A 279,673-nucleotide genomic window follows, 5' to 3' on the forward strand; every position below is an offset into this window, starting at 1 on the left:
CTCTTTTTATTCCTATTGCTTAACTATAATTTAGTTCTTTTTTCTTATTCCCATGCTACTAAAGGTTACTGCAGAAAGTTTGGAAAAAATAGAAATGCATAAGAACATAAAAATCACCCATAATTTCACCACATGGAGAGCAGTGCTGGTAAGGGGGTGTTGTATTTATGTCCCAAATTTCATCTCCACTCCCATACCCATCCACTAATTACACTGGTTCTCATCAGCCTAGAGGTGCTGCTGGAGCCACTGTAGGGAGAAACCCTCCTCTTCCTCTCTCCACATTGTTGTCCCTCATTAGAGACAACACACGTGCTAAGGCTTGAGGAAGATAGAAGGGACCAGCTGGTCCTCATTTGCCAGGGACTTCTTGTTTCTAGCATTAAAAAAATCCCACATCATGGCAATGCTTCGGTACCAGGCAAACCGGGATGGTAGATTTATCTCTCCCACTCCAGTGGGAGAAAGGAAGCGTGCTGACTCATCCATGGGAGGTTGGTGAGAGGCTGACACTCAGCAGCCCATTGCCCTTGTTGGGCAAGGTTAATGTGTTCAAGTCACTGCTCATTCATAGCAGGGCTCTTGTTTCTTGTTGGATCTGTGCCCAGGCACAGTGAGCCTCATGATCTCATCATTTTTTCTCTTACTTAGCAGAACCTAAAGCAAAGTGGTGGATTAGTTATTAAGTTTATCCTGCTCTGCTGGCCCATAGACCTTCCAGGCAGGCAGGGAAGGAGCAAGGGATGGTGACCATGACCGAAAGCAAGTTTAGGGGACATTGCTGCCTTTGATAAAACTGATTTAGTTCCTGTTTAGCTCTTTGTGTCTACTGTCGACTGATTATAGCCCAGAAGGAAGGCAGATGAGTAATTTAGAATCCTAATCTCCAACATACCAGTGCTTTGACAAACAGACCTCTTTAAAGTAAGGAAAAGTCCAGGTTTTTTTTTTTTTTTTTTTTTTTTATGTAGATGCTAGGATGGGTTTTAGCATAATTTGGCTCATGGTATTACTACATGTGGTATTCCTGAGTGTGAACAGGGTGCTTTGCTCATCGCAAAAATGGGAAATATGAGAAATATTTTTCTTCATAGAGGAAGCCAGTTGGAAAGGCAGTGAATTAGATTAATTATTTGTGATTCTTACAACCAGTTGGTGACTTTCCTACGGGCTGGTGTGACTTGAGTTGGCAGCTCTACTCAGTGAAGGCTGAACCAAGGTCAAGCAACGATAAGGTCACCAACTAGACCCAGCCTTGGCAACTGTGAAGCAGGTGTGTCAATCTTTACTGTCTTCACCTTCTACCTGCCCTTCTTTTGCATCTCCATTTCCACCAGCCTTCCTTTACCCTACTCTTTCTCACCATCTTTTGAGGAGCTCTTTCATGTCTGAGCAACTCTTACCATCAAAGTTGACTCATTTCTGGCAGTTTTTCACAAAACTAAACATACCCTCACCATATGATTCAGCAGTCGTGTTCCTTGATATTTTCTTCTGTCCATACAAAACCCTACACACAGATGTTTATAGAGCTTTATTTGTAATTGCCAAAGCTTGGAACATCCAGATAATGAAATATTATTTGGTGCTAAAAGGAAATGATCTATTAAGCCATGAAAAGACATGAAGGAACCTTAAAAACGCATTACTAAATGAAAGAAAAGGCTGGAAAGTTAACCTACTATATTATCCCAGCCATATGATATTCTGGAAAAGGCAAAATCATTGAGACAGTAAAAAAAAAAAAAAAAGAAAAAAGAAAAGAAAAACAGAACAGTGGTTTTATGGGATGACTAGTGAAGCACAGAGGGTTTTCAGGGCAGGGAAGCTGTTGCATATGATACTATAGTGATGGAGACAGGTCACTATATATTTGTCTAAACCTGTAGAATAATACAGCACCAAGAACAAATCCTACTGTGCCCTATGGACTCTGAGTGATAATATGTCAGTGAAGGTTTGTTGGTTGTAATAAATGTGATGGGGAGTGTTGAGAGTAGGGGAGGCTATTCATGTCTGGAGTCAAGGGTACATGAGAACTCTATTCCCCACTCCATTGTACTACGAACATAAAATTTCTCTAAAAAATAAAGTCTATGAACAACGAGCAAAACTGACCTATCCTGAAGGTCCTTCCCTCAGGGTTGTGAGACAAAAGGCAAGAATGGGTTGAACCTGCTCATCTGGGCAGGGTCAATATCTTGACAGCCCCTTCTGCCTATACCCAGGGTTCCCACCCTCCTCTCAGAGCCTTGACACTGACATTTTCTGAGTAGTAGAGATTTCCCTGGATTCTGACTCCTACCCTACACTTCAACCCTTCTTCCTCTTTGTGGTCTCCCCACATTCCATCCTCTCATCTCCTTTTCTGTCTGGGATCCATTCAGATTTAGGGTTCTGGTGGATGGTCTTCCTGACTTCAGTTTTGGTCCCCATCCAAATTTCTACAAGTCTACCCCCTTTGCCCCACCCTCACACCTCCTGGTTTCTGCCCAAGCATCAGGCATCTTTGACCACCCAAGCCAATAGCCCCAGCACCAGATAATCCAGCAGAAGCCCATCCCTGGCGATTTTCTCAGTGTGCCTGTCTTTAGGGCAGACAGCAAGGAAATTGCTTGGTTCCCAAGGCAACCATCCCCAGGTCCCAAGGAGGAAGCTGTTTGGGGACAGAGCAGTAGGTCTACTGGCAATTTCCTCCCACTGGAGATGTGGTGGGTTGAAAGGTCCCAAAGGGAGGGCAGATATGGAGCCAGCCAGTGAGATGGAATAATGACTGACATTTCCTCTGCCTTTCTGCAACACAGAGAGCAGTCTCACCTCCCCTGTCTCTGTGTTCACACCACAGCCACGTGGGAGGGACAGCATGGTCAGGCTCCTGGGGAAGAGGGAGGCACAGGCAAAAGAGCAGCAGTTTTTGAAGCCTGGAAGTTCAGGAGTCGAATCCTGGCTGAGCTCTGCACTAGCTGAGTAACCTCAGCCCTAAGTGTCTCCTCTCTACAGCAGGGAAGATGCCTTCCTTGCTGGGTTAAGAGGATCAATGACAGTGTATCACTGCCCACCCCCCCGCCCCAGGAAAGCATATGGCCCATAATAGCTTTTACTTTTATTTTTCAGAAAAAGAAATTGTAACTTTAAAAGGTGAAGTCACTTTTCCAAGGTCGCATAGCTGATTGGCAGCTAAGCTGGAATTCAAACCCTTGTCTATGTATGTCTTATATTCTTAGAAAAGAAGGAAGGGAAGGAAGGAAAGAAGGAAGAAAGGAAGGAAAGAAAGAAGGAAGGTAAGTAGGATGGAAGAAAGGAAGGAAGAGAGAGAGGGAGGGAGGGAAGAAGACATGTGCGTATAAACTCCTGAAATTTGCTATTGATATCCAGAAGATCATTATGTAAGACCCAAGCCACAGGTCTAGGTTTTAATATTCTTTTATTGAATGTTCACTGTGCCAAGAATTTGACTTTCTTATCACATTTGTCTTCACAACTGGCCTACAAGATTGGGCCTATTGTCCCCAACTTAAAATTCACAAGGAGGGCAAGTGCTTGAATCTGGATCAGATTTCTCTGATGTAAAGTCTCAGGCTTGTTCCTTATCACCAGGCTGCCTGGCCTCTCCTCTTGGGCACAGGCACGCGGGCCAGTCCCTGCAGGGCTTATGAGGCAAAATAGCCAAGTGAGACAAAACATGGGAGGAGACAGAAGCCTGGTCCAACAGTAGAGCCAGAGGCCTGGGGAAGTGGGAAGAATTGCTTCGGAAGGATTTGACCCTATGGAGGCCATACTCCTGACATCTGCTTGCTCTTAACTCTTTCTTTTCTGGAATCCCTGGCTGACAAGATCCAGGCCTGGGGAAAGTGCCAAAATAAGGCTACCAAGGCCGGGGCCCCCATGGCTCAGGCTCCAGATGTGAGGAGGACGACTGGAGTTGAAGCCCCCACCAGATCCTTCCATGATGCCACCCGCTCCTTGATTCTGTCAGGAGTCAAGATGCTCACTGCTCACTGTGGCCATCCTCACTCTCTTGTTTTCCAAGCAGCCAGTGTTTTGGTTTCCAAGCAGTCCTTCCCAATGTGAGAAGACTAGAAAGAGGAAGAAGGGTTGAAGTGTAGGGTAGGAGTCAGAATCCAGGGAAATCAGTACTACTCAGAAAATGTCAGGAATGCCACCAGTGACCCCGGGGAACTGGGTGGTCATTTGCCACCTGTTTTTTGCAGAAGCAAAAACTGCAGAACCACGACAACATAGGAGTTTTGCGGCCAGAGAAGACCAGATGCAGATGTGCATTCCACCACCACTGACTAGCTGGGTGACTTTGTGTCATTTACCTAACCTCTCTGACCATCTGTAAAATAGGAAGAATCTGGGAAAATTGGGGTGGGGCCAGGGAAGACCACACGAGTGGCACCACCATCATCCACTGCATCCCAGGACCTGAGTGTTGGCTTGGAAAGCTGGGACTGGAGTCGTCTGTGCCGGGTTTGTAAAGAGGCCTTGGAGACTGTCCGATGGCGATGAAAGTGCACAGTGGACCGAGGCAAACCACCAGAATTCGCAAATAGTCATTTATGATGAAAAATAGTTCTGTCACATAGACTAGAACTTTCACATTAACAAGATCAACAAGTCACTCAGGGAGCCAAACAGATTACTGGAGGGAGAGTAAAGCAGAGAAGGCAGACTTAGCACTAATGTGATAAATATGTCTGAGGGCTGACATTGTGCCTGCTATGGATTGAATCATTTTCCCCCAAAATCCCTATGTTGAAGTCCTAAGCCTCAGGACCTGAGAGTGGGATTGTATTTGGAGATAAAGAGGTAAATAGATTAAAGAGGTAAATAGATTAACATGGGGCCATTAGGGTAGCCCTTGTCCAATGTGACCTGTGTGCTTGTGAGGAGATTCGGACACTGAGGGATGCGGAGGGAAGACCATAAGAGGACACAGGGACAAGACGGCCATCTGCAAGCCAAGGAGAGAGGCCTTAGAAGAAACCTGTCCTGCCAGCCGCCGCCATCGTGCTCTCAGGAGTCCAACCTCTAGAACTGTGAGAAAATTAGTTCCTGTTGTTTAGTCTGCCTGGTCTGGGGTATTTGTCGTGCAGCTAGAGAGGACTCCCACAGTGTCAGACACTGGCGTAGAGACTGTGGGGGTCGGGTCACATTTACTCTCCTGGAGCTGCTGTTCCCTTGAGGGAGAACTGAGTCCAAAGCAAGGAAGCCAGAGAAGCTGACTTCTCTGACATAGGAGCTGAGACCAGAGAAATGAGAATGAGCCAGGCATGGGGGAGCCAGGAGAGAAATATTCCAGGAGGACAGACTTGCAGGGGCAAAGGCATTGGGGCTGCAGGACCATGGGCAAGGTCCGGGAACAGGAAGGAAACGGAGAAGCCCGAGCAGATGAGCAGGGGCACGAGGAACCAGGGGAAGCTCACCGAGGCTGCAGGGCCAGACTCTACAGAGCTCGTGAGCCAGACTCTACAGAGCTCATGAGCCAGACTCTACAGAGCTCGTGAGCCAGACTCTACAGAGCTCGTGAGCCAGACTCTACAGAGCTCATGAGCCAGACTCTACAGAGCTCGTGAGCCAGACTCTACAGAGCTCGTGAGCCAGCCTGCAGAGCAGAACCTTCCTTCTGAGGCCAGCGAGCAGTAACTGAACCGCGGGAAGCAGGGCAGCAGTACGACCTGGTCTACACATTTAGAAGATCACCTTGGCTGCCATGGGGACAGCAGGTGAGAGGTTTATGTAGCAGTTGGGCAGGTGTGATGGTGCAGAAGAACTGGAGAAGAGTAGAAGGATATGGATATTTTGGGGTCTACCCCACATTGACAGGCACTGATCAGTGGAACTTGGAGGGTATGGGAAAGAGTAGAATCAATGACAGCTCTCAGGATTTTGGCAAATGAGTCCATCGCAGTGGCATTTATCTAGCTGAGGAACCTGGGAGAAGTTCTATATGATACATGTTAAGCATAGAAGTGACTTTGCCAGTGGGACCAGAGTATGTGAAGTCAGTGAACAAGTCTTCTCTCTGAGTACCTCTCGGTACTCAGACCAAGTGTTAGATCCACCCAACTCCATCTAGCTTAACGCAAAATATATTGGCTAAAGTAACCAGGAAGCTCAGGGGTAGGTATGTTCTTCAGGCATGGCTGGATCCAGTTTGATTTTCTCTCCCTCTTTCTCTCTCTCCTCTGAGGTGCTTTCTTCTGGGTTTATTTATCCTCAGGCAGGCACATACCATAAATTTCCTTCCCCCTCCCACACACACAAAGTGAGGGGCAGTGCTGGTCCCAGGCATGACTCTTATTCATTTGGCTTGGGTCACACGAACAACCCCAAGTGACTCACTGAATCGATGTGAGGGAACACTCACGGGCTGAGTTGGGATACATGTCTGAGGGAAAGGAGGTAAAATTATCTTCTCCACTTAAAACCATCTGGACTGCAGGTGGGAAAGAGATGGTCCCCCCAAAGCAAGAGATCCTGAGCTGATGAAAACAAGAGCAGGTGATCATGACCACGTTCCACCATGCCCTGGGTAAAGATGGACTTTATTTTGTTTCAGCCCAGAGATCCCACCTGTTTCTAAGCTTTAGCTGAGGCTCACCTGCTTCTCACACTGACCAGTTTCCCCAGGGGATTGTCTCCTTATGTAGTTCTTGAAGGTCAATTTTATTTCCTTTATTCCTGTTTTTTCTAGAAGGAGGCCTCAGGGAACTGGGGTATATGTAAATGAAGAATCTGGCTCAGTGCAAGGCACACGGTAGACCCTCCATAGATGGCAGTAATTACTATAGTCATTTATTGGCCAAGTGTCTACTGACGTCCTGTCACATGCAAGACATGCCCGGGGAACTTGGGATTTGTATGCTCACCTCGAGACTCAACTAGGGGTCCAGGGGTTGAGTCTGAGGCCTGTTTGGAAAGTCATGGCTCACACCTGCACAGGGTTCTTCCTAAGAGAACTTAGGATCCTCCTGAGAGAACAAACACTGGAGGAGGTGGGGCAGACAACGAGAGCCTGACCAGCATCAAAACTCCAGTATTCCGAGGTGAGGTTGTTTGCTTCTGTGCCCCACCAGGGGCTGATGCCTGAAAACTCCAGAGAGTGGGGAGGGAAAAGAGCTGCCAGACTGAGATCCCTGGAGGGCTGTGGGACAGACCCGCTCTCGGCCAGGCCCTTCTGGAACACACAGCATGGGGTGGGGGTGGGCTTACATCGTGCCTCTCAGTCCAGCCACAGCCCCGGGAATGGCAGTGGTTCCAGCTGAAAACACAAGCATTAAGTCACTTTGCTGAAAATCAATTCTCTGAAAGCTAATTCACTAAGAGCCAATTTACCGAAAGACCAAGTCACTGAATTCCTGAATTTTTATGAAGTGTTCTTTTCTCTCTTGCTCCTGCCGCTGCCCTGGCCTCTACTAATATGTGAATGGTACTGGCGGCAGGGTTGGGCAGAGACACTGTTCTTGGGCAGAGACACTGTTCTTTGACAGGGACCACTACGATCTCTATTTTTGTGGACTTCTGTGCTGACTCTGCTCCTGAATCTGGCCAGTGCCTGCCTCTTGCCCTGCCCTTCTTCCACCATTTTGACTTAAATGGGTGCATTTTCCCTTAAAAGCAATTTAATATCCTCTGTAGTTTTATAGACAACATGTCTCACCATGCTACATCAGTTAAGATTGCTATGACTGCAAGCTACAGAAAACTGAACAGGTTAGGGATTGTTTTTTCCCGTGTAGCAGGAAGTCTGATGGGGAGCAGGGTGGCACTAAGCCTTCTTGATGCATTTTCATAGCATTGACCTTGGCTCAGTCCTCATGTGAAGAAATGGCTGCTGTACCTCCAACTATCACATTTACATTCCAAGAAGGAACCAGGAGACGGGATAAAGGGAAAAAAAGCTGTACCACACATGCCAGTCAAGAGACCGCTTAATGTCTGTCATTGGCCAACATTTGTCACATGGCCACCCCCTAGTCTCTGCCCACTTATCCATTCCTGCCCCTGTAGCTGGAGGTGAAATGATGGTGGGTGAACCGTCCTAGGTCTGGTTGAAGGTTTTGCTTAAGACGTTCTGGAGCCAAGTGAGGGAATAAGACTTTTTAGGAGGTCATGGTCCTATAGATTACATTGGATCAAGAGACTCAGTGTTGGAGTCTCATGGGGTAAATACTATGACTGTAATCCCCTTTCTATCCATCAGTTGATAGGACCTGAGGAAATTCAGCATGCAGGGATAAAAATGGCATGGTGACAAGGACATATTGATTATAGAGCCAGAGAATATGCTTTTGGGTCATGGGAGAGGTAAGGACAAAGTACAATGGGGCTTGGCAGAAAGAAAGGACCGCCCCCCCACCATGGGAAGGAGCTGAGCTTCATATAACTCTTGATGGTTTTTTGTTTTGTTTTGTTTTTGTTTTTTGGAAAGAGTTGACATGCAACTTCTATTAGCTTCATGTGTACAACATAGTGATCTAACACTTCTATATATGACTCAGTGTTTACCACACTGAGTATAGTTACTATCTGTTGCCATACAATGTTATTACAATATTATTAACTATACCCTCTATGCTGTACTTTTCACTTCTCTGACTTATTTATTTTCTAACTGAAAATGTATACCTCTTAATCCCCTTCAGCTATTTCACAACCATGGGGATGGACCTAGAGGGTATTATGCTAAATGAAATGAGTTCAGACAAATACCATACAATCTCACATATATGTGGAATCTGAAAAACAAAAGAGAAGAGAAAAGAACAAAGACAGAAGCAGCCTCAGAAATACAGAGAACAACTTGGTGGTGGCAGGAGAGGAGGGGTGGAGGGGATGAGGGTCATGTACTCCTAAGGCTTACTTTTTTAAAACTGACATCAGTGCGTTGAACATTGGCATCTCTGCAAATTTACTTCTACTTCTTGGCCCCTAGCGCTGCCTGTATGTGCGTGGATCCAAACTGATCCAGCCAAGCTTCCTGAATACCAGAGGAAGAAAAGAGCTCCTGGGTGTCTCCTAAGAACCCTGGGGGAACTCTTAGGAATCATAATAGTTCTGGTGAAGGAGCTCAGGAAAGCCATAGAAATGATTCTCCACAATCTGAAGCTTGTTGTTTTATTGAAAATCAGTTGGCTTACAGTTAGCAAGCAGCTTCCTTAAATCATCATAAACATCCCAAAGACCGGTGCAGACAGAAAAATTGGATAATTCCCTAAGGAGAAGATAGTCTATAATGTAACAGCTACTGTGTTGGGAACAGGAAGAGAAGATGGTTTTAAAGCCAAAGAGAACTGCTTGGTAATTACCTATGACATCCCAATTTCTGATCCGTGAAATGGGAATAATCATACCTGTCAGTAGAAAGCATTACTATTACTCACAAATATCTGGTTCTACTTTACTTCTGAGCACACAGGGAATTGTAGTTCTCTGCTCTCTTGAAGTTGGGTTTGTTCACGTGGCCTGTTTTTGCCAGTGAGCCATGAATGCAAGTATCCTGTGCTATTTCCAAGTGGGAAAAGCATTTACTAGTCAGTGTTAGAGTTTCATTACTCTATTTTTCCCTAATCCAGAAACTGTGGAATTAATGTTGATATGGAAGGTCCATATGGAATCCTGGGCCAGCATGTGGAGAGTTGCTCAGACCCAAAGCCATGTCTACGAGGGAGAGAAACTATTCAGATAAAACTGAGATTTTGGGGGGCGTGTGTTACTATGATATATTCTAGCCTATGCTGACTGTAGACTCTTCTTGGAGTCATCACAGGGACTCAAGAAGATTATGAAAATATCTAGCTCACTGGCTATAATAAGAGCCATGACTAGGGATGATATGTATGAATGAAGCATGGGAAAATATCCACCAGGAAGCTTTCAACACACGGTGCTGGGGAAACTGGACATCCACACACAAAAGAATGATGCTGGTTCCTTAATTAACACCATATACAAAAACTAACTCCACATGTACCAGAGCCCGACATAAAAGAGCTGCAACTATAAAACTGCTAGAAGAAAATGCAGAGGAAAAGCTTCAGGATACTGGATACAATTGTGATTTCTTGGATATGACACCAAAGCTGTAGGCCACAAAAGAAAAACAAGGCAAGTTGAGGGGGGGGCACCTGGGTGGCAAGTTGGAGGGGCATCTGCCTTCGGTTCGGGTCAATGATGACAAGGTCCTGGGATTGAGCCCTGTCTCAGTTTCCTTCCTAAGTGGGGAGTCTGCTTCTCCCTCTCTCCCTGCTCCTGCTCTTTTTCTCAAATAAATACATAAAACATTTTTAAAAAATTAAGACAAGTTGGACTCCATCAAAATGTTAAAAACAAAGGACACCATCAACAGAGTGAAAAGGTAAGCTGCAGAATGAGAGAAAATATTTGCCAATCGCGTATCTGATGAAGGTTTAGTACCTAGAATGTATGCAGAACTTCTAAAACCCAACAACAACAAAAAACAAATAATCCAGCTTAAAAACGAGCATAGGACATGAGCAGACGTTTCTCCAAAGAAGATACACAAGTGATCAATAAGCACATGAAAGTGAAGCCAGTGAAGCCTGAGGGACCCCAGCTTAGAAAGGCTCTGTCTGTGCTGTTTCTCAGCTAGTCCCCGTTTACTCACATCCTATATTTTACATTGGAGTAAAAACCAAAGGAGCTATGTTCCCACTCCAAGGGGGAGGCAAGAGGGTTAATCATTCTCTTTCTCCTAGTCTCCCAGACACCTGATCACATCTACACAGAGCCGGATCCCAAACCTGTTCCAGGTCATCAGTTTCAAACAAACCTTGGCCAACATTGGCATCAACACCCCCTACTTCAGTGATTTCTAAAAATCACACCTGTTACTCATTTATCCCTTGCCTTTGATTGCACCTTATCCTGGATTCCTAAAGGAACACATTCCCTGATCCCTTTCCAATATATACCCCTAACCCCAAGTGATGACAAGACTCATTCTCCTTTCCTTTCCGAGTCTCCCAGACATCCTTCTGCCTACTTTCTGTACTTTATGCTACTCAATAAACTCTACTTTCACTTTCTTTGGCTTGTGTTTGATTTCTGTCCCGCGTGAAGCCCAGGACCCTCTCTCTGGGTCCCCAAATCTGGGTCCTCGGACCTGGCCTGCATGCATCAGCAAGACACTCAACATCACTAATCATTGAGGAAATGCAAATCCAAACCATGAGATACCACTTCACACCCACTAGGATGGCTATTATGAAGGAAAAAACCCAGCAAAGTAACAAGTACCGTTGAGGATATGGAGATCGCAGAGCCTTCGGTTCGGGTCAATGATGACAAGGTCCTGGGATTGACCAAAAAATGGTCGCATCGTCATGGAAAACAGTATGGTAATTCCTCAAAAAATTAGCCATAGCATTACTGTATGATCCAGCACTTCCGCTACTGGGTCTATCCCCGCCCCCTCCCAGAACTGGAAGTAGGGTCTCAAAGAGGTCTCAAAGGGATATTTGTACACTCACTTACAGCAGCAATTACAGTAGCTCAAAGGTGAAAGCAATCTGGGAGTCCATGAATGAATAAACAAAAGGTGGTGCACACGTACGGCGGACTAGGATTCAGCCTTACGGAGGAAGGAAACCCTGACACAAACCCCAACACCGATGAACCTTGTAGACATTGTACTAAGTGAAAGAAGCCAGCCACAAGAGGCAAACGCGGTCTGATTTCAGCCACATGCGGTGTTTAGAGTCATCAGACTCATAGAGACAGAAAGCAGAACTGGGGCTGCCCGTGGCTGGGGAAGGGGCATGGGAAGCCGTCGGGAATGGGGCAGAGTTTTAGTTTTGCAAGATGAAAAATGTCCTGAAGATAGAGGACGCTGATGTTTGTAGAACAATGTGGACACACCTACTGACATACAACTGTACACTTAGCAAGGGTTAAACAGCAAATTTTATGTTATGTATGTTTTGGTAAAATAAAAAATAATTTTTTTTTTTTAAAGTGAGATTTAACAGAAGTACAGGAAGGAGAAGAGAGTACTTTCACTTGGGGATTCTAACTGCTTGGTTTGGTGCTCAAATGCAGTGGTGCCTCGAGGCATGAAATTCTCCCTCAGTTTCATCTCCAACTTGAAGAAGGATAATATGTCTTTTCAAAGGGACTAGTGATGCCTGGCCCTTCACCGCCAGAGATGAAGAAATTCAGATAAGGTACTGGAATAAACTGTTGCCAGTTTTGTAAGGTCCAGAAAGAGCATCTCTGTATCAGTTAGGATTTGGTTCAGCTGCATATAGCAATGAAAGCAACACATAGCACTCCCAAATAACTGTGGCTTTGGAAAGACAGAGGTTTGTTTTGCTTTCATGTGGAAAAGTCTGGAGATAGTCTCTGTAGGACTGGTTTGGTGACTCTACTATTAGGGATTTGTGCCACTTTTATCTTTCTGTCCTACTATTTATGGCAGCTTCCATAGTCAAGGTTGCCTCAAGACCCAAGGTAACTGATGGAGCTCCAGCCATCACATCCACAGTTCAGGAGTGATGAAGGAAGAAGAAAAGGTGCAAAAGCTCTGGTCTGTCAGCTGTGTCAACTCCCTTTAGTAAGATTTCCTATAAACCCTACCCACTGAGCCCTGCCCACACAACCGCGACTATCCCCAAGAACAAGAAACAGACAGATGTGATGCTTGAGCTCAGCACACGGATACTCTCATACAGCTGGCCTTCTGTTACCAAGAAAAAAGGAGGAAATGGATATTTGGTATGCAACTAGCAGTTTCTACCCTGCCTGTTTCTTAACATCCTTAACTTCCAAATTTAAGATCTATGCCTGACTTAGCGAGAGCTCAGTTAAATGCATTGTTTTCTCCACTGGACGTGTGGGGATTCCCACCACAAGACAGGGCAAGATAAGGGGCACCTGGGTGGCTCACGGGTTGGGCCTCTGCCTTCAGCTCGGGTCATGATCTCAGAGTCCTGGGATTGAGCCCCACATCGGGCTCTCTGCTTGGTGGGGAACATGCTTCCCCCGCTCTCTCTGCCTGCCTTTCTGCCTGCTTGTGATCTCTCTCTCTGTCAAATAAATGAATAAAATCTTTAAAAAAAAAGAAAAGAAAATATGATATATTTATTTAAAAAAAAAAAGAAGTGGCAAGATAAGAAAACATCAAAAAGATCTGGGGTAGCTTGAACGAGAAGTGCCTTTACGTTCTCTTACCATCATCAAACACAGTGCTTCAAGTAAACAGAAGAAACTCCAACCTGCTTCCATGATGTTGTGTAAATATTTGGGGGGTTGTGGTTGAACCCCTGGGGCATGGATGAACCCTAAAAAAATCATCGAGGGGGTCAGGCTCACCCACCTTAAGTCAATCATTAGGCAGCCCCTCTAGGAGAACTTAGAGCAGAAGGGGCAGGAGGGAGAGGGAAGGGCTTGGAGTTTAGATCTGCTACAAAGGAGCTCAGTCATCTTAGAAGCCCCTAGAGCTGTTTTCTGGTCTCTGCAATGGGATCTTTGGGAGATCAAGGGAGGAAGTAGATGTATTACTTTGTAATCTATAATAGCACTCAGTGAACATGAGTGGTTTGTTACTCAGATAGTAAGTGACCATTCATTTGGATACCATGATATGGAAGAAAATACTGGACACTTAGAAAATGTTCCTCTCCCTCCATCCACAGTAGAGAGCCATCAGCCATCACCCCCCCCCCATGCCCATACTCCCACAACCCTACAAGATGGACATCATCTTCATCTTATACATCAGAGAGATTCAGAGTTGTTGAGTAACTCGGCCAAGGTCACACAGCTACTGTCTGTGCCCTCGCTTTGTGCCACTATCTCAGCCTCCAAAGCCCATTTTCTTTCTCCTGCTAAGAGTCAGAGAAAAACAGAGTGCTCTTTTCTCAAATGGCCCTTTCTAATTGAGGGAGAGCAGAGACACGTGTTATGTCTTGATTAGGAGGAGCTAGTGCTGCCTTAAAGGAAAACTGAATTTCAGTGGCTGGTCTGGAAACTCCTGGGGACAGAGGTGGAGGAGGAACTGGGAGTCCTTCCCCTCCCAGCTCAGAATGTGCCTTATCCACTATGCTTGAGAGGATTTTAATGAGTCGGGGAAGGATGGAGCACTGTCCTTCCTTTCTCCTGAGACACTTGTTACTTGAGGGGCTGAACAACAAATGAGAACATCTTGTTCCAGAGAGAAAAGTGTTTGTGGAACCTCCTTCTTTCATGCACAGTAATGACCGTGGCTTTCAAAGCTCTGCTAAATGGGCTTCCAAACTGAGCTGGATCACAGTGCCTGTGTGATACTCATGTGGCCGGCAAAATAAGGCCTCCGGTGCCCAAAACAAAGTTCATGTCCTCATCCCTATGAGGGATGTAAAGTGACTATGTCACTTTACAAGGTGAACGGGTCTGTGCGGATGTGATTAAGGACCTTGAGATGGGGAGATTTTCCTGGATTATCTGGGTGAGTCCAGTGTAATCTCATGCATCCTTAAAAGCAAGAACTTGTCCAGTTATAGTCAGAGGGGGGCGTGACTATGGAAGAAAGGCTCAGAGAGAGGGAACTTTGCTGCTTTCAAGGTGGAGGGAAGAGCCACGAGCCAAGAGATGCAGGCAGCTTCTAGAAGCTGGAGGAGGCAAGGAGACAGATGCTCCCCTAGAGCCTCCAGGAGGGAAGCCAGCCAGTATTACTGGCTGAAAAGTGTCTTAGTCCATGTGCCAGAACATTTCTACAGCACAAGTCTGATCCTCCTCCCTCACTTATCATATCCAATTAGACTCCGCGTCCTGCTGAAATGATGCTTGTGCCACTGGCTGCCAGTCTTTGGGAATCAGCTTCATGCCAGGCACGTGTGAAACATTTTACCTACTTTTCCTACAATCTTCACAGTTCTTGTCGAATAGTAGTAATTCCTTTGTATCAGGTGAGAATCTTGGAACTCAGAGGTTAAGCGAATTGCCCAGATAGAAGATGTGGGACATACACACAAGAGAATATTACTCAGCCATCAGAAAGGATGAATACCCACCCTTTGCATCCACTTGGATGGGACTGGAGGGGACTATGTTAATGAAGTAAGCCAAGGAGAGAAAGACAATTGTCATTTGGTTTCACTCATATGTGGAACGTAAGTAATAGCACAAAGGACAATAGGGAAAGGGAGAGAAATCCAAAGGGGGAGAAATCAGACAGAGAGGTGAACCAGGAGAGACTATGGACCCTGAGAAATAATCTGGGGTTGCAGAGGGGAGGAGGGTAGGGAGAGGGGTAACAGCATGATGGGTATTGAGAAGGGCACATGCTATGAAGAGCACTGGGGGTTATACTTAACTAGTAAATCATTGAACATTACATCAAAAACTAATTATGCACTATACAGTGGCTAACTGAACATAATTAAAAAAAAAAAATGAAATGGTGTGGCTAGGATTTGGACTTCCCTGTCCTTACTCACAGGTGCCTGGGCTAGGGGGGAGGCAACCTCACCAACATACTGGAATGGGCTCTTCCTCTCCAGCCCCACAGCCTTGGCTCTGGCGCAGGTACTTATCTCCCTCCAGGGTTTTGGCAACTGCTTCCTAAGACATTCCCCTGCCCCTGGATCTCATCCTCATCAATCCATCACGCGTTATAGACAGAATAACTTCTCTAATACACAGACCTGTTCTTTCCCATTCTCTGCTCAAACCCTCCCAGGGGACCCCATTTTGTGCTGCATAAAGTTCAACTTATTAGCATGGCATTCAAAACCCCTCACCATCTGGCTCAGAGGTGAATCCATCTCTTTAAGTTCTCTACAGAACAGAAGCACCAACAGGTTAATTTTGTGCCAGAATATGCTGTGGAGTTCTCATCACCATATCTACTAATGCCATCATATGACAAACAAGGAAAATATAGATCAGAGATGGAAAGTTATCTGCCTTAGGTCACATAACTCGTATGAAGCAGAGTAAATACTAGACTCCAAATTCCCCGGTAGACCACCCTAGAACTTTAAAATTGTTTTTTAAGATTTTATTTATTTATTTGACAGAGAGAGGTCACAAGTAGGCAGAGAGGCAGGCAGAGAGAGAGAGAGGGAAGCAGGCTCCCCACTGAGCAGAGAACCCGATGTGGGGCTCGATCCCAGGACCCTGAGATCATGACCTGAGCCGAAGGCAGAGGCTTTAACCCACTGAGCCACCCAGGCACCCACCCTGGAACTTAAGAGAAAATCTCTGATCCCTCTACTTCCTTTCTCTGCCTTCATTACTGTGTGAAAACAACCATCCTATCTTGTGGGGAGGACTACAGTACTTCCAAGCTGCTCTCCCTATGGAATAGAAATCTAATCATGCCTCTCCACTGCTTAAAAATCCTTTGCCATCCATTACTTCTAAAACAAAGACCCAAACTCTAAAGGATGTGACCCTTACATGACTTTCCAGCTCCATCTCAGCACCTTCTGTCTCTCACTATAATACCGACACTCTTTCAGACTCCTTCATGTGCCTCACTCCCTGCCCCCTCAGGGACTTTGCACACGCTATCTTCTCTGTATAGAGTGCTCTACTTCTTCTCTTATTCTCCTTCTCCCTCCATCCATTCCTTCCCCAGGAGGTCCTCCTCCTGACTGCCACATGAGTGGGGACCCTCCATGAGATGCTCTTTCCATTCTCAATACTTTGCCCCTGTTCAGTCCCTCAGTCGGTAGCTATCCCCGTGTGTCATTATTTCATCACTCTCCTCTCTCCACCAAAATCTATGCTTCACTAGAGCAGGGACTTACTTTATAGGGTTGTGTGCTTTTGTGTATCTAATGTTGATCACAGCACCAGGAACGAGGATGGAGCTCAATAATTATCTTTTAAATGAATAAATACCAACTAGCCCCAGCTGTGAAGTCAGTAATGTAATTTCCACTTATGTGTGTTTTAAGGGAAAGAGCAAGGAAGTTACCAAATGTTTCAACTACTGGAAACACAGAACTGGATAGCCTCCTGTGGGTTGTTTGGTGGTGGTATTGCTGGTACTGATTTTGTTTTGCTTAGTTTGGAGGAAAGGATTCAAATATTGTGAATAAATAAATAAATAAGTAAACAAAACTGCTGTGAAACAGATTTAAGCTGAAAGAAAAACTCTAATCTGTCAAATGAATAAATTTAGTCTTTTTTAAGACCATAAATTAGTAGGGACTAATTTATGTAGGGACTCATGGCAACTTGTTGGGAAATGGGTGTTTTTGCTTTTTAATTTCTAAAATTTTTAAAATGTCATATCTTTAGGGCCAGGGCTGCAAAATTAGACCTAGAACATTATTTTATTTATTTTTTTACATGCAGGACAGGCCACAAGTGATAACTTATGTATAGAACAGCAGACATAGCTAATTCCAAAATTATCCTAGCTTGCCACTTCTTCTCACACATTTCTTATGATGCCATCTGATCTGAAAGTGTTTCAAATAATTCTGCTAAAGGCTTTTCAGCATTTGAACATCTTTTGGCCTCATAGCCAACTTGATGAATTCTATTCAACTTTGAAGGATTTTCAATTTTTAGCTTTTTTTTTTTTTGGTGAATTTGAATAATGTGCATTATTTCATCAAAAGTTAACATCATTTTACTGTTCAAAATCTAGCAGAAAGTGTAATACCTTAATTCTAACCTAAAGTAGTGGCGTTCTTTTCCTTCTGAATGACATCACTGATGTATGTTGTCCTTTCTCTTAAAACTCATCCATGAAACACATCCCTTGCTCAGAGCTTTTCTTGGATGCCCCATAATTTGAAGATAAAACCAGACCTTGAGGTGCTACCAGAATGTAGTACCCATGGAGAAGGAGCCAGGTTTGTCTTTTCTCTGCTGCATCCCACCCGCCCAGCACATAAGAGACACTCAGTAAATATTTTTAAATGAACACATTTAAATCTATATTTATTCATTGAATTTTTACTTTAAAAATAATATATATTTATTTTAGAAGTTCTAAAATAAACATATTTGTTTTAGAAGTTTTAGGGAAAATAGAAAAACAAGAAGAAAAAAAAAGATACTGTTACGTAAAGATAATCACTATTCACAATTTGGCCTATTCCCCTAGGTTTTATCTATGCATGTATACGTGTTTTCTTTTTATATCATGTTGTACATACAGTTTTCTAAGTTATATGCTGGTTTTTTTTTTTTTTTTAACTTACAATGCACTCAGTGTATGCATTCTATTCCATCAAGTATTTTTGACTCCACCACTCCCGGCAGCTGTGTTATTCTACAGCAAGAATAAGTACAGTTTATGTAACGAATACCACCAGGAAACCTTGCCAATGCCATAAATGTTCTATTTTCAACACTTCAGGAAAATAGGGCATTATAGTTACTAGGCAGTGAGCACCTAGGAACTCAATGAACAATACTAAGTCTAAGATCACACAGCACATGCTTTAATCTTATTTCAATCAACCAGGAACATTCTAGAATGACTTTCCATGTGGAGGTAAATATCCTTCATTTTAGAAGAATTACATATGTGGAAAATGATCTATAGAAAAAAGTAGCCCAGGTGCTTCTGGTGTTGAGAGGGGAGCCCCAATCCAGCCTCCTCAATACTATCAAATGGCCTCTCATGCTTGAAAGAAGAGAGGGTTGCTCTATTTATTTGTGTACGAGGCCAAGCACTTCAATTCCTTTGTTTCCTTATTTTAACTCATAACACCAGCTGCTCACTTCCACTCTCTGCTTTAGATGGGGTGGCAGATCTAGACAGTGTAGAAAAATCAAAGATTTTCTTTCAAAAGAAACTTGACCCCAGCTGACAAGTACATAGGATATTATTTCTGGGACAGTTTTAGAAGTTGATGTGTGCTTGCGAGTCATGATAGTACTTATTACATATCGTGGTAAGACTAAGTGCTGAATAGTGCCAAGGATGGTCATTCACAGCATGGTGTATGGAAACACCATATTTGTTGGGGCTTATATATCTGGCCAAAGAGAATTCCTACTGGTATCATAGAGATACCCCCCCCCCCACATGCATACACAAAATAATATTTCATGTTTATAAAATTCCCACTTGGAAATTGCCATAGAGTGAAAATCTAAGTGGATTTCTCCAGAACTCATTTCTACCATTGAATGTATTCTATTTAAGTGTTGACTTCTATGGAAAACCAGCAACATCTCATCTCTAGATAGGAATTTCAACAACAAAGTATTTTAGGTGATAAAAAGTCTTCTCCAAGCCAGTTTCAGAGCCTGAGTAAGTGAATGTGTTCTATAAACTGTAAAGATTAAACAAGGTTAAGATATATGGGACAGGTTGAATGTCTAGTAATTTGCTAAAAATGCTTTCAGTTTGTTTGCTGTAAAAATTTTATTTAAAAGAAAGTGCTTCCAATAAGTCTCAGACCCAGAATAAGACCTCTCAGAATAAAACCAATTACATAAAGAAAACATTCGCCTAAGTCAATTTGAGGTCACTATTGATTACTCTGAGGCAAAGGAGTCATCATTTCATGCCATTCTTGGGCAAAAACATGGCTTCAGGCTTGTGAATTTGGAAGGTCGTGGACAGGGTTGGAGCAGATAGGGGAGGCTCCTTTCCCATTTCTTCCAAAAAGAGCTGAACTGTCTTTAGATAGAAAGAGTGGTTCTTGGACACTTTGAGTTCATTCTCCTAGCACCCAGCTCAGTGCCTGCACAGAGCACATGCTCTCACATATTAGATATGAGGAAGAAGAGAGGATTAGTGGAATGAGAGGTGCCTAATCCTCCATGATTCTCTAGGGGCCTCCGACGATCTTATTGCTGATGGCTCCAGGCAAGGTGTAGATGAAGAGGACCAGGAAGATGATGAGGATGATCAGAATGAAACCGACGATAATGTACTTTTTGTAGTTCTTCCAGATGAGGTGGTACAAGCACTTGAAGGGGCTCACAAACCAGGAGAAGGAGGTGTCTGGGCGGCTGCGAGGGAAGCAAGAGAAAAATCAGGAGAGGGCCATGATGCCAACACATGGGATTCTCCAGACCTCAGAAAGTATTTCTGACTCCCACTTTCTAGAGGTCCGTAAGCAGATGCCTGGGAATGGGAGAAGCTCATGTTGCCCTGACGCAGGAGTGATCCAACATTCTGGGTGATGATTCCTGCATCATTTTAAAGCTTGGTCTGGAGGAGGTCTGACAGACCTCCATCCATCCAACCCTGATCAGCTCAGCCCCACCTCTTCCAAGAGGCCCTACTTGACCACCTTGGTCCACAAAGATCCCCCTCCTTCCAAATTCCTATCTCATCTATCACTGACTTTAGCTCTTTTTGGAACTAACCTACTGGTCTTCTATACTCTGTTAACTATTTTATGAGTCTGTGTTCTCATAATTGGAAGCTCTTAGAATAGAACTTATGTCTTAGATTTCTTTGGTGTTCTTCAAGGTATTTTTTTTAAGTAAGTACACATTGTAGGAACTCAACAAATATTTATGAATTAATGAGTAAGTAAGTATCCATTATGTTTCTAACATTGTGATAGATGAAAAGTAATTACAGAGAAGGAACCACTCATCTTGAGACACAAGGGATTTCAGGAAGGATAGGATAAATACAATTTGAAAGAGTAATTTGTATACATATTTCATAACCACATATATTTACTTTTTAATTGATATGTAACCATGGATTAAATTCATTAGGGTAACCCTTCTAGCAATTCTACTTCTGGGAATTTATTTTATTTTATTATTTTTTTAAAAGATCTTATTTATTTATTTGAGAGAGAGAAAAGATAGAGTAAGAGAGAGCATGAGAGAGGAGAGGGTCAGAGGGAGAAGCAGACTCCCTGTTCAGCAGGGACCCGGATGCAGGACTCAATCCTGGGACTCAGGGATCATGATCTGAGCCGAAGGCATTCGCTTAACCAACGGAGCCACCCAGGCACCCTGGGAATTTATTCTAAAGTAATAATTTATAGGGGCACCTGAGTGGCTCAGTTGGTTGGGCAGCTGCCTTCAGCTCAGGTCATGATCCTGGGGTCCTGGGACTGAGCTACAGGTCGGGATCTCTGCTCAGCAGAGGAGTCTGCTTCTCCTTCTCCCTCTGACCTCTTCCCCGCTTGCTCTTTCTCTCTCTCTCACTCACTCTCTCTCTTTCAAAGAAATAAACAAAATCTTAAAAAAATAAAGTAATAACTTATAAAAGGGAAATATTTTCATCACACTACAATGATGGAAAAAGGTAGAAGTAAATTAAATATCCAATTATGGGGTGATGATCAAGTCAATTATGGGCACCAAGTCTATGGAATTTTCCACAGGCATTAAAAAATCCTAATTCTGACCACTATGGCAACAAAGCAAAACTCTGCAGCACAGGATAAATGAAACATTAAGAAAATTGTGAATGCTTGATCCAACAACAAGTAGAAAAAAATTCATGTGGAATTCATATTCACATAAGACTAGAAAAAATATATGAAATTATTCTAGAAATGCTCATAAAGCAGTATTACAGAAAAGGACCCTCTCCATTTTCCAAACAATCTATATTGTTTTTAGAATATTTCTCAATTATAGCAACAAAAAGCTACCTGGGTTGGCGGTACCTATTGGCTGCCTCCTTGTGGCTCAGTCCTCCCAGAGGGGCCCTCTAGAGAAATGCCCTGTCCCTTGCTTTCGGGACTACAAAGGGCCTTTCCTATGCTCTTATCCCCAACCCCACTCACTTGGGCTTGGCCAGGGGCTCTGGCTCCTTCCGGGCTTTTCCGACAGGATTTTTCTCCGCTTCCTCTGCTGTCACTAAGTGGAACTCGGCTTCAACCTTGCCCTGCACAAAGACAAAAGTTTCAGTTTCTAGTCACAAAGACCTCCTGGGAGCAATGGCAACCTTCTAGCAGTGTCCAGTGTGGGAAAACGCCGGGAAGTATTTTGACTCTCCTGCTGCTTTGTTTTGAGAAAAATTGTTACCTTTTCCGTTCTGGGAGAAACCATTTTTATGATGAACAGTAAAAGCTCTGAAATCAGGGAAAAATCTGATGTTGCTGTTGAGTTCTGTGAAAGGAGAGGTCCCACCTGTACACACAGACACACATATCCTTGGTTGCCTGGGCTCTTTCACTTGTAAAGGTTCAGTTGATAACTGATTACAGAAACTCAATAGCAATTAGAAAGGGATCAAATTACTTGAGTGGCAGAGCCCTTTCTAATCTGACCGTCTTTCTTCTCTGCCAATGATTCTCCAGAGGCAAATGGTAGGTTGGGGCCCTACATTTGCTGAAGGGCTTTTCTGTTACCCTTCATTGTTTCTATTATCTGCACACATTGTTTCAGTATTACCCTTTTCTACTTGAATTTCCTCTTTCCCTCTCCTTGGAAAAGAAGCAGCCCCTTTGGTTTGAAAATTGTGTCTGGTGCTTCTTCAGAACGCGGTGCATTGTTAGCACTGATGTAAGTCTTGGGTCATCAAAGCGTGAGACAAGACAGCTGCAAAAGGTAAGGGTCACTCTTTCTTGTTTGTTCAGTCGTTCACTACTTTTAGGGACCCTCTGTATGCCAGGTACTGTTCTAGACACTGGGGACTTACTGATTAAGAAAAATAGGATCCTTGATCTCTTGGAACTCCAGTTCTTGGTGAAGACCCTCTCTCTTTGGTTTTGTGGATTGAGAGTCAAGGTAATAGGAAGGACACGGAACTGTGGGGGGACTAAAGCATCATGGAAATATTTTAGATCCATGACTGTCATTTTGGAATTACATGTGGATGGGGGCATAACCTTATTTTCTATCTCAGTAAAAAGATTACAGTTTCTGATGAACCAATGGGCCTGTGTTAACTTACCAATTCACCCCCCCACCAAGAGCCATGACTGCTTAGCAGCCAGGATGGTTGCTGGCAACCATGAAAATGTAATCATGGGAGAAATTAGAGAAGAGTAGTATATCTAGGGTGGGGTTGAATTGGAGAAGAGAGGCAGTGGCATGGTTGTCTGAATTAGTAAAGAAATGCAGTGCGCATATTACAAATGAAGTCATGAGTTCAAATCTAGGAGGCCTCGTTCATTCTTTAGGCTACAACCCTGGCCCAACTCAGAACACATTACATGTCCAATGATGCAGAAATGTTCCTTAAAAACACAGATATATATGGTCTGTCATTCCTATTGACAAATTTTGGCCTTATAGATAATGGCTTGCATATACAGGTGTTTGGGGGAACATCTGAAAACCAGGAAAGAAGGAATACAAAGCTTCTGTCCAGTCTAATCACTCCACTCCACTCCACCTCTATCAACAGTGGAGTCATAGTACTACTACTGTATCTGTAGCTGTGATTCTTTATTGAATGCCACTTTGCCTATATTCCTTCAATTTATCTATCAATAAATCACAGCAACAAGCAAAGTAGGTCTTCTTTTTACTGATGGAAAAATGAAACAGTGGAGGTCAAATAAATTTCCTAAGGTCACACAGGCAATAAGCCAACCAACTGGAAAGTGAACTGAGGTCCATATGATGCCAAATCTCAAGCTCTTTCCATGATAGGGGGCTGCCTCCCAACTTATTCATGCATTTGCTAGATAGTTGGACTAGAAGATTTGCGAGAACCTTCCTAATCCTAACATGAGATGATTGGTTTACTCTCATCATAATTATCACTTGAAGGCATTTGTCTTCTTGTGCCTCAGATTCCATTCCTGTCAAATGGCCAGATGTGCTTTAGGGAAACTTCTGGCTCTACTTCTAGGTTTCATGAAAGACAGGAGACCCTGAAAAGCTTGAGGGGTAGAAGAAACCCAAAAGGCCAGCCTACCACTCATGGCAGAGGGCTTTGCAATATGCAAAAATTCCCACCAGAAGTCTTCCAGAGGTGACTTACGTGCTACAGTGTATTTATCTGCTAGAAGCCTCATCCAAATCATCTGCATTTGAAAGAGAGTCAGCTGAAGAGCTGATAACTAGCTCCTAACTAGTTGCTAACTAACCAGTTGCTGGGCTCCAGGATGTTTGGAAGAGAGGACAAAAATCAACAGTGGATAAGTTAGGACCAGGGCAAGAGGATCACAGTTGGCTCTTTGTTTTTCACTGCTTGGTAATGAGCTCAGTCACAGGGCTGTAGAATTTGCAAGGTGCTCCACACATACGTCATTCCATGTAAACCTTCTGACAACAGGTAAAGTAGACATCCTTACTCCCATTTTATAGCTGAGGAAACTAAGGCTTGATGATGTTTGCTAACTTGCATTACAAAACCAGGTTTTGTGCTGAAATACTATGACACCAAACCCATCCTCTGTTATTCACTGTGCCCAAGAGGCCCTTCTTTATGGAAGAAAAGAAGCAAACTATATATTTAACAGCAAGGAAATGTGCCTATTTTGAAATGCTCAAGAGAAGCTTCATAATCCTTGCCATGGCCATGGCATTATATGTTTTTCGCTTCCATCTAATGGATGACCTTGGGTAGTTTAAGGATTAGGATCACATAGCATAGCATGGTGTAAGAGTTGAGTGAATGAAGATTTGGCGCAGACAGATCTGCATTTGAAACTGGACTCTACCACTTACTAGCTGCGTGACTTTGGGTGAGCTACCTGCTTCAGTCTTGCTGTTCTGGAGAGGTTAATAGCATGTACCCCACAGATTTGTTTTGACAGATATTTGAAATAACATATATACAGTGCTCAACCTAGCACCAGGTAAATAGCAAACTCTTAAGAGATTATAGTTGCTACCTTCAACACTATTTCATGGATGGAAACACATAATTTGATAGGAAACATCTGCCCAAATAGAAAACACCCAAAGAAGACCCATATTCCCAAAGGGGGAAAAAATGCAAAGAAAAGGGAAGCAGAGCATATGAAATCAATTCTGTTCTAGGCATAGAAGTCATGGGTTATTACCATGAAGGGTTTTGCCCCCACTTCACTGTCCTGCTTAAGTGCTTACAGAGTCTTTTTCTGATATTACACAGGCCCCAGGAAGAAAGTGTTTACCGACATATTCTGATAAATGCCACTCCTCATTCTGTATCTCTCCACACAGAGGGTTCCCAGTTTTATTTTAATTATCGATACTTAACCAAGCACCAAGTAGAGGTCTTAAGCTAATAATATCCTCCAAATACAATTTTAGATCAGAGCTAGGAAAAAAAAAATATGGACAACTTGAGAGACTATCTATTAACCTAATGACATCTATGGATGGAAAAAAATGACCAGGAAAGGTCCAGAAAAGACTGGATTTCTTACACTGAGTGTGTTATTTATGGGTTTTGAACTTCACTGAGCCCAGAGAGTGGATGCCTTGGGGAGGGGTGCAGGTCCTTTAGGTCAGATATGCCTTCTTCAGTGATAATTGTTGCTGATTAAAACAACTCTCAGTGGTATGAGATAAGGCATTCTCATACATTAATGTCGTGGATGTGTGCAGGCAAAGTCTTTTAGGAAGAGCGACACACACATGTATACATACATGCATATACACACATATATGCACGGATACATATAATGCCCATGTATGTATGTGTATTACCTTATATGGTCATACTCTCAACAAATGGAAATAAATTATAGTCACTGCCTCCTCAAAAAAAAAAAAAAGACAGGAAAAATGTTTAATTCTATCAATTCCCACTTTGTGGGAAATGGCATGCCGGACTTAGATGGGCAGATAAATTAAGGAAATAATTCAAAACTCAGAAAAAGTATAATATGCAAAGCATAATCATTATTCTGTCAGCTCTTCAAATTGTCCTATTTGTCACAATGATATGGCCCAGGCTTATCTTGTGTCCTTGACCTGGAATCAGCCAAATACGCCAGCCTGGTTCTTTCAGTAGAGATTGGTATTTAGAAACCAGGATCCAGATGCTTCTTGCTACTTAGTGATTTTACTTCTAGGTCCTTTCAGTGAAGAGAGTTAGAAAAAGTATTTTTAAATCCATAAGTCCATAGTGGTACTGGGGAAAATGCAAGACAAAAAAAACAATCCCATTTACCACCCCTGGAGATACCTCTTGTACCAATTCTTGATTCTACAGTGTGGGAATTGATAGAATTAAACATTTTTCCTGTCTTTTTTTCTTTTACAGGAGGCAGTGACTATAATTTATTTCCATTTGTTGAGAGAAAGCTCTTCTTAACAGCTGAATTCTTACTAATAAATGAAAAAATAATGATAGAGTTAGATACACAGATAGATGATAGGGATATATAGATGGGTGGGTGGATGGATAGATAGCTAGGTAATGGAAGGATAGATGGATAGAGATGGATGGATGGAAGGAAAGAAGGAATGGGTAAAGAAGGAAGAAAGGATTAGAAAAATCATTTTGCAACACCAGTGAAATACTTAATTACAATCACATTAGGTGGAAGGTGGTGGCAGGGCAGGGATTTCCCACAGTGCCAAAGTGTCACCCACTGGTTCCTTGCTAATTGTAAAGAGGAAAATGTACTTTTACAATGAAAAGCTCTCATGGTCACCAGCATGATCACATGAGTAAACATAGCACATCACCACTAGTGAGGCCATCTGAGGCCATGTGCCTCCTGGCATAATCAGTGGGAAAAAAACAGTATCAGGTCTTAAGTATTCTTACCAAAAATGTTTAACCTGATCCTGATAATGCTCTTACACCTAAATTTCTTCTAGTTCACAAGAAATACAGGGTCTAGAGAGTAAGATAAGCTATGTCATGAGAAAACAACCGGACAAGTGAGGCCAGTTTCATCAAATAGGTATTGTCATGGGGCAAGAAATGATGGAAGACCATTCTAAAACAAAATGAACCAAAAAGACAAAATAGCAACACATGAACTATGACTAAATCTTGTTTTGAAAAAAGAAGCAGCTGGAAAATACATCTTGAGAGTAATAGGGTATCCTTCTTGTAGATGGAGAAATGAATATGATGTGGATATCAGATTGGGTCATCATAATTAACTTCTTATATGTGATGGTGGCATTATGGTTATGTACAAGAATGTTCATATTTTTAGGAGAGGCACGCTGAAGTATTCAGGAATGGTTAAAAAGAAAACCACAGGCCCCTGATGGAGTTACTTAGGTTAAGACCCCTTGTCAACAATCTAAGACTTAAAAACTACCCTAAATGCAATCTCCTTCCTACCCACCCCTCCACCCCTGCCCCAGGAATTTAACCTTTGGTCAGCCAATATGTAATTTCAACCTGGATATTTACTGATAGACACCCTTTCATTCCTCTAAGGAGGGCACCTTGCCCAAATAATGCATTTCTTGCTAATAAATTCCTTTATGCCCTCTCTTTGCTTTTAAAAACCTTCCTTTTGTTTAACTTGGGGGAGTTCCCCTTTACTTGGTAGATGGGATACTGCCCTATTCACAAATTATTTAATAAAGCCAATTAGATCTTCAAATTTACTCATTTTGGGTGGGGGGTTAGTTTTGGGTTTTGGTTTTTTTTTAAACAGGGAATAGTGTTGGAATGTCTACAGATTACTCTTAAATGGTTCAGCCGATAAGTATTTTTGTGGGGTTGGGGGCAGCGAGAGACTATGTACTCACATATACAGACAAAATCAGTGCAGCAAAATAGTAACAAGTATTGAATCTAGGTGGTGGATAAATGGTTGATCATTGTCCTATTCTTTCAACTTTTCCACATTTTAATGTTTTAAAATGAATAAATGTTTAGGAAATAACACAAACATTAAACGGGCGTTTCTATTTTGAGACTACTAAGAGTTGGTACAACATTGATACCATAACTAGGGGAGTGCTCATTAGAACACCAAACCAAACATAAAAGGCCCTACTTTTAATATAGAATGATCCCTACTATGTAAAATCAACCAAAATCTACCCAAATTGGGCACAAACCAAACATTAACAAAAGCTTTCTTTGGGTGATGTGCATGTGGGTGATTTCTCTTTCCTTCTACACTCTTGTGTCTTTTAAATTTCCTATAAATGTGTATTACCTACTCTGTCTTAACATAACCTTTACGTGAAAATACATACCCACTCTGCTCCTAGAGAATCTGAGTTTGTCACATACTATTTAGATGATGTGTGTGTCTACCACCTCCTCAGTTAAGCTGTGAACTTCTGGATGCCAGGAATCTGCCTCTTGCATTGTTGAACATTTACCACCTAGTGTATGAGTGTATAGCCACAGTAGCTATTGACGAGGGTTTTTCACACGAAACCAGAAGTACAGAAACCTCCCCTTTAATTTTAGTTGTTGATGTTCTTGTGATTTAGGTGGGCTATTTAACTGTCAATTGATGGGATTCACCTGTACAAGAAACTTCTTGATCTTCATCTTCTAAGCAGTGATTTCTTTAAAGGCTGCTTTTAGTAAGATAACATGTATAACATGCATAGTGCAATATATCTCATATAGGACCTACCTGTCCAATATACATTTCTTTTGTCCCAAGGATACCTGTTATTTGCAAATCCTACCTCGAGCTGTTTTTCACTGACTATGAGCACAGCCACATTCCATAGTGGGAGCTCTGTGTTCCCAAAGTCTAAATTGCACTGCCTGCGTGTACAGAGAAATAGCTTTAAAAATAAGCCTGGGTATGTGGCAGTGGCCATAAGCAAATCCCTGCTGGCCAGCTGGTGCCTGGAACAGGACTGTGACCTCCTGAGTGCTGGCTTCAGGAGGTGGGCAGTGGGAAGCTTAGAAACAGAGGGTGTCTGTACTGGAAAGGCACCTTGGGGGCACCCAGTCCAACCCACTTTTTTTTTTTACAGACGTGGAAACTGAGACTTGGAGATGGCATGACCTCAGAAGGTGGCAGACTGAGGTTTTCCATGACACCTCTTGACACCCAGCTTATCCAGGTCGCTGCCACCCTGGGAGAAGGCTACCGGTCTGGCTTCCTCTGTGTGGTTATGGGTTCCTTTGAGGGAAAAGAGAGGCTGCTGGGTTATACCCCTGCTGCTGCAGGCCAAACCAGCAGTTGGGGGGCTGCTGGGTGGGTAGGGACAAAGTCAATTCTCACTTTCCCTTTAGGATGTGTAAGGACAAAACAAAATTAAAAACAGAGAGCTTAACATTTCCTGTGGAAAATATAGGAAGAGATTTCCCTTTCCTTTTTCTAAGAGCTGTCACTTTAGAAAATGTAATGGAAGACCTTTGGGTGCTCTTTGAAGTGCATATAAATTCTTTTGAATAGAAGATACGCCCTTTGTCTTTAATACCCAGAACCCACCTTTCCCAAAGACGCTGGAGCCATCTCTTTGCAACGTACACATCCAGGGAGAGCGCACCCGTCCCTCCCAGTTTCCGGGGGTGATGGTTCCAAGTTGCCTATTTGAGGAGGATGCCCTAATTTTTGTGCCCACCCCCAGTATTCTCCCTTAGCTAGTCACATAGGATGCCCCCCTTCTAGTTATTTTGCCTCCCAACAACCTTGAATCAGAACAAACCTGGTATCTTCCTTTTTTTTTTCCATTATAAAGCTTCCCCACTCCCCTGCCTTTGTTTTGTGTGTGTGTGTGTGTGTGTGTTTTAATTTCTTTTCAGTGTTCCAGAGTTCATTGTTTAAGCACCACACCCAGTGCTCCATGCAATACGGCCCTCCTTAATACCCTCCACCAGGCTCACCCAACCTCCCACCCTCCTCCCCTCCAAAACCCTCAGTTTGTTTCTCAGAGCCCACAGTCTCTCATGGTTCCTCTCCTCCTCCAGTTTCCCCTGCCTTTCAATCTCTACCAAACCAGAAAGATGGTGGCTGACTCTCTTGTCACAGCCAGCTCTGAGTAAACAGCCTGTTTACTACAGTCTTCCGTTCTTTCCATGGTTCTAAATACTTCATGTATATTAACTCATTTATTTGCTAAAACCCCATGGGTTTTATATATGTGTGTGTGTGTGTGTGTGTGTGTGTGTGTGTATGTGTGTGTGTGTATATATATATATATGTGTGTGTGTGTGTGTATAATCAATCCCCATTTTATAGATAATGAAAATTGAGGCATAAAGAGATTAAGTAGCTTGCCTCATGTCACACACACCTAGTCAGGTGAGGACAGGATTCAAACCCATCCTGTCTGCTTCTACATTCTTTGGTCTTAATCACTATATAATACTTACTGCAGTCTAGGAAAACATACTGTCTCAGCCTAAACACCCTTCCTCCCTTCTCCACATGTCCCCAAACAACCTGTCTGGATCCTCAGAACCTCCCACCATTAAAATTTACTTGTCTTCTCTCTTATTTCTTTGGGACATTGTTCTCTAGTTTTTACTGTGACACTTAGTCTTATAAAGAAATGTGTGCTGATGTGTTTGTTCTCAAAGACTATTTGTTGAACACTTCCTACATGTTCGGTACACTGAACAAAAAGGGAAGGAAATCATATAATCTCTTTGATGGTAGCATCAATGTCTTATTTGTTGACTTGTTCAGTATCAATGTACTGGGCACATACTCTGTGTGAGACACCACGTGAGACACCTCAAACTCCAAAAATGAACAAAAAAGAGACCCACTCTCTGGACTCAGGCCTCTCACAGCAGAAGAACCATGAACCATGAATACAGACAATTACAAATCAGTGTCACAAGAGGGATGGAAGCATGAAGGCAAGCAAGCCCATCCCAGCTAGAACATCAGGGAGGCTTCCCAGAGGAGGTGACTGCCGAAAAGAGTCTCAAAAGACTTAAGGAGGAGATTTCCCAGAGAAGAAGGGAATCAAGGCATTCCAGGCAGAAATACCAGTCCCTAGAAAAGCAGGGGTGTGGGAGGGAGCAGGGAGTGGCTGGGGAAGAGAGTAGCTGAGGAAAGCTGGTATGGTTTGGGGGGAAGAGGGAAAGATGGAATTGTGAAGGCTTTCAGCATCTGCACATGTCTCTGCTAACTTATTCCCCACTTGCTCCACAGTACATACTAGTCTACATCTGTTGTCACCATTCCAAAAGTGCTTTTTAAATATTGAGATATAATTCCCATACTGTAAAGTTCATCCTTTGAAAGTGCACAATGAATAGATTTTAGTATATTCACAAAGTTGTACAGTCACCAGCACTAATTCCAGAACATTTTTATCACTCTAAAAAGAAATCCTATACTGGTTTGTAGTCACTCCCCATTTCCCTTCCCTCTAGCCCTGGCAACCACCAATTTAAATTCTATGGAGTTGCCTATTCTGGACGTTTCCTATCAATGTGGTCTTTTGTGACCGGCTTCTTTCCTTCTTTTTAAAGATTTTATTTATTTGTTTGTCAGAGAGAGAGAGAGAGAGAGAGAGAGAGAGAGAGGGAGAGAGAAAGCACAAGCAGGGGGAGAGCAGCAGGCAGAGGGAGAAGCAGGCTCTCTGCTGAGCAAGGAGCCTGATGTGGGACTCCATCCTAGGACCCTGAGATCATGACCTGAGCTGAAGGCAGATGCTTAACTGCCTGAGCGACCCAGGTGTCCCATGACTGGCTTATTTCACTTGAATATTGTCAAGGTCCATCCATGTTGGAGCCTGTATCAACACTTTATTCCTTATTATGGACAAATTACATCCCCCATTGTATGGATATAACATCTTTTTTTTATTCCTTCATTAGTTGATGGACATGCAGATGTTTCCACTTCTGGGCTCTTATGAACAGTGCTGTTATGAGCCTTTACAACTCTACTTTGCAAAAGGTCATTGGTGATCTCCATGTTGCTAAATCCAATGGACACTTCTCTGCTTCTTATATGACCACTCAGGGGCATCTGACACAGTGACCCAACTGTCCTTCTCAAAAGAGAGTCTTCTCTGGGTTTATGTTTCAGGCACATTTTTATCATTTTCTTCCTATAGGTCTGCCTAGTTCTTCTCTTTCTCCCATGTGACTCTCTCCCACTCATTGTCCACCTAAGCAACGAGGGTTTGTGTTTCCTGTGTGAGTCAGCTACCTTACCTCCGTGTGGGAGATCATTCATGGCTCCCCATTGCTCTGAGGATAAAATCCCAACTCTTCCACATGTGTGTGTGTCTGTCTTTGATGTTGGACTGTAAAGAAGCTCCATGCTGGCAGAGACCTATGACTGTTACTACTCATATTTTATTCCCAGGACCTATCATTTAATAGATGCTCAATAAAAAAATGTTGCAAGAAATGAAGAAAGAAATAAGTGACAGAAAATAAAGACTCAACTAGGATTGAATGAAATAACAGAAGTCTGAACATATTTTGCAAACTCTAAAGGGCTATAAACCTGCAACAAATTATGACAACAGCCATTATGTAATCATGCATACATCATTACTGTTGTTGATTTTATAGAAACCGGAATTATATCAAAAGACATGAATTTGGATTTTGGGATTTGGCAGTCCCTGTGTTCTAACCTCATGCTGCGCTCTGGCAACTCTGACCAGCGGGCAGTCAGCCTTCCACACAGGGATACTTCATGCCTCCACATTGTGCTCCTCATGGTTCCTCTACTCAAGGTAGATATGCACCCTCTTCTTCTTCTAGAAAATGCCTTTTCATCAGCTTTTGTTCTTGAAAAGCTGATGTTCTGTTCTCCTTGACTCCTCAACATCCTCAGAGAGAATTACGTCCCTCCCTCCTCTCATTTCTTTCCCTATGTCTCTTATACATTGACTACTGCCTGCAGAACTGGGTTGTAGACACATCTGTCCCCATCAGACTCTGAGCTGGTTGAGGGTAGAGACCAGGCGGACTTCATTGGTGAATTTACCCATTCATCAATCAGTTCACTGACTGAGCATCAGTTATGGGCTAAGCCCGTGAGGACTGCAGCCTCATTCTCTTGACCCAACCTCATGCACCAGAGATTCAACTGAGAATGGAGGGAAGAGAAAATCTTCCAGAAAATATATTAAAACTAGATGCCATGGAGTCAGGCCAGTCAGGTGCAAAAAGAATCCTTGCCTCACACACACTGGGCCTCTACAACAGCAAGAGAGAACCAGGTGTGACCAGACTATTCCAACCCAGGTGTACTTTTGCCACTGGGCACAGGAGCAGAGGGCAGAACATGCTCTCCACCAAGGGGAGGAGGCAGCATGGAAAGGGGTCACCAATGCACTCCCGTTTCCCAGCCTTGCCCATCATGTGAGTTATCTGCCATCCCTCATGGAGGGACACTAAGAAGCCTGCAGAACCTCCTTCCCACTATTTGTGAAAGGACTAAGCATCCACAGCATGTGCCACATAGTATGGACCAGGCTGGCAATTCAGGGAAAGAGGGAAATGGCTCTCCCTGCTGCCACCCTCTCAATGAAGTTTTAAAAGTCTGGATCCCTTTTAAAATTGAGTCCTGCATTTGAGGGTGAAGGGATGAGGTTGTTTCCATTAAAATTGTACATTTGTCAAGACTTAATGCATAATTTCAAGAAATATTGAAAAAAAAAATAATGCCCGGGGCATAAATTCAAGCTAAGAGGTTAGAAAACCACCCTGATATAGCTATTAAATCAAGTATGCTGAAATACAGAAGGTTAATGCATTTATAAAATTGTGAAAATTCTTGCCTCTCAGCAGAACCTTTGCCCTAAAGCGCTCTGTGTCACTTCAAGGCCCTTGACGTTTACAAAGTGACTCATTTAAAGAGCATGATGGCCCCTGTCTGCCCCCCAACCCTGTCTTCTACAGCTGCCACTTACTGTGAGCTCCTTGCTTTTAGCAAAAGGCCACCAGCCCCGCACACGCTTTTGCTGGAATATGGAGATCTTGCTGTCCTCGCTCGCATTTTCAAACTTGGTGAGATCGCAGGCCTTGGCCGACTTGGCTGCTCGGGGGAAACTATTGAGGTTCATTTCCAGGGAGCCTGTGAAGAGATGCCTTTGATAGTCATGGAAGCGCTTTAGTATCCATCACCACCAATCATTCACCCACCCACCCATTCATTCATTCACTCACTCACTCACTCACTCACTCGTCATTCAGCCAGCACCACCCTGCATCACTAGCATGTACTAGGTTTGCGGGATACAAGTATTACTGAGACATGTTTGGTGCCCTCGAGGCACCCAGTGTAGCAGCAGGTAGAAGACAGGGCAGAGCTGCAATGTAGAACTTCGGGTGTTGTCACTGCTGGACATCTTGCCTACTCCCTGAGTGTGTGGAGATTATGTCCCTGTCCTCTGAGCTTTCCTCTGCCTCAGCATGAATCCACCGAAGAGAACCTCCTCCCCCAACTCACCTCCCTCTGAGTCCACTCAGCTCCTCCCGGTGGAGGACTAAGTCTTACTGTCTTTGTAGCTACTGTCCAAGACCTTAGTGGGCTCTCAAGAAAGTATTTTCCATGAGTGAATATTATGGGAAATAAGATAATATTACGAGAGTATTTTATTTCTCTCTCTTCAATAACCTTTCCCTATTACAGATTATTTGTTAATTGAAAGCACTTAGAGCATGTACATAAACCAGAAATTAATAGAAAAATCTTCCATAATTCCATCCCCCAAAAGGTGATCACTGCTCTACACATTCGTTCTTATCCTATGTCAGTCCTTTTTCTTTGCCTGCCTCTGACTATCCCTGTCTCTGAGTCCATATGAACATGTGTTTTGCACATTTTTTCCTACATTCTTTTTTTCACTTAATATATCCTGTACAACTCTTCAACTCATTAAATATTCAAATATTTTAATGGCTGCTGGACTATCACTTACTGAGTGCTTACTATTTTACTATTACTATTTTAAATTTTATTTTAAAATTACTAAATTAAATTGTATTTTATATTAAATTATATTAATTTTACATTAAATTATATTAATTATAATAATTTTTAAAATTACATTAGATTTGAAGCCATACTTCAACTTTAGAGCTCCAAATGCTCTCTGAGGTATGTAATATTACTATCCCCATTTTATAACTGAAGGAAACTGAGGTACGGAGGGGACTAGTAACTAGCTCAAAATTTAACATCTTCTTAGTGGTAGAACAAAGATGAATTTAAGTCTGTTTGAAAACGTATCTTCTACCATTAAGATGCGCCATAACTTACTCAGCCAAACCCCTATGAATGGCTATTTGGAGTGTTTCTAATTTTTTGCTATCATAAATAGCACTGAAATTATAATCCTTGTAGCTATATCAAACCAAACTCTCCAAGAACTGGGACAAAACCCTTAACGTTAATGTGAACTTTACAAAGCCACTGGCTTACCCAGAAAGTCATCTGAGGACAGCCTTTCAAAATCCCAAACCTGGAGCACCAACACGACTGGTGTCTTACACTCCATCTTCTCTAAGGAAAAGATGTTCTCCCTCTTGGTAATGACCATTTGCTTCTCAGCTGGGAGATACTGAAATGGAAACAGGAAGCGCCAGTTGAAGTTCCCCTCCCCGGTCAGGGAGTTGTAATGCACATCGGTCTCCTGCTTGTCATCCTCCAGACCCTTTAGCCACCTGAATAAAGATAGAAAAAGAATTACACACCTGAGTCTCTGAGTACATTTTCCAGGCATCATTCTAATCGAGAGTGATTTAACTAGTTTCAGTGTGGTCACGGAAAATAGTTTTTAAATCATGATAGTTAGATTCAGATGGAAGTTTCCACTGAATCTGAAAGAGAAAAATAGGAATCAAAGGGTCTGAAAGAGAAGCGAGATAGAGACATCATTCTAAGCCAGGTTCAGGAGATGTCTTCAGCTATACTGGCGAGACCCTGAAGCCCCATGCAGTAAAGAGGGAAGACTTGAAAAATGTGAAGGGAAAGTATAATTGGAGTTTCCTCTCCCCCTGAGGCCTCCTGTGAGGGTCCCACCTCTGCACTCACTACCCTTGTGGGCCTCTACAGTTGTCCTGGTTTAGACTCATGGTATCAGGTCTGTGATTGGCTCCCTCCTCACTGGTTCTGGGCCTCAAAAACCCAGCAGGCCTGCATCAACATGGCATGGAGGGTAGAAGCCTTCTGCACCCACCTGGATTCTAATCCTGGCTCTGCCACTACTAACTGGAAAGCCCTGGATAAGGTATCCAACACCCCTGTGCCTCAGTTTCATCTGCAAAATGGAAGCAATGACAATACTTTGTTCATAGTTCAAAACGTGGTTGCTCTGAAGAATTGTAGAGGTAATAGCTGGAAGGTGCTTTGTGTACTTCAAGTTATACACAATGTTATTTCCTCTTTTCTGGTCTTCCTCTTGCATCCCCAGTATAGAGTAAGCTACCGTTAATACACTTTTCCCTAATACCTTATCCCTGGTGAATTATTGAGAAAATAGGTGCTTTTAATTCAAACTAATTGATAATTCCAAACCACTTGCTTTTTGAAAGCAGACATCCTGTCCCCACAGGTCAGAGAAGGATCAAGACCTCCCTTGTCCCAGAGGAGTGGTACCACTTAGAGTATGGATGCAATTATTTAGGTAAAGATGGTGCTCACTCAGCCAATATATATGTGGTATCTGTTATGAGACAAGGAGTGAGCTAGTTGCTAGAGGAGTAATGGGAACACACAGAGGTGGTCCTTGCCTTCATAGAGCTACAGCTACAGAGGGAAGGGGATGGAGAAATTGGGGGAGAAGAGGCAGAGGTCAGCAGCAAGAGATGTACAAGGGCCCTGTGGTGTGATGGCACATTCTAATGTGGGAAGGAAGTTCAGCATGACTAGAGAGCACAAAGCAAGGAAGATTGAGATGGGCCTGGAGAGATAGGAGGGGCTAGTCAGATAGGACATTTTAGGACATATTAGGGATCTGGATCTTCAGCCAAAGAAAATAGGATGTCACTAAAAGGTTTAAAGTATAGGACTGATTTGATCAGATTGTGTTTTGAAAAGATAACCCATGTTTCAACATAGAGAACAAGTTACAGGAGGCAAGAGTGAGTACAGACAGAGCAATCCAAATGGCACTTCAGTGGCCTCAGCAAGAAATGATGGAGGGGAAGACTATGGCGGTGGTGTGTAAAGATGGAAATGGACAGTGCTGATGGCTATTTGGGAAGCCAAATGGACAGGATTCAATGGCAAGCTAGAAATAGAGTTAATGAAGAAGAGGCTCCCCTGTTTGGGGAAGGCAAAGATATACCAAAAGGAGGCTGAGATGAGTTCGCTACTTCTGAAATGGGTTTTATCCAAGGGGTCATGTTTGAATCAGTTTTGCTTCTGATTCTCTACCACCTCATCTGCCTCCATGACTAGGGGCTCAAAGGGTGGCATTTATGATGAGAGAGAGAGAGAGAGAGAGAATGCATCGTTTCCCGAGTCCTAGGTTGGCATCTTTCCTATCAGTAGAACTAGCAAAGAGTAAGGTGTAGCTTTGAGCTTCTCTCTTAGTCTTACAACCTTCCTAACACTGAATCTCTCATCAGTTGCATTACACCTCTCTACTTGCTTCAGGTGTAAAGGTATTTTGAATGCCACTCAAAAAGCTTAGGTACCCAACATTTAATGGAAAGAGATGTTGATATAATAAAATTTTCTCACAAAAATATTTTCATAAGATAATAATCCTAGCAAAATAACCAAATAATATTTGAAAGGAAAGTGACCTTATCTACCAAGGTGAATAAGATGGGCTCCCTCTGTAGGAGGTGGGTAGAGTACCTTCCATGAGGCATAGCTTCAGTTAGGAGTTAAAGAGAGGAGGAGGGGAAGAAGAGGGGGCATGGAGTTTGTTGATGATCTTACCCTTTAACATAAATATCACTTGATTTTTGTCCTGTGAAGATATTCTCATCCTCTAAAATGACATCTTCAGTGTTCCAGATAGTCACTCTCAATTCATACCTGGGATGAAGGAAGGCAGCTTTAGGCTGAAGACCTTGAAAGCGGAGTTAGCCGGTGTGTATGGGATTCTGATACTGCTGTGAGTCAGTAGGCTTCCTCAACTTTACCAAGTTCAAAAATATCAACACTTAAGTTCTTGGTTCCATCAAAACCAAGTGTCCTGTTGGAATCACCAAAGACATGAAGTTCTCTGAGCAGAAATTGCTTCCATTATCTGACATTTTTCAGGTTGTTGCAGAAAGCTGAAGCGCAGTGGCCCCTACATAAAACAGGGGCCAGCATTTTCAACCATCACCACTGTTACAATTACTACCACTCATCCCTGTGGTAAATGGCCAGATGGGAAGTGAGAGATGATTATCAGGTGTCAACTGATTCATGTAATTGACACTACAATGCAACAATTATTGTAATTGATTAACTGTCAAGATCTTTTAGTTGGCTACTGTAGTCATAGGCTACCATAGGCTGCAGCTGACTTACCCTTTTGGCTGCCTTGGTGATATGTCAACAGGAGGTCCAGGTGGAGGCATGTCTTTGGGAAACATGTCCAACCACATCTGCAGGCGGCCCTGGTTAAGAAAAGAAGATCTCCTTTAACTTTGGTGGGGTATCACGTGGGCAACTGATCATTCATGGTTTTAACAGATCCTTTTACTAGAAATGGATATTAGCTATATATCACATCATATCTTATCATATGGATGTTATTCATATTATACATGCTTAGGATATTGGTTGACAAAGACAGAACTTGCATTTTTATTAAGAATTAGTCAGGACATATGTTAAGAGCAGGTGAAAGGCAAGCAAACCCTCATTGAGCACCTACTATGTGATAGACACAATGCGATGCACTTGAAAAAACATCATGTCAATTCTCCCAATATCCCCAATGGGTGGATGTTATTATTCCTACTACAGATGAGAAAACATCTTGTCCATGCTTATACAGACAATATGTAGCAGAGTCTGGATTCAACCCTTGTCTGCTGACTCTGCATTTTCTATAAATCCCTAAGGATTAAAAAAATAATATTATCTGTCAGAAGTATCATGCTTCATTGTTTTTAATGCACTTTAATATCATTATCTCGGTAACTGCTTAGCCCAGCTATATTTCTGTGGTACACATCAAAAGAAACGGAGGCTTAGAGCAGCCAAATAAATGATATGAGTCTTATGGCTAATTAATGGCAGAATAAGGCCTTCCATTCATTGCTTTGGATTCCATACATCAGAATTTAACCTGCTGCAAGGGATCCGAGTGCCCATGTGGGGAGAAGGCCCAGTGGATTCAATGTTCAGCTCTGTTGTGTTCATTCTAAGTACTCCATCAGCTCAGACAAGAAGGTAAATGATCAACAAAGCCTGTGATGGGCAGGGGAGATTTTATATGAAGGAAGTGGGGTTCCCAACCAGAGCAGGGAGGATCTGTAGGATTTGGGGGAGGGGGAGGCTTTGGCTAGAAAATAAAAGGGCTTTCATAGGGAAGGGACAATTTAATCAAAAAGTATATCATTTGGGAAGAGAAGAACCAATTAGTGGAGGATTGCAATCCTAGAGTCTCTAAAGAGATATTAACATTCGCTTGTAACCAAAAAGCCACATGGTAAAATGAAGGATACCAATAACCAAAAGGTTTTAAACATTTGGTAGTGAAATTCAGGAACCAGTCATAGGCTTCTACATCTGATAAAAGCTATCCTTTCAAGGCACTCTCCCATACCTGCTATCACTACTTTTATACCCCAACGCTGCTGAGATAGCAGTGTGGGTATTCCTGGCCCATTGGAGTCAAGCTCATGTGTTTTGCCCAAATGACACCATGAGTGAGTCCAGGACTAGGACAGGACTAAAACTCAAACTCCTGGGTGAAATCCCATTCTACTACTAACAGCTGAGTAACTTTGAGCAAGTTACTTAAACTCTCTGAACCTCAATTTCTTCATCTTAAAAACAAGGATCATAATAAGTACACCAAGAGGCTATGTTAGGGAGTAACAGGTGACCACACATCTCTATTTGTGTAGGAAAACCCTGGTGGTGCCCCTCGTACCATCCTAAATATTAATAGCAGTGCCTCTTATTCTCGAAATGGCCATCATTTGGATAAACAAATCTACGATCATCCTAACTAGATAATTTACATAAAGGGCTTAGTATTTAAGTACATATTAATTTATGTACATATAATTAATAAGTACATATCAAGAAGGCTCTTAATAAAGTTGATCTCTTCACTTCTAACTCATAACCCGGATCTCTGGTTATTTTTTTCCACACAGCTTCCTCTAGTCAGTCCTTCAAAATAAGTCACCATTACTGCTTCCCTGGGAAAACTAATGGACTGGGAAAATGAGTTTCCCTGGGAAAATTAATGGGGTTATTGATAGATTTTGGACAATGTCTTGGGCATATCAGATGGATTTTGAAGTTTCTCAAATAACAGCATTTTTTCGAAAGAGTGTGATAACTTAGGGCGCCTGGGTGGCTCAGTCAGTTAAGCATCTGCCTTCAGCTCAGGTCATGATCCCAGGGTCCTGGGATGGAGCCCCACACTGGGCTCCTTGCTCTGCAGAGAGCCTGCTTCTCCCTCTCCCTCAGCTACTCCCCCTGCTTGTGCTTTCTCTCTCTGTCAAAAAATAAATAAAATCTTTAAAAAAGAGGAGTGTGATAACTCAAATCCATTAAAAGGCAAAAAGCACTAAATTCAACTCTGTTTTGAGGGTAGAATTTCTCAACCTCAACATTGTTGATATTTGGAGCTGACTAATCCTCTGTTGTGGGAGGCTGGCTACGCAGTGTGGGCTGTTTGGTTGCATCTCTGACCACTTTCTGCTAGATGCCAGCAGCATCCCCACACACTTAAGACAACCAAAAATATGTCCAGGCATTGCTAAAGTCTGGGATAGGGAGGCAAAACTGTCCCTGGTTGAGAGCAATTACCCTAAGGCACACAAGAGTGACTTTTAGAGATAAAGTCCTATTCCTTGGGGATGAAAACTCCTATTGGGTCCAGAACAGTCTCAACCACTACCTGCTCCATTCCTGGCTTATTCTTGTGGTACAGTGGCCGAGTTTCTATGTGCTCAGGAACCAGCTTACACCCAACCTCTGGCATATCCCCCCACGAGTGTAAAACCCTGAGGGCCAGGTGCTCATAAGACTCCACCGTCTCATCTGCAAGGAAGAAAGAAAAATAAAGACATTCATCAGCTATAGGTTCCCCTGAATGGAACAGTGACGGGCTGTCAGGTGCACTTTTAAACACTCCCTTAATGTTAAATTTAAATGCACTGAGGCACAGGGAGAGAGCAAAACCACAAAAGAGAAAAAGGACAGGAAGAGAGTAAAAAGAGGTGGGGGTGGAGTTGGGGGATGGGAAAGAGACAGGAGGTTTAGAGAGCAGGAAGGGAGATGGGTTGACATAGTGACCAGAGAGCAGTCAAGGTCTCAGAGCCTAGGGCTCCATTTGCCCCTTGAATCATATTCCTCTAGAGCCTGTGAATAGCAAGTGTGCTTTGAGGTACTGGAAAGGGTATATTTCTAGGAGATATAAGACTGTTGGCGAATGCCGTAGTGTGACAGGGCCTACTGGATCTGGATTGTCCCAAACAAGGCAGCGAAATCTGCACAGTATGTGTTCAAGGAGGTTTTATCTTTCCTTATTGTTGTTCCTTCCCACCAACACACTTGCTCATAGGAAAGGTTCTCAAATCTGCCATCTTACCAAAGAAGGCCATGCATAATAAAAACCACTAGTAGAAAAAGTGCTTATAAACATAACACAAAAATTGTTGGAAAAAATCAGATCTTTTTGATAAAGTTTAGAATGGCCAAATTTGACATAGGGATGTTGAGTTTAGTTTTAAACCTCCCCCCCGACACACACAATCTCCCAAGAACAATAATAACAATCAGTAAAAGTTGATGGGGATGAACACACAATCAGTGAACTAAATCTTCTGTATTGCATGGACCACTGGGTGTTGTACATAAACGATGAATCTTGGAACACTGCATCAAAAACGAATGATGTATTTTATGGTGACTAACATAACACAATAAAAATTAATTAATTAATTAATACTTTAAAAACCTAAAAAAAATAAAATAAATCTTCCATTATAAAGTTTAATCAGTTCTTGACTGATGGAAATGAACATCATTTCAGATTCTTGGTGGTCAAAAAAGAAAAAAAAAAAAACGGTTTCATCATAAAATGTAGAGTATTGACAAAGGAATTAAATTGGCCTAATAGAGTATATTGTGAAAAATATTTTGTTCAAGAGAAATTCATTAGCATGTCATTAATACACAATTTGAATACTAATTACTCAACGTGCAAAAAAACCTTCGAGAGGTTCTTGGGGTCAAAATAACAAGGTGGAAAGACATTTTGGTGTCGAAGTGGTGGGATCAACATAACAGTGTGAAAACATCCAGTGCTATGTCCTTGACTGGGTGGTTTGTACTGGAACCTATGAACCTATGTTTTGCACACGTGTACCCCTCCGCCTACTGATTTGCATCAAGTGGATGAGAGTGGCATTGCAAGAATTATTCTGTATCGTGAAAGTAAAGTAAAGGTGGCTTTTTTCTCATCCTCGATTTAGGAAAGCCCCTCTGGGATCTTGTTGGTATGTCCCACAAGGCTTATACGGAAAATCTGCTTCTTGGTGCTAAAATAAGAATTGTTGCTATCACATCTATGGGGGGTAATATGGGCTGTGTCTAATGATTTATTTTATATCATATTCATTTTAAGGTTACTGCTTATGTTGCAACACAACAATCCTATTTCTGTGATATACACTACAGAAATATCAGAAATGTGCAAATATATGTATAAGGGAGTTCACCATATCATAGTGTCACTACAAAAAACAATGAACACAATGTACATAAGTGACATGGTCATAAAAAGGAGTATTACAATGACAGTCTCAAAGAACAAAGAAAATCATCATAATCTTTTGGAAATAGAAAAAGCAGGATACAAAACTGTATTTGGCACACTTCCAATTGTGTCACACACACACACACAGACACATACACACAGTATGGAGATATACTAGCAAGCAGCATGCTTTTCTCTGAATTTGGGGATTCTGAGTGATTTTCATTATTGTCCTTTCTTGTCCAAATTTTCTACCAGGGGCATGATTACTGTACAATAGTTGGCCACTCTCCCCCGCCACAAATACCACCAGAAACACGCTTTTCAAAACGAGAGCAACGTCAGCAGGATGTGTTGTGGGAGTTACCAGTGTCCTCCTCTGTAAAGACTGTTTTTCCAGAAAAGACCTGACTTCCTATCTGTATTTTCCCAGGATGAAAGTAGGGTCCATCCAGCTTGTTGTCTTTGCAGAGCTTTGTGAGGATTTCAGTGGGTTTGGATGTGTCTCTCCAGGCGTTGTATCCTTCTCTGAAAAGAGAGGGAAGGATGGGTAGGGTGAGGCCTGCCTTCCCCTGGGAGGACACACTTAAAAGTAGCTATTAAAAGGACCACCTAAGTATGATCAGTGGTTTCCTTCAGATTTCTTGCCATTCTATGCACTTGGGGCTAATGTTTTTTTTCTTTTGTTTTCTATCTTTTCTGGTTAATACCTCTGCATCTGCATGCCTGAATGAAAGGCAAGACTTCTGAGTAGCATGACAGAAAAATGCTTTGCTGATAGTTGTTCTGTGTGTGTGTGTGTTTAAAGATTTTATTTATTCAGAGAGAGAGGGAGAGAGAGCGAGCACAGGCAGACAGAGGCAGAGGGAGAAGCAGGCTCCCCGCCGAGCAAGAAGCCTGATGTGGAACTCGATCCCTGCACGCTGGGATCATGACCTGAGCCGAAGTCAGCTGCTTAACCAACTGAGCCACCCAGGCGTCCCATGTGTGTGTGTGTTTTAAAGAAATGTACCTTAAAACAAAAATTGAAACGACACCCACATAACATAAAATGAACCAATTCAGTGGCATATAGTAAATTCATAATGTTGTAAAAGCACTACATCTACCTAGTTCCAAAAATTGTTCATCACCCCGAAAGAAAACCCTGGACCCATTAAGTGGTTGCTCCTTATTCCTCGCCCCGCCCTCAGCCTTGGGCAGTCAACCGTCTGCTTTCTGTTGGTCCGGATTTCTTTGCATGCAGTTCCTCTTTAATTTCATTCTGTCCCTTGCAAAAGAGCCATCTAACTGTTATTTCTAAGAGGAAAGCCTAGGTCAGGCTTTCAATTACTCTGCTTCTTTGCTCCCTCTCCTCCCCCACCAAAATCACATTGGAGACTCATGTCACAGGTGGAGAGTCTAGATGTGCTGTTTCTCTAATCAGTGATTTTCCTAGTGGTTCGTTTCTAAATCTTTCCAACCCCTTCTTCCCTTAAGCACTAGCTGTTCGGTTAAAAAATATTAAGTTACAATGAAATGCTCCCCATGAGCCATGACCAAGATAAGCTTGGATTTCTCTGCTCACTGGGACACAGGATTCACCAGAATTTAATTTATTTAAGTACTTAAATAAATCAAAACATAACTATTAAGCAGTGTTCAATGTTCCTACCTTGTGCCAGAGACATGAGGACCCTGAAAAGTTCATCCGAGCCATGCCCAGAGCCACACATACACAGGCTTCCCCATAAACAGGTGCTTTGGTTTCCATTTTGGTTTTGTTTGCTCTCATCTATTTAAAAAAATTTACTGAACAAAGTTTACAACTCCCTTGACTAAACTGTTCTGCTCCCTGGCAGTTCCACTGTCAGAAATTCTTCTAGGGGCCCCTGGGTGGCTCAGTGGGTAAAGCCTCTGCCTTTGGCTCAGGTCATGGTCTCAGAGTCCTGGAATTAAGCCCCATATCGGGCTCTCTGCTCAGCAGGGAGCCTGCTTCCCTCTCTCTCTCTCTGCCTGCCTCTCTGCCTACTTGTGATCTCTCTCTCTCTGTCAAATAAATAAATAAAATCTTGAAAGAAAAGAAGAAAGAAAGAAAGAAATTCTTCTGAACAGAAGAAGCACCATCTTTGCCCGTGACTTCCTCCCCTGACTTCAGAGTGAGAACAACTCATCATTCTCTGAATGGCACTTTCTCTGTTACTTAGGAATGTAAACACCTAAGGGGGCTTATACATTCACATGAGTCCCCAAAACCAAACTGGATTTCTAGGCTACCAAAATAATGATTTCAAAAAATACTTAAAGACACTACAGAATGCTTAAGATATAGGGATAGTTGCACGAAGCAACTTACAAAAATGACATGGGTAGTGTGAGCCAGCTTCAAGGGAAAACAGCATAGAAAAAAAAATCCAAAGGAAATAATTAAGAATTTTTTATGTAAGTTATGTCTGGGTGGAATAATTTGAGCCTAATTTTGTACTTCCTGTATTTCCTCAATTTTCTGCAATGAATATATATTATTTTATATTCAAGAAAAGCATTTCTAAAATTATACCATGGAAATCTAATGAATTTTTTTTCCCCTGGCTGAAATTCTTAAGATTTTTATTTTTTTCTTAAGCTACCAGATAAAATACACTTAAAAAAAAATAAAGCTAGTAGTCTATATTTTAAAATGAAGCAGAGCGGTGCCTGGGTAGCTCAGTCGGTTAAGCCACTGCCTTTGACTCAGGTCATGATCTCGGGGTCCTGGAATTGAGCCCCGCATAAGGCTTCCTGCTCAGTGTCCTCACTGCTTCTCCCTCTCTCCTCTCCCTGATCAGGTGTGTGCTCTCTCTCAACTAAATAAAATAAATAAAATCTTTCAAAAAAATTTTTGATGAAGCAGGATTCAAAATCATTGTAAAGAGTGAGAGCTGGTCCATTCCTTCCTGTTTGTAAGATGAGGATAACACCTCAATGGGTTTTGAGAGAACTGAATGAAGTACAGTGTTCAGTATATCATAAGTACACGTGAGTGTTCATTATAATTCACTGGGATATTGGCATTTGTATACTAGTAATCATTCTTCTTCTAATACCACTCTTCACCAGGAAATTCCGCCCACCCAGCCCACCCCTTTAAGTGAATGTGTAAGAGCTCTTGACTCCTGACAAACTGACCTGGGTTCTAAATCAGTGCCTCTCCAGCCCCAACCACCCTGCAGGGAATAGTTTTCCCAAACAGCCCTGCTGACCTGGAAAGTCTGTGAGACATTCAAGCAGAGTCTGGGCTGGCCCAGCAGTGCTCCCCTGTCCCAGGAAGTACTTACATCTCGTACTGGCTCTGCAAGCCACAGATGGCTCGGTGTCTGCTGTAAAAACGGTTCTCCAGGTCGATCCTGGTCTCCCCAATGAGGTCATCTGTCCCGATCAGGTCATGGTCGTAGATCAGGATGGAGAGCACGGAGTCCCTTGGGAATGTGGCCTGGATCTCAAAGGACCTGTGGTCCAAGTAGAGGCATTAGGAATCTACAACATCTGGCTATATGGGGAACATCTCCCCGGTCTGCTTCTAGCTAGCCTGTAGTTCATAGGAACTCACTAAACACTCAGCAGCACAGTGAATACTTAGTAGATATTTATTTGGTTTAATGTTTCATTGAGACTCTATTTCCAATTCTGCTGTCAATTTCCAGTAGCCAATAATCCCCTCTTCTGTGGACCACGTCCCACAGTCTTCATCTAGGGTGACAGCAAGGTGGGTATGAACAACCTGGGGGTTTGGTCTCCAGCAGAACTATTTCCAATTTTGGATTTGAATCTGCACCTTCCCGGGTATAAAACTTTGGGAAAGTTATTTCATCCCGCTCAGCCTCCTTATGTGTAAATGGGGATCAATATGTCTTCTTTATAATATATCATGATCGTTAAGTGTGAGATCGTTTATACAAAGTGCACATCTAGCTTGCAAGTATTCAACTGGTGCCCAATAGATTACCATTCCCTTCCCCTCCCTTGTTGCTTCATGGGGGGATGTCAGCTGAGTTTGTTTTAAATGGAAAGCCTTTTGAAGACGGAAAATCCTGAAAACAGAATTGCAGGACTGCAATGCCATCTCTACAAAATTCTGAGCTCCTCGACCACGAGACCTGCCTCCTTCATCTCTGCATTGCTGGAGCCCTGGCTTCCCCTGCACAGAGTAAGCAATGAATGTCTCCCTGAACTGGAAAGGATCTCAGGGATCACCATATCCAACCCTTTCATTTTGCAGTAGGGAAACTGAAATCCAGAGAGCAGAAGTGACTTGTCCTGGACCATAAATCAGGCCGAACTAGGGTAAGTACCAGGTCCCTGACCCTGCTAGTTCTGAGCTCTTTCCATGATACCACATCAGGGCAAGGTGTTGAAAGGAAAAGCAGTGCCGTGGGATTTCCTGGCACAATGCATTATCCGTGCTGCTGAGCATTACAGAAGACAGTTAAGGAGGGCACCTGTACCGCTGAGCACTGGGTGCTGTATGTAAGGGAGGAATCACTGAATTCTACACCTGCAACTAATATTGTACTGTATGTTAACTTGCTGGAATGTAAATAAAATAATAATAACAACAACAACAAAGTAGGAGAAAAAAAAAAGAAGTAAATTCTGAGTGAATTTAGGGAAATGTCTTCTTGAAAAGAAAATAAAAAGCACACCAGTGTTCTCCAGCTCTTCCCAACTCTAGCTTCCCTGGGACAGGTGTGGTGGGCCGGCCTGTGAGCGAGGGACTATGAGGAGGTGGGGAGAAAGGGAGAATGGAAGGCCCATGATTTCCCTCCATGTCCTCAGGCCTGTCTGGGCTGCTACCCTTGTGGTCAGACCCACTTAGCCCCTGCTCTCACTCTCCAGTGGCAGAGACTACAATTCCAGCACAGCCCCCCGGCCAATGAAGCCTCCCCGAGAGAAAGAAGCAGAGACACCCCAACTCCATGGACTGTAACTGACTGAGGCAGCTCTACAAGGCCAGAGATATGGCTGTGCCTCCATCAGGATGTGCCCTCCATCAGGAGGCAGAGCATTGCCCGGGGTACCCAGATGTAAATTCCAGATGGTGCTTGGTACTCTGGAGGTCTCTCACAAGGAAGCCTCCAGCCACTGTCTCTGAGCCATCAGAGCCATTACATGGCTGCTGCCACCCAGGAAGGACTTGTTATGTGCTTAACCACCATGGCCACGGTGACAGAAGACCCAGTTGCTTTCATCCATCTTCCCAAGCAGGGTGTTCACAGATTAAGCTCTCCTGAATTTTCCCTGGAGCTGTCATTAAAGAACTACCAGAAACAGGTCACCATGGTTGGACTTCCTGTCCATCTACTCATTCATTCACTCTCCAATTACTTGCCGAGCATCTGTCTGCTCTGTGCCAGGCCCTGTTCTGGGGATGCAGCATTGGATGGACTAGACCAAGTCCCGGCTCAAAGGGAGCTTACCTTCTCGTGGGGAGCTGAGAGACAGCCAACAAACACAGACACGTACCACGTTATGTCAGAAGCTCTGAAGGAAAGGAAAGCAGGCCAAGTGCCAGGCATCGGGGGATGGAGCCTGTGACATCCTCATACTGTGAGGTCGCAAATAGGGATTCCCCAGACCCCAGGTCAGGGACAGAAGCCCTCTACTTTGCTGGAACCTGCAGGATTGAGCCAGCAAATTCTGTCCCTGAGTAACCATTAAAAACACATCGAAGAAAGCATCTGCACAGGGAGGGCTTCTGGCAGAGCCTCTGCAATGCCAGGGGCTGGTGGGAATATTCCATCATCCCCTTCTTCTGTTTACCATAGCCATAAACAGCATAATAAAGCCAGTCTAACTCACAGCGCTGTGCTGGGAGTACCTAATGAAAAAGAGACTACAAAGCACTTGGCAAAATGAAGTGCTGGTTACAAAAATAGCAAGTAATAATAAAAGTCATCTCTGGATCAGAGAAGCAAGGGCAGGCCTCCCCGGCACCGTTGTTTTAATCATTCTCATTAATCGGAACAGGCAAGATCATTTATGGCCTCATTTCCTCTGGAGCAATAAAGTGTTAAGAGGTTCATTCTGGTCAAATGTCAGAGGGTCCACAGTGATCACAAAAGTGTAAATGAATTTAAATGAGGCTAATGCAGAGTTGCTCTCACCCTCCTTGCTACTCCAGAAAAAAAGAAGTTAAGTAGAGTTAGGATGGAGCCATTGCTAAAATGATTATCACAGGAGAGACAGAGGAAGCAAATGTGTTCTGAGCGTCAACACATGCTCATGTAGATGATGTGCTATGTGCTGTATATTTAATCTTGTAGAGGCCACTGAGAGACAGGTGTCACGATTGTTTGGTAGGAAAACAGGCATCAGAGAGGTTAACCTACCTGCATAAAGTTACACAGCTTATATGTGACAGAATGTTACCCATGTTTATCTGACTCCAAAGTTAACAGCAGTTAGGTACACAGACCCAAGCAGGGATATTAAATGTGTGCCGCACACTGTTAGAAGACAAATGAGGCTCCATCCGCATCATTGCAAACGGCAAGAGTTCGCTCATTTTGATGGCTGACACTCCTTTGTATGTATAGACCACACCTTCTTCTCCATCTGTCTGTCGATGGACGATTGGGTTGATTCCATAGTTTGGCTATTGTAAATAATGCTGCTATAAGCAAAGAGCGTGTATCCCTTTGAATTAGTGTTTTTGTATTTTGGGGAGCAAATACGCAGCAGTGTGATTACTGATTGTAAGGTAGCTCTCTCTTTTTTTTTTTATTTTCAGCATAACAGTATTCATTGTTTTTGCACCACACCCAGTGCTCCATGCAATCCGTGCCCGCGCTAATACCCACCACCTGGTTCCCACAACCTCCCACCCCTGACCCCTTCATTGTGATGAGCACCGGGTGACGTATGGACTTGCTGAATCACTATATTGCGCGCCTGAAACTAGTATCACTGTTAACTGTACTGGGATTAAAGTAAAAAACTTAATAAACAAAAAAATGCCACACACACACACACACAAAAGGACAAATGAGGGCAGTAGGATTGCTGTGAACTGGAGAACATCTCATGCACCCAAACATGCACAAATGCAATGTGTGTTGAAACAGTTTGCAGGAAAACAACACGAGCAGAGGCTGTAATTCAGTCTGTTTCTTTCAGGGGTCACCTGCAACATAATCTGATGGAAAAATCCCTTTGAGAGGAGACAAAAGACCTAAGGTATGCCCCTTTCTCCCCCACTCATGAGATGTGTGAGCCTGAGTAAGTTTCTAAACCTCTGTGGGCTGCCCTTAGCTTGTTTATAAAAGGAAACTTCTCCGTCCAAAGGCAGGAGGCTGAATCTGATGACCATTCAGGTGCCTCTTAAATTTAAGACCTAAGAAAACCACTCTTGGAAAACTATAGGCATGAAAATCACCAGGTACCACCACCTTCCTGAAGAGACCAAGGAAAGAATTTAGTGCTTCTCCATGAAGGTTAGGTTGACTGGCTATTACCACAGGCAGAGGTCAGCTCTCCACTTCTGCCACATTCACTCAGACACACACGCATACGTGCCAGCCCCCCGCAGAAACACAGCAGGAGCAAACACACACAGGACAGCACGTCAGGACCCAGAAGGCCACTGACCTTCCAAATACTGGGTTCAGTTGTTTGGGGATGTATTTGTCCCGGTCTTTGATTTCCGTTTGTCCAAGCCTGACCACAATGTAGGGGTCCGCTTTGCCATCTGGATCAGTGGGGCTGAGATTAAATGCCTGGAGAGAAAGAAAATCCTTTTGGTCCAGTGGTTCCCAGCATGGGCTGCACACTCAGATCACCTGGGATTTTAAAAAATATGGATGCCCGAGTTCCATCCCCAGATTTTAATTTAATTGGCCCTGAGCTTTGGGACTTTCAGCAGCTCTCTAGATGATTCCAGTGTGCAGCCAAGGTTAAGAACCACTGCTTTAGCCCCTCATTTTGCTGCTGAAAGAAATGTTATCAGCTTTGCTCAAGTCGAACTTTCTCTGGAGTCATCTCCCCAGTGGAAAACAGCTCTAGGCACAGAGTAATGAGCACCAGGCTGGACACGAGCCAGAAGGCATGACTCTGAGTTCTAGTCCTATGTCTTGTATGATCTTGGGCAGGCCATGTCTCCTCCCTGAGATCTATCTGTAAAATCATGGGGAGGGGGCCCTGAAGGCCCATCCCATAACTGATGGGCTCGGAATCCATGACTCCATCAGACCCACATTTAGCACAGGCTAGCTGGGTGGTGGTCTGTTTCTCAGAGTGAGGTCTGCTTCCAGACAAGCTGGGCCTAACCTGTCGCAAGGAAGCATGTTCCAAGTGAAGGCCTAGGTAGGAGGCTGGTGAGGAATTGTAAGACAGAGAAACTCTGCAGAAATGACAGCTGAGTGAGGAATGATCCCATTTTTAGGACTCCATCCTACAGATGGACTACATAAGCACACAAAGCTGTGTTTTCAAGGATGCTCATGAGAGCATTGTTTACTAGTCACATTTGTAAATAACCCGTATGTCAATTACTTAGGGAGGAACTCAACCCAAAATACCCCTTCCCTGTTTGTTCTCGTCACATCACCCAATTTTATGTGTTCCTCTGCTTATTTCTGTCCTTTCTTAATCTCCACATCCCCCTCAGCTAGTGTGCGATCTCCCTCAGAGCAAGGATGACGTTTGTCTTATTTACTACATTATCTCTAGGACCTAGAGCAGGGTCTTAATATTTGCTGATCAAATGAATAAATGGGTACTACATTAATTCAAGGAAACACTAGGTGTCTACTACAAAGAAAAGGAACACCCAGTGATTCCTTGAATTAATGTAGTATCCATCTGGAAAATGACCAAGTTATACTAAGAGAAAAACAGATCAATATGTAATGCATGAAGCAAAAGTCTGTTAAGTAAGTACTTACCTGTGGTTGTAAACAAGTATAAAGATAGTTGACTCTTGAAAATGTGGGTTTGAACTGTGCAGGCCCACCTACATGGGGGTGTTTTTCAATAAATACAATACAGTATTGTAATGTACTTTCTCTTATGATTTTCTTAATATTTTCTGGTCTCTAGGTTACTTTACTGTAAAAATACAGTGTATAATACATAGAATACAAAAAACAAGTGTTAATCAACCAACAACGTTATCTGTAAGGCTTCAAGTCAACAGTAGGTTTATTAGTAGTTAAGTGTGGAGGGAGTCAAAAGTTAAATGTGGATTTTCATCTGAAAGCGGGGTCAGTGCCCTCACCCCCAGATTGTTCAATGGTCAACTATAGATATGGAGGTATTTACATATTCATAAGAAAAGTAAGTTATTTCTGGGGATAGAATTGCAGAGGTAGGGAGAGTTGATCTCTTTCTTGGAACAACTTTTAAGTACTAGTATTTTTTTACATTTTTGGATGTTTTATTAAATTAAAACTTTTAAAAAAGATTTTATTTATTTATTTGACACAGAGAGAGAGTGCACAAGCAGGGGGAACAGCAGGCTGAAGGAAAGGGGGAAGAAGACTCCCTGCTTAGGACTCCATCCCACAATCCCAGGATCGTGACCCAAGCTGAAGGCAGATGCTTAACCAACTGAGCCCCCCAAGTACCTCTAAAAGATTTTTAAGTTAACTTATTAGTATTAAAGAATAATTCTCTTTGGTTTATGCATCATTTATGTTTCTAAAAAAGGATATAGGTAATTAGAACAAGGAACTTAGTTTAAAATAAGACTATGACAATCAAATAGGATTATGAAAATCAACTCCAAGGGCAGGATATGAACAAACACTATGAACTATAAAGGTTCAGCAGAGATTTGCTTTGAATGAAAATCAGATGTGGTCCCAGGCTTCCAGGCAATCAGGCCAAAAATTTCACCATTCAAGTAGAGTACTGTCAACCAAGAAATAGACTCTTAACTACAGAGAACAAACAGATGATCCCCAGAGAGGAGGGGGGTGGTGGTGGGGGAAATGGGTAATGGGGATTAAGGAGTGCACCTGTCATGCTGAGCACCCAGTGATGTGTGGAAGTGTTGAATCCCTATGTTGTACACCTGAAGCAATATTACCCTATATGGTCACCAACTGGAATTTAAATAAAAACTTAAAAAATGAAAAAAAAAACTGTATTGTGGAGCATAACAAATAGCATGGAGGACAAGGGGAGTTAGGAGAAGGCAGTTGGGGGAAATTGGAAGGGGAGGTGAACCATGAGAGACTGTGGACTCTGAAAAACAATCTGAAGGGTTTGAAGAGGTTGGGGGGGTGGGAGGTTGGGGGAACCAGGTGGTGGGTATTAGAGAGGGCACGGGCTGCATGGAGCACTGGGTGTGGTACAAAAACAATGAATACTGTTATGCTGAAAATAAATTAAAAAAATGATTTTAAAAAAACTGTAGTGGTCTCATTATCAGAAAATAGGAAACCTAGAGCAGAAATGATATTTTTCTTGGAAATACATTTGATTTGAAATTTCTGGCTGCGACACGGCAGAGGCAGAGCCACGGGAGAGGACTTCCTAGTGATAGCTGCCCTGCTCGGCCCTGGTTCTGCTCTCTTGCCTCTGAGCTTTCTGCTCCAGGCCTGTTTGGTGTCCAGCTATCAGGCAACCACAGAGCAAATGAAGCTGTCCAGAGCCATCTTATATGCCTGCAAAGTATTTTCCCTAAGTGAAAAGCCAGCAAATGTGCATGTTACCAACCAAACTTCCTACTCCCTGTTATGGACTGCAGTGCGTATCCGCAACATTCTGTGTCCAAGCCCTAACCCTTCATGTGTCTGTCTTTGGAGACAGGGTCTTTAGCAAGGTAATTAAGGTTAAATGAGGTCATAAGGGTGGTGCCCTAATCCAAAAGGACGCGTGGCCTTATAAGAAGAGGAAGAGATACCAGGTCTCCTCTCCCTGTCTTTCTCTCTTTCTCATTCTCCTGCTCCTTTACTCACTCTTGTTATATGTGTGTTTTGTCTGTGCGTGTGTGTCTGTGCATGTGTGCATGTGCCTATATGCTCACAGAGGTAGGGCCATGTGACGACACAGTAGGAAGTTGGCCACTGACAAGCCATGAAGAGAGATCTTACCAGAAACCAACTCTGCTGGCAACTTGATCACGGACTTCCAGTCTCCAGAACAGTGAGACATAAATGTCTGTCATTTACCTCACCCAGTCTGTGGTACTTCCTTCTGGCAGCCTGGGCAGATTAAGACAATCCCCAGGGTAAACAAGGGTGGCTTACCGCAACAATGTACACCCTGATCAGGACTTTGACGGGGTGGTTGGGTGGAACCCCATGCTGGATTCTCAGCTGCCCACTGTCCTCAATGCTGGAATCCGTGGGGCTCTTGTAGATGCAGAAGGAGCCCTAGAATGGCAAAGCTTGACCCAGTGAAACGAGATGGTCATATGCCCCACCAAAAGCCCTAAAAGGCAGAGCCGGGGAAATGAGCAGAGCCTGGGACCCAGTAGGACCTGGGCTGGCGCCACCCTTGTGTCTGGGTGCCCTCAGGCGGTTTACATAACCTGCTTGCATCTGAGTTTCTTCACGGTATGTCACTGAATCGGTGTTGGTACAGTAACAGCCTCCTCACAGGGCTCTTAGGTGACGAATGTGGATAGGAGCATCTGATGGGATACTGAGGACCTTCAATACACGGGGTACTGAGTGGGTGCTTTCCCCCATGATGTCCTTCAAACCTTACAGCAGTATTCCTATTTTCAGATGCTGCCAGGGAGTGTCACAGAGTCAAGTCCAAAATCATGATGCTAGTTAGTATTACAATATCAGAGAGGGGCCAACTGCAATCCCTGTGCTATTTCCAACACACTGCCCTGCACCAAATGACCCAGCGCACAGCAGATCAGAGTAAGTGATAACCACTGTTGGTGATGCTGACACCAAGAGTCTGCCAGTATGAATGGTGTTGTTTGATTCGTGTGATCAACCAGTTGGTAGGTCTGCATAGATCATCTATTTGGTAGGTCAGAGGTAGGGAAGCAAAATAAAATTCAGTGATCTTGTTAGGTAACAGCTCTGTCTCCTTATATCCCATCAGACTGAGTTCCAACTCGCTTCACTGACCACAAGCCAAATATCTCAAAAGACCAGGGAAGACCTTGTGGGGTTCAAGAGAGGCTCTTGCATAGAGACTAAGGAATTTTCTTACACACAACCCACACCACAATCTCACTAACAGAACTGAGTCATATTGAGCATTTACAGATAGGAGAGCCAAATAAAAGGGTTAACTTTGGAACTTGCCTTAAACTTCCCTATGATGCGGTCCCCATCGAGGCCATGGCCATCCTCTGTAGACTTGCCTCTGAGGAGCTCAAAGGTTTTCACCCAGTCTTCAAAATTGTTGAATTCACTTTCAAGATCACCATCATATATCTTTAGGGAGAAGGGAGAAGAGAATGCTCAGAGGAAGGAAGGTCCAGGATTGATTTAATGAGAAATGCCAAGAGTCTCCCAAACCAGCCTTGATATGCACCCACTGGAAAAATCTATGAGGACACTGTTCACTTATTTTTGGCAAAATAAGGCATATGATTGACTCAGCATTCCTAGAACTAAGTACCACTCTGAAATTCATAACATTTTTTGGATAAACTTTGAAATTCCAAAAAGTATAGCTAAACCAAAATTTAAACTAAATTAAACTAAGCTAAAATATTTTGAGGACATTCAAATCAATAAATGTCCACTAAGCATCTCATGCTTAACACATATGAGATGATGGAATATTTGTTTTTATTAACATGCATATAGACATGAATTTCCCACATGCGAAGTTATAGATGGGTGTACTTTAGAAATGCAAAATTGAATTGAGTTTTATGTTTGGTAATAGAATTAAATCACTTATGCAAATTTCCTATCAAAATTACTTATCTAAATTTCTTATATGTAATTTTCATATTCCCAATTTTCATATCCATAAATATGCCTCTAGCTAATAGCCTCTAACTAATGTGAAGATGGGTCTGATGGAGCTGACTTTAGTGACAGTTAGAACTTCTGCTATTTGGGGACATCTGGGTGGCTCAGTTAGTTAACCAGCCAACTCTTGATTTTGACTCAGGTCATGATCTCAGGGTCCTGGGATGGAGCCCCACTTTGGGCTCCATGGTCAGTAGGGAGTCTTCTTGGGGATTCTCTACCCTTCTGCCCCTCCCCCCATTCATGCGCTTCTCATTCTCTCTCTCAAATAAATAAATAAATCTTTAAAAAAAGACCTCCTGCTATTTTTTTTAAAGATTTTATTTATTTATTTGTCAGAGAGAGAGAGAGAGAGAGCGAGCACAGGCAGACAGAATGGCAGGCAGAGGCAGAGGGAGAAGCAGGCTCCCTGAAGAGCAAGGAGCCCGATGTGGGACTCGATCCCAGGACGCTGGGATCATGACCTGAGCTAAAGGCAGCTGCTTAACCAACTGAGCCACCCAGGCATCCCAGACCTCCTGCTATTTTGATAATATTTTGAGCATGATGATGTGAAGCTCTGAGAGGTGAGCCAGGGGGAACTCATCCACTGCAAATTACCTTGCTGGATCCAGGCTGACTGATGCAAGTTATGCCCTTTCTTAATATGAGGACATAGACAATAGTAAAGTAGCAAGCTCCATTTTCTTGGCTTGCATGCTTGTTAAGGTTCATTTCTCCGCATCAGCGATTATAATGAAGACAAAGTAAGTTAGTTCAGACAAAGGCATTACTAGGGTTGACTGAAGCACAAACAGAACCTCCTTCCGTAGCTTCCCACCCCATCCGTGGCCAACATGGCAGTGTCCACACACCTGCAAGGTAGCCAGGTTGGGGATTTCGTCTTCTTTGGATTTCTTCTTGAGCATCTTATCCTTCTTCTTTGGCCCATATATATTTACCACCACCTCATCTGGTTTCACTTCTGTGGATATTTAGTGGAAATTGTTAGACTTTCCAGTGCTATTGAGATGAGAAGAAACAAAGTCAAGCTCCCTCTTTCCCTTTGTTCCTGCATGTGTCAGGACTTCCGTCTTCAAAAAGAAATAGTAACATGCTGCTTGATGGGAGGAGATGCCACTCATGGAGCAATGAAGTAACAACAGATACCCAGGGCCAAACATTGTGCTGACCTGTCCTGGTGTAGGTAAGAATTCATTAAACTAGACACAGAGATGGAAAGAAGGAAGGAAGTTGCCCATTCATCCAACTGGCTAAGAACAGGCCCAAGATGGACAGACTCCAAAACTTGGAGTTACATTTCCTCTCAGATCTGCTTAGGAACTTGAGATTCATCTAGTTCAGCAACCTGAGGCTCAGCTATGTTAAGGGTCTTGCACCAAGTCACAAATGTTATTAGAGAGATTACTTGGGAATTTTCCAGGAGTTGTCTCTAGGAAAACACTGTCCGAGACAGACCTTGGGCTCTGCTCTTTTCCAGCACATAAACTTGAACTAGCTAATCAACCTCTTTATACCTCTGTTTCATGATCTGCAAAGTGAAGATACTGTTGCTAATGTCATGAGCCTAGTCTTGGGATTAAATGTGCCAATAAGGAGGGGTCTGAGGAACTGAGTGAGCCTGGTTCTGGTTCTCCTACTTCTTTTGGTATCACCTGAAACAGCACCCAACACTTGCTGTCACTGTTGATTTTAGGTGAAAACCTACAGTTGGCCTGAATCCAGTTTGTGGTCATTTCAAATCCCTGGCCTCTTTCATTTGAACTTCTGCCAAGCCAGATCTACCTGAGCCTCATAAACCGAGTTAGGAACCTAAAACCCGGGTCACCTCTATTAAATTTCACCATGCTGGATCTGGCCCATCATGCCAGCTTTCTCCTGCTTTTCTTCTGCTCTTTCTACACCAAGATGGGAGCCAGAGTTCCAGCACTAACTGGGTTCAGAAGACCTGAGATCTGGTCCCAGTCCAGCTCAAATCAGCTACATGACCTTTTTAGAGTGTTGTCATGTTTGTGAACTTGTTCCTCATGTGGGAAATGAGGGAGTGGAACACTAGTATGCCTCCTACTGCTTCCTTTTAGTATTTTCTTGCCCCATTCTTAAATAACTTACCTGCATTGCCTCTTTTCTCCTTGGGATTGCTCTCCTTTTCCTTTGAGAAAAGAAGGAAATAAGATTATTGACCCTACCATGCCTCATTTATGAGTCCTGACAGCCAACAGTTCCAATTCCATCATCTCAGCCTTCTGCCTTCTCAGAGATGTCATTTTAAAAGACTATGCAAACTGTGTCCAAGAAGCCTCCAAGCAAAGCCTTACTGATAGACCAGGGACCCGCCTGTAGCAAGATACCTTGCTATAGAATAGGCGTCCCAAGAAAAGTACCAGCAAGCAGCAGATTTCCCTGCCTTCCATGCACAACCCCCTCTCAGCCACTACCTCTCTTCCCTACTTTTCCATCTCCCTAGAACATCACCCAATCAGCACTATGAGTTCTATCTGCTGGAACTCTGGATCATTGTACCCTGGATTGTTGGGTCTTTGGGTTGATACTAAGGTCTGGGGAGATTAAGTAGAGCAAGGGGAAAGGACTGAGCCTTCACTGGGAGTGGTAATGTCTGCTTTAGGAGGGAGTTTGGAGGCAGAGACTGCCGTTTGGTTTGTTTATGTAATTATAATACCAATATTCATGGGTAGTCCTAGGTGAAGAAACTATGGTCTTAACAAATGAAAGAATCAGAAGAGTTTCTATGCAATTAAGTGTAATACCACATGACTAATTTTCCTTTCCTTGTTTATTCAAGGATGAGAAATTTTACCAAATTCAGTCACTGAGATTTTACCTGAATTTCTTTACCACTTTCTAGTGGTTCTCCAGTTTTGTAACTCAATCCCTTTCTTGCTCTGTGTGCATGAAGCTCTGCTCTGGCAACCTGTTCATTATTTCCATTTGCAAAGGCCAACTCCTCTGCCTTCCCATATGAACTTAGAATCCTGCTGGAGACCTGGGGCCTTTGATCTGGATATCTCCAGGTGCACCTGAAGCCCCCATTGCTACACCCATCTATCCAGAGACCCCCTTTCTCATGGTTGGACCTTTCAGAGTCTGACAGAGGCCAGATCTATAGAGGCCACGTTGGACCGAACATCCTTCCAGCATTTATAACAGAGTCTGTGTCCTAGGGTCCTCTCCAGCTAGAGGATGAGGATTTTTCAATTCTGGAAACTTCCAGACTTTGAATCTTTCTGCAGTTAACCGAACCCCATCTGAGTAGGGCCTAACTATAGTAGAACCTAGAAGAGGATAATATGGGATTGCAGGGGTGGGGGACAGTGTTGTGGAGGCTGCTGTGTTTTCTCATCCAATCCCGGGACTGTCACAGCCAGGGGACACTCTACCTTCTGTGCTTTCTTCAAGGAGGCATAATATTTGGACCACCAGTCAATGACGTTTTCAGCAGATTCATCCGCTATGGTCCTCTTTCTCCTTTTGGTCGACCTTCGAGTAGGTTTCCTGGCATCCTGGCAAGGGATGAGGGATGGATTATCAGGGAGGCCTCGGGGATCTGTCTGCCAGTGACTGGCTGATCTCCAGAGAAGCGAGCACCCAGGTCCCTTTGGAAGCAGATGAGGGTGTGAGCAGCTTTTGAAGCTGCAGCTCTCTGTACCACTTCCATAAACAACACTTTAGCCATCAACCCATCCATTCGCTTATTTATTCAGCAAACATTTACTATTATTTAAACACATAGATGTGAGGTGTTGTGCCTGACACTGGGGGTGTAAGGGGAATGAGAATCAATCCCCATGCTGGGGAAGTTTCATTCAGTAGAGGAGACAGGTGGGAGGCATGATACAGTGTGCTATGGCAGAAAAGGCATTAGTTGACAAGCAATTAATATAAATTTTGTGATTCTCATTTTCCTCCACGGGGGACAATCCTATCTGGCTATGTCACCGTTGTGAGTATTAAGTGATGTAATGTAGATAATTTCTTTTTAGCATTATTTCTGATCTGAATGGGTGCAAGTCAATGACACCAACAACATAAGCAGGAGAGGGAGGGATTGGAGAGGCTGTGATACATGAACAGCAGAGAGGAGGCATTTGGGGAGATGACAGTGGTCCCATGACAGACTCATCATGTAATCATCATCTGTGTGCTCTCAGACAACTCTGGAGTAGCTATAACATTCCAGGTGCTCTGTCAAGAGCAAGGGCTACAGAGATCTGTAAAAAATCATCTGTGACCTGGTGGGGCCCACAGCTTTATGGTGGCAACCACACTGAAGCTAGGAATTCTAACAGGAAGTGGCAGGTGCATGGCTGGTGGGATGCAGAGAAGTCCTTGAGGGGCCATAGAGGGTCATACTAATCATAGATAAGATAAGAACACCTTACAAATATCCACTAATCTGCCTTACTCTGTGTTTTATTTCAGCCTTCACCATGTTCTGGGCAGGCAGTCCCTCAAGACTTTTTAAAAACTGACCTCTTTTTTATCAGTTGATACACCAGGATTTTGCACTGAAATTTAGGACTTAGAAAGATTCATCACATGCATGCTTTATGGTTCTTTGTGTACTTGTCCATCTTGCCTTCCAGAATCTCAGCTAAAGATAAGAAGTCCCATTTCTCTTTAGACGCCAGAGAATATGTCTTTTTTATTTTTTTTGTCTTATTTGTCCTCATACAAAATAGGTTCTAAATATTTGTGGAACAGGTCTAGATAAAGAAACAGTTGTCTTTTCAAGCTAATGAATTGCAAAGTGTTTCTGTTCAATTGAATATGGCTGTCACAGTTGGCTAGCACTTGAATTTCATATACGTTGGCTTATCTGATTCTATAGCGATGTTGTGAAATGGGTATCAGTATATTCATTCTACAGATGAGGAAACGGATGCTCAGAAATGAGAAGTTGCTTGGTCACAGTCACAGAGCTGGTAGGTGGGAGGATTAATATCTAGAGCCTCCAGTGCAAAGCTTTGTAGATATGAAGAGGGGTTACATTCTGACCTTAGCTTTACCATCTTTGGGTGGCTCCTGGGCTACAGGTTTGGCTTCAGACTCAAACATAGGAGATGAGTCAGGGATATCAACTACGCTGCTTAGTTGAGTCTGGGAAGAGTCAGGTACCACTGTGGGAGGTGGCTCAGCATCCACATAGATGTGATCTGTTGGTGGTGCCTGGGAGGAGCCAAGGGATCCAGAGGGCTCGGTGGCTATTGGCAAATCTGAAAGAGTTGAAATTGGAAGTACATCAGGTTGGGAAACTGGGCTGCAAAACACTTCAGAGACCCAGTACCGGGAATCAGACAGATCTGGATTCAGATACGGCAAGTTCTTAATATCTCCGACAAAATGATGGTGGAAAAACCCCATCTCGCTAAGGGATAAGTGAGAGCATGATGTAAGCCTTCTAGAGCATAATCAGGAATCAATCAGGAATCAATCAATCAGGAATCAATAAAAGCTTGTACTTATTATTGATCCTTCAGAGCCATTTTAAATTACTGTGGTCATAAGGAAAATGCGTATCAAGGTTTAGGGCACAGGTCCTCTGTGTGGATTATCTTTTCCCAGTCCCAGTTAACTCAGGGAAACGTCAGAGGCTCCTGAGGTCTCTGAGCTCCCAGCTGCAGGCTAGACTCTGGACACGTGACCTCATGTGCTCACTGGGGAGCAGGGGTAGGTTCCTGGACTTTGTGAAATTTCTAACTGGATTTTTGATCCAATGGAAAGGTAAAATCACTGTCCCTTCTTGCCAAGAGTCCTCTCCTCTCCATTTTGTGCTGCAGAATCCAGCCCTTAGAAACATCTCTCAGCTGGGAGACCCCATGGGGTTTTCTGTCCCCAGTTGCTGACTTTTCAACAGCAAAGTTAACTCCATAAACACTTAATAGGCATCTACTCTGTGCTGGGCACAGAGATGGAGAGATCAGCAGGTCAGAATAGAAAGCTCAGAAATAGACTAGAGCTGTATGGCTACTTGATTTATGAAAAAGCTGGCAGCATAAAAAAAATGGGGGATAATAAACTCTTTGGGGGGGAAATGATGCATTCTATGGAAAAAAAAAGTAGCCTTATCCCTATCTTAAACCATCTACAAACACAGATGACTGTAGATCTAAATGTGAAAGTTAAAAACATAATACTAATAGAACAAAATGTGAAACAACATTTTTTGTGACCAAGAATTGAGAAACAGTTTTCTAACAAAACTCTGAAAGAACAAACCATAAAGTCTGAAATTCAGATTGATATGATTACATTAAAATTAAGAATTTCTCTTCAAAGATGGGGATCACAGGCAGGTTAGCGGTTATCAGACTAGGAGAAGATATAATCTATAGGATATAGACATCTAGAATATACAAAAAAAGAAAATTAAAAAAAACAAACATAGAACTTGAGCAAGGGATGTGAGTAGGCAAATCACAGAAGGGAAATCAAGGTGGCATAAGTATATGAAGAGATGTGTAAATTCAGTAGTCATCAGAGACAACCAAGCCAAAATAAAAATGAGATACTACTTTATATATGGAAAAGTGGCAAAAACCAAACCAAAACAAAACAAAAACTCAGAAAGTTGGGTAATAGTAGGAGGTATTGAGGAAAAAGAAAATGGTACTCCACATACAGTTAATGGTAGGAATGTAAACTGGTGTAGACTGGGGTAGACTGGGGTAAACCAGTGCAGCTCTCTAGAGCGCCCTCTGGTAGTACTCTGCGGAATTACATGTGCGTGTTCTCTGGGAGCCAATAATCTCACTCCTGGGTGTATATTACAAAGAAAATCCCATGCAGAATCCTCCCTTGGGCAGCGCTCACAAGGATATTCATAACAGCATCATTTGTGGAAGTGGGGAGAACAGCCTAGGAATACAGTATGAGGGGAAAGGAAAAGCAAAGTGGGGCAGATCTAAAGGTGGTGTTGACAAGCTAACGTGCACACAGCAATTTGGATAGATCTTAAGCGTAGCTTTGAGCACAAGAGTTGGAAACCAAATGAAGATTACAGCATCATATATATGTCATTTAAACGGATTGAATTTTACAAAGAGGGGCAGTGTGGGACCTGCAGTGGGTAAGGGGTAGGAGTAGGGACGGGGAGTAAGGTACAGGAGGGCAGTGGGTATGAGACAGAAGCCTTGACCAGAGCAGAGATGACTACACAACATGAACAGAGAAGTGCAGTTAACTCCACTCTGCTCCTGAGATCCAAAAGGGAACAAATCGAAGTAACATCAAGTAAAGAAAAACATCAGGAAATGGAGGTGGAAGGAAGCTGGAGTCATATTCATGGAAGCCTTCTTAGAGGAGCTGACCCTAATGTCAGTCTTAGAGTCAGAATCCAGCAGCTAAGGAAGCTGAAGGGATTGCAGGAGAAATTCTTCAGGAAAATCCACTTGACCATGGGGCACCCTCTTCCTGTGGGGTCCCCTAGCAGGCCCTGCAGGCACGACGGCTTTGTAGTCTGAAACTCCAGAATCTACAAGGGGCTTCCTACCCTGCTCGACTTGGGTTCCAACCACCTGGCAGGTGAGGACCAGGGGCTCCTTGGATTTGCACAAAAACTGCTTCAAGCAGTTGATGGTGTAGGTGCCCACCAGGGTGCTCCTCCCGAAAGCTCTCCAGTCCACCACACAGATGCTCAGGGGCGGGTGCAGAAGCTCATTCTCAGGCAGCTCCTGGGAAGAGAGGCCAGGGTGAAAAGGGAGCGCTGCCTGGGCTGAACCCAGCTGCTGGTACCCTGCTGACCTCTTTAGGGACAGGAGCAAAGCAAGCCAGGCACCCATCCTCCCTCTGTCCCTGCCTTGTCATTCTGTCCCTCCAGGTCACCCCTGCAGCTGGCCAGAAGTCTGGGGCATTGCCTTCCAAGCCAGGGAATAATTAGCTATAATATGAGGCATGACACTAATATATCATCCCACGTGTAAATTGCAAAAATCACAGACTGCCTATTCAACAGGACACTGATCCAAGTCCAAGACAGAAAACAGATGAAAGTGGATACATTAAAAATGAGCTGAGGGTAAGGGGCCAGTACCCTCCCTCTCATGTCTCCCAGTGGCCCCAGAGACTCAACAATGCCCAGTGTAACAGGTTTGCAAACACCGTACACATTCTTTAATTCCACTTTCTGCTAATTTAGGAGATGTAGCCATCGGAGCTGACAGCGTTGCATAAAGCAAACTTTCTTCACAGTTAGTTCCAGATCAGAACACAAAAATGTGTGTTGAAATATTGAAATAAACAGAAGCTCAGGTGTCAAAAAAATCACTTTAGAAACATAAGGTTGCATGTAAGCCACTGACATGCTACATATAAGTAATTTTTTAAAAAATCTAATCACTAAAGTAAGTTTCATTTTAGGTCACTGGTTCACAAACTTTAGCATGCATCAGAATCACCTGGAGGTCTTGTTAAGCCAGAGGAGTCTGGGCCCCAACACCCAGCAGTTTCTGATTTGGCAGAACTGGGGCAGAGCCTGAGAATCTGCATTCCTAACAAGTTCCCAGAGGAAGCTAATGCTGATGAATTGGGGGCCACACTTTGGGAACCTTTGTCCACTTGCTTTGATTTACAGAACCTTTAAAAACAAGACAACCCAACAGCAATAACAAAAGTCTATTTTATCCCATTCTGAGATTCTCACTTTTCACCCAATTACACTGTTCTTTGTTGTAGATAGGGGACTCAAAAGCATCTCCCCAAGCCAAGTGAATTAGAGAGGGCATCTCATCTGTGGAAATTAAGGGGATGAGCGGACAGGAGAAGCAGAGTCTGTACCACTTCAAAAGCATCTGCCTGGACACTGAAGTTCGGGTTGTTCTTGTAGCTCTGGATCACACAGGACTTGACTCCTCGTCCTCCACACTCGATGAGGACCTGAGGGCGATCCACAGAGAGTAGCTGCACCTTCTTCATTTCTCGAACTCCCCAGAAGAGGACCTGAAGAAAGGACCAACAGAGCGCGATCACTTAGAGACCCAGGGAGGAGCAGACATGCGGGGTCCTGGTGTGGGTGTGGCAAGTCAAATGTACTGCCAGGGAGCTAAAGAATGTTCTTCTGGGATGGGACCATGCAGCTCCCTGAGGGCCCCATCCTATCAGCTCTGCTCAGTTCCACCTTGCAATCCCCTCAGACAATGCAGACAGGTGTGGCAGTGCACCACTGCCCTTTGCCCCAAAGAATAACTCAGTCCTCGCCTGCACCATACCTCCACTCGGTATTTACTCAGCACTGGCCGAATGTTGGCAGGAACTGGGTAGATCTGGGCGACATCTGGTGGGTCAATGGGAGGGAGACCTTGCAGCCCAGATGAAGGGACCTACCAAACAGAACAAGTGCTTGTTAGAAGGTGGGGGAGAGACAAGAAAGACCAGTGCCACCAAGCAACCACCTCATCCATAGGACATTCACTTAACAAAACTAATGTTTCCAGCTTAAATTATAGCTAAGACAGTGCATTTTACCACACTTAATGATTTACTCATTGACAAATATTGATTTACTGATACCTTCGCAAGAGTAACCAACACTTAGCACTTACAATGTGCCACAAAGTTAATAGCTTAATAAGCTTTCAGTAAGCTCACAATACAGAGGGGAGAAGAAAAGACAAGCAGGTCCTCACTAGCTGAGGACTTGTGAGGTCCCCACACTGGAATGACAGCAGAGGCATGGAGAAGGGCTCTGATCTAGTTCTGAGCTCTGAGGCTTAGCTACACCCCCATTACTCACTACAACAAAAGAGATTTGTATTTTTTTTTAAGATTTTTTAAAATTTATTTGAGACAGAGAAAACATGAGTAGGATGGGGGGGTAGGAGCTGAGGGCAATGGACAAGCAGATTCCAGGCTGAGCACAGAGTCCAATGCAGGGCTCGATCCCAGGACCCTGGGATCATGACCTGAACTGAAGACAGACACTTAACCGATTGAGCCACCCAGGTGCCCCAAGAGATTTGTGTTTATTCAAATAGAGATTACATTTTCATTAGTGAAACAGAAATGAAGTCTTTTGAAGACAGACCTCCAGGATGAAAAGGTATCATTTCCTGTGCATTTGAAGATACAGAAACAGCAGGAGAATAATTCCTGTGCCTCACTGAAATCTCATACAAAGGGCTTGCCAAGTCTACAAAGGCCATCCCACCCTGCCTTCAAGGCCTGGCTCACTGTGTACATCTTCCAAAAAGCTGTCCCTGATTTGACCCCAATCACTGTGGTGGTTCTCCTACACTTTGGTCCCTGGAATGTAGTGTGTCCTCTGTTGGAAGCTTGATGCAGAAATTAGGGGTCTGAGTCCAGAAACCAGGCCCCAATGTTTGACTCTGTATGAGTCCCTTCCCCACTTTGGGCCCCAAATATTGGGCCAGATGACCTCTCAAGCCCCTTGAGAGCCAGATGCACTGGGGACGTCTGTCTGACTTAACCGGGAGGAAGCTCTGTTTACTTCATTCATTCTCTAAGCCCCTCAAGCAGTGTTCCAGTCCAGTAGATTCTTTATAAGTGTTTATTGGCTGACTGACACATTAGCTCCATATGCTAAAAAAAAGCTTAATTGCTCCTCAAAACAGGCAAAGCACAAACATATCACCATTTCATCTTCACAGACGTCTTCTAGCAGGCAATGGCAGATGCGGTTAAGCTAATTACAGAAAAGCTCAGACAAAGAAGACAGCAGATGCTTTGGACACCAAAGAGCCTGGAGACAATGAAGCTGCAGAACCAGATCAGATAAAGGCTCTAGAAGCCAAGAGGACACACGCTCAGTACTGCCCTGCCTGAGCAATTCAGTCTGCCAAACCTCGCCTCTCTGAGAAAGCTAACTGCTCCTCTAGCTCTGGAGGGAAATCCACAAAACAGCTGTGGTCATGGCACAGGTTGGTGCCCTTGTCTGGACTTTTATTAAAGTACCACATATTTCTTCATTCTGGGGCCACCAGGAAATGTCCTGAAGAAACTTTGTCCCATGGTGCCTGACAGATGCCACTGAACTCAACTCAGACCCTGAAGGGCTCTGCTCTGTGTCATGGTGGAGGCTGAAAGATTTCTCCCAGCCAAGAGTAGACATTTGCACAGGGAAATGGGTCAGCTGCTGGCTTACAGATCTGCCTGGTGTGTAGTTACTTAGCACACGGACCAGAAGAAGATAAAGAACAGTTACAAAGGCAGGAGGGTAAGCATCAGAGGTGAGTCAAATAGGTTGGTCCAAAAGCCAATTGCTCTAAAATCCCAGTGGAGACAATACATCAGGCCCTCAAAGGAGGTCCACATGTAGGGCCAGGATGAGGACCTAGGTTGCAAAATTTAGAGAGGTGCCACTCTCAGGGTCATGCATGACTCTACTCCCACACCTGCTTATCTGAAAAGTCACTAATGTTCAGAAGTCTTTTGCATCCTCTGTGTCCCTCAGCACATCATTTACATTTGTGTTACCCCTCTTCTTTGGTGCCATGGGTAGCACAACCCAGGGCTCCATTGCTTGCTAGTTGAAAATTTGAAAATTTGCTCAGTGTCTCTGAGTCTCAGTTCTGTCATTTGTAAAGTGAAGATCAAGATATCTAATTCATAGGCAGCTGTGAAGAATGGCCGAGACAGCATGCAAGGCACCTGGCACACTTTCCAGCACATGTAAGTTCCCTAGAAGTAAGTGTCTACTGGAGGCAGAAAGGTAGAAACTCCACTTCATGCCATCTTGGATTCAGGTGAGCTAGGATTGCTAGTACCCCAAACTACCTCAGAAGCAAATTTAAATCCTCTCACAAGGAAAACATTACCACCCTACATTCAAATTTTGTCTACATATTTTTGTGAATGAGCGAGACATGTTTGAAAATACTGTATTGAGAGTCTACTATGTGTGTCTATTATTGTTGGCTTCCATGTGTGACATGGAGATGAATCTCACACCCCACTTCCAATCCATCAGCCAATCCTGTGGACTCTACCAGAATCCTTTTCCTTGGCTACACTCTTGATCCAAGTTCCAGTTCTCCAATCTGGATTACCTGAAAAGCCTCCCAGTTGACTTCCTTTTATTCCCCTTGTTTCCCCCCTTGGGCCCCTTTAGTGTATACCCAATCTATCATCCATGATTTTCAACATAAATCAGACGTTAGGCTCAAAATCTTCTCTTGGCTTCTCATCTTTTATAGAATAAAAGCCAAACTCCTTATAGTGCCCCACATGATCTTTTCCCTCTGACTCAATCTACACTATGCTCTAGACACACTGGTATCCTTGCTAGTCCTTGAATACGCCAGGCATACCTACGTTTCAGGGCCTAGAATTTGCTGCTCCTGCTGCATCAAAAGCTCTGTGCCCAGATACCAGCATGGTCAACTCACTTCTTCCCTTCAGGTCTTGACTTCAATACCACCTTCTCAGTGAGGCCTCCCTCAAATGTCGACCTGCCCCCTCCTCCAACACACACATGTCCACTCCACATTTCACAGGGCATTACCTTTTCTTCTTAGGGTGTATCACACCACTGTTACATTATAATTTACATAGTAGACTCTATGATCTTCTCCTCATTAGAATATAAGTTTCAGGAGGATGGGGGAGTTTTGCCTGTTTTATTTACTGATGAATTCTTTTTATTTTTTTAAAATATATATATATTTTTTTTTATTTGAGAGAGAGAGAGCACGAGTGGGTGGGAGGGGTAGAAGGAGAAGCAGGCTTCCCACTGAGTAGGGAGCCCGCCTTGGGACTTGATCACAGGACTCCAGGATTGTGAGCAAGCCGGAGGCAGATGCTTAACTGATTGAGCCACCCAGGTACCCCTCATTGATGAATTCTTAAGAATATGCCTGACACATAATGTACACTCAATAATATTTGTTTGACTGCATGAATGAATGAGTAAAATAGTCCTGCCTTCAAAAAACTGCCTTCAAAAATCTTCCCTGCTGCCATATTTCTCTTCAGGATCCTTGCATTGGCCTCTTTCCTGGTCTTCTAGCTTCTTACCCTTTTCTTGTTCATGTCATCCCTCCACATTCCTTCCAGAAGACAAGCCAGCCCACTCCACTCTCCTCCTCTTCTTACCCTGCTTCTTACCTCCAGGACCATTTCTCTGCACCAGTACTAGGCAGAGAGAGGGCCCGCTGGCTTGGGTAGGAAAGGGAAGAGGAGACAATGCATTCTGTCTGGACACAGAAGAGCGGAGTTACTAAATCCTTCTCAGACAGAGAAGCATTTCAGTAATGGAGGTGGAGAGGCTGAAGCAAATCAGACACAGATGAAAACTGAGAGCAGCTGGTGACAAATGAAGGCATTTTCCAGGTCTTGTCTTCTCAGCACATACAAGATCCACATACTAAGATTGTCACGCTGATGATCAAATTACTTTTTGAACAAGCAATCAAATGAGAAGTCCTAATGAAACCTTAATGAATTATATCTCCTGGGTTGATCACCTCTGACAATTAACGCTGCTGTCAGGAAGATCTCTGGGTACCCTAAGCAGTGAGGGAGGGAAGGGGGGAGGGGGGATACTCAGCATGGAGGGTGGGGGAGAGGGTGCTCTCAGCAGTGGAGGGAGGAAGTCAGGGGAGACCCTCAGTGTAGAAGGAAAGAGGGAGAGAGAGGAGGGGGGCCCCTCAGTATAAAGGGAGTGGAGTGGGGTACTCTCAGCTTGAAGGGAGGAAGAGGGACCCTTAGGTTGAAGGGAGGGGAGGGGTACCCTCAGCAGTGGATTGGGGGTGAGGGAGCACCCTCAGCGTGGAGGGAGAGAAGACCATGGAATCCAGAGAGCCATCCCTTAGGAAGCCTGTAGGCACCAGTCACCCAGCCCCTCACTGAGGGACTAGGGGACTCAGGCTCAGAGGGGGGCAGGCAGCTTCCTGTGGCTAAAGAGCAGCTGATTGAATCCCAGTCAGCCCTGAGCCTCAGCTTCCTGACGCGTGAAACAGGAGCCTTGCCCTAGACGTAGTTTTCCCAACCAGCCGTTCTTCTACAACATTGATCATCTGTACTATTACCCAGCAAACATTTTCATCTGGTATCATTTTGTTTTTAAAAAGGGAAGTTTATGTTGCCAAGTAAAGGAGGACCACTTGCCAGAAATGAAATCAACTTTAGAAAGAAGACCACTGAAAAGCAAATTGGATTATGGAAGGTGAAGCATTTCTTAAGATTTCTTTGCACTATCTTCGGACTGGTGTTCCAAGAAGCACACTTTGGGAAATGTTCCTATTCTCGATATTGACCTTCTTTAAAGGCACTTTCAGATTCCCTGCCCCATTACACTTTCCAGCCTCTCAGCTATCACGGGAATGGATCAGTATAGCTGGATTCTGGGCCCTGGCCTGCCATGTTAAGCAAGTCTTTACTTCTCTGTTACCCGTTCAGTTTCTTCACCTTTAATAATAGGTTGGACCAGACATTTTGCTCTAATACTCTATGGCATACTGCCACTGCTAATAAAATAGGTAGTATTTGTTGACTGTCTATTCCATGGCAGGCACTTTCGGTAGACTGATCTCATCCCTGTTTTGCAGGTGAAACAGAGATTAGGTAGCTCATGCAAGGTCACACACTGTAAGTGGTGGAAATGAGATCCACACCCATGAGTTCTGACTCTGTCACCTTCCTCTCCCTCCTTTCTATGTGTCAGGAGTGCTTGCCTTCTAGTTTCTCTACTGAGTGAATTTTTTTAAATGGGGTATCTGAGAAATAGGCTTACCTGGAGAGAGGAATTGATTGGACCCAAACGTAAAGTGCCTCCTGCCTCAGTGAATGCAATGGTCTCTGATGCAGGCCCTACCTTGGTCACTTCTTTTCCAGATCTTCTCCATGTCCCATTTGGTTTTCCACTGGACAGTCAGACCCAAGAGTCTCAGCTTCCCTCCCCAGTATCCTGTCTCTGCTTTCTAGAAAAGTCTTCCGAGGCACACGTTCAGAAATTTCCCTGTGTCTTAATGGGACTGATTAAGAGCTCCCCGTCTTCAGGAAACTGCGTGATGCAGTGTAAGAAGCAAATGGCTTTAAAGGTCTCAGTTCAGCTCTTAGCTGCAGGGTGAGGTAGGTCAGTCTACTGCACCAAACCTTGGTTTACAATCTGGAAAATGGGAATCATAATACCTCAACAGGGTTGAGGGAGGTCCATGTGATGGAAGTTATGTGAGCCAGCAAGCGTCATGCGTGGCATATGTCCACAAGTTTGCTCCCTTCTTCCCCCCATAGCCTCTCACGGCCTGTGTGAGCTCCAGGACATGCACACAGGGCTGCTCAGGCACTCCTGACCAAACCCACAAAATCTTTCATCCTGGGGCTCTGACCTACAGCACAGGGGCTCTAGAAATAGCTTGTGTCACCTGAACTCTGAAGTGGCAGTTCCCAGATCCCGAGAAGGAGACATCTCCAGACCCAGGGCAGCAGGGAGCAACTGAGTACAGCTCATAGAGTGTACTTCCAGTGAGGCTGCGTCTCTGGCCAGGAAGATGAGGTGGATTTTAGTGCAGATGACACTTCCGGTCTGCTTACCTGCAGCAGTTCAAACACAGCGAGGAGGTCCCCTCCGGAGAGGCTCCCACAAAAGATGGGGTGATAGGACAGCCTGGGTGGCTCATAGTCCTGGTCAGCCAGATGTACAACAGGAGCAACCACGGTGGCACCCAAATATTCTGGCTTCCCCTAGGGCAGAGAAGAAAGGAATTTGTCCCTGATGATTACCTACCTTGTACTGACCTGTGTCAGTGCACTTTTAAAAGTAATCGCGACAAAACTGTCAGCCTCAGTGTCTCCCTCTTGTTGCTAACTCCCTCTCTTCTTCTGCCAAGCACCTTTATCACTGACCAAGGTGGGGGGTGGAGGGGGCGTGCAGAGGAATGCATGTGGCCTCCCAGGGAAAACTTCCAGGTCCAAGTCTTTTAGGGGTTATCTCTTTTTTCAACATACAGAGCTCAATGGAATTAAGTTAAAATAATCATCTAGGGTACACTTGAAGGGAAAAAGAAGAAAAAACAAAGAAAAAGTGTGGCACTAAACATTCCAAAAGCTCTCCGGGGCAGGAGACCATTGGATCAGGGAACGCAAAAGCCGTGGAGTCCAGGCAAACCGGTGTCCATGCTCCCACATCTGCTACCTTCTAGCTCTATGGCCTTGGGCCATTGACTCAACTTTTTTGAGCCTCATGTCTTAAAAGGGATTCAGAATAATGCCTGTTACTGGGGCCATGGGGATTGACTTAATGATGTATGTTGCTTTTGCACAGTGACTGGTATACAGTGATCGCTCAATACATGGTAATATGATGATGATGGTGATGATGAAGGTCAGTATAGTCAAGTGATAGAGCAGTTCTGCCCCATTTTTCTTGGTAATAAAAGAGGCCATTAAAATATTTTTGTATGTACATATGCATAGGGGCCTCAAATTTCCTTAAGAACTATGAGAGACCACCTTCTCCCGCCTCTCCCCACACCTGCCCCCCGGAGCATGGAGCTGTCTTCCTCCAGGAGCAGCATGGGGCTGGAGCATGGGGCAGCCTCCCACTTTATCTTAGGAATGGCAGCATTGCCGGTTTTACTCACTGCTATGTCCCCCAGCCCAGGGCAGGTACTCATTACATTTTATGGAGTGAAAGCTGTGGGATTAATGACTTCCAAAGTACAAGGACAGCACCTGCAGTCAGCGGCTGGCGGGTTTTTGCCGCTGTCCTGCTTCATTGCCTTGGGACTCAAACCAGCACTCGCGTTCCTGGCTGTAGACGGAACCTTGGTTGAGGTGGAATGGGGTTTCGTTTCAAAGAATGATTATTTGGTGATTAATGATTGTTTTAGATGATTAGTTTGACTTTAAAACAAAGCCTGCCTGCTGGGATCCGCTGGTGGGGTCAGAACTACCAGGATAGACATGATGCTAGACGTGGTGAAAGTGGTCTGCTGTCTAACTATTTCGTCCATGATCCTAGCCAGGAATAATTAAGTAAAATTGCCCTGGACACAAAAAAGTATAAACTTAAACCCAAGCTAATTTGCCGAATATAAACTCATTGCTTAGACAGGCAGCAGGCCCTAATGAGGGTTACAAGCCACTGGATAGTGAGAGAAAGTTCTAGACTGGAGCCATATTCCGGCAAAGTCAGAGTGTAATCGTCTGATTACCACCCCAGGGCTGTGGGCCTGACCTAGCTGCAGCCCTCAGGGGTAAACAGAACTTCCAGCGTGTCTATATGTATCTCTCCAGGAAGAAAATACAAAGCTTCCATGTATTTTTTTCTCTCCTACATTTCCTTTTGGTTTTGACGTGAGAATGTAGGCTTGTTTTCCTGGGAAGGGTCGGGCTCGGGTAGGGCCCCGGAGGGCAGTCAGTAGAATGGGGATTTGGAGGAGGTCTGAAAACAAAGGGAAACCCATGTAGTACAGCAGGTGGTTTAAGAGTTCGCCAAGATGCTTGATTATTGTTACTGGTTTTCAAATACAAAAATACTTAGAATGGGAATCATGTTGTTAGCAACACAATTTAAAGTTATTTATTTTGTGGCTGTCTCTACAGAAAATCTATATGTACAACCATAGAACTCATAATTATGTACAATTTATAGCTCTGATTTATAGCTGGAGGAACAGGGTGCAGAGAGTGTGACATGGAAAAGCAGAATGAGTATGTTTAAATGGATATAGCCACACCAGCTACTCCCCCGTGTGCAAGAAAGGAGGGACACAGGAGGTGAGGTTCAAGTTCTGGCTCTGCCTACAGCTACCTATGACCTTGAACAAGGCATTTGACTTTCCTGGGTCTCTGGTTCCTTCTCCAGGAAACAAGAGGGCATGCTCTCCAAGATCCCTGCTCCTCTTCTACAATTCTCCCATCCTAATTTCCTTCTGACCTTGAATTAAGGTCAGAGCTGCCAGCATGCTTGAGGAGATGAGGAGAATTTAGGAAGCCTTCTTGGAACAACTATTGTGCTTAATATATTTGTGCTTCTGCAACCTCCCATGGGGGACACACATCAAAAAAAATAAATAAGGCTCACACCAGTCAGAATGGCTAAAATTAACAAGTCAGGAAATGACAGATGCTGGCGAGGATGCAGAGAAAGGGGAACCCTCCTCCACTGTTGGTGGGAATGCAAGCTGGTGCAACCACTCTGGAAAACAGCATGGAGGTTCCTCAAAATGTTGAAAATAGAACTACCCTATGACCCTGCAATTGCACTGCTGGGTATTTACCCTAAAGATACAAACGTAGTGATCCGAAGGGGCACGTGCACCCGAATGTTTATAGCAGCAATGTCTACAATAGCCAAACTATGGAAAGAACCTAGATGTCCATCTACAGACGAATGGATAAAGAAGATGTGGTATATATACACAATGGAATACTATGCAGCCATCAAAAGAAATGAAATCTTGCCATTTGCGACGACGTGGATGGAACTAGAGGGTATCATGCTTAGCGAAATAAGTCAATCAGAGAAAGACAACTATCATATGATCTCCCTGATATGAGGGAGAGGAGATGCAACATGGGGGGTTGAGGGGGTAGGAGAAGAGTAAATGAAACAAGATGGGATTGGGAGGGAGACAAACCATAAGTGACTCTTAATCTCACAAAACAAACTGAGGGTTGATGGGGGGAGGGGGTTGGGAGAGGGGGGTGGGGTTATGGATATTGGGGAGGGTATGTGCTATGGTGAGTGCTGTGAAGTGTGTAAACCTGGCGATTCGCAGACCTGTACCCCTGGGGATAAAAATATATGTTTATAAAGCTGTAAAAAAAAAGAAAAAAGAAAGGATGAATACCCAAGTTTTGTAGCAACATGGACGGGACTGGAAGAGATTATGCTGAGTGAAATAAGTCAAGCAGAGAGAGTCAATCATCATATGGTTTCACTTATTTGTGGAGCATAACAAATAGCATGGAGGACAAGGGGAGATGGAGAGGAGAAGGGAGTTGAGGGAAATTGGAAGGGGAGGTGAACCATGAGAGACTATGGACTCTGAAAAACGATCTGAGAATTTTGAAGGGGTGGGGGGTGGGAGGTTAGGGGCACCAGGTAGTGGGTATTGTAGAGGGCACGGATTGTATGGAGCACTGGGTGTGGTGCAAAAATAATGAATACTGTTATGCTGGAAAAATAAAAAAATTAAAAAAATAAATAAATAAGGCTTTGCCTTTTTATCTTAGACTTATTTAATGTAAAACAGAAGGAAAAAAGTAAAATCCAAAAGAAGAAGGAGGTTTATCTTAGTAATTAAACAATAAAAAAAATCCTCCCATAAGATTTTGAATGTACGTAGTATGGAATACAGACATCTTGGAGAGGAAAAGTTTTGGTTAACATCATAACAGAAATGGGCTTGGCAGCAAAACTGAGAGAAAACAAGACCCAGCTACAAGGGCTGAATTGGTGATGATACCCACCCAGTTCCCTCCAGGCAAGGGAGGCCTGGACTTTTTTTTTTTTTTTTTTTAAAGATTTTATTTACTTATTTGAGAGAGAGAGAGAGAACGTGTACAAGTGGAGGGAATGGTAGAGGGAGAAGCAGACTTCAAACTGAGCAGGGAGCCTGGACACGGGGCTGGATCCCAACACCTTCAGATCATGACCTGAACCAAAGGCAGACGCTCAACCTACAGAGCCACCCAGGTCCCTGAGGCCTGGACACTCTTAGTGAGCATTTTTATTGTGCGGCAATAGGCCAGGGCTGGAGGATGGGCACAACTGCAGGGGATGTCACACCAGTATGCTGTTCCTGAAGAAGCATGTGCGGACTGAAGTTCTGGGACCCACATCCTATTCTAATCGCTATCTCTTGACAAGTAGAAGTGAAAACCCCCTTAGTAAAGCAAATGACCACCACCCATGTTCCCATTTCAAATCATTGTTTTCCGAGGTCAGAACGGCATCTGGGCACCGGTCAGGTCCTGAGCAGTCCCAGGCTGGTTAGACAAAGTACGTCAGTGGCCCAGTGGGCACCGCCTGCGACACTCACCACCGCGTCGCTGTCGTAGAGCTCCACCACCACCGAAGGCGGGGACTCCGCCAGTTCTTTCTGGTCTCCGTGCAGCACCAGGTTGTTGAACAGCAGCATCTGGTTCCAGGTGGGCGACAGGGTCTGGGAAATGACCTAGAAGGTGGGGCCGATAGAAAAGCAAAAGATCATTAAATAGGGCTGGAGGTGGGCGGGTGGGGGGTTGCCTTCATGCCACAGTTCCTGGTGGAGGGCAAAGAGACGCTTCCTCGATCAGCTCCTTAACATCCAGGCCACAACACAGACCGAAGTACTGCCGCTGTGTGCTAGACGCGAGGGGGTGCGGAATCCTTGTCCCGTAGCGCTTCAAGCTCATGAGTAGAGCCCTTGCAACGATTGACACTTTATTTATGTCCATAATTTCAATTCAAGCCTCCCGGGAGTGCAGTGCTGGTAACTCACGCTACCCTCCATTGAGCATTACGTGCCAGCTGTTGCCCCGGGATGCACCGTCTCATCCAGACTTCACGGCCACTCTGGGAGGTGGACGGTTATCTGCTCACATCTTACAGATCAGGAAACCAGGGCTCACTTTGTTTGGAGACAGCAAGTGGCAGAACTGGAATTCGACCTGCATCCTCTGGCACCAAAGCCCAGGCTGCTAACCTTATACAACCTCAGCACATGGATGCAAGTACTCTCTCCATTTTATGGAAACGCACATCGGGGGTGAGGAAGATCTAATGATTACTCACTTATGAACAAGTAAAATTTTGTCATTAAATACTCAAAAGTGGGGTTTAACTCTACTATTCTTTCTCTGGCATTCCACTGGTCTGTACATATTTATTTGACTGTGTTGAACTAACAAGAGTCTTCAAAATAACCTTCACCATTTTGCATGACATCTTTTTTCTGAGAGAGCAAACTGGCATTGGTAATTGGCTATGTCCATCCTACAGATGGAGAAACCAAAGAACAGAGGACAACAGTCTGCATTATTGGTTAAGAACCTGGATGGTCAAAATTAACAGGATGGGAAACAAGTGTTGGAAAGGATGTGGAGAAAGGAGAACCCTCTTATGCTGTTGGTGGGAATGCAAGTTGGTGTAGCCACTTTGGAAAACAGTGTGGAGATTCCTTAAGAAATTAAAAATAGAGCTTCCCTATGACCCTGCAATTGCACTACTGGGTATCTACCCCAAAGATACAGATTTGGTGAAAAGACAGGCCATATGTACCCCAATGTTCATAGCAGCAATGGCCAGTCGCCAAACTGTGGAAAGAGCCAAGATGTCCTTCAACAGACAAATGGATAAAGAAGTTATGGTCCGAGTTGAGGGAAATTGGAAGGGGAGGTGAACCATGAGAGACTATGGACTCTGAAAAACGATCTGAGAATTTTGAAGGGGTGGGGGGTGGGAGGTTGGGGGCACCAGGTGGTGGGTATTGTAGAGGGCACGGATTGCATGGAGCACTGGGTGTGGTGCAAAAATAATGAATACTGTTATGCTGAAAAAATAAAAAAAATTAAAAAAAAAAAAGAAGTTATGGTCCATATATACTATCAGAAAGGATGAACACCCACTTTTGTATCAACATGGATAGGACTGGAAGAGATTATGCTGAGTGAAGTAAGTCAAGCAGAGAGAGTCAGTTATCTTATGGTTTCACTTACTTGTGGAGCATAAGGAATAACATGGAGGACATCAGGAGAAGGAAAGAAAAAGTGAATTGGGGGAAATAGGAGGGAGAGACAAAGCATGAGACACTGTGGACTCTGAGAAACAAATTGAGGGTTTTGGAGGGGAGGGGGTTGGGGGGATGGGTGAGCCTGGTGGTGGGTATCAAGGAGGGCACATATTGCATGGAGCACTGGGAGTGGTGCATAAACAATGAGTCTTGGAACACTGGAAAAAAAAAAAAGAACCTGATAGTGGCTCACAGTCCCTCTGCCAAGCCATTCCCCTGCTACCCTCAGAAGGGGGTGTCATTGTTCTTTGCCTCCTCTTCTCAAGTTAATTGGATGTTTAGACACCTGCTAGTTTCACAGAGCTGAAGACTGGGGTTGTCTGCAGGAAGGGTAGACTCTGTCCCTGGGCAGAAACTGGCCTGTTAATGTGTAGGGCTAGTCCTGGGATGAGGTCAGAGTCACATTTCCCTCTCTCCCAGGCTGTACAGACAAATGGGTGATGTCACAGGTGAACACAGCACCGAAGCTGCTGGGTCCTGGGGAATTTCCACACTCCCTCTGAACTACACCCTTACCTCTCACTGTGCATGCCAGAGAGGTCCCAGACGTGTCCCAGAGGGATCCAGCCTAGATTAACTTCCAGCCTCTAAAGAACAAATCAAACTGGCATCTCAGAGTTCTACATCAGGAGGCATCTTTAGTCAGGGCTTTAAACCATTGGCATTGTGGCCAGGAGAGAATTTTTCATTGTTCTTTATGTGAGTCATAAAAACACTATGCATTCCACCATCCTTCCTTTCTCACCTTTGCTTTTAGAGTATTATATGCTTCAGACACAGTGATGTTTTTGGCATAAATCTCAGAAAGGAGTCCTAACTTTTTGAACAAAGAAAGAATGGCTTCAACCAACCTACAAACAGGAGTTACGTAGTTGCAATGAAAAGTGTGGGTATCTGTCATCATAAAGAAACATGGGTTTTTACGTTGCTCTTTTAAAAATAGAAATGTGAACTCTTCATCAGGTTGCGTGCAAAAATGTGATACCAAAGCGATTTATGATCCTCACATCTTTCTTATAGAAATATTTTGATGGTTTTCTTGGCACTATAAATACCACTTGATAAGATTCCAGAGGCCAGTGTTAATTCATTCAACATATATTTCTTAGCACACTCAACAAACAATGTGCCAGGCTCAATATTAGGCACCAACAGGGCATCCTGTGCATAGCACGTGCTCAATCATGATTTGCATGAATAAATGAACCGATAGTTACCTGTCCTCAGAGTTGTCCCCGTCGGGCCATGTCTAAAAGCTCACCCAAGCAAAAAACACATTCTCCCACTTCTCTGCCAAGGTGCCCATGACCAGCTTCTCTCCTTCAGGGCTTCCTTATGGAGTTAGGCACTATGACTGTGCTTGAGGCCATCTGGGAGATTTTGGTAGCACTTAGCTGACACTTTGAAGAAGGAGTGAGATACTATGGGTGGAGCATAGCTTTCAAATCAGATATCCCTGGAATAGAACCCTAGTGCTATCCCCTGCCCCAGCTTGGGTAGGTGATTTAACCCCTGTGAAGCATCCTTCCCCTCATGTAAATGGGGTCGGTGCCAACCTTGTAGAGTTGGAATGACCGTTGTCTGAGATAAAGCATGTTAAGTGCCTGGCACAAAGTAGGTGCTCAGTAAGTGCTTGTTGCCCACCTGACTGCACCCTGCCACAATGTTTGTGAATGAGTAAGCGGTTACTGAATACCTACCACATGCCAGTCTCAGCGCACTAGGTACTCGTGTCTAACAAGGGACAATCTGAGTTCTCAGGACTCTGATTTCTTGAAATATCAGGTTCCACCTTGCCCTCCTCCATGATGTCCTCTCCTCCAAAGCTCCTCTCCACCACTTAGTCCCTCTCCCCTCTGTCTCCAAAGCCCTTCTCTTTGGAGAGCTCTCTCCCTTTTCCTTTAACCTTTGGCCACCATAAGAATTCTAAGTCCCACATCATCAGTGACCTCTGGAAAACAGAGTTCCCCTTCTGACATCTTTCTGATCATGCTGTCACTTTAGAGAGGACTGGCTGCAAGACCAGCCCTGCTCAGACCGCTCCCTCTGAACGTCGGGGGGTCAGTTCAGGCAGATGCTACCAGGTGAATGGTGGAGCTCAGATAGGACTGCAGGGACTCCGGGCTCAGTTTCCCCATCAAGAAGAGTGTAAGAATGGGACATGTCATACACACGCTCTGAGGCAGCACAAGACTGAAGCAGCAGAGGGAAACCAGAACCATTGCTTACCAAAATGGAAACAGAGTGGTTAAGCAAAGTGGGTTCAGAACTGCACCAATGTGGGTTTCCATCTTGGCTCTACTACCTTCTACCTATCCGGTCCCTAAGCCTTACCTTCTCATCCGCAGAATGGGGACACTAATAACATCCACCTTTAGACTGCAGTGAGATGTAGTAAACAATGCATAGAAAATGCTTAGCAGGATGCCTGACGCATAAGGAGCTTTAATAACTGGCAGCTATTAACAAAAATTAGGTACTTGGCTCAAAAGTATGGTGGCAAAGCTCAGGGCTCAACTGGAGCTGTTTTCACTTTCAAGTGATTTTTTGATAAATGCCATTTGTTCCTTTGAGATAGGAGTCCAAGTCAAGTGAAGGTACTGGTTAGAGATGCAAAATAGGAAGATGATCCCAGCCCAGTGAGATCACTCAAACCCCTTCCCCATTCAGGGCCCTGAGATCACCAGGGCCTGGAACCCTACGGTTTTGCAGCTGGTGGAGGAAGGATCCAGGGGTTCACCCCTTGAGAATCCTCCTTGCATCTGCTGGGATGCCTCAATGACAAGAATAACAAGGAGCCCCATAGAAGTTGTTACAAGCAAGGCACTGTCCTGGGTGGTTTACCCTCTAAAAAGCGTACACAAAGTCATCATCATGAGGGCTTTGCTTCAAGAGCTTGGATCCGAACCCAAACAATGTGGTTCCAGAGTCCATGCTCTTAATCACTGAGCTATCACCACCTCTCAAAACACAGAGAAGAGAAACTAGTCTCAAGTCTTTATGCTTCAGAGGTTTTCATGCTCCTTCACTAAGCGAGGATGCAGACAGCTTCCTTCTGAGATCTCTCTCACCTCCCCGCCTCAGACCGAAATAACCTCTCTCCACACGGCTCTTGGAAGACTTTGTCTAGCCTCGCAGTATGGGGTTTTCCATGGTGCAGCCCCCAAGCCCAGCACAGAGTTGTCACAGAGCAAGTACTCTGCAGGGGGCTGGCTGGAGAAATGCATGAGATGATGATTCACTATGAGCTGGGTCTACATGTCACAAATCACTCGATCTCCCAGATCACGGGTCTCACTTCAGAGAGACATGTCTGCCCGTGTACCATCAGCCAATGTAATGGCCACCATTCATCCATCACTTTATACACTTAACTTTGTGCTTCTTCACAGAGCCCTGTTTTTAGATGACAGATGGGGGGCTGGTGAGTAAATGCGGTCAGAGAGTAGATGAACTACTTAGCTCTCTTTGGGTCCTTGGTGTTTGTCTTAACACTTGGAGATGGACGAATTCCTTGTGACCTCTCCTCAGAGCACTGAAGCCTCAGAGAATGGAGTCCTTGGATATTATGATCTAATGGGAAAAGTGTCCTACTGGATGCCCGCAGACTAGAGGCGCCTCCACTTTCCAGCACTCAGTGTACAGGAAAGCAGGAGAGCCCAGAGGAAACCAATGTGGACCCACCTGCTTTAATCCTCACAACACTCATTAGGAATTAGTGTTTTCCAGAGAGAGACACTGCATTGCACAGCTGAAAGCATGCAGAGTCCCCCAGCTGGTAAGTAGAAAGCAATGATGCAAATTCTAGGGCTTCCTGACCACAAAGCTGGAAAACGTTCCTCTGCACCGAGACCCTCACAAAGGTTGGATCATAAGCCTCCCGCGGCCATGTCTCTGTGCAGTTTTCTCATGTGTTTGTTTCCCTCTGAACTTGGCCTTGTGCCCAGCACTTCAGCAGGCACTCACGTATGCCAGCTTTCACTTCTCCTCTTCATCCTTCCTTACTTACATGCTTCCTTCACCGTGGGGACTTCCTTTCTTGGCTACAAGACCTTGGGTCACATTGGAACAAGAGACCTGCCCCGTGTCAGTCCTCCTTGCACATGCGCTTTGGAGGCTGAAAACCTGCATCCCCAGAGACAACAAGCCCCTGCTTTTCCCTTTACTGGGCTCTGCTGCGCCTCAGCCGCAGGTGCGGGAAGAAGATAGGCAGGCTTCCCTGGTTACCTTTGTGGTCTGGCAGTGGGAAAGGAACGTGACCTTGGCAAAGGGGTCTGAGAGTCCATTGCTGTCGGCTGCGATGAGGCCCCGGGCTTGGTACATGTGAGCTCTCAGCTGAAAGACATGCCGGGCTGTGGACAAATAGTGGAAAAGGACAGGCATCAGTGGGCTTTTTCCAGCAGTGAGTGGGAACGAGTGTCTGTGTGCCTTGTGCACCTGCGGGTGTATCTGGAGACAGACTAGGAGCATCACCGGCCTCTGAGACTGAAATGGAAGCAGTTAAGAAAGGGGCATCTATTTATGGGGTACTTCAGGGCCATGCATTGTCCTTGGCACCTTTACTACATCATGGGTTTTAATCTTCATAACAACCCTGTGATTATATGTATAATTATCCCCATAGATGTATGAGGCAAATGGCTACAGAAGTCTTCCAAATTTGCAGAGTTATCAAATGCCAGGGCCTGAATTTCACTTCCGTCAGATTCCAAAATCACCTTCTCTTTCCAAAACAGCACATTTTATGTTTTCATAATTTTCCTGGTTTCCACCGCACATGCACTCATGCATGTGTGTGTGTGTGTGTATGTGTAAGAAAGGGGGCTGACCCACTAATACTCTTGCTTCAGCAAGCTCTTGAGTAAGCCACTCAGCCATTCTTCCATTCAGCCCCCCGATGTCATCTTGAGTGCCTACTGTGTAGCAGGTGCAGTCTGGTCTACTGATTCCGAAGTGGCTAAGACAGCCCCTGCCCTTGGGGAGCTCCAGGGAGGGGGCAGCAGATAAGACAAGCACCTATACCCCAGGGACAGGAGGCCAAGGACTAGCATCCTGTGAGAAATACCGGCAGGGTACATGGACGTGAAAGGCGGGAGTGAGCACATCTGTTGACAGGACAGGAGCAGAGTAAGTGCAGGTAAGTGCAGACCAGGGTTCAGTAGGGGCAGGAGCGTCCCAAGTGAGAGCTGACTTACATATTCCTGGGCTTCTGTGTATTTGTAAGACCCCTCTTATTTTTATGCCCCCTTACTCCTTTTTATCCCCTTCCCCACTCCTATTCCTTGTCTCCCCCAAAGGCTACATTTTACTGCATTCAGGGTATCAGTGTTTTGCACTGACGTGGGGACTAGAATACAGGAACTCTCACATACCAAATTGACTAGGTCTACTTAGTTAAATTAAGGGGGCAAATACTGCCCCCCCACCCTGCTGTGCCTCCCCTAGGCTTAGGTCACACAGATCTATGCATAGACTCGTACAAAGTCATTACCCTTCTCTGTGCCTTGTTTCCTCGCCTGTAAAATGGGGGTAATGATAATTCTTCATAGGGTTGACATAGGAGATCTAAGGGCTAAAAATGGTGCCTGACCCATGGGAAGAAGTGATGTGAAGATGCTGCAGAGGCTGTTACTACTGCTTATTGTCATGTGACCTGTGATGCTGGCAGCTGGGGGTCACCTGGGCATCCCTCAGAGCCCTCAGCTACAGCCTCGCAGGCAGCACACCACACAACTCTAGGGGGCGCCATTTATTTAGTTGAGGTTTTTGTTTTTCTGAAGCCTCTTACCATCTCTATACCTTAGACTATATTAATAAAGTCAGCTTCTTCTTCGCTCTCACAGTTTGGTGGCCCACTTCTTGCATTTTAGCTCACTTTCCACTTGTGGTTAGTAGAGACAAGTCTGATTGCCCCCACTGGAGGGCCAGATGACCCCTCTTTCATCTCTGCATCCCCCACTAGTCTTCCCACCGTGCCTGCCATATGCAGGTGCAAATTAATTATTGGTTGATGGCTCTTTTCTGAAGCACAAAATGGGTGAAGAAACGAAATTCTCCAGCGGGTGTGGAAGGCAACCAAAGCCATCAAAGCCAGTGCACGGCAGAGAAAGTTTATTAGGTCACTCCGTGAAAATAACACACCGCAGAGGATCAGAAAGCTTTGGAAAAAAATCTTTCCTCTCCTTTGAATTGTTAGTAGCTGGGACAGGAAATAGGTCCAGGTATCTTAGATATCTAGAGATAGTATCTACAGAAATAACAAGCTAATTTGACGTGGGTGTCTTTCATTCAAAGACGAAAACTCTTTAAAGGCAGGATGGAAAGGAAGGAAAATAAAGCAGGGTTTGGAGAAGCTGACTTCATCATTCACTAGTCAAGTGATCTTGGGCAATTGCTAAGCATTTCTGATACATCCCTCTTCCCTCTGTAAAATGAAGAAACTACCCAGGGCTGACTTGACAAATAAATTCAATGTAATGTATAAAGTAGAGGGCCCGATGCTTGGCACCTGGTAGGGGCTATGCATTTTCCAAAAAGACAGGGCTGAACTTTCCTTGCTTTTATGCACTGTCACTGGGCACAGCAACCATGAGCTGAACCACTGGATAAATATCCCAAGAACCATGTCTTCTCTAACTATTGAACCACTTAGAGTCCACTGGCAGTCAAGGTCAACCAACATCAGAGGAGTCTCGTGTAACACAGAACTTGTGGATAGTTCTCCTGTGCTTCCAGCACTGGCTCAATGCAAAACTTATCCTCAGCTGAAGTGAAAGTGTAATTGCAGTCTACTCTGAATTCAGCAGTGAAAATCCTGCAAATTGAAGCCATTTGGAAACAGAATGCAAATTGAAACTGTAAAGCATTAATATTTATAATAAAATCCTAAATTACATGAAAATGTAAATAATGGCACTCATAGAAAATATCTATATAGAAGAAAGGATTATATAAATCATGCTGAATTTCTAAAAGTGACCATGTCAAGATCCAAGCTGAAGAAACACAAGTGACCCCAGTGATACCCAGTTCCCACTGGGTTGTTAATGGTAAATGTAAATGCCTGTCGTTTATAGGTCAAAACCCTAGCACCACACATCATATCAAAGCAAAAACTTACTGACATTTTTAAAAGACATCTTCTGCTTCCATTGCAAATTCAATCTATATAATCTGTCTACAAAGAAACTCAAACTGCATGCATTCTCTACATTAGTAGAAAAACATAAACTTTTGCTCCAGATGTATTTAATGACTTTACTTTGTTCTTTTGAGATGGGACATTGGAAGGTGAGGAAGAATATTCAGAAACTGTATTTTTAAAAGGCTAATAAGTTGATCCTAAAATAATGTGCTAACAGCTCACGCATGCCACCCTGCTCTCTGTTTTCTCAGAAGTCCACAGGAGCCATGTAATGACCTCTTTGCCCAGTGGGGCATCATACCTTGGTAGAACAGGTTGGTTGGGGGTTGATCAGTGCTGGCCACTTTGGAGGACGTTTCTGCTTCATAGCCTTCTGGCAAGTTGTCCAACATGGCACTGGAGTGTCGGGTGGAGCCGAGCCACAGGTACACGTCGACCTTTGCTTGCACTGTCCAACCAGCCGGCCGTTTTCCAGGAAGCTGAGAAAAGGTTACAAGGAAGACCACTTCATTAGTAGGAGCCTCACTCTTTGAGAAAAGAGGTCCAGTGGATCTAGTGTTCAGAGAGCAGGTCTCAGTACCTAATCTTATATCAAAATAACACCAATGACCCCAGTTGCCACCATGCACCATTCTAGAGGTGGATCCAGGTTTAATGGGGCCTGAAGCTTAAACAGGCACTTCCAAGCCCTGGATCATTTGAATCTACCAGGAAGGTATGATTATTGCTCCTGTTTTATGTAGAGGAAACTCAGGCTCAGAGAGGTTAAAGAAGTTCCCTAAGATCACTCAGCTCTCAAGTGACAGGGCCAGCACCAAAACCCAGGGAGCTATTTCTAGAGCTAGATGCCAGTCTCTGGGTTGCCTCGTCCCACACTGGGTTGAACCCAAGCTTGCCTCGTCCCACACTGAGTTGAACCCTCCATTCCCAGAACTCTCAGACACCTGGAATTCCAACCACAGCTTCTACCTCTTTGCTTCATTCAGAAGGATTCAAGTGCTTCTTCCATAGTTCAGGTATCTGTGTGCTTGAAGGGACCCACCTGCTCTACTGCGTCCTTCCTTCCTAGCTAACCATCTCTAGTCCCTTCATCCCTTCTTCATGTAGCATGGTTTCAAATTCCCTTTCTACCCTGCATTCTCTTCTTTGTTTTGTTTTGTTTTGTTTTGTTTACAGATTTTATTTATTTGAGAGAGAGAGCATGAGAGTGAGAGTGTGTGTGTGTGTGTGTGTGTGTATAAGCAGGGGGAGCTTTAGGGCAGAGGGAGAAGCAGGCTCCCTGCTAAGCAAGGACACCCCCCTCATGCGGGTGGGGGTCTCGATCCCAGGACCCCAGGATCATGACCCGAGCCAAAGGCAGACGCTTAACTGACTGAGCCACCTAGGCCTCCCCCATTCTCTCCCTTGAATGTACTCAGATTTGGATTTCTATTCATGTTTGTTTAAATCCGTGTGTTTATGTGTGTCTTCGTGTAGGTGGTATGAGTGTGTGCATATACAGATGCCTGTGTTTTCAAGATGTGCAGGATATAGCTCAAGGCAGTGTGGCTTCTTTATTTCTTAGTCACCAGGATTAGGGGACTCCTTCCCCCAACTAAGGAGCCCCAAACCCCAGACTTGGCTGTGTTCAGGATTGCTGGTAAGACTTTCATTCTGAGAGTAGCTACCTCTCCAGAATTTGTTGACTCGGCTAAGTGTCTCTTAGTGTTTCTACGGATTTCCTATCAATATTTTCCCCTTCCTTCCACACCACTTCTTTTCCAGAGAGAATCACAAAATCCTACATGAGAGGCTACAGCTTGCTCTGACAGTTTCCAAGGCACCCGTGGAGAGCACCTGAGTCCAAAATTGAGCACGGTTGTTTACCTTTCTATCTTGCCCTGTGGGTCCCCTAAATGGATTTTCAGCAGCTCAATTCAGCTACCACCTGAAGTGCCATTAGGCCCTACTGAGACGGTGGGGTCAGGAGGGAATCGCAATGACTGAGACACACTTCCGGGCCCTCCTTCATTAGCTCACGTCTAGACAAGGAGGTTGCCTTTTAGTCATTTATTCAAGGATAAGGTCAAGGGTAAGAGGAAAGGCTAAAGGAGCAGAGAAGTAGGAGCAGGTGTTTTCATCTTTTCTTTGTGAATCAACTATTTGGCTGGGCTTTAATGGGTACTTCCAGAGTTGGACCAGTGGAGAAGGCATCCCAGGAAGAGAGAAGGCCTGAACAGAGACACAGGGGAGGGAACTAACAGTGGAGCAGAGGCTCAGTGCTGACTCTGCGCCAGGAGGGGATTTGCTAAAAGCTTTCAGAGAAGAAAGAGAATGACACAGACAAGGATGAGGGACCCTGCTGCTCATTGTGTGGACAAGAGACAGTAATTCATACAAACTGAAGTTGGTCCGCAGGTACTGGAAAGAGAGGGTGTGCTCGCCTTGTAGAGGTTTCAGTCTGTGGCAAGACCCAGTGCCGCTTTGTGCTGATCCTAGGGAAGCGGGATTCAAAGTTGGGGTCCTGAGAAGTGATGGGACTCAGGAGATGGGATATGGATGGAGGCGAGTTGGAGCAGGGGGACTTCACACAGGCAGAGAGGAAAGGAAGGTGGAGAGCCACCCTCTCACTGGGCTCTGAGTATGTCCAGTTCCTTGCACACATAGTTTCCTTTTGGTCATGAATGTCCTTTCCTGCCCTATGGCCCCTGGGGGTACAGTGGGGATGAGACTGACTCTTCTTTCGGTGGGTGGACGGGCTGAGCTCAGCAAATTTTGTTCCAAAGAGTCCATCCTGTTCACTAACACATTATCGTATATTTAAATTAGAAAACAAGAAAGATCATGGAACCAGAAACCATGATTTACTATTACAATTTACTATTTATTTGGGCATGTGACTTCAGATGAGGCAATATGATTTCCTCTAGATTAATATTCCCCAAACTGGGCCCCTCGTGAAAGGAGTTTCCTAACATCTGTAAATAACTATTCTAGATGAATAACATTGGCAAGCATGGGTTGTAAAGGTTAGAGATGTTTCCTGACTGCAGAACTTCTGGGAACCCTTCACTGGCTAAGGGGCACTGTGAGACCCTGGGGAGAGGAGGCACCTGCAACCTTTCAGGCGGGTTTGAACAGGGAAGCTCATGGGGCCACCCAAAGGCCAGCTGTCCCACAGCATAAATTTTGAGGAATCTCCAGCCTGGAGATTTTGGAGGTTTGCATTCTCTGCTCTGTCTTGGTGCATTTTTAATTCTCAGCTAAGAAACCAGAGTGAGTGGTAAGTGGGTGCACGTTTTGCCTCCCTGGGGCTGCTCCTGCTTTTTCAGACTCACCAAGAGAAAGGGACATAATGAGAGGTGGAGAGAGGGAAGGAAAAGCAAGGGTGACGATCAAAACTGGACTGAAAATAGTTTTGCTGAATCATCTCACCAAGATGTTTCATCAAGTCAGAGCAATTGAATTCAACAAAATTTAAAAAGCCATCACCCAAAGTGATCCTGCTGGCAAAAGGAAAATACAGACAGACGTAAGCCGAGGCTAGGGACGGAGGGCCTCAATTCTCAGTTATGTCTGTCCTCGGGCTTCCTGTGACACTGTTCTTTGTTCTAATTTTAAATAAAGTCAGCATACTTCCAAATATTTAGGAAGGAGGAACTTTACACTGATTTTCTAATATTTTTAGCACAGAGCCTTCTCAAACGATTTGCTATTTTTAAGACAAATGTTTCTTGTGACCCCAGAATTCCTTGGATGGAAAAAGTTGAAGAGAAACCTTAACATTTGTGGTAAATAGCTACAGGGAACTTTTTTTTTTTTTTTTCAGTTACAGCTTCACAGGGATCAGTTTAAGATTCACATTACACACTTGATAGAAAACAACACACAGAGCCGCAAATACTTCACTGGATACGAAGGGGCACACGATTCCAGAAACGGACTCTAGATATCGGATGGCCATTTGTTTGAATGCCAACATTTATTGAGTGGTTAATCTGGATGATGTCCACTCTGCCTGCTTTATGGGCAGTTACACACTTAACCCTCGCACCATCTCCATTTGCTGGAGGAAGAATAGGAAACACAGAGATGTTAAGTAACTTGCCCAAGGTCACACAGCTTGTAAATATTAAACCCAGAATTCTGGAATAGGTTAAACTGTGCTCCCCTTAAATTCATACATGGAAGTCCTAACCCCCAGTACCTTAGAATATGACCTTGTTTGGAAATAGGGTCATGGCAGATACAGTTGACATGAAGTCAAACTAGAGTATGGTTCTATTTTTTTTTCTAAGATTTCATTTTTTTAAATTTAATTTCTTTTCAGTGTAACAGAATTCATTGTTTATGCACCACACCCAGTGCTCCATGCAATACGTGTCCTCCATAATACCCACCACCAGGCTCCCCCAACCTTCCACCCCCTACCCCTTCAAAACCCTCAGATTATTTTTCAGAGTCCATAGTCTCTCATGGTTTATCTCCCCCTCCAATTTCCCTCAATTCCCTTCTCACTTATTTGTGGAGCATAAGAAATAACATGGAGGACATGGGGAGATGGAGAGGAGAATGGAGTGTGGTTCTTACAAAAAGGACTTCATGTGAAGAGACACTCCCTAGGGAGAACACAGTGTGGAGTTTGGAGTTATGATCCCATAAGCCAAGGAACCACCTTGGAACAGGTGCTTCCCTAGCACTTCCAGAGGGAGAATGGCTCTGCCCATACCTTAATGTCAGAATTGTAAGATAATACATTTCTGTTGTTTAAGCCACTTGTTGGTCCTTTGTCACAGCAGCCCTGATAAGCCAATACAAATTTCCACCCAGATTCACTTCATTTCAAAGCCTAAGCATTAAATCATTATCCCCTAATCCCTCTTCTGTCTGCAATATTTAGCAATCACATCTAAGGTAGACTCTAATATTTGGATGGCACTTAGAGACTATCTAATCTAGCTACCCACTGCCATGTTTATATCAAGGGGACAGAGAACAGATATGGATCTCTATATAGGGCGCATTTCCCTGTCACAGCTATCACCAGGCTTGGTTCTGTCCTCTGGAAACACACAAACATACTCAATTATCATCCATGTGCTTGCCCTACAGACACTTAAAAGCTCTATCGTGTTGTCAAGTCTTGTCCCTTAAGCATTATCTCTTTACCCATTCTTCATATGGCATGGTTAGTGAGCCTTTTCACCCTCTCTCTGAGGCAGTAGAACATAATTATGTTATAGCAAGAAATCAGAACTACAACTGCCAGGAAAGTCAATGATGAGTTGGGAAGAGTTAGTCAGTCAAATTACACATTCTTGTCAGTCACTGGTGAGTGGTGAGCCTCCTCTGGACCATTCCTCCTCCAGATTTGCCTGAGTCTACTTCTGAGACATAAATTTGTAGTAGAAGTAAATACCCAGGGTCTCTAAGAAAGGCTCAAAGTTTGATTTAGAGTCAGCAGCAGCAACCACCTGGAGATTGTTTCTATGGTTGTCCATTCATGAGGCATCAAGGGAGGCATCTGGTGACCTGTCTTCATGAAGGGTACATGGACCCAAGATGAAATTTCACAGTTGAAGCCCCACGAGGATTCCCAAGCTATCAGTTCTGTGAAATACAAACCTTTTCTCCTGTAATTTATTTTTAAAATACAGATGAATTCATATGAAAAGATGCCTTGGACAAATTACACAAGAGAAAAGGTAGAGAGAAAACTAATAGAAAAATGTTTGTTTCTCCTAGTAATCAAAGAAATAAAAATTAAAGCAATCTTGAGGTATACCCCCTAGATTTAAAAAAAAAAAAAAGAAAACCTTTATATGAGTCTGTTGACATATTAATTGGAAAACTGAAAAATATTCAGTCTTAGGATGGTCTACCAAATCACAGTTAGAATCAAGAGGTGTTTCAGTGGTCTGTCCTCAGATCTTTGAAAGTTTTGGGGAAGAGTCAGAGATATGGACACACACTAGGAATGCTGAGAGACTCAGGAAAAACAGAGATTTCTTGTGTTTGAGTCAAAAATAGTGCAGACTTACTTTGAGGAAATGAGTTTTGATCTTCCCACAGTGTTTGCCCATCTGCTCCCTGTTGGGGGAATAGAGCAGGTCTTTGGAGGGGATGCGGGCATATGCCACTTTCTTGTTGTTGCTAAGCATCCAGATGAAGACATCGGGGATGGTGTGCTGTGGCTGTGGGAACAGAGGGGAATGGGTTTGATGGGTGGGTGCTTAACAGGTACCCTTCCAGTGTTCTCCTATCCTGAAAGAGTCCCCCTCTGTAAAACAAATTCTGTGACTTAAACCATCTAGTCACTTAAACATCTATGAAAGTAAGCAAGTGTAGCTTCTTGGAGAAAAACTATGTCATGACACAAGTACATGTAAACCCCATATCCCCAACTGTGCTATTGTCCTTTAAGTATATGCAAGTTGGACCCACGATGTGGCATCTCTAGTGGCCTACTTATCTCCCATCTATGAAACAAAATATCTTCCCCTTTGATTTTGCTTTTTTGTAATCACGTAATGATTCATCCTCAATCATTGGTCCTCTTAAAAATCAGGTAACATTCCAGAATATTCAAATGAAAAAGAAAAAAAAAATCCATGCAGGTCTTTGAATGTCTTTCTACTCATCTTTCAGGAAGGAAAAACTATTCTACAAGGGACTTTTGACCTAAAATATGGTTGCTAAGTATCTTACCTCCATTTTAGGTGATTATTCAGGAGAAACTCAACTAAATTACACATAAAATTCTACTTTAAAATTGACCTAATCAAGACAGGAATTGCAGAATTCCCTGCCAAGAGGCCCATTATGTTGTGAGTGTTTGAAATGCACATTTCTGAGCCAGCATAGTTACCAAATCAAAGGGAGGTACATTGTCATAAACTGTGCTTTGGTTTTCTTGGACTCAAAGCAGGTGCTCTGTCTTTCTAACCCTATAATCCTCTGGTGTCATTTGTTCCCAAAGAGGGCATCCCTTCTCTCCTGGTATGGAAATAGGAACATCAGTAAGGAGGTTTTCCTAGCCAGAAGGTGAGTAAGTCACAGACAGATGCTTGGTTTGAAACTTCTGGGTGCTTAATAAAATTCCTATATCTACTAACATAACTTCCTCTCTCATTGCTTATTTTGTCCTCAGGGAATGATAGCTTTGCAACAAGAAATAAAACTTTTGAGATTGACAGAAGCAGGAGATCTGTACTTTTCCTTGAAATCTTCCCACACAAAATCTGGTATCTGACCAAAGCAAATATGAGGACCTTTTTAGATCATTCTAGAAGTCACAAAAGATACTAATTACAACTAACTTTAAAATGAGATGCTGTTTTGACTTTTGCTGGAGATGAGTTTAAATCCTCTTAGAGTTGAAATCTTATCAAAGTTCCCATACTTATTTTGAATTTTCTTGATTCCATTAAGGAACATGCTTTTTATTTCTGCTGAATACTCAGGCTTCATTTAAAAATCAATGAAGCTGTACATTTTTGGCTTAATTTAAGACTCTCCATTCTCACCCCTAAACTAATCATGTCTGCTCAGCTCAGCAGTGCTTGGGAGAAAGTACTGGTCTCCCTCTTCACCCTCATCAAATATTCAAACCTCACTAGGAATACAATTGATCTAATCTTCCAAGGGAAGTTTGCCTTTAGAGTTGATTACCTCATCGACAAGGAAGCGGAGTTTTTCCACCAAGTTTTCTGCTTCATGGATCATTTCATCAAGAGATAACTTTTTCTTCTGTTGCTGAATGATCCCCTTGGCTTCCTTGGCCATTGCTTCCTGAAACAGGACAAGAATCAATGTAGATCTTTTTAGAAATTGGGACAAGTACTATTGGTTGCTGGAGGATCCTGAAGGTGCTTGTAAGTTCCACACTGAGCCACTCACGAGGCTGGTTCAGGGTCTGCCCATGTGCATGCTGCCCGTTTAATAAAAATTTCATAGGCATATGGAGGCAGTAAGTATCATCTCACCTTTGTTTGACAGATGAGAAGCCAAGGCCCAGAAAAGTCAGAGGTCTGTCAGGGTCCCAAAGCTCTGGCTCTCTCATACAAAAATAACTAAAATACATTGAGTTCTTAGTCTGTGTCAGGCAAAGTTCTAGCTCTGGAATTAATCCTTGTTGCTCCTCACAGCAGCCTTCTAGGGTGGGCACCATAGCTGAGGTGGGAGAAGAATGCAGTACAGAGAGGCCAAGCCCAAGCAGAGCCCCAGCAGAGTCCAGAACCCACATCCTTCATCACTGCTCTTACTATCTCTTCTAGAGGTTTGGAGGAATGCTTCCAGACCAAACCAGCATTATTTGAGAAATGCTGACAGGGAGCTCAAAGTGAACGTTTGGAACATCCAAAAATGTTTATTTGAATTCATTCATTCAGCCACATTTTTGTGCTCAGGAAACCCCCAAACACTTCCCTGTGATTTCCGAGACACTGCATGAATGGGCCTGGTCTACTCTCTGGTTCGTCTCATTGTATCGCTTCATACACTGGCCCCGAGCACACAGGTCCTCAAGAGGGCCAAAAATATGCCATGCTCAGTCCATCCTCAAGACCAGTGTGTGGGGCTTTCCTCCTGTTCAGATGTCCTTCTTGGACTCTGCATGGCTCTTTCCTTCTCAGGTCTCAGCTTAAATGTCATCACTGCCTCACGTACCCCCATGTTCTTCTGATCACTGTGGCCTTACAAAGTTTTCTTCATAACCATAACCTGTAATCATTTTTGTTTATTTGTTGTTTACATTTCTATCTTCTGTCTACTCCACTAAAATATAAACTTCCACTGGACAGGGACCTCCTCTGGCTTGTTCTTACTCTTTTTTTACTTATTCTCAGTGTCCTGCAGAGTTCCTGGCATATAGTAGGTGTTAAATAAATGTTTGTGGAATGAATAAGTCAATCAATACATTCCTCAGGGGCAAGTACCAAGTCTTATAGCTCTATTGTGTTCCTAGCACCTAGCACAGGGCCTGCCCATAGGAAGCCTCATGTTCATGCTGACCAGGAGGACTGATTATCTGCTACGGACCAGGTACTGTCCTAGGAGCCAAGGCCTAAGGACAGGGGAAGACACAGGCTTCCTTCCCCTGAAGGACAGTTTGGTGAGCTGAAAGCAATATATGTGCAAAACTTCAGGGAACCAGAAAGAGACAGAGCTAGGTTTTACAGATGACATGACATTTGAGCTGAGACTTAAACAACAAACAGAATTCATCAGGTGATACTGTATGGTTTCACTCATATGTGGAACATAAGGAATAATGCAGAGGACAATAGGAGTTGGGGGTGGAAACTGAATGAGAAGAAATCAGAAAGTGAGACAAACCATGAGACTCTTGACTCCAGGAAAAAAACTGATGGTTGTGGAAAGGGAGGTGGGTAGGGGTTGGGATAATTGGGTGATGAGCATTAAAAAGGGCATGTGATATGATGAACACTAGGTGATATACTCAACTAATGAATCATTGAACATTATATCAAAACTAATGATGTTGGGAAACAGTGTGGAGATTCCTCAAAAAATTAAAAATAGAGCTACCCTATGACCCTGCAATTGCACTACTGAGTATTTACCCCAAAGATACAGATGTACTGAAAAGACGGGCCATATGTACCCCAATGTTCATAGCCACAATGGCCACAATCGCCAAACTGTGGAAAGAGCCAAGATGCCCTTCAACAGATGAATGGATAAGGAAGATATGGTCTATATACACAATGGAGTATTATGCCTCCATCAGAAAGGATGAATACCCAACTTTTGTATCAACATGGATGGGACTGGAGGAGATTATGCTGAATGAAATAGGTCAAGCTGAGAAAGTCAATTATATGGTTTCACTTACTTGTGGAGCATAAGGAATAACACAGAAGACATGGGGAATTAGAGAGGAGAAGTGAACTGGGGGAAACTGGAGGGGGAGATGAACCATGCGAGAACGTGGACTCTGAGAAACAATCTGAGGGTTTTGGAGGGGAGGAGGATGGGGGGATGGGTGAGCCTGGTGGTGTGTATTAAGGAGGGCATGTATTGCATGGAGCACTGGGTGTGGTGCATAAACAGTGAGTCTTGGAACACTGAAAAAATAAAATTAAATAAAAAAAAACTAATAAGGTACTACACCTTGGCTAATTGAATTTAAAAAATAAAATAAATAAAATTTTAAAAAAAGAAAGAAAAGGGGAAAAAAAAGAAGAAAAAGGACAGTCCAGACAGAGGAACCAATTGCAGATGAAGGGTATGAAGGATTGACAAATGCCAGTGATTTTTGGAGCAATGGTGATCTAATCAGTTTTGTATTTTAGAAAGACCATTCTGGTTGTGGTATGGAAGATGGGTTGAAGAAAGCCTACTGCAATGGACTGGGCCTAGTGGGTACTAAGGAAGTCAGTTTAGGCAGCGATTCTGGGGATGAAGAAGTGGAGTGCATTCTAGAGTCTCTAAGGAGAGGAATCAATAGGGCTTACAGATGAATTGATTGTTGAGGGTCAGGGATAAAGATTCAAAGTTGAGTCCAGGCATCTGGTTGGAGCAACAAGCATGGCTGGTGGTGCTAATACAGGATGGGGACAAGGTTTAATGGGTTTAAATGGGTATAATAGGATGGATTTAATAGGATGGGTTTAAGAGTTGGAGGTGTTGTGAGACAAGCAGATGACATGTCCACTGGGAAGGTAGAAATAGAGGCCCGGAGATGAGGAGGGAGAGGTGAGCCACTACAAGATATCAAACTTGTGGACTTGTGGTCAGGCCAAGGACTATTGGATGCTAGAAGAAAACAGAGCTCTGTGGGCAATATGTGTAGTGGACGGACACTGCAGAGACAGGGAAGAGCTGTCAGAGGTGCTCAGGAAGAAATGGGGTAGGACAAAGATCTTCTATAGAGTAAAAATCTGCCCTCCCTTGGAGTCTAGAGGAGGAATATACAAACCTTTCATTCTGGAAAGAAAGATAAACCAGTTTAGAGACTTGGGTTTTAAGTGTCTAGACTACGATTAATTAGCTATGACCTTTAAAAAATCATTTAATCTCTCTGGGACCCACTCACAACTTATAAATGTCCCTGACCATCAAATACTGAGTAATTTTTCTTTGCAGAATTATCATGGCTTCATTCAAAACGTCCCTCGGTGCCACTGCTAGAACTAAATTTTCAAGGCGAGATAATCCAGGGTCCGACTTGGTCTGGAATTTCTCAGCCATCACTCATGTGACAGGGACTGAGTATCTCTGAGGCATGTACTGTTACAGACACAGCACTCCTGCCCTGTTGTCAAGAAAGTTTACAACTCTTCACACAGTTCTTAATGGAAGGAAACTGAAGCGGGGAGAAGAGTTATTTTTTTGGTTTTTCAGTTTGTGAGGCAAAAGGTCAAGTCAAAGAGCTTATAGCCTTTGACAAAATACAGATGTCAAGAAAATAGGCAAGGGAGAAATCCATCAGAATATGTTGTAGAACAGGTGGGCTTCTAAATCATTCTTATAAATGGTCAGAAAATGCTAGCTCCTTTCCAACTTGTGCACATATTCCCTTCTCACTCATTCTTCTACATCACAAAAATGTATAACCTTTAGAACTATATCCTCATCTGGTCTATGACCTATGCCTCATCTGTGAGGTTTATTTTTAAAGCACATGTTTTAATTCTGTTCAAAGTATAAATAGATTTTCACATACCAGCTCCTGCCAGCAGAGCGTAAGTCGTTTCTTATCTAAAGTGGTCTGGTTCAACATCTTGGGTTTCTTCTCTGCTTCAGAGATAAAGGCACTATAGGAGAAGAATAACAATTCTGAAACCTACTTAGTGAAAATCCATTTATGCAATTCCAGAGATTTACAGAAGTGCTTTCTGCAATACAATGGGAAAGTTGATGAAGCCACAGACCTAAGATTTCTCATTTAGAATTAAGCAATGGTGCGCTAACTTTTCTAAGAGACAAAGTGAGGGCTGGAAATGATACCCAGACCCCACATAAATTTGGGGGAATAGGTGCTTGTTTTTCTATTTTCTTTTATACATATATATGATGATGGCTATCCAAGGTCATAACAAACACAAAATAATGCAGTTTTCCATCATCTTACACACTTAATACACACCAAGAGTTTCACAATAAGTTGCATGTAAAGACTATTTTAGACTCAATACTGGGATATATCCTCACATGTTAAAAACTATACAAAAGACTAAGTGGTAACATTTTAAGGGATGATGTTAAAAATGTGCTCAATAAGAAAATGGTAGAGGTTATAAATGCAATTGAAGAGAAATACAATGACTTTAAAACTTGGGGAAGTAAGATATTGCTCTCATTAGCAAAAACAAATGCAAATTAAAATCAATAACATTTTCACCTATTAAAAATTGGATAATGTTCAAAGTTGGTGGAGGAAATAGTCACTCTTCTCTGATAATGTTTAAGAGACATTTTGATAGCACTTGTCAAAATTTAAATGTCTGTATAATTTGTATAATTTGATCTAAAAATTAAACTAGAATCCTGTCTTTCAAACATAACTAAAAATTTTTGCAAGAAAATGTTCACACAGTGATTCTTATCATAGCATTGTTTATAGTAGGAAAATAAGTAGAAACAACTAATATATCAGGGACCAGTTAAATATGTGATACATTGAGGACTATTGTGTACTACTGTAGAAAGATGCCAGTGATAGGTTGTAGAGAGGAAAAGCAACCTGCTGAGCAAAGTGTGCACCATTTCTGAAAAAAAATAGAGTGTTTTTAGGAATGTGTAGGTTTGCAAACACACGGGAAAAAAATCCAGGAGGACAAATCACACTTGTATCTGGAGAGTGGGCTTGGAGAGAGAATTGAGAATGCTTTTTTGTTATATATTTCTACACGGTTTTTTTTGTTTTGTTTTGTTTTTGGTAAGATGAGCACATAATACTGTGATTTAGAAAATCAAGGAGAAACAAAAGGAAACAAGGAAATAAAAGGGGAGGTCTAAGATACCACACCTCCTGTGAGGGGGCCGACCTCATTGCACTTAGAAACCTCACCAGAAATTCTCTGTGGATATAGTAGTCAAGTTACATTTTCTCTTAATTTTTAAAAAGAATAAAAAAGATTTTGCTTTGAGGAAGGCAGCTTGTTGTCTCATGTTTATCTTTCTGAGAGCCACATAGAAATTCCATTGCAGTCCCAGGGTGGACTAGCTCAAGGAGACATGGTAGACACTTCTGAGTTCTCTTTCCCTTTCTCACAGGATGAAAAATCAGTGCTTTCCTCATCAGAATCAGAGTAAATGACCATGGCTCCTGTTCCTATTCACTCTTCATCTTTCAAACCCAGCCTGCTGTGGCCTATGGACAGCCTCTTCACCTTCACATGACAAGTGGCCTGTCTCTTCTCGGCAGGGTGGGGTGAGGGGAAGGAGGACCTTGAGGTCCAGCTGCTTAACCATGAATGTGTTGGGGGGGTGGGCGGGCAGAAGTCCACCTTGACCTAAGGTCCACGCTGCTTTCTCAAATCCAAGTTTACCAAATATAAAACTAACATTTTGAGCTCTGACCATCTTAAATATGTTTTTAGTTGGTTGTAACTTGAAGAGAAAGGGGAATGATTATCACCCCAAGTAACCTCCAATATAGAAAATTATTGAGCTATAATTTGCCCACAAAAATAATTTTTATTTCTAAAAATATGAGATCATGGAGCTTTTCAAAGATGCTTAAAGAGAATTCCAGGTGGCACTTAGCTCACAGCAGGAGTAGCACCAAAACATACTGCTTCTATAATGAGAAATGAAAAAGAAAGATAGAAATAAATATGTATATTTATTTGTTTGCTTCCCTTTTTTAATGCAAAAATGTGGGGTAACCAAGAGATTAGGAAAGAGAACTTACAAAGCAGAACATCAGAATTTAACAATTTAGCTACCCCCTATCTACTAAGTTTGGCCTTCCATCAAATAAATCTCTGCCCTTTCTTCATTGCTTCCATTATAACAAATTCTCATTTCTGTTCAAGTCTTGAGCTAATTAAATTCAAGTGTTAGTCCAGGTTGCTTCCTTGTGTGATAGGCAGCCCCTACGATGGCCCCCAGTAATCTTCTCCCGTTTCTTCTTGCCAATGGGCAATTCCCTCCCTTTGAATGAGCACTGGACCTAGGGACTTGCTCATAGTAGAGTATGTTAAGTCTACGGCCATACCACCCTGAATGCGCCCGATCTCGTCTGATCTCGGAAGCTAAGCAGGGTCGGGCCTGGTTAGTACTTGGATAGGAGTAGAGTATGTCAAGAGTGATGGGATATCACTTCCAAGATGAGATTTAAAAGACCATGACCTCCATCTTGCTGGCATGTTCTCTCTGACTCTTCTAGCTTGGTCACTCTGATGAAGTCAGCTGCCATGTCATGAGAAGTAGCCCACATGGTAAAGAATTGAGGTTGACTTCCAACCAAGAGCCAGCAAGGAACTGAAAGTCCTCAATCCGATAGTCCGTGAAGAACTGAGTTCCACAAATAACCATGTGAGTGGTCTTGGCCATGAATCCTGCCCACTGAAGCCTCAAGGTAACTACAGCCTCACTCAATGTCTTGACCATTGTGTCTGAGAGGCTCTTGGCAAAGGATCTGGCCAAGCCCCACCTGGACTCCTGACCCATACAAACTGAGATCATCAAAACTCTAGCCACTAAATTGGAGAATCATTTGTTGCTCCATAATAAGCAACTAATATACTCTATTTTTAAATATTTTATTATATTGTTTGCCACCTGGAATCAGAGACTTTAAATGGTGCTTATTATGTTATGTAAAAAAACTCTACTTGGGGTGCCTGGGTGGCTCAGTGGGTTAAAGCCTCTGCCTTCGTCTCAGGTCATGATCTCAGGGTCCTGGGCTCGAGCCCTGCATTGGGCTCTCTGCTCGTCAGAGAGCATCCCCCCCCCCCCGCCTGCCTTTCTGCCTACTTGTGATCTCTGTCTGTCAAATAAATAAAATCTTTAAGAAAAAAAAACTCTACGAAATGGTATTTGATATGACTTATCCACCTAATTGTCAAATAGTTGCTGAGTAGCTACTAAATGCAAAGAAACATGCTGGGCTCAATGTCACTAGCATTTTTCTTGTTTCATTTAAAAGTCTCTGCAGTGAGTCTTTCCTTTCTTCTCTCTTCTTTTTTCCCTCTTTACTTTATGCTCTAGTCAAGTGTCAAGAAGCAATAGCAAGCCCAGAAATGCCAGCTCAATTACTGAACAAAATAAAGATGGATAGAACACTATAAAATGCCCATCTAAATTCATGGAAAATCAACTATTTTCTAAGGTAATTAAAAGTTGATCCCATATAAGCTCAGCAACCCATATGCCAGCTGTCTTTCCCGGTACCTGCTTTGACTGATGAAGTCACTGAGCACCGCCTTCATTTTATCTTCTGATGCTTTCTCTGAAATCTTGATCAATTCTCTCACTTCTTCTATACTTTCTTCCTGGAAACAAACCACAGAGGTGGAGAGATGAGGGGCAGAAGGAGACACTGTAATGGAGACACTGATGATAATGTCTCAGATATGTTATTTTGCTATTTTGTGTTTTAGATATGAGGGAAAATTTCCCTCATTTTCTTGTGCCTGATCTGGGAAATGTTACTGCATTCTAATTTTGAACCTTGTTCTTCTTAACTGGAATCGGTCTAAATACAAAGTCTTCCCTAACTTTACTCAAACTCATCGTTCCAAATGGAGAACCATTTATTTAGAGTTTACCCTGTGGGGAAATCTAATGTCATGACATACCTAACAAAGTAGAATAAATTAGATATAATTTAAAAGAAAGCTCCAAAAGCAATGTTTAAGTCATTTGGTTATATGGGAATACAGGTACTGAATAATTCTAAATTTCAGGAGTTATGAATTCTTTTGATCATAGGGGTTTGGGCAGGGACGTGAGGTGTTAGAGGGGAGGAGGATAGATTGCATATGACAATGGCCATATGTTTGTATATTTAATAATCATACTTTCCTTTTTAGGTCTAAATTCTAGTATTCCATCCAGTGGTTTGGAGGGATACAGCACTCAAAAGGCAATATACATGCTGCTTTGCTAGAATTTACAAAAACTACATTCTCTACTAGCCATCAATTTTGATATCTGGAGGCATACATCTCCCTATTTCCTCTTCACTATAAGAACAAGTAAATTGTGGACTGGTTAAAAATTTAGGTATTGGGTCAATCTACCACTGTTCAAATCCAGGCTCTATCCTTAAGTGAACTAACCCCCTTATGCCCAGTTTCCTGTAAAATCAGGTAATAAAAGGGCCCACCTAATGCACCATAGGGAGGTGTGGACTTCTTCAAACACAGCTTAGTACTTCATAAACATTCAATCATGTTAGCTGTGATATGCCAAGTATGGCAGGGATCCTGGCACTGAGAAAGGTAGAAATGAATGGTAAAGGCAGCTATGGTCTCTAGGAAAACATTCTTGTTTCGTCAAGCCTTTTAGAAATAAACTATCTACTTGGCCTGAAGGAGAAGCAAAACCAGTCTTACAAAGCAAGTCTACAGCTTCCACATAATTTGACACTAAACCAAGCATCCTCTACCACCTTCGGAATCTACCTCCATGATGCCTGGAATCCCCAAGGCCAGAGTGGAAACTTTGTTTCACACAACTAGAGCAGGATGATAAAGCAAATGAGAGAGAGAAAGAGAGAAATTTGTTCTTTCCTTAGCACAGGTTTTCATGGAAGGAGAGGGTCACCTGGTGAGGCATGGTGGCACAGAAAGTAGAAGGCACAAAGAGAAATACAAGAGCAGGCACAGACATCAAAGAGCAGGCTCAGGAGCTCAAAGAAGCAGAGATCCCAGGGCTGCCTTCTTTCCAGGGCATTGGGTAGAGCCAGCCAACAGTCACTGCATATTGGCATGGTCATAAATACATGTTCAATCCCTCAAATAACTCTTGGCCCCTTTCAGGTGCCAGGTCTTATGCCAGATGCCACTGAACAGTGGGAAATGGTTATTGAACAAATAAGCCCACAAATCAGTTCTAAAATACAGAGAGCTCTGAAGGTAAAGCACAGGGTATTACGAGAGAGGAGAATGGGCAGAAGCCAGAAGACTTCTCTGAGAAGTAGTTGAAACTGACCTATGGAGATTGACGGGTGACACAGGAGAAGCATGGAGGGGAAAAAGCTCAGGATGAGGTAATGGCTATGAGGCATAAAGAAACATCGTTACTTCAAGAAACTGAAAGTCCAATGTGCTTGGAACAAAGGAGAAAGCGTGTGAAAGACTGGACTTAAAAAGAGGTGGCAGGACTTCACCTATAAGATATCTACCATGTTAAGGACTTAAGAGTTTTATATGAGTTGAAGCCAGGATCTATCAATTATGTGAGAAAGTTGTCAACTTCCTGCCCTTTGGAGATCAGGAAAACAGCCTGTCCCTAGGTCCTATAATGTTAAGAAGCAGAGCAGGGTTTCTAAGCCAGGTAGTTCTATTTAAAGTCAAAATGTATTCTCATTCCCTTGGTCCACAGGGTAGGAACTATGTGCCCTCCAATGAAGCAGCTGAAACTTACTTGTATTTAAGTTGAGGTCAAGACCCTCTCCTGCATGAATAAAAAGATCCTTTTTGCCTCCAGCTGCCCAGTGTTCAAATCCATTACCTTTGAGAGTCACCTACCAGCAGGTCCGCCATTTTCTCCAGCATGTTGGACCAGTGCAGCCTAAATGTCTGGTCTCCCCAAGAACTGATGAAATAAACACAGGGCTTCTTGGCCTCAAAAGGCAAATAGTTGTAATTCCTGTGAGAACAAGTTAGGTCTGGGTGTTACTTGGCCATCAGTATTATTCATGCAATTTCAGTCACATATTATGTTTTATACATTCTGAGTGGGGTAGGGAGGGCTGGTGACAAAACAATAAAATTATTAACTCTATTCTAATCAGGGACCCATGAGAAATAAACAAGGAACAGATATGTAGCGACAATGGAGAGGTACTAACAGCTACAGTCATCAGGCCCAGGGCAAAGCCTAGAGCTGAGCACCAGAGGGCAGGGTTTATCATGCAAGCCTTCTGCGAGGAGGAACTTCTCATTCCAGTTAAGAGAGGAGAGGAGGGAGAAAAACTAACATGTTAACTTTAATGTCTATAAGCTACACACTGTGTGAAAATCAACCAAAATAACAGGAGTGAATGAAATTGCTAGAGAACTGTAAGAGCTTAATACATTATTAATGAGGATGAAGCATGTGCCTATATCTAAACTATAGCAACCATGCAACCATCCATCCATTCATCCATCCATCCATCCATCCAGGCATCCATGCTTCCGTCCATCCATCCATCAATCCATCCATGCATCCAGGCATCCATGAATCCATCCATCCATCTGTCCATCCATCCGCCCATCTATCCATGCATGCATGCATCCTTCCATCCATCCATGCATCTATGCATGCATCCATCCATCTGTTCATCCATCTTCCCATCTGTCCACCTATCCATCCATTCATCTATCCATCTGTCCATCCATCCATCCATGCATACATCCAATATTTACTGCTGCCAGGCATTGGCATCGATAATGGACATAACCTGCCTGGTTAAGAAGGGACAAGAGGGTGATGACATAGCTAGAAGGGGAGAAGTGGAGCCAAAGAAAATTTTTGAGAATGATGGTTGGATATGCTTAAATGCTGATGAGAAAAATACAGTTAACAAGGTAAGATTGAAGACAAAAAAGAAGAAACTAACTTGTCGGTTTGGGTCCCCAGGAAAGAAAGGGATGGGGTGAGGCAAGTAAGGTAGGAGAAGTGTGGCAAAAAGTTGAAGTTCCTGTCTAGTGATAGCTATAACATTGACCAAGTTTTCCCCAAATACCCTGTAATTTTTTCAGAAACAGCCCAGGACCAAGAGAAGAGAAATGTAGAAGGAAGGCCAAGGCAACATTCTTGGAATGGGCAGGGTGAGACATGTAGCCCTATAAACATGGGCAGTGTTTGGAGTCACAAACCTATAGAGGCAGAGAGAGGAGAGACCAAGGGAGCAAAAACTTTGTTTCCATTCCAAAAAACTAAAGAGAACTTCAGCCTGAAAGAATGGATGGTTGTTCTTTTTAGTTCTCCAATGCAAATTTCTTCTGGAGACCATAAAATTAGCAAAGGTGTCCTATAGTCTGTTCTGCAGAAAATGAATCGGCAGACATCCATTGAGAAAAGAAGCCAAATAAATTCTTGGCAGAGCCTGAGGTTGATATTATAACAGGAGAACAAAAAATAAATAAATAAAAAAGTTAGAATCAAACTGCTCTTTCACTTCTTTTAAAATTTTTGCACCAAGAATCCTACAACAAGATACATTCTCATCCAGTATTGTCCCTTGTTCCAAGGTTTCTATGGTTCAGATTATTTTGTACTAATGATGTTCAGGGCCTTTGTCTCTTGGATTCTCAGAGTCCTCCTAGTCTTACTGGTCCTGGGACTGGGATGCTGTGGGTCTCATGCAAATTCAGTACAGATGGAGCATGGCAGATGAGAGGACACCATGAGGGCACCATATTGCCAGTGGGAAGAGAAGGCTGCCAGTTTGAATGGCTGCCCTGACACAAGACCAGCCTTGTGACTTTGGGCAAGGGTAGCCTTAGAGTCCTGAGAATGAAATGATCATGGGATGTCCTGTGCTCTGATCTCATTCCTGAACTCCAGCCTAATACCTAAATCATATGTGAGTGCATGCATTATAAAACTGGAAAGCCCAGAACAAATGCGAGGAGGTGTTTTAATGAAGATAACACACAAATCAAGGGACTGTGTCTGTGCATGTGTGCATGCATGTACACATGTGTCTATTATAGACACAGGATCCTCCAATTCAGCTGATGCCACTCCAGTTCGCCACTATGTGGACAGAGCCTCAATATAGTGACTGAGGAATATTTCTGAGAGACAGAAAGTCCAAGAAACATAGCATGATTCATTTGGGCCTCCTTAAGCCGGCTGGCCAGCGCTAATACAAGATGGCCAAGGGTAGTTTGAGACCTCTCATTTCCTCCCAAACTGTTTTCACACTAGATCTCCTGACATTTTCACCCATTGTCAACAATGGGCTAGTCCAACAAGGTGGGGAGGTTTTCACTGCCTTGTCCCAGTGAAAGGATACACCGTGCCTCTGAGCAGTTTCAGAAAATTCTCCCTGAGTTGCAGATCCAGTCATAGGATCCATCATTGACCAACTCAGTTTTGAGACTAGACAGAAGCCATCAAAGGACTGGGGAGTGTGGGTTCCTTGTTGGATGTGTGGAAAGGAGGTCAGACAACCAAATATGACTGCCAGGAAGCAAAAAAAAAAAAAAAAAAAAAAAAAATCCCAAGGTAGGTGGTCCATGGGAATGACAGGATTTAGAAAGTATAGGACACAGATAAGCAGATAAACAGCTAAGATTATTTTCATTTACTCCTTCATACTTTGCCCCAAATACTCTCTTTCCATTGCTTAAATCCCTTTCCATTCTTTAGGATGTTACCTTTTCTGTGACCTTTCTCAACTCCTGACTCCTTCCCCAGGGTAAGTAAGTAATCTGCCTCCTCTCTCTGCCCCCTACCCTGGGCCCAACTTAGTTATGGTAATTCCTTAACTCATTCAAAAACATTTATGAGGATCTACTACATTCCAGGCTTAGAGAGGAGCAGAAACACAGTGAATGTGACATGGTCTATGTCCTCAGGGTACTCACAGTCTCATAGGGAGACAAAAAGTAAAAGCATCTTAATGCAGTGTGAGTGGTGCTTGGTGGAGAAATCAGACTTGGGATTCAGGGAAGGGAATGTGGGCTTAGCCTTGAAGGGTAGTGGAAACCAACAGTTCTGAAAAGGGGGCTTGTTGCCTGGCACAGGGCAGAGCATTCTCAAAGGCCCAGAGGCAGCAAACAGCAGGACACATTTGGAGAACTACCAGAGACATTGCATGGCTGCAGGAATGGCAGAGTTTGGGGAGTGACTGGAGATAATGGTAGAGAAATAGATGGGGATGGAAATAACAAGGTACGGCTTCAAAATAATCCTGAAAGCTACAGGCTGCCAATGAATGATGTCAGAGTAACTGGCTCTGACAGATAGTTTGGTGAATTTTTTGAAGATCCAATCCAAGTAGGAAGTTGCTAGACTAATCCAGGACAAACATGCCAATGGCCAGAATTAAAGAAATGACCATCTATATGAGAAATACTTGAGAATCAAAACTGACCAGACTTCATTGCTGACTGAACGTGGGATGGAAGGGAACAGAGAGCAACTGACAACTTTTTGATGAGGTTCATAGGACACAGAGAATGGTAGGACTCGTCCATGAGATGTGAAAGATAGGAAGAGGAGCAAAGCTGTCTGTGAAGACAATGAACCTGCTACAACTTTGGGACACCCAAGTGGGGCTATTTGGATTTGCTGCTGTGGGAAGAGGGCTGTCTGGGAAAAAGATTTTGGGAGGCCTTGTTATCCTGACAGTGCTCAGCAAGCCATGGATCTGTGCCCAGAGAGAGTGTCTAGATTGGGAAGAGCAGAGAAAGCAAACAGCACCAGCAATGTTGTCCCAATCTCCTCACATACAAAAGGGGAGAACTATGTTCTCTTATGAGAACGCAATGAGAAGATAAAGCTTTACTCATGGCATAGGCTCAGAACACAGAAGACTCTTGCTGGGTCTGACTTTCCCTTCTTGTAAATCACATGTTTGGTGCTCAATACCACTTTCTTACAACAGAATTCTAGAATTTTACTTCTTTTTTCATCTTGAAAGTTTATGTGAGTTAAAGATCAGTGAGTGTTCACAGAAGTACCCCAGATATTTTCTGAAATGGTCTTTTTTGATAGATGACAGTCGTTTTTTGAGTTCTTTAGTCTGACCTCAGCAAAAACAAGATAAGAAATGATGTATCCAATAATCCCATTTACATAATGGCACAGAGCTCAGATGAATATAGTAACTGTTAATAGGGTTTAGATTGAAATGTTAAATTCTGACCTTCCTACCTTGTTATGCTTCAAAGTTATATATATGGTAATAATAGCCATCATCATTGTCCTGTCCTTAAATGAATTAACTGGATGTGACATTTGGAGATTTGTCAACATGTCACTAAAGATTCAGTAGAGTGGCTAACAGACACATGAAAAAATGTTCATCTTTAGCCATCAGGGAAAGTCAAATCAAAACCACATTGAGATACCACTTTACACGTTAGAATGACCAAAATTAACAAGACAGTTAAACACAAGTGTTGGAGAGGATGTAGAGAAAGGGGAACCCTCTTACACTGCTGGTGGGAATGCAAGTTGGTGCAGTCATTTTAGAAAACAGTGTGGAGATTCCTTTAGAAATTAAAAATAGAGCTACCCTATGACCCTTAAATTGCACTACTGAGTATTTACCCCAAAGATACAGCTGTACTGAAAAGAAGGGCCATATGTACCGCAATGCTCATAGCAGCAATGGCCACAATTGCCAAACTGTGGAAAGAGCCAAGATGCCCTTCAACAGATGAATGGATAAAGAAGATATGGTCCATATGTACAATGGAGTATTATGCCTCCATCAGAAAGGATGAATACCCAACTTTTGTATCAACATGGACGGGACTGGAGGAGATTATGCTGAGTGAAATAAGTCATGCAGAGAAAGTCAATTATCATATGGTTTCACTTACTTGTGGAGCATAAGGAATAACATGGAGGACATTAGGAGAAGGAAAGGAAAAGTGAATTGGGGGAAATCGGAGAGGGAGATGAACCATGAGAGACTGTGGACTCTGAGAAACAAACTGAGGGTTTTGGAAGGGAGTGGGGTGGGAGGTTGGGTGAGCCTGGTGGTGGGTATTAAGGAGGGCATGTATTACATGGAGCACTGGATGTGGTGCATAAACAATGAGTCTTGGAACACTGAAAAAATAAAATTTTTTTAAAAGTTAAAAAAAAAAGATTCAGTAGAGTGGCAATGACCATGATGTCCCTGTTCGTGCCTTTCTCCCATAACTAGGATTTAAAAATGATGTTTCTGGTTTTAGGGAAGAACTTTCAAACAGTCCCAGGAACAGGTCAGACTCCTATTGTCAGAACCCTGGCTGATCTCCCCTACTGTGCCTCCTACCTGTTCCCTTCTGTCACAAGTGGCTTCTCTGGATGAGTGGTGGAGACCATAGGGAAGGCAACATTGTGGACTGCGTCCCCTTCTCCTTCGTGCAGGAGTGGAAGGCTGTCTTCTTCAGCTGATTCAGCTGACTCCTTCTTACTCCCATGATGGGACCCTCCATCAAGCAGGTTCCCAAAATTACCTATAGAGATGGTAGCAAGGGGAGAGAGGTCAGATGTCAAAAAGCAGAATCAGGCTACGTGGCATAAAGATCCAAGGTCATATCCTCCCAGGACAGAGAAGTAAGATCTCAGTATGAAGGTAGGAAGTGTGATGGTCAGACCAAAGAAATAAGATTAACAATGATGGTGAGTCATCATCTACATCCATCTTATGTCCTCTTTTGTAAAAACTACTTAAGTCACAAACTAATTGGATTCCATCTCCACTTGCTTCTGCTCCTTGGAAGGACACCCTCATGATGGGAATCAAGACCTTCTCTAATGGAATGCTCTTTCCTGGAAAGATTTTCCCAGCTGTATATCACCACAGGAAGATCATCGGGAGTTACAAGAACAGCACCCTCAATGTGCACAGAACTTCTCATGGATTAACTCAATACACTCTTGCAATAGATTTATGAAGAGTTATTGCTATGCCTAGTACATAGTTAAAGAAACTAAGACCCAGAGAAATCAAGAGCCTAGGAGTAATGGAACTAGGATTAGTAATCCAAATCTTTCTAAATCCAAACTATACTCTTAATCCTTTTTTAGCATGAAAATAAATCTATCCCTTCATATTGACACTAGAGTAAACAAAGAACTATTCATTTCTTTCTGAGGTGCAAACCTCTGCCAGAATGCTACTATTTCTATGTAACACAATAACGCACTCACTCAAGAAACAGATATAAAGCCAGTGTCATGTGCCAAGCACTGTGCTTGTTTGCACTCACCAATAGAAACTTCAAAGCTAATGGGTTTGTCTCCAATCTTCCGGTCAATCATGGTAGCTTCAAAAAATGCTCCAAAAAGTAAAAATTCCTCACATTTTTCGGGTATAACCTATAGAAAGAAAAAAATATTTAGACAGGTCTGGCTCTATTTTTTTTTTTATTACCAGGAAGCTGAATTAGTGATGTTAACTAGTCCAGAGTGATTTGTAAGCATTTGAATTTCAGTGTCAGCCTGAAAGGGAACATCATTTCCCCACTCATCAGGCAGCCAGGAACCAGGACCTACATATTACAAATCAAAATTGAGCCATCTATCTAGAATGATGTAATCTCAACCTTCTGAGCTTCTGCCTTGCAATTAAAATCTGCTTTTTTTTAAATTTTAAAGACAAAGATTGGCATGTGTATCTTCTATAGTACTATTGGTAAAACACAGGTTTGGAATCACTTTCAAGTGAGCAGCCACTTAGAAAACAGAGAATTATAGGATCAAACCCTTACATTGTTTTATGAATTATACAGGATGGTCGCATACATTATGTTTGTTCCTCAACAACCCCAAGAGGTTGGAATCTGGATCATTCCCATTTTACAGGTGAAGAAGCTGAGGAAACTAAACTTAAGGTTGAGTTTATTAAATTTCCCAAGTATTCTGACCACAGACCAGGGCTCTTTGAACTCAACCATGTGTTAACCCAACACCTTGGTGCTGCTCAAAGACTTCCTGAAATAACACTTCCTGAAATAACACGAGTCTGGATAAAAGAGACAGAAGGGCTAGGCACTTGCGTGAGCATCAGCCCACCCAGTGCATCCAGGACGAGCTATAAGCACATGGAGGGTCCCAGGATCACATCTGCTTTTACACTGAAAAGGGCCTTGGGATTCACCTGCTCCATCTTCCTTCTACCTGAATAAACTAAAGCTCAGAGAGATTAAGGGCCTTCTGTAGGTCACATAGCAAGTTAAAGTCAGCCAAGATTTCAGGCTTGGGCTCCACCAAATCTTCCCTCTCAAGGAAAACTACATTGTGGAAGACAGGACCATGACAGGTCACAAGACAGGAACCATCCCAACACAACCACAACAGTTTGTAGATGACTCCTATTGATGTGGAACAGGTTGATAGTTCAGGGAGCAGATATAGCTGAGACACAGACACAGCATCACATTTCTGAAGAAAGAGGTTGAATGAGCTGCCATACAGTCTGTGCTTCCTGGTTTCACAGCCGGATTGATTAAATTCCATGGAAAAAGCAATAAGGTTCATCTAAGGAAAATAAACAGTTGCAGATTTAGAGCTGAAGAGCCCCATTCAATCAAGAGCCCTGAACCCTGTCACTTCAAGAGCCAACAGGTCTCAGAAAGGTGAGCTTTCCTTCACACAGGAGCCTCCTTGCTGTTGGCATCAGCAGGAAATGTTTCTATTGATCAGAAAATGTTGGAAAGGGTGGGGACCCAGTTCTGGATCTTAGTCACAGAGCACACAGCCCTCCCACCTGCTGCCACTGTACACATTGGCTGTAAATAAGCCACTTATCTTGCCTTTCTGGGGTCAAGTTTACTCTCTGGGAGGAGGTTAAAAAGCGTTTGAAGACCTGATGGGAATATACGCCATGTAGCCTTGAAGAGAGATGGCAGACTTCATAGTCACATAAATTTTTGTTCAAATCCCAACTCTGCTACTTCCTAACTCATTGACTTTAGGCAAGTCATGTCCACTCTCTGGTTGTCACTTTCTCTGTCTGTGAAATAGACATTGTCATAGGGCTTACAGGGGGGAATAATGAGATCATCCACATGGAGCACCTTGTATAAAGCCTACACATAACAATGCCACAAGAATGGTATTTCAACAGGTGGAATTCATCTCTTAATCCAGTCCATCCTTCAGGTCTAACTCAAATGGCTTTCTTTTGGAAGCATACTTTGATTTCCTGAGTTTGAGAAATGATGATGGTCATGTTTACTGAGTACTTATTATGTGTCAGATGTGGTATTAAGACTTTTACCTACATTATCTCATGTAATTCTCATAACCACCCTAGGAGGGAGATGCTTTTATTTTTATCTGTTTAAAGATGAGGACAAGTAGTCTGTGAAAGATTAAAATATCTGTCCAAAATTATTAAAAGTGCCTAATGTTTATTGAGTATTTACTATGTGCCAGGCTATGTTCTTAGCACTTTGCATGTATTAATTCATTAAATCCTCACTATGAGCCCATGAAGTAGAAATGATTATTGGAAATAAGCATAAGGAGCTTAAGTCATTTGCCCAAAAATTCAGAGGCAATGATTCTCCAGAGGCTGGTCAGTAACAACTACTACATCTAAAATCCAGCTGTCTTACTTGAGAGCCCAACATTTTAATTGTTATACTTCATTTACTCCATATAATATTAGTATTTTATCTGTAGCTCCCTATTGCATGTTTCACTTTTTAATTCCTGTACATTTATTTTATATGTTTTACCTCCCCTTCTATATCATAATTTCCATGGAGTCAAACTCTATTTGTATTCCTACCAATATTGAGGATGATGTTTTTTAAAAAAAAAGAAGCTAGTCAGTACATGTTCACAGAATTTGAAAATGAACACATCTATTAGATTAGTTATGCTCTGTGAAAGCTTGGCATAGGGAAATAACCTTTGATGGTGGTAATGAGGGTGAGCTGGAAAAGCCAATGTCATGGGATCTCATTTGTCCAGGTATGCAATGAGAGCATGGCTGCAGCAAGGGAGATAGGAGCTCAGGACCCTGGAGAGCTAAAAAAAGAAGATTCTGCAAGAAGAAATATTGCCATGTCTGAAGCTATAGAGGCTCTGGAGAAGGTAGAAAATATGTCCACAAATCCTTGGACACCCTGCACTCAAAAGATGAAGCCTAATTTCTCTCCCCTCTCAGTGTGGGCTGGGCTTAGTGACTTGTTTCTAACAATTAGAATGTGTCATAAATATCAGTGTGTGACTTCTATGGGTTTGGTCGTAAAAGATATTGACATTTCTGCCTTGTTCTCTCTTGGATCACCCAGTCCACTCAGGAGGATGCCAACTGCCATGAAGATACTAAGAAGCCTAGGGAGTGTGGAACTTTGTCTTCTAAAGGGTCCATGAGGAACCACAACTTCCTCCTAACAACCATGAGTGTGCCATCTTGGAAGTGGATCCCACAGTTCCAGTCAAGCTGTCAGATGACTATATTCCCTACCAACATCTTGATTGAAACCTCATAAAAAATTCTGAGCCAGAACCACCAAGATAGGTATTCCCAAATTCCTCACCCACAGAAAAACGTTGCTAAATTTAGGGGTAATAGTTATATAGCAATAGATAACTAATAAACCCAGCAAGAAACTGACCCAAATGAGAAGCCAAGACGAAGAGAGGAAGGAGAAATAAGGGTTTGAATATGACCTGAATTTTCCCTCTCCTAATACCTTCTACCCAAGAACCAAGATGGGCTCTTGGACTTGTAAAAAATGTACACTCTACATAAATTCCAAGCTACCATTGCTTTCTGCTAGAATTTTTTTTAAGATGGCCATAGCAAAATATCTTGAAGATACTGATGTGGATTAAGAAAATCTTCTATTAGGCCTCTCTTGGTAATTCCTGTCTAGAAAAGAATGGCCAGTCTCAACAGTAGGAAAGATTGCTACAGAATCAGATACAATTGGATATCAGTATAGGTGGCTACTTAAGGTATCCACAGTACCTTATATCATTTCCAAAGCTGGCATATATTCTGAAAAAATACACATAAATACAATCACATCAAAGCAATGTCTTCTAACAAGAAACTGACAATACACATTTCCAGAGAATATTTCCCAATAGACAAGTTCATAGGGGAGAGCTAGGGAGGTCCACAAAATATGCAAAGTAGGTCCAAAAAACAGGGTGGCGAGCTCTGAACAAATCATAAACACTGGTCACAGTAACAGCAAATGTACTACTGGCCTACCATAAACATACAAAGAACCCTATCGATCATTTTATAGGCATTCCCTCATTTACCCAGGAGATGCCTAGGACAAAGAGACTATTACTACCCCATTTTGTTGATGAGTAAACTAAAACATGGAGAGGTGTTACTATCAGAACCACGAATAGAATCAACCCTCAAGATTTCCAATCCTGAGCTCCAACCTCTTCCCCACACTGCTTCTTAAGATGTATTAGATCCCAGCAGTTAAAATGAGTGGCTCTGCTAAGGCCAAGGTGACCCAGACCACCATCTCCTCCTTTCTCCACCCAAAATGATGGTCTGGTTGACCTGAAAAACATACTCACAGACACAGAATCATCCAGATTGAGAGCTAGAATCCACTCACCTCTGCTACTAACAAAACACAGTCCCTTCATTTGCTTAAGCACAAAGCAGTCTTGCTACTCTAAACAGTTGGTGGGTAGTGCTTGGGTGGCTTAGTCAGTTGAACTTCTAACTCTTGATTTCAGCTCAGGCCATGATCTCAGGGTCATGGGATTGAGTCCCACATCAGGTACTGAGTGTGAATCCTGCTTGGGATTCTCTCTCCCTCTCTCTCTGCCCCTCTTCACCCCTCCACTCTTTCTTTCTCTCAAATAAACAATCAGACAGTTAAGGGGATATTCACAGTTTGTAGTCCTCTGGGAGACCCAGATCTCTTTCCCATCATACAGAACCAGGCTAGAAAAATGCTAATGTGTTTTATGTTGAGTAATAGGCCTTCTTTGAATTGTGATTTCTTAGGCAGGGGAATAGGTTTCTCAAATTCTTTCATCCTAGCTTGGCACTCACTCTTCCTCCTCTTCATCCCTCATCCCACATTACCTCACATCCAGAGCATATGCTAGATTAATAAAGTTCAACAAAATCAGACCACAGATAGAGCTCAGTCCATTCCCCCACCCCCACTTTCACCAGCTATCCCAGAACACTTTTATTTCCCTTTCATCTTGATTCTCATGGGATTCCCTGTTTTGGGGGGAACACTGGAGGGATTGATCATGAGCAGATGGCTGTGATGGGTCCTGAATAGGCAGTAGATTGATCCAGAATGCAGGGCTGGGCCAACACACTTTATAAAGGGAGAGTGAGACCTGTGCATGCCTTTGGGAGCCTGTGGGAGCTGGGGTGGCAGGTGCTACCTTCATTCTGGGCTTACCTCACAGGGGTTGTGGAGGGCTCAGACCTACCTGGGGGGGCACATTGAAAGGTTCCACCTCTACCTCTGTTGAGTTGGTCTTGTCTGAAACCTGTTGGGATTTTCCGTCATCAGTTTTGTCACCCTTGTCTTTACTGGAGGCTTTGGAAGACTTGGAGTCTTTGTCCTTTGAAGACAATTTGAGATCCTTGAGTGCCTTGGAAAATTTAGATTCCTGCGACCCTCCCGAGAGGATCTCCACAGCAATTTCCACCAGGATTCTGCCCCTGAATGACACGCCTTCTCCAAAGCCTTCATTCAGTTCCTGGAAGTCGTCCATCAGACTGTGGTTCCTGGGTGAACCATACAGGTTAATCCAGGCAGGTCCGAAGGTTGGTAGAAAGCCTGTAAAAGCCCCACATTTTAGTTGCCCAGTGATGTTTCCAAGTTGATTATTTCTTGCTTTATGAGAATTGTGCACATTCATTTAAAATGTAAAATATACAGAAAAGACAAGAGAAAATATTTACAGAATATCCCATCCCCAGAAGAGCCACAATTGCCACTTTGCTACATTTGCTGTATTTCTTTCTGACAAGATCTTCTGGCATGCACACGTTTATACTTTTTCACAGCTGTCATGATACTACCAGTGCCAACATGCATCCGTGTCTGTTCATTCATTCAACCCATGTTCATTGAGTCCTGACACGTGCTGGGCACTAAGCTAGACACTAAACATGGAGCCCAGTGGAGAATGAAGTAGAAACAAACATTAAACACATAAATATCTACATTATAAGAGCTAAGCAGATTTACCTTACGCAGCAAGAACAAATAACAGGCTGAGGAGGCATGGAGAGGGGTCAGGCAGCAAGAGAGAGATTCTGTCCCAAAGGAGAGTCAATTTTAAGAAGGAGAGATACCGGGTTAAAGGGGATAAAAAGAGTTTATGGCTCCTGATGTCTAATTTTCAAAAATATTTTATACATTTCTTTGAACACCATCAAGATGTTCCTGAAAAGCTGGAGTAAAACATGTTTACATCAAGTTGGGATATCCCGAAGGTGGCATGAGTTCTGCGTAAAGCAATCCTGTGGCAAACCCTTCCACGATAGGAAGACTTAAACTGTATGTATTTACGGAGGTCTTTTTGTGGTGTCACACTGTGAGAGGCATAAAAATACGTAACTCTTATTCTCTACTTCAGCGAACCCTTTGGTATATACATTATATGTACACACATACACATATATATGCATAAATATATTCACCAATTAACACTGATTTGTGGCGCAGAGAAAGATTGCCTTGGGATTTTAAGGAGGCAGGGGTTTGTTGGGATATTTAGGAAGTTATCACCTGCTAAGTTAGGTTTTGCAGGTAAAGAAAGAGTAAAGCTCTCCCCTGACCGGTGGATTCGCTGGGACTCCTCATTTCCTCCCTGGCTCTCTGAGTGTGTAGCCAGCAGCACCTTCCTGCAACAGTCATGTGCTTCTAACAGTGAGTTGGGGGCACAACATCTTCTGGACTATTTAAATGTGTAAAAACCATTCTTAGCTTGTGAGCCATACACAGTATTTGGCCAGCTGGTTGTAGCCCATGGACCACAGTCTATCAATGTCGGATGTAATCTAAACTCTTCATTTTTTATCTATGAAACCTAAGGCCCAGAGATGGTGAGTGACTACCTCAAGGACACACTGTGATGCTCATGGAACTCCTGGGACCAGGACCAAGCTTTTTGGCTCCCACAGCCAGCCTTCAGCTACTGCCCTGAACCAACCCAAAGCACAAACCACACAGAACATGGAAATGCCTAACGCACTGCCTGGTCCACTCCTTTTGTTATGAAAAGGAGGGCTTCCAATCAATCGTTTTGTGACCCCATTTCCAAGTCAGACACATGAGGCTTTACCTTTGTCTCCATCCTGTTCATTGGAGATTTTCTTCAGGTCGATGAAATGGGTGGCCAGAGCTACATCATTCATGCTGCCTTCGTCCCACACCTGGATTTTCACCCTCCGACACAAAGGAGGAAACATTTCCTTGAAGACCACCTGTTCGTGCCACACAGGATCAGCACAGTTCTTCTGCACTGTGGTTCGCCCCTAAAAACAAAGCCAGCAAGGTATAAGCCATCAAAAGAAAGGAAAGAGGCCCTCTGAATTGACTGAAGAAAACTCTTCAAACCAGGAAATATAAAGTAAGTTGCCAGAAATAATGAACCTGCTTCCACCCAACACCCATGGAAATCTGTTGCACCCAGGAACATTATAGTAGCCCCTCCCCCTTATCCACAGGGAATGCATCCCAAGATTCTAGCGGATACCTGAACCTGCGGATAGTGCTGAACCTTATATATACTATGTTTTTTTCCTATACATACATACCTATGATAAAATATATTTATGAATAAGGCATAGTAAGAGATTACCACCAATAATACAGAAAAGTTAAAACAATACTGTAATAAATATTACCATAGATCCTAACAATCTCAGCGTACAATTTCTTTCCCTTACTGAGAACTTTTACCTTTTCACTTAAAGGAAATACTGCTTCTCTTTGGTGTATCTGAATTGCCAGGACCACTCCTCCTATGTCTAGGGGACATTATTAAGTAAAATAAGGGTGATTTGAACACAGAAACTGCCATAGCGCCATAGTGTACCCGATAACCCAGGTGGCTAAGTGACTAACTGTAGTCAGGGCCGACTTGCTGGATAAAGGGATGATTCACATCTGGGTAGGATGGAGCAGGATAATGCAAGATTTCATCCTGCCATTTGGAACGGTGTGCAATTTAAAACCCATCAATTGTTTATTTCTGGAGTTTCCCATTTAATAATTTCAGGCCATGGTAGGACATGAGTAACTGAAACCATGCCAAGCAAAACCACAGATAAGAGAGGAATACTGTGTACTAACATCCTACTCTGCACCAGACACCATGCCAGGCTTCAAGGACAAAGAGAGTAATTGATGGGTCCTGCCCTCAGGAAGTTCTCATAATCACAGGGGGCTGGGAAAAGGCCAACCTGCCCGTTTTGAATATTAGTTACTCCATGCATCTCCAGGAATGAAGCAGATATAGTTAGACCCTGAGTTTGTATCTTATAAAATTAGGACCTCATGCAAATCACTTCCCTCTTCTGGACCTCAGTTTCCTTGTCAGAAAATGGAAATGATGTCCTATATGACTTACGGGATCCAAGTAAAAAAATACTACAATATTCACCCTGCCAAGAGGAGGAGTTCGAGTAGCAAATACTGTGAGGGCAGAGACAACATGTGTGTCAGCCAAAGCTTCAAAGTCCAGCCAACCAGGTTTAAGCTGTGACCATGTGCCCAGGCCCTGGTACTTTCAATGCCTCTTGAGCAGGGAACAACAGGGAACAGAGATGTCTAGGCTTATGCAGGACAAGAACTACCTGCGGAGACTGGGGAGCAGATTGGGAGGCAGGTAGCGATGTTATAGAGCCTGGGGACGAGTAACAGCTCAGAGAATTAGCCAGAGGTAAGGAAGGAGGTCTATCCGCCTGGGTCCTAAATCGGCAATACCCCATAGCCCCTCTCCATGATCTTAAATGGACAGTGAGTGGGTCACCACCACACCCACTGTCCTGCCATGTGACTCAGCACATTTTGTGACAAGCTTTCTCTCTTAAGGCACTTCCTAATTTTTATTTTAATTTATTTCATTTGATTAGAAATGTCCTAGGTAAAGAGCAGAGTTTTGGCCCTGGTCTGCTGTTGGTGATGACGACATTCCTTACCACCTGCCCAGCAAAGGACACCTTCACGAAGGGGTCCACGAGGTCCTTGTTGTCACCCACAAATGCTTTTGTGACGTTTGCCATGATGCTGGAGTTCATTTTGGGCAACCCCTCTGCTTTGTACAGTCTCACATAGAATCTGGCCCAGGGTCTCTCTGATGGAAACCCTTGAGGGATCAAAAGGTTCCTTGAGGGAGAACAAAAAACAAAAAACCAAAACAAACAAACAAACAAAAACTCTCACTTAGAAGAAGAGAAAAAGGTAAAAGCAGTTTAGAGACAGAAAGAAGGACCCTGATGTAGGAGAAAAAACTGAAAAGATCAGGATTCAATGCTAAAATGAGTTTTCTTTGTGGTGTAAATGGCAGCAAAGGGTATGAACAGAATGAATGCTAATTCCTTCAAATCTTTGAATTATAGAATAAACACCATGTCCCACTCTGCACTTTGAAAAAGGACATTAAGTCTTCCCATTTCACAAACCGCTGGTTGAAATGATAATTCCTTCAAAGAAAAATCAGCCAAATTCAGATAAATAGGATAAGCTGAGGGATAGCTTATCTATTTTGGGTTATTATAGGGAGACAGGCTGTCCTTGTCCTAGAAGCTGACCTCCCAAAGGCTAGTGACACCTTGGATAAATCGCATCTTGGTGCCTCTGATGGAGCAGAATCCCAGGTAAGCCATGAATTTGGCAGTTCTCATGTGCCCACAAGGAAAGGGAGGGAGAGGGAGGAAGGAGAGATGGAACCTGCGACATATCATTTCTCTTGCATGACCCTGGATGAGCCTTGTCTCACTTTTCTATTTGCTCCTCAACATCGGGAGTTTTGGGGTTGGTCTTCAAGACGTCGCCTTTCCCAGTCACGCTGATGTCACACTTCAGGTACCCCTTCGTGCCAGTCCTGATGTCACCAGGGTCTGTGAGTAGGGCCCACTTGTCACAGAACTGATGACCTGTAAAAGCGTCCTGACAGCTCAGATCCTCTGCACAGCCGGACTCCGCTGGTGCAGCCAGTCCTGTCCAACACCCCAGGTGGTGGCCCTTTCCAGTATTCCCAGCCTCATGCTGCCTCCTCTCCTCCCCCATTTCTTTTTGTTCCCACCCTCTTGTCTGTCTTCTCCAACCTGCCACAGGTATTTGGAAAGCCTCCCACCCGGTGCCAATTGCCTAGACAGGTTGTTAGCTTGGATAGACTAGGAGAACATTAATGGAGTAGAGAATCCACATATTCTTTCACGGGCTGTAAATGGGGCTCATGCGTCTTTTTGTTTGGTGGACACTGTCAGTCCAAGCTTTAAAAGCTCTTAAAAAATCTAGACCTCTGGGGCGCCTGGGTGGCTCAGTGGGTTAAGCCGCTGCCTTCGACTCAGGTCATGATCTCGGAGTCCTGGGATCGAGCCCCGCATCGGGCTCTCTGCTCAGCAGGGAGCCTGCTTCCTCCTCTCTCTGCCTGCCTCTCTGCCTGCTTGTGATCTCTCTGTCAAATAAATAAAAATTAAAAAAAAAATCTAGACCTCTGGCTTATATTTTAAAAAAAGCTGTTAGGTCTTCCAATACAGAATGCACAGTTCCATGTGTTAGCAGGTGGTAAGGGAGCTGAGGGGCCACTGTGCCTTTCATGTGGGTTGTAAGTGTTCCTGTTCCCCACGGTCTGCAGCAGGCCTTATTAGCCCCACCCACTGCACTCTGATATACCCAGAGGCTGGCCCCCTGGACTCATGTGAGTTGGAATTGCTTTGAAGAGAAGGGACCTCTCATGAGAAGATCTAGATCTCTTGACGGCCTCCTTACTTATCAGCTCCCGACCTTGGACAAATTACCTGCCTTCTCTGAGTTTCACTTTCCTATAAATCAGAGATAATAAGAATTATACAGCAAAACCTTATATGGCATGCCACAGCCATTACTCTGAGCTAGGTTCTTTATGAAGCACTATATATCAACTTAATCTTCCAACAACCCTGGAAAGGAGGTATTACTTTATCTTCATTTTCTCTGAGAAGAAGCTGAGTCGTCAAGTCATTTGCCCAAAGTTGCACAACCAGGAAAGAGCAGGGTGGAATTTGAAGCCAAGCTATCTGGCTCCAGAGTCCATATGTGTAATTCCTATGCCACCTTTGCTGCCTGTGTCGTACATCATCACAGCTCTGAATTATAGACAGAGTTTGTTGGGGGAGGAAAACATGAAAGAGAATGTTGTCATTAGATTGTAAATGTTGCGGGAAAGGGCCAGGGTTGTTCCAATTGTGTAATTGAGTGAGTGGGTCAGCGGATGGGCACACGAATGAGTTGACCATCAGGTGTGGCAAACTAGGAGGTAAGTAAGGGAGAGATTGGGAAGCAATGCTTCCTTACCAGGCTGGTTGTACACAGTCCCCAGGTCTAGTTTGAAGGAGCCGATCAGTATGCTGCCTATCAGCTTGTGGTGAAAGACCTAAGGAGAGATGGAACAGTGAGTCCAGCTGCAACAGATTTCTCTTTGAAGATCAATCTGTGAAATGGGTTCATGAGACCTCAGTGAGGATTCTAGACCTTGACGCTCGTCTGGCCTTCACTCTTCTCTGGAGCACAATGACATTTGTGCTCATCAAGTGAAAAGGGCATCTAGAGCATCTCACCTGGACCTCTCCCTCCTAGCAGGTTTTCAGCTATTGAAGGATACCTAAGAAATCTCACTCTCTGAAAAGTATCTTTTTAAACCAAAGAGAGCTCTGGTACAGCCTATCTTTTAACACCCATCTCTGTCTACTGAAACTCTACCCATCTTTCACTGCCTAGAACAAATGTTGCCTCCTCCAGGCAGCCTTCCCTTATCCACCACAGCTGAAAGTCTCTTTTCTCTCCTAAACTTCCACCATACTCTGCTCACAACTTACTCAGAGAACCCACCACATAGTGCTCTGAGAAGTTTGGGACATGTACAATAGTCAGAACAAAGGAAGGGTCATCCTCAATATTTTATCTGATCAGAAGTCAGCAGCGGAGGGCCAGGCTGGTGACAGCAACACAATTTAATGCAGGGCTATCAAGATGAGGAAGTTCTAAAAGAAAGCAGCAGAGCTGGCACCGGATTCAGAAGGCACACTGATGAGAGACTGCTGAAGGAGCAGGAGTAGTTCAACCTTTAACTGTGGAGGAGGAGTGATTGTAACTGAAGTATTTTCCAGTCTTGGAAATACCACTGTGTACAAGAGGGAGTAGGTTCCCCATGTGGATCCCAAGTCACAGGAAGAGAGACACATCTCACTACAAGGACAGGTTTTATAACATAACTTCCCAGCAATGAGTGGGTTTTTCTAGAGATAGTGACTATCCATCACTGGATTTAACCAAGCAGTATGCCAAAAACCCCATGTCATAGAGGTGGTGACAGGGGTTCCCGTGCCAGCTGTGTTACACTAGAGGGTCTCTGGGCTTTCTTCTATGACATTCTGTGAGTTCCTTGAATCAAAAACAGTTTCCTGCTTTCTTCTACCCACCACATGCATGGCCTTGTTCATAATAGGTGTTCAGTAAACATTCAATGAATTAATGAATGATTAACTGATCGAATGATGGGTGAATGGAAGACTTTTGGGGTTTCTAAACAGCTCCTTTTGGTGGAGGCAACTAACAAAAATAAATTCAACTGACTTCAGGAAATGAAGAAATGAAGATCTTCCAGTCTCCCTTTCTACATTTACTACCTTGCCCAAACTTTGCAAGGGAGTTAAGAGAACTGAGGGCAAGTAAGGACAGCTTGGCTCAAGGGGAGGAGTTACTTAAGGCCACACATACAAAGCTCACTCCAAACCTCCCCATGATTGCAGTTGCTACTGTGGCTTCCCAAAGTCCCCAGCAAGAACATAAGCCTGACTCATGCTCTCTTCTCAGGTCAAAGGCGTCTGGGTCCCTATGGGCACAATGGGACATAAGAGCCCACATGGGTTTTTAAATAACACAGGAGACCTCCTCAAATAATCCATCCACCTGTCTGAGTGCCAGGTACCCTGTTGTGGGCACACATGGGATTCTAGGGACTTCAAGGAATTCCACACACAGAGTGCTGGGGGTCCTGCATGCCTGGGGTCGCTGGCAAGGAAAGATGGTCTTTGGCACCACCATGGTCTGCTACAGCCTGGCTATCCCAATAGCATCTGTTTACTGCATCCACCCCCTTCTTCTCTCATGTTGAATTTATTTGGGAGACATCGACTTTTAGCTCTTGGACTACCAGAAAACTTGTATTAAAGACTCCACTCCAAAGGGAGTTTTCCCTTTAAAATCTTTTTTTTCTTTTAATTTATTTATTTGACAGGCAGAGATCACCAGTAGGCAGAGAGGCCAGGTAGAGAGAGAGAGAGGAGGAAGCAGGCTCCCCGCAGAGCAGAGAGCCCAACGTGGGGCTCGTTCCCAGGACCCTGAGATCATGACCCGAGCTGAAGGCAGAGGCTTTAACCCTCTGAGCCACCCAGGCGCCCCCCCCCTTTAAAATCTTTGATCTCTGTCCCTAAGAGTCATTTGGGGAGCCCAAAGTATTCTCTTCTTCCAAGTTAGGGAAAGAAAAAAAGCAATACCAGCTTTGGTCCTCAGTCTGAAAATCCACTGTCCCACAGAGAGTCATGACCCTTGTCTATGCTATGGTATAAACATCTAGCTATTAATTGTGTGTCTGAAATCTAGACAGTTCCTCAGGACCCAGCTACACTGCTGATCTCCCAAACAGGTGGTTGCCAGAGCTAGGCAATGTAACAAATTTTTAGGCAATGCCCTGGGGCCCGAAATATCTTCTGCACCACTTGTCATCAGGCCTGAAATTCAAATTAAGAATGTCTGGCTTGGGGCGTCTGGGTGGCTCCTCGGTCAAGCATCTGACTCTTGGTTTCAGCTCAGGTCATGATCTCAGGGTTGTGAGATCAAACTCCACAATGGGCTCCAGAGTGTGTAGTCTACTTAAGATTCTCTCCCTCTCTCCCTGCCCTTCCCTACTTGTGCTCTCCCTCTCTCTAAGAAAATTTAGATAAATAAATAAAGGCTCTTATTTTTTTTAAGAATTTTGATTCTTGATAACTTTTCATTCTTCAAGAGTCACATTCTTCAAGTGCCCCTGATCAAGAGAATATAATAATTCCACTATTACCTCAGACTTAATGCAGGGCCTATATATATGTTATATCTATATTATTATGTATATATATAATGTAAAATATATAATAAGTATAAAATAATAAATATAATGTAATATATATTCTAGAGATAGGTGGATGGTAAGAACAAGCAAGGAAGTCTCCAAGACAAGTTTTGCCATCTTCAAAATTCTAATTAGAGTTGGTGTCACTGCTGAGGAAAACATTTCCTCATTCTCCACATGTCTTGCATTGGCACATAAAGTATGGAGTCCGTCCTTTCAGAACCATTAGGAGGAGAGCACTTACCCTTCCACCACTCACTTGGCCTCACTCAGGCATGCAGAGCCATGCTAACCTCTTCATGGGAGAAGCAGTGATTTCCCAGACTGGTGAGATAAATGCAGTCTGTCACCCACTGGTCTGTCTGTCCCTTAACTGAGTGATGTGAGGTTGGCATCAATCCTTTCTGGCCCCCATTCTCTCTCTTTTGGTCTAGTACTTTCGCATGGGTACTCTCCCATCCCATTCCTGTCCTCCATGTGGTGGGCCACCTGGATAAGTTGTCTGGCTAGACCAAGAAGCTTCTCTGTCTCTACTGTTCAGACATGATCTGTGGAGACAGGAATTGACCCGTGGAGCTGAGAAAGGGTCTATGCAGCAGACACAACCCCCCATGAGCATGTCCTAAGGTCTACACTCAGAGGCAGCTATGAAGAGGCCAAATGGAAACCACTTGCTCCAAATCACATTTCTGATCAGCATTACTGATATATTTGGTTCCTTCCTGATGCCTTTTCCTACTTCTCTATTCATTACCAACAAGGAGGGGGTTAGCAGTGTGATTAATTATCATTAGTGTGAATATCATCCCAAGAGAGAAACACTAACAACTCATCTCATAAAAAGAAATAAATCAACTCAAAATGGCAATCTGTCAAGATGGCATTTGAAGCATATGCTGCAAATTCCCACATTAGTAAACTCTACAATTCAATTAATGGTGGCTTGAGAGTGGCTTATAACTTGTTTTCAGGAAGCACAAGTTTCCTTGAAGAGATTTTTCTTCCCAAATTCTTCCACACTAGTTATTTCATGTTCTACTTGTTGGTGTTGAACTCACCATCTCACACTCACCCTCCCAGACCAATTCACCTCTAAGCAGGCTGAGCTGTTCTAGAGAGTTCCTAATACCTAGAATTTCTCCCACCCCCCCCCACCCCACCACCATTTCATCACCAATGATACACTTACTGAGATTTTGATGATCTTGTCAAAAAGATGCAGTTGGGGTCCAATGAAATCAAAGACGAAGTACTAAAAAACAGAAAGTTCATTCTGACCATAAATTCCAGGCTTGCATCTAAGAACTTTATTATTGGACTAGTCATAGATTTCTATCATTTTAACCAAATGCTGCATGGTCCTCAGTGGCATGGATGCATCATCAATCAATGGGTCATTCCTTATTTAGGGTCACCTACATTCCTTCCAGTTTTTTTTCAAATGGAAAAAAAAATGCTGTCATCTGCATTTTTGCACAGGATATACATGAATTTTCCTTTAAAACAGACATAAAATGTGCAATTACCAGGTCATGGCTTATGGGCATGTAAATATCTAGTAGATAACATGAAATTTCTTTCCAAAGGGGCCAAGCCATTTTACATTCTCATTGGCAGCATACAAAAAAGCCATTTCTCCATACCCCTGACAACCCTTGATATTATCAATTCTCTTGATTTTTTGACCTATAAATAACGATGGGTGAAAATCATATCTCAGCATGGTTTTAATTTGGGGTGAATCTAGTTAAAATCTAATTTTCTCAGCATGTTTCAGTTTCAAACATCTTTGTGGCCATTCTCAAGAATGACCAGAAAGAGAATGAGAAGAAATTATGGACAAGGAGGGCTTCTAATTTTAAGAAAGTGATTGAAATTAGAGTTGAAGAAACTCTCTAGGCCAGTCTCTATAGTCTACAGATAAGAGACTGAAGACCAAAGGATTTAAAAGATATGCCTGGATTCAGACAGCTGGTTACTGCTGAGCCGGAGAGCATGGCTCTTCTTCTCCAGAAGTCATCACAGGAGGGCTTCAAGTACTGGATGTTTCTCCATTTGAACTTTACCCAGTAACTCCCAAATGTGAGGCTATATTCTCCTAAGATACAGAACAATGGGGTGGTGTTTTGCTGTGGGTTGTGTCTTTTGGGGACTGCTAGGGGTGGGGGAGGCAGGACCAGGAAGTTGCTTTGTAGAATGTTTGTTTTGAGCTTCTAGGTGGAGCAGTAACGAAAGGACCTTAGAGATGAACAGGACAGCAACAGAAAAGGGAGAACTAACTCCTCACAGCCTGCTTTTAAAGGGCAATGCAGAAAAACCAAAATGTAGAAATCGAAAGATACCATCATACATCATAATAAAAGCCTTCAAAATGGCAGTCCCTAGAGATTAAGGACAGGCCACGTTACATTCAATGTCTTCTGTTTAAGAAAATGGAAAATACCATGACATTTCAGGAAGTTTTTCATATATATGTTCAAACTTGTAAAGAGTTGTGTTGTTCAGAATTTCTTTTATATGGAAAACACATGAAATACCTCGTTCTGATAGGTGAAATGCTGAGTTCCTTGGACCAATAAATTAGTTCCAGTGTTTATTACTTTCTGCTGAGTTTCACATTTCAAACTCAATTACCTCACACAGGTTCCCTAGACCTTTGAGCCACACACATTTTTCTGGCTGGAAAATATTCCCCAGCCCCTATTAACAGGTTCCTTCAACATCTGGTGGGCCTTGGGCTTGAAAATTAGAGTCAAAAGCTATAATAAAAGTTTTCAGTTCAACTTCTGTGTTTTTACTTGAGTGTCGACTGATGATACACAGGCCCAGTTTTGTGTCATTTAGATCCAAGACTTGTATGCATAAAGAAAATACTAATTATATCATTTAACAAATCTGTACAGCTTTGCAGTTTTAAAACATTTTCATACATATTTTTTCACGTCACACCCATGCTAAAAGTTGTTATGGAGATGAGGGTAGGATGGGAAGGAAAAATCTCACGGTAAGAGCCTCAAACAGGAGTGATGGATAACGAAGCAGGGAGTTAACAGCTTAAATGGGATTTGATTATTTTGGGCTGATTTCATTTCCTATGGACTCCCTTTTCAATTATTACTCCCATTAGGGAAATAATTAAGAGTTTTCTGCATTTTTTGATAATTCACAGTGTCTAAGTGCCTGTAGGGAAATAAGCATTCTTGTACACTATTAGTTGGAGTGTAAGTTGTTACCTCTTTGAAGGGCAATTTAGTGATATCAAAAATTTTAATACACATATTCTTTGCCCCAGTTATGCCATATTAATATTATTGTAAGTAGTAGCCCAAACCTGAAAAAAATTAATATCTATCAATGGGAGAATTGACTGGTTTAGTAAATTATGGTGTATCAATGCAATGGGAAACTAAACCAATGAGGGGAAAATGAGTTTGAACTATATGTATTGATATAGACTAATCTCTAAGATACATTGTTTTATGAAAAGATCAAGGTCCAAGACAGTGTGGATAGAATGCTACCATTTGGTTACAGTATTTGTTTGCATGTTGTATATGTCTAGGATGTCTCTGGAAGGATACACAAATGTTTGGTGAGAATGGGTTGGGAGGGATGCCGGCTTAGGGATCAAAGATCAGAGGGACATATGTTTTTCATCGTATATCATTTTATACTCTTTGTATCCTTTACCATTTTTTACTATGTAATTTTTTATTTAAAATTGTAAAATTTTATTTAAAATTTTATTTAAAATTAAAATTTTTATTTAAAATTTTATTTAAAAAAGAATTTAGAGACTTCTGTCTCTCTTTATTATTTTCCTCTCTTTGATCATCACAATTATTGCACTCCTTAGAAAAATACATCTGCTTTACTTTCCATTGCAACGTGCCTATTTCAAAATTAATAAATAAATTTCTAGTGTCTCTTTCATGAAAAAGATGTTTATCTTCTTTATAACCACACTCAATACATTTATTTAATATAAAACCATAGCTTATAATGGATGGTGAGCATATGAGAAATAAGAAAATGGGTATATTGAAAATAGGGCAATGAATTTAAAATCAGCAGGAATTCCTCCCCACACCTTTTCATCATCTTTTTGGTAAGACTCTAGAGGGTTGTTTGTAAGGAGGCTCAGAGAGATTGCCAGGGCTTAGATGAGTGGTGGGAAGCAGTGAGGCGGGACACAGCTTTTCTATTTAGCTACCACTGCTACAGATGACAGCAGAAGGAGCATGGTGGAGAAGATGTTGGTCACCTCCATGACTTACTTCATTGTAAAATGGACTGTTGGTTCCTTCCTTCACTGTGCTTTGTTTCTTCTCTTCCCCCACTTCAATGATCACAACTGGATCAAGGTTCTCACCCACCAGCTGGCGGGCCTCAGTGATGGTGATGGCAATCTACAACACAAAACAACATGTATGCACTCTAGACCTTGCTGTTCATTCACACAAGAAGAACTGAGGCAGGCTGGGCAGGAGGAGTCATTCACTTACTTGATAGTTTTGGGACCTGACCTCCCCATCATGGATCTTAGTCAACAGTTTTGATCTATTAAAAGAAAGTTTTAACATATTTGTTTCATTAAGTAAGAACATACTTTAAGATCCATAAGCCATGATAATATTTTCCCAGGTACATCTAAGTACTTTAATTTATGCTGTATCACATATTCTTTCTCTGTCCCTGGAAGAGTAAATGTAAATGAGCAAGTGACTTAATCTCTCTATGACTCAGTTTCTCCATCCTAAAATTGGAACTAATAATAATAGTCTTTACCACATGAAGTAATTGCCACAAGTGAATGATATGACTAATTTGTTCTACTGATAGTAAGAATTCTGAGCAGAAATAGAAGTGAGTGTATGAGGAATTACCATGGGTAAGAAATCGACATAAACAAACATGGTAAACTGAAGGCATTGATAGCCCCAAGTATTCAATTCCTTGGATCTATGCTCTTTTGCCTTGTACCTTATAGTCTCTCATTCTTACATGGGCTGGACTTGTGACTTGCACTGGCCAACAGAATGCAGCAGAAATGACTTTTGTTAATTCCAAGCCTAGGCTCAAGAGACTTTGTGTACTTCCACTCCATCTTCCCTATCTTGGAACTCTGCCATCACCACTATTGGAATAAACTTGGACTAGCCTGCTAGAGGATCTAATGCCATATGGAGGAGAGCTCAGTGGTCCAAGTGAAGCAATCCCAGATCAGCCTACCACTAGCCAACCCTCCAACCAAAATCAACAGTGTTACCAAATGGCCACATACACATGAGTGATGGACGCCTAACTATCTAGAACCAGTAAGACCAACCAACTAACTCATAGATTCATAAACAATATTAAATTTTTGTATTAAGTCTCTGAGTTTGGGATTATTATTAACTGATAACAGCAAATCACATGCAGAAGACCAGTTTGTTCTGACTTTTTGTTGGGTAGCATAAACACTGAGGACAACAACAAAGTTAAGAGATCTGACACCTTGATGTATTAAAGAACAGGTGAGGGACAGCTTCTGAGTCTGTCTCCTGTTGTTGCTGATGTTCCTGAATTATGAGGCACAGTAGGCCTTAACTCAGGGGACTGAAGGCCAGAAGTTGATAGAGCTGGGCCCCTGGCCTGCTGACAGCTGACTGGAATCAAGAAGCCAGCACTGCCGTAGAGGATAAGAAGTAGATACAGACCTCTGTCTTCCTGTCTTAGACCTTTGGCTCCTTGCAGACAGTGATCAGGTATCATTCTCTTTTTCCCAGAACCTGCAGAGGTACCTGCACACCGGAGGTGCTCAGCAAATGTGTGCTGACTGCCTGCACCAACACTGTACCTTCTCTTTGGAGGAGCTGCAGGAATAGGAATGACAGATTCATGATCATAAATCATATCTCCTCCCGGTCCTTCCTGGTGAGAAGGCCCTTCCTGTGGTACCTCAGCTTCACTTTGGCCATCTAGAGAAGCAAACAAAGGAAGAAAACTGTCTATTAGGATACACAGTGGTGATCTGAGCCTCAACTGTCCCCGCACTATGACAATCACCATAGAGTGGACAAGTCCCTGCAGCATGAAACTTAACATAAAAGAAAGGCACATACCTTAATTTTTCTAAAAAAAAGAAAATTTATATATTCATCTTCTGATTCAAAAAAAAAAAAAAGTAGGTTTATATGCATGGCATTATGGAAAGAAACCGAGATTTGAATTGAAAGACGTGATTTCAAAAAAAAAAAAAAAAAAAAAAAGACGTGATTTCAAGTCATGACCTTGCCACAATGGACCTTCAGACAAGTCATTTATTCCCTCTGAACCTCCTCAGTAAAATTTAATGTGCATAAGAATCACCTGAGAAGCTTTGAAATGTAGATTCTGATTCGGTAGGTCTGGGATGGAGCCCAAGACACTGTATTTCTAATAACAATAACCCAGGAAAGTCTGCTCTTGCTGTCTGAGGGCCTATTTTGAGTAGAAAGGTGTCATAGGTTGAATTATATACTCCAAAGACCTCAAGTCCTAGTCCCAGAACCTGTAAATGTTACTTCGAAAAAGGGACTTTGATTAAGTTAAGGATTTTGCAATGGAGATTATCCCTTATTGTACAGGTGGGTCCTAGTTGCTATTATTTGTATCATTAAAAGAAGGAGGCAGAGGGAGAACAGAAGAATGCAATGTGATCACAAGGCAGAGATGGGCCAGACGCCACCACAGCCACCGGAAGATGGAAGAGGCAGGAATCAGATACTACCGAGGGGGTGGGGCCCTGCCAATATTTTTATTTCGGCCCCAAGATACTGATTGTGAATTTCCCGCCTCAATTACTATGAGAAAATTAGTGTGGGTTATTTTAAGCCACCCAGTGTGTGGTCATTTGTTACAGCAGCCACAGGAAATGAATCCATGAGTGTCTAGAAAATTTAAATGAATGGATAGTAAACATATTCTTCAGACCGCCTCTTCCCCCACAGAGGGCTTCTGATTTAGTTGATCTGGGATGTCGCCTGGATGTCCATTTAAAAAAAAAAACAAAAACAAAAACAAAAACTCTCCAGGTGATTCTCATGTGTAGCAAAGATTAAGAACCACTTCTTAGCCAAATTTTTGGCAAAAACCAAAGAGACTGCATGGTGTAGTTCAAAACCCTGACTCTAAAGGTTTGGTAGAAATCCCAGCTCTGCCACTTCCTAACGTCATGATTTGGGGCAAGTTACTTAACTTCTCAGCCCTGTTTTCCTCATCTATAAAGCCAGGCAAGGCCAACGTTACCTACCTCACAGAGGTGTTCTATTTCTACTGTCTATTTTCTTTATAGCCCTCTTCTCAACCTGTAATGCGGTTACCTCCTCAGGTCTCAGTAGATAAAAGAGGCTTGCCCATCCCCCTCCCTCAGAACAGGATGATTTGAGGACTTTTTACAAAGGTGTGTGTACAGGAAAATCACAAAGAGTTGTGCAGCTATCTGGGGCTCAAGGCAGCCAAGCTGTTTGTGCTTGGAGACCTCAAAAATAAAGCAAGAGAACAGTTACCAGAACCTGGAAGGAGAAGAAGTCAGACCCAGTCAGCTTCCCTACAACTGTTCAGTTTAGGGACACATCCAGCCACGGATCCAAGCTTACACTCCCCCTTTCCTCAGTCTTCCTGCTGGGGCATCCCACTGGAAAGGGACCTGGCTTCTGCATTAATATAGGTCAGCCTCCTGGGACCCAGAACAGCTGGAGAAGGGTGGAGAATTGATTTAGAGAGGCAAACAGAAGAGTCCTACACAGGGCTCTCCTCCCTCTACCCTACTCAAGTGCACCGTTCTATACCAGAATCTAGCACAGGACCCAGCATTCAGCAGACTCAGCATTTGTTGAAGAAAGGAAAGGATGGCTGATCATGGGAGGGACTAGATAATTTCATTGGGTAACTAATTAATGGATAGGTTAGGATCACTGGAATTTTATGAAATTAAGACAGAGCCACTCTAGGCCTCAAATACACAGATATGAGAGGCACTGACTTGGAGAATCTTCAAACACTTCATCCAGAAAAGCCCTAACTTCCCAGGGCCAAAAAAAAACGAGACACCACAGTATCCTCAGTTCTATGGACTTTGCTTTATCAGTCTCCCACGGGGCAAGCCCCTGGCCAGCAGCATGAATGCTATTTGCTTTCTAGGAGGGGCCTGGTACCTCTCTGCCCTGTTTGCTTTGTGGGCTAAAGACTCTAATTAGAATGAGCCAGGGGAGCCAGCTTCTCTGAAATGGCTCAGGTTGCCTTCCCTAAATCCCCACCAGCTTGTTCTTTCCTCCCCAGTGTGGTCAATAGCGGCCGCTACCTGGAGGCTGACCCATGGAGTAGGAAAACCCAGGCTCTTGTATAAGATTGACCTCTGCTGGGGAGCCAGTTTCTCCAATTCTTAGCTGTGCAACTTTGGGCAAGTACTTAACCTCTCTGCACCTCTTGTAAAACAGATGCAAAGGAACCTACGTTTTAGACTCATGAACGATGCATGTCAACTAGAAAGCAACAGGGACTAATTAAATGTGTCCTAAATATTATTTTTCATAAGCTCCTGAAAGTAAGGGACTGGCTTATTCAACCTTGTGCCCTGGGACCTACTGCAGGGTCCTAATCTCAAGGATACCAGAAAAGACCTAAAAGCCTTTTCCACCTACTCCCTGGTCAGCAGCTTAAAGCCCTGTCCCCACTTAAAATGCCTCTCATCCCATCTAAGGATGACTTCATTGTTATTACCAACACTTTGGTTTGAATGAGTTTCCATAGATTTCCATTGTAGGTTATATGTGAGGAAAAGAAGTGAGCTGGGGGAGAGGGACATGAAGCGACAGGACACCCACAGGGGGCAGCAGTGAAGGGTGAAGGAGGCCCCCCCAAGGAGGCAAGAGGGGTGAAGATAAAGCAGACCCACTGCACCATTTTGGTTTGGAAATGGTCCAGAAAGCTGGCCTTGCATTGGCTGTTGTCAGAAGCACTGGGCAGAAGCCTCTAGGAGACCACCACAGAACCGCCCATCCAATGTGCTTAATCCTTTTTGACTCAACAAACCTGTGAGTCTACCTGATGCCGGGTCTGGCCCCACTGGCACACTTCACACTGTACCTTGGGGATTCATTTGCTCTTTTGAAGAAGCGAATGGTCCATTCAGAGGATGCAATCTCAGACAGCCTGGACTGACCTCCCAATCCCACTCACTGCTTCGTGGCTCTGTGTTCCCAGTCTCAGGGCAGATTCAAGGTTTGTGCAGCCACACAGGGTCCTGTGATCTAAAGGACCTCATCACACTTAGCCCAATCCTCTGCCATTGCCCTCCAGAAACTTCATAATTTCTTAACAGTGGCTTTGCATTTTTGTTTTCCACTGCGCCCTGCAAACTCAGCAGCTCCCACATTTGACTTTCTCTCTCTGCATCTCTACTACCTTCTTTGTAAACCTAGGATAGCAACACCCATTGGTAGGATGATGGCAGGGTCGAATGAGACAATAAATAAGCCTCTCCTGTAGCAGTTGCTGTCCTCACTCTTATTTTTAAATTCTCACTAGATCCTCCTCAAGGCATGTGAGGCTAGCCCGGCAACCCCCATGGTGCCCACTTCACAGAGGGAGAAACTGAGAATCACAGATGTGTTGAGATTCCTGGGCCACAGAGCAAATCAGGACAGAAACTGGAGCTTGAACCTTTCTGCAGCCTCTCCCTGGGGTCCTCTTCCATGGCCCAGCAGGTGTCCACCCCACCCTAGTTGGCCCAGTGACCAGGTGACCAGCAGCCCTGGGATGGATGCCATCCCTGCGAGACCAGCAGGGCCTGAAGACCCAGCAGGCAGCACACTTCCCACCTTGCTCCCATGGAGGGAGAGCTCCATTCTAAGCCTGGAGGGCTCAGCTCCATGAGACCTGTAGGCTGCAGGGCAGTGCATTTCCCCCACCCCCAAAAGCCTTACCTTGGGCAGCCTTATTGGCTAGGATTAGCCCCGTCTCTGCTTTCTTCTTCTTCTTCAACTTGAGCCCAAACATCCCCTTTCTGAAAAGAAGAAAAACTAAATAACACTGTAATGGTAACTTCGAGTCATTCAGACATCTGAGGACACACACACACACACGCACACGCACACACACACCTTGAGTTATCCTGGAAGCTAATCAGCCTTTTCTTCCACCCTGGGGATGGGGATGGGGACCAAAACACCAGTGTCAGGATGACCCAACAAGGTCTTCAGACAAGTCTACATTTGCAGAAACCATGAAACCCCACCAGAAATCATGGGTCCATCCAGAACTTAAATGGGACTATGAAGAGCCCCAGCTGGTATTTTGCTGTTTCTCCTCACTTACCTGTACCAGGTACTCAAGTGAATGACATCACTTAATCATCACAGCAACCCTCTCTTACCCATCTTATAGATGAGAAGACAAGGCCCAGAGAGGGTAGTTGCTGTTTCTGAGGTCACACAGCTCTGAGCATCAGGACCACAGGAACCCAGGCTTTAACAATTGGATGGCTGAGCAGGTTACCCTGAGCAGAGTGAACACAATCTCCAGAGCTGAGGTCCCAGAACATTTCAAGGTCAAGAGACCCACAGACTCACTGGGGTCCCACCACCAGTACAGAGATCAGCACACACATGATGTGTTCCCAGAATATCAGCTACTATTATTGTTGGCATTATTAGCTGTGGATGGAAGCTACTTGGGCCTTCCTTCTATCCCAGGAAATGGCTTGCTCCTCTGTCTTAACAGAGAACAGAAGCATTCTGCACAGTGCTCCTGAGAGAATCCTTTTCTGGAGTTGAGAGACTGAACGCTGGATGGAACGGTTGATGGACCCAGTTCAGAAGAAAGTCCTGGTCTTGAGTCAGACAGTCTGGTGGGCCCTTGGAGGATAGGAAAGGAAGAACAAGGACAGAACAGAGGAGAAGGGAGGAGAGAGCAGCAAACCCTTCCAGGAATACCCTGCAGTCCCAGAACTATGTGAGGGAAGTGAAGGGCCATCAAAGTTGTCCAGTGCACTTACGGACATAGGCCTCAGGAGGGGCTTAGGCCAGGGACCCCACATCAGGCTGTCTGGGTTCTGGTCCCAGCATTATCTGTGCAGCCTGAACTTCTCTGCACTTCAGGTTCTTCATGCATAAGGTGAGATAAGAAATGTAAAGCATTTAGCACAGTGCCTGGAACATACCAGTTGCTCAATAAATGTTAGTTATGCTGTTATTATTGTAATGGGTAGGATTAGGACCAATGAGTGGAAGCTACTAGGTGACAGAAGTTCACTCCATTTACTTATTTATTCACTTACTTACTTACTTATTTGTTTACTTATTACTTTTATGTCCTTCCTTAATTCAACTGAGGAATTAAGGAGCCCTCCACCTTAGTGTTGTCTGAACAGTGAAATGGACGGCTGAGTGGGAGTGAGTTCTCTGTTCCTGGAGGTGTACAAGCAAAGGTCACCAATGGCTGGAAAAGGATATTGTAGAGGACAAACATCAGAAGAGGGGGACCGGCCTCTGGGGTCTTGGGGGTCCTTTAAGATGCTAAGATAAAGTAGAATGGAAAGAATGGGCTCTGGAAGCCCCCAGACATGGATGGACTGGGCAAGTCACAGTATTTCTCTGAGCCTCAGTTTCCCCATGGGTACAAATTTATGGAAATAAATAATAACGTACAATAACTTTATAGAATCATGAGAATAAAAAGAAGTGAAGTAAGCAAAGCACTGAGGGCTGTCCCTGGTATATAGAAAGTGCTGGAATGTGCCCGTTTTGGAGGTAACATTTTCCCTCTTTGATTTACCATCTTCTATGATGCAAATCACTCTCAGTCTCCCAAGAATCTCAGGAGAACATACACAAGGATGATTTCCCTCTTCTGAAATTTCTTAAAGGCAACTTCCAATAACTTTCCTGTTTTCAATAGAGAGTTAGCAAGCAGAGGGTCAAAGCCGTATCTTCCAAACCCTGACTTGCCAGTGCGGTATCCAAGGGCTCAGTGCTATCATCATTTCGTGGAGGCAGAATCTGATGTCCCCTGGGACTTGGCCAATGAGTTCTGCAGACTATTTGAAAAGGCCGGGTTACTTCCATCAGCAAACAGGAAGTCATTACTAATAAATGACAGTATCTACCACAGGGAGACTCGATGCTCCTGCAGGAAGCTGACATCTTCATCACAGATGGCCTGAGCATTCTGAATCCCCCATCAGGCAGCCAGTGACTGAGGCATTAAATCATGCCTGAGGTGACTGGCGAGGGCAGAGGCAGAGAGAAAGATGGGTCCCCCTGCCCCACTGAAACCAGGTGCTCTTGGCCCTGCTAACCATCAGGGGCACCTCATGAAGTTTAAAAGAGACCAATGTCGGGCGCCTGGGTGGCTCAGTGGGTTAAGCCGCTGCCTTCGGCTCAGGTCATGATCTCAGGGTCCTGGGATCGAGTCCCGCATCGGGTTCTCTGCTCGGCAGAGATCCTGCTTCCCCCTCTCTCTCTCTCTCTGCCTGCCTCTCCATCTACTTGTGATCTCTCTCTGTCAAATAAATAAATAAAATCTTTAAAAAAAAAAAAAAGAGACCAATGTCTGGAACCACTTCCAGAGATCTGTAATTGCTTTGGAGAAGAACCAGTGCCAAGAAGCCCTGATCTAGGCACAGCTCAGACCCAGCTACCAAGGAAGCCAGAGAGCCTTGCAGTAAATGCCCATTGGATTTACAACCAGTTTGGCTCTCCTGGATGGGTTGAAATTTGTTCCACAAACACACAAGGTTGTTTGCCTGAGATCCTGAGTCAGTCATCAAGGGCACTCCCAGCATGAAAGGCTTCTTGAAGAAAATTGATTTTTCCTCCTCAGCCACTTGTCGTCCGCAGTAGAGAGAAGGCACGGCTTGCTGGCCCAGAATAATCATGCCTCTGGCAGACTGGGCAGCAGAGAGTGAACTGGAGACAGAAGACAGCTCACAGGCCCGCTTGCTTCTCCTGTTAGCTCTCAAATTTAGAACCCGACCCTTAGCCCAGATGAGCATGTCTCATTCCCCCGGGGGCTTTTCTGACCCAATCCATAGGGTGGTGAACAAAGCTTATACAGTGTAAAACATGCTACGAAATACTGTATTACAACACTGGAGACAAGGAAATGTGCTACAATATTCTCCTGAGTGAGTCTAATACTTTTAAGCACAGATTAATGCTTACTTTGTGCCAGGAGCACCATTCGACACATATTCTCTCCAAGGATTCTCACAACATACCACGAGGCAGATGCTACTGTTTCCCATTTTTACAGGTGAAACGTTGTCAGGGGTTTCCAGCCAGTATATTGGGATCAGCCAGTAAATCAGGAAGGAAGTTCCCCAGGGCAGGAGCCATCAGCGCCCCCTTCTCCTTCTCAGTGTGCCCAGGAGTCCAGCATGGGAACCTCCCACTTCACAAAAGAAGGATGGGGCTCTCTGGCTTCGGATCTACTGAATTTCCTCCCAGGGCCACCCCAAGGTAAGTCAAGACACACAGAAACCCCCATACCAACCTGGTCTCCTCAGGGTGAAAGCTACCATGACTCCGATATCTGTATCCAAACAATGAGAATGTTACACAGTGCGCTTGTTAGGCTCCCTTCAGCACCTCTGTTCCAGGTGACATCACTCCAGGTGGCCCCACAGGGCTGGCACTGCCAGGAAGGCAGCCAGCCCAACACACAGGAGGAGGAGCTCAACGGCCAGAGTTTGGGTCTCATCCCTACCATTTCTAACTATGCCAGTGGGACTGGCCACGGGACTTCTTGGAGCTCAGGCTCCACTTCTGCAGGAAGTGGCCATAAAGTTAACTCTGCTTTTTTCGTGGGGTGTTATGCATATATGACCTCACTAAGTGCTCATGCTGCACTGTTAGGAACTCTACAAATAATTAATGTCCTCTCATGTCCACAGCTCCCTGGAGCCAGGGTTAGGAAATGGCTCACAATTAGGGTCTCCATGTGGTTTTCCACTTGCCTCACAAAATTCCCCCTCTGGAATCACCTTTCCTACCTGCAATGTGGAGTAGAAGCAGCTCAGGCCAAGCAGCCAAACACTAAGCTAATTGAGTCCGCGGGTGTGACCAGGACTAGCCCTTGCTGCTCTTCTCCCACCTACGAGGACACACAATACAGGTCATCTGTGTCCCTGACACTCCAAAACCAGAGTCATAACATCCAGCATGAAAAACAAAACAAAACACTTTGATTTGTGGATTTGTTTATATGGTAAACTCTTACAAACTTTAAAATTCCTTATTAAAAGAATGGATTTCTATGTAATCAGGACTACCTTAAAAATAAAGCAAAACCAAGCTTTACCACTGTTCTGAGGTTATCCAGAGAGCCTTGGATAAATTCCCAGCTACCTACCAAGGAATATCTGCTCCGTGTACTCACCTTACTTTGAAAACTGGGATATATTGGTTAAAGGAAAACCACCAAATATAGAAGTAGCCATAATGTGGATTTTGACTGAAGATTGTTAAAATATAAATCCATGGGACCCCCTGCCTTGCCAAGACTGCAATGTTTCTTCCTCTCTCCCCATTATCTTCCCGTAATAACTTACCTGCTCTATTTCCTATTTCTTTAGGCAACGGTGCCCAACTTTGGTTGTACATTGGACTCCTATGGGGTGCTTTCGAAAATGGTCTCCCACACTGCGGTCAGATCCCATCCCAGAAGGTCTGATGTCACTGGTCAGCAGTGAGGACAATGCTCAGTACCTTTCAGATTCCCAAGGTCATTCTAATGTGCAGCAGTGCTGGAAATCCTTGTGTGTAAGTAATTAGTGCCAGAGAGCTTTCCTCCCAAAGAGAAGGTATATGGTTTTTAAGGGAAATTCAAAGACAAATTTTCAGCCACAGGGGAGCTGTGAAACTTGGGTAATTCAGAGCACTTGCTGAATATATTTGGTAGGCTGGCCTTTATCATCCTACCTCAGCTCCTCTTCCACCCAACCCCGATCCTAGTGATTAGCCCACAGAATTGTCACCTTCACTACTATGCACAGAATCAACCCAACCTTGGAGGAACCGACTCCTCCAGTTTGAAAGAGCGGGATCAGTCTTCTGTTTGGGTCCAAAGTGTCCCAGATAATTGCCCGAATAGACTGAGCAATGACTCCCAACCTCACGGGAACCAGCTCGCTCCGGCATACTCTGATTTGCCATCTCCCACCTCACTGCAACAGTAAAATAAACATTTCTCTGTTAGACCCTCACTTTGTCCATTCCAGCCTCAGTGGCCATCATAAGGAGATCTGAACGTTACCAACTTCACAGGCAGTCACTGAGAACCTCGACATTGCCCCTGCAAGACTCAGTTGAGTCTAGGAAATGCACCTCCGAGGATGCTAATGAATCCTTCCTCCTGTGGTTTCTCTGAACCAAGGCTAACTTGGGAATAATTCAGAGCCACATGGTATAGAGCTGGCCTGGTTCAGCCAGCCCCTGACAGACCTTCAGAGGGCTTGCCAATGTTCAAGGACAGGTGGTAGAAGGCTGGTGCTATAGGACTTCCCCGGAAAAGGGGGACTTTCCCCTCAGGTGCCTCTTGCCCAACCAGCAGCATGCCGACAGGGCTCACAACTGACACCTTTTTCAACCTGCGGCCACTGGCCTCCAACCTCTCCTGCTCCTCCTCTATAGCTAAGATCAGCCCGTGACTGCTTGGTTAGAGTGCAAGAAAGAGAAATAAATACTGGCAGGTGGTAGAGTTAGGGCTGTGAAATTTTTCCCAGCCCCAAACCTTCTCTTACCTGGGCCCCTATGAAAATGTTCATTTTTCTTATTCTATCCTCTTCATATCCAGACTAATTGGAGACCTGATCTCTGTTTTCCTAAAGACAAAAAATTAACCTCTCATCCAAAAAATAGACTACAGGCAGCTTCCAACATTTGGAACAAGCAACTCTCCCTCCCTGTGTCTCAGCATAAAGAAGTCTTCAAAGTCCTACTCTTTCCAGGCTTTCTCCTTTTCTTTACTTCCAGAACCTTCCTCTTCCCATATATTCCTTGATTATCTTTTGGCAGAATGATAATAGTATGGCATCCATTGTTTGGCTTTTCCTCCCTTGGGTTGGGTTAAGGTCCAAGGCTCCTGTTCCCATGTGGTCTTCTCTTCTTTGGATCTACCTTGTCACAGGATATTTTATTCCACCTCATGTCGAGTGGAAGAAGTCACTGAGGCAGTGCTTCTCCTCCCTGCAGCTGCACACTGACTTCATCTGATTCTCAGGAAAAGATTTGAAAACCAATCTGGACTCCAATCCATACAGCTTCCTCCAATCCAATACCAGCAATAGACATGATATTTTGATCCTAGTTGATGAGTAGGTCTATGTCTCAATGGGTTTTGAACATAACAAAGAAAGAGAAGGGTGGAGCTATCACCTCAGAGATGCTGATCCGCTAACATATAAAGATACTGTCACAAGTGAGAGTCATTAGTTCCATGATGGGTAAAGAAAGGACCTAGGAAATTCCTTCCAAGCCTCATTTTTTGGTGTCATGGACATTGAAGATAGAAGGATGAGTGCTATATTAAATTAAGTAGCTATGTTTTCTGTAGGGCCTCAGAGCCTTTAACAATGTTGATGTATATTGTGACTCTCCAAGCGGATGACACAGCATTCAGATTTTTCTAAATTGACTTGACCACACCCTTATCACAAAACACTGGATAATATCTTAAAGAACACTAGGTGGGACACCCGGAGAAAGAGAGTCCTGGAAACTTTGGTGCTCTTTTCTCTTTTGAAACTTTTATGAGGGGAGCCGTGATTAAGTAAGAACCACTGAGGAAACAGAGAGCCCAGCATATCCCTTCTCTGCATCCATCAACAGTGCTCCTGTTGTGGAGAAACATCTAATTGGTCTTCCTGCCTCTCCGTTCTCTCTCCTTCTCTCTCCTTCCTGCAAACTAGTCTCCCTCCTGTAGCCACCTTTGCAAAGTAGAAGAGCAGAGAGCTTTCTCAATATGATAAAGAATATTTACAAAACCCCCTAGAGTTCATATCCTATCAATAGTAAATATTGAAAGACTTCTCCCTAAGATTAAAAAAAAAAAGAGACAAGGATGTTCACAAACACCCACTCTATTTAACACTGCACTAGAAGCCCTTACCAGCTCAATAAAGTTTGACTATTTGAATCACTAAGTGAGTGTAGCAAGGTATCTAGAAACAAGGCCAATAATATACAAAAATCAAGAATACCTCTCTGGACCAAAACAAAGAATTAGAAACTAAAAACTGTAAATAAAAAATATGGTAATAGGACAAAAAATATTAAAACTTAGGAATCATTCTAAGCTCTGTGGAATTGTTGAATCACTATCTTGTATACCAGAAACTAATAGTGTATGTTAAAAAAAATAACAATAAAATTAAATTTAAAAATTTTTAAATTAAGTAAAAATTAAAAAATTGACCTGTACACTAGAAGTTACCAAAAAAAAAAAAAGATAAAGTAAAGGATATTTCATGCCCATGGACAGGAAAATGCAATACTGAAAAGATGTCAAACTTCCCCAACTTTATTTGGAGATTGTTATTTATTATAATAAATAATATTATCTCTGGGTTCTCCAGTTTTGCAAGGAGGACCAAGTCATTCAGTCCTCTGGATTCCTATCACTTTGTTCTTATCCTTATTTTAGCCTTTATCCCACAGATCATAATAGTTAACTTGAAAAAGATCATTCTCTTTTATTACATGCTGAGTTTTTGAAGCCAGTAACCATGCCTAGTTTATGTCTGTGCCTTCAGTGTCTGGCACAACGCCTGGTACAGAGCAGGGCTCAATGACGTTCGGACACACGGGTGGACAGATGGACAGATAGAGCATACACATAGAAAGCGCCACAGGATTTCACTGGAAGTTCTTCGGCTGTCTTCAAAAATGTATCACATTGAACAGAAAGGAGTTAAGGCCATTCCAAGACTGAATACTTTTCTTTCCAGACTACACTGGGATTGAGCCTAAATTTGGTTATCCATTGTACAATGTATAATGTATTCAATATATTCATGCCCTTGATTACCATCATTCCAAGTGTTCTGGAACAGTCATAATAGCCACTGTCCCTTAGGCATGTAGGATAACCCAGGCATCGGGTTAAGGTTCTGCATACATCTTTTTTTTTTTTTTAATCATTTTTTTAATTTATTTTCAGCATAACAGTATTCATTGTTTTTGTACCACACCCAGTGCTCCATGCAATCTATACCTTCTCTAATACCCACACATCTTTTTAAATATAGTCATCCCAACAACCATCTGATAGAAAGGTTCAATCTCCCTTCGGGATGTAGAAATGGAAATCTAAAAGGTTGAGTAACCTGCCTTAGATCCCACAGCCATAAGCTGCACCCAAACTCGGGCCTGGCAGACCTCCACTGTAGGCTACCTCCCAAACAGCAGTCAGAGCCACAGTTTTTCAAGAACGTAAGAGGAGCCAAATATTGTGAATTCTTACTTCCCAGATGCTGAACATCACAGCTCAGAGATGTTTGGTAAACTTGCCTACAGCCACACAGCAGTCCGTCACCAAAGCCTGGGCTCTGTGCTCTGTTTGCCACCCTCCCTCCCCAGGCGGCTCATTCTAAGAACAAGCAGAGGAAACCCAGCGGCAGCAGCAGCAGCGCTGTGGGCTTCCAGCAGCCCAACTCAAGCAGGGGGTGCAAGGAAGCTCAGCAATTAGAACCAGAGTCTCACCTTGACCAGCAGGGGTTCCTACCAGTGCCCAGACACACTCGTGCTCACTAACTTCTTGGACCCAAGACAGGTCAGCGGGGAACAAGGCACAGCGTCCAACACTAGTCTGGGAAAGAGGGGAGCTTCTTTCTAGAATGCAGCAGCCCAAGGGAGTGGATATCAGGAGGCAGAAGTCTGCTCCTTCTCAAGGGGCAGGTGCCTCCAGGAAATGCCTTTTCATGTGTGTCCACCGGTAGCTCCCTATCTCTGTTTGAACTTCACGTCCTCCTCAGGGCTTGGCTGCCAGATCCCAAGACTCTGATCAGCAAACACAGCAGCTCAGAGCAGGTCCTGAGAGGGGGGGCCATTGACATGTTCCTTTCCAAGTCAGGTCGCCCCGGGTGGATCAGGACTCAGAAGAACCCTAGCTCCAGACGGTGCCAAAACCCTGGGTGTTTTCCAGCCGCTATCCAGCCATCCAACCTGGCTTTTTAATCCTTCACACTGTCCCCTGCTCACTTATTTACTTAAAGCTAATTTTAGATGACTTTACAAATATTAACCTATTTAAGACCCACAACAGCCCTCAGAGGTAGAAACTGTTATTGTGCCCAATGTGTGGATGGCAAAACTGAGCCATTGAGTGGTTGGTAGATGCTGGGATTTGAACTGAAGCCACCCGATCTCAGAGCCTCTGTTCTCAGGCCCTCTGGCTGCTATCTCTGTGGCATTTCACTAGGACTTGGGTCCTGATGTTATTTCAAAGAAGTCAAGTTTATAAGGGAGGAAAATAAATAAAACATAAAAGAAGAAATTTTGGTGCCAAATGCCTCAGAAACTCTGTCTATAGTGGTTTGAATGTTGGCTCCCCAAAAGATATTCCCATGTTGTAGAAAATATGAATATGCCCTTATTTGCAAAAAAGAATCTTTGCAGATGTACATTAAGTTAAAGACCTCAAGAGATCATTCTGGATTATCTAAGTGGTCCCTAAATCCAGTAAGTGCCCTCACAAGGAGCAGAAAAGGGGAAGACATGGACAAGACTAAGTGGAAACAGAGGCAGAGATTGGACCAATGTGGACATGGGCCAAGGAGCACTAGGAGCCCCCAGAAACCAGAGAAGTGAGGAAGGATGCCCCCCGCACCCAGAGTATTCAGAGGGAGCACAGTCTTGGTGAGCTTCTTGATTTGAGACCTCTGACTTCGGGAACTGTGAGAGGATAGATTCTGTAGCTTTCAGCCTCCACATTTATGGCCATTTGTTATGGTAGCCCCAGGAAAACAGCACCTGCTCTTGGTCACTTCCTCTAACATGTATCTGTGTCACAGGAAAGGAAGGAATGTTGGCTTCATTCACTCCACTGAGTACCTCACGGGGAACGCCGGCAAGTTAATGCCCATGGGCCCACCGGTAGCATAAGAGCCCCCACAGTTCAGATACCAAGCGAGGAAGGCAGTCAGTCCCCAGTGCGGGGCAGGGGTCTGGGAGGCAGGTTTTGCAGGTAAGGACTGTGCAAGTTAAATAGGAGTTTCCTGAAGCAACCTCATTCAAAATCTACAACTGAATGCACATTGTCCCCAGAGAAATGATCCTCGGCTCAGGGTTCACAGACTGAGAGCAGGTCTCCCGTGCATCCCTCCTTCCATTCTGGATCATGGGAGATTTGATCCCCCTCAGAAGCCAAGGTCATCAGTTGTCAGTGAGTCCTAGACTCAACTGTCACAGGTGGGGAAACTCATGACCACACAGCTGACATCTCCTAAGGTGGCACAGCTCATCCTGGCCCCGTCAGAGCTGGAACCCAGTCTCCAGACCCCTAATCCTTTCAAAGGAACCAAACCCCTCCCCTCATCTGATCTCTTCACAGAGATCCTACGGCAACTCTTATCTGAGCTGAGTAGCCCTGAGCCCAAAGCATTCTCCTGCTAAAGTTCTCATCCCTCCTCCTGAAATTTAAACTTCTTCCTCCTTGTTTGCAGAGTGATACCCTCCCCACGAGGCTTCTGCATCTGACTCAGATACCAGTACCCATTCTGACAGCAGACGGCATCTGGCTGTGCAGTAGACACTACAGCAAATGTTGGTTGCCTGCTCATTGCAGGGAAGAATCCAATGAACAACCCCATGCACAGCCTCGTTTCTCTGCTGCGTCTCCTGCTACTTGCTGTCTACCCACCTCCCCGGCCACACCACCTTCCTTTAGTGACTTGATGGGACCATGCCCCTCCCTTCTGGTCTCTGCACCTGCTCCTTTCCATGCCTGAATCCACATGGCTTCACACCTCTGCTGAGTTCATGATATCCCCTCCTCCAGGGTCACGCCATCACTTTGTCAGAGGCTTTTCCCCAGGTTCAGCAGATCCCCGGATCCTCAGTGCTTTTTCTTTTCATTACTGATCCTAGCTTGTAATTTTACTTTAATGTGATTCTTTTGCATTAGCGTTCACCACTGTCATTAAACAAAAAGTTCCATTAGGGTAGGAACTCAGTCTAGCTAACTCTTCAGTGTCTCACCAGCACCCAGCACACAGACCACACATGTAATTCATTCATTGGTTCATTTCTCAAACATTTATTGAATAAAATACTGAGCCAGTGAAAAGAAATGTACAAAGAAGGAATAGACAAAACCACCACCCCTCGGAAGAGAAAAGTCAAAAAGATGAGCTACGGTAGACGCTAAGAAATTACCCAGCAAGAAATCACCTTTGCTACCACACTTACCCTCTTTCCTGTGCTTGCCTCCAAACACTTTTAGCCCTGCCCAGTATTTCCACAAAGGCTGACCTCGCAAAAAGTCAAAGCAGTGACAAGTGTAACTGGTAAACAACTCTGGAAAATGAACTTCAGGGGAATGATGCTATACAATTATCTACAATGAAGTTTGGGAATTGTCTTTACAATTCAATTAACCTCAGAATTATTTTAGAAATGCAAAAGAGAGACTATGTTGCCAAGCAAGGGGGTTGAGCAACACTTCTCCAGCCGTCCCCACTCTGGGAAAGAGTCCCCTTACCACAAAGCTGCTACACTGGATCCAGATACAAGCACAGATCAAATCAACAGGAATCATCCCCCACCCTCCCACATGCTCTGCCTTCTGCTATGTGGTCTCCTGCCAGAGGAAATACAGCGCAGTGTCTGCAATCATTATCCCACGTACAGCCAGTGTCATGGACTGTTTCCTTGGAGAACCCACAACACTCGTTATCATGATTCAACAAACATTTACTCAGTACGTATTAGATGCCCAGCACGGTAGTAGGCTTGTGGGAAATTCAGAGTGGTGATAGCAAGACAACAGCAGTCTAGCAACTAATACACTTGAAAAGCCTACAGCTACCCTATAACAAAAACCTCTATTTCTGGAATGCTCACAGAATACAAACAGCTTTCATATGTGGCTATGCATCACAGCAGCTATATGAGGCAGAAGGGTCAGATCTGCCCTCCTCTTGTTTAGTAGATTAACTTCTTGGGTGCCAGAAGCTTTGACTGACTGTCTCAAGGTTGCTTGGCTAACAAGGGGCACAGCTAGAAATTGTGGCACTCATGAAATGTGCCACTCAGATCTCCAGCTACAGAAAGCATCGTTAACTGACAGCCCCAGCTGTCACACCTCCCAACGCAACCCTGTGCCTCACTGAGGCCACACTGCCCATGAACTTCTCCCAGCTAAAGACTACTCACAGCCAGAAAACTATTTCAGGCCCTTCTGCAAGACTTAGAACTCCTTCAGTGGATGACTTGGGCCACCAGAATCCTTATCCACTTGGAGGAGGCTTTCTTAGAAGACTCTCCAAACCCAGTTCCCCTTCCTTTCTGCTCTCTGTCATAGATGTCACTCCTGCATCATGGTCTGAAGACTCTCCTTGCTTCCTCCTGCTCTTACCTCTTGATCTTTCCCAGGTTTTTCTCCAAATAAATCTTGAGCAGATGAATGCCATCTTGGAATCTGTTTTCTGGAGGACTCACCCTAACAGAACCAGAATCCAGACCTTGTCATTCACAAAAGGACGTTCCACCAATAAAGAGATTCCATTTTAAAATACATTTGGAAAGTGAGGGGGGTAAACCCAGTGTCACCAGACTTCCTAGATTCAATAAGATGCTAATGTGTAATTGACCCCTCAAAGTACAGAACTACCACAGACTCTAGTGGCTCCCAAACTGAGTGGACAACAAGAACTTTTATTCAGTTCTCCCGAATTGGAGACTGGAACATTGGTTTTCCACAGACCACAATTTGGGAAATGCTATTAAGCCCCACTCTCCAACAAATAAACGCCTACTCTTTCCTTGGCATTGTTAAAGATGCTCAAAATGATGGTTTGATACTCTGCTATTCTCAAATATATGTATAATAATACTGTAAAAAAAAAAAAGGAAGGAAAAGCAAGCAAGACAGGCAACCCTCAAACAATGTAATCTTCCCTGGGAGACTAGGAAATTAATTATACTTTACATTAAAGCTTTATTCCTATTCTTAGAAAATGGTTTGATTTTAATTATTTAAAATAGGTTCATCTTCGAGAGAAGGGCAAACTGAAAGCTTTCAAACATAAGCAATGGATCCTAAATTGTCTACAGGCTTTAAATTTGGACCTGTTTTTCCTGCAGACATTTCTCAGTGAATTCACATTAAAATGGTTCCACTCAATGTCCAAAGTCAGTGATCAGACCTCAGGAAGTCTTCCCAATTCAACACTTGAATGAAAAGGGAACCATCTGTGATGCAAATTGTTCTACAGCTTTTCTGCAAAATTCCTGGCAAAGCCCAAGCTCAGTGTATTTGGATCCTGGTGGGAAAATGCATTTCTGTGTACCAAGGAGGTGTTCCTTGTGTAAACAGTTAGGTGAGAGTGACCTGAGAGAGTAAACTCAGGTCATTTCGGGGTCAAGAGACAAACAAATAAGTCTATATGGGATTCAGTCTTCTTAAACTTCACCAGTTTTCCTTCTCCTCCCTCCTTGAGAGGTATAGGACATTCTTGGTAAGATGCAATGGTGGGAACCAATTGCTTTTTGGTCACCAGCTAGGTAGTAGGCAAATACCATAGCAGACACCTTATGAATGTGTCATTTAGCCTTTCTAATCTTGGAGGTAAGTCGGACCATCACCCCAATTTCTTTTTAGATGAAGAAACAGAGGCCCAGAGAAGGCAAGCTACTGGCACAAGGTCATAGACATTACAAATGACATTCCTTAACATCTCTTGGAATTATGTTTGCTTCTGTCCTCTGTCATCTCATGGTTCTTTTCTTCTTTCCCATACTTCTCTAGAACTTTTCAACAAGACCCTTAAATAACTCTGATAGTAGAAAAAATTTTTCCACTATAGAAAATGTGAGGCGCATTTATTTTTACTAAATATTTGTTGAAAGGCCAGATATATTAGTCTTGTATTACTGACCAGTTAATTATGTTAGGCCACAAGCAGACACCAAAGAACCTAAAAGAATTAAATTCCTTTCCTAAAATTACAATATTCTATTTTGATTTTTAAAAAATTTTTCTTTATATATTTGACAGAGAGAGAGAGAGAGAACACAAGCAGGGGGAGTGGGAGAGGGAGAAGCAGGCTTCCCGCCAAGCAAGGAGCCCAATGCGGGGCTCAATCCCAGGACCCTGAGATCATGACCTGAGCCGAAGGCAGCCGCTTAGCGACTGAGCCACCCAGGTGCCCCTAAAGTTGTAATATTCTAGAAGGGAAAATGAAAAGCATTCATAAAGCTAATATATATATATATATGTGTGTGTGTGTGTGTGTGTGTGTAATTATAATATTACATATATTATATAATTATATATTAATAATTATATAAAATATTAATAATTATAACATTATCAACATATATAATACTGCTTCCTATCTTTTTCCCAACTTGGGTGTCAAGGACACTGTAAGCTTTGGTGGTCTCTGCTCATCTTTGTGCTACAGGTTTGGAAAGACAAGTCTGATCTTGTCTGTGACCCTCACCAGCCCCCTCTCAGAGTTCAGGCCATTCTGAAACCATGTGACCTCAGTCATTAGTCACTCAGCAGCCTGGGAGGTGACCTGTCATAAAAATGATGGTTGAAAGGATTTAAATTCAAGTCAGACAGAGTTGAGATGTTGGTAGCAGGGGCAGAATCCCAAACTCACACAGGGTAAACAGGCTGCTGTGGTCCCAAGAAGGGAACAACAATAGGGCTTCAAAAACTATGAGTCAACAGAAGTCACAATTTAGAGAGGGACTAGAAAGAAATTATTTGGTGGTGGTAGCAGCAGCTGATACAGAGACAGAGGGGCTGAGTCTACATATGATCAAGCAAGAAAGAATCAGGGGAAGCCTGGTGCCCAGGGGGATTTCAGGATAATCACACCTCCTGAGCAGATGTGAACCCAGAACAGTATCCCAGTTCCTGAGCGATCCTCCTATCCCTAGGTTTCTGCTCTTCCACAAGGCTGCCTGCTCGAATTCATTCCACATGTAACAATAATGATAATGATAATCACAATCATAATGGCAATTATTAATTTGAGCATTAATGACATGCCAGAAACTGAAACACTTTTATATTCTTATCCCAATTCATCCTCAAAATAACTCTGCAAGGTAGCTACTATATCCCTATTTTACAGACAAGGAAACAGATACAGAGAAGTGATTTGCCCAGAATCAACCACCCTACAGGTGGTGGAGCCACGATGTGCCTCTGACACCTTTGCTCTTCACGTCTATGCTTCCTTGGTTCATTCTCCCATATTCAATGTACCGTAGAACAAGCTTCTCTACTAGGGGAAACCTGCACACTATTTTATTCTGTGCAATATCAAGGAACCCAAATCAACTAACACTGAAGCACATAGGGAAATCACCACCAAAACTGGCTATAGGACTAGTTTCTTTCTGGAAAGTATCATCTTGTGAAAGATCCAGGAGAAACTGGACATCCTCATGCAACTATAGTGGCACAGTAAAAAGCAGATGATTTTGATTCCACATGGTTGTAATATTCTGATGGGCTGAAGGTGCATCCAAAAGTAACTACCATCACCACCACTCAATGTCTTCCCAGGCACCCAGAAAGCTCCTGGAGACAGACAAGTTACAGTTCGCTTTTCTTGCCCTTGGCATACCATTCAGTGTAAGTATCTCATTAATAATATACAGCATGCACTGAAAAAGTTTTAAAATGCAGAATGCACACTGGATAAAGCTTAGCAATTCAGTCCAATGCCTTCCCTCTGCAGGAAAGCTGAGAGCCAGATCAGCTCGCAGTCACACAGATCAAAGTTGGGTCAGACTTGGAGTGGAACCCAAGACCCCTGCCTGTCAATTTGGCCCTGCATCTACCTTGGCATGTGGCCTTTCTTCTTGAATGGAACAGTATTTTTAAAAAGAATTGTTACCAGATTAGACTATTTCTCGGTTCAGTCCATTAGGATAGAGTGAACATTATCAAATGTCCCTCGATAGTTAAGAATCTTATACCAGGGTCATCATTGTAACCAACAATGAGCAGATCTAAGAAAGGGTAAGAGTGCATTGGAGCTGATCTCTGATCTGGGTTACAATAAATGTAAGCTCTCCTCAGTTGTCAGTGGCTCCCTGGAGAAGCAGTTCAGAAGGTTTTTGAAGCTGTTGTAGATTACCTGTCTTTGCAATGGGCAAGGTAGAGAACAGTGGTGTGTTATTAACTGACTCAACTCCTGAATATCCCCTGGAAGTTGACTTTTTGAAGCTTGACTACTACCTATCTGTTTTATTAATAATCACCCTCTTCTCTTAGCAAGTAGGAGACCAGAAAATGCTGGTGGTTGGGTGCCAGTGGAGGAGATGTCACAGAACTCTTATTTTGCCTTAGAAAACTCACTTCTGTTTATTCGAAAGGTCAGCCTGCAATCATCTTTTATCTAAAAATACCAGTACATTTTCCAAAACTCAGAGGGCAACATCTTAATTAACTCAGTAAATAATATCAAAGGACCTGGAATATCTATGGTGAGAAAGTAGGGCAATGCACTGTGGGATGGAAATTAGCTGTTCCTCATATCTTCCCCAGGATGTGGCCTTCTCATTGAACTTGCCCCAGAAGGAGCGTGGGCCCTCTTCTGGGGTTCTGTACTTAAAACAACTGGGTGAATGTGGAGCAATTTTAAAGGATGTAGATGGCTCACTAGGGACATCCCTAATGGCATTTATTGTATTGTGATATCAGGTTCCTGGTGGCATGGCCAATGGCCACCTCTGACAAAGTGGTTATTTTTTTCCCCATCCTAATACACAAATATATTTATTTATTTTCACATACTCATCTGGAATTGCACGGTTGTATGAGGGACACTTGCCAAGTGAAAAGTGAGCCATCTGGAAATCCCTGACCCTACGTGTCTCTGCTTTGGTGGATTATTTTCACATTTGGCTTTTTTTTTTTCATCCTATATCAGCCAGTTTGGGGGGGGTTAACCTCATCATCTTCTCCATTTTCCTTTGGCCTCTTCTGCTGGACATCCTCATCTCTACAGATGAGAGGACAGGTGAAGTTAAAACTGATGCAAAGCAAACAGATAATTTCATAATTGGTTTGCTGCTCTCATATTGTTCATGAAGCAAGAGTTAAAATTACTTGTGGTTCTAATTACCATATGCTTCTTGTCTTCCATTACCATGGATACACTCAAGGAGCTGTGCTGACCAGGGTGTTTATGAAACTGCACTTGGCTGAGCCCGTGGGTCTGCCCATCACCAGCAGTTTCTGTACCCAGCAGCCTCTCACAGCCAGCTGCCTTTCCCACAACCCATTTCTGGAGCTTCAAGGATCAGTAAGAATGATCTAGAACTTGCTGATTTTGTCAAAGTCCAGGGCTGTATTTGCCAGTGTCGAGATTGAGTATTGATTTTCACCCTCCTGTTTTTTCTAACATTTTAATTATAAGACATTAGATAGGCAGTTCAATTCCTCTATTACAATGAACCTGGAAAACCTTACTATGCCAGAAAGGAAAAAAGTGCTCAAAAGCTAATGGGGATATGTCAAAAGAACACAAGAACCGACCTGAAGAGGCTCCCTCTAGCAAAATATGGGACAATTTGAATATAAAATAAATAATCCAGGAATGGATTGTAACCCATTAAATAAGTAACCCATAAACCCATACTAAAGGCTAAAGAGAGGGAGGAGGTTGGAAGAGAAAAGGAGGAAGGAAATCTCCTTTTTTTTTCTCCAAAGATTTCATTCATTTATTTGATAGAGAAATCACAAGTAGACAGAGAGGCAGGCAGAGAGAGAGGGGGGGAAGCAGACTCCCCACCGAGCACAGAATGGGGCTCCATCTCAGGACCCCAAGATCTTGACCCGAGACGAAGGCAGAGGCTTAACCCACCAAGCCACCCAGGTGCCCCAGGAAATCTCTTTTTATACACAGATGTAATAATAGAAAAAAAGATAATAAATCACCATTTTGCAATCCCTATAGTGATCATTAATTAGCTAAGAACCACCCATGGAAGCTAAAACCATTGGATGAGAGGTTGTTGGGAGGAATCTGGTAGACACCACTTAACCAGTTGATTGCTCTTACTCACAATAATGAGCTAGTGGATATCATGTGCCTTCCCCAGTGGTGTACTAAGCACACATCCATGTGCTTCTCTGAAAAAAGAAAGTTCACCCTGCCTCTAATCATGAAGAAGTAATCAAACAAGTGTAAATTGAGAAAAAGATGCAAAATAATTTGTCTTTATGAATGTCAATTTCATAAAGACAAAAAAAAAGTCCAGAAAATCTTCATGACTAAGTGCAATGTGTGAGACTCCTTGCTTGGATTCTGGACCTCCCCGCCCCCCCCCCCCCCCCCGCCAAAGGCTTTTAATAGATATAGAGGGCATTATTGGGACAACTGAAGAAATCTGAACTTGTGCATATTAGGTAATAGCATTATATCAATAGTATCAATAATACTGTATCAATTTCCTGAGTTTAGTGGTTGTATTGTTGTTGACTAAAAGATTACCTTTGATCTAAGGAAATGATGAATGATAAATTATTTGATTATGTACCATGATGTCTATGACTAAGTCCCAAATGGTTCCAGGGGAAAATGGTAGAAACTATAACAATAGAAAAAGATAAAGATAGAGAAAACACATGGAAAATTGTTAACTACCCTGTCAAGGTAAAGTATCTGTTTGTGTTTATTACATTGTTTTTGAAACTCTTCAGTAGATTTGAAAATTTTTGAGATAAAAATTTACAGGAAAAAAAAACTGAAAAAAAAAAAAGAAGTAAGGAAAGCAGTTGCGTTTGGGCAAGATTGAGAGAAAGGGAGGTGGGCAGAGCACACAATATTCTAGCTCTAGATCTGAGTGGTATTAACCTGACTTTGTGATCATTTATTGAATTGTTACTTTCGTTTTGTGTACTTTCCCCCATGCTGTTCTATAAAAAAGTTGATCTAAAAAAAAAAGTCTTTATTCAACTATCTTCCAAATATTATGACTCCCTTTTTACCACCAACATGTTCATGCACACACACATATTCACATAAGATCTGGGTGTTGCCTACTATGTGCCAGACACTGAGAGATGTTCTAAAGAGAAAGAGTGAAAACCTGGTCCCTGTGTCCTGACAGTTCATAGGCCAGTGTGAGGCTACACACACACACACACACACACACACACACACGCACACACAAATATGATGCGATGTGATGTGATATAACATATCATGATAGAGTGATCAAGTAATCAGAATAAACATAGAGGAGAAAGCATTCTTCTCCAAGGTTGTGGAAATTCATAACATTTTGAAGACTGAAGGATTTTGACAAGAGGAAAAAGTACTTTCTGCTCTGGTTTGGAATCCTGTGTTTACAGGATCCATTAGTGGTTCTGGGGACAACCTTTGGTGATGGGCTCAGAGCTGTACAGAGACCTTCAAAGCCAACAGCTGGACCTATAGCTTTTGCTGAAAGATGCTCTTGCTCCCTAGGGAAAAATCAGCCTCTGCCAGAACAGGTTTAGAAGGGCCTTTGGTTTAATCGTGAAGAAACTGGGGTTCAGAGAAGTGGAATGATGGGTTGAAAATTAGGTCATAAGTGACAGATCCAGGGCCAGAACCAGGAAATATCCTGCTTTCCTTGGTAGTTGGTTCTTTGCTGCCTCCACTAATACATCAGCTTGTGTGGTGTTTTGTTTTATTCTGTAAACTTCTTGAGGGCAGGATTCATCCCATTTTCATCATAGTAGCTTCACACTCATAAGCCTGACATTTTGCAGACAACAGTTGTTTGAGGAATATGTTGCAGAGACTCTAACCCACTGATTTTACAGATGGAAGCCCAGTGAAGCTGTAAGATGCCCAGGGTCCTAGTATACTTGCTGAAGGATCTAATTCTAAAAGCCAGTTCTCCTCGCACCTAGTGTTTCCATTACACCAATGCTTTCCCACTTCAGCTATTTGAAGACCACCTTCAGACAATGCCAAACCCACATCTCTCCTTTATCATTAACTGAGTTTTTTAAATTGTGCTATGTTAGTCACCATACAATCCATCATCATTAGTTTTTTATGTTAGTGTTCCATGATTCATTGCGTACAATACCCAGTGCTCCATGTAATCCGTGCCCTCCTTAATACCCATCACCAGACTCACCCATTCCCCCCATCCCACTCCCTTCTAAAATCCTCTGTTTATTTCCTGGAGTCCATAGTCTCTCATGTTTTTTAAGAATTAGCTCACCATTTATTAGTTAAAAGATTTATGATAAAGTAAATCTGTATGTTTTATTTCAAATGGTAAACTAGTAACAGATGCCTTCACAGAAAATAACTTTAAAAATAAATTGGTGGGTTGTATCCATAATTTGGCTATTGTGGACATTGCTTTTATAAACATTGGAGTGCATGTGCCCCTTCGAATAATTATGTTTATATCCTTTGGATAAATACCCAATAGTGCAATTGCTGGGTTTAGGATAGCTCTACTTTTAACTTTTTGAGGAACCTCTATACTGTTTTTAAGAGTGGCTGCACCAGTTTGCATCCCACCAACAGTGTAGGAAGGTTCCCCTTTCTCTGCATCCTCTCCAACATCTGTCGTTTCCTGAGTTGTTGATTTTAGCCATTCTGACAGGTGTGAGGTGGTATCTCACTATGGTTTTGATTTGTATTTCCCTGATGCCGAGTGATGTTGAGTATCTGTCATGTATCTGTTGGCCATTTGTATATCTTCCTTGGAGAAATATCTGTTTGTATCTTCTGCCAATTTCTTGACTGGATTTTTTGTTTTTTGGGGTGTTGAGTTTGATAAATTCTACAGATGAATATAGGGGAAGGAAAGGAAAAATAAAATGAAAACAGAGAAAGGGACAAGCCATAAGAGACTCTTAACTCTAGGAAAAAAACTGAGGGGGGCAATGGGGAGGTGTGTGGGGGATTGGATAACTAGGTGATGGGGATTATGAAGGGCACTTGAAGTTATGAGAACAGGATGTTATCTGCAACTGATGAATCACTAAATTCTATCTCTGAAAATAGTAATGAAGTACATGCTAATTCGAAGTTTAAATAAATAAATAAATAAATAAATAAATAAATAAATAAATTTGGTGAGGGAAACACTATTGTTAAATCATAGCTATAACTGATTCTGAATATAGAGCTTATTATCATTCAGAAAAAGACTTGGAAAATTTTAGAGAGCTGTCAAAGACATTTTCTCTGACAAAAATGTAAATGGAAGATGATTTTAAAGAGAACAGCTTTCTTCTTCTTGACCCAATGTTATTTAATGTCGCGTCCCCATACCCTGTAAAACCATTGCCTATGTGAACAGCAGTGTTAAGTCTTGAGTCCATTAACTGGGAAACAGTTCAATATCCACCCAACACTGCACTGCCCATACTTAATGTGTTAAATCTCTGGACTGGTGAGATTATGAAAAGCTCCAAAGAAAGATGGAGATAATAATATATGGCAGCACACATTAAATTCTGATGATGACACTACTTGAAAAGAAATCCGTGGATGGAAGGAACTTTGCCAGGCTCTGTTCAACCTCGGTCTTGAAAAAGAAAAGACTAGAAAGTCTCTGAAGCTCTCTGGACAGGACTTTGCTGTGGTGGCCCTATTGAGGGGGTCTGACAGTTGGCAGGGGGATTTGTGAGGGTTTCTAAACTTGGATCCTGCTCTGACTGGTTTCATCCTTGTAACCCACAGGGATTTATTTTCTCACAACAGGCATATACACAGTGGGGGAATTTCAGTGGAACCAAGAGAGGTCCAAACACAATGCCAATCTGAGCCACAGTAAACACCCCCCTTCAATCTCACAAAGAGGAAGTTGCGGGAAAGGGAAGCTGGTTCTTGTAAATGATTTCCTACATGCCTCTTAAGAAGAGCTCAGGCTGCTGTAAAACTCGTCCACTAACATGTGCAAAGTTTTGGCAGGGCTTTTGGTACATAAGATCCTGGTTATTCAGGAAAGCAGCTTTCCAGAACCTTCACTAATCCCCAGATTTACAATGGCCTACTGACCTATCATTCATTTTACCCACAGAATGTAATAAAAGATGTGAAAGGTGCAAGTAGTGTTTCTGGATCCTGCATGGGACTGACCGCCAGGGCAATGATTACAGAACCACAGTGGGATGGTGGCTGGGTGTCCCCTCTCTCATAGCAGCCTCATGGAGAAGGTTCAGTCCATGCCTTCTCAAAAACGCAGATTTAGACAGGACCTCCACCCTGGGTCACTGGAGACCCCTCTCAAACAACTAAAACTAAGACTGTTCCAAGCAGCATATGTTTATTGAGGTAAGTTTCACCACATGCCAGACCCTGGCAAAGGGGGTTAAAGGCCATTGCTTTCATTCCAAGGCAACCCCTGAAGTGGGCACTAGCATCATCCCTATTTTAAAGATAAGAGAATTGGGGTGCCTGAGTGGCTCAGTTGGTTAAGCGTCCAACTTGTGATTTTGGCTCAGGTCATGATCTCAGGGTTGTGAGATCGAATCTGGCATTGGGTCCATGCCAGGTGTGGAGACTGCTTACGATTCTCTCCCTCACCCTCTGCCCCTCCCCCACCTCTCTTAAAAAAAAAAAGGATAAGAAAACTGAGGAGGCTTACTTGGGACTGTACATGGCAGAAGGGACATTCCAACCCACTCAGTCCCTCTCGAGATTAGTCAAAGTCCTGTCCCGCCCATATCATAAGTGCCCACTCACTGTTATGCTCTGCCTCTCCTCTTTATCTCTAAGGCCCAGGTCAAATGAATGGCTCCTTCCCCTGCCCTCCAGAGGCCTTTGTTTATATACGTTAATCTCTTAGGTACTGTTAATTGATTTATTCATATAACACAAATTTATTAAGTAACTTTATAGATACCAAGGACACATGAGCCAAAAATAAATAAAACCAGGAAGGGATGGAGGTGTGGTCATAAAAGCATAAAAGGACCACACATGGGATCATTGTGTTCTGTATGTAACTTGACTGTGGTGTTGGGTTCACAAACCAGCACTGATGATAAGACTTGATAGAACTAAATATTCACACATACATATTCACATAGACACACATACAATGAGTACAAGTAAAATTCGGGAAATCTGAAAAAGATCAGTTGATTCTATCCATGTCCATAGTCTGGTTGTGATATTGTACTACAGTTTTGCAAAATGTTACCATTAGGGGAAACTGGGTAAAAGGTACAGGAGATCTCTGTATTATCTCTTACAACTGTGTGTTCTCTACATTTCTCCATAATCTATAATTATCTCATAAAATAATTTAAAAAAGAAAGAAACTCATGCTATCTAATAGGATAAATGCAATAGAAGAGGCACAGGTCTAATGGCAGGGATGACTCAGCTGTGTACATACTTACCTTACCCACTAGACAGTGGTATCAGGTAGGGGTGGGGACCGTGTCTTTTATAAATACCACAGCGATAGGGAAAAAACAGCTAAGTAAGTAGAGCTCCCTTTCTCATACCCCCCGATTCCCAGTTCTCACACCTGACTATATTCTATGGTACCTGACCCCCATCTCGAGATGGTACCTGACTCTAATCTCAAGATGTCCAATGTCCTACTGATATTTTCCCTTCCCTGCACATCAACCAACAAGGGAAGCTCTCAATACCATGTTCCCAATTCACATATAAATGACAGAGGTAGCCTGGGGCAGTGGAAACAAGGGATAGTAAAGGGACTCCAAGCCCTAGAAAGTGGAGACCAAATTTTTTATTTACCAGTTTAAGCCCTCCTTGACTCAGGCTTCCTTTCTAGAAATGGGAAGAAGTAGTCATATTTTGACACCTGTCTCTCAGAGTTGATAGGAGCTCTGGCAGGTAGGAAGTGCCTGGCACCCTGGAAAATATACATGATCTGGAACCAGAAGAATTGAGTTCAAATCTTAGTTCCACTGCTTGCTATGTGTGGTTGTGGATAAATCGCTTAAGCTCTCCTGTATCCAGTGTCTTCAATTACAAACAGTGATAAAACTTGTTATCCTTCCTCATGTCTCTCTGAGAGCACTTGAAATCCCCAGATCACTAAAAAAAAGATATGCCCAGCCCTGCCCAATTCATCACTGTTTCCCCAGTACTTTGCATAGACATGGTGCAGAGTACTTATTAAATATGTGTTGAGGGGCACCTAGTAGGCTCAGTCATTAAGCAATTGCCTTCAGCTCAGGTCATGATACTGGGGTCCTGGGATTGAGCCCTGCATCAGGCTCCCTGCTCAGTGGGAAGCCTATTTCTCCCTCTCTCACTCCCTCTGCTTGTGTTCCCTCTCTTGTTGTGTCTCTGTCAAATAAATAAATAAAATATTTAAATATGTATATATCTACATGTATGTTGAATAAGTGAATGGAAGAATTAAATCATGGGCCTCTAGTGAAATGTCTTATTGGTTCCAACCAGCTTTTAATGCTTCTCAAGCCAAGACCCTAGGACCTTCTAGAAGATCTCTATCCAGGATCTCCTCATGGCCCATCTTTTAACTCCCTTTCTTACGACCACAGGTAAATTCTAAACTCAGCCAGTCATTGCACTGGCATTGAGTCATCTTCCATTTCCCTCAGAAACACCCTGCCTGCATATGCATCACTCTCTCCAGCTTGCTGTTCTCAACAGTGAGTCAGTTCAAGTGAAAGATGATTGCGGTAAGCAGGACCCAGCAAATTAGTCTTATTCAACAGCTGAAAGGAGATACACATAAAAGAATACCATTTCCCTGTCATTATCCTCATATCCCAGATGTATCAGTTACATTTCTTAGTTGCAAATTACAGAACCACCCCCACTAGATTAAATAGAAAAGGAACAACAGTTTCCAGATTTTCAGGGGCACCCAGAGAACCAGACTGGAAGACAAGAAAGCAGGAAGCAATGCCTATCTCACACCACAGACAGCCCCTAGGAGACCCCAGCTCTAAACACAGAAGCTTCAGCTTACCCAACACACTGGAAACAAGAGGATGCTGCTAGAGATCCTCTAGCACTGTCCTCCCTGAGAAAGCAGTTCTATTTGCCCTTTTCCTCACCAAAACTTTCTACACTGCACCTGCTTATTTGTGTCACTGACTTTCAATTCAGAACCTCAAATGCAAGCATCTGACTGGTGCAGCCTGGTCACATGCTCGCATCCTTGCTGCAAGAAAAGCTGGGAAGGCAAGTTTACAGTTTTTACTTGGAAAGAATTTACAGACGGGAAAGGAAGTTGAAAGATGCAGAGCAGTCAAAAAGAAAAACAAAGTTCCATTCTACCAGCACTAAAAAAACCTTGCATGAATCACTGCCTGGCTACTGTGATATTAGTTCATCCAAGAATCATTTTTGCTCCAAAAAATTAAACATCTTGGAATATTCATGCTTTTGTATATAAGAGTAAGCATTTATCAAAAATCTGTTGAGGAACTATGATGAGAAAACTTTTTTCCAAATTTCATTAAGAGGTAATTTACAAATTAACAAAATCCTTGATTCATATTCAAATGTTAATGGAGGAATTAATACTACTGCCTAACCCCTATCATCATTTGTAGCAATTATATAAATAAAACCATTCGTTATTCATGATACACACATTGCCTCTATTTCCAGGAAAAAAAAAGAGTAAAAAGAAATATTAGACAAAAACTTTGGGTAGAAACACAGTGATGTACAGAGGTATAAGAGAGCAGTTAGTAAAGCTTCATAAAGAACAAATCCTGTCAAACGAATCTAATTCAGTTCTCTTACCAAGACAAATGTGGAACATCTAGAAGAAGCAATAAAAGTCATCTATTTTTATTTTGTCATGGTTTGGGATTCTACCTTGAATAATGTGGGCATCAGTAAAGTAATACACTATCAGTCAGCCCACCCAGCTCTTAACCAGAAATACAATTTTTGAGAAAAGCATTAAAGTAAGATTTCTACTAAGACAAATGGTGCTTTCACAAAAGCCACTGTAAAGATTTTTTATTAAAATACAGATTATCTTTTACAATCAAAGCCAAAAATCCAGTTTAACAAACAAAACTTTGGTTGCCCTTTGGATATTTAAATAAAGAAGGGTTATTTCTACCCATGAGGCCTTGTCACTGAAAAGTCACTTGATTTCCCCAAAGGATTAGAACAGTTCTGACTGTTGCTGACATAGTAGAAAGAACACTTTTTCATTCAGCCTCATACCTCACCTGACAAATAGATTCACTATTGGAGCTGATTTGTCCAATCATTCAGCCAAGCCATTGTGCTCCAAAATGAGATTTGCTGTTGATGCTTCTTGACCTGACTCACCTCCGTGATATAAAACTAGGTCCCCCAGACACTCATCTTTTTCACTGCCTGCCATTTGTTGATTATCTAAGATCACAGGCAAATTGCAAAACTTCTCTATGTTCCAGATTTCTTATCAGTCAAAAGGGGAAAATATGGTATCTACCTCATAAAACCCATGAATATTAAAGAAATTAAGACTTATAAAGTGCTCAGAATTGTGTCTGGCACACAGTATATGTTCAACAAATGTCGGGATCCTAGTGTGGGGGGATTTATCCCCATAAATTTAAAATATTTCTGATTTTAGGAGAGGAAGTATTAAACAATTTCTCATTAGAGTTTAGGCCAGCATTCATAGCAAAACTTGTGACCATTCATATTAACTGGATAAAGACAATAAGCACCCTCATGTCAGGTTCTACAACAAAGATTGTGAGCCAAAAGTGGAGAAAACAGCCAGATTTTGGAGCTGTACGGATTTAGGAATTGTGAATATGGGATTGTGGGCCAGGTAGTGACTATTTACAGCTTATATTCTGTACAATTTGCCTTATTCCATTTCTGTTCTGCAGCCTAGAGTCTTCTAGATCTCTTGGGTTTCTGATCCAACCCCATATTGCCTTTTTATAGCCTTGACCTAATAGTTGGCAAGACTTCCCTCCCCAACCATAACCTGAACTTACATCCCACCAGTCTAGCCCTCCTTGTGATGACCTCCCAGAGCTGGCCCCAGCTCAACATTCCTGCAGTGTACACTCTGGTCCCCATGCACAGAATCAGGCAAATGAATGGGCTGACAATTTCCAAGACATATGGACACAGCTCTTGTCCCAAAACCCAGAAGAAAGTAGGTCATCCAGATTACTAAACATAGTACTAACCTACCTTCAGGGAGAAGTCATGCAAAGAACATTTAATGAAGTGACAAGGCAAATTCTAACTTGCAGAAATATATGACTGGCATCCCATGTCTGAGAACATTCCCAAAGCCTCCACCAGCTGTCACCCTACCACCCTAGCAAACTCTAACACTTAGCTGTTGAAGTCCTACCCTGGGTGCTGATTTATACCATATTGTGTTATAACTGCTGACTGCCAGAGCTATGTGCCAATAAGAAGAAGTCGGTGGGAACTTGAACACCTTTTCTGCCCCCCCCCCCCCACCATGAGAGCTGGGCTGAGCGAGCTTCATCATGGATATGTGACCTATGTAGTTGCACTGGGAGTCATACTCTTAGACAAGCCCCATGCTGAGTTCATTGCTCTGGTTTTGCCATCTTGAAATTCTTAATCATTTTTGAGCAAGGGATCCTATATTTTCTCTGGGAATAGACCCCACAAATAATGTACCTGGTCCTGGAGTTTATGTTTCTAAGGATAACATTCTATTATTTTCAGAGAGGGCATTCCAGTGTGTTGGAAAACCAGACAACCCTATAGGTTAATGTTTTCCAAGGAAGAGGAGATACACTCTGGAGTTTGGGCAAAACCATCCTTCACAATGTAGGAAAGAAATATTAAAATTTCAATTTACATAAATTTTTTCTCACCATTGTTCAGCTTTATTTTTGAATACTGTCTCTGCTATCCTTTACTCCTTCTATTTCATAGTAATGGAATCAATTTTTAGCTAGGCTTATAGACACAGAAGTTGCAAGATTACATTTCCCAGCATCCCTTGAAGCCTGGTGCCTTGAAGCTGAATGTGGCTATGTTATACCTTAACTGGTAAGATGGTCATGAATGTGATGTTGTAACCAAGCTCCATCCTTAAACACAAGGGTCATGCTGAGCCATCTTTTCCCCCGTTCTGCCACTTGGAACATGGATAATTCAGCAGACCCTGAGATGAGTATAACACTTTCAGAATGTAAGAGCTACAAGGAAGACAAACGCAGAGTATTTGGGCACATTCATGGAGCAGAGCTATCTCAGCCCTGGACTGCCTCCTTCTTGACTATTCCGTGAAACAGAAGCCCATTTCTATCTGTACAAGCTACCATTCTTAGTCTATTACACACAGACAAGCCAATATCCTAACTAATATAGTAATACCCTAAAAGAAGAATATAATTTCTTGATAACAAATAACGGTAATGGAGCATATAACTAAAACAACCTAAAGATTTCACTTCTAGAGAATTGAACTTTAGACATCCCACTGAATTTTAGATCAAAGTCAAAAGTTTATCTTATATAAACAAATAGGCATACAAAAAAACAAAGAAACAACCTAAAAAGCACCACATTACACAGTCCTTTTGGTTTTGACAGTAGCTGTGAGAGAACAGTTAGAAGAATGGGACACAGAACTGAGAGGAGAGAACAGGCGCCTACATTACCTAATTGCCTTTCTTGTCCAGTGTTCCTCATCAAAACCACGAGACCCAGAAAATAATTCATGTGACTTTCTCAATTCTTCTGGGGATGGCATAGAATAGTACCATTTTGGTCGCATAGCAGAAAAAAAAAAAATACTTTATAGATGATGGCTGCCTCTGAGCACCAGGTCTTCATCCTTTCATGGTAGCCTGGTTGAGTGTCTTGATTAGTTGAACATTCTATTTAACTGAATGTTTTCACTTTCTTAATCTCAAATTTAAGTTTCCTCATGTGTAAAATAGGGATGATAATAGTTCATACCTTATGATTGGGAAAATTAAAAGAAATGGATGGGTAGTGCTCAGCATAGGACCTGGCATGTGTTAAGTGTTTCACAAGGGTTATCACCTCTCATCATCACCATCATCATCATCATCACCACCACCACCACAACCACCACCACGATCACCATCATCACCACCATCATCATTATTATGCCTAGATATCTGATTTTTAAAAGAATATAAAATAATAGATTAGGCTTCTCCTAATCACAATTCATCATTTTCTGCCCTTAGGAGTATTTTCAGAATTTTGTCAGACCTTAGGGAAGTCTGGTATTAAGCTGAAACAGAGGAAGTTGCCTGTATTGAATTATATTTGACTGATTCTAATGGCAACTGCTCAGCTACTCTTGAAGCAGAGCCAGTTTCTACAATTGACAGTTACTATATGCTGCCTGGACATTTTTATTTTACATAAAGAATAGATGGAAAACAAATCCTCTCTGCAAGGAAGCCCAGCCTGACCCAGTAAAGGCAGGAAGGAACTCCAGGGGATAAGACAAGGTGGATGGTGCCTGGTGTAGGAAATAACCTCTAAGGACCAACCTCCTTTTCCATGCTTTACACTCCTGCCGGGCTGGACCACTGTGCCCCATACCCTCTCCCAGCCCCCAGCCTCTGCACAGCTGAGACTTTCAGGGCCACTCTCTAGTTGCCTGAGAGTCCCTGCTCATCTTTCAACCACCAGCTCTAGTGAGAAGGATTCTCTCCACCTGCACACCCCCTCAGTCCACCCAGGGTCCTTGTGCCACCTCTTGAGCAGTATTCCATGGGAGCATATCCACTCTGAATTGCCACTCCTGTTGGTCACCATGTGTCTCCCCCTGAATGAGAGCCCCTCATAGGGATAAGCCTGAGCTTTATCCCATGTCTGGCATTGAAGGGGTACTTGTGAAATATCTGTTGAACTGAAAAGAAGCTAGTCCCCTACTCTGCTTTTAGGCAGGGCTCTCTCTAAGAGATACACTCATCATTGAGGGTGTAGGCACTCCAAAGCATGGTCACTTCACTTTCTCAGAAACTGCTTCCAACAGTCAGTAACCCCTTCACTCAACAGCGTTCATTCTTCAGCTCTCTTCTAAATACTTTCTGCTCTGTTCCCAGCTTATGCCATGAGTTTTAAATGCCTCCACTTGAGCTGAACTTCCAGCTTCCACAATGTAAACTCCTCTTGGTCCTTAATAGCCCCTGACACAAATATGAATTGAAACTAGAGAGTTTTGGCCTCAGCCTTCTCATTTCTGGGAATTCATCCTAAAGTGGGATTGCAAAAGTTTGCAAATGGGCAAAGTTGAATATAAAAGGATGTTTATTACAGAATTATTACATTGGTCAAAAATGGAAAATAACTCAACCAATGAGAGGAGTAAGATGGTGGAGGAGCAGGAGACCGAGATATCATTGGTCCCAGGAGATGGTTATCAAACCATCCCAGCTAGATGGTTATCAAACCATTCTGAACACCTACAAACTCAACAGGAGATAAAAGAGAGGAAGAGCAGCAATTCTAGGAAGAGAAAATCTACCACTTTCTAGAAGGTAGGATGTGTGAAGAAGTGAATCCAAAGCAATGGGAAGATAGACATAGCGGGGGAGGGACTGGCTCCCAGCAAGCAGTAGATCAGCAAAGCATAAAATCAGAACCTTTAGCAGTCTGCTCCACTGAGGGACATAACTCCAGAGACTAAATGGGGAGTAGAGTCCTCGCAGGGACAGTGTGGTCTCAGGACCTGCAGGGTCACAGAAAGACCAGGGGTGCCTGAGTGTGGCAGAGCTCCCAGGTATTGGAGTGGGGAAGCCAGCTTCAGAGATGGAGCCAAGGAGTGAACTCTCAGCTCAGGGTTACCTTAAACCATGATTTGAGGCACGGTCAGGCCACTGCTATTCAAGCAGGGAACCCACAAGCAGCAGATCCAGAAGACTCACCTTCCTCCTCGGGGAGGAGTGGCACATTAGCACGGCAGGAATCTACTGGGTCTGGAGACTCCAAACAGGGTTGAGCGTCAGAGATAGAAATGCTTGGTCACAGGCTGGGTGAGCTTGGAGCATGACCAGAGACCAGGGAGATGGAAGGGAATGACTGCTTTTTTCTGAGGGTGCACTGAGGAGTGGGGCTCTGAGCTCTCAGTTCCTCTAAGGCTGGAGATTATGAGGCCGCCATCTTAATTCCCATCCTCCAAAGCTCTACAGAAAGTGTTCAGGGAACAAAAGCTCCTGAGACCAAAATTTAGCAGATTACTTAGCCAGGCCCCTGGTAAGGGTGGTGCAATTCTGCCCAGGCAAAGACATTTGAGAATCAGGGCAACAGGCCCCTCCCCCAGAAGATGAGCAAGAATATCCTGCCAAGACCAAGTTCATCGAGGAACAAGAACTGCGGAACTCCAGAGCTAGGGGAAAGCAACACATAGAATTCGTGGGGTTTTTTTCCCATGATCCTTTAGTCTTTCAAAGTTAAGTGTTTTTAATTTTATTTTTTCTAATTCTATTTTTAAAATTTTCTTCTTTCCTATTTTAACTTTTTAAAACTATTTTATCTTATCAATACCTTTTTTTAAAAAAGTTTTTAATTAAATTTTAATTGTTATAGTCATATTTTATCCCTTCATTGTATTTCTTGTATACATATAGGGGTTTTTTTTCTTTAAAATTTTGGGATACAATTTCTTCTAATACACAAAAATATACCCTAAATCTGGCGCATAGCTTTGTTCTAGTCTCCAGCCTGATCACATTCTCTCCTCTTTTTGTTTCCTTTTTCAACCAACTTCTTATCCTATCAATTCCTCTTCTAGAATTTTTTAAAAATTTTCATCTTTTAGTCATATTCCATCCCTTCATCATGTTTACCCTTATTTTATTTTAACTTAGTATTTTTTTTTCAGCATAACAGTATTCATTATTTTTGCACCACATCCAGTGCTCCATGCAATCCGTACCCTCTACAATACCCACCACCTGGATCCCCCAACCTCCCACCCCCTGCCCCTTCAAAACCCTCAGATTGTTTTCCAGAGTCCATAGTATCTCATGGTTCACTTCCCCTTCCAATTTCCCTCAACTCCCTCTCCTCTCTAACTCCCCTTGTCCTCCATGCTATTTGTTATGCTCCACAAGTCAGTGAAACCATATGATAATTGACTTTCTCTGCTTAACTTATTTCACTCAGCATAATCTCTTCCAGTCCTGTCCATGTTGCTACAAAAATGGGGTATTCATCCTTTCTGATGGAGGCATAATACTCCAAAGTGTATATGAACCACATCTTCCTTATCCATTCGTCTGTTGAAGGGCATCTTGGTTCTTTCCACAGTTTGGCGACCATGGCCATTGCTGCTATAAACATTGGGGTACAGATGGCCCTTCTTTTCACTCCATCTGTATCTTTGGGGTAAATACCCAGTAGTGCAATTTAAGGGTCATAGGGAAGCTCTATTTTTAATTTCTTGAGGAATCTCCACACTGTTCTCCAAAGTGGCTGCACCCACTTGCATTCCCACCAACAGTGTAAGAGGGTTCCCCTTTCTCCACATCCTCTCCAACACATGTTGTTTCCTGTCTTGCTAATTTTGGCCATTCTGACTGGTGTAAGGTGGTATCTCAATGTGGTTTTAATTTAAATCTCCCTGATGGCTAGTGATGATGAACATTTTTTCATGTGTCTGATAGTCATTAGTATGTCTTCATTGGAGAAGTGTCTGTTCATATCTTCTGCCCATTTTTTGATATTATTGTCTGTTTTGTGTGTGTTGAGTTTCAGGAGTTCTTTATAGATCCTGGATATCAACCTTTTGTCTGTACTGTCATTTGCAAATATCTTCTCCCATTCCGTGAGTTGCCTCTTTGTTTTGTTGACTGTTTCCTTTGCTGTGCAGAAGCTTTTGATCTTGATGAAGTCCCAAAAGTTCATCTTCACTTTTGTTTCCTTTGCCTTTGGAGACATATCTTGAAAGAAGTTGCTGTGGCTGATATCGAAGAGGTTACTGCCTATGTTATCCTCTAGGATTCTGATGGATTCCTGTCTCACATTGAGATCTTTTATCCATTTTGAGTTTATCTTTGTGTACGGTGTAAGAGAATGGTCGAGTTTCATTCTTCTGCATATAGCTGTCCAGTTTTCCCAGCACCATTTATTGAAGAGACTGTCTTTTTTCCACTGTATATTTTTTCCTGTTTTGTCAAAGATTAATTGACCATAATGTTGAGGGTCCATATCTGGGCTCTCTACTCTGTTCCACTGGTCTATGTGTCTGTTTTTATGCCAGTACCATGCTGTCTTGGTGATCATGGCTTTGTAGTAAAGCTTGAAATCAGGTAACGTGATGCCCCCAGTTTTATTTTTGTTTTTCAACATTTCCTTAGCGTTTTGGGGTCTCTTCTGATTCCATACAAATTTTAGGATTATTTGCTCCAGCTCTTTGAAAAATACTGGTGGAATTTTGATCAGCATGGCATTAAAAGTATATATTGCTCTAGGCATTATAGACATTTTAACAATGTTTATTCTTCCAATCCAAGAGCATGGAATGGTCTTCCATCTTTTTGTGTCTTCTTCAATTTCTTTCATGAGTGTTCTGTAGTTCCTCGAGTACAGTTCCTTTACCTCTTTGGTTAGGTTTATTCCCAGGTATCTTATGGTTCTTGGTGCTATAATAAATGGAATTGATTCTCTAATTTCCCTTTCTGTATTTTCATTTTTAGTGTATAAGAAAGCCACTGATTTCTGTATGTTTACTCTTATTTTTGTATATATATAAGTTTTTCTTTCTTTTTAATTTTGGGAGGTAGTTTCTTCTAACAGGCCAAAATACTCCCAAAATCAAGTGTGTGGCTTTGTTGTATTCACCAGTCTTATATATATATATATATTTTTTTTTTAATTTTTTCCCCCTTTTCTCCTCCCCCCACCCCTGGTTTTGGGTCTCTTCTGTTTGGTTAGTGTATATTTTTCTTGAGTCGTTGCTACCCTTTTACTATTTTGTACTCTCATTTATCTATTCTTATCTGAATAAAATGACGAAGCAGAAAAATGCACCCCCCCAAAAAAAAAAAAAAAAAAAACAAGAGGCAGTACCAACGGCTAGGGACCTAATCAATATGGACATTAATAATATGTCAGAACTAGAGTTCAGAATAATGATTATCAAGGTGCTAGCTGGCTCAAAAAAAGCATGGACGGTATTAGAGAATCCCTTTCTGGAGAAATAGAAGAACTAAAATCTATCCATGTTGAACTACAAATGAGGTACAATAAAAAATGGATGCTCTTACTGTTAGCGTAAATGAGGCAAAAGACAGAATTAGTGATATAGAAGACAAAATGATAGAGAATAAAGAAATTGAGCAAAAGAGAGACAAACAACTACTAGTCCACGAGGGGAGAATTTGAGAGATAAGTAATACCATAAGATGAAACAATATTAGAATAATTGGACTTCCAGAAGAAAAAGAAAGAGAGAGGGGGGCAGAAGGTATATTGGAGAAAATTATAGCAGAGAATTTCCCTAATTTGGTGAAGGAAACAAGCATCAAAATCCAGGAGGCACAGAGAATCCCCCTCAAAAGCAATAAAAATAGGTCCACACCTCGTCCTCTAATAGTAAAACTTACAACTTTCTGTGACAAAGAGAAAATCCCGAAAGCAGCTCAGGACAAGAGGTCTATAACATACAAAGGTAAAAAAATTTGATTGGCAGCAGACCTATCCACAGAGACCTGGCAGGCCAGAAAAGACTGGCATGATATATTCAGAGCACTAAATGAGAAAAATATGCAGCCAAGAATACTATATCCAGCTAGGCTGTCATTGAAAATAGAAGGAGAGATAAAAGTCTTCCAGGACAAACAAAAATTAAAAGAAATTGCAAACACCAAACCAGCCCTCCAGGGAATATTGAAAGGGATCCTCTAAGCAAAGAGAGAGCCTAAAAGTAACAGACCAGAAAGGAACAGAGACAATATACAGTAACAGTCACCTTACAGACAAGACAATGGCACTAAATTCATCTTTCTATAGTTACCCTGAATGTAAATGGGCTAAATGCCCCAATCAAAAGACACAGGGTATCAGAATGGATAAAAAAAAATAAGACTCATCAATATGCTGCCTACAAGAAATTCATGTTAGACCCAAAGACACCTCCAGATTTAAATTGAGTTGAGAAAACAATTTACCATGCTAATGGACATTAAAAAAAAAAAAAGCTGGGGTGGCAATCCTTATATCAGATAAATTAGATTTTAGGCCAAAAACTATAATAAGAGATGAGGACGGACATTATATCACACTTAAAAGGTCTGTCCAACAAGAAGAACTAACAATTGAAAATATCTATGTCTTTAAGATGGGAGCAGCCAATTCTATAACCCAATTAATAACAAAATCAAAGAAACACATCGACAATAATACAATAATAGTAGGGGACTTTAACAGCCCCCTTACTGAAATGAACAGATCATCTAAGCAAAAGATCAGCAAGGAAATAAAGGCTTTAAATGACACACTGGACCAGATGGACATCACAGATACATTTGAACATTCCATCCCAAAACAACAGAATATACATTCTCCTCTAGTGCACATGGAACATTCTCCAGAATAGATCACGTCTTGGGTCACAAAGCAGGTCTCAAATGGCACCAAAAGATTGGGATCATTCCCTGCATATTTTCAGACCACAATATTCTGAAACTAGAACTCAATCACAAGAGGAATGTTGGAAAGAACTCAAATAACATGGAGGCTAAAGAGTATCCTACGAAAGAATGAATAGGTCAAGTAGGAAATTAAAGAACTAAAAAAATTCATGAAAATGAAAACACAACTGTTCAAAATCTTTGGGACACAGCAAAGGCAGTCCTGAGAGGAAGGTATATAGTAATAAAAGCCTTTCTCAAGAAACAAGAAAGGTGTCAAGTACACAACCTAACACTACGCCCAAAGGAGCTGGAGAAAGAACAGCAAGGAAAGCCTAAACCCAGCAGGAGAAGAGAAATTATAAAGATCAGAGCAGAAATCAAAGAAATAGAAACCAAAAGAACAGTAGAACACATCAATGAAACTAGGAGCTGGTTCTTTAAAATAATTAATAAGATTGATAAATCCCTGGCCAGACTTATCAAAAAGAAAAGAGAAAGGACCCAAATTAATAAAATCATGAATGAAAGAGGAGAGATCATTACCAACACCAAAGAAATACAAACAATTATAAGAACACATTATGAGCGGTGTGCCTGGGAGGCTCAGTGGGTTAAGCCTCTGCCTTTGGCTCAGGTCGTGATCTCAGGGTCCTGGGATTGAGCCCCACATTGGGCTCTCTCTTCAGCGGGGAGCCTGCTTCCCCCCCCCTCTCTGCCTCTCTGCCTACTTGTGATTTCTCTCTGTCAAATAAATAAATAAAAATCTTAAAAAAGAAGAAGAAGAACACATTATGAGCAACCATACACTAGCAAATTTGACAATCTGGAAGAAATGGATGCATCCTAGAGACATATAAACTATTGAAACTGAACCAGGAAGAAATAGAAAACCTGAACAGACCCATACCCAGCAAGGAGATTGAAGCAGTCATCAAAAATATTCCAACAATCAAGAGCCCAGGGCCAGATGGCTTCCCAGAGGAATTCTACTAAACATTTAGAGAAGAACTAATATCAGTTCTCCTGAAACTCTTCCAAAAAATGGAAATGGAAGGAAAACTTCCAAACTCATTTTATGAGGCCAGCATTACCTTGATCCCCAAACCAGACAAAGACCCCATCAAAAAGGAGAATTACAGACCAATATCCTTGATGAACATGGATGCAAAAATTCTCACCAAAATATTAGCCAATAGGATCCAACAGTACATTAAAAGGATTATTCACCACGACCAAATAGGATTTATTCCTGGGCTGCAAGGTTGGTTCAACATTCACAAATCAATGTGATACAACACATTAATAAAAGAAAGAACAAGAACCATATGATACTCTCAGTAGTAGATGCTGAAAAAGCATTTGACAAAGTACAGCATCCTTTCTTGATCAAAACTCTTCACAGTGCAGGAATAGAGGGTACATACCTCAATATCATCAAAGCCATCTATGAAAAACCTACAGTGAATATCATCCTCAATGGGGAAAAACTGACAGCTTTTCCCCTAAGATCAGGAACATGGCAGGGCTGCCCACTATCACCACTCATAGTCAACATAGTACTAGAAGTCCTAGCCTCAGCAATCAGACAACAAAAAGAAATAAAAGGCATCCAAATCAGTAAAGAAGAAGTCAAACTCTCACTCTCTTCTGATGATGCAATACTTTATGTGGAAAACCTAGAAGACTCCTCTCCAAAACTGCTAGAACTCATACAGGAATACCGTAAAGTGTCAGGATATAAAATAAATGCACAGAAATCAGTTGCATTTCTATACACCAAAAGCAAGACAGAAGAGAAATTAGGGAGTTGATCCTATTTACAATTATACCCAAAACCATAAGATAACTAGGAATAAACCTAGCCAAAGAAGCAAGGAATCTGTACTCAGACAACTATAAAGTACTCAGGAAAGAAATTAAGGAAGACACAAAGAAATGGAAAAATGTTCCATGCTCATGGAATGGAAGAACAAATATTGTGAAAATGTCTATGCTACCTAAAGCAACCTACACATTTAATGCAATCCTTATCAAAATACCATCTATTTTTTCAAAGAAATGAAACAAATAATCCTAAAATTTATATGGAACCAGAAAAGATCCTGAATAGCCAGAGGAATGTTGAAAAAGAAAATCAAAGTTGGTGGCATCACAATTCCAGACTTCAAGCTCTATTGAAAAGCTGTAATCATCAAGATAGTATGGTACTGATACAAAAACAGACACATAGATCAATGGAACAGAATAGAGAGCCCAGAACTGGACGCTCAACTCTATGGTCAACTAATCTTTAACAAAGCAGGAAAGAATGTCCAGTGGAAAAAAGACTGTCTCTTCAACAATTGGTGTTGGGAAAATTGGACAGCCACATGCAGAAGAACGAAACTGAACCATTTCCTTACACCACGAAAAATGGACTCAAAATGGATGAAAGACCTCAATGTGAAACAGAAATCCATCAAAATTCTTGAGGAGAACATAGGCAGCAATCTCTTCAACCTCAGCTGCAGCAACTTCTTCATAGAAACATAGTCAAAGGCAAGGAAGCAAGGGCAAAAATGAACTATTGGGACTTCATCAAGATCAAAAGCTTTTGCACAACAAATAAAACAGTCAACAAAACCAAAAGACAACTGAGAGAATGAGAGAAGATATTTGCAAATGATGTATCAGATAAAGGGCTAGTATCCAAAATCTATAAAAACTTATCAAACTCAACACCCAAAGAAAAAATAATCCAATCAAGAAAGAAATGGGCAGAAGACATGAACAGACATTTTGGCAAAGATTTCCAAATGTCCAACAGACACATGAAAAAGTGATAAACATCACTCAGCATCAGGGAAATACAAATCAAAACCACAGTAAGATACCACCTCACACCAGTCAGAATCGTAAAATTAACAAGTTAGGAAACGACAGATTTTGGCAAGGATACGGAGAAAGGGAAACCCTCCTACACTGTTAGTGGGAACACAAGCTGGTGTAGCCACTCTGGAAAACAGTATGGAGGTTCCTCAAAAAGTTGAAAATAGAACTACCCTATGACCCAGCAATTGCACTTCTGGGCATTTACCCTAAAGATACAAATGTAGTGATCCGAAGGGGCATGTGCACCCAAATGTTCATAGCAGCAATGTCCACAATAGCTAAACTATGGAAAGAACCTAGATGTGCATCAACAGATGAATGGATAAAGAATAGGTGATATATATACACAGTGGAATACTATGCAGCCATGAAAAAGAAACAAAATCTTGCCATTTGTGATGACATGGATAGAACGAGAGGCTATCATGTTAAGTGAAATAAGTCAATCAGAGAAAGACAATTATCATATGATCTCTCTGATATGAAGAATTTGAGAGGCAGGGTGGGGTAAGGACGGAAAAAATGAAACAAGAAGGGATCAGGAGAGAGACAAACTATAATAGACTCTTAATCTCAAGAAAAAAACTGAGGGTTGCCGGGGGTGGGGGATAGAGATAGGGTGGCAGGGTTATGGACGCTGGGGAGGGTATGTGCTGTGGTGAGTGCTGTGAAATGTATAAGCCTGATGATTCACAGACCTGTACCCCTGGGGCAAATGATATATTATATGTTAATTTAAAATGGGAAATAACTTAAAAACCTATCAGCTAGGGACAAATTAAATAAATTTTGTACACACAATGGGATCCCATGTGCTCATCAACAATGACAGTGCAAGTATGCATTTATTGAATTGAAAAAGTACCACCAGACAATACCTAAACAGAAACTTTAGTAGTTCAGGGAGAAAATGCAAGAAAAGGATTCAACACACAGGATTCTAGAATGCTGTGATGAAATGAACTACAGGGATCACAGCATTTTTTAATGCTAAACACTTCTTTCCAACCACCCACCTGATAAGAGCACTTTCCGTGTATGCTGGTAATGTTCATAGAGAAGTAGGCTGCAGCACAGCACGTATAATATGATGCAGTTTATGTTGAAAAAAATGCATAAAAAGATACCTGAAGGGATTTTTAAAAATATTTTATTTATTTATTTGACAGAGAGAGAGATCACAAGGAGGCAGAGAGACAGGCAGAGAAAGGGGGAAAGCAGGCTCCCCACTGAGCAGGGAGCCCAATGTGGGGCTCAATCCCAGGACCCTGAGATCATGACCCGAGCCAAAGACAGAGGCTTAACCCACTGAGCCACCCAGGTGCCCTAAAGGGATTTTTTAAACAAAAAGATTGTCAGGTAGGATTTGGCATTAATTTTATTTATGTTTATATCCTTTTCTATATTGATTTACGTTTCTATAAAGGCTGTGTATTATTTTCCATTCACCCCCAAACTTTAAAGCTCTTTTTGTTTTGGAAAAAAATAGCATGTGGAACAAGGAGGTTCTCACCCATGTGAGAAATTCTGCTCTCCGTCTGCTCACAGCAGAGCCCTCACTCCAGGCACTATTTGTAATGCCACTTAAAACCTTCATCCTAATTAATCCAATCTGCATGAATAAACAAAATCAAATGCCATTCCTTTCTTCTGAAAATTATCCTGAGCCTAACTGTGGTAAAGTATCAGGGCAGATGCCTGGAGGGGGAGGAAAAAAATAATTGCAATGAGGGAGAAAATGCACTAAAATCTTGGGGAAAAAAAAGTGCATGAGACACAACATCACACAAAAGACCAGTTCTAGTCACAAATCCAAAATTGTCTGAATACACACATGTTGCTTAAGTACATTTTTGTTCTCAGCACCAGATAAGATTCTGAGAGGCAAGAAGACTGTCCCTGGCTTCAATCTCTTCATAGTTAAGGCAGAAAGAAAAACAACTGTAAGGAATATTATACAAAGTGTGAAGTTCAGAGAAGACAAGAGTTCTGTGGAATTCAGAGGAGGGAGAGTTTATTTCCACCAGAGGAAATCCAGGAAGACTTCCTGAGGAAGGTGGCCTTGACCCAGATCCTCTTTAGAATATCAGTGGCATTTGTACTTGGAGAGGAAGGGAAATATGCCTCCAGAGAATAACACAGGCCAGTCTTGAAGCAAACATTATTGTCCAAGATATTTGCCAGCAGAATATGCACAGTGGACATTTACTGGCGTTGTCATTTCCAAATGCATCATGGTTTCTCATGTCCCAGCTTTTACTCAAGCTGTTCCTTCTGTCTGGAAGATTCTCCCTAACCTTCACTTCTACTTCCACATTCAAGCCCGTTCTTTCCCATTCATCCTTCACTTCTCAGCTTAGACATACTTTTTCTAAGAAGCCTTCCTTGATTTCCCCAAACGTGGGTGACATCTTTCCCTACATGGACTCTCACAGCACCCTGAGCAGACCTTTATCCCAATACCTATAACACCCAACTCATAACCACCTATGTTGTTATTGATCACTACTTATCTGTAAACACTCTGAGAGAATAATGTGTTTAGATGCATTTTCGTGAGCCCAGGAGCTAGTAAAGCACTATCCTCATAACAGAAATATTTATCAAATGATTAAAATTTTTAAAATGATTCAGCAGCAATCCTATACCAGAACCCCAAACTCATCCCCAGTCTGAGCTGATGACGTACCCATGTAATTCTACCAAATCACTTTGCAGATGAAAAATACAAATGTGTCTAAACCACTTTTATCCAGCTCCAAACAAAATGAAAAGTCAAGGCCAGCTCTGAACCACATGACTAAACCCCAAGGCCACCATGGTCACAAGGGTAGAGTTTGAGTCCCAGAGATTCCTCAACAAATCTATGAATGAGGACAATGGACATCATTCTTGCAAAACAACTGGAAAGACCACGTCTGTCACTTACAAACCAAGATAAGAGAGTCTGAAGCAGAAGGAAATGGCCAGAGAGAAAAATGAAACCAGATTTCATTTGGACTAATAGGTCGTCAGTACAATTAAGTAAGGAAAGGCTCTAGTTCCAGAAAAACAAAAGCATTTAATACTAACCCTTTATAGTCCAGCTCAAGGAATTAATTGTCTTAATGTTAACAACAGTTATTTCCAGTTGTATTATAAGGGTTTCTTTAAATCTCCACAGCTTCTGTGTTTTCTAAATTTTCTACAATGAATAGTATATATTTTCTCATCAGAAGGGGAACGTGTGTCTCTTAAGCACACCATCTCTCCTGGCCCATAACCTTCACCTACTAAACCCTAGGTCTTAGTTAACTTGAGGATTTTTTAAGGGAGACCCTTGCCCTCAGCTCCAAGCCCTTTAGCTCCAGCCACACCCAAAGAAGCCTTCCTATTAGGAGAAGGAAATATGTTACTTGGCTTTGGATGGTTTCTCCATTCTTCCTGTTCTTATTGGCTCCTCTGGGTTGGAACCCAGCAAAATCCTGGTGTTTGGCTGTATCTAGATCCTGGATACAAGCTTCTGAGTTTCAGAGTAATCTGGTGGGTATGACTATGTGGGGGTGTGGCTGAATCAACACTCATCGGTATGCATGGCTGTTCTGAGCATCATGTTACCTATTACAATCAAAGGTGCAAAGGCAGACTATCCCAAGAAGGGTGGATCAGTCTGTCAGGTTTCTTAGCCATGCCCCCTCCCACTCCTTCAGTGACAGGACCAAGGGCTAAATGCCTTCAATCTTCAAACTCATGCTCTTCTGAGAATTATATGGTAAGACTATCTCATCTCGAGGAAAACCTATTAATAAAATCATTTAGTTCACTTGGCTACCTAACAGAACTTTCTGTAATGATGACGTGTTCCATCATCTATGCTGATCAGTATGGTAGCCACTAACCCATGCAACCACTACTAAACATTTGAAATGTGACTAGTACAACTGAATGGATTTTTTTTTAACCACATGTGACTAATGACTACTATTTTGGACACTTTAGTTTAGAATCCCAAAATTTCAGACCTAGAAAGAACCCAAGAAATCAACTGGACATGTAATTCTCAAGCTTTCCAATTATAAGACCCATTCTTAATATCAAAGATATATTCAGACCTTTCTCATACTGATAGAACATTTAGTATATGTTGATGAAGAACATCATAATGACCAAAATTAGCAAAACTTCAGTAACATTTTAAATCACATTTTAATTAAGAAAATCAAGATGATCAAAATAAGTGATTAGATAACAGTTTTAACTGCATTTTAACTAAGAAAAGCATAATGACCAAAATTAGTAAAACTTCAGTAACACTTTAAATTACATTTTATTACTTATAACAGCAACCTCAGATACATATGTAATGGATGTGTGTGAGGTATGAATTTGCCCACCCCTGAGACTTGTCCAACATATGGTTCTTAGAGCCTCTCCAATAACTCACAGCCCCTGACTGCCATTTCCAAGAGTGCACAGCTTGATGTGAAACTCAATGGCTGGTTTGAGAGAGAGAGAGAAAAAACAGAGCCCAGAAAAGGAGAAGACCAGTCCAAATCACATAGCTAAGAAACAGTGGAGTCAGCCTGACAGCTCCATCAGTGCTCTTTTTACTCTGCCACAAAGCTCAAAGAAAAGACAGACCTGAAAACTCACAAGGGAGAAACAGCTGGCTAAATTGAAAATAGTTCTCTGCTTTCCTTTCTCTTGGTAACTTGAAAGACTAGAGGGAGCAGGCTTTTGCAATATCCACAATAAATTTGCTGATGAATAATTACATAAATATGCCTATGAAGGAGTTGTGAGGGAAACAGAACTAGCCCTTTTTATTTCAGTGAAATTCAATAACTTTGAGATTCTTCTGAATGTTTTATAGCTTCCCCAGTCTTTGTTAGCATCTGTGGGCATCCTTCCAGAGACAAGCATTAAAACAAAAATCACCTCTTAAAAATAAACCGTGTTTGAGAGCCCCTTTCAGTGACAGGAAGCACGACACAGAAGAAAGCCAACGAGTTCTCCTCAGTTACCACCAAGTTCACTGGGAGGAAGCGATGGTCTCAAACACGGAGCTCTGACTCCCATTCTCTTTCTATTTTAATTACATCACACTGCCTCCAATTTCATGCGCTGCCCTGTTCTTCAGGATCACTGTGGCTGGCAGGGAAGTGGACTGAAGTTAGTTCTAAGGATTTAGTGTAATTAGCTTTCAACTTTACAGGCTTCTCCCTTTGGAGTCCCAGAGCATTTTATTTATTCATTTATTCATTCATTCATTCATTTAAAACTTGACCACTGTGACTATGACTCTGGACTGAATTAAGACTCTAATACTTATTAACTATAGAAAGCTTGGTAATTTGTGACACCTCTCTTACTCTCAGTTTTCTATCTGTAAAATGGGGATAAAAGTTCCTTGCATAGTCATACTGAGAAATAGATTCTCAGAGCACCTGAGCATCTCAGTCAAATGTTCAACTCTTGATTTTGACTCAGGTCATGATGTCAGGGTCCCAAGATAAAGCCCTCTGTCGGGTTTGTGTTGGGTGTGGAATTTGCTTAAGATTCTTTCTCTCCCTCTCTCTCTGTCCCTCCCCACCTCACCCTCAGCCCCACTCATGCATGCTCTCTCTCTCTCTAATTAATTAAAGATGATTCTCATAAACCTCTTAGCAGAGTACCTGACAGAAAGAACTCAATGCTCTCTGAGGAAGAATATTAGAATTAATCATGCGTGTGTCTCATGTTAGACTATAAACTTTGTGAAGGTCAAGACTTTGCCTTTATTTCCCACCCACCCCATCCCCCATAGGTGCAAAGTTCTATAGGTGCAGCACAGGCGTGTGTGTTAGTTACAAATGTCAGTTTTGGCATCAAACATACCTGGGGATGAAAGCTCTAACCTGTCCCAGGACTTTTTAAGGTTTTTTTGTTTTGTTTTGTGTTTTGTTTTGTTTTGTCTTGAACATTGACAACTTTCTTCATAACCCTGGGTCTCGATTTTCTCATCTGTTAAATGGGTTTAATCCATTAACTTGAAGCTTAATCGTGAGAATTAAAGGACCCTGGGAGGTAATGAACTCTCATAAAGGCTGGCTCTTCCCAGTATATTCATGAGTCATCCCCTCTCCCACCTAAGGAAGGCACATGTAATATTTACGCTAGAGGTAGCTAATAAACAAGAACTGAGGGACTGATTTTCAGTGAACTCCCTTATTTGCTCACTCCATGACAAAGAGCTTCCCCACTGCCAATAGAAGCCAGAGGCAAGCCACCATAAACCCAGGGTGTGTTGCAATATCAGACACCACAGCACATATGCCAGCTGTTAAACCCAGGAAGGGGACATTTGACCTATAATTCTCTAGAATAAAACCAACCATCTGTTTGCAAGGGTGCACGGTTATTCAAAACAGCTGCACACCAGAGAGGCAGCCTCCTATAGACATCAGGGTACTGAGAGTCAGAAGACCAGAGTTTGAGAATCCAATCTCACTGGTAACTAGCTGTGTGCCCTTGGATAGGCCATTTCACTTCTCTGGGCCTCTCTCCTTTTCTCTAAAAAGGGGGGCCTACACTAGACATTCTCCAAGGATCCCTGTAGACTATTTCCCTGTTCTAAGATGACGTAATTATGCCAAGAGCAAGATGAGCACAGAATGAAGAGCCAGAAAGACCGGGTTCAAATCCCTAGATGGTTGAATATGATCAAGCTTCTTAATCCCTCTGACCTTGGTTTTCTCATGGGTAGAATGGGGATAATAACCTGGCTGTTAGAACATTGGCGATAGTGAATATCAAGTACTGGGCCATGGGAAATGTTCAGGAGGTGGTGGCTGCTGTGATTATTATTAGCGTCATTTTCACAGTCACCACCATTATTAAAACTACCTTCTTTAAAAAGGTGAAGGCTCCCAAACATCTTACTGCATAACAATCAGATGGAATCCTGTAGGAATGTCAACTCTTCACTAGTAATTTGTCTGAAATTAGTCCATTTCTTTCTCTAATGTATAACTGCTATTGCTTTTCGATGTTGTCACCTTAACCCTTTTCATTTCCTACCCTTTAACTTTAGTTCCTTAATAATAACAAACCATATAGCTTAGTTCATGAAGAATTTCACGTGAATTTTCTCATGGATTCCTGCACCACCATCATCATTATCACCATAACCATGACATCTCCATTCATCAACACCTTGGGCCTTGCAGGGCTGAGCACCTTACCTGAGATCTCAATGCCCACCCAACCAGGAAGTCACTGGGCTTGGTCTCCTGGGTAAGGCTCCTAACTCTAAAGTCTGTGATTATTCCACTCCATCAACTTTATGAATTAATTCAACTTTTTCTCCAGTCATTGCCTGGACTAGCTGTAGAACATCTTCCTTTTTTAAAAGCAGCTGTCCCTCTTTAAGAATTTGAAATACAGCATTTCTTAAGTGTTTGACATGTAAGTGTTTGACACTAATTCCTGAGTCTACCCAGTCACATGCCATTTAATTTTACCACTTTTTTTTTTCCCACTAGAAGACATAAAGCAAATTTTATATGACCTCTGTTCTTAAATTCAAACACCTCAGAAAATGTCATTCTTATTTTTGGTGAATAGGGACAGTGTTTCAGGAGACTCTTTTGGTTGAAAGAATGAACAAACTCAAGTGAAAGGTGAAGATTATTTTAAGGATCCCCACTGAATGGAATTTTATTGGACAAAATAATAAAAACTGTCATGCCTCAGGGAGGCAGGGACTAAAGCATGGTTCTTGACCTAAGGAAACCCCAGCAGTGCTGTATGTAAAGGCACTGGATCTTCTCTCTAGTGATCTTCTGTCTTACCCTCTTCCATCTACCATCTTACCATGGTAAGTTTGTCCTATTATGCATCTATCCCATTGTCCTCACACCACAGACTGGGTGCCTTACTCTTTAGTTCCCCCACTGAAATTCCCTACAGAAATTACATTCCTGGCTCAACTAATTACCATTATTCCCATTTGGAAGAGTCTTTTTGACACAAGAGTGCATCTTAGACCTCTAATCAGCAGATGAATCTACTGCCTGTGGGTCAGGCATGGTTTGAGGTTTCAAACATGGCTACCTTGGGTTAGGCCCTCAGCTAGGGTAGTGGGTTGGGCCATTTTACTTAGAAGGTGCTACAAGCCACAGCACGTGTCATGATTGTCATTGCTAATAACAACAGAGTAAAAATTTCCTCTCCAGATGCTCTCGTTTCATATAAATCTTAAAACAAATTGTCACTTTCAGATAATAACTTTTCATGTCTCGCTATGTTTACAAAGTCCTAACTGATGCGGAATCCCAGAGCTGACTATCATAACACCAATAAAAGTCACTTCCACAGATATAGTCTTTTACAGTGCTGGCTGCTCCTTCACGAGCTCTGCTTCTCTTGACTGCTACAGCATGCTGAGTTGGCAGGACAGTTATTATTGTCACTGTCTGATGGAAGAAAAGCTAAAGTTTAGGAGAAATGATTGACCTTGGGCCACAAAACTAGTTAGTGGTTTATCTGGGACTTGGACTTCAGTTTCCTAAATCAACCTCTGAAGAAATAGAAAGCAACCTTTATTTTTAGCCAGTCATGAATAGTTTTTGACAGTTACCGTGTCTCACCAGTCTCCTTTGTCCAGATTCAGACGTTGCTCCATTCTCATGCTGAATTCCTGCAGCATCCTCTTAACCCATCTCCCTGCTCTCATCAACAAGTTTTCGATTCGTTCCTCCACAGGCAGCCAGAGAAGTCTTTCTAAACCAGAGTATTCAACAAATCACCTCTGGGATGACAGGCTCCTTGCTGCCCACAGAATAGGATCTGATTCCGTCAAAGTGAATTCAGTGTCTTGGGAGGTCTCACTGCCCCTGCTCGTGACCACTCATGTTCACACACATCCAGCTGTATTAGCTCCCAAACATGGCTTGCAAATCTCTCCCTCTCCACCTTTATGTAAATCACTGTCCACGCACTAGATTTAGATGGATTTGGATCACATGATGTTATAGTGGTTGTTGTTTTATCTAATCCACTGGCAACATTAAGAAAATTCTCAGCTTCTCTTGGAAAAGTAATAGATTGAGGTCACAGTTACCTGAAACTGAGAAGTGGTTAATTCCTTCAAATGGAGCACACCCTCTCCAGTTGGCCACAATCCCTATTGTCTTACACCCAACTAGCTCTAGTCTTGATTGTGATGTACTTCATTCCTTAGATATTTGAGTTTGCGACCTTTACTGTATGGGCTCACCACCAGAAACGTTCTTCCCCATACACTTCTATCAAAATATTAATCATCTTTCAAGTAATTCTGCCATGAAGTTTATATTGACTCTCTGATGGGAATTAATCTCTTCCTCCTTAAACATGTTAATCGATCCCTCCAGCACCTAAAGAACTTCACTAGATTATAACAGATTTGGGGATAAGAACGAATTCTTATTTTTCATGTACCCTCAGACTGCCTTATGCTGCATCTTACTCTTTTAGATGTTCAAAAATATCTGTTAACTTGAACTTAGTTTAATTTAGTTCAATCAGCATTTAAACTTTCCAGTACAAGTCAACTCTCCTGTGATCATATTTTCCCATTCCTCGTCTAAACTTGAGATTTCATTAGTGCCAATAGCACCTGCTTCTCACCACAGGTCTCATCTACTGAGGAAACAAATTATTTTTCAGAGTTCTATTCACTTAAAAGTTTAAGCTCTTAAATAAATCACCTTCCAAGGAAAAACAAGAGCAGGAAATTTGCTTTGGCCCTGAGCCAGTCGTGCTTCCCACTACAGAGTATTTTGCAATGTCTTCACAAGAGAAGAAATAGAGAAATACCGAATCTCAGCCCTTGGGTGAGTATTGCCATCACCCTGCATCACGGTCTACTCATAAACTTCAGGGGCACCTGGCTGGCTCAGTTGGTGGAGCTTGTGACTCTCGATCTCAGGATCGTGAGTTCAAGACCCATTTTGGGTATAGAGATTGCTTAAAAATAAAATCTTTCAAAACAAAACAAAAGCCACAAACTTCAGTTTCCTCAAATAGTACATATATTTCTTACAGACATTTGCCCATGAGAACCTATTGTTCTCTTATTTCATGCAAGTTACATTCTTAGGAGCTACTTCTTCATATTTTTGAATGTTGACTTTTTAAATAACATTACTGTTTCATTCAACCAAGTATCTAATGATTTATCAGGCATTGTGCTTGGTTCTGGGCAAAACAGATATACCCCGTTCTGGCAGAAACACATACATTTTGTTCTCAGCTCCTGGGAGGCTCACAGCTTAGTGGGATAAACAAACAAATCATTTAGGGACATTTTATCAAGTGCTACACATGAACAGAGCAGATCCTTGCCACCATATTTATTGTGTATGACATGTGTGTGGTGCAACCTTTGTGTGTATACTGCCGTTCTGTAGTAAGCATTTATAACCTACCTCTCTGCCCACAGGCTTGCTGGAGGAGGCAGTGCATTAGGTTCTAACAGGAGACCTGGAGTTCATCAACAAGGGACTCATCATCAGAAGGTTAGAGGCCTGTCCTGGCAGCATCCGTAAGAAGTTGGGTGGAACAAGCAGACCCAAAATGGTGGATGCCATGACAGGAAACCCCTGGTCCAATTAGGAAGAAAAAGTAGGAAATCTGCTTCCCTTCTTAATTAATCAATATTTACCAACTATCAATAAAAGATAGGAATCCAACCCCCAGGGAGTGCAGCTTTCACCCTTGCTCACCCCTCTCTCATATCTTGAGAGCGTACTTTCCGATTTAATAAACTTTCCCACTTGTGTCACTCATTCTCTGTGCTGCATGTCTGTCCTTGAATTCATTCTCGTGACAAGACTAAGAACCTTCAGTGACTCCCCCTGGCCTGGCTGGGTCTAGGCCCCAGGTCCCAAGGTCTCTCCAGTTCACCCAGGGAACAACGTGAACTTCTTTGCTAAGCTTTGAGTATCAAGGAGAAATAGGGGCTGTCACTTCCCAGACAGAGTAGGAACAGCATGGTTAAGACTCAGGAAGTCCCCTGGCTTCCTCTCATATAATCATGCCCTGTGAGAAAGTCGTTGGATGACCACTCCAGCCCTACACAGGCAGAATGACCGAAAGTTCATACACAATCCAGATTTGGGCCACCCCATTAGCTAATGAGCCACAACCAGTTGAGTTCCCAACTGATAAGTCCACACAGCATGGGCCCTAAAGGAGGGAAGAGACATCAGCAGCTATGACCTTACCTTACGGTCTCTAGGTCTCTAATTCCTCCCTCCTATGTCTCTACTTACTTCCTTCCTGCATTATGTATGGTATGTGAGTGTGTGTATACAGTAACAGCCCCCTGCCCCTTTATGTTGCCTGATTATTATACACAGAGTATACTGGTGAGAGCAAACTTTGTAATCTAATCCAGGGGTTGGCAAACTGCAGATGGCAGACCTCAGCCACACCCATTCATTTACATATCTGCAAAGGTTGCTGTCAGGCTACAGTGGCAGAGAAGAGTGACCCAGACAAACACAGTGGATTACTACAATTCTGACCCCAATTCCTCTGTGCCTGTTTTTCCTACACCACCAAGCAAGCTTCGGACATCAGCTAGATGTCCCACAGTTCAACTCAATTCTGACACTATCTACTTGGAAAGAGCATCAGATCCCACAGGTTAAGGGCTTAGTCCGGTAAGACCGAACCCTGCCCCCCATCAGATGCCAGTTGCGGGTCCAGGCTGTTCCCTGAGCTTCTGATAGACTAGATGTAAATCAGAGGTTCCTGTGTCCTCCACCTGGGGTTCAATTAATTTACTAGAGCAGCTCGCAGAACTTAGGAAATCAGTTTACTTACTGTTTACCAGGTTATTTTCAAAGGACATGATAAAAGATACAGGTGAATATCCAGATGGAAGAGATGCACAGGGCAAGGTATAGGGAAAGGGCACAGAACTTCCATGCCCTCACCAGGCATGTCACTCTCCCTGAATCTCCACTTGTTCACCAACCTGGAGGCTCTTTAAACCACCTCCTTTTGGGATTTTATGGAGGCTTTGTTACATAGGCATGATTGATTAAATCATAGGCTATAGATGATTGAAAATCTCCAGCCCCTCTCTCTTCCCTGGAGGTTGGGTTTGAGGAAATGAAAGTTCCGAACTCAAGTCACAGGACTGGTAATGAGAGGGAGGGTCCCCTCCTTAATCACCTCATTAACACAACAAAAGACACCTTCATCTCTCTCATCACTTAGGAAATTCCAAGGATTTTAAAGGCTCTGAGCCAGGAACAGGGACAAAAAAATCAAATACATACTTATTATAAATCACAGTACCACAATTGCAAAGCCTAAAATGTGTATTATGTGATCCTTTATAGAAAAATTTACCAACCCCTGGTCTAGTGCACAGATTGCAGAGTATTGTTTGGTATCCCCAAAAGCGAAAGGAAGAATTAGCCTGAATCAGAACTCCAAAACTTGGAGCAGGACATTAACTCAGAACACTGGTTGCCAAGAGAGTTAAATTGTTTTCAGATGTGCCAGGAATTGTCTTATTACATTAAATGGAAACACATTTTATATTTGTTTTTGGTTTATTGTTATTTTTGAACACTAAATATGAGGGGAAGAAGACAGGGCACCTAAATGGATACACCATATTGGACATGAATCACTTGCCCAGATTTTTCCTATGTTTGGAAATAATCCACAATGTGGGTTTTGGTGGGAGATATAGGCCATCCTCTAGAACAGATGCTGAAGACATCAGATGCTTGCTTTTACTCAACACTTCCGGAAATTAAGGTGCTGGCACCTGACAAGGATTGACCAATTGGACATAACTGCCCAAGGCTGTGAATCTGTTAGTTAGACTGCAAAGAAACAGGGACAGATAATGCATTCCAATGGTTGGGCTTGGGAGAAGCAGAAACACTCAGTATTGGTAGCCACAGGGCCAGCAGTAAGGCCAGTCACCCAGGACTGTCCCTGTGGCAAAATCCTGCCTGAATTTCCAGCCTCCTTGCTTCTCTCGGTTCCTGCTTATTATCTGATCCTGGTTCTTCTGCATTTCCATCAGTCATGCAATGCAACATCCTCTCAATCACCCCTATTGCTTCATGTAAACAGGAATAGTTTTAGGAATCATTTCTGCTGTTTAAACCCAACACGCAGCTTTTAACAATGTGTAACTTAGAAAAATGATAACAGCTACTTACTAATTTGTTGAGATTATCACGTGCCAGAAACCACAGTAACCACTGTTCATGAATTACCATACGTAATTCTCAAAAAAATCTTGTTAAATACTATTATTATCCCGCATTTTATAGATGAAGAAACCAAAGCTTAGAGAGGCCAAGTAGTTTGTCTGAGGCCATTTGCAGCTCGTTAGGACTAGATCGGTCTGTGCACAAAGCCTGGGGGCTTAACCACTCCAATCTTCCAGGTTCCTGTACTCTTCTGCTAGAAGTGATGTGAATTAGCTTTATAGATCCTAGCTAAGTTAAAATTTAATGTCTGGAACAACCAAGTGTTAAGGGGTATGCTGGTAAACCAGCCCTCCAGAGAAAAAGAACACCGAGTTACAGTGTCTGCCTATTTCCATGGTGTACGTACTCCCACCATGGCTGATTACAATGGTTTAACCATATCTCCTCAATAGCTAACCACCTCTTCTCAAACTTCCTGAATACTTAACAGTTGACTCTTGGAAGCCGAGAGGGGCTGGCTCCAGGACACCGGTATACCTATGTCCCATGTGTTTCTTCTTTCTGCTTGATTATTTGCTACCCCAAACACTTAATCTTACACTCTTAGAATCTCAGAGTGCAGTGAGATCTCAGAGAATGTTTGGAGTCAACACATACCCATGGAAGGGTCGACCCCTCCAGACCATCCCTACCTTGGTATCCATCTTCTGCTCAACACTATGGTGTCTGGGAGCTCCCCACCTTTCAAGGTTCCTTGTTTTATGTTGAAACAATCACTGCTGCTCCAGACAACAGCCCTAGTTTTACGAAGCATCTGCTGCACTCCACATTTTAGAGGTAGACTTTCCCTCTCAACCTAGGAGCGCTTGATCCATACTTCCTGCTGAATATGGCTCTGGTAAGCAGTCGTTGGCCCCGGCTCCACTCTCCTGCACCGTAGCAGAAGGGGCTTCAGGTGTGGAAGCTCATAGGCATGGAGCGTAGGCTGGACCTTCTGTGAGATACTTATATTTCACACAGGTGCTCACTGTTTCCCAACCTTGCCTATAGACTCAAGCAAACCAAACACACACACACACACACACACACAATTTATTAAAGATTATATGAATGCTTCTGTCACTCAAGACCAGCACCCAGCGCTGGCACAGCGAGACTCATATTGTCAAATACATGTCTCGTCTTGTGTCACTCACATCATTCCAGCCCTCAGGGCAACACTTCTACACATCTACTGCCTACATTTTTGAGACCAAAGGTGACCGCATCCACCGCTTTGGAGTGTGGGGAGCATTTGAGTGGCTGAAGTGCTTAGGTAAGAGAAGAGGTAAGTTAATTAAGTTGTCAAATCCCTGCTCCCAGAGAGCATGAGATCCTTGCATCAGTAAGTATCTTTTCCCAGCGGTGCCCATCATCCCTGGTCTTGCTTCACTCTCTGCGATATTTTGCCAGTCCAGAAGTACTTGCTGATTAGTGCACTATTACCAACAGCAGCATGTGGCTCCTAGAGAGCATTCTGCAACATGAAACAACCCAAATGCCCTTAACTGTGTACATATCTAAGTGTAGACTCCATATACCTGACCCACTTTGCTAATACTTTACATCGGCAACCTGGCGGACACTGAGTGCGAAAATTGCCAACAGTTCTCTTGTATACAAATATTTAATAATGAGACATAATTATAGTCTCAAAAAACTAAGTTAAAATCTTCAGCTTTATTTAAATAGTTTTGACTTAAAATTTAGATAGTCGTTAATTATACTTGTATTCTGTTTTGTAATTTTGATAGTTTGGGATATTTTTTGAGAAAATTACTATTAAGACATATAGAAAACAGGGTTTTTTTTCATTTTTACACTTACCTTAAACTACATTTTGATTAAAATATATTCAGATTTGTATATTTTGAATACAACTGCATATTATTTTTTTAATCTTTTAGGTCAGGCTGCCACAATCTACAACCTGCAGGCCAAATCCAGCCTCCTGTTTGTTTTTTAAACAATATTTTAACAGATTTTATTTATTTATTTGACAGAGAGTGAGAGGGAGAGGCAGACTCCCCACTGAGCAACGAGTCGGATGTGGGACTTGATCCCACAACCCTAGGATCATGACCTGAGCCAAAGGCAAATGTTTAACCCACTGAGCCACCCAGGCGCCCTTCCTGCCTGTTTTTGTAAATAATGTTTTACTAGAACAGAGTCCACCTGTTCATTTATATTTTGCCCATGGTCCTTTCTTGCTCCAACAGCAGAGTTGAATAGTTGAGACAGAAACAAATGGCCTGTAGAGTAGAAAACATTTATTGTCAGATCCTTTACAGAAAGTTTACCAACTCGGGGCGCCTGGGTGGCTCAGTGGGTTAAAGCCTCTGCCTTCGGCTCAGGTCATGATCTCAGGGTCCTGGGATCGAGCCCCGCATTGGGCTCTCTGCTCAGCAGGGAGCCTGCTTCCTCCTCTCTCTCTGCCTGCCTCTCTGCCTACTTGTGATCTCTCTCTCTGTCAAATAAATAAATAAATAAATCTTAAAAAAAAAAAGACAGTTTACCAACTCCTACTTTACTCCCAGTTGAACACAAATTATGTGAAAATCTTGGTTATAACAATAAAGCTAGCAAGTTGCTGACGCAAAGTCAAGAAAACCAACTGTTATTGAATAAATAGCTTGCTATGAGTTATACGTTCTTATATAAATTACTCACCCTAACGTGGCTGGCTAGTCAACGGAACACCTAAACATGTAAAATCAACATTAAATTTAGCCGTCCTTGATATTGTGCCAATTTCAGTCCTATAAAATCAACTGTTTTAAACATATAGTTTGCTGTGAAGGCAAATGTACCAAGATAAAAAGATTTCATGTGTTTCACTAAACAGTTAATGGCTTGATTTATAACTTTCAAATCTTGAGATATGTGGGATGTGGGTGTCCATTTGCCAACTGATCCCAGGCCCCACATATATTACTGGCAGGTCTAGAACTTTCCAAATTTCCTCGTTTTATTAACAGACCCTGAGGTGAACAAGATTGGCCCCATTTCAGATGGGGAAACTCCAACAGTCTAAACAGAGAAGAAATGTTGGGAGCTTTAGACAGTCAGAAGGTGATATGAATGAACTCTTGTTTTGAAAGGAATGTTCTGGTTGGTATTTGAAGAGAATAAAGACAGAAGAACAAAGGACAGGGAGGGAGGCTGCTGTGTTGTTCCAGGTAAAAGACGAAAGGCACCTGGCCCATGTGGCAGCAGTGGAAGCGGTGGGAAGGGTTGGTAATTATTAATGGATCGCCTGTGGGATGTAGAGACGGTGTCCAGTCAAGGATGCTCAGGTGGATTTGGGTCTGAGTGATGGGCTGAATGGAGACGCCAGTCTCCAAGAAGGAGAGCCCCTTGGGAGGGCAGCCACGTGGTTACACGAGCACGGAGTTCAGAGGGAGGCTGCGATGGGGTTGTCTACGTACAGTGGATATTTTAAAACCCTTGTTTTCCACCTAGTACGGATACTGTTTTTACACAGTGAGAAGAACCACAAACATGATTTATGAGTCTTTTAAAAGGAAGAACAAACAAATCCGGGCAACACTCAAAAGCAAAGTTGGAGCAGGGGCGGGGACGTCGAGATGATAGAAAAAAATGAGAGACTCATGACCTTTCGGGCAAAAAGAGAAGAAACAAATCACTGTCAAGACACATTTTTAGCTTCCAAAAATCTTTCTAGATTCGAAGCAAAGAGGCAAAGTCCTTGCAAGAAAGCAAATCAGAACAGTTTCAGGCCCCCCCTAACAGCACATAACGAAACACTGTCATGAAAACAAATCCCACGTGCTGGTTTTACTGTGCTGTCTGAGCAGAAACAAGAAGAAGGCAGGCTTTCTTCAATGTAGAAATGAGTGGCAAACAGGACACCCAGGTGCCCTTCATCGGGGAAGGACTTACAGTTCTACTTGGAGTGAATAGCATGTAAAGGTGAGTGTGTTGTTAGCACTGGAATGTGGAAGCCTTTGAACTGAGGGCTCTCGTCCATCACCCATAGCCCCCAAGACTGTCACACCTCTGCTTGTTGGCTTCCCTGGCCACCACCTCCCGCAGGCCCTCCTTGCCTCTTCCCCCCAGGACAGTACTTGCTCCTCCTCCAGCTGCTGCCCCCAGATCAAGCCCTCTTTCTGCTGGGCTCCAGGAGCCCCGACTCTGCCCCTGCAGGCAGCCTGGGCCGCGTGTGCTGGGAACCCACCCTCACTTGGAACCAGGCATCGAGAAGGCTAAGAAGCCTCCCTTATTCATCAACCTATTTGTCTTCATCTTATTTCTATTTCCCAACACTGAGCATCAACATGTTCTTTGTAACTTGACTCTGTGCATTTTATTATGTTGAGCTCAGCTCTAATGCATCCTGTAATTTCTCTAGGGTTGAATTGACGAACAGATCAAAGGTTTTTCAGGGCTCCTCCACCAGCCCCTTCAGGTCTCTGCTCTAACCCTCTCTTGCTCAGTGAGGTCATCCCTGACCACCGTGTTTCAGTCGGAAGCCAGTGCCCAGCACTCCCTGCTTTCATCTTCCCTGTTAGCATCAGTTCACCCTCTGCTTCACAATTCTTTTAGCTTATCTGCATGTTTGTTGCTTGTTCCCATATTGAGAGGCAGCTGAGTGCTGTGATAAGATCCCACCTGTCTGGGCAATCCCAGCTCTGCTACCCCTGGCTGTGTGATCTTGGGCAAGTTACTTAACCTCTCTGCACCTCAGCTGTCTCATCTGTAAATCAGAACCTCATGGGGTGGTTGTGAAGATTAAATGAGCTAATATGAGTAAGACATACAGAAAGGGAATCTCCATCACCTACCCTTAGACCCCATTCAAGTTTCACCAAGAGTACCAGTCTTGTCCTTGACAGCCAAAGGACCCAGGCCAGAGTCATATTCTGCATTTTCGTGTCAAGTCTCCCAATTCTCCTTCAGTCAGGACAGTTTCTTGGTCTGTCCTTGACTGTCAGGGTTTTCATACACTCTCAAAGATTTCGGTCACTGTGTTGTAGAACGCCCCTCAGTTTTGGCTTGTCTGACATTTTCTCTAATCCAATTTGGGACACGCATCTTTGGCAGAAATATCACAGAAGTGATAATGTAATCTCATTTGATGTTATTAGGTGGCATACAATTCAGTTGTCTCATTACTGCCTCCTACTTGCTGTGTGATCTTGGACAGATTCCTTAACCACTCTGTGTCTTAGTACCTTGGCCAGAAAATGGTTCTAATGGTAGGGCTTACCTCATAGTGTTGTTGTGAGACTAGCAATGAGTTAATCCACATGTGGAGTAATTATAACCGTGTCTATCACTAGATCTGAATTATATAAATGTTGCCTATTATTAGAGAAGAAACAGGGGAGCTAGAGGAGACCAAAAAGGAGAAAACAGCACTGCCTGATTTTGTTTTCCCGGGGCTGCTGTATCAGCTGATACCAAAATGTATGGCTTAAAACAGTAGAAATGTGTTCTCTCACGGTTCTGGAGGCTGAAGCCTAAAACCAAGGTGTCGGCAGGGCGCTACTCTCTCCAAAGAGTTCTAGGGCAGGATCCCTCCTTACCTCTTCTTAGCTCCTGGAGGTCTGACAGTCCTTGCCAGTCTTTGGCTTAGAGACGTGTCGCTCCAATCTCCTCCTCTGTCTGCACCTGGCCTTCTCTTCTGGGTCTCTCTGTTCTTTTCTGTCTGTTATAAGAAGATTCTCAGAGGACTTAGGGGCTACCCTCACCCTAACTCATTACATCTGCAAAGACTATTTTCAAATAAGGTCACATCCTGAGCTTCCAGGAGGACATGGATTTTTGGAGGTTGCTATTCACTCCACTGCACTGCCCGAACTTAGGGTTCAGGGAAAGTGGGCACAGCAGTTGGGACGGGAGCAGAAGATGCTGGGAGAAGGACAGAAAGGCCAGGCCAGGGCACATATTTCCCCAGCTGCCTCCCTGGGGCATCAGCAGAGGCTGCCTTGTCCTTGTTCCCAGGGCCACAACTCCTGTCAGGAGCCCCGCTCTGTCTCTTAAGTGGCTATGGCTCCCTCCGCAAATCCTTCCAGAGCCCTCACCTGCACTAGAGGGTGTGAACTAACCCTCCAGGTTTCCCTACACCCCGCTGGCATCTTTACAAACAGTCCCTCTAAATGTCCCTGCATTCCGAGCGGGCCATGTATTTGTACAGGGACCTGGACTGACACAGACATAAATAGTTGCAACATCAAGGATCCTCTGGTCAAGAAAAACTGAAGCAAACTGCTGTGGAGGAATTCCAGAACCCTTCGCAGAGCCGGAGCAGCCCACGCTGTGATCCCAGCAGATCACCTCTGCCACTCCCTTTTCTCTGTCCTTCCCTGCCACCAGCCCAGCCAAGCTGCTTGGCCCAGGGAGGGACTCTGGCCTTGGGGCAGAGGGCATGCGTGTGCATCCTGGATGTGTCCCTGCTACCTTCATGGTCACCGCCTCAATTTCCTAATCTGCAGTGTGGATAATCATACCTCCCTCCCAAGACTGGAGAACCATGTAGAGGGATAATAAGTCTTGCCCTCCTGAGACACCCCCCTAGGGGCACATGCGTGTTCTCTGTGACCCGGAGCCCACAGGCAGGATATCATAGCCCTCAGAAAGCACTGTCGTGATTCAAGGCTCAAGTAAGTCACATAACTCTCCCCAGGGCTTCTCCATGGGCTCCTAGGGCGGTCACTGGTCTTGGCACAACAGGTTATCTCATAGGAGCTCAATAAATGTGTGTTCAAAATACAACTTAATGTGTAAAAGGACCTGAAAAGACATCAACATGAATCTGAATCACCATCATTTTGTGCCATCCAGTATCCCCAGATGTCTGTCTGGCCTTCCTTTAGTCAACAAATGCCACCAAGTATCTATTTCTATGTCTCATGCCTCTATGTCTCAGGGACCACTCAAAAGTCACAATGTCCTCCAGCTGATTCTGTGGTCACTGACCGATGGCGGGTTACCCAAAGCTCTGTCACACCTGCATGGCAATGTTTGTTTACCCTGTTTCCTTCCTCAGAGGCAGCCTCTAACGCAGGATATGGTTCAGGACTCTCAGAGCACCTCCTGAGAGTCAGTCCAGAGCTGGACCCCAGGAATGCAAATGTGACTGGCGGCTCCCACCTCCTCACTCCAGAGCTTGTGGATCCTCCGTCAGGAAAGCACTTTCCCTGGCTTCTCAGCCCGGCTTGCCCCTGTTTGTTCCTATCCCAGCTTGAATGTCTTTTTGGAGAGGTCTTCTTTGACCCCTTTATCTACCAGAGCCCTCTTCTCCTGCCTTGTCATTTTTGCCATATTTGTAACACCTGGCACCATCAGAAACTTTCTTATTTATGTATTTATGCTTTGGTCCCCTCATCACCCCAAAGTCATAAGCTCTGGGAAGACACTTTGTCTCTCTTGTTTAATGACTGTGTTCCCCCAGCATGTAGTCAGAGCTCCATAAATATTTGTGGAGTGACGGCATGAACCGATGAACCAACTGGACATGGACACTGCACTTGAGAGATCAGAACCTGTGCGCCCAGCCCTGGAAGCCTATCTGCAGCCACTCCCCATCCTGTCCCTGTTCTTCACTCACCACACCCATTTGTCCTCTCCAGGGCTTCTGAGGCACATCGGGGAGACCGACAGCTGAGTGGTCTCATGCTGGTGGGCTCTCTTGCCTCATTCCTTTGTTTTAAACTGGAATAAACAAATCTACTAGAATCTATTTCAAAACAGTCTTGGCAGAACCCAGAGGATTTTCAGGGCAGCGAACTCCTCTGTATGATACTATAATGTTAGATTCATGTCATCAGTCATTTGTCCAAACCCACTCAACATACAACACAGAACGTGAACCCTAGTGTAAGCTGCGGACTCTGCGTGATAATGATGTGTTCGTCAGTTGTAACAAATGTACCACTAGAGTGGGGGATGTTGATAATGGGGAGGGAGGCTGTGCATATGTGGGGGCTGGAGGCATACAGGAAGTCTCTGTAGCTTTTGCTCAATTTTGCTATAAACCTAAAACTGTTCTCAAAAATAAAGTCTTAAAAAACACCACTCTTGGTCATTAAAGGCTTTGGGGAAAAAAAAAAAAAGTGTGGTTATACTAGGCAGGGTTGTAAGACAATCCCATTAGGAACCCAATGCGTTTTAAGTAAATATCACATTCCTAGAAGATTTTCTTCCTGTGATCCTCAAAGGATTGCCTAAATGAGTTGAAATCTATAGGCCTTAAATTAAAAGAAGGATGATGCGGGGCGCCTGGGTGGCTCAGTGGGTTAAAGTCTCTGCCTTCGGCTCAGGTCATGATCTCAGGGTCCTGGGATCAAGCCCCGCATCGGGCTCTCTGCTCTGCAGGGAGCCTGCTTCCTCCTCTCTCTCTGCCTGCTTCTCTGCCTGCTTCTCTGCCTGCTTATGATCTCTGTCTGTCAAATAAATAAATAAAATCTTAAAAAAAAAAAAAAGAAGGATGATGCAATTTGGTTATAATGTAGTTGTTTGAATACAAAGGCAGGGATTGAAAAGATGTGAAACATGATTGGCTCTTAGCACAGATGTGAAGGTCATGGAGGGTTGGTGATCCATGATGGATGCAGAGAAGATCCATCAATAGGGTCAACAGGCCCCAAAGAGAAGGGGACCCAGATGACTCGTCTACGATGCAAATGGTGAGCCCACCATCAAGGAGGATCACACTGGGTCTGGGATGTTGAGAGCTATGGCCCTTTACTCTGCCCCTCGTGGCCGTGGCCGTGGGGGTGGCTGGGAGATGTCTCGAACACTTACTTTCCTTTTAGGCATCCCTGGCAAGTCTGTGTTCTCTGGATGAAAGACCCATTCTTTAGAGAGAAACTTCTCTCAGTTTCCCCTTTGGAAATAGGAATTTTTCTTCACACAGACAACATTATGTAAATCTATACTCAGAATTTTTTAAAGAAAATCAAACTAGTTGATTTGTAACACCAAAATAGAGAACATGAATCTTGGAACACTGAAAAAATTAAATTAAATTTAAAAAATAAATAAAAATTCCATGTTTGAACTCCAAAAAAAAAAAAAAAATTACAGAGAGCATGTTCCCAGTTTTGGCCGTAAATGCATCGGGGCTAATTCTGCATTCCTGCCTTTTATCCCCAATTCCCTGGCCTCTTATGTGTGTTAGGCAAAGCCACCGGAACTATAGCATAATTAACCATCGGATTTCTCAGCAGGGAATCTAGGGTTCCGATTTCAGGATCATCCAATTTCAGAACCATCTCCTGCTTTTAAACAAACCAGTGCAGGGGCGCCTGAGGTGACTCCATCCTCTAGGCATCCAACTCTTTGTTTTACATCGGGTCACCATCTCAAAAGGGATGAGATGGGCCATGAGGGCTTGGTGCTCAGCATGGAGTCTGCTTGAGATTCCCTCTCCCTTTCCCTCCCTCTGCCTCTCCCCCGTCCCACACCTCACCCCCCTCAATCACACACTCTCTGTCTCTAAAGGAAATAAGTCTTTTTTTTTTTTTTTTTTTTAAAGATTTTATTTATTTATTTGACAGAGAGAGATCACAAGTAGACGGAGAGGCAGGCAGAGAGAGAGAGAGAGGGAAGCAGGCTCCCTGCTGAGCAGAGAGCCCGACGCGGGACTCGATCCCAGGACCCTGAGATCATGACCTGAGCCGAAGGCAGCGGCTTAACCCACTGAGCCACCCAGGCGCCCCAGGAAATAAGTCTTTAAACAAACCAGTGCACGGAAACAGAGACAGTGCTGTGTGCTTGACATTCCATCTCCTCTTTCTGAGCAACAAGAGGTGTGTGTGTGTTTGAATGTTTCCCATAGTAAGGGATACTTGCCCACAAGATACTGATGATTCTGAGATTATTAGGTGAGATTAAATATTATTAAAACCTTTAATACAATTATCATAACTCTGTCTCCCTTGATCCTTGTGATCGCACCAAAGGGAAAGTTTTGTTTTGGTGCTACTGTATCTTTAATGCCCAAGCATTAGCTAATCTCATCTTCTAACAAAGAAAATGTGTTGTCAGGCTCAGAGCCTGACTCAGAGCACAGAATACAGCTAGAATTTAATAACATTGTTTTGTTTTTATTTTTAGATAGCTTCTTTTTATAATATGGTTCTTCATTTTCAAGAATGACATAAAGCTTATATCTAAGATAAATAGAGTGAAATGGAAAAGTTTATAGAAAAGGAATAGAAAAATAGTTCTTGGACAAGGCAAAAAAAAAAAAAACAAGCATTTTATTTGATGTACACATAGTTCCTGTCATGTGCCAAGCACTATTCCAAATTTTTCACAAACATTAACTCATCTATCCTAGGGATAAGCCTGATGAATGGTGAAACTTACACAAGGTCACAGAGCTGGTGCTTGGCAGGGCCTGGAACAGGCAACTCAGAGGGAACAGTAGCTCTCTGGGGTCCTGGGGAGGTGCTGGGTCAAGCCTTGGGTTATCAGGATGATATCCAGATCTCCATCATTGCCCTCCATTTAACTTGCTCCCATCAAGGACAGATGCAGGCCCTCCTTAGGACTTTGACTCAATGAATTCCAGCTTCTGCAAGGCAGTTAAAGGGTTAAAAAGCACATCTGGGGGCAAAATGCTTCCAGTGAATCCCCCAAGTTCCCCGCAGTAATTATCAGTGCTCTTCCTGCCTCTCCTCTTTGCTGTGTTGAAACATTCTCTGTGGCTGTGCCCCTACACCCCAAGCTGTTTTCAGTTCTCTTGAAGACTTGCTCTCCATGCTCTCCCTGGGAGAGTGATACAAGATGGCTCAACGATTTTAAACCTGATTTCTTAAAAGACTCCCTCCATTTTACTAAAAATAATAACAATAAAATATGTTAAAACAACTAGAGCATTAGATTCTTCATGATACAGAAATATTTCTGTAGATCTCTCTCTCTCTCTTACTTTCTCTCTTCCTTTATTATACTCTCCCCCAACTAGAATATAAGATACAACCTAAAAAAGAGGCATAAACTGTTTTTGCCTAGATAAATATGCTTAAGCAAAGAACCAAAATAACTTGTCAACTTCTACTATGCCTGATAATCCTGTTTCATCATGGTAAAGCTTTGTTAGGAAAGACTCAGTCTCACAGGAGATAATAATTTTCATTTTCTGTGCAGGGGCAGGTAAAGAAAACAATCTATTCTAGAGGATTATTTTCATACTATGTGATGGAGTCTCCTGTCACTGGAGAAATCTGATGAAAATGCTAATTCCAGTCCTGAGAGATATAAATTCAAACAAGATGAGGTTGCCAGTGAGGCTACTCACGGAACAGGTCCAGAAACTGCCTATTAGAGCAGCAGAGTGGCAATGGCTCTCATCATGCCTGCCATTCTGAAATGGTTTGTCATTTCCCCATGCTTCATTTGATGCCAAGCACATTCATCCGCTGGCAGCTGAGCTCCCAATATCCTTCTGAACCCCACCTGAGCCCAGAGAACTCAGGTGTGTAAGCCCAGAACCTCTGCTATTTTGTGCAGAGAAACAGCATCCATCAGAGAAAATTGTACTGCTATTTGGGGAGCAGAGGAAATGAGATGTGGAAAAAATGTGCTAAATAGACAAGGGTTGGCTAAAACCATGACAGTGAATGAAAAGAATGACAGCAGTTCCAGACAAATCCAATAAAATATTTTTTAAAATAAGTGATTAAAAATAAATAAAAGAATGACGCAGGTGGATGTTTGTCAAGTGCTTTCACTTAAGTTATATAATTTTGTCCTATCAGTAACTTTTCAAAATACTTTTTTATTTTTAAGTAATCTCCACACCCAACGTGAGGCTCAAACTCACAGTCCCGAGATCAAGAGTCGCATGCTCCTCCAACTGAGCCAGCCTATCATTAACCATTTCTAGAGTTGTGGTTGGCACCAGGGCTCTGAGGAAGAGAAGACCTGGTCTGTGTCTGAGTCTTACAGACTAGTGTGGGATGAGGGCTGGGACAGAGAGACCCACAAGCAATTATAAAGCTCTAAGTGCAGAGCACTGGGGAGAACAGAAGAGGGAATGGCCAGCTCATCTTGAGAACCTATGAGACATAGAGTCTGGTAAGGCTTTCCTTAGAAAGTGACATGTAATCTAAGCCTTGAAGGATACCCAGAGCTTTTGTCCAGACAAATATTAACAAGGACTCTTCTAGATTTGAAGCCTATATTGGTGGAAAAACAACAACAACAACAATGTCCCTGCCTTCATACAGTGACAGATGTGGGAAACATGATTAGCTTCTGGATCGATTTGGAAGGAAGAGCCTGCAGGGTTTGTTCATAGATTAGATATGGAATGCAAGAAAGATGGAAAGTTGTCAGCAACCATGGCTGGAACTTGGCAAGGTGAATGCAATAAAAGGAAATAAGAGCAAAAGAACCAAGGTAATGTGCAAGGTAGCAATTATAAGATGGTCTCTACAGAACGGAAACTGATAGAAAGTAAAGTGATTATATGAGGGACAAGAGGATCCCTGAAAAGATGATCAGGATAAGGTCCCAGTGGCTTGAATAATTGTTGGATTCAGGGCATTTGAGGATAGAAATATGAAGATCAGAGATTATGATCTGAATAGAATAAGACACAGAGGGAATGCAAGTGCAGATATTGATGAGTTCAGGGAAGCTGAGGCAGAGCAGAGGACAAGGTCACTGGATAAGACTAGGGTGAGAGGCTGAGAACTCAGGATTCTGCAGAGCCATCCTTGCACACATTGAAATCACTAGGCATTAGGAGAAGCAGAGTTGGAGAGAATGGTGGTGAGCCAGGGTCTACATCTTCACATAATGAAGAGGAATGTCCTTGGGTTTGGGAGGTGGCCTGTAGATTATTCCAACAAAGAGTGCTAGTGGGTACTTTAAATCTGAAGACATAAGGTTCAAGCAGGAAGATTTTAGGAAGGAGAGAGAAATAGTGGTATAGAACATTAGTGAGAAGAGAGGAGAATATCCCATCTCATAGACCAGTGCAATGGAAGATATTATGGGTAGGAAAAAGCTGTCACTGATGGGGCAGTTAAAGAAATAGCTACTTGAATGTGAAAAAGGTTTCCATCAGGCATGAAACCTGAGAGAAGAGAGTTGAAGATGGAGGGGATTGTGATGAGTTCCAAGAGCATGGTGGATGGATTTTAGGATTTCGGAGGAAGGAGAGGTAGTGTCAAATTAGAGGCAGTATAGAGCCAAAGGACATGAAAGGGCCAATGAGGAGGAAGGATATGGGTATCTGAATCTACCAGAAGAGGCCAATAGAGCCAGGGAGAAGGACACAGTGGATCTTGACCATCCTTAAGACAGATAACCATTCTGAGGTTGTAAGGGGTGGTGAGGAGAAAGGGGAGAGATGTGAATTTTTCCAGGTTCACACAAAGCTCTAAAGTCATGTCTTCATGAAAACAGCACAAAAGCTAGGCATTAGGAGCTCTTCACATGATATAGTGGATCACTGCAAGGCAATGAGGGAAATGAGTTCAATGCAGTGAGAACATGGTGTCCAACAACATGCAAGTGTGAACAAGCACAGCGTGTATGGGGAGCCCCGTGTAGGTTGATGTGGTTGGTGCACAGAATTAACATGGGGACTACAGAGAGACAAGAGTTACAATGTACACAGAGTTCTCATTAGCAGGCACCTTGTACACCATGTAAGGAGTTCATCCTACCCAGTAGATATGGGGAGCCATTGAAGGATCCCAAGCAGGGGGAAGGGCCCTATCACAATTGCTTTGTGAAATGGAATGTTATTTTTTTTTAATTTTTAAACTTTTATGTTGCAGAATAGTTTAGACTTACTAAAAACCTGCAAAAATGGTACAGAGAGTTCCTGTGATTCCTGTATTCAAAATCTCTTCTTAACATCCTAATAAAGTATGTTACACTTGTCACAGTCAATGAACTGATATTGGTAATTATTTTCAACTGAAGTCCATACTTTATTCAGATCTCCTTTGGTTGTTCAAAGTGTCTTTCTTGTGTTCCAAGATCCCATACAGGATACCATATGTCATTTATTATTTTTTTTTAAGATTTTATTTATTTATTTGACAGAGAGAGAGATCACAAGTAGACAGAGAGGCAGGCAGAGAGAGGGGAAGGGAAGCAGGCTCCCTGCTGAGCAGAGAGCCCGATGCGGGACTCCATCCCAGGACCCTGAGATCATGACCTGAGCCAAAGGCAGCGGCTTAACCCACTGAGCCACCCAGGCGCCCACCATATGTCATTTAGTTGTCGTGTCTCCTTAGACTCCTCTTGGCTATGACAGTTTCTCATGTGGTAATGGATTAGAGCTAGAAACATCAGAATGAACTCATGTTTAGCTTAATGTAGCTACTGATGGATCTGTACAGAAATATTTTAAAATATGTGTATATGCATGGGTTAGTATACATAAATATATTCTGTTGGCAGAAAGGACCTGTTACAAATGATAACACCCTGGTAAGGACAAGCACATCTCCTCCAATGAAAGGAACCAGGGTTCTTTGAGGATATGGCAGATTCTAGGACTGGTGCATAAAGTGTACAAGATGAGTCTGGAACACTTTGTAGTGCCAAACAGTTTAGGAAGTGCTCCAGGAAAAAAAACCCCACAATATTGAAGGGTATGTCAATAGGAAAAAAGTACCAAGTGGGAGAGGTTCCAATGACCAAGGTTTACTCCAAAAGTGAAAAAAAAGTGGCTCCCACCACCAACCATCTATTTCCTTAATTGCTAAATTCTCATATGCATGTATAGTGGTTTTAGAATCACTAATGCATACCCTGTCAGAAACAACATTAGCAGCTAAAGTACACTGTGTATGTAGCTGCTTTTGCCTTCAGTCTTACAGACTCTACTCATTTCCTAAGTCACTTGGGCCACTACCTTTACCCCCCCACCCCTTCAGTGAGGTGGTTCTAAACATTTTAATGCAGTTAGATTATTTTATCAAGTTCTGCATTCCATCCTGGGATCCTCCAACTTCTTACATAATTTTTAAATACTTGCATATATTAAGGTTCATGAAGTTTTATGGGTTTTGACAAACTTGTAGTATCATGTATGCAGCACTGAAGTACTGTACAGAATAGTTTCACCACCCTAAAACAATTCCTGTGTCTCATCTAGTTAACGCTACTCCACCTAACCCCTTGGGAACCCTGAATGGTTTATCACCTCTATGATTTTGCTTTTTCTAGACTGCCACATCAATGGAATAATGCAGTATGTGTTATTATTATTATTTTACTTATAAAAATGCATTTGAGATGTATCCATGTCTTTGCATGGTTCAATAGCTTTTTTTTTTTTTAAAGATTTTATTTATTTATTTGACAGAAATCACAAGTAGGCAGAGAGGCAGGCAGAGAGAGAGAGGGAGAAGCAGGCTTCCCGCTGAGCAGAGAGCCCGACGCGGGGCTCGATCCCAGTACCCTGGGATCATGACCCGAGGCGAAGGCAGAGGCTTTAATCCACTGAGCCACCCAGGCGCCCCAAATAGCTTATTTTTTTATTGTTGAATAAAATGCCATTACTTGGATGTAGCACACCTTAATTAACCATTTGCCTATTTAAGGACACATGGAATGCTTAAAGCTTTTGATAATTTGGTAAAACTGTGATAAACATTTAGGTGCTGGTTTTTGTGTGCACATCAGTTTTCAGATCCATTGAGAAAATGCTTGGAAGCATGATAGCTAGATAACCTATAAAGATGATACTTAGTTTTCAGAGAAATTGCCAAACTGTCTTCCAAAATGACTGCGCCGTCTTGCATTCTCACCAATAATGAATGAGAATTCCTGTTGCTCCACATCTTTGTCAGCAATTGGTTTTATCCATTTTTCAGATTTTAGCCATTCTAATAGATATCTACTGGAATCTCATTTTTGTTTTGCCTTGCATTTCACTGATGAAAAATTATTTTGAGCATCTTTTCTTAGACTTACCTGCCATCCATGTATCTTCTTTGGTGAGATTCTGTGCAGATTTTTTGCCCAGTTTTTAAATTCGGCTGTTTGTTTTCTTACTCTTGAGTTGTAAAAGTTCTTTGTATTATTTGGATGCAAGGCTTTTATCAGGTATGTGTTTTGCAAATGTTTTCCCAGTCTGTGGTGTTGTATTTTTATTCTCTTAACAGTATCTTTTCCAGGACAGAAGTGTTTGTTTTTTTTTTTTTTTAATTTTAATCAGTTTCAACCTATCAATCTTTCTTTCACAGATCACACTTTTGTTGTTGTATCTAAAAGCTCATCGCCAAAGCCAAAGTCACATAGACTTTATTCTATATCTTCTGTATTTTCTTCTAGAAGCTTTGCATATTACATGAAGTAAAGTTTCCCAAACTGTATACATTTATTTCTTTTTCTTGTATTCCACTGGCTATGGGTTCCACTAGGATGTTGAATAAGAATGAGGAGAGAGGACATTCCTTCTATCGCTGCCAATCTTAGAGGGAAGAATCCAGTCCCTCATCATCAAGTATGATGTTAGATGTCAGGTTTTTGTAGAAGTTCTGTATCAAGTTAATCACCCTCAGTTAAGTTAACCACTGTAACAAGTTATGTCACCCTCAGTTGTACCATTTCATCATGAATGGGTGTTGAATTTTGTCAAATTCATCCTCTGCATCAATTTGATATGATCATATGATTTTTCTTCCTTTAGCCTGCTGATATGGTAGATTACATTGACTAATGTTTGATTCATGAGCCAATTTCCCATACCTGGAACAAATGCCATTTGGTTGTTGTGTATAGTTTTTTGTATACATTATTAGACTAAGATATGCTTTTGACATTGATCCTTATAGCATCAGTGTTCAAGGTAGATTGACAAGCCCCATCTGGTCAAACTGGAGACCAGATGACTACTTGGAAGACTACTGGAATAATGTGGTTAAGAAATAGAAAGGAATCAAATTCCCTAGAGGTGATGAGAATTGAAAGAATGACTGGTTGAACTTAAGCAGTATTTGGAAGGTAGAATGGGCAAGATTTGGCAATAATGGAAGATGTGAGAAGAAATAGAGAGAGGAGAGTTGACTTCCTTTGACTTAAATTGACTTCCAGATTCATAGTTTGAGCTTGAGCAAGTGGGTAGTGCCATTTACCAAGTCACATAAGACAGTATGAAATGGATTTGACAGGAAAGGGGTAGAAATGCTGGACTTACCTCTGGGCATATTACCTACAGAGATGATGGCAAGACATCAGATGGAGATGCCCAGCCAGCATTTGAATCTACAGATTCAGAGCACAGGAGATGGGATGTGCTCAAGATACAGATCTGGGAGTCACCTGTGCAAGAATGGTTGAAGCCACGGGTGTGTACAAGGAAACAGGGAGATCATATATGGGCAATTATTAAGAATTCTCAAAACATCCAACTCTACAACGACATGTGAAGGTAAAAAGTCAGTTCTTGCAAAGATGAAAAGAAACTAGTCCAATCCTTTGTTTTTTCTACCATCAGGCCATATCCACTTCACTTCCTTATCCAACAGCCACTTACTTCACTATTTCTTTAAGAAAAATATTCCTGCCCTCTACTCTATCTTAATCACCTTGGACAACCATTCCATCTCACCTGGCAGCAATCCCAGATTCAGCCACAAACTGGATGTCATTGTAGCTGCAGGTTATAACTCACAACTCCTCCTCCCTGGCTGAATTGTTGAGTTATTTATGAATCTCTCTGTGGAGTATACACTTTACTTTATATTGCACCTCTCTTGAAATGTCTGGCAACTCTTTGGTGACTTCCTGCCTTGTTGAATCATTAGCTCAGAATTGGTTTTGCAGCTACAGTGAAAGAGAGAGAAATTATTACATCTACATCCTGAAATTAAGCAGACAATGACTCCTACTGGAAAAAAAGATGAGTATCGATTCAAGTCAACAGACTTTTATTTATTATTCACGTGAATATACCAATAGGCCTGCAGGGAGGTATGCTAGGGGAAAGAAACAGAGGGGTCATTTAGGGCCACCTCACAAAGTGTACAGGCAGCAGAGATCATTTTTCCTGTGGAAAAATTGCTGTACTTAGAGTGTGTTTTCATTATATAAAGAAATGAACCATCGGTTATGACAAATAGAATTATCAGGAAAAAGTTGTAGAAGGAGATGAAATAGCTCTATTGAACGAGCATCTTGTCTAGTGACAGCCTAGAAAAGATGCTAAGTATGGTTTGGGCTTTTTTACTGCTTTTTGGTTGTTTGCTTTTTGTTTTTTAATTTTCATTACTCTCATTTTTTGATTCCTTCCACAGACCCAAAATCACTAATTCAAAACTTCTTACCACACTTGGAATTCTTAAATGTCAGGAGTTTAAATAAGACAGAAAAACTCACCAAATCCTTTTACTTAATCTATTTATTTGTTTGTTTCTTTGTTTGTTTATGAGAGAGATAGATCACAAGTAGGCAGAGAGGCAAGGCAGAGAGAGAGGAGGAAGCAGGCTCCCCACGGAGCAGAGAGCCCTATGTGGGGCTCGATCCCAGGAACCTGGGATCATGACCTGAGCCAAAGGCAGAGGCTTAACCCACTGAGCCACCCAGGCACCCCCCTCTTGATCTAAGTAGCATGTTTTCCTTTTAAAAATTCTTGTTAAGTCACCACCCATCTATTTTCCCTTGTACCAGCACTTTAGTCCCTCCCAGTAAACAAGGAGAGAGGGAGAGGGGAGGAGTTGAGAGGTACAGAACTCACAAATATAATGTCGAGTGAAACAAGTCAGACACACACAAAGTGCATGCTATGTGTTTCCATGCATATAGAGTACAAAAGTTGGCATGAAAGAATCCACACTGTTAGAATTTAGAATAATGATTTATCCTTTGCGGGAATGTGACTGGTAGCGAGAAAAAGGGAGCTTTGCGGGTACTGGCAATGCTTCTGATACTGATCTGGATGCTGATTACCAGGGTCAGTCCAGTTGGTGGAAATTCATTAATTTGCATCCTTATGCTATGTCAACTTTTCTACAAATACATTATACCTCATTAAAACTCATTAAAAGGGGCGCCTGGGTGGCTCAGTGGGTTAAGCCGCTGCCTTCGGCTCAGGTCATGATCTCAGGGTCCTGGGACCGAGTCCCACATCGGGCTCTCTGCTCAGCAGGAAGCCTGCTTCCCTCTCTCTCTCTGCCTGCCTCTCCGTCTACTTGTGATCTCTCTCTGTCAAATAAATAAATAAAATCTTTAAAAAAAAAACTCATTAAAAGAAGGGAAATGGCATTCATTTTCATGAAAACAGCTACATACAAATATTGTGAGAAATATTGACACCCAACATTCAAGGAGTGGTCCCCATGCCCTAGGCACTGTTCTGAGTTCTTTGCTCAGTCAACAATTAACTCATTCTTATTCTCAAAACACTAGTCTAAGGGACAAGTAGTATGAGACAAGGTTATCCCCATTTTACAGATGAAGAAAATGAGATTAGTAAGTCATGTGCCCAGCATCACACAGATGGAACATACTGGAGTCGAGATCTAAACTCAGGTTGTCTGGCTCCCAAACCTGCACTGTTAACCACCGTGTCTTGTGTTTGGAGGAGTGCAGACGTTGGACCCAGAGTGGGGCACTTGAGTTGTTGTCCCAGGACACACTGTGACCACAGACAGGCATCTTCCCACCTTAGGCTTTACCTCCCCCATAAAATGAATAGGTGGAGGTCGTGGTTCCCTGCCTGGGACTACACTGCACATTGCAGGAAGTCTACCATTCCCAGCCCCTAACCACCGCCACTAGTGAGTGATTGTTGCTGATTGTCATAATCAAGACAACACCACACATTTCTGGTTGTGTGGTCCCTAAGAGGATGGCACAATCCTGGTAGAAAACCAGTGAGCTACATGACCTCTATGATCCCTTCCAGAGCCAGCATTCTACTGCCTGAGCTCTGAAGGTCTATCGTGGAAACCTCCTGTGGCAGAGGCAGGGCTGCTATTTCTCAGCCCACCTCCCCCATTCCCTGGATGTGCACACAGTTGGTTGTGATTCCCATACTCACTTGCAGTTGGTTGTAAGCATATACCTGAGTTATGGCCCAAATACATGAAGAGAAGTGATTTACGCCAGCTCCTATGCTTGCAAGATTCGCTCTTGTTCCTCTGCTCTCTCTCTCCCCCCTCATTTGCTAGCAGGTGTTAAAGATGGCACCATGCCCATCAGTCTGGGACCCACACTCCACTGGCGACTGAACTGTAAGCCAGCAAGAAAGATGCATCTGGTGTGTTTGCCACTGAGGCTCCAGGGTGGGTCTGTTCTGTTACAGCAGCTAGCACTGCCCTCACTAACATGACAAATGAAGAGTGGGCAGTGGGGTCATGATCACGGAATTCACGGATATTACCATTATCCTGAAGCAGCTGACCTCACACAACAGTGGAAGACGAAGTCACAGTGTTAGCTGGCTGGCAACTCCTACAGGGCTGGGGCAAGGCTCTTTGGGGGGCTGTGCATGGTCTGAATCAGCACCCAAAAAAATATGGGGCTGTTTTTGACTTAGTGAAGATCCGTGGGCATGGGCATCAAGGAACAGACGTGAGAGTGGCACTACTCATTACTAACCACTAGCAAATAAAGCCACACACTTGCTTCCTGAGCCAAGCAACAATATAAATCAGTCAAATAGACACATCAATGAGCAAAGGAAGCCCAGACACCAAACAGTGCAAACCATGTGATCCCATGTACATGAAATTCAAAAGCAAGGCGCTAGAGGTCAGCACAGCAGTGACACCTAGAGGAGACGTGAGTGAAAAAGGAGCACAAGAGGGTTTCCTGGAGTGTTAGAAATGCTCCTTTCCCATATCTGTAAGTGCACGTGCCCACGCATACATGTGCATATGCACGCACATGCACACCCAGGTCTGAGTCCTCCAATTTCATGATGACGTCAGTGAGAGGGAAGGGCTGAGAGGCAGTTCCATAAACAGCTCTGTGGGAACAGTGATGTAAGGGTGGACAGTATGGCTGAGTGACCAGCCTGGATCCTTCTAATCTATCTTCTCTGTAACCTCTCATGAGAAACAGGTTTTATTTTGATCCCAAGAGAAACGATCTGTTTTTCTTAACCTTTGAGATGGACTGAATGATGTCGTTCAGCACAGGTTAATTGAAAGGGCAGCATCTGAGGGAATGGAACCCTCTGCCCAGGTTTCAGGTTATGCAGACCCAAGACTCTTCTGAGAGTCCCACTGGTTATCCCGCTTATATTCCAACCGGAGATGCTGGCTGGGTGCTGGCAACCAGCCGGGGCCTCTGATGGGGCTGTGAGAAGTTCATGCCTCTGTAGGGCTGCGAGGACAGAAAGACTGAAACTTCATGGATCTCTTTTGTTCACAAAAGGGAACACTCTGGTAAGTGACTCTGCCATGGCTGGGGTCACATTAACAGGATGCTGAGCTGAGCATATTTGTCAGGACTCACCGATGGTGATGATGTCCTGGAGCTCTCACTCCACATCATTTAACACTTGCCTGCATCTGCAGGGTAAGTCTTATCCATCCCTATTTTCCTGATAAGGAAAGTGGGGTTCAGAATGATCACACATCCCGTCCAGGGTCACTTAGCCAAGCCAGTATTCTCAAAAGCGATATCCGGCCTTGTTTTTAGAAACTGTGGCTCTGAGAACAGTCACTCCTCGGTTGCCAGTGGGGACTGTGCCCCCCTCCGTGACTGTTGTCCACAATGCGAAAGTCAGGGATGCGTGATGGCCAGCCTAGAGAACTGTCACAAGTTGGAAGGAAACGCTCCAGCACAAAGTCAGAACTGTGACTGACCCCCACAGTCTGCAGACCTTACAGAGCTGACCAGCTTCAAGTCAGATGAACAGTGGGACACCCACGGGTCTGAGCCATTCCATAGATCCAGAAACTTTATTATCTTCTGTAAGTCCTTATAATATGCCAATCCTTTGTAAGAGGAGAGGACTGTTCATCTCCTCCTGCAGTAAGAAGAGAATGAATATTCCTAAGAATAAAAGCACAAAGGAGGCAGGAAAGGAAGAAGGAAAGGAAGAATCTTCATGCTGACATTTCTATTCACACCATCTCTTTAAATCTTTAATGCATCACAGTGAGGAAGAGGTATATCCCCACTCTACAGACAGGGAAGTCAAAGTTCAGACACGTGGTGAAGTTTGTCGCTGGCCACACTGTAAGGGAATGGTCGGATTGGTATCACAGAGAGAGCATGGGAGTCTGACAGCCCCCTACGGTTGCCTAGAAGAGAACCAGCTTGCAGCCTTAGCCTAATATACGCCTGCCCCCATGTGGCTCTCCACCAACAGGGCTCCACGCAAGGACAAAGTGAAAACACAGCTTGCTTTCCCCAGTAGCATACCCAGTGTCCTGAGTCCCACCAATATCCCCTCAGCCCAACCCAAAGGCTGACCGCAGCTTCAGCTCCTGTGTACGTGGCCACCTTCCTTCACCAGGTACAGACGTCTCTCTGTCTCAAAGTGTCACACTGACCCGAGAAGTATGCTCAGCCCCCCGGGGTAGGCCAGGTCAAGGGTGCCAGGGAGTTAACGCCCACAGGAGCTGCCCTCCACCAATGAGGGATGGGGTCAGAGAAGCAATCCCCAGAGTCTCTGACCCACAAGGCACATTGCTCAGATGTGCCTCCCCAAGTTTCCCAGAGGGTCCCCTACGGAGTGGAGCCCTGAACGTCTGCAGCCTTTATAGACCCTTAATGGCTCTTCTCCCTTCCCTGCCCCTCCCAATGTGATTTCAGGGGTCAGCTCTCATATAAACTATTTGCATAAAAATCCATCTCATTTTAACATAACTCCCCCAAGACACACCTTTAATTTGTACCTAAAATCAAGACATCAAATAGAGATATCGCTACTACTCCACTTCACACAAATAGACAAGTTCAAGTACAAATGGAAGGGCAGCCCTCAGTGCTTGATGCTGGGCTCCGGGCCACTGTGCGTCACTGGGAAAGCCTGTGGGTGCTGTGAACCCGGGGTACAGGGGCGTGGGGTGCAGATTAAAGTCTCTTTTCTCCAGTCTTTTCATTCATCGGTCATGACTTGCTCAAATCCTTTTAAACTCCTTTAAGGCTCTCTTTGGTGGGCCAGGGGCGGGGTGGGGAGTCAACGGGAAGTACTCTGAACTGTCCAAGCAGTGAGCATAACATGCAACATTTACTGATTCAGAGCACACACACAGTCATGGCCTTCCCCCCACCCAACCCCGCCCAGCGTCAGCTCCCTGGTCCAGTGGAACCGGGAATCTTACTGGACTTAAAGACCTTTGTGAAACCCTCTGCTCCTTCCTCCATGAAACCAACCAGCCTAACATACAGAGCCAGCCCCCTATTGCGTGCAGACCAGGTGCTGAGGGAGACTCACCTGGGTTGTCCTGAGGAGACAGCACCACCCACCTGCACAGAGCCACCGAGGAAATGCCACCTTGGTCTCCCTTTCTAGTCCTCAAAATTTCACCTTTGCCCTTACCCTCCCATACACCTGGAAGGCTTTTCCTCCAGGTCTTGCCATCGTTGGTTCAACTCACCCCTCTGGCGTTCAGCTCCACGTCCCCTTTCCAGAGAGGCCTTGGCTAAAGAGACCATGTCCAGGGCTTTCAGCCACCTGCCATTCCAACACCTCCCCGTTTACTTTCTTCATGAGCACTTAGCACCCCCTGAAGGTATCCTGTTGCTTCCTTTCTTCTTTTATCTTCTGTCCCCAGCCCAATGTCCTGGTCACTAATGGAGACACCATCAGAGCAGGAAGCTTGCATGTCTTATTTCCGGCATGTGAACTGTTATCTGGGGCAGTGACAGAATTCCTGCCCCCCCCCGAGATTCCCCCCCACCCCCCCAGTGTCACAGAGATTCTCTTAGTTCTTTGATCAAACACTATTTAGGTGCCGCTGTGAAGGGGTTTTGTAGATGTAATTAAGGTAAAACAAGGATTGGGTGCAGGTGGGCCTGACCTAAGCACCTGAGCCGTTACAGACGATTTAGAGATCAGCTACAGAGAAGTCAGGGAGGGTCACAGTGTGACGATTCAACACAAGGAAGATTCTCCATGGCTTTGGAGATAGAGGGGGACAGGTGTCCAGGAGCACAGGCAGCCTTTAGGAGCGAAAAGAGCTCCGGGCAAGATGGTCAACAAGGAAACCAGTCCTGCAAGGCTCTGAATTCTGAATTTGGCCACAATCCAAACTGTGGATTTGGATGAGCTCTGGATGAGAAGCAACCTTCCGGACACCTTGATTTGAGCCTCAGGGGACTCTGAGAAGAGAATCCAGTTACACCGTATGCGACCTCAGACCCGCAGAGGTGGTTCTAAGCCATTAAGTGTGTGGTAGTTTTTTACACAACAGGGAAACGCAACGCACACACATTTCATTCAATGCAAACATTGATCAAGTGTCAGCTTTTCAGACTCCGTAACATCCCTCTGCTGTGAACCCACCCTTCTGTGCCCCTCCGTGAAGCCGGGCTGGGCCAGATGCTCCTGCGTGGCCCCTGCTGGAGGAGGGGTGACTCCTAGAAAAAGGTCAGGAAGAAGGGGCAATGGGCACCCATCTCAGCCACTGCCACCCAAATACAGTCAAGTGACCTTGTGACAATATTCCTGTGTCACCTTACACAGACACCCCCAGCACGAGACACTTTCCTTTGGAAATATATTCATACCAACCTAGGGCAGTAAGTCCTGGCATTCCCAGGGTAATTCTGCAAGAGAACAATAGTTAACAGGACTGGGGAGGTGGGCGAAGAAGGGCGACGACCACCCCACCGACTCCTGCTTACTCTTCTGAAAAAGAGATCTGTGCGGTCCTCCCCGTCCTCCCCGGCAAGCTGAGAATCCCCGGAGAGCAAGGATGATCAGAAAGTGAAGCACTGCCACCCAGCGGGAGGGAAGAGCCTGCAGACAAGACTCGAACTACTCCAGCCATCCAGACCCCAGCGGCAGGAAGGGCTTTGCCGGAGTCCTAAGGCTGGCCCAGGGGCGTGGACAGTCACTTTCCAAACACCAGCAAGAAAATCACTGAGAAATCACGTTTAAAGAAAGGTTTAATCGGGCACCTGTGTTTTGGCATTCTGGATTTTCAACGTTGTTCTTCAAAAGACAGTGGACATCTGTCTAAGGACAGATGTCTGCTGGACAGTCAACTTGGGATGAAGCCGATTTCTGTTTACAGAGTGGAAAGTGTCCGTTGTCTTCTCTCAAGGATGAGACGTACAAAAACAACAGCACATTTTAGAGCAGATCCACATTTTCCCAAGCTCGGTCCTTGTCCTCCCGCACAGAGAGAAAAATCACACTCTTGAATTTGGGCCCAAGAAGGAGCCTCTTGGGATTTATTCGGGATTGACGTTCACTAGGTTTTCATCGGGAGGTTTTTTTTTTTTTTTTTTTTTTGGATTGAGAAAATGGGCTAGTTATTCGTGGACTTTATTTTAAATAAGTATAACTTTCATTTTATTCAGTTGGCCTTAAGGAACCACCTAAGTTTTGATCCTCACAATTTTTTAAGACAATTTACTTAATTGGGGCGCTTAGGTGGCTCAGTCGGTGGAGCATCTGCCTTCGGGTCAGATCATGATCTCGGGGTCCCGGGATCGAGCGCAGCACCCAGCCTCCAGGTCCCAGCTCAGCGGCGAGTCAGCTTCTCCCTCTGCCCCTCCCCCAGTTCATGTTCTCTCTCAAATAAATAAATAAAATCTTAAAAAAAAAAAAAAGACAATTTACTTAACTAATGATGCTGTATATCCATGAAGAAACTTTGGCATGAAAGTATACCTTTTCAGAGAACATCTGATAGATGAAAAAATCCTAACGAGGTCATGTGGAATGGACAAAGCAAGAGACCAGACTTCGTGTAGAGGGAGGTTCCCCGTTGTTCCAGGTGTTTACCTATGTCTACGTGTCTGTGTTTCTGTGTTGAATAAGTGGGAAAAGGTACTGCAAAAGGTACTGTTTATCTCGGGGAACTGAAATTATGGTTCACATTGTCTTCCTCATTTTTGTTTGCATTTTCCAATGTCGTAGTGAAAGTAAATTGTGTCCTAATTGGAAAATAACGGTGACTTAAAAAGCTTTCTAAAAATAATATAAAAATGTACACAATTATAGAGGCTATGGCTGATGGTGATTTTAAAACATGTCTGTATCTCTGATTGCTGTCACAGTTGGAGGAGTCAAGGTCAGCAGCTCTCAAACATTTCGGTCTCAGGGTTCCTTTATAAGACTAAAAATTATTGAGGCCTCCAAAGGGCTTTTGTGTGGATGGATTATATCTGTTGATCTTTAGTAGAAATTAAAACTGCAAAAAATGTTGAGCATTTATTAATTCAGTTAAAATATAATAATAAACAACATATGTAATGAAAAGTAACTCTATTTTTTTAAAGATTTTTATTCATTCATTTGAGAGAGAGAGAGAGTGAGAGAGCGCATGAGAGAGGAGAAGGTCAGAGGGAGAAGTAGACTCCTCATGGAGCTGGGAGCCCGATGTGGGACTTGATCCCAGGTCTCTGACTCTGACCTGAGCTGCAGGCAGTCGCTTAGCCAACTGAGCCACCCAGGTGCCCAAAAGTAACTCTCTTTTTCAAAGAAGAAGTCCTTCCGTGAGAAAAAGAGCACTGTTGTCTGTCCCTGCAGATCTCTATAAACGTCTGGCTTACTAAAAGGCATCTGGATTCACATATGCTTCTGTATTCCGTCTGTCGTGAGATGTCATTTTGACTGAAGTATATGAAAACTATTTGGCCTCACAACAAATATGTGTTTGGAAAAGAGAGGAAGTAATTTAAAGATTTATTCTGAGAGAGAGAGAGAGAGAGTAGGGGGAGGGGCAGAGGGGGAGAATCTCAAGTCGATTTCCCACTGAGCGCAGAGCCCAACACAGGGCTCCATCTCACAACCCTGAGATCATGACCTGAGACGTAATCGAGAGTCAGACGCTTAACTGACTGAGGTGTCCTGAGAGGAAGTAATTTAGGATTAGCCTGTCCAGAGAGTGCTGGATATTCCCTTTTTACTACACTGTGGTGGGTTCGCTGCACATGGCACCTTGGTCAGACCACGGGGATGAACAGATGCTCTCTTCATTGAAGTCACGGAGGATCCAGGCTGAGCGAGCTCTCGCCATCTTTTTTTTTTTTTAAGATTTTATTTATTTATTTGACAGACAGAGATCACAAGTAGGCAGAGAGGCAGGCAGAGAGAGAGAGGAGGAAGCAGGCTCCCTGCTGAGCAGAGAGCCCGACATGGGGCCCGATCCCAGGACTCTGGGATCATGACCTGAGCTGAAGGCAGAGGCTTTGACCCACTGAGCCACCCAGGCGCCGCCCTTCAAGCTGTCTGGCTGCAAAGAGGGTGGCTATCTGGTAGCCCCCAGCTGTTGGTTCCTTCAGGGTCACCCTCAGCTTTCGATCCTGGGCCACAGTCTTCTCAGGGCAGCCCACAGCCAATGACTGAGCACAAAGAAAGAACACCCAACAGAGAGAGAAAGGGCGAGGTGACCATTCTAGCCAAGTGGAGGGACAGGGACACGCCCACACGTCCCTTTTGATGGGCAGCCCCTCCATCCACTACACCCAGCCCCACAGTGGCTTCCTCTGCGGGTGGAGTTCCTTGTCCTCTAAGGGAATAAACAAAATATAATGAGGTTGGGAGAATTTCTGACTTTGAAAAGTTAAAGAACATTCTGCCCTTCTCTCTTGGCAACCGTGCCCTAAAAACCACAAGGAGAATGAGAAGCAGAGATAATCACCAATAAAGAGAGGTTTGTAACCAAACCGCAGCACACGAAGATGGAAGGCGGATTATTGGGAGAGCAGATGGCTTTGCAGAGCAGACGAAGGGGAATCCAACAGAAAGGCGAGTTCGTTATAAAGACCGCTGACTTCCCCACATCACACCACTTCCTCATCCAGCTAAGATGTAAGGAGAAACAGCCAGAAAGGCTCAGGCAGAGTAAGGCAGGGGACGGAAGGGAATGGTTAATAAAACCTTGACTCTACTTCCCTTCCCAACTCCCAGAGCTTGGTAGCTGTGCTTATAACCTCTGGACAGGAACTTGAAGTCTCTCTAGAACCTCTCCTTGAACCAGAAATGGCACAAGTATCCAGACCACACCATTACACTGACCATTAACACTGTTCAGACCCAGAGAAAACACCTCCAGATCCAGACAGTTGGAAGCACCTAGGAAAAAGCAGCTTCCTCCTTCAGTGATTCCCACCCCGCAACAAGCCCCACCTGGGCACATCCCAGTGATCTTCTGCGGGGGACCCACCCACACAGATGATCACCAGTCTTTACAGGAAAACCTCCAGAAGCACAAGCAGGGAAAAAAAAAAAAAAGAAAAAAAAAAAAAAAGGAAACGAACACATCATTTGTTGATTCTTCTATTGACTTTTGGATTATTCCCACCAACCCCCATTTTCTGCTGCTGCAGAAATGCTGCTCCTTACCTCCTAAGTCATTTTTAGGACTAGAAATGCTGGATGTCAGGGTATGTAAATTCACAGCTTTGCAAGGTTGTATCAAATTGTTTTCCAAAAAAAGCTTGTTCCAATTTATACCCCAGGCAGTTTGCAAGAGCTCCCACTGGGGAAGGTCTTCTCCATGTGCACACCTGGGGGGTTCTATCTTAGAGAATCTTAAACACTTTGAATCAGCAACCACCTCGTGGCACCCGCTCTCCTATATTCAGAACACGAGGGCCCAGGAGTCAAGGAGGGGAAATGGGCATGGCTTCCTTCACGACGACACTAATAAACCATTTGCCACATTTCTGCTTTTCCTTCAGGAGATTTTAGGCTCCCCAGGGAGGAATGCTTTCTCTAGGGAGCACAGCAAAGCTTCCTTTGAACCGGTAGCTGAGACTGCCACCTGGCCACCTGGGAACTTCTTACGTCATCGAAAGAGCAGGTAATCAAGGAGGTCACTGAACTGGCCAGATAACTCTGGTTACTGAGGGGAAACGGAATTGCTACCACGCCACAGGCAGCATTAGTCCAGTTTCAGCTTCTCTCCCTCAGCCGGGAGGTGCTCCTTCTTCAAATCTGAGTCCCAGCACCACAGGGAACCTCCTCCCAGAGCTCCCAGGGCAGCTCGGCAGCTCAGCCGTGCTGTCTCCTTCCTAGCCAGCTTCCAGCCTCTGGAGGTCTCCTCCTCCATGCTTCAAGGTTCTGGTCATGCTCACCTCCTTTGAGGTTTACTTCAGACCTGGGGGAGGTAGATTTCCTGCAGGTACAGACCCTGTGTGATCTCAGTTTTCCTTTTCCCCAAAAAACTGTTTCCCTATTTTACTTCTCTGTTAAAATAACTAATGGGGCTTCTATTTTCTACGTAAACGCTGAGAGACAAAAGTTCTTTGTAGCAGCGTTGCATAAATTCTTACAACCTCATTGCTAGGAACTTGAGGTTTTTGCCATTTAGTACCTTTCAAAATATTTAATTTTTGTCTATTCCTGGTGAATAGAGATGCATCTGAATTTTATTTACTTTTTTAAAGATTTTATTTGACACACAGAGAAAGATCACAAGTAGGCAGAGAGGCAGGCAGAGAGAGGAGGAAGCAGGACCCCTTGCTGAGCAGAGGTTCCCGGCTCAGGACTCGATCCCAGCACCCTGAGATCATGACCTGATCCAAAGGCAGAGGCCTTACCCCACTGAGCCTAATAGTTTACCAGGTTAATTTGTTTTCTATATCAAGTTTCATTATCTGTGGATCATGGCTATTCCTTTCATTGTTTCCAATCTTTTTTTTTTTTTTTTCACTTCACTGCTAGAACCTCCCACATATGATTTAATAAAAGTAGGAATTCTGGGTATGTTAATCTAGTTGCTGAATTCAAAGGGAGTTTTTCTAACACTTCCCCACTACATACATCTTACCAGGTTGAGAAAGCACCTTTCTTCTCTCAATTTGCTAAAAACATTGCCTTTTTTTCGTCTTAAAATCAATACCTCACACATGGATTGTTGCACATACGCAAATTCCATGCTTGCCCCTTATTCTCAACATACCAGCCCCAGGGATCGGTAAAATGTCACACTGTATGCTTTGCTGCTCGAAACCTAGTGATTGCACACCTGAGTCCAAGTGCAAGATACCAAACCGTTGGCCCCTTCCCCTGCTACCAGGTCTGTCCAGCAACCCCCCAGCTCCCTTTGCCCAGTCTCATCACATTTCTTGAAGGTCCTTGGACATGCCATGCATGCTTCTACCCGAGAGCCTTTGCCCAGATGGTTTTCTCTCCCTCAACGCTCTTCCCCGGATGTCTACATGGCTCACATTCTCATTAAGTCTTTGTTTAAATGTCTCCCTCCTCTTGAGGTCTTCTCTGACCAGTTACGGGTGAACTAGAATCCCAGGCCTTAGTGTTTCCCATCCTTCTCATCATGACTTTTCTTTTTTTCCCATAGAATTACCACCCTCTAATGTGCATGCTGTTTTGTTTACGGTCTGTCCCCACTAACTAGAATGTAAGCTCTATGACGTCCAGAATTTTTAATTCACCGATCCACCCTTACAAACTAGCACCCCATTTGCCATTTAGTAAATATAAGTGTTGGGTGTGCAAATCGAAGATTATTTACTCTAAAAAATATGAGTGGAGTGCTTTAACTCTATCTATGTAAGACATCTGACTCACATGCCATTTAAGTCCTATTTTCTTACTCTCCCATATTAAACATAGTTTTTATTTTTATTCAGAAAAAAATTTTAATCAACATTTTAATCAACATCTGTGTGCAGCATTCCCCATATTGCAGAAATTCCTTCTGGAGTAATTCTCCCTTATTTGAATTTTGGATGGTTTCTTAGGTGAGTCTAATGATAAACTTAGTAACTTATTTTTGAAAATATCTTTCTCACCTTTGTTGTTGAGAGTTTTGCTGGATTCATAATGTAGGCTAACATTTTCTCTATTTTTGTGATGTGATTGAATTGTTTCTTAAATTCATTATTGATTTGCATTGGATTCCTGTACCTCTGGACTCCTTTCACCTGTTCTGGGCAATTCTCAAACATTTTCTCTTTGGAATTTACCTCACTTAATCTTTTTACTTTCTGATCCCACTGACTAAAAGGACAGTGAGGGAATACAGGCATTCCTTGGAGATAGTACAGGTCAGTTCCAGACCACTGCAATGAAGTGAAAATGATCACATCAAATGAAGTTTTTGGTTTCCCAGTGCATATAAGTTATGTTTACATTATCCTGGAGATTATTTTTTAAATTTAAATTCAATTAGCCAACTTACAGCACATAGGTAGTTTCAGATGTAGTGTTCAATAATTTATCAGTTTCGTATAACACCCAGTACTCATCACATCACATGCCCTCCACCAACCAATTACCCCATCCTCCCTGCCCATCTCCCTCCAGCAACTGTTTGTTTCCTATGATGGTTTTTCTCCCTCTCTTATGACTTCCCATTCTGTTTTCCCTCCCTTCCCATAGGGTCCTCTGCCAGGTTTCTTCTATTCCACATGAGTGAACTATACAGTAATTGTCTTTCTCTGACTTCACTCTGCATAGTCCACATCAATGTAAATGGTAAGCATTCATCGTTTCTGATAGCTGAGTAATATTCCATTGTATAGAATATACCACATCTTCTTTACCCATTCATCTGTCAATGGCTATCTTGTCTCTTTCCAGTTTGGCTACTGTGAACATTGCTGCTATAAACATTGGGGTGCAGGTGACCCTTCAGATCACTTTATTTTTACCTTTGGGTAAATACCCAGTAGTGCAATTGCTGGGTTGTAGTGGAGACGATTAAGTGTGCAATAGCACTGTCTAAAAAAAACAATGTTGGGCGCCTGGGTGGCTCAGTAGGTTAAGCCTCTGCCTTCAGCTCAGGTCATGATCCCAGGGTCCTGGGATCAAGTCCCGCGTCGGGCTCTCTGCTTAGCAGGGAGCCTGCTTCCCCCACCCCACCGTCTGTCTCTCTGCCTACCTGTGATCTGTCAAATAAAATCTTTAAAAAAAAAAAAAGTACATACCTTACTTTAAAAAAGCTTTGTTGCTAAAAAATGCTAACCATCATCTGAGCTGTCAGTGAGTTGAAACCACTGATCACAGATCACCATCACAAATGTAACAGTGGAAAAGTTTGAAACACTGAATTACCAGAATATGACACAGAGACACAAAGTGGGCAAACGCTGTTGGAAAAATGGTGCCAATAACCTTCTCAACCCAAAGTTGCCACAAACCTCCCATTTGTAAAAAATGTTAATTATCTGTGAAACAATAAGGTGGTGAGCAATAAAATGAGATATGCCTGTACTGCGTACAATAAATGCTCACAAACTCACACGTAATTCACCATACCGAGTCTAAATAAAAATAAACCATTTAATCATCTCATTGAATACAATGAAAACAAAGACAAAATCCAACATCCATTCATGATAAAGAAAAGAAAAAAGGGGAACACCTCAGTATGTAGAAGGGAACTTCTTTAACCTAATGGTCACTTACTTAAAATTCTACAGCTAACATCACACTTAATAGCTAGAGACTGAATACTTTTCCCCTGAGATGGGGGAACAAGGCAAGGATGTCTGTTCTCATAACTCCTATTCAATATTATACTGGTAGTTTGGTCAGTGAAATAATGCAAGAAAAAGAACTAAAAGGCATGCAGATTAGAAAGAATAAAATGTCTTTATTCAGAGACCACATAATCATCTATGTTGAAAATCTCCAAGAATCAACTATATATTTCACTAAGTGAGCTTAGCAAAACTGAAATGTACCAGTCATATTTCTATATATAAGCAATGAATAACTTTAACTTGGAATCTTACAAAATTTCTAACAGCACAAAAAAATGAAGACTTATGAAGAAATCTAACAAAATATGTAGTTTATGTATGCTGAAACCTACAAAAGTACTCAGCCCCCTCCCCAAGTTATAAATAGAGAGATATTTGTTAGGGTGTCAATTCTCCTGTTTATAGATTCAATAGAACTTTGATTTAAATCCCTGCAAAGCTTGTGTATAGATACTGACAAGCCAATTCTAAAATTTACGTGGAAAGGCAAAGGAACTAGAAGAGTTAAAATCAATTCATCGATTCTCAAAAAAAAAAAAAAAAAAAAAAAAAAAAAGAACAAAGTGGGGAGGATTCCTGCTATCCAGTTTCAGCGTGGTATTCAAAGGACAGACACACTGATCAAAGGAACAGAAGCGCGGGCCCAGAAACACAACCCACACAAATGTCAACAGATTTTTTTTCAAATAGCTTTATTGAAGGATAACTTACACATGATAAAATTGGCTTAAGTGTACAATCCAATTATTTTTTGGTGACATTTCCAGCACCCCAAAATGACGTATGCCCATTTGCACTCACTCCCCATCTCCACTTCAGGCAACCACCAGTCCACCTTCTGTCTACAGGTTTATCAACTGATTTTTGATAAAGGTGTAATGACAATGCAATAAGGAGAAGAGTCTTCTCATGAAATGGCATTCTATCCACCGGATGTCCACATGTATGAACATGCCTCGACATAAATCTCATCCCATATATTAAAATTAGTTCAACATGTGTCCAAGACCTACACATAAAACTATGAAACTTTCAGAGGAAAACAAAAAATCTGCATGACCTTGGGTCTGTGATGAGTTTTTTAGGTACCCGCATCAAAAGTACGGCCCATTAAAAAAAAATAAAGTAGATTTCCATCGAAATCAGAAACTTGGGGCACCTGGGTGGCTCAGTGGGTTAAAGCCTCTGCCTTTGGCTCAGGTCATGATCTCAGGGTCCTGGGATCGAGCCCCGCATCAGGCTCTCTGCTCGGCAGGGAGCCTACTTCCTCCTCTCTCTGCCTGCCTCTCTGCCTACTTGTGATCTCTGTCAAATAAATTAATTAAAAAAAAAAAAGAAGAAGAAGAAATCAGAAACTTTTGTTCCTTAGTAGAACTGTTAAGAGAGTGAAAAGACAAGTCAGTCTGGGAGAAAATATTTGGAAAACACGCATCTAACAAAGGAGCTGTGTTCAGAATAATTTACGGAACTCTTAAAACTCAGCAATAAAACCCAATTTTTATTTATTTACTTTCAAAATATTTTTATTTACTTATTGGACAGAGAGTGTAGATAGAGAGCGAGCACGAGTGGGGGCTGGGGTTGCAGAGGGAGGAGAAGCAGGCTCCCCACTTAGTGGAGCGGCTCACTGGGATCATGACCTGAGCCAAAGGCAGAGGCTTAACAGACTGAGCCATCCGGGAGCCCCAGTAAAGCCCAACTTTTTAAAATATGGACAACAGATCTGAATAGGCACTTCAGCCAAAATATATGAGTGGAAAATAAGCATATGAGAAGACTGATGCTCAACATCATTTTTCATGAGGAAATGAACATTTCAGCCACAAAGTTACCGCTATAACAGAAACTCTGCTTCACTGCTGGTGGGATGCAAAATGGCAGTCATTTGAGAAGACAGTGTGGCAGTTTCTTACAAAGTTAAATATACACTTAGCAAATGAGTCACCAATCCCACAGCAAAACGAATTATGTTTATACTACAGACCTACATGTGACCATTAAAAGATAAACCTTGATACATCCATACAACGAAGTACTCAGCAACAGAAAGAATGAGCTACTGATTCATATAACACATATTTAAAATGCATTCTACATTGTAAAAAAGACCAGATTTTAAAAAGCTACGAATTGTATAATCCCACCATTTATGACATTCCAGAAAAAGCAAAATTATAGGAATGGAAAAGAGGTAAGTGGTTGTGATGGTGGGGAGTAAGAGAGGAATTTTTAGGGTGATGGGACTATTCTATACAGTACTGTCACGGTGGGAACATACCATACATTTGTCAAAGGCCATACAGAGTGAATTTTACAGTATGAAAAACTCAACTGAGATGGAAGAGGCACCAGATGGAAGGCACAGAGTGACAAGCCAATCTGTTTTCCAAATGTCTGACATAACCTTAATGAAGGAAGTGGGAAATAACAGGAGCTGAACTAAGTTACCTTGGAAAATGGTGCTTGGAGTAGCTAGTGTAAGGCTCAGGACAAAACACTTACTTCAATACTATACTCCAGTGGGGCCATTTTTCTCACAGGAGTAGAACTTGACTATTCCAAAACCACTTTAGAAATATTCCAAGGTTCAACAAATAAGCAAATAAATTATAAAGAAGCCAGGGTTCTCACTCTTAGAGAAAAAAGTTATAAACGAACACAGAGGCAAAACTAAAATGAATCCTGCAGTGCTGGTTCAGTGAGTATAACTGAATGTTTAATTCAACATATATACAGATATATCAAGAAATAATTATAGAGATGTGTACCATATACTGGTTAGTACGCATATAGTAACTCTGAGCACATTTCACCAAAAAACCGTAGAAGCAGTAGCAGTAAGCACACCCAACACCCAGATCTTGGTATCTAAATACCAGTCTTCGATAAAAGCAACCAGTGTTCCTTTGGAGAAACAGCTAATTCTAGGGCCTGCATCAAGATAATACTTGGCAGTGCTAGAAAGTAAAAATATGGTCTTAAAAAAAAAAAGAAAAGAAAGGCACATCAAAAGAATTTAGGCGTCAACCTCAAAGAGTGCTCAACAGCCCAAGTTGAAACAATTTACACAATAAATAACAGTATTAGATTTTAACCTAAGTATAAAATAAATAGCCATGATCACATTACTAATATAAACAAAGGATCAAATAAATAGGAAAGAGGAACAAATTTTAAGAAAAATTCTAAGTAATGTATATAGATACTACCCTCCTCCACTTTACTGTGGGCTAGACTTAGTAATTTACTTCCAAAGGCAAAAAGTACAGGAAGTGGGAAAATACTTTACAGTGGAAATTCCCAGCAGACACCAACTTAGCCAATGAAGGGCTATTACCAGTAATGCCTACAGACATCAGGTACCCTACGATGTGAAACGGTGCAGAAGGGCACAGCACCTCTGTGTATCCTTCCTGATAAAGCATAACCTCAAATCTAATCACAAGAAAACATCAGACAAACCCATTTATTAAGGAACATTCTACATAATAACCAGCACTCTTCATAGTGTTGAGGTCATGAAAGACTGAGAAACTGTCACAGATTGGAAGAGACAAAGGAGGCATCAATGACGAAAGAAATGCAATGCAGTGTTCTAGATCAGATTCTGAAACAGCAGAAGGACATTAGCGGAAGACAGATAAATACCAAATTAAGTCCATAGTATAGTAAACAGTATTGTCTGAGTTTTCTGAGTTTTGACAGATATGCCATAGTTTATACAGTGGTGACATTAGGGGAAGCTTGGGGAAGGGTGTAGAAAACATCTCTGGACTATCTTTGCAACCTTTCTATAAATCCGAAATGTCTTCTAAATCTGAAATTAAAAGCTCATTAAAGAAAAGAAAAGCCACAGCACTGAACGCACGGCTATATTTAATATTAAGAAAGAGACTTAGAGATTATATACACATTTTTGCAGTAATTTGATCAACACCACAGTTTATTTGTAAACATATTATATGTGTCAATAATCAAATTGACAACACTTTATACATTTTGTTGCAGAATATTAACATCATACCAGAAAACAAGCCACTGTACTCAGTTACAGAGTTGTGGTACTTTAAAATCTTTAAATACAAACTGTATTTGAAACATTGAACATAAAAGAGAAACATGAATGGCAGAGAAGATTGACAACATCAAGTAAAAGAAACTGATATTCCCTCAAAAAATGAATACAAAATCATCTGATCACAGATTTAAAATGAAATAAAGGAATTGAGAAAGTCAGGTATGGTTTTAAATGACACAAAGTCCCATTTCTGTAGACCCACCTGAGAGGTGAAACTGTACCACACCAAATTCTGTGTCCTTTGGGATATTTTTCCCTTGGTTTCTAGAGAATGTTTCCCACGGTTTAAGTACATTAAGGGGAGAAAAGAAAGGGGAGGTAGCACAAAGCCAAATGAAATTACTTTAAAATTCTTTCATAAGTCTTCTTTGGCAAATGAAGTCTACACTTAAAATTTAACGTTTTGTTGAATTGGATCAACACCTGTAGGATTAGGAGCTGCATCTTTCCATGAGTTAACACACGGATGAAACAAAGCCAAATTCATAAAGCAAAGCACAAAAGCAGCTTTCACATTTTACTAACAGCTCTAAAAAGCAGACTCTCCCTCCTTAAAAGTATGAGAGGTTTTTCAACTGAGACTCAGAACCTTTCCTCATTCATGGGAGTTGCCCACCTGTTTTGCCAGTACTTTCCCTAAAATTCATGATCACTATTAGGTTCCAATTCTTCCTCCATTCTCTCTCAAAGGAAATACAGCAGCAAATCACTCCCATATTTTAAGTTTTCAACTTTCCACCCACTGGGTTCCCCGCCAACAACTACAGATTATTCGATTCTTTATTAGTGTACATGTCATTACTGTAGGCTTAGATTAACACAGGAATAAATAAAATAACTACAGTTAATATAAACAAAGCAGATGAAAATGAGATTAAAGAGCCCTGATCAAGTGAAATACTTAGAACTTTCTGTTGAAAAACTATAAAAGTTACATACATACCTAATAGCACTAGGAATGTACAATATCAATTATTGGAAAAATAAATGAGTGATTCACAGTCATAAGAAATTATTTTAATATTAGTATGTATTTTTCCTTTTATAGACAAACATTTATAACATACACTTGATTTCTACCTCATATAAGACAAAGTAGAAAACGAAACGTTACTGCACTTACCCCAAAACACAGCACTGACTGTGTGTCACAGGTGACCTGCTCCGAGATATTCAATTCTATAGGTAGGCCATGGTATTGAATGCATGGTTATGTTAACAGTTTTAAGAAAGGCATATATTTCCAGAAGTATGTTAAGTACACAAATACCAGTTCTATAAATAACAAAAATTATCAGCAAAAATGTTTAGGTTCTAACATTCCCGAATTTTCTAACGCTTTTAGTATTTTAGATATATATGTTGTCTGACCAGTTAGTTTGGTTACAGTTTTAAACGAGCAAACCATTATCCTAGGAGAAGAACTACACTAAACTATAACACTGCACAAACTTCCCAAGGAAAGTAACTTAGAAAATCTAGAAACTGATTCCAATTATTCTTATTACCATTTGATATCTAAAAGAACCAATGACCAAAGAAACATTTTGAAATTACTCAAATTTTTCTCAGTTCCTCCAAAACTAGTCACATAAATTTAAGATCCAGATTGCCTAAGAAAGTCTTCAAAGCAGGTTTATCACCAAAGTGTTTTTTATCAGAAGACATAGCCTTAATGCCTCTAATATGTAATTCTAACCTAAAATCACAATCCTTGGTTTCAAAACATCAAATTCGATTTCGTAACAATTCATTGGTAAAGCTACTGAACAAAGAATCAGTCTGGGTGAAAACGTGCAGCAGCCACAGTTACAAGAGTGGAAAATAAATTCTATTCTTCCATAAAGACTCTATGAAAATATAAAGCCCAGAGTGACAACGGAAGTCCACATATAAACATTGGTTTAAAAATAGAATGTTTTTCAAAGCTTCTCATGAGATGTCAATGTATAGTGATAGTCTGAGTTAAGACCTTATAAATCAAGGTTAAGTTATACATAACTATGCTGATTTACATACCTTTGACAACGTTCAACTCATATACATAATTTACAGACATCCACAGAAATTCTTAATGCCCCATCGTATCATCTCTCAAAACTGGATGTTTATTGTTTTATAGTTTTGCTACTTTAAAGTACCAAGAAGCCTTTTTAGGGGAAGAGTTCCGCCTCTTCCCATGATCCCCTAAAGAGTAGGTAACAAAATATAAAATTAAACAAGATTTATGTTTGATAAACTAACATATAAAATTACCACTACAATATTCATAGTGACTGCTTATAAACGGTAACAGTCATCGTAAAGCCTATAAAGTATATATCCTCAGTTTTATAAAAGAAATGCAGATTGTCTCAAGGTAAAAAATACAGTGCAGGCTGCTAAAAAGCTCTCTGTGACGTGAGGAGGTGCCATAATGAGGGAAACTTCAGAAAACGCGAACCCGTTCCCCAACCGTGGAACATCAGTGAAGCGTGAACTGCGCTGCCGCAGCACGATGCTTTTTTAGTGGCTGGCACTATAAAGCTAACGTTAAGAAAGAAAAAAGGCAGAAGTGTGAGCAACGAAGGGTGGAACCAAATTATTGCGAATGGACATTAGCAATGAGAAGCGAGGAAGGTGACCGTCCACTCCACTCTGACAAGACGCCATCTTTAAATATTAAGTTCTTTGCCGGAAGTGGAACGCCCGACTCGGCGCAGGACGGCGCGAGCACGCTGGAAAAGCCGGCCTCGGCGGGAACGTCCAGGGTTGAAGCACCTTCCTGAGAGACAAGGAAAGGAGAAAAATCCTATAAGCAACATTTTACCAAACTACTTCATACAGCCCATAATAAATACAGGCTTTGCTGACCCAAGAAATGTTTATGGAACGCAAAACACTGCGGGAGACGCAGATCTCTACCTCACAGACCCTGAGATAACCAGCGACAGGTATCACCGCAATGCGATAATGGCTAGTACAAGTCAGACTGTGGTAAGTGCTTAGAAATAAATAGAAATAATGGGCTATGAGACTGTAAGAGAAGACAAAGGTTCAATCTTAGATAATCTCTAAAAACCCCTCACATAGCATTAAGCACCAGAACATTCCATGCGCTCCCAGGGCTCTCAGATTCACATATTTAGGGCAGACCTTTCCCCAGGACTCCAGGCTGACACCCTCACATCGGCTCTTGGGTGTTTCGTCATCCATTCCACACCTACCAGGTCCATAACCCTCACCCTCCAAGCTTTTCCCCTGCCCTCCCTACTCCACACACCAAGCTAGTCCAGAAACTGGAGAATCATGCCTGACTCCTCCCTTCCTTTCACCGTCGATCTTTTCCTCACCCTGAATTAACTGCCAGCTTCCAGCAATCTGCCTACAACACTTTATTCATTCACCACAGCCCAGCACCACAGTCTAGGCCAGTGGTCTCCAAAATGGGGTATGGGACTACAAAAATTTTAGAAATCCTGTATCAACTACTGCATCCTTGCAGAATTTCTATTTTTGTGTTATGTTTTATAATATACATAATTTATTGATATAACAGTACACATGGGTAATAAACTTTTATTATGGATACATGCAGAATTTGGGGGTATTTTTAATTCAAGAGGGTGCTCAGCTACCAAAAACTCTCACATGGTCTCTGAACAAGCTTGTCCCTTTCTAATCTGCTCTCCAAATAGTAACTAATCTTTTTAAAAAGTTGATCAGAAATAATGTCATTCCTGTTTAAAAGTCTTTAATGATTTCTCTTTGCACTCGAGCATAAAATACAAATTGCTTACTATCCTCTAGAAGACCCTGCCTCCCCTCCTCTTCCACCTCACCTCTTGCCAATGCCCCACCTCCCCAACCACTTTCATGAGGCTTCAGCCACACCAGCCTTCTTTCATTCCCTTTCATTCCCTTGGACACAGAGTGTTTTCCTGATACAGGACCTTTGCTCCTACTAAGCTCTGCACAACATACTCTTTTCCACCTCTTAGGAAGTTTCAGCTTATGTATCATCTCTGTCCATTTAAATTAGGTCTCCCTTTGGCTTCCATCAGATCCCAAGGAATCTGGCTCCTTTCAAAGTGCTTACTGAAATCCGTAATTACTTACATATTTCAATGTTCACTCCACTATCTTCTGTCTCTCAAACATCATTATAAATTCTACTAGTGTCCTGGACAGCATTGCTTCCCCAGCTCCTAGTAAAGGGTCTGGCAGCCTCAAGCAGTTATTGAAAAAAATAAATGAAACAGAACTCCAAAATAATGATTTTGTAACACTGGATCAGATATTCTAAACAGAAATATTTCTGTCCAAAAGTTTATCCACAAATCAAATCTACGGAGTACCCTTTCTTTCCCTGGGGGAGGGGAAGACAAAAGGTCTACAGCACTGGCCTGAACTACAAACAGCCGCCTCAGCCCCAACCGAGAACTACTGCAGTTAACAGAGGCAGATCATACCCAGCAACTAGCACCTAGTGTGTGGTTACGCAGTTACGCAGCACGGGAGCCGCGTAACACGTTTCTGCTGAACGATGCCCTGGCACAGAACAGAGTCCCAGCTTTAGACCTTCTCCACCCAGCCAGTAAATCATGCGCAAGAAAATGAACTTCCTAAATCTCAGCATCTTTATTTACCAATGAAAATTAATGCTTATTTCATTACTGTGGAGACCCAAGACAAACATGGAAGTGTTCTGCATCCTATCCTCTAAAGCTCTATGCAAATACCATATTTTTAAAATTTTGTTACCTGGAATGAGTGAACAAAGTTAAGGACCTGTAGAGAGAGTTTTCTACTGGAATGTAAGAGGTTCTGAAGGCTGAAAAACAGGGGCAAAAGTTTAAAACAAATTTAATGAGAAGAACGAATATCTCGCAAGAGTTTAATTTCAGCAACTTAAATGCATTTATATATGTAAATATATTCCGATTAATCACATAAATTTTTTTTTAAATTTCAACGGTTCTCATCAATGAAACTGTCCTGGGGGCAATGAAAATTGCCATGGTTCTCATCAATCTAATAATATTAAAACTGGGAGTTAATAATGCCTAAAAAGACCATTTTGAAATAAAAAAATCACATATAAAACCAAAACTGAGAAGTTACCGTTAGCAAAAGCTTAAACTATTAGCAGCAAATACAAATGTTAAATGAAAGAGAACTTTTCAAATAGGAATGACAAGTATGATACCAACTTCAAATACCCAAATTTATTTTAAAATACATCCTGATAAAAGGTCTGACAGAATAACTATATATCAACCCACCAAAATCAAGTATTTTTCAAATATGGAAACCGGTAACAATTATGGTGGCAATCTTTAAAGCTGTATCGTATTTCTACTTTTTTATTCATGTAGATGACTTTTGGAGAATTACTGAAATTTGTGTCGACTGAGTACTTTTAATCTTCTGATAAAATATTATTAAGTCAACTGAATGAATTATTATCCAACTTTGTTTTCTTAAATGAAGAAGTCAAGGAGACTTGTGGACATCCATTCTCCCAGACACCCTTGCCACGACAGTCAGATTCAAGGACATTTCTCTCCGCTCAACAGTCGTAAAACTTTTCCAACACTGCCTCTTAGCAAGGGCTCCCAATGGATCAGAGTCGGCATGCAAGACAAACCTCCACGTCATCTCTGATAAGTAATACATGCTCACTTTAGAAAATGCGAAACTGAAGAAAATTTAGAAATTCAGCTATAATTCCAACAAAAGAATCACCATTTACATGACATAACTTGAGTGTGTTTGCTCAGAGGGACAGAAGTACACAAGGGAAACATTCTACAGAGACATACATATTACAAACACTAGGCACGATCTCACATAAGCATGCTAATTTCTATCACACTCTAACCAAATCCGGGTAACTAAGTTAACATAATTAAAATTAACCAAATATGTGCCCCCAGTATTTGCACGTGTCAAAGTTTTGAGATGCTAAAGTTTAATTTTGAAAAATATAGTAAAACCCTTAAACTAGCAATCTTTATACAATCAACAAATAGACACAAGGCTATTACTATGCTCATGTTTGAAATAAAGGAAAATAAGATGTGGCAACTGACAGGCTAAGCCTCACGGATGAAAAGATGACAGTGAACATAAACCCTTACCTCTCTTTTCTGCAAAGGCCATGTGTAGCAATTTTTCTACAAACTTTCCGGTTTAATTCTGAACTAAACAATGGAATTCCAAAGCACAGTTCGAGAGGAACCCAATCTGCTTCTGTTGTGGCAACTACAAGACAATTTATAGTTATTAATCACATACGTATTTACAAATTTTTAACTGACCAGGGTTTCTTAACGGACATCCAGAAATTTTCACATTCCTCCTACCCCTGGGGTCCACCAATGGGCTTCACAGGGGAGAGGACTTAGGGTGGGTCAGTGATCTCTGCAACAGGGAAGAATCTTTACTAAGTACATGCTTCTGGGGGGAAGGCACAGAGTTTTCACCAGATGCTCAAAATGGCCTTTTACCAAAAAAAAAAAAAAGAGAGAGAGAGACACTGTAAGACATCAATAAGATGAAAGAATTTAACACAGGAAAAATGAAACTAAAGTCATTGTTCTCAGGTCCTATTTTTGTAACATTTTCATTGTTATTCTAAATACATAAACATGTTTCCTAGTGAATACTTACTAAAATAAAAGGCCCACTATGGATAATCAGAGCAGACAAATGACATCCAAATAATTTAACAGAAGAGTTAAATCTCTGAAGCTAGTCTAAAACTGCAAATAATTCTTTTTTTTTTTTTTTTTTAAGATTTTATTTATTTGACACAGAGAGGGAGATCACAAGTAGGCAGAGAGGCAGGCGGGGAGTGAGGGGAAGCAGGCTCCCTTCTGAGCAGAGGGCCCAATGCGGGGCTCAATCCCAGGACCCAGAGATCATGACCTGAGCCGAAGGCACAGGCCTAACCCACTGAGCCACCCAGGTGCCCCTAAAACTGCAAATAATTCTTAAAGCCGTACCAGAGTTTTGTTTTGCTGACGAGTCTATAGCTGCTTCCTCAATGACCATTTCAAATGACTCTGTACTCCCATTTACATCCGAGCCAGAAGCCAAATCAGGTTCTCCTTGCAATGAAAAGACATACACAACGTTAGGATTCTCATAGTTGGCGCAAGTCGTCCATCAGCCCTAAAGGGAGAGAAGACTTCCAGCAACAGGAATGACAATGGAGAACAACGAAGGGTCTTCAGCCTATAGCAGCTGTTCCCAACTAGGGGGCATTCCTGCCCCCCAGAAGACCTCTGACAATGTCTGGAGACCGATGCAACTGTCATGCATGGGGACAGGGGCGCTACTGATATCCAGGGAGCTAAAGATGCTTCAACGCACAGGACAGGCCCCACAACACGGAACTGTCCAGCTCAGAATGTACGTGGCGCCAAAGTGGGGAAACCCGGGCCCCAGGAAACGAGGACTCTAAAGTCAGAACACAAGTTCAGACTTCCACTTAGATCATTACCAAAGCCGTTTCTATCCCCATGGAAACATGCAGTCAGATTATGTCACTCCTCTTCAAAATTCGGAGTCCTCCTATCTTTTAGCACATGAGATCCTCCAAGATCTCCTGACCTTACCTACTTCTCTACTCTCATTTTCTACTACTTTCCAACAAATTCTTTCTTTTGGCCCAGAAGAGCTATTCTTCTGCCTGGTTCCCTCTGCCTGAAAGGCTGCTACTGTCCAAATAAACAAACATCTTTTATGTACCCAAAGCCTCACTTTTCAAAACTGAGTTCAAACTTTACCTTCTCTAAGAAGCCTCCTCTGATAGCTCAGATGGGCCGAGATGCACCTTCTCTGTCCTACGGCAGCCCATTAAGCCATTGCCAAGCTCTATCGCAGCCTCTTAACACTACAAGGCAGGCTGGTTCACTGGCTTGTCTCCCTTCCTTAGGTCTTAGTAATTTCAATCCTTTCAGCACCTAAGTGGGTACTCCATAAATGTTTGAGCGGTGAAAGAAATAAAAATGACTGTAGCAGACATGCTTTGAAATGACTGCCTTACCCATACCCCCGTTTGGAAAATGCCCTGTGTTATGTGGCGGCCAACTGTTAAGATTTACTCAGATTCTCCGGCCAAAGGTAAAGGACCAAGGCTGGATATATAACTCAAAGGGAGCCAAGCCAATCCACTGGACATCGAGCAATGGACCATATTTACTCAGGATTCCACGCTAAGAGGCTTAGGGAAGCAACATCTATCAACAGCAGATGTTTGAACTGAAAGGTTTTCTAGAGTCACAGACCAGAGCTGGTACCAAAGCCACATACAAGCCAAAATTCTTCCAGAGCAAAAACAATCAGTAAGCAGAAGGTGATGGGAAAATACATTTTTTAATTAAAAGGAAAAAGGAAAATCAGCTGTTGTCTGATTTTCTAGCATGAAGGCTAGAGTGGAGACAGAGGAAGGAGAATGAGGCCAGGAAGGCTAACGAGCAGGACAAGGCTCCAACAGCTCATGGTCAGATGACTGAGACGCAGACCAGCGTGACCGTCACAGCAAATGTAAAACGGAGAAGGGAAGACAGGATATGAGAGACATTTTTAAAGACTGATTCACAGAATGTGGAAACTAAATGGCCATCATGGCAAAAGAAGGAAGAGACAAAGATTAAGATTACAGGCCTGGGTTACTGAGACAGTCATGCCTTTGACAGAAAGAGAAAGCTTCAATGGGAAAAACTGTTCATTCTACTTGAGAAACAGTTTTACACAGAGACTGAAGTCTTGAAGCCATCACCCCACAAAAGGACTTAAATTAAAACCTACAGAGATGACAGGGCTAACACCCCACACCCATTCTATACTCCAACCCCAGGCTAGCACCCCTTTAGCTGGGCGCGTAGTGTTTTCTCCATCCCAACAACTGGTTTGTCCAAATAATGTCACAGAATATGCCGTCATCTTAGTGAAAAAACACCAAGCATAAAATAATTCAACATCCCCACAGAAGTTTCCCTGCTTCTTAAGTATTAAGACTGTGATCAACTCCACAAAATGATCTTAATTCAAAGAACCCAACTGTTGGCTGACCTCGTTCATCAGAAGCATCACTGAGTTTTCGGTGTGCAAGCTGGCTAGAAGCATTCAACATAGTGACATAGCCACAAAAATGCTGCAAGTCCACTTTGGTCCTTAATAGTTGCAAGGCTTTATGAACACCCATATTGATACGAGTAAACTCTGAGGACAAAGATTGACAGCACATTTTAAGTAAACAGTTTTATAACATGACATCAAAAATGTAACTATACTTCTATTAATCAATTCTTTTTTTTTTTTTTTAAGATTTTATTTATTTATTTGACAGACAGAGATCAAAAGTAGGCAGAGAGGCAGGCAGAGAGACAGGGGAAGGGAAATGGGCTCCCTGCCGAGCCGAGAGCCCGATGCAGGGCTCGATCCCAGGACCCTGGGATCATGACCTGAGCCGAAGGGAGAGGCTTTAACCCACTGAGCCACCCAGGCGCCCCCTATGAATCAACTCTTAGAACTTTAATCTATCAACACTGATTCTAACAAAGAACTACCCATGAACGTGAAAGGCCGGCATACACATATTATTTACAGCCTCCAGGAGGCATTTACTGTATCAAAACAAATTACCTACGTAAGCAAACAGGACCAGTCAGGGGCAAATTCTCAAGGCTTTTCTTTGTGGTTCTATTCTGCCTCAAATGCTTACTTGTTGGGCTTCTGCCAAGAAATGTATTAAATACACACCATGTTTTTGAAAAATTTTTAAAAGTAAAATTATTCCTACTGAAACTAAGTGCACTTGAAACTATATCCTTAATAAATTATTCAAATATTAGTGCAATTCCTCATAACTCGGTGAACTTATAAACAAAAAGATGCTCCATACTCAAATACAAAGATTCCTTTCTTTTATTATTCACACAATCCTCTCCCAAGGCAAGAGAGCTATTAATCAGTTTTTAAGATTTTACACATTTGAAGATCCTGTTGTCACTAGCCTGTATCTTCAGGTGAACAAATATTTTTCCCACAGAATTTATGAAGTGTCAAAGGATTAAGTAGCAGAATTTAATTGCAGAGAAGTACTTATTTCTGAGAAAGGGGCTGTTTTTTGGAAGCGAAAACTCTTCTCCAAATTTCACGCACATTTATTCACAACAGGCAAAAGAGAACTGAACTTCAAACGCAAGGCTTCTGCAGTCTGGCTATATGAAGAAGAAAAAAATATTTTTAAAACCTTCCTTTTCCCTACTTTGGGGAAGTAAGGGAAAGTGGTGACTACTATCATTCTGGAAGAACATTAAGTTCTTATATAAATTAACCTAAGTTTACTTGAACCACTCACTGCTCTCTAAAAATTCAAGCATCATGGCTCTAAGAACCAGAAATATACAGAAAAAACATATGAAACCAGAAACATAACCATAACATAAGGGTACAGAACAGCAGTTTTACATGGAGTGGGAAATGTAAGTGCTGTATGAATATATGGCAGTTTAAATCAGATACTGTTTTTCTTTTGAATATATATACCTTTTTAACATTCAAAAGAGAGAGGGTTATCTCCTATAATAAACAGAAGGAAGAATAAATTTACTTTTAACAGAAATTCTGTGAGCATCTTTCATCAAATGCACTTGTAGCTCGCATCCAATTCTAGAAAGAGCTAACTTTAAACAGGGCTTTCCCCCCTTGATTCTAACTAGCTTAATTTAGCTCAACCTCTAACTCACATCCTCTCTAATAGCAAAAATAATATTTAATGGCAAACTCAAATGCCGAAAGAGGGAATCCATACAAGTACTCCGTACACTGTAAAGTACACACATGTTGATTGACACCTGGGTCTAAATTACCTTAAAAAGCCCCCGTGAGGGGGCACCTGGGTGGCTCAGTGGGTTAAGCCTCTGCCTTCGGCTCAGGTCATGATCCCAGGGTCCTGGGATCGAGCCCCACATCGGGCTCTCTGCTCAGCAGGGAGCCTGCTTCCCTTCCTCTCTCTCTACCTGCCTCTCGGCCTACTTGTGATCTCTGTCAAATAAATAAATAAAATTAAAAAAAAAAAAAAAAAGCCCCCGTGAGGTAGGAGGGACAGTATGTAATATTGGGAGGAAAAAATCAACTAAGCATGAAATATTCCCAACGAAGTGTCTTCTCCCCCAGCCTCCAAATAAACAACACAAGGAAAGTGAAAGGCTAAACAGAGAGAAAACCTAGTCTTCCAGCAGGCAGGGACCCACCGATAAACTCTTCATCTCCAAGGCAGACTAGCATTCCTTCAAAGGTCCTGAGTCTTATTCTACTAGTTCTTTGTGGGAAAAGGCACATGACAGAAAACTATCTTTGCCTCTTTCTTTCTTTCTTCCTTTCCTTCCTTTCTTTCTTCCTTTCTTTCTTTGAGATTTATTTATCTATGAGCACAGGAGCATGAGTGGGCCAGGAGGGCTCGGAGAGTCAGGGGAAGCAGAAGGAGAGAGAGAATCTCAAGCAGACTCCTCGATGAGTGTGAAGCCCAACATGGGGCTTGATCTCCTGACCCTGAGATCATGACCTGAGCCAAAATCACGAGTCAGACGCTTAACCAACAACCCACCCAGGTGCCCCCATATTCGCTAACAGTCTTTAAAAGCAGCATAAGCACCTAGGACTGAAAAATTTTAAGAATTCACTTCCTGCTACGTTTTCTACCAAACTGCTGACAAAGATTAATGATAAAGAAGTTAAACAGATATAATTCAAAAGTAAGATACCTCCTTGTAGTTCTGTTTCATCAAATGGAAACGGTATGTGGACAGTTTCTCCTATCCCATGCAAACCATGTCCCTAAAGGTGAAGAAACACAGTTGAAAGGTATACAAGAAACCTGTATTTCCAAGAACAAACAGATCATCAAACCATAAATAAGACTATGCCATGTGATGGTATACCCTACATTAATATTCCATTAAAAAACTTTCAACAATTTTTTAAATTTTTCTCCACCAAGCAAAGACCATCTTGAGGGCATATTATAATTTACAAGGCCATGTGTCTCCAACGGAGTGGATGGCTAATGAAAAACAAAGAGGCCGATTTAACAGGTCCATGAGGTGAGGCAGCGAAGACTAAAATCGAGCGCGCTCGCACAAGGGTTAGCTGTAGTTCTGATGAAAGAATCCCACTGTCAACTGCCTGGCTGATCATGAGCTGGGAATGCGAAACTCAAAAACCTGCATTCACTGACATATATTCAAGATTGTATAATTATAAAAGCCCCTCTACAGGGGTTCAGTAAATTAATGGATGTATTTTCAAGGCAGCAGCGAGGGGGAGAAAAAAGTGAACTGAAACGAACTGAACGGAAAGGTCTCCACTTGCTAAGTGAAAATCGCAGGGGGATAGCACTGTGCATTGGCTCGCACATGCAAAGAAATCCTAGACAACGATAGCAAAAACTAATAAATGTATCTGATCTGGAGGAGAAATGGGGAGAAGGGAGCAGACAATATAAGAACTACGGTAACACTTTTCTCTGTGCATCTTTTCATAGTGTTTTATTTCTGAATTATGTGAAGATTCTATTAATTCAAAAATTAAATTAAGAAAAATCTTGAGTCTAACCACCCCACTCCCATGCTATGCATAATTTAGTTTTTTAGCTATTGCATTCAATTAATGTTCATCTGAATTCTGTTAGTTTTAAAGGATTTTTTACATTTAAATCCCCAAATGTTTTCATGTAAAAATAATAAACATGAAGAATCTAATGTTTACATGCATTTAGTGGTGTTATAATAGAAAATTTAAGTTGACACTGGCGATCTATACGTTTTTCCCTTTCAAAAAAACCTATACATTATTGAAGTCAAAGTACTATGCTATAAAAGAAAAAAAACATTTCAGAGAAAAATAGCACTCATTAAGATGGTTCATACAACAACGCAAACACGTTTCTTCAGACAGTTCTTTTCAACTTCATTGGTACAGTTACGATTTAAACCCTAATCAAGACTGTTGTAACAAAAGTGTAGTTTTAATCAAAATCTTGATTTTGTTATGAATTCCAGCAAGGTGTATTTCTTCCATACCACTTAATAAAGAAGGCATCTTGTTGAGCAAAAACAAAACTCTGTAACCAACACTTTGAAACTCCTGTCTGCTTCTCCTACCACTGCCACCTCACACTGAACATCTCGGGAGACCTTCCTGAGTGCTACGTGTAGGACTCTACCCGTTTTGTGCAGATTATGCAACTCGGTCATAAGCTTCAACAACCTTATAAAGGCAGAACCTGTTATTATCTCCAGTTTGCAGGCGAAGGAATTCAAGATTATCAAACTCACCCGAGAGTCCTCATAAGTGGTAGAATCAAGATCTGCATCTAGACAGACTGACTGGAGCCCACACCTAACCCATTCCATTATGCCATTTCCCACCATGAAACCCTGCCTCGTGTTCCTCCTTCCTGGCTAACACTTCATCCCTCATGGTTTCAACTACCTCCTCATGCTGATGCAGACACTCAAGTCAGTGTCTCCTGTTTCACTCTCACTTGGATATCAAAATATTTTCAATTACTGATTAGATAGCACCACCATCCACATGTCCCATGGGCACCTTATACTCAACATGCTCCAAACGCAGCACATCATCTGACCCCCAGCGACTGGCTCTTCCTCCTCTGTTCTGTCAAGCAGGGATAGCACCGTTCTTCCACTTTCACAAGCCAACACCCCAGGAATCATTCTCTTCCTCTTCTCATATCCTTCTCAGACATCTGATCAATTCTATTCATCTTAATTTGTAATAATTCTTGAACCCATTTTCGCTTTCAATTCTTATTACCACTTCCCTGATCTAGGCTGCCTTCACCTCTTACCGGGACTCGTACACTAAATCCTAATCGGATTTCTTGCTTTAGGTCTCTTACCCTGCTGGGTTGGGGGTAGCATACATACCTGGGTAGCATCCTCTCCAAGCTGATCCTCCCAAAACACACTGACCATAAAAATCCCCTGCTCAGTACCCTTTACAGGCTGCCATCAATCTAGAGGGTACAGTGTAAGCTCTGTAGCAAAACGGTCAAGGTACACTCCACTCCAGAGCCTGCCTGGAGTGTACATCAAAACACTCAGGAGAAACTACTCTGAGCCAGGTGCTGTTCTAGGTACTAGGGAAGTTGCAGCGGGGAAAAAGAAAAAAAAAATCTCTGCCCAGAGATTTATTCCTGCTAACCCCTGTGTCCTGGCCGGGCTCTCTTCTGTATCGTCCTTCTATACTCAGCCTGAGTCTCACGGTCTCCGATGAGTGTCCCTCAAGCCCTTCTCCTTGCCTCAAGGCTGAATTGGGTACTACTCTAAAGCGTGCACCATATATAATCCTATTCAGCACTCAGGAAAGAACCGAAATGGACTGCTTAGGCAACATTTCCCACCAGACTTAAATCCCTTGAACTCAGGGACTATGTCTTATTTGTATATCCACATTAACTGGCACAGAATATGGCACATACGATTGTTAGTTGAATAAATTGATGAAATCTTTATTGAGAACCTACTATGAAGCAGAAAGTGTGCTGCACACTTCACACACAGTCCTATTTCATTCAATAATCCTAGGGCTATAAATTGCTTATCCCCTCATTAGCTGCTACTATTACTTTTCATTGTTATACAGTAAATATTGTCATGGCCATTCTACAGGTGGGAAACTAAGTATAAGAGAAGTATCTTCAAAACGTCACACAGCTCATTAGCACAAGAAAAGAGGCTCACCATTGTTAGGCATCAGGAAAATACAAATCAAAACCACAGTGAGATACCGCTTCATACCCTAGGAGGGTTATAATAAAACCAGTCAGATAATACCGAGTGCTGGTGGGAATGTAAAATGGTGCAGCCACTCTGGAAAACAGTCTGGAAATCCTTAAACAGCTGCACACAGAATTACCATATGACCCAGCATTTCCACTCCTAGACACACACCAAAGAGAAATGACAACATGGTCACACAAAAACCTATAAATGACCATATGTAGCAGTGATTACCATTATTCGTAACAGCTGAAAGGTGGAAACCCAAATGTCCATCAGCAATAGGCGGAAAAGCAAAATGCTATTCACACAAGGGACTCTTCTTTGGCCATAAAAAGGAATGTAGTACTGACTCATGATGGACTGATACACGCTATGTGATGAACCTCAAAAGAATTCTACGAAGTAAAAGAGGTCAGTGACAAAATACCACATATTACGTGACTCCATGTATGTGAAATGCCCAGAATAAGCATTCTAGAGAGATAGTAAGGTGCTGTTTAGGGCTGGGGAATAAGGGAGGGAGAACTAAGCATTCAGGAGTTCTTTCCTGAGGTGATGCAAATGTTCTAAAATGAGCATGGGGAAGGCTGTGGACACATGTGCCTACAACTAAAAACCACGGAGTTGTACGATGTTAATCGGTGGGTTGTACGCTATGTGAATTCTAGCTCAACACAACTACTGTAAATACAGCCACATGGATAGCAAAAGACGAAGCTGGAATTCAAAGCTAGGTCTCACTCCAAAGTCCATGTTGTTTCTGCGATTCCCACACTGCTAGACGAAGGCCAGCACGAAAACCCGCATCTGATGCCTTACATTTCAGCTTTACAAATCTCAAATTACTGACATCCAACTGCGGCTCGGCAGAAAGCTAGACAACTTATAATCTTCCAAGTCAAAATCCAAAATTGGTTGTTTCAAATAAAGCAACGGTACCTGGATCAAAACTGCCGAATGAGTCAAGGCGTCATTCAACATTGTCAGCACATTTGACGTAGGAACTACCCCAGGATCATGGCCCCAAGATGTTATGAGTAATCGATCATAACCCTATGGGGAAAAAAAAAATGAATAAAAGATGAATAAAATGGTGTTCAGAAATGGAAAAAAAATTCAGAAGGTCATTAAAATACTGCTTACCAAATTCTACCCTCCTCACAAATAAAGAAAAAAAAAAGAGACACACTTCGCACAACGTACCTGGAATATATCTGGCAGTTTTCGAAGTCTTGTACCTTTGGACAGCAGAAGAGATGGTGGTCCTTGCCCAGTGATGTAGTAAATGTACAGTTTAAACCAGACAGAACTGACTTCTGGGATAGCTGGTCCAATGTGCTGGAATCACAAAACAGGGAAGATAAAGTTGTAATACTTGATGAAAGCAGACACATCTCACAAGGGACCAAGGATGAAGTCTTGCAAATAGGTAATGCCTCACATAGATGTTAACTGCTATTATCTCTATGAAAATAAACTTCAAATGCTCCATTCAAACAGTTTCAATCTTATCCTAGAACTGAGAAAGCACGTCTTACACAATGGACTCTGGAGCAGAACACCAAGGTTTGAATCTTGGCTTTGTCCCCTAAGCTATATCATCTTAAGAAGCTCACTATAACTCTCTATACCTCACTTTGCTCTTCTGTAATGCGACGATAAAATATCTACTTTGTAAAGACACTGTAAGATTGTTCCAAAAGGTTTAAAACAGCACCTGTCATCTAATAAGCTCTATTTCAAAGTGCCAGTTACTGTCATTAATCACATGTGATTTTTCACAAAAGGAACTAGCGAACCTTCCATCCATCTTATCATTTGTTCAGTTCATGGATTCCTACTAGGCCTAGAAGTCATGTCACAGAATGGGAGAAAGTGTGTATAAAGAGTTGCAGGGGGAGCACACAAAGAATTATTTTTTTAAAAAGTTGGTAAATGCTAACCTATAACCGCTCCTACTGGATAGAGGACAAATTTGGGGGTGCGCGAGGTATGCTCACTAAGGCAGCTAGAAGAGCATATAAGTATCAACCTTGTACCAGGATCTCTTCCCTTCTTCTACACCATTAACCTCGCACATCTAGGGGACAAGGCAGGATGTAGCACTAAGAACAGCAACATGATCCCCGCTGTCTGAAAACGGTACAGGCCACAATGTCCTTGCTAAGCATACAAATACACAACTGATTTATGTTTAAAAAGAGAGCAGTAATGTTCATAAGTCAATTGTGAGATACCCAGAGTTCTAGCTTTCAAGCAGTCTTTCCTTTCCGGTTTATTTAGCAATCGTAACTCCACTTCTAAGACACTTTATTTTTCCTAATTAAATTGACTTTATCCCTGCAGGCAATCCAGGCTTCCTTCATAGAGCATCCAGAACATTCCCTTTAAAATACTGCAGTCATCAACATGGCACCTGAGTGGCTCCATTGGTTGAGCGTCTGACTCTTGGTTTTGGCTCGGGTCAGGATCTCAGGATCTGAGATTGAGCCCCGTGTTGAGCTCTATATTCAGTGCAGAGTCTGCTGGAGATTCTCTCTCTCCTCCTGCCCATTTCCCCACTCATACTCATGCTCTCTCAAATAAATAAATAAAATCTTTAAAAAATAGTCATGAGGGGCGCCTGCATGGCTCAGGGTTAAAGGCTCGGCCTTCGGCTCAGGTCATGATCCCAGGGTCCTGGGATTGAGCCCCGCATCGGGCTCTCTGCTCGGCAGGGAGCCTGCTTCCTCCTCTCTCTCTGCCTGCTTCTCTGCCTACTTGTGATCTCTCTCTCTGTCAAATAAATAAAATCTTTTAAAAAAAACAGTAATAAAGTAAAACACTGCCTTCATCAAGAAAACGTCAATGTGTCCCAAGTCACTAGATGAAACATGAATAAAACATACCAACTCTATCTCATAAACTGAACATTTTACAACAGCATAAAATACAAAACTGCTTTCTGAGTTGCTGATGTTAGCATGTGGCATCTGCAAATTGAGAAATAACATGATCAAACCGGTAAACCTCTTCTTTGAGTCACCACAGGGAAGGGTGAAAGGACAGCACTCGCCATGCTCCAAGTGGCTCTTTACCTGAGGGGTACAGCTGCTCACAGGCCGGATTTCATTGGTGAGAGGAGCCATGGACACGAGCAGTGTGTAATTTTTGTTTAGAACTCGGCTGCACGTTGCAGGGTCCAAACCAAGAAGGCTCTCACAGCGTAAGAGATCCAGAGGAAAACCTGGATGATGAGCAAGCGTACAGGGAGGATGAAAGACCGACAGGGTGGAACAGCAATGTCTGAGACAAAATGCCGCTAACTGTCCTGGTGGTTAAACATCCCTCCAACAGACAGAGTATCTCTATTAATAGTGCCAAATTCCCTCAGAAACCACCAAGACCCTTTAGGATTTAAAGCTAACAGTCTTTATTCCCTGATCTAGAAAGATAACCGTCTCCTGGGGTTTTGTGAGGCTACTCCCTTTTGTATTAGAAATACGCGTTTGCTCTACCTCATTTCCTCTCCATCTCCAGCCGTTCCCAGGAGGTGGCATATTATGAAGACATACAGGCCACAAAAAAGCTGTGGCCTGGCATCCCCCAATTTCCAATTTCTGCAAAGAGTTTCACGGCCAAGTTCTGAATTTGGTATAGGAACGAGAGTTCTCATTAACAATACGGGCCCAAGACTGCTGGTCCATAAAGCAAGAAGTCCCTCGGCATGTAACAGATATTCAGTGTTCCCATTCTAGAACCCTTTCAGAAAATTCCAGTCCTATTCATTTTCTTAAAAAGATAGATAAGGCTGAAAGAAACGCCAGGAGACAAAGTTAGCTCATCTCCCCCTCAAGCAAGAATGAACCAAAAAACATATGGTCTGCTGGAAGGGCCTAGAAGCACTTGGCACAACTGGTACCAGGACTTCGCTCCTGAATACCATGTTCTAATAAAAGAAACCTGGCTCCTGGGAGAAAAGGTTGATTCCAAGACTGGGACAGAAGTACAAGAGAAGACGGTTTTGCCAGAAAGTAAAGAACTGCCCCAAATGTAAGAATTCTTTTAAAAGATGGAGGCATGGCACAAGGAAACTGGAGGCAGCTTGAAAGGAATCCTACTGGCAAAACTGGAGACAACCATAGCACACAAGTAATTGAGAGAGAACAGTGACTAATTATAAGCCATTGAAAAAAACAGGAATTCATCAATCCATACTGAGAATATAAAAAAATGCTCAGTCCCAACTGTTACCGGAAGAACTGGAGTTGGGAAAAAAATGATCAATTTACAACCATCACAGACAAGAATGGTTCAGGCAGGACCAACACTGGACGCTCCCTCCGGGGGAGGTACTGACGAGCAGCAGGTGATGTATACGGTCTCAGAGTACCTGTCCACAGACTACTGAGTCGCTGCGCGAGGGGAGAATACTTAACTACGTAGTAGAATAATCAAAAACACATTAACTGGGTGATCAAAACTAGTATCACAACGGGAGCGGACGGGAATCCCATGCCTCCAGATGTCATACCCTTAGAAGAACATGACGTTACTTAGGTAATACTCTGGACTTGAGTGTATGACCTGAACCTAATCACAACAAAACATCCCACACACCCAACGTGAGGAACTTTCTAGTAAAACTAACAAAAAGAGACTATATTCTTAAAAAAATAAGAATTTCGTAAAGGACAAAAAAAGGTTACAGACTTGTTCCAGAATAAAGGAGATAAAGGAGACATGACAATTTAATGTAGTATTGGATCTTAAACTAGATCCTGCATTTGAGGGGGAAAAATGTTATTAAGGACATTACTGGGTCAACTGATAAACTGGAATATGAATGGCAGGTACTGTAGCAATTAACCTTCTGAAGAGGATGTCAGGGACTAGCCCTATTCTTAAGAAACGCCCCCCGAATAATTTTGTGGACAAAGATCACAGTATGCAACTTACTCCCAAATTCTGGGTTCGAAGTAATTATACTATTCTTAAAACTTTTTTGTAAATTTGAGGTATTTTCAAATAAAATGTTGCTAATGGAGGAGAGCAAGTCATAGACATCAGGAAGAGCATCTGTCGCACACAGCCAGCAAACAAGGTGGGAGAGTGAGGGGGAGAAGACAGATCTGGCTGGAGCCAGATGGGAGGTTCATTTTAAAGGAAAAGAGAGCTAAGCAGGTGGTTTAGGAAAAGGAGAGAAGGGGCAAAGTTCTATAAAGACTAAAGGGCCCCTGGGCGGCTCAGATGGTTAAGCATCTGCCTTCGGCTCAGGTCATGATCCCAGAGTCCTGGGCTCAAGCCCCGCATCGCATCGGGCTCTCTGCTCAGTGGGGAGTCTGCTTCTCCCTCTGCCCCTCCTCCCACTTGGCTCTTGCTCTTTCTCTCTTTCTCAAATAAATAAATAAAACCTTAAAAAAAAGACTAAAGAAATTATGCTTGACTACATACAAGAAATCAAGAACAAATTTAATAAAACTGATAAATCAGTTATGAGTGAAAAAATGTCAGATAAAAAATCTTAGTGAGGAAAGACTAAACAATGAAAGCTCTACCTAGTACCAAAAGCAGTCCACTATCAAACCAACCTCACGAGTTACAATAATATTTAACTACTTTCATACAGATAAGGTTTAGGTTTTTCGTTCAATTTAACTTTCTGGTACATAGACCATTCATGGTAAAAAAACAAAGTTTAGTCCAGACTACTAAGCAACAGATTGTTTAGGAATAAATCAACAAATAGTTTAATGTTCAAGAGAAGATAATAAACAGGATAGAGCAAAAAAAAATGTTTTTTGAAGAAACATGGACTTAAATCCCATGTCTTCCACCGACTAATCCATACTGGACAAATGGGCAGAAGATTTGACCAAAACAAGCTAATTTCTCTACCTATAAAATGAGTTACATTTGACTGGTCACCAGCACTAAGATTCCTGGACACTATGATGTGCAGGAAAGGATGGTATATTTCAAGATGGCTATGACAGAGTATTTCAAATACTCTAATCCATTACCTCCCTAAGTCCCTAAAAAGTCCTAGTAATTTCAGGATTTTTACATACAAAGACATCTTCAAGATTGTGCTGCTCGTTGCTTAGGTCACATGATCTACCTGGTAGCCAAAAAATGGTTACCATTAACGAATGCCTATGAATAAGTACTCTGGCCTCTTGGCACTTGGTGACTTAATATTCAGTCGCAACTATTTGTGAACAATCTCAGAAAGAACCCCAGCATGAAATCAGTCCTGATTTTGCTAAAGCAGAACTCTGAGCCTGACATACTACAGCTGCAGAAGCCAGTCACCAGGATCTGAGCGTGTCCGGCTTCACTCAGCTCAACTACCCAGCATCTCTGTCCTCATCTCCATGACCACTTCTGTAAAGTGACAACGATTCTGTGCTTAAATGCTCAAAATGAGCTGAAAAGAAAGTCAGGTGCTGGTGAAAGAAGGAGAATGTAACTGGGTATGACTCAGAAACCACTGGTTCCCGGCCAGAAAAACAGAACTTAAATTTTAAGTAAATGAAAGAAACGAGCGAAATTCAATGTTCTCATAGTGCTAAGAATTCACGGAGTTCTGAGACGCAGCTCCTGTGAATGAGCAAGGACGGGATCCGAATACTCTTCCCTGGTGCCCAAGCCGTGCCATCTTTTTAAAAACAAGCATTCCTGGGTGGCAATGCCCTTCTTAGGACCTACTATCCGTTCAACCACAGTCTGGGAACCCCTCCCCCCCCCCCCACCTATCCCACACCCAAGAGTGCAGACGAGGGCAAGAGCCACGTCAGGGCTCATCACAGATTAGAACTGCCACTGCCTTCTTTCTTTTACTCTTTAACAAGGTTTTCTGTTCTCTTTTTTAATTTTTTAAGTAAAATACTTCAGTAAGTATTACAACAGCACTTCAACCGGAAACTCCTGCTTATTCCTTTCCTACAATGGGACCTTTCCTTCAGGAAACAGTATGCTTCCTAAATCACTACATTTTGGCTTTGTTCACCCCTCAACCCGAGGCCTGTTCTACATGCCATCCAGCCACTTAAACAAGTTAACGCTCCAACCGTTTTTGTAGGTACTAAGCACACGGAGATCCTACAAATGTCGGTGGCACAGGAGAAAGGAGAAAAGGTAAAATAAGAAAGAGCTGACAAGCGAAGTCACAAAACAAGCCTCTAGTTGCAAATTCAACACGCCGTCTACACCAAATGCATTAAGCGATGATTAAATAAGTGAGCGTGACCGGTTTAATTTCTTAGAAAGAAGTTCCATGGGGTCATGTCTTCAAAATCAAGTACATTTATCATACCATAATTCGGTTGGTCTGGCTGTGCAGTTTGCGCAACTAGGTCTTTATTATGACGCAGAAACAATATTGTGTTTCTCAGAGTGAGTGCATGATCGAAGTATCTCTGTGCTTCTCCTTCACCAGTGCTCTGAACCTAAACCGAGAAAATAAATTTTGCAGTATCACTCTCAAACCATTCATCCTAATATACAATAACCATATAGTACAGACATTAAAACACTATTAAGACTCAGTAAACCAAAAATTAGCCCAGGCAATACTGAGACAAATCTTAACCTAAATCTCGGCTGAGTTTCCATTTGAATATATCTTTGAAGATGACAGAAATTATCCTAGCAAGTAAAACTAACAATTTGAAGCAACCAATTAATGCTAAATGATTCAATTATATATGTTTTATCTCCCACATAGGATTCAAATAGGGTGCTTAATAAAAAAAAAAAAAGAAAAAAAGCTAAGATCTATTTTCTGCTTCATCCAGAAAAGTATTCCAATCTATGGTCACCAATTATGCTTCTAATTCTTGTCACTATGCCCCCCCCCATTCTGCATCACTGGCTGCAAGGGACAATGGAGTATGAGATTCAACATCACTGTTTCCACACTACTGAGTATACAGCTTAAATTCATTCGAAAAGGATTCACCGAGTCCCTGTGATGTGCTAGGTATGATCCGTCTAGGATGTAGGGACAGAATAGCGGACAAAACCCCTGTGCTCACTGGCCTTACGTTTTAACGCATGCTCTTCTGACACTGAGTCAGGTGCTTCTTTAACATGTAAAAATACACACATCCCAGAAACAACACAGGAAATGAAAGGACAGGTCTACAAGAGGAATGACTAAATTAGATTGGCATTTAAAAATAAGATCAACCGGGGCGCCTGGGTGGCTCAGTTAGGTGTTGGCCTTCGGCTCAGGTCATGACCCCAGGGTTCTGGGATCGAGTCCTGAGTCAGGCTCCCTGCTTTGAGGGAAGCCTGCTTCTCCCTCTCCCTCTGCCCCTCCCCCTGTTCATGTTCTCTCTCTCTCTCACTCACTCAATCTCAAATAAATAAAATCTTAAAAAAAAATTAACCAACTAAGCTTAATTAGGACGAGGCTTCTTAAAAAATAGCTAAGAAACTTTTTTTTTTTTTTAAAGAAACTATTTTTAATGACTAAACTTCAGACTAAAAGGCCTTCCCAAGAATGGCTAGGTGGCATAAAACGAAATAGATATATAAAAAATAAAGTGATCTTCTAATTGTTACACGGGCTAAAAGACTAGTTGAGGTGAGAAAAATAAAAATCAGGAAAAGAGAACTTAAAATGTCTTGGAAAACAGGGGCGCCTGGGTGGCTCAGTGTGTTCAGCCCCTGCCTTCGGCTCGGGTCATGATCTCAGGGTCCTGAGATCCAGACCCGCTCTGCTCAGCAGGGAGCCTGCTTCCACCTCTCTCTCTGCCTGCTGCTCTGCCTACTTGTTATCTCTCTCTGTCAAATAAATAAAATCTTTTTTAAAAAAGTATCTTAGAAAATAAAAAATTTATTGGCAAAAATGATATACATACATTAGAAATGGGATTAACACGATACTAAAAGCATTGAGGGAATAATGGATGTATAAAGGTAAAAATGAAAGACCAATTAATTGCAAAGGATTATCTCAAATATAATTCCGCACTATCAAGTTAAAAATCCTATGGAGAAGGAAGAGTGAAAAAAATGTCATTTTTTATTAAAGAAACTAATGGAATCATCAAAAATCCTCTAAGTAAAACATTTAATATACAGAGTTCATCACTGAAGCGCAAAAGGTACCAAAATTACTAGTCAAGGAGGAGACTCAGCACACAAACTATTAGCATAAACAGAAAACAAAAAAAAAAACAAACAAAAAAGACAAAAATAAAAAACCCAGGGAATGGAAAAACCGTGAAAGGGCAATCGAGATTTAGAGCTAAGGACAAATCAGGCTATTTTCATGTAGGGGAAGAGGTGCCTAAGAGCAGCTACGGCTGAAGTCTTCAAGATGCTAACAGGGCTAGTGAGAGTGGACATAAATATGGTACCTGTGGACGCTGCTCCAGATTTAAGACAAGGGGAACAAAAACTTTAAATAAAACTGCTGAAGAGGAGATCTTAGACAGTCATAGCAAAGGAAAAAAAACAAAAACAAAAACAAAAACAAAGGCTATTTTAGAAAAATGTAATTTAAAAACTTACATTGACTAATTATTTCTAAGATTTTATTTGACAGAGAGCTAGCGAGAGAGAAAACAAGTTGGGGGACGGCAGGCAGAGGCAGAAAGGAAGGAGCCCGATGCGGGGCTCAATCCCAGGTCCCCAGGATTATGACCTGAACCAAAGGCAGATGCTTAACTGACAGCCGCCCAGGGGCTCCCCTATACCACATTTCATAAAACCAAATCATGCTAAGTGAGAGGTAAGGTCCAAAAACCACTTTGAAAATCACAAAATCCATTCATCCACTCAGTATTTTAAGTGTAAGTGACTGTTAGAGTAAAGGTGGGAAATGAGGCAGACACCAAAAATCGACACAATCGGTATCAAGCAAGGAACAGCACCAAACGTCCTGAGATCCCGTAACGAGCAATCCAGACTTACCTTTTCTAGTTCTATAAGAAAGCTGTCCAGAGACTCATCTGAGAGTTTACCAACTTCGAACATGGTGACCGCATGGCTTTTCAAGTTCTGGCATAGAGAAACAAAAATAAAAAAACTAAAATGGATCTTAAAACCTTATACAAGTCTATTATGAATAAGTTCTAATTTTCTCTTTTTAAAATGAAACAGAACATCTCATATTTCTATTATGCTTTCCAATATAACCAAAGGTGATGAGGTGCGAGGCTAACCATCACTAAAAAGTTACGACGCTCCTCCAGGGATCATAAAACAAGACGATTGGCATTTTGTGTTTTCAGGAATAAATCCAGTACTTTAAAAAAAGATTTCAAAGCATGAACTATTTTACATCTAATCTTTAAACACTGTCACATTTAAACAAGAACTGGACTTACCGGTGAAAGATTTCCCATCATTAAAAAGGCAGTAAGAGTTGAGTCAAACAGAAAAGCAATGCGCTTTGTATATCCTGTAGATAAACTCAAACTGCTTACACTGGCTGTATCCGCTGGAACAAAAAAAAAAAAAAAAATCATGATTTAAAATCGAGTGATTTAAAATTATTATTCGCCTACCATTTGGAATGAGAAAGACCTGCAATTCAACTTGATTTAAAAACTCAAAAATATGTAACTAACTATAAGTAATTTTGTAGTCAGTCCTAAGTGGCCCAATCCTATCCATCTCCAACCAGAGAATGTTTAAAAAAAAAACAAAAAACTTTTTTTTTTTTACTTTCGTGGTGTTTCTTGAAAACCAGCAAAAAACCAAGACTTGATAACTGTCAGAACACTTAAGACTAGCTAGCCTGACCTCTTCACACAAGTCACCTGGCTCAGGTAAGAGCCTAGGGTAAGAACAGAGCTATGCTGTGCTCCTCTCCCCCTGCCCCAACATAAAACCACAAGCAGCCCCTCACGCACTACGCTTTCTTTGCCTCCCTCTGTGCTTAGCCCATGCTGAGACTTTCCCTCACTCACCAGCTGGCAAGCTCTTATTCCTTCTTAGCCCAGTTATCATCTCCTCCACAAAGGCTTCCCAAATCTCTAGACAAGAAAGCTCTTTCTCTTTGCTCCCCACAAGCACCAAAACACTTCTCACACTGTTGTGGTTTTTGTGATTACACTGCCTTCTCTCTCCCTAGACTTATTCTCAGAAGCAAGGTACCATATTCAATGCTCAGCATACCGCTAAGGACTCGAAGACTGCACATCAAATGAACGGTATCAAGAACAAAGCCTAGTTCGCTCTGTGAGTGTCGGCATAGACGCCTGGCATCTCTATACCCTGAGGGACTGCTAACCCGGATCTTCTTGACTATTGGTGTCCGTGTCAGTGGCTGATGAAACTTCCTGCGCGGGACTCCTGCTTTCCCCACCATCCCACGACAGCAGCATCTTCTGTGGGTCTAAGGTACTCCTATGAATGAAGAATCCAGCCATGTTTTACAAATCATGTACATCTTAGCTTATATAAAAACAGCTACTGAAGTCAGCACTCAAATTATGAATACCCACCCAGTCCCGTCTTATGTTCAAGCCCCAAACGGAGACGTAGCCCCAAAATGCTCTGCCCACATACAGCAATGGTTCTTAACCAAGACCCACGGGCAGGCTCCAGGGAATGTGAGAACTCTTCACAGCTGTTTGTAAAATACCGTATGTACTTTTCTCTGGGGAAAGTGTTCTTGTTCTCATCAGATTCTAAACACCATTCATCACACAAAAGATTAAAAACCACTAACAGGCAGTGTTCACCTCAATAGTAAAATTTCTGTACCTAGAGCAATGTTTTTTTCAAAAGGAAACTCTAATATCTCAGACTGAATAAATGAATTACTTTAATCTGTTTACAGATGGAACATTCCTCCACGATGAATGAAGCTGATCCAAATTTATTACTTGTCCCTTCTTATGGGCAAAGCCCAATCGGCAATACATTGAAACAGCATTCTGAAAGAATATAAAGAAGTTAGCATTTAAAATAGACCAGACATCAGACTATTTGTAGAGCTAAAGTACTGTCATCGACTCTGACACAGTGATCCCCAAACACTTTTATGCCACCAGAAAAAACATTTTTCAGTAGGCCTGCTCCTCCCCTAAGTTGTTCACAGATGTGGAAGAGAGAGTACTTCCAATTCTCTGGCCTCGCGCTCTTTAGGACGCAGCAGCAGAAGAGGCTGCTTTCAGTGACCTCGTCACGAGACACTGATCGGGCAGCTTCCTGCACACGCAGGAGCGTGAGTGCGGGCTTTCACTCCCCAGCGTGGAATACTGCTTCAGCGCCCTTACCTTGGTCTTTTCCATCTTTGCAGATACCCCCTTTACTGTCCTCACTCCCCTGCACAGCCAATAAGAATCTCACTGTGTCTATTTCTCAGTAGCTTATCAAGACAAAAGTTTCTAATAAAAGCCATTCAGTATTTATAAATAAAAAGAGTATAAAAATTATATACCTTAACCAAGGATAAGTCGATTTCAAGGACATTTGCAAGCTAGAAAATAAAAACAAAAAATTATTTACACTCCTAGAATTATCAATATTACACAGTTGTAATAAACAAGTGAACCATAATCAGCAAAATTTTAAATTATTAATAATTAAAAGACTCAATATATTAATTCTGAAATCAGAACTTTCTTCTTTCCTTATGTCTAAGTAGCACGAATCCAGATAGTGACCATAACGATAGAAGGTTCTTTCCTCTTTAGTCTCTTTTAAAATAAGAAAATGCTTATATCAATCAATAGTCTGCAATCCTTTTACCAAGAATTATATTGTTATTTACCAAATTATATTATGTACTAAAGTTATTATGTATATGCAGAAAATAACTTAAGAATTGTAACTTAAGTATATTAATGGTCTATGACCTACCCATGCATATTGACTCTGAAAACATTTTAACCTTATCATTAAATAACTATCTACTTTACACAAATGTATTTTATAATCTTGAGGTTAAGTTCGTTCATAAGACATTGTCATACTTACCTCTGCAACATTAGTATGCTCATCTATGGAAACAAATATCTTATAGAGTAGAGTTTCAAAATAATCCCCTTGTACCCGATTCATTACAAAACCTTCAAGAGGAGGAACTAAAACAAAATAGACTTTTATCAGTAATTCAATTTTTTAAAACAAGAAAGCATATGCAAATACCCATTCAAAAAAGGGAAACCTCTACCTTAGGGACTAAATTCAGTTTTTGATTTATTTTATCTACTCCACAGCAAGTTTTCTAAAACCCCCAAAGTTAAGGCCATCTACAACCCCATCTACACAGAGGACTCTGATAATAGAGCACAAACCCTACAAAGAGTAACCCCAGGGAACTGTCACCATTACTGAGGCAGAGGAAGTGCTGGAGGACATGAACTGGGTAGAAAGGCAAGGGGACTGGGGCTGCTTCAGAATGGGGAAGGCTTCAATGGGTGTGTTTTAATGCCTTACAGATAGCAGGGGTGACTGGGCTAAAGAGGAAAAGCAGGAGACCAGGGGCACCTGGGTGGCTCAGGGTTAAAGCCTCTGCCTTCGGCTCAGGTCATGATCCCAGGGTCCTGGGATCGAGCCGCGCATCAGGCTCTCTGCTCAGCAGGGAGCCTGCTTCCCTTCCTCTCTCTCTGCCTGCCTCTCTGTCTACTTGTGATCTCTGTCTGTCAAATAAATAAATAAAATCTTTAAAAAAAGAAAAAAAAAAGAAAAGCAGGAGACCAGGTGTGCTATACAAAGACCAGGTGAATGGAGAGTACTGACTGCCTTTCTCCCATCATTCCTGCTCCATCCTGAGAAGAAAGGAAATTTATCTGCAGGACCACCACTTTTACCAGCAATCACTAGTCTGTGTCCTCCTCAGTGGCCTCAGTGGGAAGAAAAGCAAGACCTTCTTCAGCACAGGAGGCAGCCCAGTGGCGGCTGTCCACCCAAAGGTGTACTCACGCTCATTTCTCTCCATCTCTTTGGTCCAGACACTCTAATCCAATATACTAGGGCACTCTGCCCAGCTGATAATGAAGAGGTACTATGCCTTCCTTTACCATTCCCTAAAATGCACCCTAAATATGCACCCTAAATGTGCACCCTGGGAAGGAAGAGTGCCTAGGCCAACAAAGGGTCTGAGTATCCCTGTGTCCCCTGACCCTAATACCATCTAACTGCACCCAAAACCTAAGTTATTCCTAACAAAGAGAAATCAGACAAAATTTAAGTGGTCAAAATGAAGGCACTGCGAAAAAAATCACAATGTACATTACAGGCCAGATTATTCACTTTCCAGACCTGGCTCATGTCACTTTCTAATTTAGTGTTACCTATGGTTCCCATCATCCAAGTACTTTTAAGGATCACAGGTTTCTCTTTAGAAGTATTTTAGAAACCTCATATTCATATCATTCATTCTTTTCCTACACTATCAATTGTGTGAATAACAACAAACGTTAATTGAGTGCATGTTAAGTGCCAGACTATAGTACACAATTTCATCTAATCCTCTTAACCTCCTATGACATTCGACGCTATACCCCTGTAGTGTAGAGAAGAAAAATCAAGACACTTAAGAGGTTAAAAATACACAATTTACATCTAGACAAAAAGAACAATGTAACTCTACATGACGAGATACTGCAGAGTCTCCCAATACATACTAAGTTAAAAAAAACAGAGTATGAACTACAACACACCATCTGGGTAAAACTAAAGCCATAGAAAAAGGACATATACATACATGTCTATGTGCTGAGCACACTTTTGGGAAGATAAACAAGAAACTTAACAGTGGCCCCTGAGAGAGAAACTGGGTGGCCAGACACAGGTGTCAGAGGTATATGTTTTTATATTCTTTCATAAATTTAGAATTTCATATCTTAACTACGGCCTACTCAAAAATATGTTGGTGGGGGAGGACAAGTTCACATATACAGGGACCAAGACTGATGGTTGCCAGAAGTGGGGGGAGGGATGTAAAAGGAGTAAAAAGGTACAAACTTTGAATTATAAACTAAGTAAGTCCTAGGGATGTAACTTATAGCATAGCAGCTAGTTAGTAATGCCCCACTGCATATCTAAAAATGGTTAAAGAGTAGATCTTGGGGTGCCTGGGTAGCTCAGTGGGTTTAGCCTCTGCCTTCAGCTCAGGTCACGATCTCAGGGTCCTGGGATGGAGCCCCCCATCAGGCTCTCTGCTCAGCAGGGAGCCTGCTTCCCCCTCTTTCTGCCTATCTGCCTACTTATGATTTCTCTCTCTCTCTCTCTCTGTCAAATAAATAAATAAAACCTTTAAAAAAAAAAAAAAGTAGGGGCACCTGGGTGGCTCAGTGGGTTAAAGCCTCTGCCTTCGGCTCAGGTCATGATCCCAGGGTCCTGGGATCGAGTCCCACATCGGGCTCTCTGCTCAGCGGGGAGCCTGCTCCCCCCCTCTCTCTCTGCCTGCCTGTCTGCCTACTTGTGATCTCTCTCTGTTAAATAAATAAATAAAATCTTTAAAAAAAAAAAAGAGTAGCTCTTAAAAGTTCTCACCACAAGAGAAAAATTTTCTGGTAATTCTGTGTGGTGATGGATGTTATTAACTAGACTTGTGGTGCTCAATTCCCAAAACATTCAAAATCATCAACACTACAGTTTATACCTGAAACTAACATGGCAGATGTCAATTATAACTCAATAAAAAATAACAAAATAAAAATTTTAAACACGTTAATAAAAATAAATAAATATAAAGAAAAAAATGCCTGGAAATAGCCAAGAAAAAAAGTTATTAAAAAAAAACAAAATAAAACAAAACTCACAAGGAAGGCCCAGCCATAACTAATGTTAAAGGTTACTTTAAGTCACTGTAGTGAAACAATACAGTATAAAAATAAAAATAAATAAGTGAAGAAAAAAGGATATCAGAATTAGATCCAATGCAGAGGGGAATTCAATGTATGACAAAAGTTACGTTTCCATTCAGTGGTCATGGAAAACCGTCCTAGCATTTATCCAAATGTTACTGGTTTTCCAAATAGAAGAAAACCAACTTGGGCCCTTATTTCACATCAAATACAAAAATAAGTTCCAGGGGTGCCTGGGTGGCTCAGTGAGTTAAAGCCTCTGCCTTCGGCTCAGGTCATGATCCCAGCATCCGGGGATCAAGCCCCATATCAGGCTTTCTGCTCAGCAAGAAGCCTGCTTCCCTTCCTCTCTCTCTGCCTACTTGTGATCTCTGTCAAATAAATAAATAAAATCTTAAAAAAAAAAAAAAAAAAAAGTTCCAGCTACAGGTTTGGATATGTATGACAAAGGTTTTTAAGAATTTTTAGACTATTTCTATATGTATCTTAAAAGTATTCTATTCAACCTTAACAGAAATCTAGAAAGCTGTAAATGAAAGGGGAGCCATAAACCAAGCAAGTATACGGTCTGACGATGGACTAAATACGTTTTAACAACAAACCCCTTCGTGACTATTCTCTTTATTTATCCAGTTTATTTGTTCCACCATCATACTGCTTGTTTTGTTGAAACAGAGATGAAATGCTTTCTCTGAAATCAACTTCGGTGTCTCGTGCTAAATTCGATGGCCTCCATCTTGTCAAACTGCTTTCCTTTCACAGGTTATTCCAAATTAGGGAACATCCCATGTTCCATGGTGACAAGGAGGATATATTCAGCACTTGTAAGAGCATGAGTCTGTCTGTACCACCAGAACTTGCTAGATCCTAAGAAAAGCCTGGCAGAACACATCTCTGCAACGGTGCAGCCATCCACTTGGCCCTTCTCGGACCACACCTTGCAGATGCACTTAGTGGTAATGTGAGTCAGTGTTCAAACACTCAGTCAACAGGGACTGAAATGAACTAATCAAAAACCAACCTTTTTAGGAGATTCTCAAATGAGTCAACATTAGTTTACTGATGAGAGTAAAGACTAGAATAACGCATAATACATTCCTATTTTCTCACAGTGACAGGAAACCACTATCCGCCCCATCCTCCAGAAATCATTTCCTTGTCAAAACCTTTCGAACTGTAAAACTAGTATTTTATTTGTTATAGCAGCAATTCTACAAAGCAGAATTAATATGTCATTGCTTTTTGGCTGTCCTTCCAAACTGAAAATAGAGTTCATGTTTGCACATGGTTCAAAATCCACTCTTAAAGAACCACTGACGCATGCGAACACAAATAAAGGTCAGGACACACGACAGCATGATAACCTGTCCGGATTCAACACGGATAGGAGGGAGTATTCTTGTCATAAGCCCCATCGTCGCTCAATAGTTAGTAGCAAAGTCATTCCCTGGCAATTTTTGACATTTTATATTTGATTACACAAACATTAAATATCTTACTATGAGGAAAGATACCAACAAACCAGAACAACAGCTGAAAGATGTGCTGGAAAACATACCTTAACATATGACCTAAATACAGTGTAAGAAATCTAACCTAGAGGAGAAAAGCTCCACTGTGTTCAAGGATGTTAACCACATCACTACCATAGCAAGAAAAGTGTAAGTAACCTCAATAACCAGCAACAGGTTAATACACTGACACATCCACCAGAAAATACACAAGGGCTTTAATAGCGGTTTAACTTGGGAATGGGTGAAGGAGAAAGGGAGGAGTAGATAAAGACGAGAAAGACAATAGTGACACAAAAAAATAAGATAGGCACACAGAGTAAAACTATCAGATGACAGGACTGAACATCTATAAAACCAGTTATGCACTGAACAAAGACTAAAAGGAGCTAAATCTGTAAAATCATTGAGTTGATCTGGGATGTGAGAAATTTATTTCAGATTTCCATTATTTTAACATTACATGTACAACAATGTGAAGATAAAAATAAGGAATTTAAGTAAAACACACTGCAATGTGTTACCATGTAACAAAGGAGAAATGTCTTCCTCTAAGAAATTCTATTATTGCAGATCTCAGAATGGTATGTGTCTAATCTGTTAGGGTGATAGATGTGATGTACACAATGCCCAGGACCTAGTAACCATTGAAAAATAGCGGAAAACACAAGCACATACTTACCTGCTATACAACTGTCATCAGATATTGGGACATCCAGATAAATAAATCCTTTGTTATATAAGCCTACGGAAGCAAAAGTATTTGTTTTAGGTGGAACACTAAACCACAATAAATTTAAAACAAAACAAAACAGATTCCTGATTTTCTATAAAGATCCTTACAACTGAATGCTAGGTGAAGGAGAAAAAAAGTAAACAGAAGAGGAAAAGAACTGAAGTTTTCAAATCTGTTTTCTTCATATGCGCAGAACTACAGAAATATCCTTACAACTCATCTGTATAAATTTCTAGTGTATGTGAATAACTGAATGAAAGCCACACAGGGAAACAATGGACCAAAGTCACAGCTCAAACAACAACATGCCTTAGTAAATAGTACCATGTGTATCTAACTGATAAAAATTTCTATTAATTATTGATGGTTTAGAACAAGTTTTTATGTTGACAAAAGACCGCTTATACTAACCACTTACTATGTACTACATTGTAATCAAGTGATCCAGAGAGCTGAGGGCCCGCGTCGATGATCTTATCAATAGCGCATTTCTCAGGCAATGTGCATATCTATAAGAAGAGCAAAATATTTTCAATTAAGTTCGATCCAAAGTAATTCGGAAGTCTCCTGAAATCATGTTTAAATCGAATGATTATTACGATTATGATTATATATGATTATATATTATTACATTTTATGTATTATACGGGATTATGATTATTATGTGTCATTAGCTAAATGTACCACATACTTTTTCTTTTATCACTCTAGAATTCAAAGGAAAAAGCTATGTACATAACCGTCAATTAAGGCGCCGTAATATGCTACCAAGAGAATGGAGGACAAAGTAATTATAAGTACCAATATTTGCTGTTAAGTATTAAGTGTTACCTAACAAATACCAATATTTAATCATCATCTCTGAATGGGATTTGGATCCATTTGCTGACTCTGAACTGCTCAGATCGGAAGTTTATTCAGACTCCACGTGCATTTATCAGTGACAGGAAGTTCACTATCTTATGCCAGTCTGACAGCTGTTAGGAAGTTCCTACACTGTTCCGCTCATGAGATTTAATCCACCTTCTGAAGTAAAATAAAATGCAAACTAAAAAAAAAAACCCCACAGTCACTTGTATTCCTTCAACCAGAGAGAGGCGTGACCTGGTCTCTAGGCCCTCTGGTCCGTGGCCCTGCCCCTTTTCCTCCAAATCAGCATTTCTTCTACCAGGCACAGGCTCATCTGCAGCATGGCCTGACACTGGGAACATCACTGCCCTTGATCCAGGCCCTCCCCGCCCCCCATCAAAGCACCTCCCTCTTCCCGAGGACACTTCAGCAGAGCCACGAGGAGCACCACTCCCACAGCAAAGTGGCTGAAGTAAAATCCTGCACCTTCACCCCCACAGTGACTTGAACCATTACTTCCTGTCTCCGTGCTCACTTTCCTCATACATGAAATGGCGTACAAGGAAGACCCACCCAGCGGGCTGTTAGGAGCATCTGAGACAATACAAAAGGTGCTGGGAAGAGAGCCCCGCGCCTCTAGCGCACAGCAAGTGCTCGGGAAGTGCCGGCCGCTATCGTGGCGGCTAGCTGCAGCATCACGTCACTTGAGATGAAGCTTCTGTCTAATCCGAGTCCCCAGATTACTGAACACGAACCAAGTCAAGCCTCCCTCATTATTGGATTTTTAAAAATGTACTGACTTGAAAGAGAGAGAACATGCATGCACGCACATTAAGCAGGGAGGGGGCAGAGGGAGAGAGGATCTCAAGCAGGCTCTGTGCGGAGCGTGGAGCCTGATGTGGGGCTCGATCGCACAACCCTGAGATCACAACCTGAGCAGAAATCAAGAGCTGGACACTTAACCGATGGAGCCACCCAGGTGCATCCCCCTCATTACTAAAGAGTGTCTTTGAAAACCACCAGTATTCTAGCCTACCACAGTCATTTACAACTTTGAACTACACCTAACTTTCTTCAGGAAAACCAAATAGTGTTACTTTTTAGAAAAATTAGAGCTATGATTAAAAGTTATAATTTAAAAAATAAAAATCCAACGTTTAATTCCAAAGCGATCTACCTTTATGTCATCTTCTGTGATATATCCGGCCTGCACCACCCACCACGCCTCTATGGCGATCTCCACCGGCTTCACTGGTAGAAGATCACGAGCCGTTTTCCTTCTGAAAAATTTCTTCAATGGTACAAAAGTGAGAATTTGCAATCAGCCTGAAATCCATACTTTTTTACTGATCATAGTATAAGACTGTTTCTCACAGTCTAATAAACAAATCTTTTTAAACCCTCCTGCTTTAAAATCTGAAGAATTTTAGATATACTGGAGAGAAATATACTATAGAGAAAGTCATTCTTCAATTATTTCCAACTGAATTACTTCAAAACACTAATCACCAAGTCTGGATCTAAATCCAGAAACTCAAAGGAAATCCAGGAGGTAAAAATGAATTTGGAGAACGTGTCCTTACTTCACCCATCATGCTGGGAGAGGAATGAGCAAGTAAAAAGACCAGCAGAGCAAAAATTAAATTTTAAAAATAAATATTTTATTCCTTAAACATTTTAATTCAATAATCGCGTAAGCATAACCTAGAAAATATGGAGGAGTTGTTTTGGTATTTTATATGAAGCATATTTTCTTGATCAAAGAAATTTCAATTCAGTATTTCTACTACTTAAAACAATCAGAATGTGTGATAACAGGGATGAAAAAAGAAAGGGAAGGAAACAACTAACTTACTTTTGACGACCGACACTGATTCATCAGATCAATGTACTGATTTCTTCCTATGCCAAGAAGCCTTAGACCTGAAATTAAGAGGCTTTATTTTAAAAACACTTAATGTATCTTAAAATATCAGTACACCCAGGTCTTTTAGGAAAAAACCCTTAGCTTTTGTTCATCTCTGATGACTGATTAACAATCAACATCAAATTAAAATAAATTCTTCAAACAAAATACAAAAGAAAACCAAACTGGGAAAGATGAACTCGAGCTGACACCTCTGACAATGTCACATGGAAAATCTTTAAAAAGCAGAAACCCTTCCAATATCAGGAAGTCAAAGTGTACTTCTCAGCAAAAGTTTCTCCTTACACAAGAGAACGGTGTCACATGTCAAATATATACTTCCTTGAAATAAGTATAATAAAGCAAATTAGTAACAACTAGGTATCATGCTGCGAAACTATCATGTACAAATTTTAAATTTTCTTCCCTCATGTGGAACACAACACAGCCCAAGTATCAGAAAGAATTCATTCTCTAGAAATACAGACTTCTTCTCATTTTACCCTCTAACATATTTCTCCCTTAGACATTTAGACTAAACCTTATACTTGACTTGCCTCACCTGATAAAAATTCCTACCAACACTGTTGCTTGCTGTTCCCATGCTTCAGATGTCTCAGGTTAAAAACACACGATGACACACACAACAGCACGCATGCACAACGACAGACTAATCGTTACCTTCAGCGTCATTTCATACTTACAGTCAGCGGCAGTAAAATTGGGCAATGAATCATAACTCTTCTCACTGTTCATAATGTCCTTTCAAAAAGAAAACAATTAAAAATTCTAAATGCAAAATATCCTTAGATTAAAAAATGTGAATAAATACATATTAAGAGAGCCAAACAGGATAATCAGAATTGTTGCCCGAAGCACTGAGATGAGAGTATGCGACCTAAAGCATGCAGGCAGCCCTGTGCTACTGGCCACCTGGGCCCAACCAAGTCACCGAAGATCAGCCCTTCCGGTCTGGGCGTCCCACAGCGCTCCTGAATCCCAAATATCTGCCCTGCAACTTGCACTCTGTGGAAGCTACGGAGGGAACACTGCTTTCAGAGCTCCCGGTTCCTGCCTCTCCATGCCTCACACCTCATCCCAGATTCGTGCCCCGAGAGAGGGCCCCTGATGTGTCACGCTTCCATCAACACACATCTGAGACGCGCACCACCAACAAAGACTGCGACCGCTCAGTCATCTTTACTCCTACGAGACCCAACCAGCAGCACAGTTAACCTCAGCATCCAGCTTCTTCCAATGCCCATCTGTTACTCCAATAATAAACCAAGTGTCTACCGTGGGGATAGGGCCCATTTTCAACCTAGGACCTACACCCAATGGTGTAAGAACAGAAAGCAGAGAGCAGTGACTGCCTGGACACAACTGAAAGCTGGTAAAGGGGAGAAAAAACCCTCCCCCTATTATCTCTCCTGAACCTCGTGGTCAGTGCCAGCAAAACAAAGAGGCAGTCCAAATTATTCTACGTACTGATTACCTGCCACCTTCATTCTGCCGCCCTGGCTCTCAGGAAAGGGGATCGACAGAAACCGGGGCTGTCAGGCCTCAAGCTTTACGCTAATATTTCCTCCCAAACAGGGACACAGAGACATGGGAGACGCAGGATGGCCTAAGTGCTTGTGAAGAAGGGGCTCAGGGAGAAAAGCAAAGGGAGCTCTCGCAGAAGAAGCCACATTGGAACGTGACCTCACTGTTCCTGCACGTTCCCAGCTCCTTCAGTTCAAGGCCTCCCCCTGCTCTGGAGGCGGCTAGTGGGCCCAAAACAGCGGCACTCAGATAAAATTAAGTAGCCACTGAATACTAGACAAACATTGCCAATCTTTACACACAGCTCACTTAAAAACAGTATATTTAAAGTTCCTTGACAAAGGTCTAAATACTGACTTTGGAAAAAAGCTAACATCCAAAAATTAATAAAAATGGCAAGACATTAGCAGCCAGAACTACAAATACCTTTCTTTTCCTAACATGTGTATTGCATGTTGGGTTTATAATCACTTATTCTTTCTCTAGTCAGAGAATCGTTAAACGCATTAAGTTTCTCTGAACTCAATGCTCAGTTCTGTCGCCCACATTTTCAACCTTAATCACGTGTTCAAAGCAGTCGGTTTTATAGAGACTCTGCTAACATAAATGAATGACTAACGCTACAACAGCACAGAGGGTCAACAATGCCCTCAAAAACACAGCACAAAAACAGGTACCTTTCCACTATGAGAGCCTGGACAACAACTCCTTGTACAGTGTGGATGACACAGTTAACTCGTAACCAACTCTCTTTTTTTTCCACTGTAAACTCAGAAACAATGCCCACTAGGGCTGAGAAGGGGACAGCCAGTCACTATTGGCATCGCTGTTGACGACACAGAGTCCCGTCCCATTCCTAATGCCCCACGTACACCGTGAACTCACCTCCATGATCCCAGTATAGTATGAAAACGGTGTTATCCTCAGGCCCTTTACCATTATATCTGACAGATGGTAAGGGTACAGCATGAGATGATCACGACTGTACTTTAGCAGCTCCTCGTAGTATTTGCGTTCATCTTTCTTGACATGTTTAACTGGGGAAAGCGAGAAATTTTCAATTTTCAGGTGTCTTACAGTTATCTATAATTATAAATGCAATAAGAACTACTTTACAAACCAACATTAACTAAAAATAAAAGCACAGTAGTTGGAAGAGAACAAACGAAACTAAGTTGGAACAAAGAAACAATTAAGCCACAAAGAAACAGACTTCAGAGTACACAAGCGGAATCTGCAACAGGACAGATAAATAGAGAAAGAATTCTTACCAAGTCAGAAAGCCAAGAAAGCAATCATGGAATGTTCTCTCTAAAAGATGCAAAACGCAAGCTAGAATTCATCAAATCCCTTACTATACCACAAGAGAGCCAAACTGAATGGTAGTTTTCAATGCATCAAGTCAATTTCAAAAAATTATTTAATAATTTTTGTTCTTTAAATGGAAAAAGACCCCTGACTCCCATGAAATACATTTAAATAAAACAAAACTATCACTGAACTACAGTGCTTAATCTGAGAGTAAATCCAGGCACAGGAAGACTAGTAGGGCAATAGAACAGACTAATGAGTCATCTGACAAAAACCAAACATTTAAAGAAAAAGTTAAAACACACACACACACAAAATTAACTATGCTTGAAATTTGTTCCAATTATTACAGAGATTTCATTAAATTTATATTTTGAAAATTTATGGGAAAAAAACCCACAAAGTCCAAAATCAGAAACTATTAAGAACGAACGTACTTCTTTTCTGGCTTATTTTTTCACCTAAAGTGAAAAAAGTACATCTGAATTAAGATTAATATTCTATAGGTAAAATGAATCTACAAATGATACTCTTTAAAAAAAATAATTTGAATCCGATTTAGAAGGAAAAATTTACTTGCTCTTACAAATTGTTGTTACGTGGGATGGGTCAGTACAGAGCTTCTTAAATGTCTACATGGAGTAATTTCAGTATTATAAAACATGCATGGGAAAGACAGGATAGATTAATGAAAATGGTAAATAGCAACAGGTGTTTCCACCGTGATATAAAAATGTCTCTACTTACCTAAGTTGTTTCTATATCGTAATTGATTGCGGATACTGTAAAGAACAACCTGCTTTTCATATTCTCTCTGTGAATTTCCAAGACTCTAAAAAAAAAAAAAAAATCAGATAGTTTTAAAAATAGCTTCTGAACTAAACAACAATACTTTTTCCTCATACAGTTTCAAAACCATGCTCCTTAATTTTATCCTACTACCTCTAATTTCCAGGACAAAGAATATTTTCTTAAATGCTATTATACTAATTTTCATTCTATAATATTAAACAAAAATTCAATGTGTTTATTTTCAGTTTGCCTTTCTAAAAATACTTACTGAAATTACCTATTTAATATCAAATAACAGTCCAAGAGCATAACTTCATTAAACTAACAAAAAACTAAGCTCTACTTAAAAAGATTTCTTTCTTGACTGTTCCTAATTTGTGTGTGTTGAATAAGTGGACAGATGGATAGTTGGATGAATGGATGGTTTCTTGCACCTACTTATCTTTTTAATTTAAGAGTGGCAACTAAAGGCAGATCCCTGTCTGATAATTATTTACATTTGAGAGCTATGATTATTAAAAATTAATGTCTCTGGAGAATGTACATTTCAAATGTACCTCTAAATGATAAGATGACTTTCCTCTTTTCTTTCTAAGATTTATTTATTTGAGAGAGAGAGAGAGCATGCGAACACATGCAAGTGTGGGGAGGAGTGGAGGGAGAGGGAGAAAAAGAATCTCAAGTGGGCTGCCCACTCAGCACGGAGCCAGATGCAGGGGTTCAACCTCAGGACCCTGAGATCATGACATGAGTGGACATCAAGAGTCCAGTGCTTACCCGACTGAGCCACCCAGGTGCCCCAATAAGATGACTTCTAAAAAAACACCTTTCTCCTTATGGTTTTGTTAAAAATAAATTTTAGACAATTTTAGAATTCTGATACACTTTTTAATGGGCAAAAACCTTTCTGGCTGTGCTTTGTTTGGTGTTTTAAGTTCAAAATTGGGCTCTCATGAAAACAAGGAACAAGTATGTCTGATTACAGTCAACATTACATTCAATGTGCAACCACAAACTCAATTTAACATGACTGCTCTCCCTCTTTTTAATTACTAGGTATGATCTGTCCAACACTCTGCAATATAAAATCAGACATCTTAGAAACTAATGGCAGAAAGATCAGAGGATTCAGTTATTATACTTCCTACCCACAGGTCTGAAAGCCAAGGTAAATGTTTCTACACATACCTTCACCGAAGGCCATCTTCACAAGACAGGTTAAGACACAGAATAAACTGGCCCATAACTGGACCACTGGTGGGATGTACTTTAACAAAAAAGCGACATGTGAGAAAACGGAAATCTTTCTTCCTGAACCAATGTTAATTAGTTTTCACAGGCTAAACAGTGACCCGTACTACTGACAGAATATACGTGCTTTTATTTTTTTCATCTGTCTTAACATCTGCAGAGGTTAGGAGCAAAGGTCATCACAGAGAAACTACTCCACATCCTCTATGCAGCACCAAAACCTGGGTAATAAAGATGTTGAGGGGAATTCAAATGCTGGGTTTGCTACAAAACTTAAAACTTGTAAAGGGTTTTCTCTAGCTTTGTTGCCAGAGAAGCAAGCCTCTTTCCCAAAGAACACAAAACACAGACGCACACAGCACACGATTTTGGTAGAACCTGGAGCATCTTCTGCACTTGAGGTTTGCTCTTCTGTTTTAAAATAAATCTCTTAATTTATCCCAATTTACAACCAGGTTCCGCCTTTCTAACTTCATTCCTGGGAACGCCAGAACAAAAAGTGTAATCAAGCCACTCATACAAAACATAAGGGCCTGTTAATTATAAGCCAGTTAGAGAATGCAACGTTTCAACATCTAAGCCTTCGTGCCAGGAATTAAGTAACAACTGACCCTGATCAAGCAATACATATGTGGGCCCACAAATACCTAAAAACTATATTAGAAGTTGATTTTGTTCTTCACTACCCAGATACATAAAATAAAACTGCTCTGTTCACAAAGATTCCTTGGCTTCTCTCCACTCCTCCCCCAAATTTCCCACCATTCACATTCTGAAACACTGTTACCACCACAGGAAGCAAACTAAAAGAAGGGTCATTTTACTCTGAGACCCACTGACCCTGCAGAAATAACGACCAGGTCTGACAGATGAAGTACAGCGGCATATAAAAAGGCACCGTAACAGATTCAGAGAGACGTAGCCGCTGGCTATCAGACAACCACTGCACATCAGATTATGCTAATAGCAGAAGGAATTTTTTTCTAAAGACTTTGCTCCCACAAACCCCAATCACGGCCCCCCACAATAAAGATACGCACAATTTTTTAATTGACTTTCTTAGATGATACAGAACATCAGTCATAAGACTTTCCTTAAAATAACTACAAATTGTTTTTGAATAATGAATACAAGAAACTAATAAGCTACAAAAAACCTTGAAATAATGGCCTTATCTACAACTTTTAATGTATTTTTTAAAGTCCTGCACAGCCCATTATCAAATAAGAACATTTCATCCCATCCATATAAAAGCTTTATGTACAGTTCGTAAAAATCTGGAATCCCCTTACCACTAGACATGCGCTTTTAAGAAAAATCTGAAGTCACCTTCTCACAGCTTTCAGGAGTGGGAAATGAGTCATTTCTAAATTAAAGTCATCAAAGCTTACTGGAAACTCTATCAAAGTATTTAGTAATGGCAATACTAAATAATGGCAAAAAACCAAATTCTTTCCGTACAAGGACCATTTCCCACTTTTAAAGTGACTGAGCTTTAGTCCTGGAAAAATACTTCTGACTGATACCATCACTCACTTGCTCCAAAAATATTTACTAAAAGCCAACCATGTGATAGGTGCCCAAAATACAAAAGCAAAACAGGTAATGTAAGCAGCAAATGCAACACAGTGGGGTTGAGTGATATGGATGAGAAACAGTGCCAGGGAGGGTCAACTCCTCTAGATGTAGGTCAGGGAAATCCTTCCTGGAGGAGTTCTGACATTCAAGAAGTTACAAGTAATCTACAGGAGACAGGCAGTACAGGACTGAATGGGCCTTTTAGAAATCTCACCCCAGTGTAGTATGAGGAATGAATGTGAGGGAGTCCTTCACTGAAGAAGAAAGACCAGACAGAAAGCTGATGTAGCAATCCAAGGTGGAGCGTGACCTAGATGAACAGTAGTAAGGCTAGATAAAGTCCAAGGAAGTAACTAGTACAAATGGATTTTCCAACACCTTCTCCAAGTGGAAGTTTATCCTAAGCTAAGACAGCTATTTTTTAAGTGATCTTATCAAAATTTTAATTTAATGTCACATTTCTACCTAATGATAATACTGATTTGTGATTATTTTTAATAGTCCTAAGTATTAGATATGCTTTTGCCAATACTAATTGAGATCCATTATTCATGCTAAACGTAATTGAATCATCCATCTTTCTTCCATTATGCTACATTTATATTCGTGAAACGAGAAGTAAAGATGGAGACAAAGAAAAGCACTCTTGGTTCTTCCAGCTGTCTCTGGATACGCCACAAAACCCCAAAGAACAAAACTACCAAAGCCCTCATTCGAGCTTAACAAGAGAAACACTCTTTCAAGCTTAGAGCTTTGTTCTTCCAAGTCAAGATAAATGCCACATGGGCAGCCACAGAAAACCAAGAAATCTTAGTTCCTTTATCTTGCTACTTTCTTGTTGGGTATCTTCCGTTGAAAGCACTTTCCCCGTCACGTGATGCATTGCCAGGACCTTAAATTATTTGTTTCCCAGTACTATGCCCCCATGCTGAGTGAGGAAGCAAACTAATAATCCTATACCATCACCACCACCATCCCAAACGTTCCAAATATAACTGCCCAGCGCCAGTGGAAAACAGAATTTCACTCTGAACCAAGCAGAAAGGGAGGAACTTGAAGCTCAATCCATGGCCAGAGAAACAGCGCCTTACATGCAGCATCTATCACTATCTTCCTAAGATTCAACACCACCTGCCATGTTCAGTACTTCTTCGTTTAGTTGTTTACTGTCTTTCTTTACTAAGATGTACTCTCCATGAAGGCAGGGTCTCTATCTTGTTGACTGGGGCAAACTACCCACACCTGGAACAAGGCATAGCAATCAGGTGTTCAGTTAACATTTGCTGAGCAACTGGTAAAAATGTCATTCAAGCAGTTGAGAATTAACCCTCAAGAAAACCCAAAAAAACCTCCTGACACTCTCTTGTTCAAACATCGCTAGTAAGCCTATCCTGTCTAGGGGATACAGTCCAACAATCAAGAGTAGGAAAGCGCCTTCAAAATCTGGCCCTGCCTGCTTTTCCAGCCTTATCTGCTACCAACCAACCTCCACTCACTCACAAAATCCCACCTCCAAACACCAGTTTACCCACATCTCCACCTCCCGGTATACTAAGTTGCTAGCTACTCTCAACACGCTCTTTCACTCGTCCAAGTTCTTCAAATAACTTTCCGTCTCCCCGGAAAATCTTACTCCCTCTTATCTTTCATTCGTCCTTTAAGGCCCAATTTCAGTGCCTCCTCCACACGGGTTCCAGACACTCCCTGGACAATTTCTTACTCCTCCGTGTGCCCACATACACTACAATGCAAGGATGTGTGCGCGGCTATCCTCCTGTAACGCAGTCATTTGTTTCTCGTCTATTCCCCACCATCCTGAAGTTCTGGAGGTCAAGGGTCGCAAGCGCCTGACCCAGCGCCTGGTTTAAACGAGACTACAGGCAAAGAGGCAAAGCGAGTCCATCCCATTTACCAACCGCCCCATCCTGCCCCTGTGGCCCCACAGCCGTCCCCTCCGAACCCCTAACCTGCGGGACTACTGCCCCGAGACCGCGGCGGGGGAAGGGCGGGAGTCAGCCGCGAGGGGCAGCCCGGGCCCAGCGGGCAAGGTGAGCAGGTGACAGCAGGGTGGGGCCCCGACCCCAGATTCCGGCCGTACCTGCCTCACGTTGGCCGGCAACTTGCTCCAGGGGTAGTTGTGCCGGATGTGAAACTCCACGTCTATGTTCATGATGCCGGGAGCCCGGCCGACAGCGGCCGTGACCGCAGCTGGAACGACGCCTCCCGCTTGCCCGCCCTCGGCCTATCGGGGAGCCCGCGGGAGGCCCCGCGCCTCACACTGCGGAGGGCCGGGGCTGCCCCATGGCCAGGGATCCCGACAGCTTCGCGCTGCCGGGCCACGGGGCACAGGAGGAACAGAGACCCGGCCAGGAGCGCCTAGGCAGCTCCAAGTTTCTTCCTAGTTTCGGCCCGCCGGAAATGGCTTTGGGCTTGCGTCACTTCCGCCCTCTGGCGCGAGGCTTGAGGGGCGGGGCACTGACTGGCCTCCTGCCCCGCCCCCAGACTGTAGGGGGCGGGGCAAGGAGGTGATGAGGCCGAGTCGCGTTTAACCGCCCCCTGCCCACGTGTTTGGCTCCACCTGTCAGTGTCTGGATGAATAAAGATAAATTCTTGGGTCTGCATTGTCATTGTCGGATGTCCCACTTTTCTCCAGTTTCAGGCACTGGAGTAAGTTGTCTAAGAATGGCTAAGAATTCCTCCTTGGGGAGGAAGTCATAGCTGGCTTTATTATTTTTTTTTTTTTAAGATTTTATTTATTTATTTGTTAGAGAGAGAGAGAGAGGGCGAGAGTGAGCACAGGCAGAGGGAGAAGCAGGCTCCCCGCTGAGCAAGGAGCCCGATGTGGGACTCGATCCCAGGACTCTGGAATCATGACCTGAGCCGAAGGCAGCCGCTTAACCACTGAGCCATCCAGGCGTCCCCATAGCTGGCTTTAAATAGCGGAAAAGCAAAGCCAGCACTGAAGAGTATCTCCAATCAATGGGGTTGGGCAAACTGGACCACTATCTTACACCATACACAAAAATAAATTCAAAACTGATTGAAAACTGTAACCCCTGAAACCAAAAATGCCTAGGAGAAAATATAGGCAGTAAGGTCTTTGACATTAGTCTTAGCAGAATTTTTTTGGACCAGCCTCTTCAGGCAAGGGCAACAAAAGCTAAAATAAATAAATGGGATTACATCAATCTAAAAGCTTCTGCACAGCCAAGGAAACCATCAACAAAATGAAGAGGCAGCCTACTGAACGGGAGAAGACATTTGCAAATCATATATCCAATAAAGGGTTAATATCCAAAATGTAGAAAGAAATTCTATGACTTTGTATTGAAAAAAAAAAAAAAAAGCTGTGAGAGGGCAGGCACCTGCAGGAAGGCCTCCTGGCTTCGAACAGGGTGCCAGCAGTCTGTGCTTCGCTCCCTCAGAGTCCTGTCAGCGCTGACAGGATTTTTACCAAATGTAAATTATTGTCTCACCTGCCATTAAAACTCAGAGCCTTCTTTGCTTATTAGAATGCCATCTGCAACAAAGAAACGGGCCAGCTCAGCCGATCTGACAGGGAACTGGTCATCGTAGTGACCAGCCTGGCCAAGAAGAGCCCATGCAGTGGGGCTGTCCACAGTGCCAGGTACAGGGTCTACTTGAAGAACCCAGTGCTCCCTGACCAGGTGTGTGTGAACTGGAGAGAGTCTGACCTCCCTGCCGGAGTCTGCACTTGCAGTTTTCCAAGCTGATGACATAACAGATGACCATTTCAAAAAGCTCTCAAGCGGCAGAGCTTCCACAGAGAAGATACCTGGGATATCGCTGCCCTTTCAGCTTTTTTTTCCAAGTCCAACCGCCTCGCTCATTTTGTCAGTCTTGTTCGCGACAAAGAATTCTATTTGATGGGCACAACCAATGATGTCAAAGACATCAGGAGGGATCCTGCTGCTCTCAAAGAATAGAAGCCTAAACAGAAAGATCAGTGTTAACATTGCAGGCACACTGCATTATAAGGCATCTGTTAGGAAGTAATTTTTAAACACATCTAGTAGATTGGGGAGAAGGTAAATGAGTTTGCTCCCTGCCTGCTAGATCAGATAGATCCTAAGCGTTAGGGAGACCCAGGGGCATGGGATACCTGGGCATAGGGGAAATGTTTGCTTACTTCAGGAAACCTTTGCCAATGGTTTCCTTGTGTTGTGATCTAAAAGGAACATCAGAGCAAAGAAGTTCAAAGGATGCTTTAGACATTTCAGATGAACGGATATCTGTGAAGTTGAGCAGTTGAAGTTGAAAATTTTTTAGCACTCCAAAATAGTGTTACATAGAAATTGGTCTCTATAGACTGTGATTTGCAGTCAAATCCTTGTGAACATGACATGCTTGTATTTAAAGTCTCTCAAAGGCAGTGGGTAAATAGGAGCAGTCACAGTTGAAGTTAATCTGTCTTTAGTGCCTGAGTCTCAATGAACTTCCAGTATTTTTTTTTTTTTTTACTGCTGGGTTTTTTAAATCATGGCCATCTCAACTGAATTTTAGTTCTTATGTAATTTTTTTATTTTAGATTTTAGTAAAAATTATTTGGAATAAGTGAGGACTCACATTTTATTTTTTTAAGATTTATTTCTTTATTTTAGAGAAAGAGAGACAGAAAGCGTGGTGAGCGGGGAGGACCAGAGGGAGAAGGAGAGAGAATCCCATGCACACTGTTGAGTGTAGAGTGCAATGACGCAGGGCTCGAGCTCACAACCCTGAGATCATGACCTGAGCCAAAAGCAAACTCACATGCTTAACTGACTGAGCAACCCAGGCGCAGCACACAGTAAAAATTCCTAACATATTTTACAAATCTATTTTCTACTTTGTTGGGGAACTTTTCATCACCATTTGAAGTTTCTCTAGGGAGGTTCTTCTTCCTCCAGATTAAGCCTCTTGAAAAACATGTATCCACTTTCTGTGCCTTTTTCTTAGAAGTAAGAGTGGCATGATATTTAGACAGGATCAGCTTTAGCGGCAGAAATCAAGAATACTGTTTGGAGTTTTCTTCCCCAAAATTATGCTTTTATTTATTTATTTGTTTGTTTATTATGTTCAATGAGCCAGCCTATAGTAGTACATCATTAGTTTTTTTTTCATCATTAGTTTTTGATGTAGTGTTCAATGATTCATTAGTTGTATTTTAAGCAGAAGCCTAAGAAAGAAAAAAACAAAAAAAATGCCATTAAACCCTGAATTACTGAATGACTGGTTCTGTGTGTTATAGCTATCATGGTCTTTATCGGTTATCTTCTCAAGAATCATTCTCATTAACTTACTGGTAGAAGTACATGCAAACCCGCAAAATTTCCTCTTCCCATTTGGTTTCTTCAGATTCTCTAAATTATTGGTGAACATTTCTTAATCAGATTGGGGACTATGTGGTGTTAATTTTGAATTGCCTGAATGGTGAAATCTGATCTTAAGGGAGCACAAACTTTCATTGCAGAGCTTTCATTTTTCTCTTGGAACTATATCTTAAGTATCTTGGAATATATTACCTTTCAAAATTGTTTTATTTTACCTATGGAAAAATAATAAAAATTTTTATAAAATTTTTGAATTTTGATTAAAAAATGGACAGAGAATGTGAATAGACATTTTTCCAGAGAAGACATACAGATGGCCAACACACATATGAAAAAAGGCTCTCGGATGCCTGGGTGGCTCAGTGGGTTAAAGCCTCTGCCTTCAGCTCAGATCATGATCCCAGGACCCTGGAATCAAGCCCCACATCGGGCTCTCTGCTCAGCAGGGAGCCTGCTTCCTCCTCTCTCTGCCTGCCTCTCTGCCTACTTGTGATCTCTCTCTGTCAAATAAATAAATAAAATCTTAAAAAAAAAAAAGAAAGAAAAAAGGCTCTCCACCACCCATCGTCAGGGAAATGCAAATCAAAGCCACAGTGAGATATCACCTCCCACCTGTCGGGTGGGCGCTTATCAAAAAGACAAAAAACAACAAGTGTTGGTGAGGATGTGCAGAAAAGGGAACCCTTGGGCACTGTTGGTGAGAGTGTAAATTGGTGCAGCCACTGTGGAAAACAGTATGGGGGTTCCTCAAAAAACTAAATACAGAACTACCATGCAATCCAGCAATTCCACTTTTGGGTATTTATCTGAAGAAAATAACAACACTAATTAAAAGAGATATATACACTCCAATGTTTTATTGTAGTATTATTTACAACAGCCAGTATATGGAATATTACTTGGCCGTGGAAAAGACTGAAATTTTACCATCTCTGACCACATAGATTGAGCTAGAGAATATGCTTTAGCATTTATGAAATAAGTTAGAGAAAGATAAATACCATATGATTTCACTTATATGTGGAATCTAAAAATCAAAGCAAATGAACAAGACAAAATAGAAACAGACTCATAGATACAGGTACCCAACTGTTGGTTACCAGAGGGAGGAAGTTTTGCTGAGTGGGGGAGGGGGCAGACAAAACAGATCATGAAGATTAAGAGGTACAAAGTTGCAGTCATAAAATAAGTAAGTCAGTGGGATTGTAATGTACAGCATAGGGAACATAGTCAACAGTATTGTAACAAATGGTAACTAGACTTATATGGTGGGGATCATTTTTTAATGTATAAAAATATTGAGTCACTGTGATATACACTGGAAACTAATAAGCTATTATACATCAATTGTACCTCAACAGAAAAAACTTAATCTAGGGGCATCTGTGTGGCTGAGTTTGTTAAGCATCTGCCTTCGGCTCAGGTCATGATCTCAGTGTCCTGGGACTGAGTCCTGAATTAGGATTTCTGCTCAGTGGGAAGTCTACTTCTCCCTCTCACTCTCTCTCTCTCTGTGCTTTCTTTCTCTCTCTCTCTCTCTCCCTCAAATAAATAAATAAAATCTTTATTAAAGAAAAAAACAATCTAATTATAATTGCATTAAAATTTCTTAACTTTCTATCCTTACAACTCACATCTATTGTTATAAATAAGCAAAAAAGAGAGCGAGAGAGAAATTGTTTTTAAAGTCTTTTAAAATGTCCAGATTTCTTCTTTTGCTTATTATTGGGAACTCCTCATGGGTATGACAAGTACTGCTAAATATAATTCCCCATATTTTCTTTAAGTATAAACAATTAAATTATACCACAGCAGATGTAACCAATTTTTAAATGATATAAACCTTATTTAAGTCTACTGAGAATCTGACCTCTTGGAATTCATGGAAAAATACTTTAAGAAAGTGGGGCACCTGGGTGGCTCAGTGGGTTAAGCCTCTGCCTTTGGCTCAGGTCATGATCTCAGGATACTGGGATCAAGCCCCACATCGGACTCTCTGCTCAGCAGGGAGCCTGCTTCCCCCTCTCTCTCTGCCTACTTGTGATCTCTCTCTCTCTGTCAAATAAATAAATAAAAACCTTAAAAAAAAGAAAGAAAGAAAGAAAGAAAGAAAGAAAGAAAGAAAGAAAGAAAGAGTTCAGGGGGCACCTGGGTAGTTCTGTCGGTTAAGCATCTACCTTCAGCTCAGGTCATGATCCCAGAGTCCTGGGCTCAAGCCCTGCTTCAGTCTCCCTGCTCAGTAGGGAGTTTGCTTCTCCCTCTCCCACTCCCCCTGCTTGTGCTCTTTCTCTCTCCCTCCTTCTATCTGTCAAACAAATAAGTCAAATCTTTTTAAAAAGAAAGAAAGAGTTCCAAAATAAAACATTTACTTTGAAATAAACCCAGATCTGTTACCTATTTAAAAATAAAAATGTGAAAAATCTCACAGCATTAGACCCCCTTTCCCACACCAGTCAGTGAAGCAGAGGACAGGTAATCTGGCTTAGAGAGAATGTGGGCTCTCCCACGGGCCACATTCTTCACTCCTCCTTCCACCTCTGTTATGGAGACTGTCCGTTATGAAAACCATCCCACCTGCACTTCCTTTATTTCGGAGTGGACAAATATTTCTGTATTCTTCTATGGTGAAAGTTAAAAAGAAAAGAAAAGAAAAAGACTGAAAGATCCAGCTGTCCATCCTTTCTTGCATTATACACTTCAGAAATATTAAGACATTTGCAATTCCCTAAATATGCCACATAGAAGACATACTCTCTTGAATGCTTTCCTCTACTTCTCTACCTGGAAAACTTCTCATCCAGACACTGTGCCTGGAACACTCCAGAATCAGGAGATAAGGATTAAGAAGCGGGAAGGGGCAAGAAACATGTGGGAGCATTTTTCTCTATGTTAGGGAGTTTCTAGGATTTTCCTCTGCAAAGAAGAAAAGCAACTGAGAGTCACAAGTCTGTTGTAGAGAGGCAGAGGGATCCTCTCCATAGAGCCTGCAAAAGATTGATATTATAATATTTATCTCTAATATCAAAAATAATCTATTTCTGTCATCTGAAGTCAGACTGTGTTTAGAACATATCTGGTGTGGAAATGAACATTCCAAAATCAAGCCACATGACTGAAATGCTGAGCCATTGTGATAGTTAAAGTGCCCACTAGAGGCTGATCTCACACAACATTTCTAGACCTAAAACCTGCAAAATCTTTGCTTCCTCATTTCTGTTGACTTTTTAAAAATTTTTAAGTTTAATTTTAATTTAATTAACATATACTGTATTATTAGTTTCAGGGATAGAATGTAGTGATTCATCAGTTGCATATCACACCCAGTGCTTGTCACAACTGTGCCCTCCTTAACACCCATCATCTACCCCATCCTCCTCCCTCCATCCCTCCAGCAACCCTCAGTTTGTTTCCTGGAGTTCAGCATCTCTTATTGTTTGCTTCCTGCTCTGTTTTTATCTTATTTTACTTTATTTCCCTTCCCCATATTCATCTGTTTTATTTCTTAAATTCCACATATGAGTAAAGTCATATAGTATTTGTCTTTCTCTGACTGACTTATTTTGTTTAGCATAATACCCTCTAGTTCCATCCATGTCATTGCAAATGGCAAGATTTTGTTCTTTTTGATGGCTGAGTAATATTTCATTGTGTATCTAGTAGGGAATATTAAATATATAATGGAATATTAATATTATAATGGAATATATATAGACAGAGAGACCACGTCTTCTTTATCCACTCATCAGTTGAAGGACATTTGGGCTCTTCCCATAGTTTGGCTATTGTGGACATTGCTGCTATAAACATTGGGGTGCAGGTGTCCCTTCATTATCCAAACCAATCTCTCAGGCCGTAAAGTCCTTGAAATTCTTTATCGGAGCTTTGTCTCCCATATTTGATGGCACCAAATACTGTCATTTCTTCCTTGGAAACTGATGCAGTGAGGACGGTGGGACAGTAGTCTGTCTGAGGGTTGCACAATCTCAAGGTCACCATTGAGCCTAAAGTTGTCTGCTTCTTAGTAGGCCAGGAAGTCCATCAGCTACAAAGCATAGTTTATCCCTAATCGAAAGTATTTTCATAGCATCCATGATGAGGAGTAAAATCGCATTTTGGGTGAATGGGATTTGTGACTTCCATGGTTGCTATTCAATTCTATTTTGTAAAAGAGGTTGGGAAAATAAAGAGGACAAAGGGAGGAGCTTATGAAAGCCTACAGAAGTGAGGAGGCATCTGGAGAGCTCTTCTCACAGATAACTTCATTTAAGTATGTGGATTAGATACAGAAGAAAAGATTTCAATGGTGGATTTTTTTTTTTTTTTTTAAACAGAGGAAAGAGAGTCATCTCAGGTCATGATCCCAGGGTTCTAGGATCGAGTCCCACATCAGGCTCCCTGCTCAGCTGGGAGTCTGCTTCTCCCTCTCCCTCTGCCACTCCCCCTGCTTGCACTCTCATCCCCTTTTTCTCTGTCAACTAAATAAATAAAATCTTAAACACACACACACACACACACACACGAGGGAAGAGGATAGTTTTAGGAGCATGAGAATGACCTGAGAAGTATTTAAGATGACCAGTGCCTGGGCCTCACACCAGATCAATTACATCAGAAGTCATCAGTTGGAGCCCAGGTGATTGAATGCACAGCAGGGGTTGATAACTACTCATCAGATGTCTTTGGGCCTCGGGTACTTAATAAGCCTTTGCTTAATTTGTAAAATGAGGAGATTGAACAAAGATAACTTCTAATGTCCTTTCTAACTCTACAACACAATAATGCCATGGCCAACTAAAACAATCTTCTGCATATGCAAAATAATTCCCCCAGTATGTCCCAGGCTTTTTTCTTTTTTTAAAAGATTTATTTATTTATTTATTTGAGAAAGAGAGAGCATGCAAGTTTGCGGAGAGGCAGAGGAAGAGAGACAGGGAGAGAGAGAGAATCTTAAGCCGACTCCTCACTGAGCATGGAGGCTGATCTGGGGCTCGATCTCAGGACCCAAAGATCATGACCTGTGCTGGAACAAGAGTTAGTCATTTAACTGACTGAGCCACCCAGGCACCCTGCCCCAGGCTCTTTTTTAAAGAAGTATGCAAATAACTATCCCACATTCATGTAGATCAAGGAAATCATTTCTCTACCCCTTGATAATTGTTGGAAGAACCCTGAGAAAAATAAAGAATTACACACTATTGGACTTGTGGAAATGATCTGAGTTCATGTTACACATAGGGCATCGCCCATCACAGATCTTTTCAGCTTCTTTGGGTGTATTGTCACAGTGGTTTAGAACTTAGCTGAAATGAAATATTTTTTGTTTCCTTCTACATTATGTCATCCAAACTTTACACCTTTAGCAACACGTTATCTCTTGATGATCTAACAAGAAATATGAGCTTATGTACTAGCGTAAATTGTGATCAGGGATTAAATTCACATATAGTGGGATTGCTTCATGATCTCTATTAATGATATTTGAGTGAGAGATAGGATACTTTCTTGGCTACAACTTAAACTGATCGCAGAACAATGTAAAATCAGCTATTTCTTGGCTCAGGTCTTTGTAAACATTTGTTCACTCACTTTGCAGAAATGTGGAATTCTCTTTCTTTGAGAATTTCTGAAGATAGAGTTAAATGTGGTTAGTGACATGTCTTCTTAGACTTGGTATAAGCTTTAATGCACAGTGACTATTTTTTTCTTTTTCTTTCTTTTTTTTTCTTTTAAGTAGCTTTTCTTTCCTTTTTTTCTTTTAAATAGGGAGCCAAATAAACCATGTAACCCGGTAAAAGGTAGGCCCAGGAAAGCAAAAGCCAGGAAAAATTTAATTAAAAAGCCAACATCATCCATTTGTCTTTGAGAAGATAAGGATTATTACAAAGAAAGGCAAAGAGAAAGTCAAGGTTCACCATTGGAAATTAAAAAATGGGATTTTTGAGTCTGAGAAAGTTAGTAGTCTTGAAAGCAAGGTTTGGTTGTAAAACGTTTTCTGAATTATTTTAGTTCCCACTGGCATGTCTTGAGGAGAAACAGAGGGGGACGATGAAATCTTCAAGGTAGAGTATTTGCTGAATAGAATCCAGTCCCCCAGTGAAATGACTGTACTTAATCAGGAAGAGGCTGAATTAAGAGCATTTTTATTAGTAGATTTAAAGCCCCACTCCCCACCCCCCAACACTACCCAGTGTGGGAGAGGGTATGAGGATGATTAAGTATAACTTTGAAAACCAAATAGCCACATTTTCTTTGTCCAAACAATTGCCAGCTTTAATCTGAGCCACGATTTATTTTTTAAGATTTTTATTTATTTATTTTGATAGAGAGATAGAGAGAGATCACAAGTAGGCTGAGAGGCAGGCAGAGGGAGAGAGAAGCAGGCTCTCCTCTGAGCAGGGAGCCGAATTCAGGGCTCGATTCCAGGACCCTGGAATCATCACCTGATCCGAAGGCAGCTGCTCAACCAGCTGAGCCACCCAGGCATCCCAGCCACTATTTTTCTTCTGCTCATGGAACATAAGAAGGAGCAAGACTGAGCTGGAGGGATTGCCCCTCACTATTTATCTGCCTTCCAAGATAGTGCCAATATCTACATGTTGAGATCCTTGTGTAACAAGCAATGGCAAGGCCTGTCACAAGGAGAAGCATGGAAGGTTTCCATGGGCCACTGGGAAAGTGGAATAACTAAGAAAACCCAAACCATGACCTACCAAGGGCCTGGATCTAAAAGGGAACTAGGAGAATCCTTTGAAGGATTAAGTTTCTGTGGGATTCTTTTAGGCAGACAACCCTGATCCAGGCTAACAGAGGAGAGGGGGCAAGATTGCTTCATGGATTTGATCGATGAAATTAACATGAAAGATTGCAATTAATTCCCAAATGTGAAAGAAACATAGAACAGGTAACAATTGGGACTAAATAAAATCCCAAAGGAAGATCTCTCACTCTGTAAATAAGGGGAAGAGATGGGAAGACTCCACACCCAGATCTTAACCACTCTCCTGATTTTGCAGCCCGATGACAAGAAATAGAGTTAGCAATTGATTTTGTCTCGCTGCCAAATATTGATTTCCAATTCTAGAGAAATACTGATTTAACAAAAGGATACAGTCTTTCAAGAAAAATATGCTAAGTGCTTTCTATATGTAAAGAACTATGCTAAGTACTTGGGATAGAGACAGATAAAGCATGATCCTTTCCCTTAAATGATTTGCCATCTTGTAGGGGTGAGAATCCAGGTACTTAATTTGACAGAACATAAAGGAGAAAACCATGATGGATATAAAATAATAAAAGGTCTAGTGGAAGGAAGTGGCTCTTCTGATTAAGGATTCCGGAGGCAATCACAGAGGAGGTAGTTTTTGCCTAAGTAGATCCTAAGGGATTGGAGGGGAAGGTGTTTTGGCTGGCAAGAGATGATATGGAAGATACTGTTGGAGGCCAGAGCACATTAAAATAAAAAGGATTACATGACACTCTTGCTAAACCCTTATGTCAGTGATTTAATGACCGGAAACCCCATTTAAGAGAAGAGTCGTCCTTCTTTAGCTCTTCAGTGTTTTATGATATATTAATATATCACGATCATAATATTGATCTTTGTATTTAAAATACTAAAAAACAAAAAAGGTAAACCAAAAAAAAAAAAACCCAAAAAGTAAATCAATAAAATATGAATAAACAAATGGACCTAGTTTATAATCTGTCCTATTTTCACAGAGAACCCACCTCAAAGAATTCCACACACCAAGTCAAGGAAAGAAATGTTTAAAGAAATTGAGATCACTTGCAGTTTCCTGCCAAGTATACAGCCACTGGATTCTAGAAAAATAAGAAGCTGGCTGTGCATTTTCTAAGTAGAACACAAAGGTTTATCACACATGGCATTAAAAAAACGGTAACTGGTACAAGCTGGCACTGTGTATTTCTGATATGACAAACGAGACACACCTGCTGTTAAGAAAGAATGACATGAATACTGTGCAAGAATTCGCAAGAGAACATACCCGAACTGCTTAGTCATCTCATTGCCTCCTGCTGGAAATTATTTCTGGGTTCCTCACTGAGAGAGTTCAGAATTCTCTAGACCAGAAGTTCTCAACCAGGGGCAACTTTGTCTGCAGGGGACATCTGGCAATTTCTGGAGATGTTTTTGGTTGTCATGACTAGGGAATATACTACTGGTTTCTAGTGGGTAGAGGCGAGGAATGCTGTCCTAATATGCATAGGACAGTCCCCACCACGTGCTTACACACACACACACACACACACACACACAGAAAGAAAGAATTATGTAGCCCAAAATGTCAATAATGCCAAAGCTGAGAACTGTCCCCTAGACAACAAGCCATTTGGCACAAAAGCAAGTGCTCTAAAAGCATTCACCCGCAAATTTCAGATTGTAAATCCCAAGTCAGTTCTGAAGATTTTCAGCGCAATCATTGTACAGAAATCCACAACCACTCTAATGATACAGTTGTCAGGGAGAGAGAGTCAAATTCTCATTTGATTATTTACTGAGCGACCTCTGGTTGTTTAACTACTTTGTGCCTTAGGTTCCCCATCTGTAAAATTGGGGAAAATAATAGTAAGTAGCTCCTAAAGTTGATGCAATGCTTAAGTAAACAAACAAATACAAAGTGCTTAGAATAGGGTCTGGCCAACAGCACTAAAAAATGTATTTTTTTAAGATCTTATTTATTTATTTGACAGAAATAGAGAGAAAGAGAGCGCGCCAGCAGGGGGAGCAGCAGGCAGAGGGAGAGGGAGAAGCAGACGCCCCACTGAGCACAGAACCCCACTCAGGGCTAGATCCCAGAACCCCTGGGATCATGACCTGGGCTGAAGGCATACGCTTAACTGACTGAGCCACCCAGGTGTCCCTAAATAAATGTATTTTTGCCTTATTACTAATAATACTTAGCACAAAGAGGAATTTAAAATTTGCATTTACCTAGACCAATGTCCAAAAGTACAGTCATTTAAATAATAATTTTATTATTTCCAAGTATCATCTGAACTACTATTTTCTTTAGATTTTTTTTTTCTGAATTGTCATGCTTCACCTATAAACTTTTTGTGTCATTCACAGGTTCCAACCAGCTGTGGTTAAAGTTAACACCAGATGGTGCCCCTCATCAGTGTCCTTTAAAAAAAAAAAAAGCAGCATATGTGGTGTCTTGGCCTCTAACCAAAGCCCCATACAAAATAGATGACCTGAGTGGCACTTTTTGTCTACAGAGAGCAAAGCACTTTAGTCCTTCTTAAGTATAGGAACTGAGAACCTGAGAGTTGGAGGGTCTGTAAAAGGGTAGGAACCTGAAGACTATGGTGATAACTGATCATCGTTTAAAGATATGTGTGAATGGAGTCAAGATGGCGGAGAAGTAGCAGCTGAGACTACTTCGGGTAGCGGGACATCAGCTAAATAGCTTATCTAAAGATTGCAAACACCTACAAATCCAACAGGAGATTGAAGAGAAGAAGAACAGCAATTCTAGAAACAGAAAATCAACCACTATCTGAAAGGTAGGACTGGCGGAGAAGTGAATCCAAAGCGACGGGAAGATAGACCGCGGCGGGAGGGGCCGGCTCCCGGCGAGCGGCGGAGCAACGGAGCAAAACCAGGACTTTTAAAAGTCTGTTCCGCTGAGGGACATCGCTTCAGAGGCTTAACTGGGGTGAAGCCCAGGCGGGGTCAGCGCGGCCTCAGGTCCCGCAGGGTCGCAGAAGGATCGGGGGTGTCTGAGTGTCGCAGAGCTTACCGGTATTAGAACGGGGAAGCCGGCTGCAGAGACAGAGCCGAGGAGTGACTCTCAGCTCGGGGTTGCCTTGAACTGGTCGCGGGCTCGGTCAGCTCGGAGCGCGGCCGGAGGCCAGGGTGACGGGAGTCATTGGGCGCTGTTCTCTGAGGGCGCACTGAGGACTGGGGCCCCGGGCTCTCGGCTCCTCCGGGCCGGACACCGGGAGGCCGCCATCTTCATTCCCGTCCTCCGGAACTCTACGGAAAGCGCTCAGGGAACAAAAGCTCCCGAAAGCAAACCCGAGCGGATTACTTAGCGCGGCCCCGGATAAGGGCGGTGCAACTCCGCCTGGGGCAAAGACGCTTGAGAATCACGACAACAGGCCCCTCCCCCAGAAGATCAACGGGAAACCCAGCCAGGACCAAGTTCACCTACCGAGGAGTGCAGTTTCAATACCAAGGAAAGCGGCGGAATTCCAGAGGAGAAGAAAGCAAAGCACGGAACTCATGGCTTTCTCCCCATGATTTTTTAGCCTTGCAGTTAATTTAATTTTTTTTTCTTTTTCAATTTTTGTTTCTTTTTCTCTTCTTCTGCTAAATTTTTTAACTTTTACCGTTTTCTTTTTTAACGTTTTTTAAATAGTTTATCTAATATATATATATTTTTTTCCTCTTTTTATATTTTTTCTTTATCGGCTTTCTTTTTTTAAATAGTTTCTTTTTTTTTCTTTTTTTTCTTTTTTTCTTTTTTTTCTTTCTGAACCCCTTTTTATCCCCTTTCTCCCGCCTCACAATTTCGGATCTCTTCTGATTTGGCTAAAGCATATTTTCCTGGGGTTGTTGCCACCCTTTTAGTATTTTACTTGCTCCTTCATAAACTCTTATCTAGACAAAATGACAAGGCGGAAAAATTCACAACAAAAAAAAGAACAAGAGGCAGTACCAAAGGCTAGGGACCTAATCAATACAGACATTGGTAATATGTCAGATCTAGAGTTCAGAATGACGATTCTCAAAGTTCTAGCCGGGCTTGAAAAAGGCATAGAAGATATTAAAGCAACCCTCTCGGGAGATATAAAAGCCCTTTCTGGAGAAATAAAAGAACTAAAATCGAACCAAGTTGAAATCAAAAAAGCTATTAATGAGGTGCAATCAAAAATGGAGGCTCTCAGTGCTAGGATAAATGAGGCAGAAGAAAGAATTAGCGATATAGAAGACCAAATGACAGAGAATAAAGAAGCTGAGCAAAAGAGGGACAAACAGCTACTGGACCACGAGGGGAGAATTCGAGAGATAAGTGACACCATAAGATGAAACAACATTAGAATAACTGGGATTCCAGAAGAAGAGGAAACAGAGAGGGGAGCGGAAGGTATATTGGAGAGAATTATTGGAGAGAATTTCCCCAATATGGCAAAGGGAACAAGCATCAAAATCCAGGAGGTTCAGAGAACCCCCCTCAAAATCAATAAGAATAGGTCCACACCCCGTCACCTAATAGTAAAATTTACAAGTCTTAGTGACAAAGAGAAGATCCTGAAAGCAGCCCAGGAAAAGAAGTCTGTAACGTACAATGGTAAAAATATTAGATTGGCAGCAGACTTATCCACAGAGACCTGGCAGGCCAGGAAG

At 42.4% G+C, this 279,673-nt stretch overlaps 2 protein-coding genes across 5 annotated transcripts; both read right to left on the reverse strand.

Moving 5' to 3' along the window:
- Window positions 1-19,562: 19,562 nt before the first annotated feature.
- On the reverse strand, window positions 19,563-174,575 carry FER1L6 (fer-1 like family member 6). Of its 4 annotated transcripts, none has more exons than XM_047728474.1 (42): window positions 174,479-174,575; window positions 135,960-135,998; window positions 132,392-132,471; window positions 128,284-128,404; window positions 126,947-127,001; window positions 126,719-126,850; window positions 123,631-123,693; window positions 119,627-119,705; window positions 118,068-118,224; window positions 117,268-117,454; window positions 115,407-115,599; window positions 113,541-113,893; window positions 108,359-108,467; window positions 107,419-107,602; window positions 101,960-102,080; window positions 99,657-99,757; window positions 95,980-96,070; window positions 91,962-92,081; window positions 90,332-90,484; window positions 84,613-84,790; window positions 81,395-81,519; window positions 75,437-75,571; window positions 70,980-71,129; window positions 64,700-64,810; window positions 64,269-64,430; window positions 62,986-63,166; window positions 60,492-60,709; window positions 58,874-58,996; window positions 57,588-57,627; window positions 56,330-56,439; window positions 54,795-54,926; window positions 53,772-53,897; window positions 50,167-50,294; window positions 45,858-46,028; window positions 42,929-43,089; window positions 40,699-40,841; window positions 38,142-38,230; window positions 37,560-37,658; window positions 35,091-35,332; window positions 33,577-33,740; window positions 21,690-21,790; window positions 19,563-19,938 (listed from the first exon to the last, which is right to left on the reverse strand). In XM_047728474.1, exons 1-42 carry the CDS (start codon window positions 174,499-174,501, stop codon window positions 19,755-19,757), a joined length of 5,634 nt encoding a protein of 1,877 aa, XP_047584430.1. In that variant the 5' UTR covers window positions 174,502-174,575; the 3' UTR covers window positions 19,563-19,754. The 4 variants fall into 4 exon arrangements, with proteins under 4 accessions (XP_047584430.1, XP_047584433.1, XP_047584431.1 ...); XM_047728477.1 differs by lacking the exon at window positions 174,479-174,575 and adding an exon at window positions 141,167-141,185; XM_047728475.1 differs by lacking the exon at window positions 135,960-135,998.
- A 46,194-nt stretch (window positions 174,576-220,769) lies between these two features.
- FAM91A1 (family with sequence similarity 91 member A1) lies at window positions 220,770-265,382 on the reverse strand. Its single transcript, XM_047725404.1, has 24 exons — window positions 265,068-265,382; window positions 260,096-260,180; window positions 258,923-259,074; window positions 257,197-257,254; window positions 256,442-256,509; window positions 255,764-255,877; window positions 254,156-254,246; window positions 253,684-253,746; window positions 248,654-248,760; window positions 248,115-248,153; window positions 247,496-247,608; window positions 246,960-247,075; window positions 246,052-246,164; window positions 245,636-245,722; window positions 243,027-243,159; window positions 238,807-238,955; window positions 236,933-237,067; window positions 236,669-236,782; window positions 232,685-232,757; window positions 229,989-230,138; window positions 227,915-228,019; window positions 227,048-227,171; window positions 225,669-225,738; window positions 220,770-223,689 (listed from the first exon to the last, which is right to left on the reverse strand). The coding sequence occupies exons 1-24, from the start codon at window positions 265,137-265,139 to the stop codon at window positions 223,507-223,509; spliced, it is 2,514 nt and encodes an 837-aa protein (XP_047581360.1). The 5' UTR covers window positions 265,140-265,382; the 3' UTR covers window positions 220,770-223,506.
- Between the last annotated feature and the right edge of the window lie 14,291 nt (window positions 265,383-279,673).

This window comes from Lutra lutra, chromosome 4 (assembly GCF_902655055.1).
Source record: "Lutra lutra chromosome 4, mLutLut1.2, whole genome shotgun sequence".
NCBI lineage: Eukaryota > Metazoa > Chordata > Mammalia > Carnivora > Mustelidae > Lutra > Lutra lutra.

What these genes read in the sequence shown, in the direction of transcription:
- FER1L6 (XM_047728474.1), bottom strand. Translation starts at nt 174,501, where the DNA reads ATGGAGAAACCATCCAAAGCCAA. An exon ending in GAGAAACCATCCAAAGCCAA is followed by an intron (nt 135,999 to 174,478) that starts GTAACATATTTC and finishes GTTTGGATACAG; the next exon opens with ATATCGGAGTCATGGTAGCT. An exon ending in AGAAAATGGCGGACCTGCTG is followed by an intron (nt 99,758 to 101,959) that starts GTAGGTGACTCT and finishes GTTTGTTTCCAG; the next exon opens with GAAGAAAGTATAGAAGAAGT.
- FAM91A1 (XM_047725404.1), bottom strand. Translation starts at nt 265,139, where the DNA reads ATGAACATAGACGTGGAGTTTCACATCCGGCACAACTACCCCTGGAGC. An exon ending in ATCAGTGTCGGTCGTCAAAA is followed by an intron (nt 255,878 to 256,441) that starts GTAAGTTAGTTG and finishes GTACCATTGAAG; the next exon opens with AAATTTTTCAGAAGGAAAAC. An exon ending in GGCCTTTGCAGAAAAGAGAG is followed by an intron (nt 225,739 to 227,047) that starts GTAAGGGTTTAT and finishes CCTGTTTTTCAG; the next exon opens with CCTTCAGAACCTCTTACATT.